The following is a 284,917-nucleotide window of genomic DNA, read 5'->3' as shown; positions in this document are numbered from 1 at the left end:
ATATAGATAATGAACTTATAATTTTTCTTTGATATTGATCCTCTCTTAATTTTCCTTGTTTTACTCTTTCATTATATAATTCTAATGGTGTTATATTTAGTTGTGATTTTTTAGATGTAGTGAATTGTCTTGTGTGACAATAATGTAGCGAGGATCTTAGCGTTGATGATCTTAGCTTTAGTATCGGTATTGACTGTTTAAATAGTATGCTAGATTTGAAATTAGTTAGTCTTGATGTAATCATTTGATAATGCCCTGAAAATGTTAAAATGCTTGTTTAATGCTTTCTTTCAAAGCGTCTATAAGTGAATGTTTTAATGAATTGTGAATGTCTAATAAGTTTATAATACAAATAATATCTAGGTAATAGTCTATATGAAAATCATTGAATGTTTTTAATTTGGGTATTGATATAATAAAATGTAAAAAAAGTCTGGGGTAGATTGTTTCTTTTTTTTTTTACCAAAATTTTGTTTGGATACTTTTTAATTATTATTATGGCTTTTTTTTCTATGATTAAAAAATTATTTATTATTTTGATCATGTAAAGAATCAAAAGAAACTAAGTATTACAAGTGGTGTTATTGATTAATATTAAATGATAGTATGTTGACACTTTACAAATATATATCTTGTTGCAAAATTTAGTCTTTACGTTAATCTGCAATCTGAAGTAGGTGAAGTTTAATTCTCAAGATCGTAATTAGATTCAATTTCATACAAATAGTTCACAAATTAGTAACTAAAAAATCCTAACAAAAAAAGGACTTCAAAACTTCACATCAATTGAGCTATGATTTGGGTTGTTCGTGATCATCTCTAAAATTCTTCTGTAAATACTACAAAATTTTGTTCCTCTCAATTTCTTATTGAAGTTGTTTCATTGAAAAGTAATCAAAAAAATCAAATCGAAAAAAAAGAATTCACGATAAAAAATTACATCATATATTTACAACCAATTTAACATAATCCTCAATCACATCCACAACAAATAAATATGTCAGCATCAGTATCACCCGAACTCCACAATCTACTGGAAATAACAACAAAACCTCATTCATTCAAACAAAACCCCAACAGAAAACCAATAGGTAATAGAAGATATAAACCAAGTAGACAATTAATATCAGATGAAATAAAATATATTCAATCAAAAACAAATTTACCAATAGATAAACCAACTTATTTATCAGTTACTTCACCACCAAGTTTAAAACCTAAAAAACATTATTGTGATATTACTGGTTTAAAGGGTAATTATAAAAATCCTTCAAATCAATTAAGATTTTATAATGTTGAAATTTATCAAGAAGTTATTAAAAATATTCAACCTGGTGTTGATCAAGCTTATTTAAGTTTAAGAGGTGCTAATGTCGTATTGAAATAGTTTACAATAATTACATATTTAATTTACTTTAATTTAATGAATGACGAATTGATTATTACCTTCTATATATTTCACTACTTTTTCATAAAATTCTCAACTAAACTTCTAACACCATTATCAAACTTAGGTGAATTTAATAAATCATCATCATCATTATCTTCTCCATTTATGTTACTTTCTATACCTTTAAAATTCTTAAATGGATTACAAATAATTCTTAAATATAATTTATAAATATTTTTTATAAAATTATTTAACAGTTCTTGATTTATACTAATCCCCTGATCAACACCAACAATGATTTTTAATCCATTATTAGATTCGTACCCATACACTATTACTTGTTCTTGAATAAACAATAGTAATACACCACTTTGATTTGTACCTTTTTGTTGTTGTTGTTGTTGTTGTTGTTGTTGTTGTTGTTGTTCTCTTAATAATAACGATGTAGGTGATGAAAATATGTCAACTGCCATATGACTAAAGAAATTGAATTTTAAAAATTTATTTATACTTGATGCTGATGTTGTTTGTGTTGATTTATCATTCGGATCTTTAGTTGTGGTTGATCCTGGTATGAATGATTGTATATATAGTGGTTTATCATTTCTTGATATTAGTGATACAAATTGAATTGGATTTTTAGACATTTTGGAAGATTCAAACTGTAATTCTTTGAATTGAATGCTGTCTATGATAAATTATTTATTATGGTGTAATAATTAAGTTTTTTATGTTCTGTATAAATTGTACTAATTGTATGAAAAGTATGCGATATCAGAATACAAAAAATTGGAGAGCCTGTTAAGATCAAAATTTTAATATAAATTGCCCAAAACGACCACCTTACAGTAGAGCTAGCAAAAAAAGTCTCATATTAATTACATTTACTTTCTTTCAAAGAATAAAATGATGTAAGTTTTAGTTTTAGTTACTTAATATTGAAAATTTAAGCTGTTTTGTCAAGTGTGCTATTTTAGGACCTTTTTTAGATTTTTGTTCTAGTTTGACACAGATTTATTTTTTTCTGATTTTGGGTAATGAAATCAGAATTTGTTTACGAAAATTAACGTATCTACTCCTACAATTGAAAGAGTCAGGCTTTATTTACTAGATCTAAGGAAATGTTGAGTTACTGATCTTCCTACAACAACTTTTACAAGCTCTTTGTTATACGTATCTCTCTCTGACTAGGAAAATAAGGATCAAAAAAGTTCAGAATATTAATAAAAGTTACAAAAAAGTATTCAATATAATAGAAATTATACGAGGTGCCTGAAATTTTTAATGATTTAATAAAATGTTTATAACCTCGAGAAAATAGGATGTAACGGGATATTTTTATTCACAATTTTTTTATTTTTTCAATTGTCTCGGGCTTGATATTAAAGATATAATACAATCCTTATCTTCCTGAAAAACAATACTTGGAGCTTTGTTTATTATATATAGATACTTTTGAAATACATTCAAGGCTTGGGATTCTTATATGTGTAAATACTAAGCCTTTTTTCTTTAAATATTCAATTGAAACTTTTTAATTAAGGATCAATTTTCAATCTTTAAAGATATAGAAACTCTAAACAAACGTTTAATTTCGAATTATAGAATGTCATATACAGATAATTAATCTGTACATCAAAATAATAAACTATTCTCAAAATAATAATATTAATATAATAATTAAATATCATCATATTAAAATCAACAAAATTATATAATATAAATCAAAAGAATATAAAATTAAATTAAATAGAAAAGAAAAAAAAAAAATCTCAAAATCAAAATCTAAATTTTTTTAGAAAATCTCCTTTCGATATTTTTACAACTACTTTTCTTTTCAACTAAAACTTTACTTATCTGTTTAGGTTTAATTCATTCACTATCAAATAATTAATTAACAAGATTCATTAAGATTACAAATTAAATTTAACATTCGCTAATAAATAAATAAATAATAATTATTTTAAAATCAAAAGATACCCGAAATTTTTAATAAAACAAAAATACTCACAACAATTACTTCAAAATGGCTATATTTAGATCAAAGTCTTCAAATAAAACACCACAACAAGGTAATATAGATATAAAAATAACATCAAAAGATCAAGAACATTATAAAGTTCATACAGCTAATGTTCATGATCCAATATTAACTGCAGTTAATGAAGAACAACCATTTGAACAAGCTGCTCATAGACCAGATGGTGATAGAAGACCTTCTTATTTAAGTAATGATTCAAATGATTTAAAAGATATTTTTGGTCAACCTATTAAAAATTATGATATGAGTAATCCAACAAGAAATAGAAATGAAAGACCTTTAGATACTATTCGAGGATTTGAATATGCTATAACTGGTGATGTAACTTATAGAGATCAATTAGAAAGTAATAGATTAGGTTGGGGTTTTCATGAAGATTTCCCTTATTATAATTTAAATGGTCAATCAAGAAATCAACAAGATTATAATAATAATAACGGAGGAATTGGAGAAATTGGTAATAGTGGTAGACCAATTATAAATTTTGATGAACAACCTGTTTATCAAGCTGGTAATTATAGTGCAAGTTCTTTACAAGCTGATGGTGGTAAAAAACAAAAAAAGAAAAAAGGATTATTTGGTAGAAAGAAATAAATAATTTTTGATAATTTATAAAGATATGATTTATTTGGGTATATTTTCATGACTTTCATTTCTGGTTTTTTTTGATTCTTTACTTTCTTTTATTTAGTACTTTTTGATTTTTGTTGTATAGTTTTTTTATAATTGATATATTTTTGTCTTTTGAATTTGTTTCATTGCTTATACTCTATTCATTCTTTTCAATTTACTTTATTAAATTGTACTGCCTCGAATGGAAATTGATTGATATTCCTGTATATTATTTAAATTTTTCTTTTTTGATCTTTGCTATTGTTTCAAATTATGAACAAAAACTTGGGGTAAAAATTGATCTAGCAAAATCAATTCCATTATCTCTAGTATACGTCTTTAAATAAATACAGTTATTAAAAATCATATCAGTTAATGACTACTTCCAAACAAGTATTCAGTCGTTAACTGATGAATAAAAACTCTTTTGCAAAAAGAATTGAAGCTAATAATAAAAAATAATCAGGCTGTGATTTTATACGCGCACCGCGTCAAGATTTTTGTACTAAAAACTAAATTTTAAGCCGCACCGGCTGATTTGCATACGAAAATTTCAATAAGAGAATCCATACATTTGTGAATGAAACAATTTGATAATACCTTTTGCTTTTAACTTTTAATTACCTAAATATACAATAATGTACATCTATAAACCGTCAATTTATCTTCTATCTAAGCTCCATAATCCTTTTAATAATGTTTAAACCTCCAACTTGCAATCAAACTTATGTTACTTTTTCTCAACCTAATTAAAATCTCAATGTTTGATCAAAATTTAACTAAAGTGGTTTCATTATTTCATTATATAACATTGTTTTCAATTCTTCAATAGATAAATCATCTTTTCTTTTATCAAAATCAAAAAAATCATTTGGAATTTTTTCACTTACGGGTTCATCATTTGGATCATGATATAATTTTAAATAAGGATGATTTAAAGCATTTTCAACTGTTATTCTTTTTGTTGGATTAAAAATTAATAAATTTTCCAACAAGTCTAAAGCTAATGGATTAATTTCTTTTGGTGAGGGTAAATTCTTATTAAAAATTTCTTGAAATGGAATTTTTTTACAAAATGGTAATGATCTAATATATTCTCTTGCTCTTTTTGATTTAATTTGATAATAATCTTCCATATTTGGTGTTCCTAAAACTTCCATAATTAACCATAATTGATTATGATAATCTCTACCAGGAAATAATGGTTTTCCCAGTAACATTTCTGCTAAAATACATCCTACAGACCAAACATCAATTGCAGTAGTATATTCTTGGAAAGTTAACATAATTTCAGGGGCTCTATACCATCTAGTTGCAACATATTCAGTCATAAATCCAAAATTATCTTCCAGTGAAGCAATACTTCTAGCTAATCCAAAATCACAAATTTTTAAATCACAATTTGAATTTAATAATAAGTTCAGTGGTTTTAAATCTCTATGTAAAATATTAGCAGAATGCATAGTTTTTAAAGCTCTTAAAGTTTGATAAATAAAATATTGTATATGATCATCAGTTAATGTTTGAGTTCTAATAACTCGATGTAAATCAGTTTCCATTAATTCTTGAATTAAATATATTTCATTGAAAGTTTCAAATGATTGTGGTCTTTGTATTGCTAATATTGATATAATATTTTCATGATTAAAATGTTTTAATAATTTTAATTCTCTTAATGTTCTTAAACATAACATTGATCTTTCAAATGGTTCTATTTTTTTAATTGCTACTTTTTGATTTGATGGTTTATGGATCGCAGAACATACTACTCCATATGCTCCTTCTCCTACTATTTCTAGGATTTGATAATGATCAGATACATTGAAAGAAACTTGTCTTTGTGGTGGCTGTTGTTGCTGTTGCTGCTGTTGTGTTGGTGCTTGTTGCTGTTGCTGTTGTTGTTGAGGATGAGGTTGCGGCACTGGTGGCTGACCTTGAACTTGATTTGGATGAGGTTGTTGATATGGAGCTTGTTGTTGGTGTTGAGGAGGATAAGGTTGTGGTTGTGAAAAAGGTGGTTGTGTATTTTGTTGTTGATAATTTGGTGGAGGAGGTTGATGTTGTTGTGGATGTTGATATTGATGATCAACGTTCATTATATATATGTATATTTCTATTGTCTAATTTGGTGGAAAATTGATATAAATTTTTAAAGTATAGTCTGATATATTGTTTGTGGTTGTCAATTATTCAAATAAAGTATCAAATTAGTTGATGAACAAAGTAATAAATCTACTAATGTTATAATAAATAAATTGATTGATGGTAATAAAGGAATGACAAAATCTAGTAAATGGAACTATATGAGTTGGAATTGATCAACATAAACTATACTGTTATTTGTTGATCTATATATGAATTAATTTAGTTCAGCTAAAAAAATAAAGTGACTTTTCAATTCTTATCAAAAATTAAAACTAATTTTTTTTTTCAATTTTTTTTTTCTCGTTTTTAAATTTTAATTAATTTGAAATTACGTATTTAATATTTATTAAATTTTCACCTCAATATTTTAAGTCAACTTCTAAACTAAGATATCAAGTATAGAGTATTGTGAATTTTTTCGCGAATGTTGATGGCTTAAATAAGTTTCAAATATTTAGTAGATTTTGAAAAATATAGTTGTTGTGTGGACAACCTAAAAAGTTAACTTAAAAAATCTTCAAAAATTAATTGAAGTTATTTTGTGTTTCAGATTCATATTTCCATTAAATTTGAATTACATTGATTAATGAAAACAATACAAATACATGCAAAACGCCATCTCTGATAATATTATTTATATAATGTTTTTCACAACAGAATTATTATCTTTAAACTCGACAGTTTAAAAGGAACTAATCAACAAGTTCAAGTGTATCCTTCAACATGCTTTCAACTTTCAACCACGCGTAAATCAATACAAAATGAAAAAAATAACGATCAACATTATTAATGATTAACTTATTGTTATGATTTGTCACAAAATATTACTTTGTAGAATTGATGAGTTAACCACATCGTGTAATAAATTAAAATTAATGAATGTTTCAAACAAGAATGTTAAAATAATTTTTAAGGCACATCATTCTAATATTACACAAAAATAGAAGCTTTGTTTACTTTTTATTATTTATTTATTTTATTTATAATTTAGCTAGTATACATTTAGTTTATTCATCATCATAATCATCATCATCATCATCAATATTAACAATACTTGTACCTTCTTCTTCTTCTTCATCACTTTCATCATCATCATCTTCATCTGAATCAATTATAACTTTTTTCTTTTTATTTGTGGTTGTTGCAGATGGTCTACTTCTTGATCTTCTTTTATCTTCTAAAATCTCAACTTTTTCTCCCATGATAGTTAAATCATCTAATTCATCTAATATTTTTGATTTTTTTTGGTTAGTGTTAGTGGTTGTTGTAGTATTGGAATTTGATTTTATGTTGGATATTTTGTTTTTTTCTGGAGTTGATATAATTTCAAATATGTCATCATCATCAGAATCAAACATTGATGATGATGGTTTTACTGCTGTTGGAATTTTTGGTTGTGGTCGTTTGGTTTTACTTGATGGTGAGAAAAATGAAAGTATATCTGATGATGAAGATTTTGGTGGTTCTTTTTTGACAATGGGGACTGGAGTTGATGTTGAAGTAGTTGAAGATGCAACTGAAATTGGGGTTGGCTCTTTTGATTTAGCTTTTTTAATTTCATTTGGTTCAGCTTTTAATTTTTTGGTAGCTGGTTCCTTTTTAGGTTCTGTTGCTTTTCTTTTCTTGGTTTGTTTCTTTTTTGGACCATTACTTGCTAAATGATCTCTTTCTTGTTCATCTCTTTGTAAAAATAAATCATATTGTTTTATAAATTCATCTAAATCAAAATTCCATAAATCAATTGCTGTTTTACCAATTAATATTTCTAATTCTTTTTGTAAATTATCTTTTTCATTTATTAATTTAATATATCTTTCATAAGTTAACGACCAAATTGTCATACCCAATAAATATTCATACGATGAAAAAATTGTATCTGGTCTATGTTCACCTTCAACTTCGGTAGTGGTTTGTTTTAAGTTTAATGCTGATACATCACCTGCATTTTCAATTTCTTCTTCTGAATCATTTTCATCAATAAAAGTAGTATTATCATTATTATTATTTGGAATAGGTTTACCATCTTTTGTAAATTTAACAAAATCATGCAGTTCTAAAATTTCAATTAATTCTTTTTTCTTCTTATTTGCAACTGATAATTGTTTATCAATAATCATCTTGACGAATCTTGCTTGTTCTGCGATCATAGTTAATTTTTGTTGCAAAACTTCAAGCATATGACTTTTTCTTTTTTCATAATATTCTAATCTAACATAAAAGAAATCTTTTAAAATATCATTAACTTCATTATATTTTTTAATTCTACCATAAGGATCAAATGCAACCATATTACCCAAACTTAATGATGAAACTAATTTAAATTTTTCCAATAAACCAACTTTTAAAGCTTTTTCCATCTCTTGGTCACTTAATTTTATGACAAATCTAATAGAAGTGGTATGATGTTCTTCCATATCCTTAATCCATTGCGGAGTTTTATCAGTCCCAAAACCTGCAAGTAAAAATTCTTTAATGTTGTTTGTCCAAGTTTTGATTGGAATTTCTGTAATTTCCAATGTATTTTCATCAATTTGTTCAATTTTACCAGTTACTTTGTATTTTTGTGGTCCATTTGGTTCAATATTACCTTCCCATCCTTTATACCAAGGGGTCATTTCCATTAATGGTTCATTTTTCATTAATCTTCTTATATTTTCAACAATATCTTTTGGATTAAAAGATGGAATATTAGTTGACCAACCAGTACCGATACCTTCAGCACCATTTACTAAAACCATTGGTAAGACTGGTAAAAACCATTGTGGTTCAACTGTTTGTTCATCATCTTGTACATAAGTATAAATTGGATCATCAGCGGGATTGAAAATAGCTCTTGTAATTTCAGTTAATTCTGTGAAAATATATCTTGCAGCAGCAGCATCTTTACCACCTGCTTCTCTAGAACCGAAAGCACCATTTGGTTTTAATACATTTATATTATTTGAACCAATAAAATTTTGGGCCATACCAATAATTGTTTGAACTAATGAAACTTCACCATGATGATATCCAGTACTTTCAGCAACATATGCAGCTAACTGTGCAACTTTTATTTCATTTTTCAATTTTCTTTTAAAACAACCATATAATACTTTTCTTTGACCAGGTTTTAAACCATCAAGTACTGATGGAATAGATCTAACATTATCTGACATTGAAAATAAAATTAATTCTTTATTAATAAAATCACTAATTGGGATTTCATTTAATTCTGGATCTAATTGGTTACCAGGAATATAATTTTGTAACCAATCTTTTCTTTCATCTGCTTTCTTTTTTGAAAAAGCTAAATCAATACAACTTTTATCATCACCTTGTAATGCATGAAATCTTTTCATATGACGATCTAGAGCTTGAAAATATTCTCTAGCTTCCATCAAAGTTGAAGTACCTAAACCTTTATAATACTTCTGAGTCCAACGGCATGTTTTACCTTCACCTTCTCTCCATGATTCAAAATCTGGCATACTGTAAAATGGTATCACTTTTTTAGCACCACGTCCTTTTATGGTGACTTTAACAATTGGTGTAATAAACTCCAATAAAAACCCAGGAATATCTAATAAACCAGGAAATGAAGTCTCAATAAAATTTATAATTAACCCTTTAATATGTGAACCATCTTGATCTTGATCTGTCATAATCATAATATGACCATATCTTAAAGTTTTAATATTTTCAGGTGTATATTGTTTTTTATGTTGTAAACCAATAATTTGTTTTAATGCATTAATTTCTGCATTTTTAGCAATTTGTTCATTTGAAGCTTCACGTACATTTAATAATTTACCACGAAGTGGGAAACATCCATAATAGTCTCTACCAATGACTGTCATACCAGCAACAGCTAAATTTTTAGCAGATAAACCTTCTGTTAAAATTAAAGTACATTTATATCCATCTCTAGTACCAGCTTTATTTGCGTCGACTAAATTTACTTGACCTTTAATACGTTGCTTTTTAGAACCATCAGCTTTTTGTAATGCTTTATCTTCATTAGCATTTGCAATTGCTTTGATTTTTTCAGCAATACCTGTTCTTAAAATACGTTTAATTAAATCATCTGATGCAACAAATTTATCTTTACCACCAAATTGTGAACTTTTTGTTGTTAGTTGTTCTTTTGTTTGTGATGTAAATGCAGGATTTTCAATTAAACAGTTAATGAATATGAACATATTTTCTCTAACTTCAACCGGTTTAATCATAAGTTTCTTTTTACCTTTTTCTTTTTTGGATAATGTATCAACTAATTTATTTATAATTTGATCTGAAACATATTTGACATGTGTACCGCCAGCTGTGGTTGCAATTGAATTTACAAAACTAACTTGATTAAAAGAACCATCACTTAATGCAAATGCAACTTCCCATCTATCATTAAATACTTCATGTACAATAGTTGTATGATTTTTAGATATCTCCCCAGTTGGTTCTGGTTCAGGACTTCTTTCTTTGATAGCTTTAACATACATTTCAACATAACTTCTGAAAGTGGAAGTACTTAATCTTTTATCATTTAAATAAACATTACAATCCCTAACTGTACCACATAAATCGTAAACTCTTCTTCTTAAAACAGACAAAAGATCTTCATCTAAACTATCCATATCGAATTTACTTAAATCAGGTTTGAAAGTGATTTTGGTATATTCTTTTTTACTTTTTAGATCAGATATCTTGGGAGGATTAACTTTACTCATATTATTAGTCCAAACTTGTTTATATAATTTACCAGTATTTAAATCAGCAGTTTCGACTTCAAATTGAGTTGAAAAAATATTACATAATTTTGCACCAAATCCATTTCTACCACCAGTAACTTTTTTCTCATCATCATCATAATTTGAAGAAGTTAATAAATTACCAAAAATTAATTCAGGAATCCACATTTTTTCTTTGGTGTGCATTTCAATTGGTATACCTCTACCATCATTGTAAACTTGTATAACATTATTTTCTGGATCAATTTTAACTTTAATATTTCTCATTGTTGGATCTCTTATTTTGTTATCTGCTGCATTGACCAAGATTTCGTCAAAAATTTTATAAAGTCCAGGTACAATTGAAACTTCCTTATGTTGCATTTGTTCTGATTCTGAATCAAAACACCACATTTCAATACTAGTTTTTTCAACTGATCCAATATACGTGTCAGGCCTTTTTAAGATATGTTCTAATTGTGATAATTTTTGATAAGTTTCTGAAGCACTTGAAGGTTTTGTAGTGGTGTTTGTAGTAGGTGTATTTAAGGATGTTGATGATTCAGATAAAGGTTTTTTTGTTTTTTGTTTTTGTTTTGGTTTTGATATTGATTTTGATTTTGAAGTAGATGATTCTTGATAATCAGATTCATCTGACATAATATCAGACATATCATCATCAGAAACAATTGACATGTTAATGATTGATTATGAAGAAAAGAAGAGACTTGGTTGTAAAAAAAAAATTAAATTTAGTATAGATCAAACAAAAATAAATAAACAATAATAAATTTAGTAATAAGAGCGCGTATTAATAAAATATAAGTAGTTGCAACCACTTAAAGTTATTAGTATCAATGAAATTCAACTAAAATATGGATCAACTTAATATTGAAAAAATTCAAATATCGATTAGAACAAGTATACTAATATGGAAACAACTAAAAACCAGCCACTAACAGGGATTGATTTTGTTGAAGAACTAAGAATTCATAATATAAAAGTATATGTTTGGTTAAGTTTAATTCTCTGGACATCATTCATATATTCTTTAATTAAAACTGGTTTTGCTTTCTATAAATCCTACAGAATATATATTAATTCTCAAAACTATGATTCAGGCAGTTATTCAAAGATTGAAACTGATTTCACTTCCGCAATTGAAAAAGCTATTAAAAGTTTGATAATAACAACATGTTTTGGTTTTTATGCTCTTTTAGTATCAACACTGGTTGAGAATAGAAAAAAAATTGATTATTTTTTCGGTTTATCAATAATCAAAAAAGTTGGATTGTATTCTTCTGTGCTTGTTGTTTCAGTTCTATCTACTGGTTTAATCATAGTATTAGGAATTTTATTAACAAGTAAATTAAAACAATCAACAAATTGATTATACATATATACCATTAAAAATATTTATTATTTTAATTAAGCTATAAACAGCAATTAGAACTAAATAAATGCAACCCATCCCTTTTCTTCATTTTCTCTTTTTCATTATTTCTTGTTGAATTCTTTCAAATTCATCATCATCAAGATCATCAACGACTCTTTTTTTACCTTTTTTATTTTTATATTTTGATTCCATCTTGTTAATTAAATCATCAAATCTATTGTTTTGACGTGACTTGATCATACTTTTAAGGTCTTGTTTTTGACCTTTACTTTTATCTTGAATTAATCTTTCTAACTCTTTTGCTTCTTTTGCTTCCTTGGCTAATTTATTTAACATATTTTTAACTTTTGATTTTCTACTTTTAGTATATTTCTCCCATGATTTTGTAATTTGTTTATCAACTTTTAAAGACTGTAACTCAATTTCAATAATTTTAAAAACTCGTTGTTCTTCAGTTTCTGTGAACTCTAAATGTGGTATAACTTCAAATAACCTTAGAAAATCACCTTCATAGTATATAAAATTTGTTATAATATCTTGTCTTTCTTCTTCTGAATTTTGATATTTCAATTTATCTTCTTCAATCATTTCAATAGTTATTTTATCATTCATTGATGCAAAATATTCTTTCCAATCAAACCCTTCTTCATCGTATTCTTCATTAAATTCTGATAATGAACCCAATGTATCATATCTATTTCTTTTTATTGGATCGTTTAATATGCTAAATGAAAATTGTACTTTTGTAAAAGTTTCTTCTTCAATAATTATATCTTTTTGTTGTTGTAACTTATCAGGATGAAATTTTAAACATAGTTTTTTATATGATTTTTTTATTTCTATTGGTGTTGCATCAGGTAATACCCCTAGTATCTCATATGGGTTTATATCTGGAAATGGTACTCCCATTATATATGTATGCTATTAATGATGGCGTTAGTTGAAAAATGCTATAAATTGTTAGTGATATCTAACTGAAACATTTTAGATCAAACAATTTTTTGGTCTCTAACTTTTTTGGTTTGAAAAAAGCTACCAACTAGTTGATACGCGTTAAAATATTAACAATGCAGCTGGTGCAAAATCTCGCATAATTTTTTTAAAAGTGCAGGTCTAATATTATGATCTTAATCAGACCAGTTGGAACTAAGTAGATGTAGAGTACTCTCTTAAATACGAAGTTTTTAGTTTTTGCCAAATTTGAGAGATAACTACCGTCTGAAATTCAAAAACTCCTCGAAACTTCAGTCTCAAAATTGAATATATCAACTCTCCTACATTATCATTACCTATTTAGCTGCTTTATTCAATTGCTCTTTCAAATGTTCGATTTCTCTATAAGCTCTTTCTAATTCAGATTTTAATTTTTCATTTGAAGCAGATAATTCAGAAACAGCTTGTTCAGTTAATAATTTCTCTAATGTCCATTTTTCAATATTATTATTTTCATTTTCTTTTAATCTCTTTATATACTCAGCAGCTCTTTGTAAAATTTGGGTTTTGTTTGTATCTCTTGTTGGAATTAAATCAGCTAATTCTTTAATACCTAAATTTATTGCTTCTCTTCTTCTTCTTTCTACTTCTTTATGGTTTAATTTTCTTTGTTTGTGCCATTCTTCTGAGCCTTGAGTTGGTCTTGGGCCTGTTTGTGAGGATGGACTATCTGGATGTAGAGGAGATCCTGCAGCTGAAGATTCGTGTTCTTGTTGAGTTTGTTGTTGTGGTTGCGGTTGAGCTGCTTGTTGTTGTTGAGTAGGTGATTGTTGATGTTGTTGCTGAATTTGCATATGTTGAATATGTTGTTGTGCCTGTTGTTTTAAATAAGCTTCTTGGGCTTGCTGAGCTTGTTTTTGAACTTGTTGTTGATGATCGTGAGCTTGAGCAACAGCACTAGCAGCTTTTGACTGATCATTTTTACCTTGTTGTTGTTGATGTTTATTATGATGAGCCATTAATTCAGAATCAATAACTAATTCTTCGTCTATTTTTCTTATTTTTGAACCACCTTCACGGTCCGAAACTGAATTTCTTTTTGACATTTCTAAGCGTTAATTGTTAGTATGAATTTGTTTTGGTTGCAAAATAAAAACTCGTGACATTCACGAGGTTGGAACTCGAAATCAGTAGAAGCCCCCTCATTTTTCAAGATCTTCTTTGTAAGAAATGTTTTTTTCCTTTAGCTTCTTGTCAATGACATACTCAAAGTTTTGGACAATTATTCAAGTCAATGTAACGATATACAATGTGTTATTGTGATGTATCGTTATTCAGATACTATCAGGTCATTCGTTTATCACGTTTTTATTTTTTAAATTTTTTTGTTTGTTGATAGTTTGGACTTGACCAAAAGTACACTACCAAAGATCTACCCAAATTTAGATCATGCGGCTTTATGCTTTTTTTGAGAAATGTTGCTTATAATAACTTTATTGAAGTCATTAGCTTATAGTCTTTAAGAACTAGTTAAAGTTCTTGTTGGATGATCGGATTAAGATAAGCCGTTTGCCACTATTGGATCCAAATAATATAAAAGGCAACACAAAAAAATTAATCCGATATCTAAAGACATTACGAGTTTTTCCGAAATGACTACTTTTTTAAAGATATTGTTTTATCGAATCATGTCAGATTTATGCGTTTAAAGTAAATGCATACTTTTTCTCGTAAATGCATACATAATAAAATATGCGTTTAAAGTAGCTTCGGAAATTAATATCCAACCAATAGGGCCACAAAATCTTATGACTTTTAGATTAACTTTGTTTATCTTTAGTGTTTAGGTGTATAATCAGATCATTTAAAAAATGTTTTACAATACTTTTAATCTGGTCAGATTAAGTTACATGTAAACAATTAACGGACTATTGCCAACCACTTGAAACAAATTTTCAATTATATAAGTAATTAAACAAATCATAAATTCAAGTCAGATCCAGGTACTCTTACTCCAATTCAATCATCAAAAGTCAATTACAACAAAACATAAACTATGTCAGAGATCACATTGGGTAGATATCTTTTCGAAAGATTACATCAATTAAAAGTTGATACAATTTTTGGATTACCAGGAGATTTCAATTTATCATTATTAGATAAAATTTATGAAATTGATGGTATGAGATGGGCTGGGAATGCCAATGAATTAAATGCTGGTTATGCAGCAGATGGTTATGCAAGAGTTAAAGGTATAAGTGCAGTTGTTTCAACTTTTGGAGTTGGTGAATTATCATTAACTAATGCTATTGCTGGATCATTTGCTGAACATTGTGCTGTTTTAAATATTGTTGGATTACCTTCTGTAAATGCTCAAGCTAAACAATTATTATTACATCATACTTTAGGTAATGGAGATTTTACAGTTTTTCATAGAATGTTTAAAAATATTAGTCAAACAAGTGCTTTTATTGCTGATATAAATACTGCACCAAAGGAAATTGATAGATGTATTAGAGATGCATATATCTATCAAAGACCAGTTTATGTTGGATTACCTTCAAATTTAGTTGATTTAATGGTTCCAAGTTCATTATTAGAAACTCCTATTGATTTATCACTTAAAAAAAATGATCCAGAAGCTCAAGAAGAAGTTATTGAAACTGTTGAAAAATTAATTAAAGAAGCTAATAATCCAATTATATTGGTTGATGCTTGTGCTTCAAGACATGATTGTAAAAAAGAAGTTGCAAAATTGGTTGATTTAACTCAATTTCCAGTTTTTACCACACCAATGGGTAAATCAGGTATTAATGAATCTCATCCAAGATTTGGTGGTGTATATGTTGGGTCCTTATCACAACCTGATGTTAAAGAAGTTGTTGAAGGTGCAGATTTAGTAATATCAATTGGTGCATTATTATCAGACTTCAACACTGGTTCCTTTAGTTATGGATATAAAACTAAAAATGTCATTGAATTCCATTCAGATTATACCAAAATAAGACAAGCTACATTCCCTGGTGTCCAAATGAAAGAAGCTTTACAAAAATTATTAACAACTGTAACACAATCAATAAATCCATCATATAAACCAATACCAGTACCAAGAGCTAAACTTATAAATTCACCTCATCCCGAAGACACTCCATTAACTCAAGAATATTTATGGACTAAAGTAAGCTCATGGTTTAGAGAAGGAGACATTATAATAACTGAAACTGGTACTTCAGCTTTTGGAATTGTTCAATCAAGGTTCCCCAACAACACTATAGGTATATCACAAGTATTATGGGGATCTATAGGTTACACAGTTGGAGCAACTCTTGGTGCTTCGATGGCTGCTCAAGAATTAGATCCATCTCGTAGGGTACTTTTATTTGTTGGTGATGGATCGTTACAATTAACAGTTCAAGAAATTTCAACAATGTGTAAGTGGGAATGTAACAATACTTATATTTTCGTTTTAAACAATGATGGTTATACTATCGAGAGGTTAATTCACGGGAAGAATGCTTCATATAATGATATACAACCTTGGAACAATTTACAATTATTGCCTTTGTTTAATGCAAAAGACTACGAAACAATCAAATTATCAACAACTGGAGAGTTAAATCAATTGTTTGCTGATACTGCATTTGCTAAACCAGATAAAATCAGAATGATAGAAGTCATGTTACCAAGAATGGATGCTCCTGCTAATTTAGTTGCTCAAGCTAAATTGTCTGAACAAACAAATGCTCAAACTTAAATACTGTATATATAGAGATTTAATAAAGTCATAAAACAAAATGTTATAGAAAAAACAACTTTTTAAGTTGCGTAAAACCCAATCCTGACACAATTCTACAACACTAATGAAAATGCAAAATGTATATATTAATGTTTATAAGCCGTAATCAGTTTCAGTTATGACAAATGGATCAAATTGTATACCAGATTGAAAATAATCCGTTAATTCCTTTAAGTTAGTAATTCTTGAATCAAAAGTTTCAAATTCATTTCTTAACTTGTATAAAAATGGCTCATATTGTAAAGGTTGAAAATCTTTTTGTTTCAAAATTAATTCAGCTGTATTTTTACCCCATGTTAATTTCATAATTTCGTTTTCATGGAAAGATGTAAATTCTCTTGATGTTAAATAAGCTAGTAAAATTTCATCTTTAAGTAATAAATCAGTTATGTCGTCGTAATTGAAAGTTGAGATTTTATCAAGTTGATGCTTTGTTAACTTGAATAAATATTGATCTTGATATGGATTTTTACCTTCTTTCAATTTTAATCTTTCTTCAGTTGTTAATTCATATGAAGTTGCATCTTCTTGATTATCTGATGTATGATATTGTATCCATTTTTTACGATCTTTTAAATAATAAAACAAATCTTCTTCCTTGATCCAGAGTCTCAATTTTGGAATGAACACATGCTTTTCAAAAGTATCTGACGATAAACCATGCTTGTATTCAGTTGATAAAATATTAGAAAATCTTTTTGGTATATATCCAAATTCACCCTCCACAATTGTTTTCATAAGTGGTGATAAATCTTCATATGGAGTAAAATGATTATTTCTACAATTATAAATTTGTAGGACCTCATTAGCAGCTTTCCAATTATTTTCATCCTTTTTAAAATTTTCAGGTAATTTTTCCAAATAATAATCAGGAGGTTTTGTATTTGATAAAGCTAACGCGGTAATATCAATATACATTCCAGTATCAATATCAATAAATCTTGCATCAATAGTATTTAATCCATTACCTCTTTCTCTTAATGATAGAAAAGTTCCACAATCAACGAAATATCTACCAAATCCATCTTTTGGATCTTCAACAATTAAAGTTTGATTGAAATTTAAGGATAATTTATGTAGATCCATTATAGGGACTTGTACATCAATATCATTATCCCATGGAAATGCAACACCATTCCAATACCAACTCAACAAAGAACCATGAGCTATCCATGTTGTAATACCATTTTTTCTTGTAAAACTTAACCAAGCACGGATTAATCTATGTAAAGTTAATGTTTGTTCAGTTGTACCTAAGAGCATCCCATTAAAGAACCTCCAATCATAATGATCTCCATGATCAGTTCCCAATAATCTTGCTTCATCAAAATATTTTGTTGGTCCACCATTTGCAACTTTATATATTGAGTATTTTAAACTTTCATGATAACGTTGTTCTTTATCAGTTAAAATTACACCATTCTCTAATTTCTTGTTGTACTCATGAACTATAGCATCACAATTTACATCAAAATCAGATTCTGCAATGGTATAACTATATTCATTCATAACTTTATTAGTATCAGCCGGATGATTTTTAGTTAGCTTACCAAACTCTTTTAAAATATCAATTTTTTTTAGTTTAGTTTGTGCAATATAATCTTCAGGTATTTGATTATTCAACAACCTTAAATTGGAATCAATATCAACTGTATATGAACCCAGTTCAGTTAAAAATATAATTGATGATGGAGGTGGTGCATATGAATACATATATGATTTACCAATTATTTTCCCCTTTTGAGGAGTTGTTCTTCCTGGTGTCTTGAAAACATTGAAGCCAGGGTGTTGTTTATGATCATCATTATGAGATTCAGATAATTGTGAATTTGATAAACACCATTCGCTCGAAGGTTGCACATCTTTTAGATTTTTCAACAATTCCTCTTCTCTTTTTGTTAAGTGGTTATGTCTTTTTTTATTAGGAGGCTTTTCTTCGGACTTTTCTTCGGCTTTCTTTTCCTCAGCCTTATTTTCTTCCGTTTTGTTTTCTCGATCTGATTCTGGTTTAGTTTCCTCTTGTTTATCTTGTTGATTGTTCTTGTCGTCCTCCTGTACATGCTTCTCTTCTTCTTCTTGTTTATGCTTTGCTTCTTCTTCTTGTTTGTGTTTGGCTTCTTCTTCTTGTTTGTGTTTTTCCTCTTCAGCTTTCTTTTTATCTTCTTCGGCTTTAACTTTTTCCTCTTCAGCCTTTTTCTTCTCTTCTTCATCTTTTTTTTTGGCTTCATCCCAGCCTTTTCTCAATAAGGTTGCATTTAATTGTAAATCATGCACTATTTTATGATCGTAAGTAGCATTTAAGATTTCACAATCTGGTTTTAGTTCATCTGGTGCTAGTATATAATTATCTAGTATTGACATATCTATCCAGTCATACCAATTGAATGGGATTTTTATGTTATTTGTGTTTTGGATACGTCTTGATAATGATGATGGTTTTGAGGATTTTTCATTTTGTTTATTTTGAGATAATTGTTGATTTATATAGTAGTAGTACATTGATAATGTGAATCTTGGATCAAATGGTTGAAGTTCTGGTTTTGATTCTTTGTCATCATAATAATAGGAAGGAATATTTAAGTTAGTTTGTTCTTTTATATTTGTATCTAAAGTCCAATATTTATCATTTGAATCTTTAACTTTCTTAGATTCCAAAATTTCATCGACTTTAGCATCGAATTCGGATTCTGGGTCCAAAGATATGTATTCATCAGTATTTGTAGTTGCTTGTAATGGAGTTTGAATATGCTTGTTGTCATAAATTTTATAAATTAACTTATCAAAATCGTTAAATGAAGGAGTATATTGATATAATTTTTCCCTTGACGGGGTCGATATTACTAACAGCATCGTTATTAGAAGCATAACCGAACATATTGCTATAAGTTGTACTGTTTTAGTTTTTTGCTTAATTGAATTAGTTCGTAGCTTTTTATAAAGACTTGGGGGCAGTAGTGAATAAAAATTGAGCATTGTATCTATTAATTAATTATTGAGACTCTATAACTCAACATGAATAATATCAATTTGATAATGAAAAATATGCAAATGTTTTAGTATCAAAAAGTGGGAATTGAATTTAGTTATATTAATATCGTGTGACCTTTAAATGATGTATCGTGAATTTGTAATTCCTATTGTATTTATGCAGAAAGATTTTTTATTGTTTTCTTCAAAATCTATTGTTTAAATTGAAACAAGAAAAAAGCATGAATTGAATTTGTAAAGAATGTTAAAATAACTTCTGGAGATGTTGTTGTATGATTTGATTAATACCTTTATATGTAGAAAAAAATGTAACCAAAATATTCGTAAAAATTTTAAAAGTAATATAAAATAAAAAATCAATTTCCGTCTTAATTTGTACGACTTGCAATGAAGATAATCTAATAAGTAAGTGCTGATAAATCTTGTTTTAGATAAAATATTACAGGGACATAAGAAAATTCATTCATTAAAAAAATGCTTTTATTGGGCTTTAAATTCTTTTAATTCTTGTTATTATTTAATATCTTAATAAGAATATTGAAGTGTCACAAAGCAAATTTTTCTTTACAAATTTGAAACACAAAGAAAACCCCCAAAACAAATTCGAGTTACCTTCACCATTTAAAGATACGAGAGTTTTACAACAGTTATTTTATGGTGACGTAGTAAAATAAAATAGAAAACCCTAATTAAAATAAAAGAATAAAAGATTTGTCTTGGTTAATGACCTTGGTATTGTAAGGTACATTTTATTAACTTTTGGGGAATTTATCAAAAGCTTATTATTTAAATTAGTAATCTCAGCTTCTTAATTTGTTTTCTTACAATTTGAATTTAAAAGGATCTTCTTTAGTAAAATTTAAAAGTTTTAGTAAATTTTAGTCGATTCTTGAAAGATTTTACCAATGTAACAATTGCATACAAGATTTTTATTTGCGGAACTCAATTGTCTATTGTATTGTACGTTCTAAAAATACTAATTTATAATGTTTACAGGAACATATTTTGTAAACAATAAAAAACAAAAGCAAAAAGTCTTAGATTAAGAGCAAAAAGAAATTTCATAATTTCATTTAGCAATATTTGATTAAAGGTGAGTGGGTAAAAGTATTACACAAATCACCACCTCCATTAAAAACAACATATCTGAGAAAAAAAATAAATTTGACGTTTGATTTAATATTTAATATTTTACATTATATGCATAAATTTTATAACAATTACATTGTAGAAACTACTTAATTATATGCTGCCAAGATAAATAAGAAAACTAAACTCAAATAATTTCAACACTTCGAATTAAAGTTTGTTTGTTGTTAAAGTTTATTTTTAGAACTCATCAACTACCACGAAGTAAAAAAATTTGTATTCATACCCTAAATTTAGCTATATTTTTGGGGCATTGAAAAAAAAATACCCGTACCTGAAATTCTGATATAAAAATAATTATCATTCTACTTAAATAAATTTAGTGCAGAGCAATTTATCAATAAAAATTTGAAAAAGGAATTATACATATAAACTTTTTGTGATAATTTTGTGGTTTAAAGTTAAAAATTTTTTTATCTAAATCTATAATGTATAATTTATTAAATCAAGAACTAAAACTAAATAATTTTTACGCCAACTTTAAAGATCACACGATCTTAAAGATCTTCTCTCAATCTATTTGATTTGAACTAAACTCTAGATCTCCTGAAAATTAACACTTTTTGATCACCGCCACTGATCAAAATAGATCAAGCAGCTTCGATTTAAAAGGCTCATCACAACTAGCTTGCACAGCGGTACATAAAATTTACTTAAAACTCCCAATTGATACTGTTTTTTTAATAAATAGACTAAAAGGTTCTACAAAGTTTTACATTATCTATTTCCGTGTTTTTGATTGTTTACAAATTTCGGTGATTCATTTTACCTTCCTATCCGTATATTTTATTTAAATTTTGCCAGCATACTGTCTCCTCAACACAATCAAGAACTTAATCCCAAAAACGTAGTAATCTCCGTCCGAGCTATTTCTCATTAATTATTATTGTAAAAAGTTTCCAGAAACCTTTCATGTTTTTTTTTTTTGCACTATGTGTTGGTCAATACGATATAAACTAGTGAAATAAGGAATGAATGATCCACAAACTGAAGTCTCTACAACATCCAAAAAAAAATTCTAAACAATAAAGTCTGTGTAATTTAATTGAAATGAATTCTTAAAATATAGTAGTTGGCAAAATCAATGTAGCCATTAACAGCTTAGGACTTGTAAGATGTACATCAAAACTAACTGGTATTAGTGAGCTTGTGTCAAATTACGTTTATGAGACCTTCAATCTAAGACTTCATAATACTATCATTTACAATTCATTATAAATAGTTCAACATTGTTCAGCCCATTTTGTTGCAAAAAAATTAAATTTTTGCACCATGTCAAATCAAAATATTAACAAGCTCAAAGTGGATGTGGAATTCGATCGTTGTAAGTGTTTTTGCTCATGGAGCTTTTAAAAGTAAACTCTGGAATGAAAAGAGTAAGTTTAGGTCTCATTTTTCTACAAAACATAACTCAATCGTTTAGACTTTAACCGTGGGCTTTGCGATTCGTTTATAGTGAGCATAATTTATATCAAGCATAATCCTTCAAAATGCATTAAAATATTCAATCATTCTCTAAAACATCTTTAACTCTTTGCTGCAGCATTTCATTTGTGATGTAGGTCCAGTTCATAATCTGGGAAAAAAAGTAGTTTTATATTGAATTTAGAGGGTTGAAGATATTACTACAATTACTGTTGAATAACAAAATACAAGATACATCAATTACATTAACATTATATAAACACGCGTTAAATAGACTGATCCACCATTCGAGAAGGAATATTAGATATCGGCTCTTTTCCTGGTTGTAGCTAAAATCCGAAGTAACTAATAAATTTCGATTTTCTTCAACGAGTAAGAAATATTCAAAAGATAACCTCAACCACAACCAAGGAAAGTTCTTTGGAAGTCTTTTCGTCCAGCCTCACTTGTTCAAGGACTCCTTGTGGTTGTTCAACATATACATTTTTTTAGTAATCAAGAACACCATAAATTTTCGGGACACTAGCTATAAGTCCAATCTGATTGAATGGATATTTGTCGAACGAGTAGATTCATTTCGAGTCGTTCTTATAACGACTCAAAAAAATGAAACAGATGCACCAATCAACACTATTTCTTCGATCTATTAGTACAACACTAAGTTCTTCTCAATTCACTTTTCCAACGTGAATAATTAATATGTCACAATCAAATTCGTGCAGGTATACAATGGATGATCCAATGCCAGATGGACTGAATCTGTCAGTGATTGATTTGATCTTGACAAACAAAAAAAACGGGAGGCTATTTGAAACTGCTACTTTTTTGGTTGTCCACGGACACAAGATGATCCCACATGTACATTTTGACCCGGAGGCTGTCTACAGTCCAGTAGTTCTTTCTAAAAAATTACTCTTTGAAAATCTATATTGATGACATTATCATTTACACGAACTCCTTAGTGATCATCATTAAATTACAATAAACAGGACACAAAAATCATACCGAGGGGTTCAAGTATATATCGTCTAGCTAACAAAAATTATCAACATTGTTTGGTGAATATTTGATAATTTCTAGAAGTCTATCACTAACCTTAACCCCTCAAAAATTTCAAAAAGTTAACCCCTCGAATATTTCAAAGAATTAAATCTATTACTTCATGCAAAACTTATACCAACTACTGTAAACATATCAACTCATTATACCAACTACTATGAATATATCAAATCATTATACCAACTAATATGGATATATCAAATCATGCAAGATTTGTCAACTCTTAAAATCTGGTAGTAGAAAAGTGTCGAGTAGAAGAGGAAATCTTCGTTCTCGAAATAAATTCATAATATTTTTTTCTCCTTCTAGTAATTATTATTATTAGACTTTTTATTATAATTATTATTATTTTTCATATCTATTGCAGTTAAATTTTAGAATGCAAAACATCAAAGATATTATATCGTTGCAAAAAACAGTCGATCTATATATTCAGGAAGGCATAAAATTCGTGATAGTTCTGATTTATTAAGCTCATTCACCTGAATAAACTTAGCTTGTACCAATACTTACAGGATCTTCGATCACGTGACGCATTTGAGTGTAGATATCTCGAGCGGTTAATTTGGATGGTATTCACTAGCTTGTCATAGATTCAATATTAAGAGCTTGACCATATTCGTAGTGTTATGCAAACAGATTTAATTTTAAGGTCAAAAGGGTTTTTCTTTCTGAGATTGTTTTCCATCAAATTACGATAAGATAGACAATACCAGTTACGATTAAAGTTTAGTAATCTCGTAAATACAAATAACCTTCGCCTTTAAGAGAAAAGATAAAGACTAAAAGAAGACTAAATTGATTAATTTGTGGTATCTTGAGTTCATTTGAAGTTATTGAACTTGCTTGGTTTTGATTTAAAACTTTCGGCAAATTCCGTGCGTTTGGCATTTTTGACTATAAATTTTTAATTTTAGTTTTTTCTTAAATTATTAATGAATTTTTAGTTTCGGGCTAAACCAATTAAATTAGACTTTCAAGATAAGAAGTCTCGATAAGACTCAAATTTGACATAATTTACTAAAGCAGTTGAAATCACAAGACTCATGTTCTCAAAGTTAAAAGCTTGCCCAGAGTATGTTTTTTTCATTGATAACAATATTTTACATGATTTTCTTGACTTGTTATCTGGGGGTGTCATAAATTTTCCAGAGATGAGATGTATAGTATATAGAATTTGATAACGGCTTTCCACTAATTAGAAAACAATATTATGTATAGATTCACGGAAAAATTTTATATTGCTTTTTTACATTATTAAGTTAAATTAGGAAAAAAGGCGGTAAAATTGAAAACAAAGAACAGAGAGAAAAAAAAAAAATTAGGCTGCAAAATCTTTCGTGCAAATTTATTGATCTCTTATTGATAAAAAAACATTAATTTAACTTTTGATGCATATAAATTATTTTGATTGTTTGATTTTGATAAGGATGTCTTTTTTTTATTAATGCTTAGATTTTGTAAATCTTTAAATTATGCATAGTCTTATACTTCAAAGGTGAAAAAAGCTTCTCTTATTTCTTTTTTATTTGGTTTTACTGATAAACCTTTTTATCTTAGTTCAAAAGATCTTACCTACTTGACTGACTTATAATTACATCATTTGCATATACATCGGTTATCTTATAAAGTCGGACTGACCCATTATTAATCTATTTTAATAAATCTCACCTTTAGATAAACTTTTCAGCTTCCCCATATTTATATAAAGTCAGTTCGCAACTCAAACATAGCATATTCATTTAATTTTCAATTTATCATCCAACCACTTTAATACGATTCATATATCATCATTATACAATGGACAAAGCAAAACGTATAGCAAAACTGTTTGTTCGTAAATGGACCACAAGAGACGGTTTAATTGGAGATTATGATTATAAATACTTATTCACACCAGAAATACCCTTTTTAACAAGAGAACCAAAAGTTCAACCATTTTTTGGTTTAGATTCAGACATGCCAATCGTTTTGGGTGCAATTCTAGGATTCCAACATTCTTTAGCTATGGTTGGTGGTTTGGTTGTTGTCCCAATATTAATCAGTATTTCAGCAAATTTACCTGCTTCAACTCAACAATATTTAGTAAGTACTTGTTTAATCGTTTCAGGTATATTATCGACTATTCAAATTACAAGATTTCATATTTGGAAAACTCCTTATTATTTAGGTACTGGTTTATTATCAGTTGTTGGTCCTTCATTTGCAACTTTACCAGTCACTTCAAATGCTTTCCCATTAATGTATTCAGATGGTACATGTCCAGTTGCAGCTGATGGAACTAAATTACCTTGCCCAAATGGTTATGGAAGAATATTAGCCAGTGGTATTGTTTGTGGTTTATTGGAAATGTTATTGAGTTTTTTACCACCAAAAATTTTACAAAAGGTTTTCCCTCCATTAGTTACTGGTCCAGTTGTCATGTTAATCGGTATTCATTTAGTTGAATCTGGATTTGAAGATTGGGTAGGAGGTTCAGGATGTGTTGGAGAAACTTGTAACGTTGGTAAATTTTCATTACCTTGGGGCTCAGCTAATTTTATTGGTTTAGGGTTTTTAGTATATGTTTCAATTATTTTGGCTGAAAAGTTTGGTGCACCAATCATGAAAAGTTGTGCTCCAATTTGTGGATTGCTAGTTGGTTGTATAGTGGCTGCTAGTCTTGGCTACTTCAGCTCAGAGACCATCAGTTCCGCCAAGGTTGCAAGTTTCGTTTGGGTTGAAACTTTCAAATTACAAGTTTATGCTCCAGCAATTTTACCATTTTTAGCTGTTTATATTGTGCTAATGATGGAAGCCATTGGAGATATAACGGCAACTTCAGATGTTTCTAGATTGGAAGTTGAAGGAGAACAATATGAATCAAGAATCCAAGGTGGTGTTTTAGCTGATGGTTTAAATGGTATACTAGCAGGATTAATGACAGTTACTCCTATGTCAGTTTTTGCTCAAAATAATGGTGTCATAGCTATCACTAAATGTGCGAATAGAACTGTTGGATATTGGTGTTGCTTCTTCTTATTGGTAATGGGAATCTTTGCCAAGTTTGCTGCTGCTATCATCTCTATTCCAAAAGCCGTGTTAGGTGGAATGACTAGTTTTCTTTTCCTGAGTGTTGTTATCAGTGGTATTAAGATCATTTCAACTACCGAATTTACAAGAAGAGATAGATTTGTATTAACTGCTTCAGTTCTACCAGGTTTAGGTGCGACTTTAGTTCCAACTTGGTTCAGTAGTGTTTTCACTTATACAGGAAGCAATCATGCCTTAACTGGTTTTTTCAATGCTATTGTTTTAGTTATGGAATCAGGGTTTGCAGTTACTGGATTAATTGGAGTTATATTAAATTTAATTTTACCACAAATTCATGATGATGTTGAAGAAATCGAGGAATTAGTTTTGGAAACTGTTGGATCAACTGATGAACATGCTAGAGAACAATATGCTAGAAAAGAAGGTATTTCTGTTGATCAATTAAAGTCACAATTATCAAATAATCATGGTGTTACAAGTGTCAGATCTTCTGATGGAGTACCTGATTTACCATATCATAAATAAATCACTTAATTAAACAGTATTCAATCGTTCATTTCATATTTACTTCATTTGACTGAGTCTAGTCCCATTATATATATTCAATTAATTTATATTTGTACAATACATATAAAATATTAAAATTATCAATCGCATATTCTCTAACCCATCTTAAACATTAGCGTAACTGAACTCTATATGTTAGTTTAACTCATATGCTGCATTCATAATTTTTAAAGACATTTTTTTGGTTGCAAATTTAAATTTAAATGTTTCAAATACAAAACCTTAATTTTGTAGGAGACCAAATTTTGTGTGCGAGAAATATTACAATGCGCGAAAAAGTACCTGACTTGACTTGCCTAACTTTGATAACGCAGATTACCACAATCACACCTTAAGATAAGCTCAAAATCGTCCGATTTGTGGTTGTAGCTCTCTTGATAATACTACTTACTTAAAAGACTGGTAGACTTGCGTAGAACCAAAAACTTTTGAAACCAAGTAGCAATATCAACTTATCAATAATAATACAAACCGAGGAAAGGGAAAATAAATCTTAATTAAGAAAAAAGCCCCATACAAATACACCAATTGAAAAAAATTTATAATAATAAACATTTAACAATCAGAAGATCAAAGCTAATCTAATATAATAAATAATTATAAAATATTTCAGATATTTGAATTATTCAAAACTCAAAACAAAACCAAATAGTCATCAATTATGAGTATACTAGCAATATCAACGATGTCACCACCACATAAACCAAGAACAACTTTCACATTACCTTTAAATATAATATTACAATTGAATCATCTTTTGAAAAAATCTATATTTAGTAGAAATTTCTATCAAGAAATTAACGACAAAGTATTATCAAAGTCTTCAACTGTTGATCAGAACTTGTACTTTTTATGTTATTTTGCTTTATTAGTTTCTTCAATATTAAATAATAAATATAACATCTTAAACTTTTTGAATAAACAGAAGTACAATCTTTTACAATTACTCAAGAAATTTGCAAAAACTATAAATATAAATACAAGTGATGTAAAAGCATTCAATGTCAACCCACCACAACCAATCCCTGAATCAGAACAAAAACCATCAAAATTAGCATTCCACTTAAAAAAGATAAATTCATATTTAGCAGATGTTAGAATTTTCAATAGATTAACAGATTCAATAAAGTATATGCCTTGGTTAATAGATGAATGGCATGGATTCAACAACCCCAATGCAAAATCACCAAGATTAGATAGATTTATAAACGTTATCCAAGCTTTGAATTGTATAGTTTTAGAGCTTTTTGAAAATGTTGGTTGGTTAACTGATCATGACTGGATTGGAACTGGTGATAATGCATATTGGTGTATTGAAACTTATATATGGTGTTGTAGAGTTTGGGGTGCTTATTTATTGATTGAGATTATCGAAATTATAAGAAGAGCTCCAATTAGTGAATGGAAAACTAAAAGTTGGCAAATAAATTTATTCAAGAATGTTATTCAATTACCATTGGTTTTACATTGGTGTTTAAGAGATGGTTGTTTAACTCCATTTTGGGTTGGTTTATGTGGTTGTGGAGCTTCTTGGTGGAATTTTAAAGATATGTGGCTGTCAATAAATTTAAAGTAAAGAGCTTGTAAATATGTTTATAGACAAAGTATATAGACATTTTATATATATTATTTATTTTTTCAGCTATTAATCATAAGCTGCATTACGATCAGCTTTTGCAGCTTTTCTTTCCATTTCATCCCAATCTTCTCCTGATTCTTCACTTTCTGCTTCACTTCCACTACCCGAAAAATCATCAGTACCTCCTTCACTTTCATAATCATCTTCACTTACCTCACTTTCATCTTGTGGATCTTCATCACTTGCTTCGAATTCACTCTCTGCATCTTCTTCTTCACTTTCATCTGAATCTCCCGCACCAGTTAAAAATGACCAACCACCATCCAAGAAAAATTGATATGGATCAGCTTGTACAGTTTTAATAATTTGACCCCAATTTAAATTCATTTGACCTTCACTAATTGGAATATCGACATCTGTTAACCAAGATTTTACATCTTCCAATAATTCCATTGGGATTGTGTTTATATGAACAACTGGTTTATTAAAATCTTTGAAAACAAAAACCAAATCAAAATTTTTCAAACCAAATTGAACTCTTTCTAAATGAGCAATTTCAACTTCTTCTAATGTAACAACAAGGTAAGGTGGATCAATTAATTGTACCAAACAATCTCTAGTAGGTATACACAACACCGAGGATCTGAAAGGAACACCTTGGAATCCCAATTCTCTAAATGGAATATCTAATTCAACTATACCATTTGAACTATCAGCAATTAAGTCAGCAAATTGCTTAAATTCTTTATCCAATAATGCTTTTCTTCTTCTTTCTTCTTGTTCTTGTTGTAATTCATCTTCATCACCATATCTATATTTTCTTTTTCTACCACCAGTTTCATCAAATGCCATATCACTTGCCTCACGATAAAATTGTATATCAAAAGTTTTTCTTTTACCAATCATTATTGGATTTTTTAAGTGACAATGAATTACAACAATTAATTCATCCTTACATGGTTGGAAAAATAAATGTTTAATATTTGAAAACAATACATCAATTCTTTGATCCATTTTAAAACTTGATTGATATCTTAAACCGTTCTCATGAATTTGTAATACCCCACCTAATTTTTTAGTATCTGGAGTTGGTCTAACAAATACGTTTTCTAATTTTTTAACTCTTGAACCTTTAAATTCAACAAGATTTGCTTGACTTACAACATCAGCTAATTGTTTTTTCTCAGTTTCTCTTTTAACTGAATCTTTCTTTAAGTCTTGAATTGCTTTGAAAACATCAACCATTCTATCACGATCTTTTGACCTTATTGTGATTGATCTCAAAAATGTGTTATCTGGCGAGTCTTCATACGGTAATTCGGCTTTTCTATTTACATTACCACCAGCACCTGGAGAATTGAAATTTAATCTTAAATATGTATAATCACCTTCTTCGTTTTGTGAACCACTTTTGTACGAATTGATATGAAATGGAACCGGTCTACCACATATTGGTAATATTATAGTATGGTTTTTGTAATCAACATGAATCTTTAAATCTGATACACTATTTGGAATTTGAGATTCACGAATATATGATTCATACTTTTTGAAAATTGGTTTATAATCAGAAGCATCAGTTGCATCAGCTTTTGAAAATCTTGCTAAACCTTCTTCTGTTCTTTTTTCATGTAATTTCATTTGAATCTCTTGTCTTAATTTCTCAGCATTTTTATCGTCTGCATTACTGTTTTCATGTCTCAATTTTGATTTAAGTACTTTTGATGAGCTATTGTTTTCTACTTTTGGTTCCGGTTTAACTTTCTTGGTGGTTTCATCATCATCATTAAAATAAAATGAAATATCCGATTTATTTTTTGGTGAATTTGTTAATAAAATTGGCTTATCTATACTGATTTTAAAAGTATCAGTTAATAGAATGGAGTAATTTTTTCTCTTATTGACTAAATTTTGGAATCCAATGGTTAATGATATTATTTGACCATCTTCCAATATTCTTTCTGATTTGGAGTTAAGTAAAAATGTAGAGTCTCTAAATTCAATACCAATCAACCAACCACAATTTTTAGTAAATTTATCTGCTAAACTTGGATTTTCTTTTTTGATATAATCTAAAGTATCATTGTATACTTCACTTGCTTTAACACCACTCTTTAAAAAATTTTCTTTAATATGTTGTTGTAATTTCAATAAAAAATCGTAATTATCTTCCATTTCTTTAGTTGGGTCAATCAAAAATGTTCTAGCTACATTTGCACAATATGATTTGTATCTTAAACCAATTGATGCTAATATGACACCTTCGCCTACTAATTGTTGTTCAGTTGACATTGCACTTGGTTTTAAATCATAATCATCACCACTTTGAATAATTGGCGAATAACACCATTCCAAAAATTCAGAATCAAAATCTTTTATAGATTGTAATAAAGTTTTACCTAATTTTGATTTTAAATACCATTTATTATTTTCAATTTTATCTTCAATTTGATCAGTCAATTGTGAATTTGTAATTTTTTTTTCTTGATCGACTATAGTCATCATGTCATTAACAAATGTATCCATCATTACTACACTTGCATTTGATGCTATTTTTGTATTTTCAAATTCTTCTGAATCTTTTAATTCCATAGATTTGGATAATGTTAATGCTAAATCAATTGGTTTCAATCCAGAATCATTACTAACTTCTTTCCATTCATCAATAAATTTCCCATCATATTTATCTTTTATTACATTTCCATATTCATCACTAACATCTTTCATTTCTTCTATTAATTTTACAAATAATTGTTTGTTTTTTTCAACATCTTTTGTTCTTAACCATAATTCAATTGTATCTGGTCTATTAGTTAATCCTTGTAAATATTTAGCTTTACCTTCAGAAGTAATAAATACGCATCTTGTAGGTGTAACATATATTGCAGTATGAACAAATTCGTAACCCAATAACCATGTTTGAAGTACTGTTGATTTTTTATAAGTATTATCATCATTTCTTGCTCCAACTATGATTAATGCTTGAGGAATATTTTCAGATTCAAGTGTCTTTTGAAAAATGGCCAATCTTTTGTAGAATGCATTTGCATCAATATGCACATCTGACATCTTATTTTAACTTTATTCAAAATTTTTATGAGAAAAGAAGGTGGCAAATGATTGATTGATTATAGTTGTTGATTAAATGTTAGTTGCGACAATCTACTTTTAAAAGTTTCAGTTTCACTTTGTTGATCATTAAATTTTTTATAATTGTGAATTGTATTCGCATTATCTTCGACTAAAAATTACCACGAGCAACGACGTAGAAAATTTTATTGAAGAGAAGGCTACCAAATTATCGAGCGCGCTCTTTATTATATAGACGCGTTTGTATTATTTATCTTTATTTTTATTTATTTTCATAGATCAATTATTTAATCTTGCAACAACAACAACAACAATTATAACAAGATTTAAAGATATCAGCTTAATAATCTTTGGCTATGTTTAGACAAGTTAAAAGGAAGACAGCTGGTAGAAAGAATTTTGAGGACAAACCGTCTATCAACAGTTCATCAGAAACTAGTGAATTTTCAATACCTAAATTATTTACATCAAGATTATCGTTTTATGATTTACCACCAAATCAAGAAATTACATTAGAAGAATTTGAACAATGGGCAATAGATAGATTGAAAATACTAATAGAAATTGAATCTTGTGTTGCTAGATCCAAAACTCCAAAAGATGTTGAATTAAGTATAAAACCATTATTATTAAAATATTTACCATTAAGTCCTGCAGTAAATTTAGATGAAAAATCTGTAATCAAAGAAAGAATGAAAGATTATTATAGTCATTTTATTTTGAGATTGGTGTTTTGTAGATCAGAAGAATTAAGAAGTAAGTTTATCAAAAACGAAACTATATTATTCAGAGTTAGATATAATCTATTACAACCAAAAGAACAACAAGAATTTGTTGAATTGAACTCCTACAAATTATCATGGAAATATATATCACCAAAAGAGAAAAATGAATTGATCGATAAATTTTTTGCAGCAAGTGGGAATATTTTAAAACAACAATACATAGCAGATTCTGGTGATACTTTAACATTAAATAATGAACAAACGAAACAAATGATGATTCAAAAAGAAAATTTTATAAAATTACCATTTGAAAAAATAACTCAATTAGTTTCCTCAAGGTCAATATATTTACAAGATGGGTTTGGTTATCTACCTACCAGTTTACAATTGAAATTATTAGCAACTGAATTCCAAAATAATTTGAATCAAATATTAATTAAAACTTTTCAAGCTATTCCAAGATTAGAAGAAGATGACAGATTATTGCCATTACTCAACAATTTATCACGTAATTTTTCAAGTTGTCAATACGAAGTTGATTTAGATAACGAATTAACTTCAGATATAAATGCATTATCAGTAACTTCAAAACAAATCATGTCTCATTATCCATTATGTGCAAGCCATTTGCAAAAAAATTTAATGACTTCTTCACATTTGAAATATTTAGGTAGACAACAATTAGGTATATTTTTAAAAGGTATTGGATTAAATGTTGATGAAGCTATAAAATTTTGGTCACAACAATTTACCAAAAATGGTAATATGTCACAAGAAACTTTTAATAAACAATATAAATATAATGTAAGACATCAATATGGTTTAGAAGGTGCAAGAATTAATTATAAACCGTGGGATTGTGCAACAATATTAAGTAAACCAAAACCAAGTTCAAAAGAGTATCATGGTTGTCCATATCGTGATTTTTCACAAACTCAGTTAACTCAAAGTCTTGAAGAAATGGGTATAAAAAATCAACAAGATTTAAATTCAATAATGGATAATGTAGGTAATCAAGATTATACTATTGCTTGTACAAGAGTGTTTGAGTTAACTCATCAAAAGGAAATTATGAGTGCTCATAAAGGAACAGGTCCAATAATTCAACAAGAACATATAAGTCATCCAAATTTATATTTTGATAGAAGCAGACAATTAGAAAGATCCGCTAGTGCAAGTGCAGATAGTAATAAAAGTTAATTTATTAGATAAATAAAATCTTGTAGCTTTATGCTTTTACTTGTATTACTCCTAACCTCTTTGTTACTGGGAATGCAAAAATAGATCTATTATCTAAAAATTGATTATTAATAGTAAATATTAGTGTGTATTGAGACGATAATTAAGAAAAGAGATATCAGCTAAAAAAATATATTACTAACGGTTCCGTTTTAATACAATTAAACTCCACACCCAAAACAAAACAATGGTAGACTCAAAGCAAGTCCTCAAATTATACAAAAACTTACTACAGAAATCATATAAATTCGATAATTATAATTTCAGAGAATATTCAAAAAGAAGAGTTCATGATTTATTTAAAGATCATAAAGATTTGGTAGATGAACATCAAATAAATACTTTTTATAATGAAGGTATAAATAATTTAGCTTTATTGACTAGACAAACTACTATTTCACAGATGTATACTTTTGATAAGTTGGTGGTTGAGCCTTTGAAGAAACATAAATGATCAGTGGTGGAGATGATTGCATTTTTAAAGGAGGATTATATTTTTGTATCAAATGGGAGATTAGAATGTAAATAGGTGTTTATTTTAATGTATTAGATTGGTTATCAAAGACTTATTTCTGTAATGCTTTGAGAAGCAGACGTTCTAGCAAAGCTTATTCGTAAGCTGATTGATTTTAAAATGGTACCACAAATCCCATTCGCGCCACTAATCTTAGATGAATATTCATGAGTCAGTTCAGACATGTAATCGTAGGGTTCACAGCTCTTAAGTCAAAGAGAATGGGGAAAACGGATGCCAAATAGGGCAATCTACATATCATTTACAATCAAACGTTAAATTCATCGTGACATTAAATCGATTAAACTCCTTGAACTCGATTATCTCTCCAGATTAATATTCTTCCCAAATTTAGCATAAAGGTGTTTCTTCAAATCATTCAAATCATCATCATATTGTTCAATTCGTGATCCAATTTCATTAATTTCTTCAGATAATTTCAAATCATTTCCCTCAATTTTTTTCAACGCTTTAAAAACAGGTAAGAATATAAAACAATCACCTACTTTGTATTGAATTTTTTCATCTTCATCTAATAACTCCAATTCTACTGATAAATCATCGAGGTATTCTTTTTCAATCTTTAGATTATTTAGTTTTGCAATTTGTATGTCCTTTTTGTTTACTAATGTTGAGAATTTGTTTATTTTCTGTTGATCTTCCCATGATACTTCTGTTGCTGTGTTTCTTTGTCCTTCAGGTAGCAATTCCATTATGTGCTTTGTTTATTTATGAGGTTTGTGATTAAATTGAATATCTGTAATTAGTTTCGTACATTAAAGTTTAAAACATCGATTTGGATACTCGTAGAGTTTTTGTTCTAAGAAACCCGTTAGAAGTATTTGGTAGCATTTCACATTGTAAATTTGAAGGTATGTATCTCAACTTTGTATCTGAATCAATAGAGAAAGATCGATTCTACATTGGAGATTTCAATTATTTGTTCAAAAATTGAATATTAATATTTATACAAACCTATGTAAACCCATAAAAAAAAAGAACATTAAAAAGTAAAGAAGAAGAAATTAGAATATAAATTTAAAATTGAAAACTCAATTAAATATAATTTATTCTTCATCTTCTTCATCATCATCTTCGGCAACTGAGTAAAATTGTAATCTATATTGGTTTTGTTTAATAGCAACAAATCTAATCCAATCTCTAATTTGATTTTTTTTCAAGTATCTTTTAGTTAAATATTTTAAATATTTACCTGAAAATTTAGTGTTAGAAACAATAACAACTTTTGAACCATCAGATTCAACTGAAATTTCATCACCTAAGTTACCAACAATGTTATCAACTTTGATATGTTCAATTAAATATTTAACATATCCTTCTTGATCAAAAACACCATTTTCAACTGGAGCTGAAGTATCAACAATAAATTTTTTAGCAGATTTTGATTTTTTTGTAGTCTAGAAAAAGGAAAAGTTAGCCTACCGCACTTGAAAATTAATTAATTGAAAAAATAAGCATTACTAGAAACAATAAAGTCTCTAATTTCCATTCTCTCATATTAATTTTCTTCTGACAGCAAAGCCCTTCCTCCCAAGTAAAAACGGGGGTTGAGATGGTCTATGAATTGAAGTGTTCTTTTTCTCCAGTGAAATTTGAGTAATACATAGATTTGTAAATTAAAATATTAATCTCCAATCATTTTGAGTGAACTTGTAATGATATCAAAAAACCCGATTTCGTTAATGGGAAAAAAGTACTAAAACTGATTTCAAAAAAAAAAGTAAATAAGGAATCTAGACAGAAGAAAACATAATTGATTTCCTCTGCTGTTTCTTGCAATATTGCTATTTGATCTTATTAAATTGATGTGATTAGATACATACAATTGGAGCCATTTTTGATTATTATTTGGTTGGTTGTGAAAAGTAATTGATGAGCTATGATTTTGAAAAATTTCAGCTCTTTCTATTTTTCGTTTTTCTCTAACAATAAAAAATTACACAAAATATGATTATATATCAAGTAGGGCTGAAGCCCTAAAACTGATTTATATTGACTAGTCCGATATCACTAACTAAGCTATGCATGGACACTCAGCTCTTTAACTTATTGTTAGTAATGGATCTTGGCATTTGTGCTCTAGAGATGAAAATTGTTAGATTTGGAACTCTTTTATTAGTAGTTGTAGCAATAAATACTAAAATAGTATGAACAAAATAAGAATTGAAATTTAAATGAACCAAGTTTAAAGTTGTAGACACCAGCAGAATTGAATTCAATAACAGACCGGCTATATTATTGAAATTGAGCTTCGACCTGCGAAACAATATTTGAAATAACCATTTTCCCCAAGATTTTTGACGAAATTCTATTCTAAACCTGTAACATTCTATAAGTTCCGTCGACTGCTGTTATATTCTTATTACTATCATTACCTTGTTCATTGGTATCACTGTCATATAGTCTAATCTTTTGATTCTCTTTGTAACATAACACTGATAAAACTATCAATACTCCACATAAAATGATAAATATAGCTAAACTTGAATTACCATCTTCAGTTTTTAAACCTTTCATTAATCCACTTGTGTCCTTTTCTACTTGACGGAAATGTTTTTCCGAATTTGAAGAATTGACTTTCTAAAAATGGTGTTGATTTTGTGTGGTTGTGAATGCTTGATAAAAACACAGAGCTACACGATATGAAAAACGGCCCTTTTATCAGCAATTAAATATGATTTAAACTCAAAAGTGAGAAAACTTGAGAATAAGTTGACTTTAAAATTAAAAGGGAAGATTGGAAAACTCTTGATGTGTTCATTAATGGAATTATAATATTCTTTATGAAGTGTTATAATAATTTATTATAATTTCCAAATTTGTTTCAGGTTTTTTCTTATTTAACACGCGTTGCATATTCAATTATTAACACACTATTTGGCTTGACAATTAATATAAGGTGTTCGCAACAAACATTGACTACAGTATAATAGTGTTAAGTGGGTATTTATATTTATTGTTTAATCTATAAAATTATTTATAACAAAAAATTTAAAATGAATGTCAATAACGTTATATAATATCCAGATATTATATTATTCACACCATTGTAAGATGATGTTTTAGAAGAAGAAGTAGTTGATGATGACGAAGACGAACTTGAAACGGTTGAGGAGTCTAACTCCGCTACTGAATCTGAATTTGAATTGGAATTTTTAATAGGAGCAATAGATAATATAGAATCTTCCAAATTATAAACCAAATAAAAAAGCTTCAAAATATCTGATCCGAAAATTGATCCTCCTATTATTGATTCATCCATTATACCTAGATAACATTTGCCGTTTGTTCTTTCATTTTTTATTATAAAGTCTTTAGTGGGAACTGAAAATAAAGTGCTATTCACGGTGAAGTTGAAATATTGATTACTCAAACTATCAGAATTTAATTCATCACAATTCACTTCATACGCCATTTCATCTTCATTATAAGTTCCATTGATGGATTTACCTAATCTATCTATCCATTCTCTAGGTAAAGTTGAAAAAGTTGAACCAGTATCAAATATGATTGTTTCTTTGTCTGAACTTTTTGGAACTAAATTTCCATCTTCTTCTTCTATATAATACGCATTTGAGATTTTAACACCAAGATTATTATCAATTTCAACACTAACTAAATTATTTTCATATTTTGAATTATCAATTTTATCAAATTCTACTACTCCCGAGTCTGCATCATTTGAATATATTGAATATTGAAGCTTGTCAATCAATCCTTGCTCGTGTAATAACACTGGAAAGTTATCATAATCATCTTTAAAGCCAATACCTAATATACCAACATCAATACTCGATTTATTAGCAATACCAAATCTCAAACCATTTAAAGTTGTCTTATTATTCCCATCAATTACTATATTATCATTACCCCAAAATCCCATTGCTGCGGACCCATCAGCAAAAGCAATTGTAAAATCTTTATTTTCATTAACAAAACTTTTCGAATTCTCAAATTTAAAAGTCCCATTAGCTTTACATGAATAACTTTCATCTAAATCATTAAAAATTTGTGGAATATTTGGTGAATATATTGTATGAAATTCACTTATGTTGAAACATTGTACTTGATTAGACATAACCCAAAGATCTGAAGATCCTGTATCTATAGATACAACTACTGAATCATTATTTGACCCTATACCTAATTTTGTTAAAAGTACATTTTTTTGATTTTTAAAAATAGTTGAAACTTGTCTTTTGGTTAATTGTGAAATTGGTGGAGTGGTGGTTTTGATATCAAAGTTGAAACTAATTGAACAATTAATTATATTAGCAAAGCATAGTATTATTAGCGATAGTAGTAGTAATGTATTGTTCATCTATTATGAAACTGTTGAGGTATCTTAGATCTGAAGTGTATCTGGAAAATAAAGGACCATTGTAAAACTACTCTGAAATATTATTTATTCTAATAATTATGCAATTAATTACTTTTCCTATTGTAGAATTACTAATAAAATCATTAATATTGTGTGTATATTATGTAAATTGGTTATTAGTTCATTAATTGCTTTTTTTTTAAATCTAATAATTTAGTATTAAAATTAAACAAAAAAAATTTGTGTAATACTGCATTAATAAACACGTTTTAATACGAACTTATATCAACAAGGCTGTAGTTCTTATTCATTTAAGCCCAGATCCTTCATATGAGTTGCATTGATTTAAAAACACAATAGTGCATAAAATTTCCGTTAAAACAATAGATCAGGTACATACTATAATAACTTTGTCACCTTCGTTCATTTATGATTGATTCTAGAACCATTATAATTTCTTAGTGCCAATTACCAGTAACAAGTTAATTACTCTTATGAACTAATTGTGAAGTAAGCTCACTTTGATCTTACAATGTTAATTTAATAGATGCAAAGGTCAACTTTGTCATTGTTTGATTGCATTCTAAGAAAGTGAATTACATCCAGTTCGAAATTAGAATTACAATAAATTTGTTAAAGATGAGTAAATGTCTAACATCAATTTAACAAAGACTACTACTTAAAATCCAGAAATCTTACGTGACGAAATATCCAAATCTTTGAACTCACAATTTCAGCATTGAACAACTAACGGAAAAGGATACAAAAATTGTAGATTCCTGAAAAAATTTGTATATTAACTTTAAAAGGTTTTGTCAACGGAGTCAAACTTTAATCTGAAGAACTGTAGAGATCAACTATTAGGATCAAAAGTTCAGTGTTCGTTGCGATAAACCTCAAATTCCAATTTTAAATGTGAGCTATAATTTCAAGACTACTTTGAAATTACAAGACACCATTTAAAAAAAGTGAGATGATCGTAGTGATCATCAATAAATTTCAAGAATTTCAAATGTACACTTCAAAATCTTTGAAATTGGGATTATGATAAGCAACTAACAAATTACGTACGATCATGTAATTGATGTAGTCTTTGATAGAAGTCTATCAAATAATCCCATCTCATGGTTTTTAAACAACTCGAATTCAGTGGATAATAATTCAAGTTGAAAAAGGATCACCACCAATGAAACCTGTTATCTTTCAAATTCGAAGGAGCCCCAATCTCGTGGAAAAGTAAAAAGCAAACGTTTGTAGCTCTGTCCACAACAGAAGCAGAATACATCGTTAGCATAAACAATAAAAGCTTTCTGGAGGTTAGCAGGTTAAGTCTGTTTTCGAAAAAATATTTATTTCTAAATATTAGTTGATTTATTTTCTAAATTGGATGATTGAGAAAACGAAGAGAAAAAAAAATTGTTGTATACAGTACTAGTAAAGTAACATTGTACGGCTTGAATTTAGCTATCCCGGATATATGTTTTGAATGTCGAGTCACTACTCCTGCTGTGACACCACATTTAAACTAACAATGTTAATTTAAATGTAGTTGGAATATACAATATAAGATATGCTAACTAAACTAATTAGAAACTACTATTTTAAAAATTCTAGATTTTAAGAATAGATAAGACATAAAGTATTTTAATTTAATAACTGACAATACACGAAATAAAGCGATGTTTCCAAAAACTTTTGTAAATAATTATTACACAACCAAATCTTAAATAGTGTTTTTGTTTATATCATTCTGAAAACAACTTCTTTCACTAACTATATTTAGGTGATTCCTCCTAACAGTGCAGTTCCAATATTTACTTAGTGTCTTATCTACTCATTCTTAATTAGCATTAAATCAATTAATTGATAAGTCGCTTAAACGCGCGCGTAAATATTCAGATACACCAAAAATCTATCTTTATTTTTTACACTTCAATATGAATTTACAATTTGACCTATTATTTTTACAGCCAATTTTGAAAGAATTGTATTAAATAAATGTCAAATGATTCTATAAGAATAGGTTATTATGATCCATTTGGGATATATCCAAAAATTGAAGATGAAGTGAAACTTCATTTGCCATTATCAAATTTACATATAAGATTAAATTCGAATCAACCATTTAAAACTGTAAATAAACTACAAATTCAATTCGTGGAGGAAGTACCTAAGAAAGGAGATTATTTAAATAATAATGACTTGAAAACTTATGTTAGATTAATGTTTGTACAGATTGATAGTTTAGAGAAATATAGAGGACAGGTTAGGCCATTAATTAGAGAATGGTTGAAAAATTTAGTATTAAAAACCAATTGTTCATGGATGATTATATTGTATATACCACAAGATTTTAAAGACAAATCTTCAAATTTGATAAAAACTTCATTCTTTGATAAATTACAAAAAGATTTTGGAGTTGATGGGAAGGAATTAGGTACTATATTACCAACTGGGAGAAAATTTGATGAAGGTAATGAAAAGATTTTCAAGTTTAAAGATAATGTAAATGAATTCATGGTGCAATTGAAGACCTTGTTATTAAATTCATTTGTTGAAAGATTCAAGAAATACAATGATTTGATAAATCAAAGAAAAATTCACAATATTGAGAGATTCTTAACAAAATTGGAATTATGTAATTTATTTAAGGATATGATATTACTACAAGATGCATTGATTATAAATGAACAATTATCAGAAGAGTTATTTGAAGTTTATGAATATAATCAAGATAGGTTTGTGACTGATAAACTGGATATATCATCACAAGACCTCACACATTACAATTTCGAAACTTCAATAAATGAAGAGGAAATTAAATCCCAGCTATCTAATAATGAAAGTATAAATTATTTAAATCTAAGAACTTTAATATTTATTCATGAATCCCAAATACTACAAGAACAAGCTAAACTATCAACCACCAACTCATTAGCATCAAAACAAATATCAAGATTATACAAGAACCTAATGCTTTTTCTAAATGATTTAGTTGAAAACAACTATGAAGTACAATATTTAATCATAGACACTTATCTTAACCTACCAATTATGGAAGAACTAATAAAACCTAGTACGGAAGATGATTCATATTTGACTGATATATTGGAAATGAGAGCTGAATTAAAATTATTTAAAAGATCAGTTATTAGTAAGATTGCTGAATCACAAAACTTACACATAGAAGGATTAAGAGACATGTTTGAAGAAATTTCACTCGATGATGACAAAGAACCAAATGAAAAATCACTAAATATACAAACAAAAGAGCTCCTAGATATAACATTTAGTAAAGAATCATACATTAAAACATTTCAAGAATTAACAGAAGAAATTATGGAGGATTTAGTTAAATGTAATAGAGTTAAAACAATAGATATACTATCAATAGATTTAGCGATCATAAATTATGAAATTAAAAATTATCAAGAATGTTTAAATACTTTACAAAACTCATATGAATATTTTATAGAAAATAGTTGGACTTTTTTAGGTGGAATACTATTAGAAATTTATTTGGGTTGTATTGAAAACTTGAATGAAGATGGAGTGAATAATAAAGAGATTTTGATCAACTGCATTAATTTATTGAAATGTTTAATTAAAAATCAAAACTCAATTGATATCAATTCTTACCAAAAGATCAAAAACACAAACCAAATAAGTAAGATCTTTGACAAGATTGATGAAAAAAGTTTGACAATTGATGAAGAAAAACTAGAGTTTGATTTAAGTGATTTTTTTAAAACCAAGGTTAAGCCATTTGTTTATGCTGATGATTCGACTGATAAAGATGTGTATTATATTGAAGTAGAAATCAAAAATGCGTTTCATGTTTCAGTTGAGTTTTTATTGATACAACTAGATTTAGTGGATGAAAAACATACAGCAATTGAATTCAGTAATGCTAAAGTTCAACTAAATTCTTCATCTGAGTTTCAAAAATTCAAGCTATTCACAAGAAATATAAAATTTGGTTTGTTTTCATGTAGTCATTTGAAGATATCATTAAATCCAAAATTGACTTTCACTAAAAATTTTAATCAAGAGAAGTCAAGTTTACCAGATACATCAATTTTTGACGACACTGTTATCGAACCAAACAAGTCAATTACATCATTTCCAACAAACACATACTTAAAGAATAACAATGACAACATATTAATTTATCAGAATTTACAGAAGTTTAGAGCTCAATTTTTTAATGTCAGGAAATTAAACTTAGGAAGTCATGAAGTTATGCTAGAGTTACAAAATTTGAAACATGATTTAAAGGAAATTAAAATTGATCTATTTTCATCAACTACAGATTTAACATTTATACAATCACATTTAGAAATAGAGAACTTAAAAGCTAATGAGCTAAAACATATTATTATACCATTTAAAGACATTCATGAAAGTAAAATAGTGAACATGGAAGCGAAAATCACATATATGATAGATGAAGAACAGTACAGTTTGACAATCTCATATAATGTAAATATTAGTTTAAGTATATCTGTTTCAGTTCAGGATATTTTTAAAACAGAGTTCATATACTCAAAATTCCAAGTTGGTACTATAAATTCTAAGATACCAATCAAAATAATATCACAAGATTTACAAAATGAAGATTTTGAGATTCAGTCACCAACATCAGCTAATTTTGAAAATGTAATTGCATTTGGAGAACAACCAATCATTTTCTTTTATAAGATATTCCCTAAGCACAATCATAAAATCAATGATAATGACAAATTGAAACTTACAATAGCATACACAAACTTAAGAGATGAATGTGATGAAATCATATATCGCATTATTTTGGAAGAACTTGAAACTTTAAATTTGGTCAATTATTGGTACTTGATTAAAGACGTTTTATTAAGTAAATTAAAATTTGATTTAAATAATTTCACAATTAACGACAATTTAATAATTATAAATTTCATTGAGTTTCAAATTTTTTCAAATAAGATTATAGAAAGGTACATTCGAAATATAAGTGATCAAATCAAAATTAAAAATCTATTTGTTGATAAATTCTCAGATCCAATATCCACTTCACAAATAAAAATTAAAGAAGATAGTATAAAAAATATATTAACAATCAATGTTGCAGTACCAGTTTTACAATATTTACAAGTAATAGAATACGAATACGAAAAACAACAATATATAGTAGGAGAACCAATAATATTGAAACTTAAAATTAAAACATTAACAAAATGGTCAGAAGATAATAATGTAAATATTTTAGGTAGTTCATCACCTACTAGATCAAGTCAATCTCCAGCACCTCAACTACCAATAGAAGAAGAATTCCAATTATGTATACATAACGATGATAATTGGTTAATTTCCGGATTTAAAAAGCATCAATTTACATTTACTAGTAAAAACAATTTGGTAGTAAATGATTTAATATTGATTCCATTAACTGTAGGGAAATTAACATTACCTAAAATTTCAATTAAAATGTTTGATACATTTTCAAATAATTTTATAAATTCAAATAATTTAGATATTGAATTTGTTAATGGATCTGAATCAATTTTAGTAATTCCTGATGTTAATAATATTACCTTTTCATTTTAGGACTATAGGAAATATACGAGTGTTCTCAATATATCCATTGAACAATAGAAAAGAAATGTAAAATGCTTACTATACATATGCGTATGCAAGTACTGCACATATTGAGGTTGTGGATAATCAAACTTGGATAACCATTTGATTAAATCTATTTAGAATATAAACTAGTTAAAGTAGCTGAACCTAAAGCTATATTTTAGCTATCAAAAACACTTTTAATTCTGGTATTGACTACAAAGAGTTTCAATTTGACGATCATTTGTCTATGAAAAGAGCCCCGATGATAAGCGGCGTCTATTTTGTAAATTAAGTTTTCAAACAATTTATCATGCTTTATAATAACGGTTTCAATTTATTGTTGTTAACTCAGTATATTATCACAAAAGTAGTCCTTTACAATCGTTCAAGATTAAAATATGATTTAATATGTAAATAAATACCCAAACTAGTGAAATACATAGGCTTCAAAATTTGAAAATTTTATCTTATTGTAAATAAAACCCTTTAAGTACAATATATAAAGTAAGTCGAATTACCACAAAATTATAGAGATAAACTATTTCACTTGAATTAAACTGTGTTAATGTCTACTACAATCCACCCATCAAATACAAATGGTGTTTCATCATCAATTTCGGAGACAACAAGAGTTACAACTCAATTTCAAGTAGTTGAGTATATACCAAGCACAACAAATGGTACGATTGAGATGGTATTAGGCTCACATGCCTGGGTAATAGATGTTCCAAATAAAAAATCGACTGATAGTTTGTCAATTTCAAAAGATCCTGAAAATTTATATCAAACTCAAATATTACCAGTTTATCTTTATACCGATAATGGAACTGAAACATTCTCATTCGGGACTTTAGAAATCTATATAGCCTCTGAATCAAAAAATGGTGACAATTCTGTTAAAATTTCTTCAATTTTGGTTTGTTTAATTTTGGTCTTTAATACATTTTTTGGATGAATAATTATTTAAACCTAGAAAAATAAAATGATATTCGTAAATTTGTCGTAAATAAAAGTTTAGTTCGTATCTAATTATAGAAACAATTTTTTCAATAAAGTAAAGTAAGAAATGAGAATGAGATTCTCTTTGGCCAACCACGTTTTTTATTATTGGTTAAATTAGAAATGCATAACCAAGTAAAATACTGCTGTAAGAAACTTTTTTACGCTCTACCGTAACTGAGAGATTGGTCCTAAAGACTAATTAAATAACTGAATAAAGAAGTACTGATTTATAATTAAGAAATTTTGTCTTGACCTCAAATTGTATTAGAGAGGATTCGTCTATTATCGGATTTTCAAAACTCACTCAATCAACCAAAACAATTTTACTATTGTAAAGATGGTTATTAAACCTTGATCGTTTTTAGTTATTAAAATAAGCATCAAATATTATGTATTTAAACAATTAATACGTGAAAAAGGTACGTCCTTTCCATCATGAGCTAGGAAGCGATTATTTCCTATTTTGTAAGTGGTGATGAATTGTTTATAATATTGCATTTTGTATACTATTTTAAGAGATTTATTAGTTTCAGTTTCAAAGGAGGCTAAAAATTATTCATGTTTTAGAGGTTTATTAAATTACTTACAAAAGGTTTATTAACTATCTATTTTTAACCCCATTTGGTAGTTATGAATTACCTACTGTGAATAGAATATTAAAATATGAATCTAAAAAAAGAAATACGATTTTATAAGAGATCACAAATCAAATATCGATTCCACTTTATCCTGGCAAAAATCAATTGATCTTCAACCCAAAAAAAAAATCAAATTCATATATTAATTATTCAAGAAATGGTAAAAGATACTACATATTATGAAATTCTACAAGTAGAAGTAACAGCAAATGAACAAGAATTAAGAAAAGCATATAGAAAACAAGCAATTAAATTACATCCGGATAAAAATGGAAATGATCCATTAGCCAGTGAAAAGTTTCAAGAATTAGGTGAAGCATATGGGATTTTATCTAATGAACAAACAAGAAAAATATATGATGAATTAGGTGTTGAAGGAATGAAAAAACAACAAGAAACAAATGGAGGAGCAGCAGATATTGATCCAAGTGAGTTTTTTGAAGTTATATTTGGTGGTGTTGCCTTCAAAGATTGGATTGGAGAATTGGGGATGTTTAATGATATTACTAAAAGTGCTGAAGTCATGTTTGATGAAGAAAATGAGGAGGGTAGTGGTTCTATTGATGGTGAAAATATAAATTTTGTAAATGGAACACCACAAAGTGCAAGTAGTAATACTTCAACAACATCTGGATTAAATAAAAACGAAGATAATTCAACTTTTAAAACGACAACTACTGAATCGACCACTAAAGATGATTTATCAAGTAAAGTAGATTCCTTAGCAGTCTCAGAGAAAAACAACAATCATATAAATTCATCCTCCAAAAATATAACAACAGAAGAACTCAAAAAGAAAAGAAAACAAAAAATGACAAAAGAACAAAGAGATGAAATTATTCGTATACAAGAAGAAAGTAAAAAAATAAAACAAAAAAGAATAAAAGAATTAAGTGAAAAATTAATGGAAAGAATTGAAAAATATAGATCATCAGCAACAAATCCAGAAGGTTTAAAAAAATTTACTCATACATTAAATCAAGAATTTGATGATATGAAAATTGAAAGTTTTGGTATACAATTATTACAATTAATTGGGAAAATATATACAAATCAAGCTAATGCAACTATATCTGCATCAAAAACTTTTGGAGTTAGTAAAATTTTCACATCTGTAAAATCATCAACAGAAACCGTTAAAAACGGATATAGTATTTTAAAAACAGCATTAGATGCACAAGATTATATGGAAAAAGTAATGAAAGATCAAGAAGCATTTCAAATAAAACAAGAATTAGGTTATGAACCAACTCCAGAAGAAATTGCAGAACAAGCAGAACGTGAAAGATTCGTTACGGGGAAATTTTTAGCAACAGCATGGTCATTAATTAAATTTGAATTAACTAGTGTATTATCAAAAGTATGTCAAATAATATTACAAGAAAAAGGAATTGGTAAAAAGGAAAAATTAGCAAGAGCAAATGCAATTTTATATATTGGTAAACAAATGTTAGCTGTTAAAAGATCACCTGAAGAAGATGAAGATGCTAGAATATTTGAAGAAATGATGGCTGATTCTAAAATGAAGAAACAAAAAAATAAACAAAAACATGCAAGTGAAGAACATCATCTTTTTGGAAAACATGGAGGTGAAGAGCATCATATCTTTGGAAGTGCTAAATAATGAAGAAGTTGGTTTTATAAATTTTTGTACCATTTTAACTTATAGAGATTGTTTAATGAATTTAATAATTGATTTTGCATTGATTTAAAAGCTTTGTCTGAAATAGAATGTCTCTTTTCTATACTACAACTTAAAAGTATATCTCAATTAGTGTGCATGAGCAGTAACGATATTAAAGAACTTTATAAATTTTTGGAAACAATTAAGCACTAAAATTTGCAGCACAAATTTCCCAGAGCAACTACCTTACACCAAAATGGCAAAATATGTCTCATACAAATTACATTTACTTTTTCCCAAAGAATAAGATGAAATAGTTTGGATCATTTTTGATTCAAAAACGAAAATTGGGAAGAATGTTTTGTTCAAACTTTTTACTCCAACTCAACAACTTTTTTTGTTTCAAATCTCCTTTTCAAATATAAATTGTAAGATAAGATTGTGTTCCTATCTATCGTATGTGTTCAATAAAAATTGGCTGCAAAGTTTAACTAGGTATTTCGAGCACTTAATTAGGGATTTGGGTTATTCACGGTTATGATAAACAAAATTTTGAGGATTTCATCAAATTTTTCTAAAGGTATTCAATATCTTTCGAAGTAATCGAAACCGCACAAGGGTCTAATTTTGGTAATTACACGATGCAAAGTTTTCGTTATTGTGACTAATTTTCGCTCAAAATTGCAAAAATTCTTACAATTAAACACCTATAATTATATTACCAACTTGAACAAAAAAAATATGAAGAATCGAAAAAGGAACCTTGAAAGAATTTAGATGAATTTTCATTGCCCTTGAGAATCATAATCAGCCATTTCAAAATCACTGGTTTCAAAAAATTATCAATGTTTGTATTCCAAAAGCGTCGGATTAAATTTGCAACAAAATGGAAACAAACTCATTCTAGAAATTAAAAAAAAAGTAAAATCAGAATAAATAAGCTCCCCAAAATTCCAAACGTTCAAATACTCCACCAAAGCAACAACTGGGTATAAATAAAGGTCAATGAATCCGGTAACAAGAAAAAATCTTCATGGCAAGTGACACTAAAAAAAAAGGGTTTTGATGAAAATTTGGTAGCTTAGTATAACCTCCTAATTAAATATTTTACATGACTAACAGATCATTCGTACAAATATACTTCGAACGTTTGATTTAAAATTCGTGAATAAATTTTGTGATTCTTGTTGTGATATTTCCTTTTGCTGTTTGGTAAAGTTAATAAGCTAGGTTGATGTCATTTTGAATAAATCAATGTTTGTGAGCAAGATAAATTATACGATTATTACAATTAAACTTTCAACGAAAAATCATTGCGTAAATTATTATGAATACGAAAAATCCAAAACACCGAAATAAGTTTATTCTCAAAATTTCATAATTTTGGAAAACTCGAGACTGTTGTAAATTGCAACTAGTTCATTCTATACTTTAAGTTTTTAAAACTTGCATTAAGAATTTCCAATTTCTTTTTACAATAAAACCTGGGGAAATTAAATAATAACGAAAGTTTTTGGTTCTGGATATGAAGATCAGGAAAGAATTTCAAAACCTAATGAAATGAGCTAGACCAAATCTATGATAAGATAAGATAAGGCGTAATTTACCACAACACAAAAGCGATAAAATATGATTCAATAATTCTAATTGAATTGTAATAATAAGTGTTCAATTTTTATTTTTTTTTTGTTAAAATTGATGAGGGGTAAGTACTAAATATGAAACACAAAATAAACTTTGGAACTAAAATTAATTTTTAATGCAAGAGAAGAAAAAATATCAATAATTAAATTCATATTAAAATATATTATATAAAATAAGGCTTTATAATAAAGTGTACATAATTGTTCTTGTTATATTTGCTACAAACAATAAAATTACGAAACAAAATAATAATAATAGTAATAATAATAATAATAATAATAATTAATCGATTAAGTATTAAATCTAAAATAATGTAGGGTAGGTTAGCAAACAGAAATTTCTCGAAGTACAAAATGGAGACAACATCCATCTAAAAATTATAGTTGATGACTTTTAAAATCAAAAGTACTAATCATTAAAAAGCAAAAGTAAATAAACTTTCTTAAATTGGTAACTCTGAATTCTTTGGATGTTTCATAAATTCTTTCCTTGGATTATTAATATTGTGATATCTTGCAATTAAATAAATTATGTTCTATATAATAAATTATTATTATTTGTAAATATTCTATATTAAGTAATGATAAGCTTAATTTACTTAAGTAATTAATGTTTTACTGCTGTGCCAATTAATAATATTTAATTTGGGATTATAATAATCTTTATTAATTCCATTTCAAACACGAATTATGAACTAGAAATTCAACTAATTGAAGATGATTAAGCAAACAAAGTAAATTTTAGGCTGTAAAGAACATGAAAAACGTTTTTATTCAAATCTTAAATGATCCTCTAGTGATGATCAACGAATATAATGGGAATTCCATTTTATGTTCTACGTCAAAAAATTTAAACTTTATTTTTGTTGTTTTGTTAATGGAACACAATTACAGAGGAAAAAAAAATAAATTATTATTAAAACTCCGAAGTGAAAATTTATTACTTTTTACGAACATTTTATTGATATAATATGTCAAATTAGATTATTAATCTATTAACAAGATTTATTAATAATTTATAAGAAAGAAGTAAAGAGTGATGGAAATGTAAACTATTAATTTTCATTAACAAGTCATTTAATAAAGTTTTTACATTAAAAACTACATAAAAAACTATAAACAGTTAAAAAAAAATGAATGAATAATAGAATTGAACAACTTTTTTTTTTCTTTTTCTTTTCTTGAATAGTTTTTAATACAAATTTGCCAGTCAAAAGACTTAACAATAAAATGATTAAACTAATAGCTTGTCCAGAAAATGAATGAATAAATAAATAAAAACTAATCCTCCTACCCCTTACCTTAAACTATAATACTGAAATAAAAACAATTTCATAAAAATTCACATAAAACACATAATTCATCAACAACTTAACAACCGTGTTACTCTCTCTATCAAAAATAATGTCTCTTTATATATATATAATCAATTTATATTATTATATAATTTATGTTTAAATGAACAAACAATAATATTATAATTATAAATACAATTATTACCAAATTCCAATATTAAATCAATGAAAACCATAAATAATAAAACTAAATTCATTATATAATATATACATATATCAAATATATTAAAAAATGAATTTTCTAAATTTTTTGAAGTTTTTGATGTAACTTCTTCAATTTGCTTGATGGGATTTGTTATTGTTGTATTTATTATTTCTGTTGTTATTGATTTTTGTTGTTGTTGTGATTGTGATTGTGATTGTTGTTGTGATTGAAGTTTATTATTATAATGAAAAGGTGATTTTGTTGTTGTTGATGGTGTATTTATTAATGATGTATTATTCGCAGATGTTGGAATTATATAAGTTGTTGACATTGTTTATATGAGATTGTATTATATATGTTTATATGTTCTATAAATGGGGCAAAATGTAACTTGAAGGTTTAAATGAATTAAATGATATTTTGTAAATTAAATGATTGATTGTTATTGAATATATTTTTCAAAGATCAAAATTGTTAAAAATTATAAATAAAGAATGAATTTTAAGCGGAAACAATCTTTTATTTATATAAACAAAAATTAGATTATTTTGGTTGTAATGATTTCTTTGGTTTTGTATTATTATAAATTTAGTTATTAAATGACATTTCTAATTTAAATTAAAAAAAGGAGTTACATAATATATTATGTAATACAAAAGTTAATTGTACTGTACTGTATATAAAATTTAGAACCGTTTTATGAAAAACAAACAAACTTTAATTAAGATATTATTTAATATACAGTACTCTTGATTATTACATTTATTACATTTTTAAACTTTTTATATTAAATAGAAATTTCACATTCATTTATTTTTAATATTCTAATCTATATATAATTTATTTAAGTGGTTCTGTATATTAATTTTGTTGAATAAGTAGTTCAATTTATCTTCAATAAGGAATAACAATAAGAATAAAACTAACTAGTTAATTATCTAATTGGTAAATCAATTCATAATTCTATTTATTATACTAACTAATAATAATAATAATTTAATTGCTACAATTACAACTAAAATTCACCCTTAAATTTCACTTAAAGATATATTATTACTTATTGCTAACTAAATTAAGTAGTAAGTATCTATTTAATATTATTGTATTATGTGTTATAAAAATGTTGTCATTTCTTATAAATTTATTTATTTTACCCCACATATCAAATTCATTAGTTATTATAAAAAAAAAATGTGTACTAATTTTTTAATAAGTAAGTCATTTTAGTGCGAAATAAAAAAAAAAATTCTAATTCTATTCAGAACTGTATAAATATTTACCCCAAATTTCAATTTAAATAAAAATAAAAGAAATTTTAATAGAGTAAGTTAATTTTGAAAATTATGCATTTTATTCAAAATTAAGCAACCAATTTAATAATTTAATTCAACTCATCAAATTAGACAAATATGATATCAACAAATTGCCCTTAATGACGTCTCTAACAAGAAAAAAGATCAAATTACCAATAGTGGAAATTTATAATGACTTAATACCTTTATTCTAGAAATTTTATGAGTGTAAGTACTAGTTTAAGTTTAGATCAATGTAGTATTACAAAGTAGTTTCCCTGAAACCTTTTGTTACACATTCAATAAGCAATGGATTAATAACTACTTATCTCCTAATAATATTTATGCAATGTAGCCCTTATTCTTTTTCACTTTCTAAGGTGAATAAGGATACTGGAAAATTTTTCAATTCTTAGTATAGTGTATAGAGATATTCCGTTAAAATATTATTCCACTTGCGTTTGTGATATTTTAACATTTATTACATTAATTAATTAGGCTTAATTTTAATAAAAAAAGATTTACGAATTTATATGTATTTTGTTCGTTAATGAAAAAATAACGGTTTCATTTTATGAAAATCCTTTTCTCATAAGATTAATGTATTCTACGAGATAAGTCCTTCATAAAATTAATGGATTCGTAATAATATGATAATATGTAGATAGATTAACATGAAAGGAATTTACTAGAATTTCGTATATATATTTAGGCATTTTTCAATATTTTATAATCTTTATCATTGATCTATACTCTTTATCTTTTATTGATACAAAAATCCCTTAGATAAATGCCACATTTGAATCAAAATAAACATGTAAAGTATTGAAGAAAAAAAGACTAAAAGATAAGGGTTGTAAAAACATATGATTTTGAAAGAAGAAAAAGGAACAACGTCAAATAATAAAGGGGGTTTTACAATAACCTTAATTTAACTAGTTGAAAGGATTTAACTAAAGTTTAAAATATTTTCCAAATCAATTAACCTTAATTTAAAACTAATTAGGTAAGTATATTTAAATTAAAAAGTTTTAGACATATATTGTTTTTTTTATAATTTTACAAAACAATAAACTATTCAAGTTTTAAGAAGTCTACAAATCGAATTTAAAACTGTCAGCAAATCTTTGTTGTGTATATAAAATTATTATTATAAAGTATAAGAATTAAATTCAACAGAACTATATAAAGATTTTAATGAAGATTTTTCAAAATTTTCAAAATTTTCAAATTTTTCAAAATTAATTTGATTTAAATTATTAAATCCATTATATCCATTATTTTCATCATTTCCATTAAAATTATTTTCATGTAATGATAAATTTTTAAAATTTTCTAATGATTTATCATAAATTAAATGTAATTGTTTAACTCTTTGACACCAATTACTTTCAAATTTATTTGTAGTTGAGTTTAAAGAAGAATACCATACATTTGCAAATTCTGATGCTAATATTGATAGATTACGAACAATATAAGGTAATTGTTCTGAACTTATAATTTTAAAATGATTAGTTGAAAATACTGCTGGTATACCTGTTCTTCTATATGTTTTAATTTTAAAAAATTTACGTTCTTTGTTGATGGTATTTGTTATTATTGATGTTGATTTATTTAATTCAATTGTTTGTGGAGTTATTACAATATTTAAAAAATTAAATTGTGATTTAATTAAATTAAAATTAAAAGTTTCAAAACCTGAATCATCCCAGAAAATATTTACATGATTATTTCCAATATGTCTTTTTTTCAATTCTATTATTCTTTGTTGATTTGATGAAATTTCTTTTGTTGTTGTTGTGGTGGTCGAAGAAGATGAATTCAGTTGTGATATTTTTTCAATTTCTGATACTGATTCTGGTGTATGCATCATTGTTGTAATATGAAATATTACTTGAGTTAATTTATTTCTCCAATACCTTGTATATTCACCATCTAAATTATTTTCAATATCTAATCCACCACAATAAATTTCTTTTTGATTCTTTAATTTTATTAATGATCCAATTTTTTCTAAAAATTGTTGATAATCAATTGATCCTATTTTATTTAATAATACTTCATTTTCAGTTGATTGATTTTTATCTATATATATTATACCAATCTTATGGAATTCAACACTAGGAATACGATCTAATACTGATAATGCTCTTAATAATATTGAATCTTCTATTATTGGTATTGGTTTTGATGTTGAATCAAATAATTGTAATAAAAAATAATTTGGATTTATAACTTCTGTTTTATCAATTGGTGTTTCATGATTTAATTTCATAATCAATTTTGATACTCCAGTTGGTTTTCTAATTAAAATATCAGTATCTCCAGTATATACATCAGTTTCAATACTTACAACAGAACAACCAACCATCCATCTGTTTAGTATTGTTTTTTCTGAAGTAGTATCTTCATCATCTATTTTCTTTTTAGTTGTAGAATTTATAATTTTTAATGGTAAATCACTATAAGTAAATTTTGTAATAAAATCTAAAAATCCCATAGTTTGATCTGTTAAATTTTGTTGATTTTCAGAATTTTCATTATCACAACTAATGAGATTTTTAATTAAAAATGATGATATTTTTTTCCTATCATTCATTTCAATTTTAAGAAACCAACTTGATATAACATTATAAGATAACATTAATATATATTGAATCAAAATTGGTGAAACTCCATTAGTTTGAGTTGAGGGTGTTTTTTCAATTTCTGCATCAACTCCATGTTTTAAAATTACTTCTTCTAATTGATTATTGTTCTTTGACAAATTCATTTTCTCCAAATCTCGTGAATATTGTATATATTTAAATGCAATACCAAACACTCGTTTAAATTCATCTATTGTAAAATTAGAAGTTAATATTGGTAAATGAATTAATGAACTTAAAAATTCTAATGTATGAGTACTTGAATTAACTGATGTTATTTTAGTTTGTAATTTTGTTAAAATTAAAGTTAAATATTTTTTAATTGACATAGGGATTTCAAAACAACAAATAGTTAAAATATTAATACATGGAATAGAAGTTTTTTCCCAAGAACTTAATCCAAATATAAGACTATCAATAATTTGATCTTCATCTGATTTAGAAAATTTATCATGATACCCAATTAATGCAGAAAATGATCTTACAAAAGCAACTTGTAAATCAGCTTTTGTTAAATCTTCATTTGAAGGAATTTTTAAATTTTTAGGTAATTTTAATTTTAATTGATTACATATTATAGTTTTTAAATTTAATATCTCATCATTACAAGTTAAAAATAAATTCATATTTGATAATTGTGAACAAAAATGAGCCCAACAAAATGAATATAATTCCCAATCAATAAAATTTTCAAAAACGTATAAAATCAATTGAAACCATTTTTTAATATCTATGTAATAAATATCAACTCCTTCAACTTGTTCACTAGTTTGTAATTGTAAAAATTTATTTGGATTGTTTAAATGTGATTTAGGAATGTATTCAACAATCTCAGGATAATTCCATAACTGACCCGCAATTATTTTGGCGTTATCTCTTTTGAAAGCAGAAGCTAATCCATTCATATCCAGTGGTTGAGTGAAATATATATAATTTTCAGAAGTAACTCTAATTCTAATTAAAGTTTTAGCGATCACCAATAGGATTTCACCATTTGTTGTTTCATGACTTATATCAATTAAAAAATTAAAACATTTTTGTGCTCTTTCTGGTGATGATAATATAAATGATTTACATATTGATCTTGTTAGGTATTGTAAAAATAATGATGATGATGTAATGACGGTATCGGTAGTTGTATTGACTGATGTAACGTAACCTCTTGCCATTATTATTTCATTTTTTTGATGCTTTTGTTGATCTTTATATAATGGTTTTATAATTTCAATTAATTTATTGAATATTAGATTGGGAGAATTAACTAATAAATTAACTATAATTTCTTTAGCTAAAAATAATAAAATTTCTTCATTTGATTGAGTTATTGATTTTTTCAAAATATCTATTAGTATGTCGTAATTGATATCTTTTGAATCAAATATCGATATAGATGTATTGTATGCATTGAAAATAACTTGTAAACATTTTACTTTCACAGTTGAGTTTGTTGATTTATTGTAGTAAAAATTATTTAAGATTTGCAAGGAGCAATCTTTCCATAATGGATTTAATAATGAACAACTCTTATCTTCGTCGAATTGATTTAGTACAAAAATTGATGTAGTTGTAGATAAATAATTATTGAAATTTATGAAAAAATTAATCAATTTAGATTTAGGAAGTAGTAACTCATTATTCTCGTATAACTCTCTTAATGAATCAGTTAATTTTTCAATATTTGTTCTGTCTTTGTCATCGTTGATTTTAAAAGTGTTGAATAAATCAAATATGGAGTTTTCATCATAATACCAAATCTGGAAAGGGAATATTTTATCAAATGATCCAGCCACTTGATAATTGAAATTTTTGATGTAATAATCTTGATTGAAAATTGAAGTGAATAAGTTAAGTATGAGCTTGTTTAGTATTGATACGTTAAGGTTTAGTATTTTCTTGATTAGTTTTATGATTAAGAAAAAAGGAAACTCATTCCTATTGTTATCTATTAATATATTTTTAATTTGTAATTGTATAATCAAGTGGATAGCTCCGACACATGAATAAAAATCAGTTAAGTTTTGGTGGTGATGTATGTCGTAGTTGATGATACTTAGTTTATCAGTTTCTGAAATTTCTTGACATAGGAGTTTGCATATACGATCATATGAGACTTCAGTAGCTAATTGATCAATTATATCGAATGTTTTTTCAGTGAGTTTTTCATTTTTGGAATTTTTGCCATATACTATTGATGTGTATTTGACTATCTTGTTGATTTCATTGCTGGGAATATTACCATATTTTGAAACTGATATTAATAGATCCACAATTGCGAATAGTAGTGGTTCATTATTATTCACGTTGATTTTTATGATTTTTTCAATGATTTTACCCACAGAATTATCATTAATGACTCCATAATTGAACTTGAGACAATTACTAATAAAACTGAGCAAATTAATACTATAACTTAAGTTATCTTCGTTAATACTCCCATTCTCCAGAACGTTGATAATAACTTCTAATCCTTTACTCAACCAACTAATTAAATTTTTATGATCTTCAAAAATAATTAAATCATGAATATCTCTCCCATCGATAGCTAATTTTACAAGAGCATCCAAAAACAAATCAAAATTTGGATCAAACCCAGTAGTAAAAAATTGGCAATACTTATAGATATCTTGAAAGTATCTTGTTCTAGACCCTACAGAATTGTCATCTTTCTCAATACATATAATCAATAATCTTAATACTTGACTTCGTAGTATTTTATTGGTTTTAGGATCTAAAAAATTTCTTACAAGATACCATATTTCTTGAATTGAAGATAATGAATATTTCGAAACTGATTCAATTAGTTTTTCGAGCGCCTTAGATTGTTGTTGTTGTGATATATTATTTGATAGTATTTCATTAATAATTTTTTGTAAATCTTCTCCACCTCCAACAACTGTAGGATTTATAGTAACTGGTACATTTTTATGTTGTGATGATGATTTAAAAGTTTTTGTAATCGATTTAAATACACTTCCTAACCCACTTGATGAACTAAATGTAGGGTGATGTGTAGACATATAATTTAGGCTATATCATAAAGCTTAAGTGGTGAGTGAAGTCTTTTAATTGACTTTTTTAATTAATTTGGTCTGAGATAAATCCGATGTAATAAATTTTTGGTTGTGAAACTTTTTTGAAGTAAATTTTAGATGTTTAATTTTATTCAGGTTTGTGCTACTTTATTAAAAATTAATAATGAAAGATAAAATGATTTACATCTACAACACTTTAAGTCTCATTATCATTACAGTATTAGTATTATTAAAATGACTATGTCTCTAATTTATCTTTAAATACAATAGAACAAAAATCCCCTATTACAAACACACCAAACAAAACCGAATTAAACAAGCACCAAAAACATAAAATTCACTCTAAAATTTCTTTCTTTTCTTTATCCATAAATTAAATCAACAATATAACAAATTCCACCACCCCAAGTCATTTTTTGTAGTAGAACTTTTAACCATCTTGGTTTCATTTTCACAAATACTTCTCCACAATTATAACCTTCACTTTCTAATCCTATTCCCCATTTTATATTTTGCCTCACATTACAACCTCTCCAAAAATTCCACCATTTTGCTCTTTCACATGGTACTACTCTCAAGACATTTTTTCTCAAAGGACCAGTTGGACCATCGATATATTTGTATCCACCTATGAAAGAATATGTTTGTCTTGTATCATTATCAGGTAATTGTTTATCTCCCCAATGACCCTTGTAGTTGAGCCAATTATCATATGACCATTCTCTACCTATGTATTTAGGATTTGAGTTGTTTAATGCTGGAAATACATATTTACCATCGTAAGTATATCCTAAATAATTCTTTGAAGGATTCCATAATGGTCCACGATCTGTAAAATCACTTAATATATCATAAGGTAAATCATGAGGATGTTGACCAACACTTGGATAATTTGCATGAGTACCTCTAGCACTGAATATTATAGGATGTCTTTGATCAATTGTATATTTTTCAAGGTTGTGATAATAAAAAGCTCCACCACCTCCATGAGCTGACATCCATACTATAATTGGTTCACCTTTATAATAACGTACTAATGAATGTTCCCAATCACCAACATGATTACCATATGGTCCTTGACCCATTACGAATGGACCTAAATTGAATGAATAGAAATAAAACCAATAAGCATCTACCCATCCATTACCCTTATCAACAACAATTAAAGTAGCTGGTGCATTTTTAATCTCACCATTGATTAAATTTGGTTTATTCTTTATACCAGTAATCCAATCTGGATCATCATCGAAATTTGAATTTGAAGTTAAAAATAATTTTTTACTATGCTTTAATTGTGATAGTTTTTTTAAATTCATATCAGTTTCTGTACCTGGATAAGTTGTACCATTTTTGTATGTGACATGAAAATTAGTTACAAATTCTCCAATATCATAAGGTAAATATTTTTCTTCACTATATAAATAAACCATTGGTGAATAATCTATTACATATTGTGGAATCTCTCCTGGTTTTAATGTACGTTGATGTTGTTTTGGTAAACTTATTATTGGTGGTAAATCTTTATATTTCAAAGGATTGGCTAATATATTTGATATTTTGATTTCTTTGTAATCATCTTGAATTGTGCTAAGGATATAATTATTACCTTCTGATACATCAAAGTGGGGTTGTGATGGTGGTTCTTCTGGTTGTTGAAATACTTGTTCAATTCGTTGTGACAATATTAAAGTTATTACTGACGATAGGGATATTAAATAACTTGATAACATACTAGTGGTGATTCTATAAATGATTGATCCTATATAAAATGAAGTTCGTTATGCACGTGGAATAGATGTAGTAATTCTATTTTAATGATAGTATATGAACCTATACGAATTTGTTGATGATGTGTGAATGTATATGATTATCTAGTATACCGTCTTTCTTAATGCTATTGTCATATATATCTCTTCAAATCTATTGCTCTTTATTGTTCTATTGATTATTGATGAAAATTAAACTAAAAAGGTCGTAAATATTTTTTGCCTGTCATTTCTTTTTCTTTAAAATTGTTTATAAATTTTAGTTCCATAAATTATTTATTTATTATTTACTTGTTTAATTTTATTGATACAGAATTTTACATTTTTAATATAGATCGTTACTTTACAACCTCAAGTCTTGACTTTAATTTTTAATTTCATAAGAATTAAGTTAATGTTGTCAATTATTACTTTCTCTAATAATATGCCGTTAATCAAATAAGAAATCGGTTAAGAATCTAATAACCGATAAGATTAGATAAGAAAAAATATATATTTTATTTTACTTAGCGATCTCGCTTTATCACTAGAGACTAATCTTTGATAATATTAAATCAAGGAACATGTGGACTTCAATTTGTAACTTTAGTTTAGTTTATTGATGGTTCTACTATACAATTTCATTATATACTCTTTATTGATTAGTAAATTTCAGAGTAAAATTAGCCTTTCATTTAATTGTTTCATAAATTTCCCATTTCTCAACTCTTTTAAAATACAAAGACTTGATCTCCTAATTTTGAAACTGGTTTTGCTTTTTCATAACCTAAAGAAATTGCAGCTTTTTTCATTGCACTAATCATTGGTGGTGGACCACATAATAATAAATTAGTATCTTCAGATGGTGGAGGTAAATGTTTTGAAATTAATTCTGGAGTAACAAAACCAACAGAATATTTCCAATCAGAAGGAGCTTGATTTAATACATAATGAATTTTTAATCTATCAGGATGTTGTTTTGAAAACTCTTCTAATTCATTTCTTAATAAAATATCATCTTCTGTAACATTCGCATAAATTAAATGAACAACAGTTTTATCTTGAGGATTATTCATTATAGCAGTAATAATTTGATACATTGGTGCAATACCAGTACCCCCAGCAATCATTCCTAAAGTTTTTTTCATATTTGGAGTATGTGTGAAAAATCCTTTTGGACCTCTAATTTCAATAGTATCACCAATTTTTTTAGAAGCAACATGTCTTGAAATATTACCATTTTCATAAGTTTTAATTAATAAATCAAAATGACCTTGTTGATCACTTGTTGAAATTGGAGTATAAGATCTTACAACTTCTTTACCATCTATTATTGCCCCAATAGAAATATGTTGACCAATTGGTAAATTTAATAAATCAGTTGGTTTTGATAATCCAAATCTATAAATTGCAGAGTTGTGACTTACTTTTTTTATATCAATTAATGGGAATTTTTGAAATTTATCAGGAATTAATGCAAATGTTTGTTTATTTGATGTCTTTTTGGATTGTTGAAAAAAATAAAATCCAATAAATGATAAAATAATTGATGCAAGAGTTGCAAATACGACTAATGGATTTGTTTCTGTTGTATCTGACATTTTGAGTTTACTCTATAAGATGCTTTATAAAAAAAAAATGAGATTGAAAAACAATATATGAAGTTATGAACTAATTTAATTTTTCAAAAGAATGAGTTGGTTTTTGTTGAAATTTTAATTTTCTTTTTTGTCTCACTTAATTTAATATTTTAATATTTTCATATGATTTAAATATCAATGGTTAACTCCCTTTTTTAGTAGATTTTGATTATTGATCTTTAATAGAATTAATGCCCAGGAGATTAATGACCAGTTGATAAAACCGTTATTTGAACGTTGGAAAGAATTACAGACTAAACTTAATTTTGGAAATTCGCTCATTATTTATATATTAATTAATATGAATAATTTTCTCCAGATCAAAATTAAGTATGTACTTACCTAATTTGGTTAATAAGTCCTTTTTTTGCAAAAAAATATTATATTGAAATGACTTTCCCTCTTTTGTTCTCAGGACAAACAGGTCCCATCTAAAGATCAGCTCTGCGGTATCCCTCTGTATAATCTCACTATATTAATTTTTTTAAATATTAATTCACTATTAGTGACAGAGATATTAATTAAAGGTCAATTTAATGTAGACTATAATTAAGATTGAAAATGAAAAAAAAAATAAAAAGTCATAGAACATAATAAAATGACACGACACCATTTTAATTATTATCATTGAAATATTAGATAGGACGTTAGAATAAATTAATGTTGAAAACTACATCAAAACTAGATTAATAAATCAGTATATTTTAGATAGGTAATAGCAGAAATACAAAAAAACTAAATTTATATACGAAATTTTTTAGAATCCTTTTGATTAAAAAACTGGCCAGGTGATTTAATTTAAATTTTCCCATAAAATTTGATTTGATTTAGCATTATTTTGGATTTTTTTTTTATTTTTTGTTGTTTTTGGATTTTTTATTTTATTAAACTTACTAATATTATTTGAAAAACAAAAAAACAAATTGAAACATGAAATGAATAAACAAAAATTTTTTTTTTTTTTTTGATTTTATATTTTGTAATGATTTTATAATATGAATGAAGTCAATAGATCCCATAAGATAATTTGAAATTTCTTATGTGTTCCAATCTATAAAGGTGATTAAAATGTTGATCTTTTATGGCTTTTGCTGCTTTTTTATCTACTTCGATTTCTAAAAAGACAGGATCTATTACACTTTGTTGTTGTGATATATTGATTTAGTAGGACCAAATGAATTTGTATTAATAGATTTTTTTAATTTTCCATTGTTTACATTTTTGAAAAATTTTTACAATTGAATGTTTTAAATTAAATCTAACTTGTTCGATTTCCTGAGGTTGAGGTTGAGGTTGAGGTGGAGATTTTGTATTTGGTTTGAAAAACTTCTTGAGTTTTTTAGTGAATGAATTGCTAATTTTTTTACCAGAATTTTGTGTTAATGGATTTGAGATAGGTAATTTTTGATTGCAATTGTTTGAAGCTATATCAACTTCTTTAGGTTTTGAAATTTCGACAACTTGATTTTTTTGTTTATCAACAGCATTAAGATCATTTTTATCAATAGATCTTGAACTAGTATCAATAATTGAAGCTGCTGTATTACTTGAGTTTGATTCATTAGTACCTAAATTCAATTGTTCACCAACACTATCAATAGTATTTAAAATCTTATCTGTATTTAAAGCTGCTGTATTATTTGAGTCTAATCCATTGGCAATTTTTGAGTTAACAACAGCAATCAGATCATTTTTATCAATAGATTTTAAACTAGTATCAATAATTGAAGCTGATGTATTATTTGAGTCTGATTCATTAGTACCTAAATTCAATTGTTCACCAACACTATCAACAGTATTTAAAATCTTATCAGTATTTGAAGCTGCTGTATAACAAGAGTCTAATCCATTGGCAATTTTTGAGTTAATAACTACAGAAGTATTTTTATCTTCATCATTATCTTCTGCATTAATAAATCCATTATTTTTTAAGTAATCCAAATCATATTCAGAAAAAGTTTGAGATTCATTTGCATCAGTTTCTTTACTTTCAGATGCATAAATAGCTTGATTTGATTTGGTTGATTGTTTTCTATCTTTTTTTGAAGGAATGAGTTCAATATTTTCAATTGAAAAAACGTCTGAATTATCCATTGTTTGGAAATTTTTTACATTTAATACAAATTGTTGATCACTAGTTGAATTATCGTTAAGATCAACTCCTAAAGAAGCATTTGATTGACAATTTTTATCATTATCGTTATTTAAGTCTAATGAATCTGGTCCACTTAACTTATTAATACTGACTGATTGATTATCTAAAGCAGCTGGTTTTATACAAGCTTTATCCTTATTGTTTTTTGAATTAGCTTCATTATGACTAGCTTTAAGACTTTCACCAAATTCTTTGACATGATCTTCTAAGGTGGAATAATCTTCATATCTTATAACTAATGGAACTGGTTTAATTAAATTTCTAAAAAAGTTGTTTAAGGATTCTTTACTGATATAATCATCAACATTTGGTAATTGATTTTTATTGAGATTGGATGAAGTTGCATTAATACCTTTTGATGAATCTTTAATTGGTTCTGTGTCTAAGTTGTTGTAATAGTAGGATGATTCTGATGATTCTGGTGATTTTGGTGATTTTGGAAATTTAACACCATATTCAAGTTCATATTTGGCTTTTAAAGACATTGGTGGTGTTAACCATGATGAATCATCAGTTGTTGGAGAAGGAGTGAATCCTTGAGTAGTGAAAATGTTTTGATTTTGCATTTTGATGTAATTAATATAAGTTTTATAAGTTTTGTTTGAATTGAATGATTTGAATTAAAAATGAAAAGTGATTATTAAAAAATTGGTTTATTGATATGTTAAATTTGCAACTAAATAGATTTGTAAATATTAATAGGATTTTAGCTTAAGGGGAAAAAATATATTAAAGTTGAAACATAATAAAAAAATTAAATTAATAGAGTTGACTATAAAAAATAATGATTGAGCCAATTACTAAATTATTTACTACTTGTAAAGCCAATTAAAACGAGCTACACTTCATAAGCTTTATTATATGGGATGCTGGTGGGTAGATTTATTGACTTAATTGTTGATTAAATATATGTTTGTTAAAATACATTGTATTAAAAGATTCTAAAATCCAAAAAAAAATCTTATTTTTCTATGGAGGTAGAGATTTAAATATAAGATGTATGAAGTGTGTATAATTATTTGTTAAGACAATATATTTGATAATGTTAGATGACAATAAAAAGCGTAGATTATAGCTTAACTATCACTAAAAAAAACATGCATACTATGCACAACACATTTGATACAAATGACCCATTGATTGGCTGAATCTACACAATTTTCAAAGAACTTTTAAATAAAAAATAAATAATTATCTATTACTATGTCTATAAAGTACCATCTCTTAAAACCAAGGTAATTTTGTATTTTCTTCCCATATCAAATCACCATTTCGCAATTTCACATCTTCCGAAGAGTCACACATTAATATAGCAGATCTTGAAGAATTATCAATCCCTGTTTTGGCATTATATTGTTTCACTAAAAATTTTTTAGTTTGCTCACTAATTTCAGATTCCCATATTGTCAATTTTGTAGTTGGTTTGTTCATAATTGGAGTTTTATGTAAATGATTTAATGCTAAATTTATCAAGTTTATTGTAGTTTGTGGTTCATTATCAAAAGATACAATTTTTAAAATTGTAGCAAAATTTTCAGATTTATCTTCAGCCCAATCAATAGTCCATACAATAAATCCATCAACTTCATTTGAAGAATTGAAAGTTTTTAATCCAAATATTTTTGGTTGTGATTTTTCAAAATTTTCTCGTATTGAATCATACGATTCATTTTGAAAATCGAAAAAATCTTGCTGGGATTCTTGTTTTGATTCAAATAATTTGTATGTAATGAATTTTGATCTTAAGTGAAACCAGTCTATTAAATGTGATGTTGGATTTATGGAGATTCGAGTTTTATGATCTTTTGATATTTTATGTTCTATTTCCGATAAAAATTTCGATCTGTACTGTTGTATTAAATTTTCGAAGTCATGGTATGGTATAATATCATAGCTTATATCTGGTACATCATCTAAATTTAAATTATCATTTATATCGATTTTTACTAAATCTATTCCAAAAGACTTGAACCCATTTTTGGCATAATATTCACCAATTTCTGAATATAAAAATATAAATCCATCATTACCCAAATATTCCTTTCTAGCAATATCGACTAATTTATCAACCATGACTCTTGCATAACCTTTACCTCTATGTTCAGGATATGTGAATACACCACCAACTGTACCACTCAATACTTTTTTAATTTCTGATTTCTGTGTTGTTTCATTATAATGAAATTTCAAACTTTCTCTTATTAACAATTCAATTGAACATAATGGTTGATCAGTATTTAAATCTTTTAACATAAATACTTTCAATTCATTATCTCCGTCATTTGCAATTCTTGATTTACCTAAAACTAATTCACGTAATACATAATCTTTCGATGATAATACACCTTTCCAAGCTAAACTATTTTGCGTTCTTGTGAAATCTATAAGATCTTGATCTTTTAAATTAATTAATTCTAATTTTTCTTCTGTTTTAATTGTTGGTGACATTGTAGAATTTGTAGGTGGTGTTTGTATTGTCATTGAATATATAATCGAAACTTCAACTAGCTAATTAAATTTGATGTTGTCGTAATTGTGGATATCAAGGTCTTTATATGTATATTTCTATTATTACTTATTTCCCACATGTATAAATCTTTACCCCAATTGTTTATTATTGATTGTTTAAATGAACCCTGGTGTGAATAAACGTTAGTGGATTCTTATCTTATTTGCCGTATTAAATATAATCTACTAACGTCAATTTATCGCGAATATAATAATTTATTTTTTATTAAGGTAAGGGGAATTAATGCGCTAAGAATTTTTTATGTCAAATTTATGTCTATAGTTTACTATCGGATATTGAAGGTAAAGTAATAATTGAAGTTTACTTATCATTTTATAAAAATTGACACATGCTTTTACATTGCATCCCAATAAATACTCCAGCAAAGTATAATTAAAAAACTTTTTGAGCTTAGCAAGTTGTCACCAAAATCAAATTTGACCCTGCTCTAATACTCCAAAAGTTGGTCTAACTGATACATTCAAATTAGCCAGATCTTTAGAAATATAAATTTTACATTGTACTTATTCATTTTTATGAATTAACGAGTATTGATATCTGATGCAAACAACATGAAAAAGTCTAGTTGTGCATATAATAAAACTGAAACATTCTTTATTTCCTGTTAAAGTTTTTAAAGATTTAGTAAAAAAGGTACAATTTTATTTTCTGTAATTTCTTATCAATCATAAAAAAAAAATAAAGCTGTCAAATAGTATTTTAGTGTCTATGTAGTACTATATATATCTATAGTGTTGTCATTTAATATAACAATATTGTCTATAAATAAGTCAGTAATGTTTACATTTTCATCATATTTCATAATTTAAATCTTAGAACTTTATTAATTAACTTTATTAATAGCTTCTTTATCACTTAATACCAAATCAATATTTTTCAAAGCTTGTACAGCAGTATAATCAAAATTCTCAACAGTTGAAGCTCCAATATGAGGAGTTAAATAAACATCATCTCTTTCAATTAACTCGGGGTTTATATGTGGTTCATTTTCAAATACGTCTAATCCTGCAAATAAAATTTTCCCACTTTTTAAACCATTGAGTAATGCTGTTTCATCAATTATTGCACCTCTTCCTATATTAATGATTCTGAATGGATTTGGTATTTGGGTTATTACTTCTTCATTTATTAAATGGTATGTTTGTGGGGTTTGTGGACAAGCTATCACTATTAAATCTATACGGTTTTGAGTTATTGCTTCATTTATTGATGATGCGTATTGAGCTTTATAACCCAATTTGACTTCTTCTTCTTTTGCTAACTTATTTCTTTTAACATATGTCACATTCATACCTAGTTGATGTAGTTTCTTCCCTATTAATTTCCCAATTTGCCCAAATCCAATTATGACTACATTATGACCATTAGGGTTCAAATTGGATCTTTTATTTATATATTCACCAAAATGATAACCAGCCCCTCTTTTTGTTAAGTGAGCTTGTCCTTTCTCACTATTATATGGTTCATTAGCTAATTTATATCTCAATTGAATAGTATCTGATATTTTTGTTAATTGTTTAGCATATATTTGAAATTGTCTAAAACTTGTTATTGTTAAAAATAAAACTAAGTCAGCAACAGGTAATGCAGCACCATCACTTGGTACATTAGTTAAAATTATATCTTGTTTCGCCAATTCTTCACCATCTAAATGATCATATCCCACTGAACATAATGAAAGAATTTTTAAATTCTTTGGTTTATAACCTTTTAAAACAGTACGGAATCCCCCAATTGGTATGAAACCCAACCATGCAGCATAAATTGCATGAATATCTTTGAATTCTGATTTTAAATTTCCCAATAATTGATCCCTTGATGTGATTTTATAATCTATACAATCATACTTTTTATGAAACTCTTGGTATTCTGGTAATGATTTATTTAAATCTCCAACAAATAAAACTTGCTTCTTTGTCATATCTTTGGTGTTTTTATTAAAATGTTTGAATAAGTTGTAAGGCTGAGCTTTTGTTAAATGAATGTCTTTACTTATATAAATGAATGTGGTGTCTAAAATGAGTGAATTTGGCCCTAGCTTTGGTTGGTTTGATTCTTTATAAATTTTTCAATTCATTTAATGCATTTCCGAGAAAAATGCCGTACAGAATCAAAACCACAACGGTTCCTATTCAATAATTTTTCAAAATTTTCAGTCGAGATCAAACTTGGAATTAGGTAAGATGTGAGTCGGTTAATTTTATTTAATGACAATAATTTTCAGAAACTCGGTTGGTAGCTCAATATAAAGTCAATTATAATATTTGTTAAGTTGATTTGATAACAATATACGTGTATTATATAGATTAGATATAATCTACAACATAATCACAATACATTATCTATATCAAATATTGTATATAAATATAAAACAAAATGGATGACATAATAGCAAAACTAGATTTTCCAGTTACAATTCCAAATCAACCAAAAGTTGAAAAAATCATACAAATATCAACAATTTCAAATATTATAATATCATTAATTATTGGGTTGGTGACAAATTCATTATTATATTTATCAATTGCTTTTGGTGTTCAATTCATATTATTAGTTTTGGTGGTTGCTCCTAATTTTTGGTTCACTAGTGAAAAATCAATTGAATGGTTGAATATATCGATGTAAATATTGTGAGGGGTTAAATCTAATAATAATTCTTGTTAATTTTATCAATTTGTAGTCAATTATCTACATTCTATAAATCTAAATATCTAGTAAAACGTTCAGAATATTGAAAATGTTCAATCATCAGTTTTCAATAATGCTTCTTCCATTTTAGCTAACATTCCAACCCCATCGAAATATTCATTCCATTGATCAATAACTTTAAAACTTTCTAATTCTTGATTGACACTAAATAATTTTTTTAAATATTCATCATATGGAATATGTTTTTGTTGTAATTCACATTCATAACTCCAACTTGCTTTGTATGCACCACCTAATGCACAAGCATTTGGAATTTCCACTTTAAAATTACCATTTTTAGGACCTAAAATCGATCCCATTTTATTTATTATGTATTGATTATTTGATGCACCTCCTACGTAATAACACCTGTTTGGTCTTGATAATAAACTGTTTTGTGTTTGTTCTTTACCATCTGTGTATAGTTTTCCAAATTTACTGATTAATTTGGTGTATATTTCTTGATCTTGTTGTGGTGATTCTTTATTTTCTGTTGTTGAAGACGATTTACTTAACATTGGACCAGCTCTTAATCTACAACTCAATGTTTGACTTTCTACTATCGCTAATGCATCATCATCAATGGTGAAATTATCAGCACCCAACTCACATTTCTTGACTTTATATTTCTCCGAGTCTTTCTTTAACACTGCTCTTATTGTTTGAGCTGGAGCTTGAGGTACTATTTCGCCAATAGGGAAGTAAATTCCCAACTTATCATCGAAAGGTTCTGATTCATTTTTCTGTAGAATCTCATCAAATTTCTCCCAACTGGTATGATCTTCTACATTATATTTCTTATTTATTTCATCTCTTATTTTTTCTCTTGCAACTGATCCATTTGAATAACAAATCATACCCATATAATGTTTTGGCATAGTTGGATGATCAAATAAATGATATTGCGAGGATGGATTATAATTTTCTGTAATTAATAACACTGTTGTTGATGTACCTAAAGAAATTAAACAATCATTTGGTTGTAATGGTAATGAAATTATTGTTGCTAAATTATCACCAGTAAATGAATAAATTTTACAACTTTGGTTAAACCCGTATTTTTTGACAAAATATTTTGAAATTGAACCTGAAGATTCATAAGTTATTGGTTTGATTGGTCCAAGCTTTTGTTTCAATTCTTCAATTTTTTCTTGTTGATGCTCTTTTGATTTGGGATTATCTAAAGTTGTATGTACTCCAGCAGCAATAGCCAATAATTCATCATCATATTTTGTATTTCTTATATCATATAAATTCATCCCACACCCATCACTTTGCTCAATATCATCAATCTTACCCAACAATATACTTGTAACAAACGAACTAACTAATGATATTCTTGACGTATGTTCATATTCCCTTTGATGAGATCTAGTTACGAATTTTCTAATTTGTAATCCAGTAAATCTCAAATGAGCTCTTGATCCTGTTATTTTAGCTAAATTTTCTTTTCCTATAGCCTTATGAAATGCATTAGCTTCGGGTATTGTTGAATGATCTTGCCAATTTGGTGACATTTCCCATGAAAATGCTGGTTTTAATTGTTCACTCAAATCTTGGCTAGGATTTAAATTCTTCAATAGTTTATCAGCTTCATTTGACCAATATACTGATCCATGTTGTTGACCAGATCCTGAAATACCAACTACTTTATCAAATGGGAACTTATCTTTCGACATTTTATCAAATAAATAATTAATTGCATCTAACCACATTGCTACTGGACTTACTATTTCTCCATCATCTCCAGGTATTATTACACCTTTATAAATCTTGTATTTTTCCTTAAATTGGTTGTCAAACTCAACATTATAAGTTTTGAGTCCTTTCAAATTCTCATTCGTAACTATGATTTTTAATTGTTGAGTTGATAAATCGAACCCCAAAAATAATGATTTTGAAGTTGAGTAATTTGGTTCAGTCATTCTTCTCTGCTATTTCGGAGTTTTTTTGAGTTATCTGAAGAATGATTGGTGATTAGATTCTTCAAAATGATTGGTCTTTTTATAACTTGTATGCTGGATTGGATAAGGACTACCCAATTCAAAGTTTTCAAGTGGATGATTTTGTTGAATCAAACTCGTAAATTTAATTATAAATAAACTCTGGATGTTAATTTTGCTATCAAAGCCCGATTCAATTTGCAACACTTTTCAAATGGTTTGGTAGCATCAAAAGTATCGGATTTATGAAACATCTAAGCTTATATGAAAATTTATTTTATCATCTTCTTGAATTGGATCATTTTACAACCATCCTACTAATATGATTCCGAAACCACTTATGCTATCTTCAAAGGCAAATTTAAATCAACCCAACATAATAAGGCAATTCACCAGTCTACTAGGTAAAGATATCAGCAAATTAAATTTAAATGATCTTCAACAAGATTCGCTAAAGAAAGAACAAGATGAAAATAAGGACCAATATGAAAATAGCAGGATCAAGCTCATAAATTCATTGATAGGTTCTTCAAACCCAAACAAAAAGCAATTACTACAAAAATTAATACCGAATTTTTCAACTTTTTTCAAATATACATCCATGTTTTCTAAAATTGAAAATGAATTGTTACTAAATCACTTTATTCAATTAAATCCAGAAAGGGTTATTTCAAATCAGGAAATCCTAGAAATATATCTACTACCTTTGGAAGATTCAGAGATCAAGCAACAAATCTTGAATAAGTTAATTGAAAAATTTGGTCAAAATGAAGATCAGGAATTTTCATCAATTGATTTCATTATTGAATTCATGAATAAACACAACTTAAGTGAACTTATAGAATTTAATGTAATTAATAGTTTGTTTCAGACTTTGTTGAAGAATGGGAATGTTGAAGAATTGATCAAATTTACTGACAAAATAAATACTTCACACGAAATGATGTTTAAAATTTTAACGAACAACTCAATAAATGATAATGCACTATTGGGTAAATTTTTATTTTTACGATATATCGATAAAGTTTTCAAGTTTGATTCAAAGTCAATTAGTAACATAAATTACACTATTGCATTATACATAATAAATTATGATATGATTGAAGTTACAAAAAGTTTCGAAAAACATCTCAGTGATGACTTGAATAAGTTAGGTACAGCATTAATAAACCACATAAATGAATCCAAAATAGATATAGAACCAAAAAATCTACCATTAAGAAAATTGATAATTGAAAATTTTGGTATAGTCCAACAAGATACTAAAAAATTATTATCCAAATATCACGAATATGAATCAAAAGCATCATATGGAATACAAATTGTTCTATTATCTGTAGTTAAATCATTTGCTTACTTATCGATATTGAATAATTCGGAAATTGATAAAAAAATTGCTGAAACTTTACAACCTTCAACTATTACTGTTCATTTATTACAAATTTTAATTATCATGAAATCTTATTTTAACATCGAAGATGGTTTAAACTTGTATAACCAGTATATTAATGAACTTTCCAATAAAGTTAATGAACTAGGTTTTTCACAACGAGGATTAATTACCAAATCGATTATATTGGGATTTCTAATAAACAATGATAAAAATTTTGCATGGTTGATATTTGAAAAATCTATTGAAAAAGGTATTTTAGCTGATGAATTGGAAATATCAAATATCAAAAAATTATTTAAACAGTATAGTGATTGTTTTGATGTTGCCAATGAAAAATGGGAAAATGAAGCTGAGTTAAAAATGAAAAATATTGTTTTGGAATATGTTAAAGATATTGGTAAATTGGATTTAAAATATTTAATTGAATAAACTAGAAAAAATGTCAGAATTGATGGTTTGAATGAAGATTTGTTTCCAGATTTTGCATTTAAGTATTGTTTGTATAACATATAGTCATTCAAAGTTATTGGCACAAACTAAAGAAGGAATTTTTCGATCTCTCTAATCGTTTATATGACAATTTTATGATCAAATAATTTTTGCAACCAATTATTTAATGTCAAGTTTCATATCAATGTCATAAAAAGTAATGTATTGTAATGCTAAGTTAGATAAGATAAATTTATGACTAACAAAATGAAAAAAATTTTGCCGCGTTGACTCAAACGAAAAAAAAAAAAATTTATGGGGGACAAATAGCGAGAAAAATAGATAATTATTATGTCATAATAAAAGGGTTGAAAAATTATATAAAATCATTTGATAATTACATCAATTACTTTTTACAACAATTTTATTATTTACTAATATTACTTCGATATATATCAATTGATCAAAGACTATAGTATATATTAACAAATGAGTTCAAATCCGGTAACTCTTCATTTAAGAGCAGAAACAAAACCATTAGAAGCTAGAGCAGCATTAACTCCAACAACAACTAAACAATTAATTGATTCAGGTTTTAAAGTATATGTTGAGAAAAGTTCACAGTCAACTTTTGACATTGAAGAATATGAAAAAGCAGGAGCAGAGATAGTACCTGAAGGTTCATGGGTTGATGCACCAAAAGATCGAATTATTTTTGGATTAAAAGAATTACCAGAAACTGATACTTTTCCTTTAATACATGAACATATTCAATTTGCTCATTGTTATAAAGATCAAGGTGGTTGGGAAAAAGTATTAAAAAGATTTCCAGATGGAAAAGGTACTTTATATGATTTGGAATTCTTGGAAAATGATCAAGGTAGAAGAGTTGCTGCTTTTGGGTTTTATGCTGGTTTTACTGGAGCTGCTATTGGTGTTTTAGATTGGGCTTTTAAACAAACTCACTCCCCAAATGAAAATTTACCAGGTGTTTCTCCATACCCAAACGAAGATGAATTAATTTCATATGTTAAATCTGAATTATCAAAAGCTTTGGAAAAAACAGGTGGAAAATATCCAACAACTTTAGTTATTGGTGCTTTAGGTAGATGTGGTTCAGGAGCTATTGATTTTTTTAAAAAAGTAGGTATACCAGATTCAAATATTGCTAAATGGGATATAGCAGAAACTTCAAAAGGTGGACCTTTCAAAGAAATAGTAGATACTAATATTTTTATTAATTGTATTTATTTATCTGCAAAAATCCCACCTTTCATTAATTTGGAATCTTTGAATGTTGATGATAGAAAATTAACAACTATAGTTGATGTAAGTGCAGATACAACAAATCCTCATAATCCAATCCCAGTATATGTTATTGCAACAACATTTGATAATCCAACTGTTGAAGTTTCAGGGTTAACTAAAGGTCCAAAATTATCAGTATGTTCAATTGATCATTTACCAAGTTTATTACCAAGAGAAGCTTCTGAATTTTTTTCAAAAGATTTAATGCCAAGTTTATTACAATTACCTGAAAGAGCCACTGCTCCAGTTTGGGTAAGAGCTAAAGAATTATTTGATAAACATGTTGCAAGATTAAGTTAGGATTATTTATTTAGTCAGTATATATACAAATTATCTATTCTAATGTGACGTTAACTTTTCTTTTCTTATTCTTCTTATTCTTGTTCTTTTTCGACTTCTTTTTCTCACCTTTAATCATAATTTTGGAAATTTCTTCACCATCTGTTTCATATTCAGACTCACTAACATCCAAAGGTGTATCTTCAAATCTTCTTTTCATTGTATCTATTTTTTCAATATGTTCAGGTGCACATACAATACAATTTAATCTTTCACCAGTATCATAAATTGCTACTTGATCTCTCAATTGTAAATTCCATATTACTATTTTACCATCTGATGATACTGAAACCAATAATGGAATATTTTCAGTTGATTCTTGTGACTGCAAAAAGTAAAAATCTTTTATTCTATTTGTGTGTCCTTGTAATCTGTAAATTGCATCTACTTCTTCTGGTTTACTATCCCATATTTTTTCCTCCTCTTCTTCTTTATCTTGTGAAATTATTGATTGATAATCGTAAAATCCTATTGATCCATCACTAAATCCAATACCTAACCATTCATTTATATTATCATCTTTTCCATCATTAAATTTTACGATATCCATGCACATAATAGTTGATTTAAATTTTAATTTTTTAAATATTTTACCATTTGAAGTATTATATATCAATGTTTGATTCGATAACCCCACTAAAAATTGTTTACCATCAGTTGACCACTTAACAAACTGACCAGATTGTCCTAAATGATCTTTTCCTTTTATTTTTAAAATTGAAGCTTTTTTACCAGTCAAAAGATTCCATAATCTTATAGTTTGATCTTCACTCACACTTATTGCTACTTTTCCCGACGGGTGAATACTTAAATCATTTATTCTTTTAGTGTGACCTTTTAAAGTTGCAAATACTTCCCAATCTTTTGTTCTCCATATTATTATTTTCCCATCTTCTGATCCCGATAAAAGCCATTTACCAGTATTTAAATTATCTTGAGTTTCTTCTGTTGTTGTATTTATTTCTTTTGAAAATTTTAAAGCTGTAATTGTACCTTGATGACTTAATAAAGTACCTAATTCTTTTCTTTTTTGTAAATCATATATTCTGATATGTTCATCATTTGATCCTGTTACTAAGTATCTTTTGGCTAAGTCTATGGTCTTTATAGATAATGAATGTGCTTGGAAATGGAAAATTGGTTGGAATACTGGTTCTTTCTCATTTTTAGGATCTAAGATCACTGAAAGACATAGTAAATTATGTTCATATGATCCTACAAAAATTCTGAATTGTATGGATGAAGTTGTTGTATTTGGTGTTTTTATTGGTGCTTCAATTTCTGAATTACTACCTTTTAATGCTGACTTTATGACATTTGCACTAGGCTGTTTTTTTGACATTGTATTAGTGAGTACTTTGTATAAGTATGTAGATCGTATTTTGAAAATTAAGATAGTGATGAGCTTCTCCATCTATTAAAATATATTTTTAGTTGGTAGCCTTATAATGCGCACCACGTATAATTGTACCTTCCGAAGTGCGTAATTTTTATCTTTATTATTGTTTACAACCAAATCATAGATCAATTCAGTAGATCAATTAATTGGCCACCGATATAACATCCATAGGCACGAGCAATTAGTATACATATACATAATATAAAATGGTACAGAATCAAAAGACACCTCAACAACACAATTCCACATTATTCATATCACCAATGCTAAATCGAAAAAAGGAAATTTTCAAAACACCACCAAATCCAACAATATCAACATCAAAATTACATCATACTCAACCAAATAAGATTTTTGAAACACCAGGATCAACTTCAAATAATGCAAACAACTCATCACTGTTTTTTAATCTCGACAAAACATCAAATAACTTAATAAATAAAAGTGATGATTCCCTACCTAATCAAAATGATTTATATTTAACCCCCATTGAAAAATTGCGGTTATGGAGACATGACTCAATAATGCAACATCAACTCAAAACAGCGGAATTTTTAGGTGATAAAATATTGGATTTGACCAATGACTCAAATGATGCATTTTGGTTAGCTCAAGTGTTTTTCAACCAGGGAAATTACTTGAGATGTAAAGAGCTAATACTATCAAATGAAGAATATTCGAAAAGTATTATATGTAGATATCTTGCTGGGTATAGCCTTATCAAATTGGAGTTATATGATGAGGCATTGGATATAATTGGAGAAAACAACCCATTCGAATCATATGATAAAATTAGAAATGATGATGGAGGAGTTAAATTAGAATCATCAATGTGTTATCTTCGAGGATTAATATATTCATCCCAAAATAATTTTGAACGAGCAAAAGAGTGTTACAAGGAAGCATTATTAGTTGATGTTAAATGTTATGAAGCTTTTAATGAATTAATTGTAAATAATTTCATGACACCAAAAGAAGAATGGGAATTTATAACAACTCAATTAAATTTCAGAGAAATGGATAATAATGATGAATTGATAAAGTTATTATACACCACAAAATTGAATAAGTATTTGAATATTGACAAGTTCAATGAAGCAGAAATGATATTAAGAGATGAATATGATTTATCAAATAATATAGATTTAATGATAAGTAAACTGGACTACCTATATATCCAATGCGAATTTGACAACTGCTTACTGGTGTGTGAAAAAATCTTGGAAAAGGATAAATTTAATTTCAATATATTACCAACTTACTTAAGTTGCCTTTATGAATTAGGGGGTAGAAATAAATTGTTTTACAAACTGCATCAATTGGTTGAATTCCACTCTAATCTGGAATACACTTGGTTAGCTATAGGTACTTATTATTTATCTATAAACAAAATATTAGAAGCTAGGAAATTTTTCAATAAAGCCACAATAATAAATCCAAATTTTGGACAAGCTTGGATTGGATTTGCTCATACTTTTGCAGCTGAAGGTGAACATGAACAAGCAATATCTGCTTATGCATTTGCATCGAGATTATTTCCTGGAACTCACCTCCCAAATTTATTCTTGGGTATGCAACATTTACAAATGAATAATCTTAATTTATCCGAAGAATACCTTATGTTATCTTATGAAATATGTAGTGAAGATCCATTATTACTTAATGAAATTGGAGTATTATATTTTCATAAAAATCAATTTGAAAAATCAGAGTTTTTCTTACATCAAGCATTAATAAAATCTCAAAAATTTAAAAACTTAAATTCAAAAACATGGATATCAATTAATACAAATTTAGGTCATGTATATAGAAAATCAAATCAACCGTATAAAGCACTTGACTGTTTAAATCAAATCTTACTTAAATCGTCATCAACGTCTACTACATCTACATCAATCACATCCAACTCCAAGAACGATTCAAATATTTTGACTTCAATGGGACTCATAAACTTGAAATTAGGTAATTATTTTGAGGCTATTGAGAATTTCAATGACTCATTAGCCTTAAATCCTTTAGACCCAATAACTAATGACTTGTTGAAAAGAGCATTGGAAATTAACAAATTAAATAGTTTTAAATTTTTGGAAAAATATGAAAAAATTGCATTAGATAGTTTAGATATAGGTAATTGAGTATGTACTGATAATAAATTCGATTTTCGAGGAGCTAAGAGTTATCTGTTTATGGAGTTATTTTTTGTAAGTAAATTTAACTTTATTAATTTTATTTTTTCAATCACCGTGGATATAGATATTTCCGGGATTTGATAATTCTAAGCCAAATAATTTGGTAGTAGTAAATAATCAAACCCCGTGGCAATTTATTAGAAGCCTTAAATTCAACTTAAAGGATCTAAATTCATAAATCTCAACAATGTTTCATGAACCACTGACTATCAGTTAATGGGCTTATATGTCAAGTTTTTAATCTATCTTTTTTTCAATAGTTCTTATTAGTAGAAGAATTTAACCTTAAATCTTATACTAAAACTAATCAAGGTTGTTGAATTTTATCTAAGTACAAAAATATTCAATTGACCTACAAAGTATTCAATAAGTCTTTAAATTTAAACGTAAAAGTAAAACTAATTTCAGAATCATAATTATTTTGAATTGCCGAAATTCTTGTCAGCATAAACAAGAAAAATAAGCTTTTTCAGATACCATTGGTTAACAAAAGGCTTATACAAAGCTATAAACACAAAATACTTTACGTAATGAATATTTAATTAGTTCTCCAGACTTTTAATCAATCTTTTATTGTTATATCATTACTTCGTGAATTTGAGACCACGTTGTGTGAGACCAATAATTAATTGAATGCATTTATTGTTAATTCTTAATTGCTACTAATTAACTAAATATTTTCTTAGTAAATAATTTCTATGAGTGGTGCTTACATAATATTCTTTAATGTCAATTACGTAATTAATTTAGAAATAAAATAATAATAAATAATATCACAAAATATTTATTTAAAAGATATCTGAGTATCTTAAAATTCATAACCAATTTTAATATAAATAAGATCTTTAATAAAGTCAAAGGCAGGGCTAGTTATTCATGAATAATTATTTTGACAAATCTAAAAATTATCAACAAAATCCAAAATTTAAATTACAGATTTATTGAAGAGATTAGATCATCAACCGTATTTTTCATTCAAACAATTAATATTAATTCATAGATTCTTCAAAAATCAACCAAACTTATATATACACAAGCAGAGTCTTGTCACATCGATAGCCGTGTCATATTAGGTCAAATTTACAACCAAATACTTACACATTATAATTAATGGGGTTATCATTTCGACATTTTAATTATTTCGGATATGGAATATATCATGATATAAAGACAAGACTACCCTACTACAAATCAGATATAACAGATGCATGGAATTATAGAGTTATACCAAGTACTACATTCATATTTTTTGCAAATTTATTACCAGCTATAGCTTTTGCTCAAGATATGTTCGATAAGACTAATGATATGTATGGAGTTAATGAAGTTTTATTATCAAGTGCCTTGGCAGGTGTTGTTTTTGGATTATTTAGTGGTCAACCTTTATGTATTGTTGGTGTAACTGGGCCTATTTCAATTTTCAGTTATACTGTTTATGATATTATCAAACCTAGAGGAACTCCTTATTTTCCATTTATGTGTTGGATTTATTTGTGGTCAATGGTTTTTCATATAATTATTGCAGTAGGGAATTATATAAGTTGGTTAAAAATTATAAGTTTATATAGTTGTGATATTTTTGGATTTTTTATAAATATGGTATATATTCAAAAGGGGATACAAATATTGACTAATCAATTTGATAAAGTTGATTTAGCTTCGGGTTATTGTTCAGTAATGATTGCGTTACTTATGGTGATTTGTGGTGTGGGATCAAATATATTTGGAAGTTATTTACATTATTTCAAACCATGGACTAGGAAAGTTTTTGTTGATTATGGAGTTGTTGCATCTGTTATATTCTTTACTGGATTTATACATTTTGGTGGGAAATTAAATAAGACAGAATTAGCAAAATTACCCATTACTCAATCATTTCAACCAACAAAATCAGGTTTAGAAAGACCACATGGTTGGTTTATACATTTTTGGCCAGGTGAAAATATTGATGTTGGAGATGTATTTTTAGCTATACCATTTGCCATATTATTAACTTTTTTATTTTATTTTGATCATAATGTAAGTTCATTAATGTGTCAATCTAAAGAATATCCACTCAAAAAACCAGCTTCTTTTCATTGGGATTTTTTATTATTAGGTTTAACTACTGGATTTGCTGGTATAATGGGAATTCCACCACCAAATGGGTTAATTCCTCAAGCACCATTACACACTGATTCCTTGGTAGTTTATGATAAGTATGGTAAAAGGCTATCGGTGGTTGAACAAAGACTAACAAATACTTTACAAGGAGCAATGACATTTGTAATGATGTCAAGACCATTTTTGGTAGTGTTAGGTTTAGTACCACAAGCAGTATTATCTGGATTATTTTTCATAATGGCTTTATCAGGATTGCATGGAAATATAGTCACAAATAGAATAAGGTATTGGTTTTTAGATAAAGAATATATTGAGAATGATCCACAATGTCCACAAGTTTGGAAAGATATCCATAAATTAGAAAACAAAAAATGGTTTTATATATACACAGTACTTGAAGTTGTGGGTGGAGTAGCAGAGTTCGTAATAACATTGACTAAAGGAGCAGTTGGGTTTCCAGGTGTCTTGCTATTCTTAGCATTATGTGCAAAATGGGTATGGCCCTTAATAATACCCAAACAAGAATTAGCAAAACTAGATGGTGATGTAGCTGATCAATTCATACTAAAGAATTTCACAGTAGCTGAAGATGAGAAGAAACGTAGAAAAAATAAATTAATGGAAGAAGCTGCTGATGATGAGAAGAAATTTGAAAATAATGATGAATCTGCTGAATTTACAAATGATGGGATTGTGAGTGGTAGTGATTAACAAGTTTTCTTTTTGGATTTAATTTAATTTACGTGATAAACAATTTTATAGACTAGATATATTTTTAATGCATAATATTATTTATTTGGAAATCCCATATGCTCTTTGATTGTTTCGTATATTGAAGCAAATATTTTGTAATTTTTGCAACATCTCGAAACACCAAAATTGACACAAAATTGAAGTTTTGAATTAATTTTACAAAAGTAGAATGCCATCACCAAAATCTATCAATCTCAACCAGATAATGAACTTTACCAAAATATAACAATGCCCAAGAAAACAATTTCATCAGACATAAAAGATGGTCAAAGAATTTTAAAAAATCTAGAACAAGATTATTTACAAAACTTATCATTACATTTATATTCAACCTATTTAGGAAGAAGAATCAACCCTAATTTCCCACGACAAATGTGGAGTTCATGGCCTAAAAAATTCAACAATGTCCCCGTCCCTAGTCAAAACTACGAAGACAATCTAATTAATGAAGATAACACTATTGAAAATGATATAAATGAGGATTTTTCAATTTATGAACGTGAATTTGAAGCTTATATGGAGAAATTAAGACCTACGCGTATTAAAAATGATAGAAAAACGAACAATAGGCAAGAAGAAAATTTAGAGAAAGATAACAATGAAGAGGAGAGGTCAGATGTAGAATTGGAAAATAAAGATCAAAAACAAGCTGAAGCATTGGAGAATGAATATAGGGAAATAAGTGAAGAAGAACAATCAGGAAACGACAGCGATGATGAAAATAATAAACCATCACTAGTAAGTGAAGAAGATGCATACTTCCTAGATCCAAAAAACAAAATAATAGATATAGAATATGTTGAAAAAATTCCATCAGGTAAACAAGCACTTCAAAATTCAATAAATTCAATACTACATCAAAAAATCAAGGATAAAATATATAAACTACAACAAGATGGTAAAATCAATAAAGATCTAGAATTAACAACTGATTTCGAAACCACCAACAAGACTTTTTTAAATTTCACTAACATAATAACAACCAGATTTGATTCAATTTTACAAACTACTTTTAAAATCTACAAGAAAAAGAACTATCCACTAAATTGGAGAAATATTTTATTAGCTTCATTAGTAAATGACTTATCAAAACACCGTAAAATCAATAAACAATCATACACCAACCTTGTGAAAAAATGTGAGGATTTATTCATCAATAATGTAAATTCAGGAATTTATAAATTTGAAAAAGATCCACCACCAGGAGTATTTACAAAAAATGGTGGATTTGATGTTGTCAATTACTTGAGATCGCTAACTCCTTACTTTCAATACAAAGGACAACTTAATTACTACGAATTATCAGAAAACTACCTTGATGATTTAATAAGGGAAAGATTTATAGCTGGTTTGATTATGCAAAAAGTGCATAATATTTTGGAATTTAGTGGTGTGGTTCTAGATAGTAGTGACGTTGTGGTAGAAGATAAAAAATTAAAGAAAGATGAAGAGGTACATGAAGATGATAGTAGTCAAGATGAAAGTGCTAGTAGGTCTAATGACGTAAATGAAATTGATGAAAATAATGAAACTAATAATGACGACAATGAACCAAGTTTGAAAAGGTATAAAATAGATAGACTGAACCTTATAGATGCATATACAATTAAATAGAATAATGAGTTAAAATAATCTACCGTTTCTTTAACGATTATATTAGTATTATTATTATTAATTAAATTTGAATATATTTACCTAAATATATCACTTCTCAAAACTATATATCTAACCAATCACCACAAAAAAATTACAAAACCATTAAAACTAAATAATATCCATTATTCTGAATGTCCTTTAAAAGTACTATCGATTTCAGTATTAAAAATAACATCCCAAAATCTAGAAGTAACCCCAAACCCCATTTCATAATTTTTGTAATGATGTTCTAAATGATAAGTTTTCAACTCTTGTAAAAAACTAGGTAATTTAGTATGATGTAATACATAATGAGTAACATCATACATTATATAACCTAAAGTACCACCAGCAAATCCAACACAAGCAATATAAAATGGAAATAAGTTGAAAATTAATTTATAAAATGGATAAGCTAAAACAACAAACAAAGTAGGTGGTAATACTAATCTATAACCATCCATTGGTAAATAATGATGTATACCATGTAATAAAAAATGTAATGTTAAAAATGCAGGATGATCAGGTAAATAACCATCTAAATGGAAAATAAATCTATGTAAACAATATTCAACAAATGTCCATACAAACAATCCAAATCCCCAAAAACTAATTGCTGTTAAAGGATGTAAATGAACAAAACCATATATGAAAAGAGCCATATTTAAAGGTAACCATAATGTTGGTACAACCCACCATGGAGTTAATGATAATGGTTCTAAAAAATTACCAAATAATGGTGCTGATCCTTTACCATAATGTCTTGGTCTATGAACTTGATCTAAATAAAATTCTTTACTAAAATTTGATCTAAATATTTGCATCAATAATGGTTTATTTAAATCTAAAAATTTATGCTTTTTAGCATCTTCTTCAAAATCAGTTTGAATTGATAATTTCTCCAATGTTGGTAAATTATCATGGAATTCATACATATCATATTCTTCACCATTTGGTGTTACTTTTGTATAATTTAATTTCATTTCAACTGGAGTTCTGTTTTTATTATTTATTAATTCTTCTTCTTCAATTGCAGTAGCCATATAACCAATTAACATTGAATCATCTAACATTTCGTAAGCACTTTCTGAATGTTCATGACTTATAACATCTGCCATTATTTCCGTTACATCTTTACCTGCATAAGGTAATATTATATCACCACCACCTGGATGTTCATTTAAAAATCCTGTAATATTATAAATTTTTCTTTGATATAAAGTTACCCAACAATCTTTTTCAGTATTGTGTATTTGTACTTCCTTTGAGGATATTAATGGTAAAGATCTACTACTCATTATTAAATTGAATGTTGATTTCTAGATTTTTAATGGCAAGGATAATTGACTTGAATTAATTTGATTCAATCTGATGCACTTATAAATTTTTGAATATTTGTGATCAGACTACTATTTTTTCTTTATATACTATATCTCAATGTAATGGTTGACGATAATTCTGTTTATAATTTGTTGACTACTTATTGGTTAATATATAATTTGGTTGTAAAATTAAAAAAACATATGATGATTTTGAATTTTCATTTTTATTTTTATTTTTATTTTTATATTTTAATTAAAAAAATAGAAAAAAGAAATTTATATATTTATGTCTATTACATAAGCAATTAGTACATTGATTACGTAATAGGAGAATTATAGCCAATTTCATAAATATGTCAAATTTCCGTAATCAATAAACGCGTAGGACAACGGAATTGAAACAAGGTATAATTAATTGGTTAACATTTACTATAGGAGATCAGCTGGGGTGATTTCAATTTGACAGGTCGTGAGCAGACCTACAATTGTAACTGACATCAACAGCTTGTTCACCAATTGATTGAATATTCGATCTTGTTCGTTATAATGAATCTTGATGTTCAGATCCTATCGAGTTAAAAAATCGATTACATTTCATAAGTGCGTTCATTCTGATGGGGAGTGTATGATAGTAAGAGTGGAGAGTCATTGTTATTTAGTGAGTTAAAAGTCTTTGTTAACTTATATACTGCCAATTTTTATCATCTGTCATCATCTATTCCAGCTCTAATTGTAAAGTATGATCAACCAAATTCAAATAAGAATACATGAAATTACTTAATAAGACTTGTTCTCTTAAAGATCTTTTGGGGTTAGCTAACTTTAAGTGTGACAATCTATATATGGCTCTTTCAACATGAACTGGGAATCTATAATCTAACATAATTATAGTTGATTGAGAAGGTGGTGGTAAAGGAAATCCAAAAGCTGAATCAGTAAATTGTATTGGTTGATTTGCTTTTGATGTCCGTTTGATTTGTTTTTTAAGTTGATTTTGAATGTCTAATTTATTTTTTGAATCTAGTTCTGCTGTGGTTTCTTTGTTTTGGTCTAAGTCTGATGATATTTCAAGTGGATTAAGTTCTTCTTCCTCTTCTTCTTCTTCTTCTGATGTGATTATTGTTTCGAATTCTTGAGATGATTCTAAGTTATTTAATTCTTCTTCTTTTGGTGTGATTATATGTTCTTCAGCTTGTTGTTCTTCTTGTTGATCTTCTTGTTGGGATTTACGAGTAGTCAAAAAAATTCTATTTTGATGTTTCAGTAACAGATTTCTTTTCATCATATCATTAAATGCTATTTGATCTTCACCTTGTTCCAGTAAATCATTTGATACATTTTCATCTTTCTCAACTGGTGCTGTAATTGGATCATCTTCCAAATTGGTAATATCTGTTGGTGGTTGATCTATATCTTCATTATATGCCTCCAAATCTGTTAATTCAATTTGATTATTTAATTTTGATGATGCATGACCATTTAATGAAGTTTCGATTGATTTTCGTGCTTCTCTATTTTCTTTGTCGTCATCTAATCTTGCCAGTTGATCCTGTTGCTGTTGTTGTTGTTGATCATTATTATTGATAAGTGCTTCATCTAATTTGATTTTAGTTCTCTTTTTAAACAATCCACTTGATTTCTTTTTAATTGAAGGAACTTTTTCATTAACTAATACAACACCATTATTACTCAAATTTGAATTTATTGAATCGTTAAACTTATTAACATGATTAAGATTAATCTTGGATTTTTTTTTAAATAATCTTGAGAAAGCATTTTCTTTATCGGAGGATATAGACGATTCTTCATTATGTGTGTTACTCTCGGGGTTTGAAACTGATCTTACTGGTTTGGATTGATTGTTTACTGGTTGAACATGATTATTAAGGCTTGAGTTTGAGTCCATCGATGATAAACTTGATGATCTTTCTCTTAACCAATTCCAGCTTTTTTTCTTTTTTAGGTTTTTCTTTTCATCAATATTATCTGCAATTGATGGTGATGAAGATGATAATATTCCAAAACTTTTCTTCTTTTTTAAATTTTTTGATGAATCGGTGGTAGTTGGTTCAATATTATTGTTTTTCTTCTTCTTGAGTCCCATTTTTTCTTCATAGTTATTTGAATCAATAATTTGGACACTTCCTTTGTTGAATAATTTGGTATTAACTTTAGTTGGTTTTGAAGTTGTCTTTATAGAGGGATTAGTTGGTTCTTTGTGTTGTTGGTGAAATGATAATTTTTTGGATAAGTTTGATTTTTCAAATTGATCATCTTCTATTAACTCAAAATCGTCAAATTTAGGTGATGCTTGGAATTTTGGTGATATTTCAATGTCATTTTCACTAAGAATTTTAACATTCTCTGGATGGTATGCAATTTCTTGATTATCTTCCTCATCTTCTTCATCATGATAATCTAAAAAGTCATTATCAACGGTAGGAATATTAGCAAAAATATCATCCACTTCATCAATTGGAACAGCCTCAGCCTCTGGTGTTGATTGTTTTAATGGTGTACTCTCACAAGCTTCTTCTCTTTTCGGTGATGCTATTTCTGGTGGTGGTGATGAAAGTTTTTTAGATTTGGCAGGAGAAACTTGAGGAGTTGAATGTGAGACAAATTCCTTTTCTATATTTTCAGTAGATGATGGTAAGGTAGTGATTTTTTTTTCAGGTGATAATGATTGATTAAGTGGGACATTTATTCTAAATTCTTTTTTAGGTGAAGAATCAGGTGTTGATTGTTTAATGGATTTATCTTCAAATGTATCCTTTTGCTCGTCGACTTTTAACGTAGGGCTTTCGGTGACATTTTCTGTAGATGGTGGTGACACTGATTTATCCATTCCCAAAGGATCATCAGTTGATAAATCTTGATAACTTACATCGAAACTAATATCAGAATTTGAAAGATTTTTAGGTGGCAGTGGTTCTTTTGATTTTTGTTGATTATTTAAAGGTTGAGATTTGAAGTTTTGGTAATCATTCTCCATAAATTTATCATTCTTATCATCAGTTGATTTATTCAAGCTCTCTTTGAATTCATTGATTTCTGATCTTAATAAATCTAAATTTTGATGCAATTGCTGTGATCTAGGTGGAATTGAATTATTGAAATTATATGGTGCCTGATTTTTAGGAGATCTATGCTGTTTTTGTCGTTGCTGTTGATTTTGTTGATGCTGAAAATACATGTTCGATTGATCTAAATCATTTCTTTGAACCCTGTGACGATGTTTTGTTCTTGAATTTGTTGTAGGTGTTTGTATCATAAAGTCATTAATATTTGTATTTGATGCAGATGGTAATCTTTTTTGACTAGGTTTTGAAGGTAATGGATTCTGTTGTTGTATCCGATCATTTGATGGTTGTTGTCTTTGATGAGATTGACGTGGGTATAAATGATGTTGTGAATGCGGTGATGGATTTCTATGCAGTGATGGTTTTTGTTTTTGTTGTTGGGTATAAAGTTGTGGGTATGATTGTTGATTTGTAGTTGATCTATTTTGTAAAACTTGTGGTTGTTGTTTTGGAGGTAATTGTCTATGTTGATGCATTTGTTGTTGTGGGTAATGATGATTTGATTGAATAGGATGCTGTGGTAGTTGCTTTTGCTTTGATGCCTGTTGTTGTTGGTATCGATGTTGATCATTCATTCTATTATAATTTTGGTTGTAACGAAAATGATCCATTTCCAAATCTCCAGACTTTGATTTAGCCATTGGTATATTTGGTATTGTCCTATCAAGTTTTTTAGGTACTATTGGATTCAAATTCCTACCATTGGGTGCATTATGTGATGATGTTTGATCTTCATGAGAATTTGACGCTGACGATGATGTTGATGCTTTTCTAGATTTAAAAGTATTTTTACTACGACGTAATTGAAATTCATTTGCATATGGAGAATCTTGTGGTTCAATGTTACTTTTGTTGTTCTCTGGTGTAGGTGGAAAAGGTTGTTGTTGATCAGGATGATGATGTAAAGTATTATTATTTAATTCTTTATACGCTTGTTGTTCAATATCTGTATATCCAGTAGTTGATAAAAAAGTAGGATCAGTTTCATTCTTGGAGATTCTTTTTAATTCAATTGATAATTCTTTTATTGATGGAGTTGATAATCTCTTATTGTGATTATTATTATACCAAGAGTTTCTATTTGATGAATTCTTCAGTGGTGAATTTGAAGAATTTGATGATAATGATTTAATTGAGTCTTTCTCGGGTGATATTGTAGGTGATGAAATATTTAAATCATTAATATCCTTTAATTCTTTATGATTGTCCTCATTATTCCTATTTTCATTGAAATCAGAATCTGTAATTGATAAACAAGATTTTCTAGATTTTTTTGATAATTTTCTTTCTAAAAATGATTCAACTTGATTTAAATTTATATCTTCTTCACTACAATCATAAAAAATCTCATTATCTTGAGGTATTTGTAAAGTATTATTGTTGTTGGTATTAGTAGTTGGAGATGGTATAAAATATTCAATTTCTGTATTATTTTCAAATATATTTATTGATCTTCTTTTTAATTGATTTAATAAATATTTTTCATGGTTTAAATTTTGAACCGCTTCATCATATTTATTAGGGTTCATAATTGTGATAGAATTAAGTGAATGTATACATTAAAATATGCTATAATGATAATAATAATAATTAGATTAAAAGAATGAATGAGATGAATGAGATGAATGTTGAATATTGAAATAAATAAAATTTGGTTGTCAAATTAATCTTTAAATTTAATTTAAACGAATCAACAAAATAAAAATAAAAATAAAAAAATAAAAAAATAAAAAAAATATTAATAAAACCGCGTTCAAAATGAGCCGCAGAAATATAGCCAAATTTAGAAATACTTATTGATCTAAAGCTTTACTGAACTATTGTATATTAAAAACTATATAACTATGATACAATCCATATACTATTAAGCTATAATAGATCAAATTTAGCAAAAAACCTCTATTATTTAAACTTAATGTAGGAAATCCGAATAAATTACAAATAGAATGAATTATAATACAACACATTAAGTTATTAGTTTTTAAATAAATCCAATTTGCTAAATAACCGAAAATCGAAGTATAACCAAATTGAAAAATTGTCAGTATTAAAATTTGTTGTAATGTGTGTGTGTGTCTGTTGTATATATGTAATGCATGATGGAAATGAGCTATCCCAAATAAATAAGGAGTGTATTTTAAAAATTCTGGACAATTTTCATTAGTTATTAGCAAAATTATACCTCGATATATTAATTCTTCCGTTATTGGTGCAAATATATAATCTCTGAATGGATAAATAAATGGTGATTTTATATCTAAATATTGATCTTTAATTAATATTTGGAAAATTGATGATGAAAAAAGTATTAATATGAATTTTAAACTGAATCCAATGTAATTTAAATCTAGTAATAAGTCATCATTTTTAGTATAGCCAGGTATAAAACCAAATTTTTTAATATCTTCTAGTATGCTATCTTTATAAATCAATGGAATGAAAATTAAAAGTGCAAAACATAACTTGGTAACTCTTTGAAATCTGAAATGTATAACATCAATATTATTTCTATCTTTATTTAATAAATCTATTGGTTGTCTATAATATATTGCAAAAACATATGAAGATGCTACTAGTAATATCAATAATTCATTGAACATTTATTATTTTCGTTGGTTGAATTTGGTTGTATAATGGTTGTAGAGTTTCCATTTATGAGAATCGAAAACGTAATTATTTGAATCAACTAATAAATTTTAAAATCAGAATTGTTGTTTACTAAATTTATTTTTTGTGTTTCAAATTGTGAAATTAAAAGTAAGAGTTAATTTCAAATATGAAACATGCAATTTAAACAACTTCTGTTGTAGTAAAGAAGCCTAGTCGAAAAAAAAGAAGTAAAACATTGGGTTTTACTTATTGATTACAAACTAATTCTTTAGCAAGTCGTACTTCGAAGTTAGTACATATGTATATTTTTCCGCAAAAAATTGTACATTAAACCCAAATCAAAGTCCCTTTTGATTCCCTCTAGCATAATTCACTTTTATTTTGGCTATTTTGTATCAAATTTATCTTTTTTATTTGATGATTTACTCCAATATTTTTATTATAAATAAAAAAGGTACCAATTAAAACATGATTATTACTCATAAAGGGCGCTTAAAACTTTTTTTTTTTTTCAGTTAGTCTTTTGTGTAATATATTTGAAAAATTTATATTCTTATCGTTTTTACATGTTTTTTATGTTAATTTTTTCATTATTTACAACCAGTACAAAAACCAAATTCAAATCCACCAACAAAAGGGATAAAATCCTATTTCATATTGTAAAATGAGAATTAATAATCAATTAAAAAGACTATTCTCAACTACATCTGTACGAAGCAGAGGACAAAATTTAACTGAAAAAATTGTACAAAAATATGCACAAGATTTACCAAATGGTAAAAAAGTATATAGTGGAGATTATGTAACAATAAAACCAGCTCATTGTATGTCTCATGATAATTCATGGCCAGTAGCTACAAAATTTATGGGTTTAGGAGCTACAAAGGTAAAAGATAATAGACAAATTGTATGTACTTTAGATCATGATGTTCAAAATAAAAGTGAAAAAAATTTAACTAAATATTCAAATATTGAAAATTTTGCTAATGAACAAGGTATTGATTTTTATCCAGCTGGTAGAGGGATAGGTCATCAAATTATGATTGAAGAAGGTTATGCATTTCCTTTAAATTTAACTGTTGCTTCGGATTCTCATTCAAATACTTATGGAGGTATTGGTTCTTTAGGTACACCAATTGTTAGAACTGATGCTGCATCAATATGGGCTACTGGTCAAACTTGGTGGCAAATTCCACCCGTTGCTAAAGTTGAACTTGTTGGAGATTTACCAAGAGGAGTTACAGGTAAAGATATTATAGTTACATTATGTGGTATTTTCAATAAAGATGAAGTATTAAATCATGCTATTGAATTTGTTGGTTCTGGAGTTTCAAAATTAAGTATTGATTATAGATTAACTATTGCTAATATGACTACTGAATGGGGGGCATTAAGTGGATTATTTCCAATTGATGATAAATTAATTGAATTTTATCAAAATAGATTAAATAAAGTTGGTTCTTCACATCCAAGAATTAATACAAAAACAATAGAATCTTTAACAAAAAACAAAGAAATTGGAGATTCAGATGCAATATATGCTAAACATTTAACTATAGATTTATCTACTTTATCACCATACGTATCTGGTCCAAATTCAGTCAAAATTTCAAACCCACTTAGTAAATTATCTAATGAAAATATTCCAATTAATAAAGCATATTTAGTAAGTTGTACAAACTCAAGATTGTCAGATATTAAAGCAGCTGCTAATATCCTCAAGGGTCATAAAATCCATCCAAATGTTGAATTTTATGTAGCAGCAGCATCATCATTAGTTCAAAAAGATGCAGAAATAGATGGTGCTTGGCAAACAATATTGGATTCAGGAGCAAAACCATTACCTGCTGGTTGTGGACCATGTATTGGATTAGGTTCAGGATTATTAAAAGATGGAGAAGTTGGTATTAGCGCAACTAATAGAAATTTTAAAGGTAGAATGGGATCAAAAGATGCTTTAGCTTATTTAGCATCACCTGAAGTTGTTGCTGCTTCTGCTATTTTGGGGAAAATTGGATCACCTGAAGAAATTGAAGGTAAAATTCCAAAATCAGCTGAAGAAATTGTTAAAAATATTGAAATTCCGAAACAAGAACTTTCAAGTAATGAAGATTCAGGATCAGTTGAAATTTTACCTGGTTTCCCCACAGAAATCACTGGAGAATTATTATTATGTGATGCAGATAATATAAATACAGATGGAATTTATCCAGGTAAATATACTTATCAAGATGATATAACAAAACAACAAATGTCAGAAGTATGTATGGAAAATTATGATCCAAATTTCAAAAATATTTCAAAACCAAATGATATAATAATAAGTGGATATAATTTTGGTACTGGATCATCAAGAGAACAAGCAGCTACTTGTATATTAGCTCGTGGAATGAAATTAATAGTTGCAGGATCATTTGGTAATATTTTTAGTCGTAATTCTATAAATAATGCCTTGTTGACTTTAGAAATTCCTGAACTTATTGAAAAACTTAGAATTAAATTTGCAAATAATAACGAATTAACTATACGTACTGGTTGGATTTTAAAATGGGATGTAACTAAAGCTTTAGTTATTGTTGTTGATGAAAATGGAAAAGAAATACTTAAACAAAAAGTTGGTGAATTGGGGACTAATTTACAAGATATTATTGTTAAAGGTGGATTAGAAGGTTGGGTTAAATCTGAATTAACTAAATAGAAAGTATAAATAGTTATATTTAAGGATTTATTTAGATCAAAAATTAATATTTATTTATTCAAATTTTTTAAAGTATCTTGAATATTCTTATCTAAATTTACGAGATTTTTTAAAGTTACGATAAAGCTTATTTATTAAACATTGCTAACTGTTTTTTAATCATATATCAACTAACTCTTCGAATTAGCATTAAATCTTTAAATGTTTAACAAAATATTCTGTGAAACTTTAAAATGAGAGCAAACGTAGTAAACAAATTAAGGAATATATAAATTCATTAATCTTAATTCTGAGTAGTTTGAGTTAATTTGATTTAATTTGATCTAAAAATTGATCTACTACAATTGATCTACTACAACGCAACGTGCATTCAAAATTTAACACATGAAGCATAGATTAGATATAAATTTTAAATTTTAACTTCAGTTAAAATGTATTGTAATGTGTAAATGTAAAGCAACCTTATTTTTAAAACAATATAATTTAAGAGTACGTGATCTTTAATTTTTTAATCTTTGATTGTTTTGCAATCAGATCAGATCAATTGTTACTACTTAGTTAATTAAATCAGACATTTTTAATGAATTAGAAATTAATATACTTGTAATTGCTAATCATGAGAGATTTTCTCTGGGTCCAAAGTTTATGCACTCAACACATACTTGATAACCACGGATCAATTAACAAGATATTAATTTACAAAAAGTTAATTAAATAAATTGAATAAATAATAAAATTAAACTATAAAATCAAAACTTTTCATTCTTTTTTTTTTAAAAAAAAAATAAACAAACCATTGTATAAATAATGTATAATCAAAACCAGCTTAACAAAACAAAAACAAAATAAAAAAATAAAAATAAAAACTTAAAATATCCCACTTTATCCTCTTTTACATGAACTTCATATATCTCATAACTCTTTTAACTCCTACTTTCTATCATAAATAAATTAAATAACAAACTCAAATAAACAAATAAATTCAACTATTTTTTAATCTCACCAATCTACATTCATTTCATTCTCTCCATTAAATTGTTGATTTCCATAAACATAATAATTAATTTCATTATTCATTAATTTTTCTTCTAAAATATCAGTAATCATATTATATTCATCATCATTTCTTTTTTGTTCATCAATTACAAATTGATCAAATTTAAATTTATATTCCTTTTTTGGGTTAGTTTTAGGTAATTCAAAAAATTGACCCATTTTTTTCAAAGTAAAAGGTTGTGAATGAACATTACATAATGGTGGTTTTTCATGTATAACTGTATTTATTGAAGATACTGTTGTTGATCTTGTTAATGAACTCATTAAACTATTTGTTTCAAAATCAGAATTATATGGTGAGGTTGTTCTTGATAATTCTTCATTTGTTGTAGTTGTAGATAAATCATTTTGATTAGAAGAAATTGATGATTGTGAAGTTGGTGAATATACTTGATCATGATCATGATCTTCTTCTTCTTCTTCATATTCTTCATCATCTTCAAAATTTATATCTAAATCTGAATCTTCTTCTGTATCTAATTTATGAAAATCTTTATAATGAGCAAATTTTTTACTTCTTAAACTTTTGGTGGTGGTTGTTATTACTGGTTTAATGGAATCATTTGTTTTACATTTCTTAAGTGGTTCTATTGATTCTTCAATATTGATGAATTTTTCAAATTCTGATAGTATATTTGTTGAAGGAGTTGATACAGTTGTACTTATATTTGAAGAATCATAGCTTGATGGTGAAGATGTTGTTGTTATTGTTGCAAAATCTTGATCTTGAATCAATTGTTCTTCTTCTAATGTAACTGCTTCTTCTTCTATAACTTCATTAAAACATCTTTTGTGAACTTTTAAATCTGAATTATTTATAGAAGTAGCATTCATTAATTGAGTTAATTGATTTGTTGAATCTTGACATGTTGTTGAAGTTGATGAAGAAATGGTTTGATTATTTGTAGAATTTGAGGTAGATGTTGATGGATTTAAGACCAAGTTTTTCAAATGTTTATATTCATGAATAAGACATAATAAATTTGATTTTAAATAATTATTTTCTGAATCAATAATTGATAAATTTTGTAATAATGATGATACAGTTGATAAATCTGAATTTAAATCTTTTTTCAATTCTTTCGATATACATTTTGATATTGGGGATGTGATTGATTGTGGAGTTGTTGATTTCGACGTCGTTTGTTCTTGTTGTAATGTAGATGATTGTTGTGGTTGTAAATCTTGTTTTTTGCAATTCTTCTTCCTTTGTTGTTTATTTTCTTTACAATCTTTTAATTTTCTACCTGGTTTTGGTCTTGGTGGCAATACCCATTCTTTTGAAGTTTTAACTATAACTGGAGATGGTTGAATTGATTGTAAAATTGTCTGAGGTTGTTGTTGTGGTGGTTGTTGTATATGATTTGATACAGGTGATTGTAAATGTCTTTGTTGGTTTGACTTTAGTATTGATGAATCTACTTCAGTCATTTTTTTATGAATAATTATACGAATAAATTGTTTTTTTTATCTTTGTTTTAAACTAGAAATTAAATATCATTAGTATATTGTTCAATATTGATCATACAAAAATTGGAAATAATAAAATTTTTTTTAGTTTTGGTCAATTTTTGAGTTCCGTATAGATATGGAGTTTATATCTTGTATGACTGGATGAAAACGGATTAGATCTGTGAAAGTTCCTATTACTCTATAATTTAATTAATGATGGATGACAACTTTTTATATAATGAAAAGATATAATTAATTTTATATAGTTATTATAATTTTTATAATAAATTGAAATTGATCCTTGAAAGTTGCTGCAAAAAAATGTGTTGAAAATTTATTAAAATGAACGAAAAGAAAAAAAAAAAAAAACTCCGATGTAAATTGAACAAGGAAACAAAGTAGAAATTGAAATGAGATTATATTTAAATGAATTAATTAAAGTTCAATCTATATCCTTAATTGAAAGAATTGATAAAAATTTATTATGATCCAATTTTTTTTGTTGTTGTAAAAAAATAGAAACATACTTTTTTTTAATTTTCAAAAGAATAAAAATGTTGTTCTGTTTTTTTTTTTCAAGATTCTTTTTGTTTTTTTTTCTTAGTAGAATATTTTTATGAAATCTCTTGTTTTAAAAAAATTAATGTAACATAATATTGGAAATTATTATTATAATATATATATATATCTTATTGAAAATGAATAGTTTATAAAAATAAATTGATTAATGAAAATAGTTGTTGATGATTTCAATTGTTAAAATAAAAATATAAAATTTATAAAGAAAAATCAATTTAATTTTAAATTAGAAAAATAAATTTAATAAAATAAACAAAAATTAATTTAATAAGTAGTCAAAGTAATTAATATAGTCAAGTAACTACTAAAACTTATAATAATAATAATAAAGGAACTGAGATGGAATTGAATATTAATACTATTACTTATTAAAAGTTAATGGAATAATGAATTCAAAAAATGTCTGAAAAATTCGACTTCTTGTTCCGTTTTTTTACGTATTTGATGCACAGACAATTTTTTAAATCTCAACTTGTAATAATATTATAATATCATTACATGTAATATTAGAAATAAAGCAGGAAGCTAATAATATCCCAACTTTAGCTATACCACTAGTTACTAAGTATAACTTACTAGCTCTAGTTGTATTATAAGATCTATCATTTACACTAGTATTAATATACAAAGAATAACTTTGTAATTCAATAACTATATATAATAATAATAAATCCTTAACCATGAGAAATAATAAATTAAGTTGGTAGCAATTTGCAGACAGAAAAATATATTTTTAATTTAGATTATCCATTTTTATATAACCGATAGATTTCATAAGCAATTTTTTTTTAAAAGTACCTAACCATTTCCATTTAACACTAAACATTTATCTGAAATTACGAAAAAAATGTAAATACAAGGGATACCGTACGTTCCTTAGATGAAACTAGAAAGCGTTGTAATTTACTACTATTATCCATATTTTATCCGAATAGATTGAAAAGATTAAACTTTTTTAATACAGAAAAGAATGAATGTAAAGCATATGTGATGGATTAAGATCCTCCGTAATTTTGTGACAACTATAAAAAAAACGGATACTCATTGAAGTTATACTGAGAAGAAGAATCTATTTTTTATTTTTATTTTTTTAACCGAGTAAAAGAATCTTAAAATCCAATTTCTGTTTCATTTTTAAAACGATGATTTTATGTTTCGAAACGATAATTTTTTATTTTATCACAATCTATTTAAAACACAAAATTTAAATTGTTATAGTACGATGATATATTATTGATATTAATATCACAGTCTGTTAATAAAATTTATGTCAAAAATAGGTCAAACGGCACTAAATGGGTATATCCTACATTTTAACGGTTGAATTGTTTAAAATTGCTTCAGAAATTCTACACCCATAATCGACTAAATTATTTCACCCAATAACCAAATTCTTATAGTAAATTACATATACTCTGTAAAACCTAAGATGTAATAGATGTTCCTGATTATCTCATAATATCTTATTTAATTAATCAGATTACAAATTACAAATTTACAATTCGATTCTTCTCTTAAAAAAGTGTCTGAAATATTAATTCATCGGACAAAATTTATTTTAATTTTAATCAAAATTATGTAACATTAAATAATTCAACCTTCCAGCAATTTTACATCTTGAAGTTAAGTTTCGCTTAATTTACATATACTCACACATATTCACATTTAACATTCTACATTACAAGGATAAAGTAACAAACATATATTAAGGATATGAACTCATAAACTTTTTGGTCCTTATTCAAATCGTTTGACAAACTACAATATTTAATACTTGAAGTTTATAAACTATATTTAAAATACTTGATACTTGATATATAACCGCTAAATAATAATGTCAATAATTAAATTAAGCGCAGACTCTTTTTTTGCAATAACACAAAACTCCATAATTCAGAAATTTAATTGAATCATCTTTTTATAGAAAGAGAGTCAAAACACTAAAAATGTTTTTTGTTGTCGATGCTTTTTACTTAGTTATAATTTTACCCCGGAATTTCCCTTTCTAAGTAATTTTTTTTTCAAGTTTTGGAACCTTTCACAAAGTATTATTGAATCATTTGGAAGAACTTTTAGTTACAAAGCAAGCAATTGATATTCGTGTTTTTCAATTGTGTTTATAAACCCTTTTGATTTATGTTTTTGATTCTATTTAATTTATTCTATTCCTTAGTTTTTAATTTTACGTTTTAGATTTTTTGTTTGTTTTCCTCAGTTTTAAAAAACTTTATTTTTTATACAATTATAAAAAAATTAGGTCCTTGTCTTATGCCGATTTTTCCAATTAGTTATGTTTCAAAATAATCGTACCATTTTATTTTTAAGTCCCTTAAAAAATTATTGTATAAATCTGATTAAATAAACAGATTTTAAGCCAAGATTTTCTGAGATGGTTAATTAGAGTAGTAAATTATCAAGGGATTTCATCTAAATTATTCTATTATTTTTCATACTCTACGATTTATGATTCCACAACATTTCAAAATGCATTCTGTTTTTTATTTTTTTTAATTCTTAACTCTATATAATCATTGTTTCAATTATTGTTGAACAGGCATTGAGGTTGAAGGTTTTAAAATTGCTTCATCTATGTTATTAATTTTCCAAGCAGCAGTAATAGTTTTTGGTTTTGTTAAAAATGTTATACCAGCTTTACCATAAAAATTTAAATCACCTAAAAATGAACCTCTTGAACCAGTAAATGAAAACATTGGTAATGGTACAGGAATTGGTACATTAACACCAACTTGTCCAACATCAATTCTTTTAGTAAAATATTGTGCTGATCCTCCATTTGATGTAAAAATTGATACACCATTACCATATTTATTATCATTAATTAATTGAATAGCTTCATCTATAGTATCTACATTAACAATTGATAATACTGGTGCAAAAATTTCTTCATCATAAGCTCTTTGACCTGGTTTAACATTTGATAAAATTGTTGGTGCTAAGAAATTACCATTTGCAAATTTTGAATCTTTTGGTCTATAACCTCTACCATCTAATAATAATTCAGCTCCAGCTTTAACACTATTTTCAATAATTTCTTCTGCTTTAGTTAAACTTTCTGGATTAATTAATGGTCCTAAATCTGATGATTTATCAAATCCTGATCCTGTAATTAATTGACTTGCATCTTTAACTATATCTTGAATCCATTCTTTTGTTTTACCAACAGTAACTAAAACTGAAATAGCCATACATCTTTGACCAGCAGCACCAAAAGCAGCACCATTTAATGCATTAATAAATTGTTGTTTTGGAGCATCAGGTAATACAACTAAATGATTTTTAGCACCTAAATTAGCTTGAACTCTTTTACCTAAAGCAGAACCTTTTTCATAAATATATTTTCCAGCTTTATCACCACCAACAAAAGTCAAAGCTTTAATTCTTGGATCTTCAATTAATTTATTTACAGTTGCATGTTTACCATGAACAATATTTAAAACTCCAGGTGGTACACCTGCTTTTGCAGCTAATTCACAAATAATCATAGCAGCTCCAGGAACTCTTTCTGATGGTTTTATAACTGCTGTATTACCAGTAACTAAAATTAAAGGTAATGACCATAAAGGAACCATTGCTGGGAAATTAAAAGGACATATAGAAGCAACAACTCCTAAAGGTTCTCTAATCATTTTAGTTTCCATATCAGTAGAAACTTCTAATGATTCCCCCTTTAAATCATTTGTAACATTACAAGCAGCTTCAGCAACTTGTAAACCTCTTGTAACATCACCTTGAGCATCAACAAAAGTTTTACCTTGTTCTAATACAATAACATTTGCAATTCTATCCATATTTTCTCTTAATAAAGCAGCAAATTTAAAAGCAATACCTTGTCTTTTAATAATACTTGTATCTCTCCAATTTGGAAATGCTTTATGAGCACTTTCTATAGCTTCTTCTAATTCTGATTCAGTTGATTGAGGAACTTTTGAAACTACATTATTTGTTGCAGGATCATGAATATTAAACCATTCTTCTGATTCTGATTTTATAAATTCATTATTCAAAAAAGATGGAGTTAAATATGGTTCATCTGATTCAGTTGTATGTTGAGTTGGATATGATGTTAATGTTGATGATAATGATATAACAGTTTTATATCTTAATTGTTGTAAAACAACAAATGATTTTGAAACATTTAATGTTTGTCTTGATTTAATAATTCTTGATAACATTTTTGATCAATAAAAAATTAAATTAAAACTATTAGAATTGAAATAATTGATGATCTGTCTGAAAAAAAAAAAAAAAAGTTGATGATAAATTCAAAGGTTAATTTATACAATATTGTTTAAATTAAATTTAAATTCTAAAATTAAAGTGTGAAAAATTAGGATTTCGACATCCGTACACAAAATCCTGTATATAAACTATATAGATAACCTTGAATTATGTGGGGAATATTTTTTCCTTGGATAAATAAAATTATTTTATTTGTACTAACGAATTTAATAATGATAGAGTAGAAAAAACTTATACGCTAAACATTCTAATCACATACTCCCATTTTAAACCGATAAATTAAAAATGATATATCAAGTAAGTAAATGACACGTTTGACTGTTATAAATTCTTATTTTCCCAGATCGAAGAAAATATTTCAAAATATGATACGTTTCGATCGTATGGCCAATTTACACAATTAGATCTGTTTTAACTTTTAACGTTTAACTCGGTATAAAAATTTATAGACTTAAGATTTATTTAGTTTTAAACCTATAGCAGAAATAAAGTTTACAATGTAACAACGTTTATTAAATGGTTTTATTCTCCCATCGTTTCTGTAAAATAGTTATTCAAGTTGGAACTCAAAAACCATCCGGACGCCATTTTCCTTGCTTTTTAAATTTTAATTCTTCTTGACTTAGGAAAACAAATTCCTAAATGCAATTCAGATAAATGTCAATGTTTCATATTTTTCAACCGCTCGGTTTCAAAAAAATGTCAGTGCTACCAATTTTGAGGAATTGATTTCTATATCATACGCGCGTCTGATTATATAAATATGATTATAATCATCTAACTGTCAGGTATTTTGATAAAATGTACAAGATATTCTTCTTGCCAAACTATTGTGACCAAAATTATCATGAATAAGCATAGAATGTTTAGTCAGTAGTAGATAAAGCTTTATCAGATGGATTTTCTACTCTTTGATCCGATTTCTTAAACCTGGTAATAGCTCAAGATTCATATAAAATCATGTATTAGTTACAAAGACTAAGAATCTTTACATCGAACAGATATAATATGATTACTCGATTGTTAGATGTGATTCGTGGTGCTATTGACCAATTTTACCACTTTTCTTGATCTTCACTCGTATCCATTGTTACATTTGTTAATTCATAACCTTATTATTTAAATTTGGTTTCAATTAATTTATGCATCAATATTAAGTTTTAAAATTAGTTGCGTTGCGCAAATTTGATTCAAATTCTAATTTAGAACTGATGCAAGATTAAACAATTGATAAAGTTATAAAAGTCAATATATGTATGAGATTCAATTTTCGAGTGCTAGGAATTGTAAATATTCTAAGTTCAATCATTTATATAAACTGTCTACCAATCATCTCCTTATAATTATTAATTATGGTTGTAATTAAGTTGAAATAATAATTTATTATTTATTTTATTTTTTAATTTTTTTAGTTTAAGTTTGAGGCAAAGTTTTAATTTTAAAGTTTATTTTTTCTAGATCTAATGACAAATTCTTTTACCACAGATCTATAAGAAGGTATTACAAGGCTTAATCAACTCTTGTATATTAGGGATTATATGATCAGAGGGCCACAGTTGAATGTTGATTCCTATTTATTTGATTAATTAGTAAGTTTATTTAAACTTGATTTTACCCTTTCAATTAGATCTCGCTAAGTAAATGAAATCTTAATCTACATATAAATAAATTATAACTCGCGAGATCATTAACCTAAAATAAATTTTGATTTTATAATTATTCAAAAATATTTACCATTAACTCAAATTATAATTATTTATTATATAATCAAATTACACTAATAAAAACACGAATATATATCCATAGTTCATCGGGCAAAATAATAAAATTCTAATATTTTGTTTGTTTTTTTGTTACTTTTTAAATTGTTTATTATTATGTTCTAATCAATTATTATATTCAAAAATTTTCAGATCATTCAAACCAACATTTGTATATTATTTCATTCCAATTATTGTTATATGATAATCAATTTATGGAAAAACTAGTATATTAGTCATTGATATCGATTCATTTATCTACTTAAATTATACCACTCACTTATAGAAATTTTTGCATTATCATACCCTCTCTCAACATGTCATCAAATTATAGATCACAACAATCATTATCATCAAAAATACTACTGAAAAAGAGATTTTATAAAAAACCATTACTTCTATTTTTCATAATCAATACAGTATATCTTTTAACTTATTATTCAGTATTTAAAAAAGTTCCTTCTACTGAATTATTTAGACATATTACGATAGATGATCGAACTACATTACCACAATTATCAACTTCTAATATAAACTATACTCAAGAACTCGAGTATTTATTGACTAACATACAATCACCTAAACATACAACCGTTTTAGATAAATCATTTACAGATATTGAAAATTTATTAAATTCAGATTTAATGTATCAAGATGATAGATTAACTTTTTCGGTAGTTTTGGATCATATATATAATAATGAAAATAATGAATTGCCAAATAGTATCCCATTTGACTGGTCAGATTGGGTTGATTTATCATATTTAAATAATCAATTAGCTAAACCAATGGAAAAAAGAATTAAATGTCAAGATTTAATCCCACATATGAATTTAAGAAAGAATAGAAATAAAGCAGAAGCTGAAAGAAATCATTTATTTTTTGGGTGTATAAATACTGAAGAACTAAATAATGAACAACTTGATGAATTTGGTTATACTAAAAATCAATTACCTGGATTTATACAGTTAAAGCATACTTCTTTTACTACAAGTGAATATATTAGAAATTTACAAGGTAAAAGTTATCTTTTGACTAATCAACCATTACCTTATAAAGTTATATTTTTAAATGATAAAGGTAATGATTTAGTTCTAGATGTTCATAAGGGTAAAATAAAAGATTATTTGCCAAATTTTAAATATTCGAAATTTGATATACTACAACAATTTAATAAGAATATAATAGTAGATGAAAGCTTCAAATATAGTCCATTACCAACTGTAAATATACCTCAAGAATCATTCATATACAATAGACAAATATTATCTAAAAAATTAAATGAGTTAAATGCCATACCAGTTGAAAATTTAACAATATTACAAAAATCATATTTAGAATCAATAAGATTAACTTTAAGAGTAAAACCTGCAACTAACCCAGAAACTCCATATTTTAAAGAATCAACATTGAGATTGAATGAAGAAAATCATGATGGTGGTTGGCATTATGATTGGAGATTTTTCAATGGTAAATTAACTGATCCAAAAAGAAGTTCTATCATTTTAGAAAGATTATTAAGAAATTGGTTTAGATTTAGTCAGAAGCATGAATTAACAAGTTGGATAGCTCATGGTCCTCTTTTATCTTGGTATTGGAACGGTGGTATTTTCCCATTTGATAATGATTTAGATGTACAAATGCCTATCCAACATTTAATGAAATTAGGTGAATTTTATAATCAAACTCTTGTGGTTGAAGATTTAAATGAAGGTACTGGGAAATACCTTATTGAAGTGGGTACATTTGTACATAATAGAAATATTTCAAAAAGAGGTAATCATATTGATGCAAGATTTATTGATATTGATACTGGTATTTATATTGATATTACTGGTATCAGTACAAGTGCTGCAAAACCTCCTATATCAAGTTATCAAAATGTAAATGATGATATTGATGAAGGTCCATTGTTGACAAAGGACAACCCAACATTCAATGATAGAAGAGTTCATTATTATCATTTAAATCATTTATCACCACTAAAATTATCAATGTTAAATGGAGTTCCATGTTATTTACCTAATTTAATAATCAAAAGATTGAAATATGAGTATCCAGATGGAGCATTAACTAAAATAGAATATAATGATTGGTGGTTTGTTAAAAACTTACAATCTTGGATCCACAAAGATTTATTATTACCAATATTAGATGCAAATAATTACTTGGAAAAAGGTAAACACGAAAATAAAATCAATAAACAAAAATTTCAAGAATTATTAAATAATATAACAGATGAAGAAATTTATAATTTATTAACTAAAAATCAAGAAATTTTAATATCATACTATTTATCTCAATCAAATTCTAATTTTCATAATGAAGAAATAAAACATATTATAAAAATAGATCCAACAAAGAATATAAATGTAAATGATTTACCAAGTGGTAAAATTTTAGATAATTTTGAAGCTTTTAAAAATGAAGAATATCTTAATTTAGTTAGGGATAATGTCAAATTAAATCAACCTATTAGAGAATCATTGTTTGAATTTGAAAAAATTAACGGTGGGATAGACGAATATTATAGAAAAGCGTTTTTAAATTTAGATGTCATTGAAGTTAAATAGATTTATTCAGCATTGTGTATTTACTTTTTTTTTTCATAAATATATATTTAAATTTCACTTAGATCTTGAGATCTTGGGTTAAGAATTTGTTGCATATTTAATGTTAGAGCATATCAATTAAATTATTTTTTTGTGTTTCAATACTTTATTACCACTTTATTATTTATTTTATTTTATTTTTTATTTTTTTAGCTGCAAATTTATTTTAACCACTTACCAAAACAAACCAAAATCAAATTATCTTGCAATGTTAGACCACTCAAACAGTCTCATTGGGTCAGATAATCCAACAACAGAAGTCCCAGCTCCATCAACAGCAAAGCATCATCACCAACACCATCACAATCCTCAAAATCAACAAATATTAAGTATAAAAAACCTATTTGATATTGAATCAACTCCTATATCTTCAGAATCAATTATATCAACAAGTGAATCTAATTCAGTACAAAATTTACAATTTGAAAATGAGCAAAATTCAATTGAATTTATTGCTAATGCTAATGATTTAACTTCTCCAAATTTTAATGAAAGTAATACTTCTTCTGAACAAGTTTCTGAATCACCTGTTATTACCAAAATTAATAATACAAATCATAAGAATAGAAAACCTAAACTTGAAAAAGAAGTCGTTTTAGAAGTTTATCAAAAAATAAGTAGAAACAACAGTACTGAATCACATCACCACTTAATTGAATCACAACCAAATGCTTTAAAATCCCTTACTAATTCACCAACTTTAAATTTTAATTTTGAATTTGATAATAATTGGAGTTTAGAAGATTTATTAAAAATTGAGGATTCTTTTTATAATGATTTGAATCAAACTACTAGTGGTACATTATCATCTGAATCAAAAATTGAAGAAATAAATACTACAATTACTAAAGAATCTGGATTAGTTGGTAAAGAAATAATTAATGAACCAATTGAAATTTCAAGTGATGAACCAAGTTTTGAAAATTTTGAAGATTGTTATAATTCATCAATTATAGAAAGTTTTAAAGAATTATCAATTTTAGAAAAATTTAAAAATGTATTTAAGAATAATTCTTCATCAGTTTTTAAAAAAATAAGTAATTCCACAAATGGACATTTGAATCAATCACTTTTAGAATTGTTTAATAGATCTACTACTTTTGAGGATACTAATCAAAATTTACCGGTAGCAGCTTGTAATGAAAATTTATCAGTTCAAAATAATATTGATGATGAAGTTCCTAAAATTAAATTTCAAGAATATGTATTTTTAGATTCTGATGAAAAAGATCATGGACAAATTCAAACAATTTTAGATCCATCTATTTCAAATGATAGAAAAACAGTTACTACCACTACATCTAGTGGTTCAACTATAAGATCAATCAAAAGACAATCACAAAAGCATCAACAACCAAAACGTAAAAAATCATTCTTACATTTAATTTCATCATCAACTATATATACTACTAATCCAAGTACTAATACCACGATTATTAAATCAATTTTAAAAAATAAAACTAATGAAAATTATAATGTAGAAATTAGAGAATGTTTAAAACAGGAGTCTATTCAATTTGATGAATTTTGGCACAATTTTGAGATGAATGAACAATCTAAAAATAATAATTATAATGAAGATGTTTTAAATCAATTAAGATTGGAACAAGTTAGAAAATATTATTGTGAACATTAAATTCTGAAAGGTTGGTGTTGGTCTTATTTTTTTATAGTTTTTTGTTTCATATACGTCCTTTCACATTTCTTACTTCTTCTAATTTTTGTGTTGTTTACATTATGGAATTACCACTTAAGAAAAAGTTTGTTGCATATATTTACTACAAATTGTTTGATATTGCATTATCTCTCATAACCTACACACTTATCTTATCTTTTAAACCTAGCTTATTGAATTTTCATAAAGGGATAATCTGGGACAGTACCAAAATTATCGTATTTTCCAATAACTCTTAATTTAATTTCTTGATCTTCTTGTAAGCTACAATATTTTTTGTTTCTTTTTAGTGTACCAAAATATATAAAACTTATTTTTAAACTATCATCAAAACATATACTCCATACATTTGAATCTTTATAATGCAACTCATCTTTACGTATTGTAAAACTTGTAGATAAATTACCACGAGGACATGCTTTTAATCTGTTTGTTTTAGAATCAACTCTAATAAATTTCATACTATCATCCATTAATTTATTTAATCTGAATGATCCATTAATTAATATTGAACCTTCTATGAAGGAGTTTGTTGTTTTATTGTCAACTTCGCAATCATCTGTGATGAAAATTAAAGTATCTCTTTGATATATTTTTTGAATCTCCGAATTTGATAATGATGTTTCTCTATTTTCTTCATAATTGGGATCATAAACTACTAATAAAAACGGTTCTGATTGTGGTTGAAAGAAAAATGATAATGTATAATTGATAAGTAGTAGAATAGTAAAAAATCTTGAAGACATGGTAATTGACTTGTTGACTAATTTTTGAGTGAAAAAAGTGTGTTGCCTAAATATTTTTCAATTGATATGCTATACATTTAATTTATTTTTCCAAAATTAATTTGCAGCAATATGTAACAGAACTCACCATCACACTATATATTTAAGCACACTTTGAACTGAGACGGTATTAAATTGGTTTCTAAATGTAGCACGATAAGGTAACATCAATTGAAATCATCTCTTAAATACAGTGTTAGGCTTGAAGTATACCGTTTTGGAATTTTATTGATTATGAATGTTCAAACCTGTTTAAAAAAGAATTGGCATTTAGTATCAAACTGTTCTCTTTTGTCATTCGAGTAATCTTGCTGCATTCATCGAAAATCAAAAAGTCACAGGTGATCATTAACGAAATAGCTATTCCTTTAAATGATCTTTAAATGAGTTTTTAAAAAATTTATGTTCTTGTCCATCTTATTATTCATTATTAACTCATTTAAACCAGTTAATTTAATTTTTTCTCTCAGTTTTGAACAAAGTAAATTTATGAGTATCACTTTATGAGACTGGCTCGAATCAAAGTTTAGAAATACGGATTCCTGTTTACAAAACCAAACCGACTTTCATTTTATCTTGTATTTTTAATTCTTTTGGAAATTTTCAAAGGTTCAGTTCTTTGAATTTAGCTTTTAGATAATTTTGAAGTAAATTATGGAGGTTGAATATTTTGGGTCATTGTTGTTCAAAATCGTTGGTTTTACAAAGACTAAAAGATTATTTTTTAATGTTAATCGTATCAATCAAATTCTTTCGATGATACGGTTTAATATTGAAAATTGAAAATCAGCGTCTACTAATATAAGAATTATCAAAGCATATTTAAAAATGTGAATTTTCCTCTTATTTCAGCTAGTTTAAAGTTTAAATGAGAATCTTCGAAATTCGTTATTATACTAATTATGAAATTTAGAGGTTAAATTAGAAATGGCTATGTTATAAAATGACCATCATTTTTTAAGTCAACTTCAAAGATTATAATAATTTACGAGATCAAAAATGGTTTGGTAGCATTGTTATAATTTAATTGCAAACCTGTATATTAAAATTAGATTTAAAATTAGTTGTACGTTTTATCAAGGAGAATTTATTAAACTTGTTATATTTAAGTTTACAACTAAATTATCACATTTGAATCAATAATAGAATTCATCATATATATTCCATAATCAAATAGATATTAGTAGCTATTATGTCATTCAACTTTTCAAATTTAACAAAAGACATTAAGTCATTTGGTGATAAATTAAGTACAGAATTTAATAAGGAAGTTGTACCATTAGCTCAAAGAACTTCAAGATTAATGCAAGAAAGAATGGGAAAAATTAATCAAGATGAAATATCTCAATTACCTAGTGAATATATTGAATTAGCTACAAAATGTAATAATATTGAAAAATTATATAAAAATGTTTTAAAAATAACTTCCAACTACGAGTCTGAATCTTATGATTATCCAACAAATTTACAAGAATCTTTTTCTGAAATTAGTTCAAATATTACTACAAGATTTAATAATTTAAGTAAAGCTACCACTACAGCTGAAGCTCAAGCTGCTTTAATTAATTCAAACTCTGAAATTGCAAAACAACCAAAAACTTTATATCATGCATTAAGTAGAGCATCAAATGCAAGTATATTAACCAACAAGACAGATATTTCATCAGAAGCTAATGATCCATTAATTAAAGGATTAGATTTATATTCATCAAATTTAAACAAGATTGCAAATGCAAGATTAGGACAAGATCAATTAATTAAATCAAAATTTAATAAACCTTTAACAACAACATTAAGATCATTAATTTCTCAATCAAATAATATTCAAAAAAAAGTTGAAGAAAAAAGAATTGATTATGATTTAAGTAGATATAATTTAACTAATTGTAATAATCCAACAAAAGAATCAAAATTAAGAGTTGATATGGAAAATGCAGAAGATGAATTTGCAAATACTGTTGAAGATGCTATTAATATTATGCAAAATGTTATTGAAAATGCTAAACCTTTACAGGAATTTTTAGAGTTAATAAAGGCTCAATTAGCTTATCATAAATTAGCTTCTGAGATTTTAGGTGGTATGGTTGGAGAATTTGATAATTTGATTGAAGAACAAAATAAATTGAATATGGGGTCAAAAAATGCAAATAGTAGAGAAAGTGGAGAATTTGATATTTAAATATTAAAAGTGATTGTCTATTATTGAAGTATTATTGTAACTGGGTATAAGTTTTTTTTCGTTTTATATAAATAGCTTTTTGAATCTAACTTTGTACTCTTAATGCTTCTAATCTAGAATCAACTGCTGACTCATGATCATAAAATTGATTACCTTCTAATAATTTCGCATGTATGGACTGTAATGCTCTTATAGTGTCTTTTTCATTTATAACTGCACTTATATTAATTTCATTAGCTCCTTGACTTATCATCTCTATATTAATTCTTTCATCAGCTAATACTTTAAACATATTACCTGCAATACCTATAAAATTTACCATTTGTTTTCCCACCAATGAAACAATTGTCATCTTTTTAGTAACGTCAACTGTTCCCATTTTAGATAATTCTGTTAATGCATGTTTTAATTGTAGTTCTTGATCTGGTTGAACCAGTAATGCCATTGATACATGAACTTCTGAGGTTGATATTAAATCAACCACTAATTTATATTTATCCAAAGTTGTGAAAATATGAGCCAAAAACCCATGACTCAAGGTTTTCTTGTTTGAATGTATGTTAATAACTACTATATCTTGTTTTGCAGTAATAGCAGTAGCCGATCTTTTTTTATGTGAAGTTATATAACTTATTGGTAATGTTTCATAAGCTGCTGGTGGATGTGGTGGTGTATCTTCTCCTCTTCTTGCTATATTATCAGGATATATAATAGTACCTTTACCTTGAGGATTTTCAACATTTTTAATTCTTATTGGAATCTTGGCTTTTATAACTTGTTCCATTGTAAATGGATGAATAACTTCACTACCGTAATAGGTTAATTCTGCTGCTTCTTCTGGAGTAACACTATCTAGTAATCTTGCATTTGGAACTTTTCTTGGATCAGCTGTAAATATACCATCAACTTCTTTCCAAATCTGTAATTCATCAGCTCCCATTCCAACTGCAGCTAATGCAGCACATAAATCAGTATAACCTCTACCAACTCCATTTAACAATCCACCAGGTACAACACCAAAATATCCAGTAATTACGGGTATTATAGTATCATCTCCTTGAGTAGCTTCTTGGATTCTACTTCCAATTTCTCTTGATAAAAATTTATAAAATGAATCATCAAATCCATTATTAAAATCATAACTTATTGGAATTAAATCTGATAAATCTATATAAACTGCGTTAAGTTCATGATCTTTCATTAATGATGTCATATATATACAAGATAATTTTTCACCAATTGACATTATTGAATCTAGTGATCTTGGACTTATTTCCCCAATAATTTGACAAGCATGTAATAATTCTTTTCCGTGCTTCATTTCATTTTTGATATCTTCCACTAATTGCTTCCTTATAACGTCAGACTTTATTTTTGAACCACAATTTTTGATATGATCTTCTTCTATAACATCCAATAGTGAATTGAAATCTGAATTATCTGAAGCTAAATCCGCCAGTCGAATTAATCTTGAGGTTGTACCTTCACTCTTGGTATTTGATGATCTTGCAGAACATACAACAGCTACTCTATTCAGTTTTTGAAATTCTTTAACTATATTATCAACTATTTCTTCTGAAAATTTACCAACTGATGTACCTCCAAATTTTTGTATAACCCATCCTTTTTGATCCGCTGATGATATTGTTGATTTTAAGTCTAGTACTGAGTTGAAAGTACTAGATAGACTAGCTGATTGTGACATTTGCGGTAGGACTACTTATGTATGTAGTTAAAAGTGATTCAAGTATTGTTATTTAGTTTGAACGTTTATTGAAAAATTTCACGTTATATTTAAAGCTTTGAGTCTAAATTTAAAAAGTGAGTCAAATTGAAAAATTTCTTTTCTTTGTGTTATTCGGTACAGAATTAGCACAAAAGAACGATAACGGCCCAGGTCGATTTGGTAGCTTTTTAGAACGGGTTACATCAAGCTGTGCGGCTTTGTTGTTTTGATCTATATCATCAGATGATTTTTATGAATTGATTTAATAATTTTTCAATTTTAACTACATCGAATGAACGAAGCCAATCAGAATGAAAAGGATGAATGAGGTCGAAACTGACCTTACAAGTAAGAAAATAAAAACAGAGTTCACTAAAGAAGATATTGCATATTTTTTCAACGATCAAATTTGGCAGTCGGAGTTTCAAAACACTAAAGAAGAAGAAGTCAAGAACAGTTCCCCCTATAAATGGGGTACAATCAAAAATTTAATGGATGACACATTGTTGAGAAAGGTCAGGGAGGAAGTGTTATCACAAATTGCATTTACAAAAAAAGAAACAGATATTTATAAAGTTTATCAACTGGGAGATTTAGCTAATCTTTCGGGTTTAGATTGGGATGATTTATCAAAATTACCATCATTATTCAAATTAAGAGCTGCGATATATAGTCAAGAATTTAGAGATGTGATTTCAAAAGTAACAGGTAGTGGGAAATTGAGTGGAGTTAAAACGGATATGTCAATTAATACATATACAAAAGGATGTCATTTATTAACTCATGATGATGTTATTGGTAGTAGAAGAGTTAGTTTTATATTATATTTGCCAGAACCTGATAAAGTTTGGAAGCCAGCATATGGAGGAGCATTAAGATTATTCCCCGCTATAGTACCCAATGTACCACAAACTGATTTTGAATGTAAATTAGTTCCACAATTTAATCAAATTGCATTTTTCACAGTTCAACCTGGATTAAGTTTTCATGATGTTGAAGAAGTCAGGGAGGATAGACATAGATTATCTATTCAGGGTTGGTTTCATATTCCCCAACCTGGAGAAGATGGATTTGTTGAAGGTGAACAAGCTAAAACTGAAGCATTATCTACTTTACAACAATTGCAAAGTAAAGAATTACAGGATTATGATTTTCCTAAAAATATAAGAGATGAGATAAATTCAATTGAATTGAAGAAGATAGAGTCTGATGAATTAACTAGTGATCAAATAGAGTATTTAAGTAAATACTTAAATCCAAAATATCTTAAAGATGATGTATTTAAACAATTAAGTGATTTTTTTATCAACGAATCATTAATAGAATTGAAAGATATTTTCAAAAAAGAATTTGCAGATGAACTTCATAAACAAATAAGGAAAACTGAGATAAATACTTCAACTCCACAAAAATCTTCAGATATACTACATCCTTGGAAAATAGCAATACCTCCTCATAAACAAAGATACTTGTACATAGATGGGAAATCAGATTTTACTCCAACAAAAGAAGAAATTGAATTTGTAAATAATACAGGACCACAAGAACTTCCAAATTTTAGTCTTTTGCAAACTAAAGAACAATCAGATACTCTATTGGTTGAAATTGCCGAATTTTTAAAATCAATAGCATTTAAAAAATGGTTAAGAAAAGTTACAAAACTAACACCAACAACTGAACAAATCTTGTTACGTAGATTTAGACCGGGTCACGATTTTATATTAGCTACAACCACAGATCAAGAAATTGCAAGAAATGAAACAGAAGAAAATGTATTATTAGAGGCGACTTTAAATTTAACTCCAACTGCTGAAAACTCACAAAATTGGGAATCTGGTGACTTTGGAGGTTATGAATTATGTATGGCTCAAGCAACTGAAGACGGTGAAGATGATGATCCTGCAATATACAAATCAAATAAAGATTCTGATGATGATAGTGTATTATGTACTAATCAATGTAAGTGGAATTCATTAACTTTAATGGTTAGAGATCCGTCAGTTTTAAAATTTGTTAAATATGTCAGTATTAATGCAAAGGGTTCAAGATGGGATGTCAGTTGTCAATGGAATGTCAAGAGTACTGAAGAAGATGATGAAGATGAGGAAAACGAAGAGGAAAATGGTAGTTAGTCACGTTAAATAGGTTTTAATATATATTAATACAAGTCATTTCAATCATCATCGCTATCTTCGTAGGTCGGTATTTCATCAAGTTGATTTTGTTGTGGTTGAGGTGGAGGTGGTTGGTGTTGCTTTGGTGGCAGTTGTTCAGTCTTAATTCTCTTAGTAGGTGGTTCACTTGAATGATGTCCGTTATTTGAATGTTTGTTTCTTCTTTCCATTTCTCTTTCTTTCCAAGCAGCTCCAATTTCAGGACATTTTGTGACTAACTCTTCCTCCGTGACACCATCTTTTATAGACAACAATATTTTTTCAACAACACTTATATGATTACCATTACTTTTATCATTTCTAAATCTCAACATTTCCCAATACCCTCTTTTTGTAGTCGATTGTCTACATTCAGCTATTTTACCTTGTAGTGGTTGACCCAATTCTTTTAATCTTTCCCAGTCTGAGTCTAATAAATCCAATTGTGCAAAATCGGTATGTACATTTGAACCTTGCCAAACTCTTAATTTGATTAATTCTGGTTTAGAATCATAATCTAAATATGATGAACTTGGATCTCTCGGGTCCATGTCTGGATCTTCATATTTATTATATACAAATTCTAATTGAAAATCTATAGTGTTTTCGTTGGCTGGTTTCCATTTCAATAGTGTTTGATCAGTTCCAAAAACATATGGAGTTTCCGCACATGTATAAATTAAACCATCTGATGAGTGAAATAATTGATCCATTTTTTGCAATACCTTTCCTGAATCTTGAGCGAATACCATACTTTTAAAACCAACTTTGAATGGGAAGTTTGGTGAGTTTACCACTGCTGGGTTATTTTTTTTAAATTGATCAAATGGTTTCATTACATTTTCCGTTATATAACCTAATCGTTTAGGTAGTATTCTATCTGTTATACATTTACCATTTATCACCAAAGCATCGAATAAACAATACCGAAGTACTGCTTCACTTACATTTTTATTTTCCAATACTAATTCCCCATCTAATAAAGTTCCATGATGATATGTTGGACTTGATGAAGTAGTCAAAGGAAAATGTATATTTGGAATGTAGTAATAATCATTTTCACGAGTTATTAAAAATACACCTTCACCTTTATCTGGATCATTTATAATGAACAAGAGACATCTTAATCCATCTGATTTCTCACAAACAAAATAATCCTTTTGCATTAATGTTTCTTCAAGATGTTTTCTTTCAAATGAAATTGGTTGAGATCCTGGAAACATAACACTTCTTCTACCTAATAATTCAGCAACCATTAGACGTAATTCTCTTGTTTCTTCTTCGTCTAGCTTGGTGCCGGGTATCACTGGTATATCTCGTTCTTCCAACTGAATCATGATGATATGATGGTTGGTTGTCGGCCTGATGGTGTTTGAATTTTGTGAATTTTTCAGGTACTATAATTAGGTTTTGAGATTTTCTTTTTTCGTATTTTTGTTTTTACAACACAATTTGGAACCATTATCATAAAGATCATCATCATCTGCTACAAGTAAATGAAATTGACATCACAGCAGATAAATGATGCTCCTATAATACTAAATATTGAGAATAAATTAACATTACTACTACGGAATCTCAACATCACGGAAATCAATAACCTACAAATAACCAACAATAAATTTCAAGTGATAGATTTAACAAACAATGATTTAATCAAGTTAGATAATATACCCAAAAATTTTGATAATCTAGAAACGCTATTGTTAGCAAATAATAATATAACGTACATCGATGAAGAATACTTCCCACTGGAAAACCACATCAAGTCAATATCATTAATGAATAACAACATCTACAGATTTCAGAAATGTTTTTACGACAAATTTCAAAATCTCGAGAATTTGATACTATTAGGTAATCCAATAACAAATTTGGAGAATTACAGATTATTTATGATTTGGTTAGTGCCGAGTTTGAAAGTACTAGACTTGGAAAAAGTGAAACCAAAAGAAAAAGAAGAAAGTGAAAAATTGTATGGTGAAAATAGAATTCAATTCGGAGTAAAAGCAGAGAAAATGATCAACAAGTTTAATACTATTTCAAATGGAGTCTCCAAAGATGAAAAACAGATGAATACAGTCGTTAAGAAATTGACTGATCAAGAGAAGAAAGAGTTATTGTCAAAGTTACAAAATTGTGATAGTATAGAAGAAATTGAGAAGATAGAAACAGCTTTACGAGAAGGTGTAATATAGAATTTGATAGATAATGAATGATCTTGTAAATACCTGTAGATTGTAATATTATAATGTCTTAAAATGATGTTTAAAATCTGGTTGTAAAAAATAATTCTACTTCAAATATCTCGAAATTTTTTTCATTACTTTACAAGAAAGGAACAACCACAAGATTTTGCAACCAACTTATATCTAAGATTTTTATTTAACTTATTAAAGTATTCATAGAAGATATATAACAGATATAAAATCATTCTCAAAAGTACTATTTCGAAATTCAAATTTTCACATATGCATCTACATTAAATTATGTCTACAAATGCTCGACCTAAAAGGAAAGCTACTATTAATAAAACTTATGACGACTCGATAGAATTATCCAAACTAGAAGATATTTCAGATTCAAATGGCAAAAAATCACAACCACAAACTAAAAAGAAAGAACCAATCAAGAATGGTCATGATATTACTACTAATGGGTCCAATGTTGTACCATATAATTGGCAACCAACCCCCACGCCACAAGATCATTTCTCCAACCGTCTAGACCTTTCAGGAGCAACAATAAACTTAAAGAAAATGACATTAAAATGTAAATATAAGAATGGCAAGTCTTTAACATTATCAAAAGGTCAATGCATATATATGATTAGTGAACCTCCAGGCGAGCCCTATTATATTGGAAGAATTAGAGGTTTTACAAATAAAAGAAATCATAAATATGAAGAAATTGGAATCGATGATAAAGAAGACAAAATGGTACCTGCAGAAGGTTATTTTTTCATAGTAAATTGGTTTTATAGACCCAGAGATATTACAAAAAATTCAGCAGATTCAAGATTATTATATGCAACTATGGATTCAGACGTTTGTCCATTGAGTAGTTTCAGAGGTTTAGTTACAGTTGAATTAAAACGAGATATAGAAGATTCCTATATTGAGAAACTGAGAAAACAACTATCTCCAGGTTTCACTCCAATAGAAGCATATGCCCAAAGTCCAAATTGTTTTTATTTTGATAAGTTATATGATCGTTATATGATTAGATCTTATGATGTACTACTGACTCAAAACTTATTACAGTATGCAGAAAAGGATAGCAAATCCAAAAACTATCTAATAGCATTGAACAAAAGATTTAGCTATATATTTTGTGAATCTACAAGAACAAAATCGTTAATTAATTCATTCAAAAATGATAATTCAACATGTTTCACCTGTGGATTATGGTCGGATCATAATGATTCTATAAGTTGTTTTGAATGTAAAAAATTATTTCACATGCTTTGTTTGGATCCACCACTTTTAAAAAAACCAAGTCGAGGATTTTCTTGGACTTGTGCATCTTGTACAAAAAAGCATGAAATTGAATACCACCAGAAAAAAATCTTGATGCTACTGCATGATAACAAATCTTCAAATCAAGATTCCCTAGCTGATGAACTAGCTGCATTAAGTTCTTTGGAAGCTGATGTTAAAAATATGGATCAATCTACTGACGTTGAAACTGTACTACCCAAATACGAAGTTATGGCAAAACAATTTTTGGTCAATGATTCAAAAATTTCACTCGAAGACAGAAGAATTAAAGAAGAATGGTGTATGAGATATTTAGGTTTAAATGCCAAATTAGAAGAAGGTGTTGATTTAGATGATAAATCACCATACCCAAGAGCATCTACAAGAATTGGTGCGAAACATCAAGCTATATATATCCCAGAATGTAATGGTCATCCAATAGTGTATTATGATGCAGAGAAAGTTGTAAAAAAGAAATCAAAAGCTAAACCGAAGGAGAAAGTAGAGGAAATAGCAAAACTAGAGGTTCCTAAAGAATTTGAAGATTTTGAAGTCAAAGACTATCCTGAATGGTTGCAACCGAGACCAAAAGGCTACATAGAGAGAGGAGTTGATGATGGTGAAGGTACAACTTGTACATTATTATGGAAAACCTCCCCTAAAGATATCGATGACAATTTTGAACATATGGATAAATTTATTGCAACTTGTGATGTTATAGCTGAAGGTTTAGGATTATCACCAAATTCTCCAAATTTTGTTGATGCTGTGGTTTTACTGTATATGAAAAATACTGGAGATGTTGACAAAGCATTTGATGAAGTACAAAAATTAACCAAAAAGAAATTGAATGAACCTGTTTTCAATAGAGAAGAAATAAAAAGGTTTGAAGCCGGAGTCAAAGAATTTGGAAATGAATTATTCCATGTTCAAAAAAGAGTTAAATCACAACCATTGACTCAAGTTGTTAGATTCTATTATCTTTGGAAGAAAACCAAGAATGGGAAGCAAATATGGGGTAATTACGAAGGAAGAGCTCCTAAAAAATCACACAATACCAAGGAAGAAAACAATCATAAACCACACATCAATGATGACATTACTAATCCTGAAGATGATTCATCGTATGAAGAAGAAAAAATCAAATCCAAAAATACCAAATTTATTTGTAAACATTGTAACTCAAAATACTCAACTCAATGGTTTAAAATCACCAATACACATGATGCAAATTCCGAGCTGGACTCGGTTGTAGCGTTATGTTTCAGATGTGCAAAATTATGGAGAAGATACGCAGTAATATGGCAAGACGCAGAGGAAGTCCAAAAAAGAAGTGGTAAATCAAATGGATGGAAAAAGAAAATTGAACCGGAATTACTACAAGATTCAAGTTTAATACTAGAGCATGCATTGTCATTGGGTATAGCTGTAACCTATGATCCAAAACTAGTTAATCAACTATCACCTGCTAAACCTTCTCCAGATAAGAAAGAATCATCCAAAAGAAAACCAACCTCATCATCACCAACTGAATCACCAACTCCGAAAGCTAAAAAAGTTAAAACAGAAGTCAAAGTTGAGAAAAAAGAGAAAGTTCCTAAAGTTCAAGAAATACAAACTGTTACATTTCGATCAATTGATGAAGTTGTTGGTTCATCGCTAGGTCAGCATACAAGATCATTACTTTTCAATCCAAACTATGAAACACCTAAAGCTTATGGATTGAGCAAAAAATTGATCAAAAGTGAAGCACCAAATGAACTAACCACCTTTATGGATCATTATAGAGAAATACAGTTAGGTGATGTCAGTGCTCCGTTAGTCAATTTTCAGACACCTCATCTTACATCTATAGAGTTACCATTTAAACCACATGAAAGAAAATGTTGTATATGTCGTGAACATGACACATCAAAAGCTTCATTACAAGAAATGTTGATATGTTCATCATGTGGTGTTAACGTTCATGCATCTTGTGCTGCTTACTCTTTACATGAAAAAGAATCTACAAAAGAATGGTTATGTGAACCATGCATAAATGACTTAAGACCAATACATACTGCTATTTATTCATGTTCTTTGTGTATGGCAAATGAAACTAATTATGAACTATCAATACTAGGTTCCCCTAATGTAAGGCCAGATTTCCTAAAACCAACGTCAGAAGGTAGTTGGTGTCATTTATTATGTTCAGTTTTCAATAGTGAATTCATTCAAGTTCTGAAAAATAAAAATGTTAATAATTGTACTTTATCAATTGAAAATGTTAGCAAAATTTATTTAAATAATCATAATTTAAAATGTGAAATATGTCAATCTAATAATGGTTCATTGGTGAAATGTGATTTATGTGATGAGCCTTGTTATTACCATCCAACTTGTGCTCAAGATACTCCAAATTATAAATTAGGTTTTAAATTAGTATCAGGAGTTAAATCATCACAACTTGTCAAAGTTAATGAGAATGTTGGGTTGTTAAAGTGTATTATGATCTGTCCAAAACATGATCAAACGAGTAATACCATTTTGAATTTTAGGACATTGGGCAAAAGAATGAGCTCAAAAGATTCGGAACCAAAACCAATAATAAAACTATTTCTTGAGGATTTACTCAAGACTAATAAAGCTCAATTCAGTGGACCTCACGCAAGATCATTAAATTACGTTAAAAATTGTAATTTGTTTTACAACAATGATCAAAACTCCAATGTCAATATCACATCTAATGGTCACATCAAAAAATGTTCGATTTGTTCAACTGACAGTTCACCAATGTGGTACGAATCAAACATTTGTAAATCATGTCATCATAAGTCTCAAAACTCTCCAAGCACCGAAGATGGAGAAGAAGAACCAATTAAAGAGTTATTATCAGCACCCTTGAATGGTGAAAACTATGGTATTAAAGATCAAAATGATAAATTAAAAAATGTATATAAACCAAATATCATTGATGAACTGTCATTAAACGTTCCTGTTGTTGAACCTATAAGATCAAAAATCTCAATTGTAGATATACTTACATAGAAATAAATATTGCATATACGACTAAATTATGATTTATAAAACTATAATTTATACAAACGTTTGTTACACTCTCATATAGCTACTATAACTATAGATATTAAAAATGATATAAGTAATGAAGGAATGTTAGCATTTGAACCACTCCAAAATTCAGTTGAATTTGCTGCTATTGATTCAGATATTGAATTTGTGATTGACGGATTGAATTCAGGGTTAACTGATATATCTGAAACTTGATCAATTGAGGTAGAATAATCTGGGTCAACTAATTCAGAATTTTTATCTTCTGCAGCAGCAGATGAATAGACATCAATTGAGCTCTCATGTGTTTCAGTTTTAGCACCTTCATTACCATCAGCTGAAAATAAACGGCCACTTGAAGGCAACTGATGCTCATTTGCTGTCTGTAGGATGAACCCGTTAGAGTATGCAATCACTGTTGATGCTCCATCGGAATTAATTCTTGTATTATAACCTTGGAAATTTGGATTCAAACTCAATGATAGGTTTTGTTGTGCATTCGTTGTAAAGATGTGTGTGGAATTCCCCTCGACGCTAAGCTCAACTTGCAAGGTTTGCGTGGTTGTATCTCCATCAGAGCCTACCAGAGAATAGACCACATTATAAGCTGTAGCAAAACCATTTGAATGATACGTTGAATTGGTTCCATCAATGGACTCATCAATAATTGAACTTATACCAGTACTAGTAGGCTCCGTTAAAACTGTGTAAATAGTAACTGCTCCTGCTACTGAAGCGTCTAATGTATCAATCAGTGTATATAATTGACCAGATGAATTTGTAGAAATAATAACTTGATAGACTGGACCAATTTCTTGACCATCAACACTCGTATAATTCAATCTAAATGAAGTAAAATCTGTTCCAAACAACTTTGTAATAGTAGATGTAGCATTCTCGTTCGTGGTAATTTCCACTCTTTGTACAATCAATGAATTAGCTGTGGTTGTAACGATTTGTGTGAAGAATGAATTTGTTCCATCTATTGACTCGTCGATAATTGACTTTGAAATGGTGTTAACAGACTGGGTTGGCTTTGCTTGTGTCGAAATTAATCCTAACGTTGAAGAATCTAAAGTGTCTATCAGGGTATATAATTGACCAAACAGATCAGTAGAAATGATTACCTGATAAAATCCATTTTCTTGACCATCAACACTTGTGTAATTTAATATGAATGAAGTTAAGTTTGTTCCAAATGACATTGTAGTAGTTGATGTAACACTTTCATCTGTTCTAATCTCCACTTTTTGAACAACTAATGAATTATCTGTATTTGCCACAATTTGAGTTATCACATTTGCAGTTGCAGTTGGACCTTCACCATCAATTGACGATAACTTATCACTACTATCTGAAGCACTAATTCCTGATTCTGCACCTTCTGTGAAACCTTCAGATTGACTTTCAGTAATTATAATTGTACTGGTTACAATTTCCAATGTAATATTGTTGTCAGTAGTAAACTCAGAACCGGTAAATGGGCCCTCTGCTACATCAATTGAACTGAAATAAGTTACTACACCACCTATGGTAGTTGAACCAGATTCAGCATATGATTCCAAATATTGATCTACCGAACTTGGATAACTTGAATACTTGGAGTCTGCGCCATCAATTGAGTATCCTCCATCGGCACCGTCTATTGAATATGAATTGGATGAATAATCATTTGAAGAGCCAGAACTTATATGAGTTGAGTAAGTGGAATCCGAACCATCTACCGAGCTGGAGTATCTTGCATCAGCACCATCAATTGAATACGAATTTGTTGAAAAAATTTCTGAAAGACTTGAAGTTTGTGATAGTGAGCTTGTTTGATTACTTAAAGAACTCGATTGTTGTATTGATGAGGTTTGCAGCACACTAGTCGAAGTTTCTGAACTAGCTAAAGTTGGATTTGTGGTATTGAAAAATGATGCTATACTTGGCTCGGGTTCTGCACTTGATTCTTCAATCGATGACTCCTGTGTGGTTTCTGATAATAATCCAATTGAAGAAAATATTAAATTAGAATTTAATAGGGACGTTAAACGATCAATTGACCTAGAATCAGCGGATGTCACAAAACTTTCTGATGAACTATATGTAATAGCAACACTTGATGCAACATTTGGTCCGCTATAGTATGTATTTGTCTCTTCAACAGACTCTTCCACAACTTCACTTCCAATACCACTTTCAACATTATATTGGCTACTTGATGATTCAGTGTTAATTTTGCTGGATGATACATATGGCTCGGTTTCACCATCTGAGGGACTAAAAATTATTTCACTCACAGATACGGAACTTTCCAAGTCAATACTAATTTCAGTTGATTGGTACAATGATTCAGCCAATTTGGATTCTTCCAGATTATACGGTAATGAAGCATAAGTGCTGGTCGTCGTGGATTCGACAATATTCTCAACTGCTTCTGTAATTATTCCCAGTTCGTTAGTGGTAGTCAGAACAACGCCTGCAACACTTATTTCTACTATTTCTGATTCATATGAATTAGTTGTTGTCTCATTTGTAAATTCTGAGTCATTTTTGGATGTTGATTCTGACTCATTACCATTTTCAGTTGAAGTTGACTCATTTTCTGATGGCTCCAAAGTACTTGCACTTGATTGTACCTCCTCATTTGTAAATTTTTCACTAAACTCCAATATGTCACTTGATGAAGTTCCAAAACTCTCAAACTCAATACTAGTTTTTAAATTATCACTTGTGGCGATACTTGTACTCTCCGAATCACTTGTGATTTCTCCACTACTCTCCGAATTAGCAGTAATTGAATCACTTGTAATTTCACTTGCTGTTTCATTAAGCGTCTCCAGATTAATTGCAGCCTCTTCGCTAACTTCTGAGCTATTGCTGCTTATTTCATATTTTGAAGTATAAACACCACCATCGCTTAAAGTCTCGCCAGTGGAGTCTAGACTTGATGAAGTAAATCCCAAATTTGTTTCACCAGCACTCTCAGTTTCACTTGTAGGTTCAATAGTGGACTCAAATTCCGAGCTGACATTTACGGTCTCACTGGTCGATTGCGGGCTATTTAAGGTAGATTCAAAGTCTGATTTAGAACTGCTCTCAACATCACTCACAAATTCACTTGAAAATTCCAAATAATTTGCAGTAGATTCAAGTTCTGAGCTAAAACCATTATCACCTGTAGTCCCACTGAAAGATTCTGAGCTGTATTCAGTAGACTCAGCCTCTGAGCTATAGCTACTTTTATCAACAATTGTAATCTCATTAGTAGACTCTGAGTTGTCAATTGTAGATTCTGGACTATCACTTGTAGGTTCTGAATTATCACTTGCAGATTCTAAATTATATGAAACAAGCTCATTTTCTAAGCTAGTACTAAATTCATCACTCATGGTTTTTACAGTTGATTCTAATTTTGAACTATTGCTAGGTTCATCACTTATAGATTCATTACTAAATTCTATTTCGTATGATGTAGTGGAGTCAAATTCTGAAGTAAGACTACTTCCATTACTTGCACTTGCAGATTGTGCTGTGAACTCGGATTGATATACGCTTGATTCAGAATCTGAATGATTACTGTCTACATTACTTGTGGCTTCACTTACACCTTCGCCTGTAAATACTGATGTAGATTCTGTTTGATTTATGCTTGATTCATATTCTGAAATACTAATTTCATCACTTGTAGTTTCAGTTGAAGAATCTGAGGTATTCGTGGAGGATTCATACTCAGAATTAGATGTGCTTGATTCATATTCCGAATTGTATGTAGATGACTCGAACTCTGAAATATTGCTATTATTACTTTCATCAATTGTACTTTCACTTGTTGGTTCCAGCTCCGAACTAGTGCTGCTCTCATCACTTGTAATTTCTGCTGTAGATTCTAATTCATTTGAAGCAGATACGATATCTGAACTACTCAAACTTTCATCACTTGTGATTTCACTTGCTGATTCCGATTCTGAAGTAGTGTTGCTTTCATCGCTTGCACTCTCAGCGGTAGATTCAACTTCTGAAGTAGAACTACCTCCATTACTACTACCATGGATTGTAGATTCTAATTCTGAGCTACTGCCACTCTCATCACCTGTACTTCCAGAAGTTGATGCTGCTTCATTTGTTGTAGATTCAATTTCTGAACTAATAATACTTTCTTTACTTGTAGTTTCCGTGTTAGATTCTGAATTATATGTACTTGCGTTACCTGAAGCATCAACAGAAGCAAAGAAAGTACTTCCATCTTCACTTTGACTATCTTTTATAGTTTCTGATTCATATGCACTTGATTGATATTCTGAACTATGAATATTTTCATCACTTGTAGTTTCACTGGCAGATCCTGAATCATATGCACTTGATTCAAAGTCTGAGCTATAAACACTTTCATCACTTGTTGGTTCACTTGTTAATTGTGATTCATATGTACTTGAATTACCTGATGCATCAACAGATGTAAATAAACTACTTTCAACCTCACTTTGACTACCACTTATAGTTTCTGATTCGTACGTACTTGATTCAAATTCTGAACTATAAATACTTTCATCACTTGTAGTTTCACTGGTAGATTCTGATTCATATGTACTTGATTCATACTCTGAACTATGAATACTTTCATCACTTGTAGCTCTACTAGTTGATTCTGATTCATTTGTTGTAGATTCAATTTCTGAGCTATAAATACTTTCATCACTTGTAGTCTCACTTGCAGATTCTGTATCATATGTACTTAAACTGCCTGATGCATCAACAGATGTAAATGAATTGCTTTCATCCTCACTTGAATTCTCACTTATAGCTTCCGATTCGTATGTGCTTGATTCAAATTCTGAACTATGAATACTTTCACCACTTGTAGTTTCACTGGTAGATTCTGATTCATAAGTACTTGATTCATACTCTGAACTATAAATACTTTCATCACTTGTAGTCTCACTTGTAGATTCTGAGTCATATGTACTTGCAATTTCTGATGCATCAACAGTTGTAAATGAATTTCTTTCATCCTCACTTGAATTTTCACTTATAGCTTCCGATTCGTATGCACTTGATTGATATTCTGAACTATAAATATTTTCGTCACTTGTAGTTTCACTAGTAGACTCTGATGAATTTGTACTTGCAATATCTGATGCATCAATAGATGTGAATGAACTACTTTCATTCTCATTTGGACTTTCACTTATAGTTTCTGATTCATGTGTACTTGATTCATATTCTGAACTATGAATATTTTCATCACTTGTAGTTTCACTGGTAGATTCTGATTCATATGTACTTGATTCATATGCACTTGATTGGTTTTCTGAACTATAAATATTTTCATCACTTGTAGTTTCACTGGTAGATCCTGAATCATATGCACTTGATTCAAAGTCTGAGCTATAAACGCTTTCATCACTTGTTGGTTCACTTGTTAATCCTGATTCATATGTACTTGAATTACCTGATGCATCAACAGATGTAAATAAACTACTTTCATCCTCACTTTGACTACCACTTATAGTTTCTGATTCGTACGTACTTAATTCAAATTCTGAACTATAAATGTTTTCATCACTTGTAGTTTCCGTAATATATCCTGAATCATATGTACTTAAATTATCTGATGCATCAACAGATGTGAATAAACTACTTTCGGTCTCACTTTGACTTTCACTTAAAGTTTCTGATTCGTATGTACTTGATTGAAATTCTGAACTATAAATGTTTTCATCACTTGTAGTTTCCGTAATAGATTCTGATTCATATGTACTTAAATTATCTGATGCATCAGCAGATGTGAATAAACTACTTTCAGTTTCACTTGTGTATTCTGATTGAGATGCACCTGATTCATATTCTGAACTATAATTTTCATCACTAGTTGATTCAAATTCTGAGCTATTACTATAAATATCACTAGTACTTTCATTTGAAAATTCTGAATTTTCTGTGGTTGATTCATAGTCTGAGCTAGATGTAGTGGATTCGTATTCTGATGTAGTGGATTCAAATTCTGATGTTGAGGACTCATATACTGAATTATATGTACTTGAAATATATTCTGAATTATATGTACTGGAAATGTATTCTGAATTATATGTACTAGAAATATATTCAGAACTGAGACTACTACTTTCAACATCACTGATAGTCTCAGTAATAACAACAGTATCAGTAGTAGAACTCCCCAAGGCATTAATAGATGTAAGTAAAGTAGTCCAAATTCTATATATACCTGTAAACCATTCCCCATAAATGTTTGTAGTTATTAAAACACTAACTTGAAATGATGTTGAAGATTCCGAATAAGGAAAAATGAAATTAGTTAATGATGTAGGTAAGGGAGTTGAAATAGTTGTCCAAACCCCATTTGAATTTCTAGTTATTAAAATTTCCCCAACATCTGTTTCTAAATTTCCTATTGAATCTGTTGTTGTGAATATTGTCGTGTATCTTGTGACTGTTGGTGGTGGGATTATGGAAGTTGATCTATATAATGAATGAGCACTATTTGAAGTCTCAACTATAACCGCTTGATAAGTAGTTGATCGTGAAGTTATTATTGTTGTATACGATGTAAAAAAGTTATTTATTGGGGCAACTTGAGTATGAACATTACCATTTGAATCAACTGCTACAACAATGACGTAAACTTCACCAGAATATGAGAAATAATAAGTGATTGGTGCATCTGAAGATATTGGTTCATTTTCCGGAATGTTAGTTGTTGTTTCCCATTCATTATCCGAGTTTGTTGTGACGTAAACTTCAACTACTGACGTAACTGTCGAACTGTTTTCTGTGTATACAACCAAAGATGTATAGTTTGTTGCTGATTGTGGGATTATTGATGTTGTGGTATACCAATTTGAATCTGTATCATCAGTTACAATTACTACTGCGGAGATAGTTTGAGTACCACCATCGCTATCTGAATCAACACTAACAAAAGTTGTAGTGTATGTAGTGTATTGTTGTTTATAAGTAGTAGTGTACCATTGATTTTGATCATCAGTTGAAACAACAACAGAAGCAGTAACAGTTTCATACCCACCTTGTTCGTTTGTAGTTAAATAAGTTGTTGCATAATTCTGGAAAGATGGATCAATTGATCTTGTTATAGTTGTCCAACTACCATCAGAATTTGTAGTTACTATCCTTATATTTGTAGTGACACTCATTTGACCATCTGTGATTACAGTTTGAGTATGTGTATACTCTGTAAAAGTTGGACCGATCATATTTGAGGTTGTGTACCAATGACCACCACTGTTGGTTGAAATTACAACTTGCCAAGCTTGTTCCGTTCTTGTCCTTCTTTCAGTGTCAAATCCATATAATGTTGTAGTATAGATTGTATATGCTTCTGGAAGATCACTTGTGATTGTTGTCCAAGAACCATCTGAATTTGTAGTTACAAAGATTTCAACTGCGTCATAACTAGTTGAGCCACCATCAGTAATTGATAAAGTTGTTGTAAAATGAGTGTATTCAGGTGTAATTGTACTTGTTTGAGTTACCCACTGATTTGAAGTTGTGGTTGTTACTATTATTCTAACTAATGTACCATCAGTATTTGTAGTTGTATAATCTTGGAACGATAATAATGCAAAAGTTGAAGTACTAGTATACCAAGCAGTTTCTGATCCAACAAAAACAAGCCCACTTCTTGTAACAATTTGATGATTTGAAATTTCATGAAAATAAGTAGTATAAGTGCGTGAACTAATTGTCGTGGGTGTAGAATAATATGAAGTTGAAGTAAACCAAGTACCTAAAGAATTAGTGGAGACAACAACCTGAGCAGTTCTTGTCAAGGTTTGAGTGTCTGAAGTTTGAGTTATTGTAGTTTCAAAATTAACTGGTTTATTACCTGGAGTTTCTGGTTGTGATTTACATGCCATACATGAAGAAGGTCTTGCAGTTGATGGTGGAGCTCCTGAATATCCAACAGCATTGTTTACAGTGGGGACTAAACCACTATTATCTGTTGTTATATAAAATAAATTACTATTATAACCTAAACCAATATTGAATCTTTGCAGTAATGCCAATGAATATAACGTTAAAATACCAGAGCTAGAATCATAATAATAAGACCCATGTAATAATGTACCTGCTAAAGTAGTAGTTAATGCAAGTTTATTATTTGAACCAAAACCATAAACTCTAAAAGTCTGAGGGGTAGATAAAGCTTCCACAATTACTGAACTTTCTGAATTTTCCATTAAAATATTTTGAGTAGTTCCAAATACTAGCAATGCATTTGGTAATAGTAATGTAGATTTTCTTTGTAATACAAAACATCCACTTCCAAAGACAGAAGTTGTTTGTTGATATTCAATATTGTTTAAACATATAGTACCAGGATTTATAACACTTGAACCAGTAGTTCCTAAAATTGTTTTTGCATTTGTTCTAAAATTTTGTGATAATACCATTAATCCAGTATTTCCCCAAGTAAGTGCTTGAATTTCATAATTTGGAATACCTAAAGTAGCATCTCCTGACATATAAAATTCTCCATTATTTATAAATGAAGCACCCAATAATCTATAAGATGGAGCAACCAATGAATTTGCTGCATTGAATGATATAATTCCATCATTTTCAATATTATAAATCAATCCTAATAAAGCAATTCTTAATGCAATTGTATTCGAATTACTTTGAACATAAAATCCAGCACCAGTGTTGACTTTCACGTTACCAAAAATTTCTAAAATATAATTATCAATGACAGACCAAAATACATTTGGCGCAATAGTTACACCAGTAAATTCAACACCAACTTGACCTCTTGTAATTGTATTGTGTGTGACATCAGCAGTTAAAACATTTTTAATTAACCAGACTAATGTGAATACTGTAATAAACCGCATTATGTTTGTAGTTTTGGATTGATAAAACCATGTATTTCCTTATTCATGATGGCCACTTTACATATATAAAGCATCTCTAGCTTGGTAGAACGGCTAGTTTATGAATCTCGTAAATGTAACATAGTACTCAAAAATAAGGTTTATATTAAGCTTTTGAGATGAATAAACTCTTAGAAAAACCATACCATTTAATTATGTGCATAATATTATTTGAAATTGAGTAATTGTTACATGAGACTGAGTAAATTGAATAATTTCTAAGTTTTGTAACATATAATGAATAAATCCTCTTTGAAGATTTTAAGGTTTTAAAAGTTTAAGTTAGTGGCATGTTATAATACATCATAAATTTTAAATGAAAAAGTAAATAAATTCACTTGATTGAGCATTGAATTAAGTTTTTATAAATCTACAGTTATGATTTTCAGCCAATCTCATGTAAAATTAATTGTGGTTTTACGAAGGGTGCAACCTAATTGACTTACAAATCTAGAGGCATTTTATTTAATATAAAAGTCTTAAATTTATACGAAATTATACCTCAAAAGATTTCGATTTATATGAATGACCATATACAAAGGGTTCCATCGCTTTAAAATTAAGGATCAAATTATTACTTGATTTTTATATAGGATTTCAATCACCGGATAATGGAAATGTTGCAACTCCTCTGGCACTTGTAATTTCTTTTCTGTTGATCCAATTAGATTATTTTTATGCTCTTAGACAACTTCTTGATACATTGGATAATCCCTAAACTCGTGACATATCTGGTTGAAGCTTAGAATTAATATTCTGCAAAAATCTATATTTTGGTTGTAAAAATTCAGCGGGGAAATAAGAAAATTAATTCAAAACAGTTTGGTAGCTTTGATGTCAGCTGAGTATTGTCGGTATTTACTTATTTGAGACAAACGGCTATAGATATTTCCAATTTTGTGTATTAATCCGAAAAAAATGCAAAAAGTACCTGTATATAATTCAATTATTGATAAACTAATTTATAACTTTCTTATCGTCCAATTAAAATTAATTATTTTATATTTTTAAATTTTTAATTATTTGAAACATTAATTAAATTTTGAATAACTTTAAGAGGTATTGTTTAAATTTTAGATGAAAGTTTTAATGAAGTAAAAACAATGTTAAGATGACAATAGAATTGGCTTATTTATATGAACAATTGAGCTAAATAAGATTGTTTAACTTAAATAGCTGTTTAATTATAGTTGGAACAATAAAAATTTACTATTCATAAAAACTTAAAAACTTAGATAATGTCAAAATCTATAATACCCCTTAACGATAAAAAAAGATGGAAGTTCTTTGTGATTTGAAATCCCGGGAAGTAGAAAGTACAATTGAAACAGATGATCCAAATAGTTTAATTGGTCGGATTAACTATTTGATTTTTATATTAATTTGAAACTTTTAATAATTTCAATTTTAGCGAAGTTTCAAAGTCTTTTATAATCTTATGAAATTTATTGAATAAATACATATAATATTTGTAACTAGAAATGAAAAGTTAAACCGAAAGAATGGTTTGCTTTCTTTTGTGTGAAAAATATTCTATAAAATTTATCCGTTTATAAATTTAGTAATTAGAATTGAATAATAACAAAAAGACAAGAAGAAGAAGACCAATAAACTTTTAAAAATTATTTTAAAGTTTTAAAATTTGAAAATGTCAAATTTAAGTAAAATTTATGAACTGTTTTTTTATTTTATATGAATAATTTATAATTTGGAATAAGTTACTATGATTATCTACAATTGACCCTTTTTTGAAACAAGCTTAGTAAATTAAATAATAATTCAGTTACTTTTTCTTGTTTGTATATTGTTGATAATAATCGATAAAGACGTTAATTTATATATTATTATAGGAATTAATAAAAAATAAAATTATCACTAAAAATTTATTAAAACAAATAAATAAATTAAAGAAATATTTTTTCCAATTGATTTTTAATTCACAAAAAGTTAAAGAATAATTATATATATCTTTATACAATTTGGACGTTTTAATTTCCATTATTAACAATTTCATATTGGTTTAATTATTTACATATTACTTCTCTTTACTTTACATTACAACCAAATTTATTATATTGTTCATCATTTAATTAAATTACTGTTTAAAAGAACATTAATTAGTTTATTATCAGTCTAACATTCTTTTTTGGAATTATCATATGAATATAAATCATCATTCACCTGGTTTATCAGGTAATAACAATCATAATATTAATCAAAACAATCATCTTATACATCATCATCACCATCATCATTATAATAATAATAATAATAGTACATCCCATTCATCTCCAATATATTTAAATTCACCATCTTCATTAAGTTCAAGTTATCCAAACTCAAATATATTTCAAAATAATCAACAACATCAACAATCACAATCACAAAATAGACCTCAATTTAATACAACTCAATCACATCAAAATATCAATACTTTTCACTCCTCAAATTCTAAATCACAACCAAAATTTAAATTTAATCTAAATAAAGATTCATCAACAAATAATAATAGTATAAAATTATCACACCTTTTATCAAATGAAATTAATAATATAGAAAATTTATGGAAATTATATAATAAAGCAAGAGATTCATTACCTTATAAATCAAGAATGGAAAATTTAACTTGGAGAATGATGTATTTAACAAATAATAATATTTATAATATAAATTCTTCTAAAAATTATGGAGAAACAAATAATTCAAATTTAATTACGCCACATAATTTTAAACAACAACCACAACCTTTACCAAATCATTTAAACCAATCACCTAATCAACAACTACATTTTGATAGTATTGATCCTGGAGCTGATGATTTTGATTATGTTGCACATATTAAAAAAATTGGTTCAACTAATTTAATGGATTCTCATAACGAATTTAATAATTTACAACAAGATTTTGATAATAGCAATAATAATCATAGCACCAATAATAATAACACCAATAAAAGCCTGAGTGGTATGACTTCAATAACGGCAATCCCCAAGAAAAGACAAGCTCATTATTCACCCACAACCAAACCAATGTCACAATTATCTCAACAATTAAATGAATTTAATAAATTTAATCATCCACATCAACCACACCCAAATCATCCACAACATTTTCATCATCATCATCACAATAATGACATAGATTATCCTCATCCTTCATCTTTTGAATTTTCATTAGATCCTTTAGCTTTTGAAGGTCCTAATAATAATTTTACAGATATAAATTTACATTCATCATTTCAAGATAGTTTAACATCATCTTTTGAAAAACCTATATTTGATGATTTTAATACTCCTATAAATACTGCTCCATCTTCATTATCAACTATTATACCACAAAATACTCAATTTATAAATAATCAAAGAAATTCAATGACTACTCCTACAAATATATTAAGACAAGAATCTTTAATATCATTACCAGAATTTAATCAAAATCATCATCCTAATTCAAATTTCCATCCTTCAAGTTTAAATTTTTCTAATCATCAATTTTTAAATGATACGTATTTAGATAGATCAACTTCACAAACACCTATATCACATAGTTTAAATAATCATAACGAATCATTTATAAATCAACAAGATGTACAATTTACATTACCTTCTCAAGATCAACAACAACAACAACAGCTACAAGAAGAACCTAAAAAACGCAAGCCAAAACAAACAAAAATAAAACAACAAAAAAAGGGTTTGACTCCAGAAGCTACAACATCAACAACAACAACAACCACAACACAACAAATAAATGCAACAAATTCAACAACAAGTTGTACAAACTGTCACACAAATACAACCCCATTATGGAGAAGAAATCCAGAAGGTCAACCGTTATGTAACGCATGTGGTTTATTTCTAAAATTACATGGAGTTGTAAGACCACTTTCTTTAAAAACAGACGTTATAAAAAAGAGACAAAGAGGTAATGGTAAAAATTCAGTTGAAGATGGAGATGATTTAAATCCAACATCAATAAACGATAATAAGAAACCTATTACTACCACAACACCAACATCAACAACTAATGGAATAACCAAATCAAGAAGACCAAGTTTTAAACGTAACAAATCCAAAACAAAAGTAAGTGAGTCATTAAGTACCAATTTTCTAAATAATTTAAATGTTAATAATGGGAACACAAATGTTTTAAATATAAGTAATTCAAATAATTTAGGTGGTGTTGTTGAAATTCCACCAATTAATCATGGTAGTAATAGTAATGATGAAGATTTAGTGACTATCAGAAATGAATATGATTGGTTAAATTACTGAATATACATTTATATAGAATATTAATGAATTAATAAAGTAATAAAATATTAATAATAGAGTAATGATGAAAACTCGTACCGTAGTTGAAAACTGTGTAAATAATTTGTGCAACAAAAAAAATCTCCAAAAATCTCTAGGTATAGGTTATAGTTTTTACAACCAAAAACATTGATCAATTAACAAATGTCAATTGAATCCACCACCCCTACAACCAAAATCAAAATCAAATACTGCACCAAATGCAAATGGACAAACAGAGCAATATGGTATACTCAAGAAATCCTACAAACTTTTTCCCCACCAACCATTTCTGAAGTATCACTAGTTCCAGAAATCATAAATCCAGGAACATTTGAAGTATATATTTCACGTACTCATGAAGAATTATTGTATAGACGGAAAATGAAACAAGATTTTGGATTAAGTGAAAAGGAAAAAAAAGTAACGTATGAAGGGTTTCCTGATGCTAAATTATTGAAAAATTTGATTAAACAAAAATTAGAAGAATGGGATTCTATTAGTAGTGATGTTGTAGGTGAACATTTGAGTCGTGGTGTTGGGACGTTATTGAACGATGGTGGAGTTGATGATGATGATTATAATGATGAAAAGGATTGTATTGAGTGTAAGAAAGAAGAATAACCGGCTGGCAAGTTTTGAAACTTGATGATCAAAGCTCAATTTTAGTGATAAATCATAAGGATGAAAGGTATCAATAGACTGACTATTGTTTTGAGATTTAGGAACATATTTGATTGAGTAATTTGCTCAACATTTGATACTGAAGAAAGGTTGCCCTCATTTAAAAAGGAATTGTGAATTTTTGATTAATTCATTTAGGTGAAATATTACCAAAGGAGGTTCAAAATATGTCAATGTCAATTCAGCTAACAAATTTTATCAACAATAAAGTTCATTTAATTACCCCCTTAAACATATAAAATTTAGACATTGATGTACATCAAATTACTTTCCCATGTATAAAATTAGGGATCAGAGAGTTATCCGAGAACTTAAATTTCTGCCAAGTTATTCTCAAGGGTATCTTAAATTTAGACTATGCTTAAGATCAAATGAAAAAAAACCGTTGAAGTAAACAAAGGGTACGTGTTAGTTTAAATGGCTTTAGCTTTGAAGTAGAACTTTCTTTTGCAAGATTATAGGGTAAATTTTGAACAAGCCGTGCATTGATAATTCCCAGGTAACAAGAATTCAATCAAGAATTAAGTTTTCAATATAAGTTTCAAACATTAATAAATTAATAACATTAAATTTTAAATAATACATAAAACGTAAACTAAACAAAATAAATAAAAAAATCAAACAAATATAAAAAACAGTATAAAAAAACATCATATCATATCATATAGTATAGTATAAAAACTTTTTAAGGAGTTATATTTTCTCTCTTTTTATTTTTCTTCATTAATCACTATCATCATCATTAAAAGGATAATTATAAGCCTCACGATCAATATCATTCCATCCATTAGCTGCAACAACATAAGGTAAACTAGAACCTAATGAGCCAAAATATATCAGATTATTCGGGAAACCTAATAATTGAGTATATTGTTTTGCAACAAAAGTAGGTGATACATTTTTTAAAGGTATATTAGTTGAAATTTGTTGATTATTCGAAGATTTTTTGATCTGCGGTATTTGTTGAGGAGAAGGTAATTGTTGTTGTTGTTGTTGTTGTTGATGCATATATGAAAATTGAGGTGGTTGTAGTTGTAGATTTTGTCCTTGATGATGATGATGATGATTTAAATGTGGTAAATTTAAATTATTATGTTGTTGTTGATGTTGTTGTTGTGGTGATGTACGTAATCTTTCTTCATTTTTTTTAATGGCTTGTATTATATGATTTGAATGATTTGCACTTGAATTAATTTCTTTTGTTATTTGTTTCCATTTATGTTTTTCACCTGAAATTAATAATTGTCTTAATATTTGAATGTCATTATTTGAAAATTTTGAACTAATTAAATGATTTGTAGTTGGAGGATTTGATGAAGCACCATTTTGAATCATTGTAGGCATTATTGTATTTTGTTGTTGTTGTTGTGGGGGTGGTTGTTGATTTGTTGATGATATATTATAAAATTCTGATGTTTGTTGTGGTTGTAAATATATATTATTACCTCCGTTATTTGTTGTTTTTATACTAGTATTTGATGAAACTCCATTAAATGTCATATCTTTATTTAAATATGAATTTAAGGAATCTATTGAACTTAAACTTGTATTTGAAGTATTATTTGTAGAAGAAGATGATGATGTTGTTGATGATGTAGTAGATGATGATATTGATGAAGATAATGAATGTTTTTCAGTTGATGATTGTAATTTATAATTTGATTTAAAAGGATTTTGTTGTTGTTGTTGTTGTTGAGGTTGTTGTTGTTGTTGTTGTTGCGAAGGTTGTTGTATTGGTTGTGGTAATGCAAATGAAAATTCTCGACTACTTTGAGTTGAAATTAAAGGAGTGAATGGTAAATCTAATATGCTATTTATTGAATTATTGTTATGAGTTTGGTGGTTATGCAATGAACTATTTGAAGTAGTTAATGGTAAGGCTGAACCACTATTAGATAAATTTAAATTTAATCTATTTGTTGATATTGATGATAAATTATTATTATTTTGATTATGATTATTATTATTATTTAAATGGAAATGATTATTATTTATAGTATTATTATTAAAAGTATTATTCTTTTGAATTTGATTATTATTTAAAGTTGTTGTTGTTGTTGTTGTACTTGTATTATTATTATTTATCATATTTCCAGTAGTTTATAAAAAAAAATATTATTATTTATTTAATAAAGTATTTAATATTAATAGTAGTAAGATTTGAAATAAATCATAAATTAAGAATAAAAAATAAACCCACCAAAGTTGTTTAAAAAATAATTAATTATCAAACGATTTTTTGACGATATTATTTTATTTATTTATTTTTGACTATATTTCTTATTTGGTCCAAATATTGTTTATTTTTTGAATTCAAAAAAGAAATTAAGTTTTTAAGTTCCTTAATTTATTAACTGTTTAATTGATGTAAGTTTTTATCAAATTCAAAATATAAAGAAATTAAACATAAATATTAAAACCAAATTAGGATATCTTATACGAAATTTTGAAGTTGTGGTTGAATACTGACAAAAATGAAAGACTTTAATTAAATATTTATGAAGGACTAATAATTTTTCTTGTTGAACTTATTAAAGTTGTGTTATTATTTTAAATACTAATCAGTACTGTTTTTGAAAAAATCAAGAATTAAGTTAAAAAAAATATAAAATTATAACAGTAAATTGGAATTTAAAAGAACTTATATAAGAAACTATTATTGAATTAAATGTGTTGTTATTTAACGCTCAAAATTAAATGTATTAATTAAATTTGTTGTTAATTCATTTTAAATATGTAATGTTAATTTTTAAATCAGTAGATCAAACTTGAAACAAATTTTAAAAAAAAAAAAGAAAAAAATTAAATAAAATTAAGAATCTTTTTAAAAATCTTTAATTTAAATAGAAATTGAAAAAAAAACAATAAATCAAAAATTATTCAAAATATAGAATTATAATAATTTTATTGCATTGATTATTTTTTAATGTATAACTTCATAAAAAATGGAGATATAATAATAATTTATTATTATTATTTAATAATAAGAAAGAAGTCAATCAAATATTATGCGGGAATTTGTTATTTGTTTATTATTTATTAATTAAAGCAAATAAAATTAATAGATTCTATTTTGAATCTAATTTCCATATTATTATTAATTGAAATGATCTTTTTATTATTTATATATTATGTTGTAAAGTCAATAAAAATAATTGGCTAAATTCTAATTCCATACTTTTTTATTGGTTTTTTCTTAATAATATTTTATTTTAACGTAAGTTTATTACTTTTAGGTTATTACACTCACTAATAAACTGTTTTGACTAGCTTATAAATTTGAATCTTAATAATTTATAATGTTATTGGTTCAATTAAATCTATATTTCAATTTTAAACTTTTTTATTGTTCTTATTGATGTTTCAGATTTTATTTTTTTTTTGTAGAATCAAACGTTTGTTATTTACAATTTTCTAACTTCCTAATAAATTCAAAAATTCAACTTGATTTTTACATAGCAAATTGAAAAAATTAACTGATATATTATTGTGCCTTATCTATTAATTTATGAGATATCACTTCTATTGCTATGAGGGAAAAGAGATATTTAATTATCTAGCCCACCCCCAAATTATAATTAGTTCGTATCAGATCGATAAGAAAAAATAATTTAAAATCGACGAGATCAGACTAAAAATTGACTTAACAGGAACAGGAACTAATTAAAAAATTATCAAAACCATAAGCTTAAAAAAAATAAATAATTAAACTTTAAATTTCCATCGGTTTTACTAACCTCATTTCCAAAATTATACGAATATCTGAAATATAATACCAATCAAGATTTCATATTTCCTTTGTTCAAGTATAATATTATATTCTGTGATAGAATCAAAATTAAAATAATAAAAGCAAGATTTGAATTTATTAATTTAATAGATTTGCAATTAAATCGATTGTTCTTGCTTTTTATCTTTCATATTTATTTTAAGTTGATTTGCATTAATATATTAAATTTTTCGATTTAAAATTTCATATGAGTTTTGAGACTTATTGTTTTATTTTCTTCTTAAGTCATCGATTCCCCTTAGACCCTTCGAATAATAACGCAAATCAAATTTTTAGTTGAATGTGGTTTATACTAAAAATCCGTTTTCTATACCTCTATTCATATTTTCATAGTTGTGTTAACGCAATTGTTTGAGTTGATGAGAACTTACGGCTGTTCATCGGAACTATTTCTAGAACCGTTTATGATTGATGATTTGACATATTATAAAATGTCAAATATTATATCTTTGCTCACATAGCCAATACTTATAATAATACACGATGCATGAAGAAAAATAAAAATATCACAAGAACTTAATTTTCATGTTTCAAATATTCAAACTATTTTTTAGTGTAATGAGACTTGAAATTTGTTTCAAGTTATATTTAAGCTTTTTATTAAGTAGAGATGAAACTTATATTGTGCTATTAGAAAAATAGTTCTAGAATGTTACAGACTTTAAATTTTGTTTTATTGATAAGATCATTTGTAAGTTTCATTCGTGGTTCTCACTTGGTGTCTTGGTGCAATTAATTTCCACAAATCCATTTTTTATTAATCAAGATGAAATTCTTTTGAAATTTTTCAGTGATTATCGAATTCATGTGAATGATTGTGAGGACAGACTTAAGTAAGGTTGATAATCTGCTTAGTAAGATTAATCTCCAAATTGATTAAATTTAATAATGTATTATTAATCTTAATTTGATATCTTCACTTTAAACTTATAAAACCTAAAATTTAGCTCTTTAGTTTAGACTTATAAAGCTACATTCTTACTTTGAACAAGCGTTTTGTCCGAGATCTTTATTGATTTGTTTACTCTATTGATTATACTTGCTATTGAACAAGGGCCTAATATCCTTAAAAACTTGCGTGGGGGTAGAGATTATGTAAACTAAGAAAAATTGCAGGGTGTGATAATTTAATTCGAGCTGTAACAAAATCCAAGAGATCGACGAAATGAATTTAACTTTTATTTATTAAACTAACAACTACCTTTCTATTTAATTTGATCCACTAACAACTAATTTTTGTAAATGACTCATAAATACTTGTAAACTTACATCATCAGTTAATACAATAGCACCACCAGCACCACCACCAATTCCAATAGTATCATTTGAATAAGTAGTACTTGGATTTAATTTTGCCATTAAAAATCTCGCTTGTGATCCACCTTCTTCAGTATCAATAAATCTTGGTAATGGAAAACGTTCTGATAATAATTCAGCAGCTTCTTGTCTTGGTTCAGCTAATAATTCTCTTAAATTTGAATATTCTTCTTGATCTTGGAAACCTTGTCTTCTCCATTGTGCAATTGTTTTACCATGGAAAATTAAAATATGGAAAAAAGTATCCAATAATAAAATTCTATCATCTTTTATAGATACTGAATCTAATAATACTGCTTCTGGTTCTGAATCTAATGTGAATGAAGTTAATGTTGGTTGAATCATAATTAATGAATTATTACAATCTTCAGTTAATAATACATGTCTATAAAATGCAGTTTCATCTGGTGAATTATTAAAAACTTGTAAAAATTGTGATCTTCTTAAATAATAAATAAATTGAGGATATAATTGGAATTGAGGACCTAATCTAAATGATTCAACACTTTCTTTTCTATAATCTGCAAATTTTTGACATAATCTAATTAACATTCTATCAACCCATCTTAAAACATCTGCTCCATCATCTTGTTCTGCTTTGAAAAGGGTGATTCTTGCCATTAAGACAGCGGCTGCTTCTTGATCAAATGAGTTGGTTAATGATTGTTCATCACTTGTTAGATAATTAGATACTGTTGTTACTCTTATCCTATAGGACCCACTTGAATGTTGATAATGAGTTATAAATTGTATATAACTTTGTGCAGTTGGTGGTAATTGTTGAGTATTTACAACATCAAAAAATACACCATAAGTATTTCTTGGAGTTAATGAACATAATCTATAATGAGAAGAACCACCAATACCTAATTCTTGATCTGATACATTATTAGTTTTAACTCCTAAAGAATCAGCATGACCAATAACACCACTAACTTTTAATTCTTTTGAAGTTCTAATTTCTAATGAACCATTGAAACCCATTTGTAAAAAACCTTCTTCATCTTGTGCAAACATTCTTAAAAAAGTTTGTTTAAAAATTGAAGTATTAAAAGCATCAGCTAATACTAAATTACCAGCTGTTTTATGAGTTAAATCTCTCATTTCTAAAAGTCCCAATTGATCTAAACAACCAGTGAAAATATCAACAGTATGACCATTTTTAACTGCCTTTGCTGCTATTTCTTCATAAAATTTAGTTGATTTTTTAAAATGTTTTGCATTATCTTTATCAATATCTGAATGTGATCTAATTGCTTCTTTTAATTGATTCCCAACAATCATTCCTGGATTTAAAGTACATGGTCCTGCTGAAAATAACATAATTCTAGCTCCAAATCCAGGGAAAGTTAAACCTAATAAATTAACAGCAACATTTAATGCAGATCCAGTAGATCTTAAAGCTCTTGATCCATGAGCAACTGACCAAGGATCTTTATTTATATTTTCCAAAATTGAAGTTAATTGAAATTCAACATCTTCTAAAGGTAAAAAAAATCTAGCTAAACTATTTGTAATTTGTTGATTTTGAAAAATTTTTGATCCCATCATTTGTTCAATTTGTTTACTTTCATAAATTTTATCACCTCTAAATATAAAACTTTTATTGATTTTTTCAGAACCCAAATCATGAACTTGTACCATTGTTCCAAAAGTAATTAATCCAATTAATGCATTTGGTGGAATATAATTAAAACTAACTATAATTGATTCAATAAGAGCTTTTAAATTTTCTTCATCTTGACATAAATCAACAACAAATAAAAAAATTGGTGGATTTTGTACAGGTCTAGCCGTAACATATTCAATAGTAGATGATGTATTTTGTAATTCCAAAGGTAAATTATCACCACTTATACCATGATAATGAGCAGGTAATGAATTTCTACCTTGACATAAAGGACATCTCCAAAACCCATTAGGATCAACTGCACAATATGGATTTAATATAGATTTACAACTTTGATTTGAACAATATACTGGATCATATGCCGCTAACGGTAAATCTTCTCTTTGTTTTAATGGTGTATATAATGCACCTGTGGGGACAACAATTTTAGCTGCTTCTGTTTTTGTTGATGGAAATGCATTCCATGCAAATCTAACACCATTGATATCTTCTGCTTCTTCAAAATTCATTGTTGTTGACGGTGATTGTGGTTTGGTAGTGATGGTTGTAGTTGATTGAAAGTTGTGAAGTTTGAATGTGGAGATTGATTGTTTTTAAATCTTTTGAATTGACAGCGAAACTGAAAAATAAATTCGAAAATTATCACGAGAATTAAGAAAGTATTGCGGTAAGGATGTTTTATCATACTATGAGGTTGCAAATTATCAGTACCTTCTAATTCCAATCATAAACAATAGTAAGGTAAATCTTCCCCTGCAGAAGTAAAATTACACTAAAGGTTTAGAGACTCGATTTATTTAGTGTAAATATAAATGAGCTTCATCTCATTTCTATACTTTGATTGACTTTTTCTGCCCGCAAAATTTGTTACTTTTAACAAGATTAGACGCAAATATGTTTAAAACTAAAATTGATTAATGAAATCAGCTCTCACTTCAAAGTAGATTTTAAAAAAGTAACATAGAGGTTGAGCTAACCAACTTGAATTATACAGAGCATTAAAAAATTGTTTTATTTATAGGACATAATTAACTAGATACTTTAATCAACTAAAAGTTGAATCTATTTGAAATATGTAATAAACCAGTAAATTGTAACTAAGAACAGACATTATAATCCTGAAGAATTGAAATTTATTTTAAAGACTTCTGTTAAACAATGCTATTCTTTTTTAATCGTAATCGAAATTTCCTTGGATTTCAAATCATTAATTTCATCAAGTAAAGCATTAATATATTTCGAGGCTAATTCAACAGTAGTAGCTTTTGAAGGTATAGTAACTTCATCATGATATTGTTGAGGTATTAAAGCACCTAATTCAGCTACCGCAGTATTCATTCTATTTCTTCTACCTTGTTCTGCTAATTTATGACTGGCTTTTTTAGTGGCTAATTTCTCTGGTTTTTTTGTGAGTTTAGGGGATGAAGTTGAACTACTTTCTGCTGATGATGATGATGATTTTGATCTTGATATTGATGGTTTTCTGGTTTGGGATTTTGATCGTTTTAATGGTTGTTTTTTGTTTTGTTGTTGTTGGTTTTGTTCTTCTTCAGCTAATTTACCCATTGTGAAACCCATTAATGGTGTGTTTGTACTGCTTTTGATTTCTAAAGGTTTACCAATTGGTGGTAACATATCTTCTTCTGGTGGTTGAGAATCTTCTTTTTTTATAGATGGTTCTGATATTGACAGTTCTGGTAATTTTTCAAAATTATTAAAAGGTGTTGAGTTTTTAGGTTTTACTGATGGTGATACATAACTTTTTTGATTATTTGCTTGTAATATTGGGGTACCATGAGGTGTTCTTCTCTTATGTTGCTTTTGTTCTTCTGGTGGTGCAAAAGCTGATGATGTCGATCTTCGTTTATCATTAATTGAAGGTTGTTGAGCATTCAATGCCGGTGATGTTAATGGCTCGAAATTTAGATTTTGTTGAGGAGGAGGTGGTTGATTATGTTGATTGTGATGTTGTTGCTGATGATGTTGTTGTTGGAAAGAATAATTCTGAGTTGGTAGTATTGGAGTATTTTCATCTACTATATTTGGTGGAAAAGCAGAAGAACCATTAAAATTTAAATCTTCAGGTACTATAAATTCCAAACCAAATTCAAAATTATGTTGTTGAGGTAAAACATTTGGAGTCATATGATTTGGATGATGATTATTTCTATTATCAAATTGATGATTATGTAGATCCATATTATTTTGATTATGTTGTAGTGGTTGTGAATGTAAATGATGATGTTGTTGATTTGGGGTTGGATGATTTGAATTCCTTTCATAATATTCTTGATTTTCAAGTAGTTGTGATAAAAACATTTGTTCTTCTGCAAAGATAGGAGTATTATGTAGATTATGAGGTGTCAATGGTTTATTATGTTGATTGTTCGGTGTTGAATGATTTGATAATTGTGATTGTTGTTGTTGTTGTTGTTGATGTTGATTTGAAGGCTGATTATTATTATCCAAATCTTGAAAATATGGTGATTTCCCATTTGGTGGTGAAAACCAATTTTGCAGTTCCATTATCTTGAATTAAATGGATATTATATGTTGAAATTGATAAGTGGGAATTTTGTGATAATTTAATTTGTTGACACTTGATGATAAATTTGTAAATTTTATGGATGTTTGATTATTATATTGAACTTCTAATGCTTTATTATACAAATGAATAATTCCTTCTTAGTTTATATGATTTTCTAGTCTATATTAAATCTTGTATTATAATTGTATATTAATTTTCATTACCTAACTATTAAAAAATTATTTTTATTTTTATTTTTATTTTTATTTTTTCTATTTAGACTACTTAACAAATTTAATTATTTTTTTAATTATCATACAAAAATATTTTCAATTTTTTCATATTCTTAAAATATTTAGAAGTCAAAAATAATTGGAGAGAAGCTAAAGGCTAAAGGTAATGGGTCGACTAAAATTACGTCAGTAAATTTAGTAAGAAATTGGAGCAAAATCTACTAAACTCTAAGGCAAATAAGATTCTTTTGTATTGTTCAATTAAAAAAATGAAATTTTTTATTTTAACTTCTATTTTTAAGTTGCAAAAGACTTTAATAAAAGATTTGATAAATATGCAGTACAAAACTAATAGTACCTTAAAGATAACGCACGTGTTTATGTCAGTTTTTTATTTTTCTTGTCTTTGACATTTAATTCCAATTTTTTTTATCGTCGGTTGGGTCCATTTTAATTCGATTTGGGTATAGCCAAATTTTCCTCTTTAGATCAACAATAATATATATCAAGATCAACATCTTCCTTAAATTGTGATGAATATTTGACTCTGTAGTCCAAATTTTGTTGATATGTTAAAACGGCTAAACGCTTGAAAAAGTAATAATTTTTTCCAACAATAATTTTATTTTGTGCCTTATTTTACTTCACAATTATGCATTAGAAAATTTATTACTTAACATTAACGATCTTCAAAGATAAATTTTATAAAATTAATACTAACGTACTTGAATTTGATACTTTGCAACGTGTTTGGATCTGAACTGAAATAATGAGTTTAGTTTTATGTAAAGACTAGATAATCTGACATTCACTTTTTTTAGTACTATCGAGACAATTGATCCAATTTCGAAAGGAAAATAGAACCCTGGAAAAGAAAGATTTAGGGCATCGAGGCATCAAGATTACTGAAGGGAACCTATATAGTATGATTTCTACAAATCAGTTTGGACTATCGAGACCAACGATCAAATTTCCATTTACTCGGGTCATTATGCATTCAAAGTTCCGAGTCCTGAAACATTTTTGATTTTGGGTCAAGAATTAAGGTGGTCTTTGGGGGTAGAAAATTTCTCCGCCAAAATTATTATATTTCATGAAAAGAATATGTCGCTGAATTAGGAATCAACTACAAAGGGTTGCAACGTGGCTTGAGGAGATTCTATAGAGATTAATCTGATAAGTGAAAATAAAAGTAAGCCACGCTGAGTTATATATTTTCAAAAATCGTTCGATTATAAATATATATCTTGATCTCCTCAACTTTTTACTTTAAAATTTTTCACCATTTTCATAAAATTCCAAAACTGCATCAGTTAATCTTTTCCCACTTTCAACAATTTCAAAATCATTGTTTGCTGGTGCATAACATAATCTAAAGAAATTACTCCTCTCTGTACTAAAAGATTGATCAACAGTCATATTATGTCCAGGTACTACTGAAACTCCATAACTTATAACTTTCCACAAAAGTTCTTTCATTTTGGCAACGATGTTTGGATCATTTTGTAAAAATTCAATCTTGAATGTTACAAACATACCTGCTTTTGGATCAATTACGTCAACTAATCCCTTTTTATATGCTTCTGATTCGTATATAGTATGTAATAATAAATCTTTTCTATGAGAATAAGTAGCTCTCATTTTCAAAACCCATTCTAACCAACCATCAACACCACCTAATTTATCTCTAATCACATTGTTAACTACAGTTTGAGCTAATCCTGATGCACCTCTATTAACTGTCTCTCCATAATTTTTGATAACTTTTACAATTGAATTTTCTGCAATAATGAATCCCAATCTTAAACCAGGTGCAAATAATTTGGAAAATGTTTCTACTCTTATTACTCTTCCAATATCATCTATCTCTAAATAGGAAGGAGTCAAGTGGTTCTTTAAATAGTCATCTAAAGTTAAATGATCTTTTAAATCAAATTGGTTTTTCTTAGGTGGTTGATATTTTGGTAATGTCAAATATCCATAAGGATCATCTTCAATAATAATAAAATCGTAATCAGTAGCTAATTTGTAAATTTTTTTTCTAAATTCTAAAGTTTGAGTAAAACCAGTTGGATTTTGCCCAGTAGCTATTGTATAAAGAGCTTTAGGTTTTGGTAACTTTGAAGTATCCCAATTTTTAAGTAAATTTTCCAAATAATCAAAATCAATCCCATTAGAATCATTAGATAAATCAATTTTTACAGGGACAGCAATTGCACCAGCATTTTGAGAAAATCTTAAAAATGGTGTAAAAGTGAATTCTTCAACTAATACAACATCACCAGGATCAAATAAGGCATCACAAGCTTTGTTTAATCCATCACTTGCTCCAGTAGTTAAAATCAGTGACCAATTATCATAAGCAGGTGGATGAGTTCTTTTAATAAAATCTTCAGTGAATTCAATTAATGGTTTATGACCTTCAACATTTGCATATTGTAAACCTCTTGATAAATCTAATAAATTGGGCTTTGTGGAGTGTCTTTCTATATGAATTGAGTTTTTTTTCTGTTCATTGAGTGATAAGTTTTCCATGGAATTGTTAAATTTCACCTGATGTTCAAATGGAAATTCAACTAGATTTACATCAATTGAATCAATAGGAAAGAAACCATCATTAGGAGTACCGTAAGATAATAATAATGGTTTTTCATGAGGTTTAAATCCCTTTGGTGGTTGATCACTTGGTGCATTTGCGAAATGTGAACTAACTCTTGATTTTGCTCTTTTTGAAATAAGATGTGATATTCCCGTCATTGCTGAAAATCAATTGACCAAATAGATATATGTCGATGGAAAAATTCAAGAATTAATGTTTATTAAATATTAACTTTTCGAGATCAATTGAAAGAAAGCTTACTAATTATAAGTTTTTTGTTTCAGAGAGAGCCACTTCTTATCTAAATTCCGTATAAATTCCGTTTCGCTATTTTTGAAGTATTTTGTGAATTTTGAGTTAAGTTTTCGAGCCATACTTTAATATACAGAAATTTACATTGAAACGTACCCTGAATTAGTGAAAGTTTGATTTTGTTCTCTTACTAATACTTATACATTCAATCTAAATAATCAATAGAACTACAATTTTTATAAGTTTGTATAATTTTAACAATATCCTCTTTAGCTTGATTAAATACATCAACCATATGATCCATTTCTTCTATTGAGTTATTCTCAGTATATGTGTTTAAATAAGCTTTTCTTTTAACTAGTAGTTCATATTGATTTACTATTTTGGAGAATGTATCTACTATTGATGTATTGTTTGAAATTTGTATACCTTTTAATTCTGAGTTGGGTTTTTTTCCATGAACTACTGCTATTGATTTTGATGTCCACGGTACAAATTTTGTTCTTGATTGGATTTTGAGTATTCCTTTGCGTATATCTTTTCGATCTAGATTTTGCCCACTTACTAGGTAATTCATTAGACTTATATATGATATATCTGAAACTGGTGTAATGGATTTGTATCTATCGTCTGATAATTCTATAAACATATCATATTCATTATTTGTTTTAAATGGAGCTATCGATGTTGTTAAAAATTTTAAATCTGGTGTGGGGACTAAATTTGCTATAATGGATTCAATTGAACTATACATATAACTTGGAAAACGTAATGGATTACTTATAGTTGCTAATATATTGGCTATAATTTTATTTGTTCCTTGATATGAATCACTTGTAGTTTGAGTTATTGCATTTTCTATATTATTCAACGAGTCATTATGGAAAACAAATGTCGCATTACTATATTCAATTAATTTTTGTAATGTTAATACACTATTATAAGGTTGTACAACAACATCACTAGTTTTATCATTTGATGGGAAAATTGAAGTTGTAGTTATCAATTTTTTAGTCGTATATCTATCTTGTAATATCTCCAATATTTTTGAACCACAACCAGATCCAGTACCCCCAGCAACACTATGAATCATTTGAAATTGTGATAAATTATCACATTTATCTAGTTCCCTATCTATTAAATTCATTAAATCTTCAGTATATCGAGTCCCATATTTATATCCATTTACAAAATTATTCCCAGCTCCACCACTATCTTCACTTAAATGTACATTTCTTTGATTAAACATAGGTAGTGCATTCATAGATTTTGTAATAACTGATGGTTCTAAATCTATTAGTATTGCTCTTGGAGTATATTTATTTGAATCTGATATTGTGAAAAATAATTCTGGATGTTCTGATTGATTTGTGGTTGTTTGTGTACCATTTGGATTTATATTATGTTCTTGAGCTAATTGTTGCCAATACTGTAGTCCAACTTGATTTCCACATTGTCCAACTTGTAGCGTTATTGTTTCTCTGGTAAAAATCGTTAGTATTGTTGTCAAAAAATCTCATTACATTAATGATTTGTACATACCCTGGCATCGTTATGTAATTTACGTGTTGTTTGTTTGTTTGTTTACGTTTTTGGAAATTTTTAAATCTTTTTATGATCTACAACAAAAAACAATTTAGGTAGCGCGAACACATATACAGAAAGAATGAAATTTTAAAACAACAAGATTATTTTATTTATTAATAAGAAAACTATAAGAAACTATTTTAATTTTATTTTAAATGTATAAATAACGTGAGAAAGGAAGAAGGTATGAAATTAATGAAATAAAAAGTTGACCCGCAATAATTTTACTTTACTTAGTATGCTCTTCTTTTCTTTTTACATTTTGATGGACCACCGGTAGTTGTAATTGATAATAATGAAGTAATTGAAGCATCTGGAGTACCAGTAGTAATAGTTGGAGCTGCAGAACCTGTTGGGGTAGTAGCGAAAGTTGATGTAGTTGTTGTATCTTTACAATTACCAAAAGCAGCAGCTAAAGCATTAACAATAATAGTTTTTAAAGTATCAATATTTAAGAAAGCTTTAATTAATGATGGAATTAAACCAGAATCAATTAAATCACTTAATAATTCACTTAATGAAATTGCGTTCTGTTTAAATAATTCTTCAATTAAATTAGCACCAAATGTGTAGAAATCATCATCAACAACTAATGCTTCAACAACTTGGTTAGCTAATCCTGAATTTTTTAAAGATTCAAATAATGATGTTAAAATCTCTTGAGTATCTCTTGAATAAACTTGAACTGGTTCTTCTCTTTTAGCTAATTCAGCAGCTTGAACAGCTTCTAAATATTCTCTTTTAGCTTTATTAACACCTTCAGTAACTTGTTGTTGATTTAAACCTAATAAATTACCAATTATATTTGGTAAATCAGCTAAAACTTCACCAACAATTTTAAAAATTTGAGCATAAAATGCACAATCATTAATTAAATCTTGAATAACACTAACTGCTAAACCTGAATCATTTAATGATTTTAATAAAGTACCAAGATTAATCCAACCATTTTTAATAGCTGATACAATAACATCAATTGCAATTTTAGATAATGTTGGATCACTAATAAACCATTCCAATACAGTTGGAGCTAAATTTGTATCTTTAACAATTGTTAAAATATCAGTAACAATTTGTGATTCTCTTTTTGCTAAATCTTGTGGTGACATTATTGATCTTTTTCTATTGAAAGTTTGTAAATTAGCTAAAGCATTGTTAACAGTTTCTAATTCTCTTGTAGTTAATGAATATTCAACTGTTGCTGCTGGCATAACAGCAGCTTGTGAAAGAGCAGCTAAAACTAAGGTGGCAGTGGCTAAGTTTAACTTCATTTTTGAGATCTAAGTGAGTGTATTAGTTATTAATTGATTAAAATGTGTTGTTATAGATTAATGGCTTTAAAATAAAAAAGTAATGTAAATTTCTGATAGTAGAATCATTGAAGAATCTAGTTGTTTTTATATGAAAAAAGCCATCTTCAGATTTTAATTAACTTTGTAAACCCTTTCAATCTAAGTTATGAGCTAAATTACTATCTTGAGTAATTAAATTGTTTTATTAATATGTTAGTTTACTTAATGATATAATTTGACACATTCTTTCTAACCATAAGTTGCAAAAAGATCGAAATAAATTACACAAAACAAAATATTGTTTTAAAACAATTTGATTTCCTAAAACAGTAATTTCTTTCAATTTTCTTTACTATGAAGATCCAGATCTTTTTTTAACTCCAGAGATTTTAAATGGATTATTTTTTAATAAACAAATTCATCTTGAAATACGTTTGAGATATTTATATCCTTTTACAAATGTAAATTTACATTATTATTGTAAGTTGTAAAATTATCAATTTTACCAGAAGAATGGATGGAAAAATATTTGAATGTGGAGTCTTAATCAAAGTAAACTTTTAAAGTAAAAACATTGAATGTACTTGCCTACCTAAAATCTTGAGCGAAAGTAAGGTAAAACTCACACAATATAAACATACAAAGGAGTTATACAAAGTGATTAACTCCAGATTGATTGTAGATAAAAATCAAAATATCCTAACCGAACTTTAAATTTATAAATAATATGTCTAAAAATAGTTTCTCCTACATTTAATTTTTCTCGGAAGTTTACAAAATAAGGGGAATTGATATTATAATTGATTTAGTAAATATATTAAATTTTGGAGATTTTTAGTTGAAATAAAATACTAATTCTGGTCAAGAAAAATGAGTGTTGAAGTAAAATAGATATTCCTCTACTTATAAAATTAGGCATGTACGTTTATTGAATTTAATTTTAATTACAATAGAAAAGCTAATACAAAAGTTCGTCTAGCTGTAATAATTGTTGTTTGTTTTCTATACGTACATTTATACAAGTTTCTCTATTCAGTAAAATGTATAATTAAACTTTACGCACAAAATAATACTCCAGAAAATTTCAAAAATAGTTTTTTAAAATAATTCTTTATTTCCAGGGCCCTTAAATCCCAAAAATAGATGAAGTACCGTACAATCCCATCAGTTCAATTAATTTCGATACCTGATTGAGTTAATTGAATACTTATACACAAACAACTACTTTTTTTATCCTTCGAACGTTTCTAAAAGTAGGTACTACTTCATCAAGACGAAATAAAAATACTCGAGAAATCTATGAGCAAGTCAGCTCAAAGAAAGTATGCTAATAAATCCTTAGGTAACACTGTTTTTTACTCTAGTCACATTTGAGACTCTTTTTCAAATAAAAATTTGTAAAGTTGAATTTTGAATTTCACTTTCTTGCCATATTGGTTTATCAGACGGCTTTAGGGAGTAAACATATCATTTCAGATTACTCAAGAAGTAATTAAGAATGGTGTTAGGGGAGATCCAATTTCGACCACATAATCTACAGATTAGATTGAGGGAAGAGATTAGACTGGCTTAAATTCGATTTACAAATATAACCACACCACTTATCTACATAAAAACACCAATGACCAATTTCCATACGCTCGTTTTCTGTAGGTACTTTCAACAAGCAAATTAAAATTTTTACAACATATTATTTATAATATCCCCGTCACAATAGTTGTCTACATAGTATATAGAAGATTTAAATATACATGTTAAAATTAAAAGAAAATAAAAAAAAACAACATAATACCCAGTTTTTAACTTAATAAATAATATATTATAAAACAGTTATATGATACAAAATCATACACAACTAAGCAGCATCAACATCACCTTCGACTTTATCTTTAGAAGGATCAATGATATCACCATCAACATTATCATAAATATCACCATCATTTACATGAGATATATGTTTAGAAATATGAGGTCTTGATTTATGTTTTTGTAAATGGGGATGATAATGTACAACTTTATCTCTTATTCTTTCTCCCTCATTTTGTAAATCTTCTAATGTCTTGAACCCAGTGTAATTGTTGATTTGACCAATTGGTTTTGTAGGATGGTCACGTTTCAGGAATTTTAATTTATTGTTTATTATTTTAGTTGAATTTTTTAAAATGATTTTTATGACATTGTTCTTTAGTATGTTTGTAAATTCTTCAATACTTAATATTTGATTATTTATTTGAATTTTGGGAATTTGTAATTTTAATTTATCACAATTTAAAATATTTGCTCCTGTTATTGTAATTTCTAAATCCATTTTATCAATTGTAAAATTTATAATTGATTTATATTTTAATGATCTATTTATTAAAATATCTAATTCATCTTGATTTGGATTACGTTTGAAAGAATCATTAACTCTTGATTGTGCTTTTTTCTCTCTAAAATTTAAAACTGATGAATTAGGGGATTTCATAGAACTAAATAATGAACTTCCATTTTTGGTCATTTTTCTCCATGGACTTGAAGATCTTGTAGATTGTGAAGATGTAGATACGTTATCATCAGATAATATTGATTCTTCATCATCACTATCACTATCACTATCTTCTTCACTTTCAACTTTTTCAGGAAATAAATAATTATGAATTTGTTTACCAACATTATAATTTAAATCAATTATTAATCCTTGTAATGATAATTTACAATCTTTAACTAATGGTATTCCACCAACGTTTGCTAACATTTCCCATGAAAATTTAATAATCGGAGTTATTGAAGGATTCAAAGGACTTAAAATTATTGGATGACTTGAATTATTTTGTAAATTAAACATTTGCATCATTGATACTTCAAATGAATTTATATTTGTACCATCAACTGATTCAATTCTATTATAAGAAGCATTTGAAGATGCTATATCTAAATAAGGATTTCTAAAATCATCCAACATATGCCATATAAATTCATGAACATTAAAATACCAATGTCTACCTTCTTTCTTTTTATTTTTCATTTTAACAGTTTTAAAAATCATTAATAATTCTAATTTACTTTTTTCCATTTCAAGTTCTAATATTTTTAAATATTTTTTTTCATCATCAGTTAATATACCACCTCTTTGATCAAAATTTAATAAAATATCATTAAATTCTCTTATTGTTGATTGTAAATCTTGTACTTTTAAATCTAATCCTTGGAAATCTTTATTATCAGTTAAAGATATAATTCTGGATAATCTTTCATTAATTGAGTCTTTTTTACCATTTGATATTAATAATTCTGTTATAACATAATAAATTGAAGAATATTGAGCTGATGTTGCATCAATAACAATTTTGGCTAAGTAGACTTTAATTTCATTACCACTACTTTTATCCTTATGATTATTACTTAAAAATAATTGATTTGGATTTTTATGAATTAATGCAACTGTATTTCTTTCAGAAACTAAAAATTCTTGAGCCCATGATCCATCATAACATACTTCACATTCAAACCATGGTGGCCAATTATCTTGTGTTGACATATATCCATTTTTAGCAAGTTTTGAATTAAGATTTTGATAAATTATATCATCTTTTGAAATTACAAAAATTTGTTCATCTTTAAATAATACCCCAATTCTTGATTCTATTTTACAAATCATATCTGAAGAATCAGTCATTATATTTTGCATATCTTTAACATTTATATCAATAATTCTAATATCTAAATCTCTTGCTGTTAATAACACACAAGAATCTGGAACTTTTTTACTAGTCATTTGAATTTGTGGATTAATTAATTTGATCAAATATTTAAATTCTGGTTCTTCATCATTATTATCAACTTGTTCCATTTGTTCATTAAAACTTTCCATAACTTCTCGTACATTATTAAAAGTACTTTTAAAAGGTTTATCATCAATATCAATTGAAGAATCATCAGTTGGACCTTTTTCATTTATAACACTTTGAACTAAATCAACTGCAGTTTTAGTCATATAATAAACATGATTTTTACGTTCACTTATTCTTTCCAAATAATTCATAAAATATTCTCTTAAATCATCATCCCATATTAATTTTAAATTATGTAATATGAATCTATTATGAAATTCAGCAACTGCTACAACATTTGAAGCATCTATTAATTCACTTTGTGATGTATGACTACTATATGCAGATAATCTAGACATTTCCTTTTTCAAATTTAAATGTTCATCTTCATCAACTGATTGAGTTAATTTAAAATCACTTTCTGTAAAATTATTACGAGCTTCTTTTAAAACTTGGATTTTTTCTTCAAATAAATCTATTTCCTTTTTTAAATTTTTATCATTTTCAGAAACGGTGGTTGATAAATCATTTTTCAATTTATCAACTTCTTTTTTCAAAGTTTCTATTCTACTTTCCAAAATTCTAATTTGAACAGCGGAAGGTTTCTCTAAATCCATTATACAATCATGAATAGGTTCATTACCAAATGGGAAAGGACCATCTTTTTTCAAAGTAAATTCTCTGAAATAACTAAAATTTGGAGTATGGAAAAATGGGAAAATTCTTATTTTAGGATTTGGTGATAATGGTTCAACTTCTAATTCAATAAAATCTTCTGGATCGACCCATGAATAATCACCATCTGGAATTTCAATACTTTCTATCCATTTAGAAAATTTTTGATTATTTGAATTTATTGAAGAATTTGAAGATTGTAAATCACCTGTAAGATATGTCATTAATTTACCACTTACTGATTGATCATTGAATAATGCATTTAATACTCTAACATCAGCTTCTTCAATATTTACTTCTGCTTGATTCATCTTTAAATGTTTAACATTTGTTTTCCTATTTAATTTCTTATTAACATAAGTCATTAACTCTTTTCTTTGATGTAAATCAATTTCACAAATGGCAAATTTACCTTTCAAACCTGTAAATGCAACTCTATTTTTCTTGTTGTGCATTTCATTACTTGAATGAATATATAAATGAGATATAGTAACTGGATTAAAAACCATTAAATATTTAACAGTAAAAATATGAGGACTAAATTTAATACTAACTTTCTTTTTACCTTCTTCTGCAAATAATTTACCATTTCTTGTTGGTAATGGAGAATAATGAGCAACCGTATCCCACCAATAAAAGAAATGATGGAAAGTTAACGGGGTTAAATATGCTGCATTATAAGCTTCATTATCATGAGATTTTGATATAACTGATAATGCCATATGAACATAATCTGATCTATAACCTTCATAAGAATCTGGATGGTACTTATTTGCAGGGTTTGTAATAACAACATCATAATGAGGTTTAAAAGTTCTAATTCTTGGTTCTTCATCATCTAATTTTTTAGAATCTAATTTATTTCTTTCAAACATAAATCCCAAAATCCATTTAACTCTATCATTTGTAGTTAATTTTATAACTTTTTTTAAAAATTTCTTAGCTTCTAATTCATAATCTGGTGTTGTAACATCAGCACCATCATAAAATAAACTCCATACATTTTTCTCCTCAATTGAATAATTAGGTATTGCAAATATAAAATCATCACTGGTTATAACAATTAAATCTTTTGGATCTATAGTACCATCAATACAAAGTGATACATTACTTTTCCAACAAAATGCAAAACCTGAATCTCTTCCAACTAATTTAGTAGGTGATGTACCACTTTTCATTAAGAAACATAATTCATTTGCAATATTAAATTGATATTTTCCATGTGCAATTAATGGAACTTTATCCCAAAATCCAATTGGACTATCATCAATAGCAGGTTTAGTGAAATTTTCAAATGCTTGACCCATAGCTCCTAAAGCTGGTTGATAAGCTTTACACCAACTTATAGTACATGCTCTATCCGTTACTAAATCACATACAAAATCAGCAGCAACTTTTACTGGTGTTAAAGTTCTTGGAATATTTACTGAATAAAAATTCTCAGCAGTTTCTGGATCAGTGGTAGCTAATGAATATGGAACAAAAACATATCTTAATTCTTCTTTTCTTGAAAATAAATGTTCATTAATAATTATATTGGCTGTGATATTAATTGTTGGATTTTGAGGATTACTTGCTGTGGGGAAAGATGCTAAAGGTAATGGATAATCTCTTAAAATCATATAAAATTTTCTCGATTTTAAATTAAGATACATCGGAATTAAAATGGAATATTTTAATTTTGGTTGATGTTTAGCATACTTGTATAAAAATTCATCAACATCTCCACCCCTAAATCTATCCAATGTTAAATTAACATCTCTAAAAACTGCACCTGCTATTGGAGGACCACTTGCATAATCAACTATATCAAATTTATTCTTCATTGTATTTGTTAATTTATCTTTACCCCAAACTCCTTCAGCTCTTTGACGCCATGTACGTGTTCTAACTTTTTTGAGAAGATCAAATTTTCTAATCCATGATAATGAAAAATTTTCATTTAATCTATCTCTAGCTTTTTTAATTTCTTCTTCTGCTTGAGATCTTGTGAGTTTTCGTTTTTGTTGTTGTGGTGTTGTTGAATCCGTCGTGTCATTATCATCTATATGTTTATTTGCTGAATGATTTCGTTTAAGTTTCATGAAAGTGTCTTTGAATTTATGTCCACCATTCTCATGACCAATTACACTTGTTTTTGATTCATGTCTCAAAGGACTTTTAAACTTACATTTACTATCTTGTTGTTGTACTGGTGGAGGTCTTGGTGCAGGAGATTCGGATAGTTCAATTTTATCATCAATATCTGGTTCAGCATTTGCTAAAATTTCTTTAGCTTTTATATCAAAAGCTCTCATTTTACGTAATCTTTCCTTTTGTTCAATACTTCCTAATTCATAAATTAATTCTAGTTCATTTTCCAAAGGATCATTCTCCAATCCTAAACCTAAAACTGAAGTTTTTAAATTAATGTGAGGAAATTTAAAAGCTTCTACTGCATGTGGGTAAATTGTTTCAAATTCATCAGCTCCATAATTAAAATAAGTAAAATTATGATTTAATTGTTTAATAGCTTTAGCAAAAGATAATGTATTATCAATAACTGTGAAAAACATAAATTGAAAAGGAATATTAAACCTTACTGATTTTGCTAATAATTCAAAACTTGCATCATGTATAGTTTTGGAAAAATCAAGACTAAATTGTGGTTCTTTAATAACTAATAATCTTGCCCATAATTTTGTAGCTGGTTGTACAACATATAATCTTATATTCCTAACATCTGCATTTTTTAAAACAAGTGCATTATTTATTCTAGTGAACTCAAACTCTAAGAGGACATCAACTTTATTTGGTAACCTAATAACAGTTGCAAAATTATCTATCAAAATATCTAATTTCACTTTTTTTCTAGGTCCAGTCATTTTTTTAAGATCTTGTTTGGTACATTTTCTTGCCACAGTTGGTGCAAATCTTTCCAACATGGTTTTAGCATAAAACATACACCAAAGGAAAAACATATCAATACGACCATCAACTTCAGGTATAGTTAATGTCAATTTATTTACATCACGATCTTCTTTTACTGAATCATTAGTGACATAAATATCATTTATAGTTAAAACAGTTTTAATTCTTTTACTACCTGAATCATTATTATAATCATCTGATGATACTGGATTTGAAGCTAATGAATTTATACTTGACATATCATCTAATTCGGAATCAGTCACTTGCATTTCAGTTACTTTATTAAAATCATCCATATATTCACTTGAATATTCACTTAATGTAAAAACTTGTACAGATTTGACCGATGTTTCAACAAGTTCTTTTGATAATTTATATCCAGCTGCAACTTCTTCAATGTTTAATGAGATACCTCTTCTAAAATCTTTAAGATCAACTTCTTGATTTAATTCTTTATCAAATATTTTATGACTAGGTAGTCCTTCTTTACATACTATATCTAATAGTATTGATGAAATATTTAATTTTATAGATGAAATAAATGAAGGTAAAATTTCAAAGAATTTAATGAAATGATCACCACCATCTGCATGCCCCTTCTCTTCATCAATAGGATTTGGTTCCACCAATTTTATTTGATCTTTTTCTTTTAATACATCAAACTTCTTGTTAGAATAAATTATTTCTTGATTTCTAAATTGTCTTACCAAATAGAAAAAAATATCATTAACTGATCTAATTTTTATTTTTTTACTTGATAATCTCAAACCTAATTTACCTTTAGACAAATCATAAGCTGCTAGTATATTAATTTTAGATAAATGAATAATATTACCTGCTTCTTCACCTTTTATATTTTTTAATATTATTAATGAATTAATAGTATGTTTACCATTATTATGAGATCTAGTATAAAGTCTATGTATAAAACCAGATGCAGAAAATTTTAAAATTGTATTAGTTTTAGCAAATCTATTAAATTCATTTTCTTTATTTTCTCCAATTTTAGGCATATGAAGATTTAAATTAGTATCAACTATAATTATTTTACTTGAAATAGTTTTTATTAATTTTGATGCAATTTTTAATTTTATTAAAGCTTCTTCCTTTTTTTGAACACCTGCTGCTGATCTCATTTTTTTAACCCTTCTCGACATCATTTGATTCCTTATAAATTGAAATAATATATCTTGTTGATCATAATATATATCAAAAATTGGATTAGTTAATGTAATGCTGGTATCAAAATTAATAAATTCTTTTGATGATTCATCGTGATTCAATAAGGCTTGTGAAACTCTCAACATTTCCAATGGACAAACTTGATAAGTTATGGTACCTGATGGCAATTCAAAACATTTTGATTCCATATGATAAAATTTGAAAGATGTTAAATACATCAAAATTTTCATATGATGATTACCATTTGGTTTTTCGACTTTATCTAAAGACCATGATAAGTTTGATAAATTAACTTTTAAATTTTCATGAGATATTGTAAGATCTTCAAGTCGTATATTTGTAGTTGAATATATTGAAATTAATTCTTTAACAAGATCTGTATATTGTAAAACATTTGGAATTTTATGAGGCTCCTCAACATTATCATTATTATTATTATCATTATTATTATTATTATTATTATCATGAAATATTTTCTTAACTGATTTATTATTTTTTTGTACAAAATATTCTAATGGAATATTTAATCTTCCAATTGATAATGAAGTTTCAAAATTTTCAAAAAATAAAGTAATTTTATCTTTAACATTTATTGGACAAGCATTTATAAAATTACAATTTATAAAAAATTCAACATTTCTAAAAAATTCAACTTTATTATCTTCATTATTATTTTCGTATATAGTTCCATTAAATGAAGTTGCAGTAAATCTTAAATTATTATCTTTTGATATATGAGTTTCTAATCTTAAAAATTCCAAAGATATACAATAATCTTCATGAGTTTCTTGATGATATAATGATAATCTGAAAAGTTGTAAATTTATTCTATTAATAATTTTCGTACGAATTAAAATTTGATGTATAAATAATGGGACTTTAAAAAATAATTCTTCCTTTATTGATTTTTTATAAAGTGGTTCTCTATGTGGATTTGATTTTTTAAATCTTGGTTTTGATTTATCCCTTAAACATGTTACTCCAATATCACAAATATCTAATGTGATTACTTTAACATTTGAATTTTTATCAAAAATTCTCAATATATTTATAATTAAGTTAATTTTTTCTATTTTTATTTCAGTAGTTTTTAATTTAATAGTTATTCCTCTTAATGATAATAATCCAATATATTTAATTGATACATTAGGTATAAGATTTATTAAAAATAATAGTATTCCATATATTATTGCAAACCAAGTTAATAATAAATATAAATTTGGCATTACTACTTTTTTATATTCTCAATTAAGAGATATTATTTGTAATGAATTTGGTCTCAAATTGAATTGAATAGATGAATAGGTTGTTGTATCTGATAAATGATAAAATAGATCAATAAAAGTGTGTAAATTTAATTTGGGTTGTAAATTTATAAATTTATAAATTTGAAATTTGAAATAAAAGTACAAATATAAAAAATACAAAAATTCAAATATCCGTTAGATTTTTTATCTTTTTTAGATAATTACCAATCCATAAGTAAAATTAGAGATACAAAAGAGATTGGTATTAATAGAGAATACTAAAGCCAGCTACAATCAATTAATCTAAAGAAACTAATAGAGAAATCAATCAATAAAAATATCCTTTCTTTTTTGTTTTAAATATATTAAGATCTTTAATAATTTCTAATTAAGCAATAGAAAATAAAGAATATAAAAATGGAACTGTTCGGAAAAAAAATTATATTTCAACATTTCCATTTTTAATAACTTTTAAATTTAGATTTATAATATTATGACTTCAAGAACTATAAAATATTATTGGTAGATTAAAGAACTTAAATGTTTATATAATCAGACTTTAGTACTGATTTAATATTAAAAGATTAAAAGATAAATTGTAACATTAAAGAATTGATATCTATTGATTAGATAAAAGGAATCTAAGATTTGATGAGAATCTCTTTAAAAAATATGTCAAAAATTAAATATTATTTTCTCGGCCTTAATCATAGTTATAATAATACTTCGTAAATGGTTCCTAATTTGTACAAACACACAATTCATTTTAAATAATATCAATTTCTACAATCACATAGAAAATATTAGAATTAAATTCTTGTCATCTTATTCCACATTAATAAGAAGAAGTTTACATTGATTTCTTTTTTTTTCATAGATGAAGTTGCTGGAAGTTTCGTTAGATTTGAGCATGACTGATTATTGAAAGATTTTTTGATCATAGCTCGACTCAAGGGAAACAGAACTCTATTCAAAAGTTTTAAAATTATGAGCCTGGACCCTCCATAACGTTAATATTTTTGAAATGACCCAAATAATAACTTTAGTATGCACATGTTATGATCATTTTCATACATGTGAAATGTATAAATATAGATTTGAAACAATTTGAAACAAAATTCATCGCTACCAATTCAACGACACAAAATTTAAATCAGATTCTTTTTTCTCTTTTGTCATAAAAAGCTTATCTTTATCTTTTTTGTCATAACATTTAATTTAAAGACATTCAGTCTAAAATTAATATTGGAAGACAAGGTTAAAATACAAAAATAACTCAGTTTATATACAGTATTCTTCATAGTATTAAATCGTAAGTAATATATTTAATAATTTACTATTATTTTAACCAGGACCAAGCATTTTTACAGTTATCAACCAATTGATTCAATATATTTCAATAATTTAACAACTCAATCTCAACTTTATCTCAAAATTAATCAGCCAACGTAATCCATTCATTTTTCATTTAATCACCTTTTCCAAATTATCCATCATATAAATTTTATGATTGGCTTCAAATATGGCCTTTTTTGAAATATTAAAAGATAAAGCTATAAATACATTTAATGAAGTTATATTAGATAAAAAAATTGATGGAGAAGGATTAACAAAAGAACAACAATTTTGTAAAAAATTTAAAATACCTGATACTCAACAATTAATTAATGAAAGTAATATTCAATTAATATATAATTCGGAATTAAATTCATCAAGATATGATGATCAAGAAGATTTTAAATTTGAAGGTAAAATATATTTAACTCAACAATTTTTAATTTTTAAAGATTTTACTGATCCAAGAGATTGTACTTTTACTTTACATTTATCAACTATTAAAAAAGTTGAAAGAGAAACTAGATCTTTTATTGGTGGTATTAATTTTATATTAGTTTTAACAACAATAAGTAAAATTCAAATAAAATTATTTTTCAATGGTATAAAATTTGAAGATGAAAGATTTGCTCAAAGTTTATCAAATTCATTGAAAAAGAATCAACCAAATATAAAGAAATTACATCCATTTTTAAAAACCTGTTATTCCGAATATATTTTATCAAAAAACAATATGTCAAATGAAAAAATTGAAACTTTACCAGAAGGTGGACTTGGATTAGAATTTAAATTCCCTGGTAATTCAAAAGAAGCAAGAGATAAAACAAAATTAAAATTATGGTTTGATGAATATATTGCAAATGGTAGAAATTTATCAATGATAAAAAATAATATGTTTTATAAATTAATTCGAGTAGGTTTACCAAATAAATTAAGAGGTGAAGTTTGGGAATTATGTAGTGGATCAATGTATTTAAGATTTGAAAATCAAGGAGAATATCAAAATTTATTAGAAATAAATAAAAATAAAACTTCATTTGCAATAGAAGAAATTGAAAAAGATTTAAATAGATCATTACCAGAATATGCAGCTTATCAAAATTCAATAGGTATAAATAAATTAAAAAATGTATTGGTTGCATTTTCATGGAAAAATCCAGAAGTTGGATATTGTCAAGCAATGAATATTATAACAGCTGCATTATTAATATATATGTCAGAAGAACAAGCATTTTGGTATTTAAATGTTATATGTGAAAGAATACTTCCTGGTTATTATTCAAAAACAATGTTTGGAACATTATTAGATCAAAGAGTATTTGAATCATTAGTACAACAAACAATGCCAATGTTATGGGATCATATCACAAAAAATGATATACAATTATCAGTTGTTTCATTACCTTGGTTTTTATCATTATATTTTTCATCACTTCCATTAGTATTTGCTTTTAGGATTATGGATATTTTCACAATGCAAGGTCCAAAAACATTATTTCAAGTTGCATTAGCTATATTAAAAGTAAATGGAGAAGAGTTATTGAAAACTGAAGATGATGGAACTTTTATATCTATTATAAAAGAATATTTTCAAACATTAGATAAATCAGCATACCCCAATTCACCACAATTGAAATATAGAAATACAACAAAATTTCAAGAACTTTTATTGGTTTCTTTCAAAGAATTTTCAACTATAACTGATGAAGTTATAAATAGTCATAGAAATAGACATAGAGATTCAATAATGCAAAATATTTCTACATTTGTTAAAAGAACAGAAATTAGACATTTACCTAAAACAAAAAATATACCACAACAATATCTTGATATTTTATATGATAGATTTTATTCACTGGTTGAAAAAAATAAAATAAAAAATTCAGGATCAAGTACTATGGATTACAAAGGGTTTTTAAAATTTATGTCAGAAATCTGTGATTGGGTTGAAGAAGATTGTAATTTTTTACAAAGATTATTTAAATATTGGGATTCTGAAAAACAAAATCAATTAACTTTTTCAGATTTAGTCATGGGGTTAAATACATTAGTTGAACCAGATTTAATGACTTCAATGTCTAATTTTTTTGAATTATATGATATAAAACATAATGGTAAAATAGATCGTGAACAAATTTTAAAAATATCAGAAGATTTATTAGATATAACAACACCATGGAAAGAGGGCCATTTATTAGATGATATAACTAGAGCAGCAGTAGATGATGAAGTAGCGGAAAATTTAATCAAACAACAACAAGATAAAACCACTACCAAAAATGGAGATATAATAGATTTACCACCTCACATGGAAGTAGATAGAGAAAAAATTGCATCACAACAAGCAGAAAGATATTTACAAGCAGCTAGTAATTTTATAAATAGATCATTTGAATATGCACAACCAGAAGAAGAAGAATTATTAATAAAAGATTTAGCAATAGATGAAAAAATAATACATAATGTAGCATTAGATCCAAATCATCCAGTTTATTTAAATTTACCTACATTTAGAATGGTAATATTAGCAGATGAAACTTATGAATTATTATTTAGTACCACATTTAGAGATTCAATACATTTAGATCGAGAATTAAATGATTTAAAATTTATAAGAAATTTAAGAGATATGTTTGATGGATTATTAGCTGATGGTAAAAAAGTTGCAACAAAAGTAAGAATGAGAATGGATTCAAGAGCTTCACAATTAACAAATTCAAGTGGATCATCATCTATAAAATCTAAAACATCACCAAAAGAAGAAGATGAAGATGATGAAAGAGATGATGATTTTGGAATTTTAACAATTGATGAAAAAGATAAAGATTTGATATTAGCTACTGAAGCTCAATCTTTAAAAGATCCTATAAAAAGAGGCTCAACTCAAGAAAGAATTAAACAATTGCATGATTTACCTGAATCAAATAATAAAAAATCTGAAAATTTAATAGAATTTGAAACTTAAAATTTTTAAAATTAAATTATTATTATGTCTATTATAATTACGAAATTATTTAAATTAAAATAAAATATACAATATTTTTTTTCTTTTTTTTTAATATTACTTTTTAGAAAATAATTTCTTTAATTTACCCCCAAATTTCTTCTTCTCTTTTAATTGAGGTTGAGAATTATATATTTGCTGTTGTTGTTGTTGTTGTTGCAGTGGTGGTGGTTGATTGAAAGAATTTTGAAAATTATTTGAATTGGATTTTGGTAAATCTTCATCAGAATCATTAAATCTTGAACCAAATGTCTTTTTCAAAGGTAAATCATCATCAGAATCAGCAAATCTAGATTTGAATCCATCACCACTACCAGAAGGTTGTTGTTCTTGAGTTTGAGTTTGGGGATATATTGGAGTAGAACCATTATTTTGAGTAGCTGAAGGTGGTTGAGAATCTCTTAATGTAATTCTTGGTTCTTTTGTTGTTGATTTAGGTCTATTTGGATTTCTTGCAGGTGGATTAAAATTTGAATAAGGTCTTTGTTGAGCTTTTGAATATAATTCTTGTGCTTTTATTTTTGATGGGGAAATGTAACCTGGTTGTAATGCTGGATGAGGAGCAATTGGTTGAACTTGAGAATTTGGACGTAATGATCTATTACTCATTCCTTGAGGTTGTTTTTGTTGTTGTTGAGGGGGTGCTCTCATTGATAATCTTTGTTGTGGTTGTTGCTGTTGAACTTGTTGTTGTTGTTGTTGCTGTTGTGGTCTCATTGATAATCTATATTCTTGTTGTTGTGGTTGTTGTGTTTGTTGTTGTTGAGGTGGTGGAGCTTTTCTTAATGTTTGTTGTGACAATCTTTTCATTGGTTGTTTTTGAAATTGTGATGCAGCAAATTGTGGATATGCACCTCCAGCACCACTTGAATAAAGATCGTTCGATGAAATATCTGGATGTTGTTGTTGTTGCTGCTGTTGATGTTGATGTTGACCTTGTACTTGATTTGGAATTGGATTTTGACTAGCCAATTGAGAATTTGATAATTTTGAATTTAATCTTGTATTTTCTGCTGTTGTTAATGATAAATAAGCTTGATGTGCTGCATTTGATTTGGCTGCGTTATTGGGTTGTTGTTGTTGGGGTAATTGAGTGAATGAAGTTGATGATTTCATTGCTGATTTCATTGGTCTCTTATTTGAATCACCAGAATAAACTGATGATTTTGAACTTGAATTTGTTGCAGTAGCAATTACTGGTGGTAATAAAGTATCTGAACTTTCAGCTTTTGAACTAGTGGTTATATTTGATTCTTGTGGTGTTTTAAACGTTTGTGACTCTTGATTATGTTCAAGTTCTGATTCATCTACTACTTTTTGTAGTTGAATTTCTGGTTCAACTTGTGATTCGAAAGTTTCATTTACAGCTTCTGGTATGTCGACAATTTCATCATCATCATCTTCTTCTTCTAAATCTGAACCTTTTAATTCACTATATTGATTAATTACACCTAATTCGGTAGTTGAACCACGTGGATCCAAACTTTTAAAATCAGTCAAATCCAAATTTGATTCAGTAGCTTCACTATTTGTGTATTCTGAATTTAATTTTGCTAATTGTGGTCTTTCAATAGTTTCGGCTTTAACTGGTACTGATATTCTAACAGAACTTTCAGTATAATCTTCTAATGTATCATCTCCAACTTCTTCTTCATGTTTATAATCCTTGCCTACTTCTTCTTCTTTTATTTTATCCAATTCATTAACTGCACCATTTGGCTTGTTAATTGGTTCATCTTCCTCATCTTCATCTTCTTCATAGATTGAATCTTGCTCTATATAATTTTGAGCTTCTTTCAATTGTAATTCTTGCATTCTCTTTTCATTTTCAAGTCTTTCCTTTTTCAATCTTTCATATTCTAATCTTTTCAATTCCAAATCTTTTGCTAATTGTTTTTCACGTTCAATTTCTTGTTCTAAAGCTTTTAATTTAGCTTCTTGTGCTTGTTTTTCTTGAGTTTTACCTAATTTTTCTTCTAAATCAACATTTTCATTCATTGATTGCATTTTTAATGGTGAACTTACTGCTCTTTTCTGTTGAATTGGTTTTTGTTGTTTATTAGTTAATGATGAAGATCTTGAAGTTGATTTTTTTTGTGAAACATTTCTCATTGAATTTGATCTTGACATTAATGAATTTGATCTCATTGAATTATGTCTTGCTATTTCTTTTTCAAAACTTGATTCTGGAACTTCAATCACTTTAATACCAGTTGGACTTGGAATATATTTTTTAATCATTTTAACTGGTTTTTGAATTTCAGTTTGATGCAGTGGTAATTTTAAATCTTGTAAATTTTTTTTATTATTTAAATAAACTTGAGTTGATTCTTCAGTAATTTCATCTAAATATGAATCATTAAAACTATCATCTATATCATATACTATTGGTCTATTATATGAATCATTTGTCATTGGTGAATTATTTGAAGTTGACGATGAAAAAGAACCATTTGAAAATCTACGAGATTGTTGTTGTTGTTGCTGTTGTGGTTGTTGGAAACTAGACCTTGAACCTCGTTTTAAAAGACTTCCATTTGAGTTTATATTCGTTGATGGTTGTTGAAATGATTGTGATCTTGGTATATTTACATTTGCTGTATTATTGCTAGTATTCTTTTGTTTCATCGCATTTCCAATTGTTTTTGCAGCAGCTAATGCTCCTGGATTGGTATTATTATTAATTCCTACCCCCTTATATACATTTTGCTGCGGTTGATTAGTTGTTCTTCTTCTTGTAAACATTTACTTGAGGAATTATTTTGACTCAATTGATATATTCTGGTGAAATATAATAATTTTAATTCAATTTAACTGTATATTTAAAGGTAAAAGGTTATAATTTTTAATTTTATTCTGAATTAAAATAAAATATATAAATAGAACAAATTCAATATTGAATTGTTGCGATTTAAATTTCAAAATTTACATTGCTGCTACTTTAACATTTTTGATGATAATTACACTACTACTTAAAGTACTATTATATATTCATAGTGTATTAGTTTAATAGTTTTATCATATGATACTTATACAATCGCTAGTTTAAGCTTATTCGATTAGAAGATCCAAATATAGATTTTGTATCAAATGTTAGACAGAGTAAAGTATTATATTTTTTAGGTCATCAAGTCGTTAAATTTATCTCTTTAATATATACATAATTATATTCAATCACAATGAATATCTAGTTTTTGGTTGTGTTAATCTATTTAATCCAATTAAACTTGAAAGCCAATGACCAGCAATTTGACCTTGTTTAACAATCAACCCCAAGAATGGTCGTATAGATATGAGAAAACCAGTCCAGAAAAACCCTTGTAATAATGGCATTATAATTTGATCTTTTATTAAAGCATATATTACAATATTTGGTGTAATGGGAAATAAAGGTTCTGGTTTTTCTAAATATTCTTCTTCATCTTCATCTAATTGTTGATTTAATTTTTTTAATTCAGCATCTGTTATTTGTGGAATTGGATCATAATTTCGTTTATTAAATAATGATGGTTTTTGTTCTTCCTTTTTATTACCTGCATAATTATTTAATTGTCTCATGAACCCTTGTTCAAATCTTAAATCTGGTATTGTATATGACATGATTGTAATTGGATCTGGTACCTGAGATCTTTTGTATTTTTCAGTTGATAAGTCAAATTTGTAATTCTAGTTGTCTTAAAATAAAAACATCACCAGAAATAAAAAAATAAAAACACAAACAAAAATAATTTTTCAATATTATTCAAACATCAATTACAAATCAATATCATACATCATCAACCACTTAATACCCAATCCCATCATATTCATAATACAAAATGAGTGGCCCATCAATAACTATACGAGATACAGAAAAAGATCGAGTAGATTTCGTACTAAATGATGTAGATTTAGCAATGGCAAATTCAATAAGAAGAACAATGTTAGCAGAAGTTCCCACCTTATCAATAGATTTAGTTGAAATAGATGTAAATACATCAGTATTAGCAGATGAATTTTTATCACATAGATTGGGACTAATACCTTTAGTTAGTGAAGGTATTGAAAATTTATCATATTCAAGAGATTGTACTTGTGATAATTATTGTCCAAAATGTTCAGTAAAATTAAATCTTACAGCTAAATGTGATACTGATTCAACAATGAATGTTTATGCATCAGATTTAGCTAAATTTCATAATGGGTCTAAATTGGGAGATCCAGTTATAAGAGATCCTTTGGGGAGAGGTCCAATTATATGTAAATTAAGAAAACATCAAGAATTAAATATCACTTGTATTGCTAAAAAGGGAATAGCTAAAGAACATGCCAAGTGGTCACCTTGTTCAGCTGTTGGATTTGAATATGATCCATGGAATAAATTAAAACATACAGATTATTGGTATGAAGTTGATGCTAATGAAGAATGGCCCAAATCTGAAAATTGTACATGGGAAGATCCACCAGATCCAGAAGCTAAATTTGATTATAAAGCTAAACCATCAACATATTATTTTAATGTTGAAACGGTGGGGAATTTACCACCAAAAGATGTTGTCACTCAAGGGATAATAGCATTACAACATAAATTAGCTGCTATTTCTATTGAATTAAGAAAAGAAAATGTTGAAAGTAATGATGCAGCAGCTGGTGGATTTACAACTTATGGAAGAACAGATTATGGAGGTGGTGAAACTCCTGGTGCTACTACTCCTTATGGTACTCAATTCGGATCAAATAGTTATGGAGATACTGGTAATTATGGAGGAACTGCTTGGAATTAAAACGAAATTATATAGGTACATGTATTATATTAAATAAACAAAACTACTAATTATTTAGATTCCATTTAATTAAATCATCAAATTTAACTAATTTACCACCAAATATATCTAATGCACTTCCAAATGTAAGATCAACTTTACCATCACTCAATTCATTGACTAGTTGTAAATCGTCTATTGATTTTGCACCACCAGCGTAAACTATACTACAATTTTCAGGACACCATTTACCTAATTTTTCCACTAATTTTTCATCTATTCCTTTACATAATCCCTCAACGTCAGCTGCATGTATTAGCAATTCATCACAATATTGACTAACTTTCTCCAAAAATTCTTTACTTAATTTATTTCCTGTAGTAGTTTGCCATTTATTCATTGCAACATACCATTCATTTTCACCAACTGTTCTACAACTTAGATCAACAATCAACTTATCTTTCCCCACCCTCTTACTTATTTGAGCAAGTTTATTAAAATCCAACTCCATTGTACCATTGTTGTCGCTAAATAACCAACTCGTTATAATAATTTGTGAAGCTCCTTTATTTAACCAATCTTGTGCATTATCTAAATTGATCCCTCCACCAACTTGTAATCCATTTGGCCATGTTTTGCATGCCAATTCCGCAGCTTCATCATTGGCTTGACTGGACCCTAGTTTAATGACATGACAACCTTTTAGATTATGATCTTTATATAATTGTGCATAGTATGATGATGGTTTTGTTGATACGAAATTTTCTTTAGTGCTGGAATCTTGTTCGTTCGATGTTAGTGTTCCACCTACTATTTGTTTCACTTGACCTGAATGTATATCTATACAACCTCTAAATTTGGTCATTATTTGTATGGTAAGTTTAACTGGTGAATTGAAATATTTAAGAGAGAAAAATATGTTTGAGATATCTGAAACCACTTTTTTCAAACACTAAAACATCACCAAGAAATGAGTAACGAAGATGAAGAATATAAAAGAGCTTTAGAGATACAGCGAAAGAATTTTGAAGCACAATTTGGATCAATAGAAGATTTGGGATATGAAGATAAAACCACACAGGAAGAAGAAGAAGAAGAAGAATTTAATGGATTTGATTCTGAAAATCTGGAGAAATCAGATGAGATGGACTTATCTGAAAATTCACAAGAACTGGACTTCACAAGTGACTCCGAGATAGATGACTTTGAAGACGAAGAAGACCTTATGGAACACATACAGAAACCCAAAATTATTAAATTAAACTCATCAACAGATCAAACACCAATAATAAATACAAAAGATGATAAAAAACTACTAAAATCAGGACGAGCAGCAACAATCTCCGAGATCAACAAACACAATGATTTAGTTTCAAAGCAAACTGCAAAACAATTACAAAAATCCCAAAAAGAAGATTCAGAAAATTTAGAAAATGATTTAAAATTACAAAGATTATTAAAAGAATCTCACATTTTAGCAAACAATAACCAATACAGTGGAGTTGATTTAACTTTGAAAACTATAAATTATGATGATCCCACAGGTAAGAGTAGAAAACGAATATTAAGTTCAAGAATAGAAGAATTATCAGGTACAAACAGAGTTAAAAATAAGAAATTAGAATCAATGCCAATGAAAATGAGACAAAATATGATAACCAAAAGAGATTCACGTATTGCAAAATATGAAAAAGATGCAAGAGATGCAGGTATTGTTTTATCAAAATTGAAAAAGGGAGAAGTTAGAGATTTAAATGCTGGAAAAGGTTCAACATCATCTTCAGATAGATTAGGTAATGGTTTAAAAAAGAATAAAGTTGTTAAAAGAGATAGAGGTTTGAAAATTAATGGAATTGGGAAATCTACAAGAAATGGATTAGTAATATCACAATCGGAGATAGATAAAATAAATAATCAAGGAAAATCAAAATTCAAAAAAAGAAAAAGATAGCACTTTATATATATATTTCAAAATATAATTTTTAAATTATCATTAACTTCATTACTTTCAATAGTTAATCCATGTTCATTAGCCAAATGCAAGACACAAATGAAGCAAAAACTAATAGATAAATCATTAGCTTGTTCTGTAGTGTACATATTTTTAACTTTATTCATCACAAGATTAAAATTGATAGTTTCTTCAACTTCTTTTTCTTGTTGTATAACATCCCAAATATTATCTTTTAGTAATTTAATATCTACTCTTTTGGCGACTCTTGAGAAATTCACATATTCAGATTTTCTTCTATTTATTATACCTGTGATTTGAGATACAGGTTGTTCAATTTCAGGTTCTAAAGCATCATTGAAGTCAATTCCATTAAAATCATTATCAAAATCATCATATTCTGCTTGATGGAAAGAATTAGCTAATCGATCTCGATCATCATTTGATCCATTTGTCTTGTTCGCGTCTTGTTCTTGTTCCAATGCTTCTCTTTCTTTGTATTGTTCCGCAAAGAAATTCGAATCTGCTGGTATATCTAGGTTTTGTTGGGATTGTTGGGATTGTGGTAGGTTTTTCATTCTTTTTGGGTAGTACATTATTGGAATATTTGGTTTTTGTATTAGATTGACTAATCTTGAAGATGTAAATTTTATATCATCAGGTAGTAAATTCTTTTCTTTTAATTCTTGAAACTCTTCCTCCTCATAAATCTCCAAAATGTTTTTAGTTTTAAGATTTATAAAATTTGGATCCTTGTGAACTTTAAATAATACATCTTCATCTTCATTCGGTAAATCAAAGAAATTAATAGTTGAATCTTTTTTCTTTTTAATTTGATCAGGTTTTTTTTCAATTTTAGGAGCTTGATCTATATTATTTGCCTTTTTGAATGCAGAAACTTTCCAATGTTCAGGACCAGTCCAATTGATTTTCAATTTCTCATCAAAATAATTCATTAAATCCTCATCTAATAAAACAGCACTTGTTTTAGATTGAATATATGCATCACTTTTTTCGGCAAATAAATTTTGCATTATACTTTGATTTATAATTTCCTCACTTTCATTGGGTGATTCTTCTGGCGATTGATCTAGGTCTTGATCATCTTGTTCTGGTTCTGGTGCATCAAAATCAAAATCCATACCGTAATCTTCTGCTCCTTGTGGTGTTGGTTCTGGATCGTCTTGTGCTGCCATTCTGCTATTGAAATCATTTAATCTTCTTTTTGCACCATTAACATCTTCTAAAGCAGATTGAAATTCATTTAGTGAGGGACATATGGTTTTCTCTTCAATAGGTGTGGGATCATCTTCATATAATATCTTTTCAAGATCTTGTAGATCAACTTCACTTGTATCTTCTTCGAAATTATTTCGTGATTTTTCTTCTTGAACTGGATTAGTAGTTGCATCGAACACCACCCGACCGGTTGAATCAATATTTAATGTATTTAGCAACAAACTTTTTGCACCTCCTTCATCGAACTCTGCTAATGCCTTTTTAAATAAAGGATCTATAGCTAATTCTTGATCCAATTTTTTGATCCGTATACTTTCAAAACTTACTAATGTAGATTCAACAACTCTATTTGCTTTTTTCTTTTTCCTACCATCTTCCTCATGTTCTTCATTGTCTGATATGTTTAATTCATTATCACCACCTGGAAATTCTCCTCTATCATTTGGTTTTGCAGCTAATCCACTTAATAATTTTCCAGTTTCAGTAGCTGCAGAATCAATTCTACTTGAATAAATTTTAACACAACCATCTAATGTAGCAGAAGCTTTTTGAAAATTAATTTGATCACCATCTTTTATAACATTTAAATCATGAAAATAATCAATTAATGCAAATTGCCATGAATTTTTTATATTTATCTTATTATCAGTTGACATTCTTATCCATTCTTCAAAATTTGATAATATTTGATTTCTATTTTCATTAAAACCAATCCCTCCATCTTCTAATGATTCATCATCTGCATCGTCTTGTGCTATACTCCGACTTACATGACGAGATTGTTGTTGATGTTGAGTAGTTCTGTTCAGTAGTATTCTATTACGTGAATTATTGTTATTATAATGTGAAATGTGTGAATGATTTGAATTATTTGATAATATTCTTGGTGGTGGTTGTCTTGATGATGATGTATGTGAATGAATAGGACTATTAATGCTAGGTAGCCTTGATCCACCAGATTTTGTTCTTTTCTTCGGTAGTACTTGTGCTGACATTATATTGTAGATTGAAATTAAAAATTATTAATAATATATTATTTGGTTGTAAATTAAATGTTTACAAATTTATTATTTTTTTGTTTTTATTATTATTTATTTTGATTTTTGTTTATTATGTAAATATTAATTTACTAAAGGATTACACAGAAAATAAATTTATGACTTTGACATTGAATTGTTAGGAAATTGTAAAATTTTAACAATTCTATTCATTACTATTGAAAATAAACCCATCTTTCTGTTTTCCATTAAATTATGACTGAATTTTGTAGCTTCAAATAATACTTTTTACTTTGGAAATACAGTACACCTGAATAGATTATTTTTAAAAGAGATTAATTATCAAGGGTTTATTAGTTTTGATTTTGATGCAAATTTTAACAAATATGAGATTTTTTCAGCAAAATAACTAGGTCGATGATACTCAAGGGTTTAGTATTTTCAGTTTGAGTTGCTCAATCATTATTATTCTCTCAAATATATACAACTACTAATGGTATCTATCTTGAAACATTTGAAACTATCTAAATGAGTATGACATGTCTAGTCATAAATTTACAAAATCGGTCACATAATTTAATTTTGGTCTAACGGTATTTTATAATCCATTTTAATATATTATTCTACAACATTTTTCAACCAATATTTACAAATTTAAAACAAGTTCAAGTGATCTTTTGATTATCGGTAATACTTGAACTATTATCATTCAAAATACTATGAAGAATTTTATGTCTTTCTTTAATACAAATTTACAAATTAATTTTTATTTCTTTCTTTTCTCTCTAATAATTTCTATTTATTTAATAAAAAAAATTTATAATCCGAGTGTTTAAAAAACTAAATTTTAGTTTTGATTAATATATTTGAAATTTACCACAACTTATCAATATCACTAATCATCAGATATACAATACATGAATAAACTTACTAAACTAATACCCTTAACTCAAGGTATAACCAAAACAAATACAAATTATCTTATAAAAAGATCATTATCAACTATTATATCTAGATCTACAAAACAACATTTTAATTTATATAAATCAAAGGCAAATTCAAAAAATTTTATAAGATCAGTCTCAAATTCAACAATAAACTTACTACAATCACAGGAACAATTGGCAAATAACGATTTAAATAATACTACTGCACAATATGAATTTTATAAATCACTTTTAGCAAATAATTATCCTCATATTGTTGTACAAAGATATGAAACTCCAGGTATTGCAGCATCAAATGATTGTACTCAATTATATATAGAAGCATTAAATAAAATTGGTAAAAAGGGAAAAGCAGAACAAGTGGCAAATGCATTAAATTCAAGTTATCATAATAATTCACATCAAAATACTAATAGTAATAGTAATAATAATGGATTTCCTCATGGATTTGGATCACGATATGAACCAGTACATGTTGTTGTAAGTGAATCTTTATTAACTATATTATCAAAATGGCTTAAATGGTTAGTACCAGTTGCATTAATAACATATGGAGCAACAAATGCTTTTAATTATCTTGTTGAAAATGGTACAATTTTTAAAAATGCAGAAGTTAATGATAAATCAGTTGATGTTAGTCAAAGTACAGTAAGGTTTACAGATGTTCAAGGTTGTGATGAAGCAAGAGCTGAATTAGAAGAAATTGTTGATTTTTTAAAAGATCCATCAAAATTTACTGGATTAGGTGGGAAATTACCAAAAGGTGTTTTATTGACTGGTCCACCAGGTACTGGTAAAACTTTATTAGCAAGAGCAACAGCTGGAGAGGCAGGTGTACCTTTTTTTTTCATGAGTGGTTCAGAATTTGATGAATTATATGTTGGTGTGGGAGCAAAAAGAATTAGAGAACTTTTCAGTCAAGCAAGAGAAAAATCACCAGCTATAATTTTCATTGATGAACTAGATGCAATTGGAGGTAAAAGAAATCCAAAAGATCAAGCATATGCAAAACAAACATTGAATCAATTGTTGGTTGAGTTAGATGGATTTAGTCAAACTTCAGGTATAATTATAATTGGTGCAACAAATTTCCCAGAATCTTTGGATAAAGCATTAACAAGACCTGGTAGATTTGATAAAGAAGTTATAGTTGATTTACCAGATGTTAGAGGTAGAGTTGATATTTTAAAACATCATATGCAAAATGTTGAAACTGCTGATGATGTTGATCCATCAATTATTGCAAGAGGTACTCCTGGATTATCTGGTGCTGAATTAATGAATTTAGTTAATCAAGCAGCAGTCCATGCATCACAATTATCTGCACCAGCAGTTGATATGTTACATTTTGAATGGGCAAAAGATAAAATTTTAATGGGAGCAGCTAAAAAGAAAATGGTTATAACTGAAGAATCTAGAATTAATACCGCATATCATGAAGCAGGTCATGCAATAATGGCTATGTTTTCACCAGGTGCTACACCATTATATAAAGCAACTATATTACCAAGAGGTAGAGCATTAGGTATAACTTTCCAATTACCAGAAATGGATAAAGTAGATATGTCAAAAAAGGAATGTTTTGCAAGACTTGATGTATGTATGGGTGGTAAAATAGCAGAAGAAATGATTAATGGAGCTGAAAATGTTACAAGTGGTTGTTCATCAGATTTATCAAATGCAACAGGAGTAGCAAGAGCAATGGTTTTAAGTTATGGAATGTCTGATAAAATAGGACCAGTTAAATTAAGTGATGATTGGGAATCATGGAGTCCACAAATTAAAAATTTAGCTGATAATGAAGTACGATCATTTTTAGTAGATTCAGAAGTTAGAACAAGAGATTTATTACAAAAAAAATCTACAGAATTGAAAAGATTAGCTGAAGGATTATTAGAATATGAAACTTTAACTAAAGAAGAAATGGATAAAATTGTTAAAGGTGAAAAAATTAATAAAGAAAAAACAATAAGTAATACTGTTATAAAGAAATCTTCTTCGACTAATGATATAAAGAATGTAATTACTGCATAGAAAAATTTGTTTATATATAATACACATTAATGGTTCTAATTTCCATTTTGCGAGCATTGTTGAAAATCTAATATACAATTCTTATTCTATTTCGGACTAATTTAATTTAGCTTCAGAGTCAATTGAATTTTATTTTTTATTTATTTAGAAATCCGATAATCGAATTAATCAATCTGTACATATTCAGAATAAAGTAAATATTTCCGTTAAAATATTTAGTAGTTATTAAAGCCCTTTGAAAAATTTCCTGATTCAGTTTTCCTGAAACAATTTCTGATTCCGTGTGTTTTTACTGAAACATTTTGTCTAAGAACCGGTTATTTTGAAACTTGTGATTTTAATATTTTACGTTATCTAAAACTCTAAATGCCCGATACTATTTAATTGTTTCAGATTTAGGTCTGATGGTACATCTTCTATAATGATTAGTAATCTGATCCATAATGTCGATATATAACTTGTCTAAATTTAAAGTAACAATATCTTAAACAAGAGCTGTATAATCAAGACCAAAAACCTTTAAGTTGATTCATTATAGCACCACTAGAACAGCTTTTCAATTGTATGAGACTAACGCTCAATTGGTGCACATCTTTATATTGCAGCTCCAAGAATTTGTATATGATAAATGTACCTTTTTTTATGTCTGACTAGTATATTGATATTTCGTTGACATAAAACCTCTTATACTAGGTCCTTTGATCTTAAATTGAGTACTTAATTATTTAATTCCTGATTTAAAAGTTGTTAATGCAACATTGTCAAAGCACCTGATACAAAAATTGAAAATAAAGAAACATTTTAACTGATCAAAACCTCGACAATAAATGAACCTTGTTAATAATGTTGATCAGCTAAAAAAAGTAAAAAATTAGTCACTGGATAAGTAACTAAAAGTCTTATTGTTATTTATAGAGCCCATAAAGACCAGACTCTCTCGGTCTCTTTTCTCAATGTTTTATTGACGCAAAAAGAATCAATAAAAACAAAATTGTTAATGTTTTATTGACATAAAAAGATCAATAAAAACGAAATGGTAACTGTATTTTAAATAAAGTCTTAGTTGTGTTTATAGAGCCCCTAAGTACCAGACTCTGTTCTTTATAGAGCCCTGCTCGAGGACTCTCTCTCTATTGTTAATAATGCCTTATTGACCATAAAAAAGAATCAATAAAAACAATATTTGCAACGTTTTATTGACATAAAAAGATCAATAAAAACAAAATGGTAACTGTATTTTAAATAAAGTCTTAGTTGTGTTTATAGAGCCCCTAAGTACCAGACTCTGTTCTTTATAGAGCACCTGCTCGAGGACTCTCTCTCTATTGTTAATAATGCCTTATTGACCATAAAAAAGAATCAATAAAAACAATATTTGCAATGTTTTATTGACATAAAAAGATCAATAAAAACAAAAAGGTAACTGTATTTTAAATAAAGTCTTAGTTGTGTTTATAGAGCCCCTAAGTACCAGACTCTCTCTGTAATTGTTAATAATGCCTTATTGACCATAAAAAAGAATCAATAAAAACAATATTTGCAACGTTTTATTGACATAAAAAGATCAATAAAAACAGAAAGGTAGCTGTATTTTAAATAAAGTCTTAGTTGTGTTTATAGAGCCCCTAAGTACCAGACTCTCTCTGTAATTGTTAGTAATGCCTTATTGACCATAAAAAAGAATCAATAAAAACAATATTTGCAATGTTTTATTGACATAAAAAGATCAATAAAAACTTAGTGGAACCAAATTGTAAATTGTAATTGGCAAGTTGTAAATGTCAGCAGTAACTGGTTAATGGTATATTGTATATTGTAGTTGGTGGATTTGTAGTGTTAGTGACAAATTGTGAATGGGTAGTAGTAGTAGTAGTAGTAAATTGTAAATTGTGAATTGATCTTAGTAGTAGTAGTAGTAGTAGTAGTAGTAGTAGTAGTAGTAGTAGTAGTAGTAGTAGTAGTAGTAGTAGTAGTAGTAGTAGTAGTAGTAAATTAATGAATTTATAGTGTTAGTGACTTATTGTGAATTGGTAGTGGTAGTAGTATTGGGAGTAAATTGTTGATTGTGACTTGATAGTAGTAGTAGTAGTAGTATTAAATTGTGAATTGGTAGTGGTAGTAGTAGTAGTAGTAAATTGTGAATTGGTAGTGGTAGTAGTATTGGGTGTAAATTGTTGATTGTGACTTGATAGTAGTAGTAGTAGTAGTAGTAAATTGTGAATTGGTAGTGGTAGTAGTAGTAGTAGTAAATTGTGAATTGGTAGTGGTAGTAGTAGTAGTAGTAAATTGTTGATTGTGACTTGGTAGTGGTAGTAGTATTGGGAGTTGTTGATTGTGACTTGATAGTAGTAGTAGTAGTAGTATTAAATTGTGAATTGGTAGTGGTAGTAGTAGTAGTAGTAAATTGTGAATTGACATTAGTAGTAGTAGTAGTAGTGAATTATTGAAGTGATAGTAGTATTAGTAGTAAATTGTGAATTGGTGTTGGTAGTAGTGGTAGTAGTAAATTCTTGATTGTGAATCGTGAATGAAGTTGTAGTTGTAATTCAATTGAGCTCAACAATAATAAATAAACAACAATAGATAAACAGTAATAAATAAGAGTGATGAACATGCGAGCACTCCAAAATCCAGCCCAATAAAAATTGAAAAAAAGTCATAAGAAACTCCACCAACAAAACCATGGAAAATATCCAAGTGGAATATCCAAGAGGCCCTTCCAACCAAAGGGACGAAATAAACAAAAATAAAAGACTCAAAATCCAGTCTGTGAAGACTAACTCAACCAACTTCACAGTTCAAAATCCATTAAAATTAGCCAGAATCAATATGATTTGAGTAATTCTTGTGAATTCCAAATATCAATTGATATATTTTTAAATAAATTGTAGTGTATCTTTAACCTTATTGGCTAATGATATGATTGACTTTATTGTCCATAATTTGATTGACTTTATTGACTATGATATGATTGACTTTATTGACTAGTAATAACAATAGTAGTAAAAATCAAAAAAAACATAAATTTTATTTTCTGATATGTTTAAGAATCATAATTACAAATAGCACATAAAAGGAAAAAAGAGCCGCACATTTGATTTCAAATTAATCTATATCATTTAACAAGTTATGAAGATTGAAAAACAAAGTAAAATCAGAGTAAAAAATGACAATTTAGTATGACATCGTGAAAAATCCCACTTATTGATTCATATACATATCTTCATAATTTAAACAATATGCTTTTGATAAAAAGTTTCATACAATTCAATAGTTTCCTTTTGAGCTTTAATAAAACTTTCAACATATATTTCAACATTATTTCTAAAATCATCAACTCTACCCAATTCAAATTGGTGTAATTCAGTCTTGACTGTAAAACTTATCTCATCAAATTCCTTTTGTAATTGTGATTGTCTTTCTTTTAATTTACCTGTCTCGAATGATCGTTCACTGGATATTGGTTGTTCATTGGGAAAGTTTTTCAATTTAAGACGCTATAGTTGATAACAGTAGATGGATTTTGATTCTTGTTTAAAAAACATAGTTTATTGATTCTATTATACTCAAATATTCTTCAATTGTATACCCTATAGTTGATCTGATAGGTTCAATCTATCTAAATTACTTTTTGAATTCAACTTGACTAAATGCATTCAATAAATCACTTGTTGTTTTACTTATTTCAAACGTTGATAATTGTTCTAATGTTATTGCTATTTCCTCTAATATTGTAATCATGTCCAGCCTTTGAATACCTATTAATTCTATAGTTTTCGAAAAATTGTTTTAAGTTAAATTCCAAATCATCAATATAACTCTTCTTGTCCATAAAAAATATATCAGGTTCTATTTATTTATTTGATATTGAAAGTCATGAACTCATAAACCCAGTAGAAACTATAGCTGCATTCGCCGCCACTGTAGCTACAGATGAGGTTGCATTGTGATTTTGATTTTCATGTATTGTTAATTCTTCTAATCCATTATCACTAAATACACCTTCATTACCATAAGTCAGATTCTGGGTCATTACCATAATTTATAGTATTTAATTTGACATTTGACCCTCTAAATCTTTGAATCATTTAGCAATTTCAGTGACTACAAAAATTGATTAATTAAGATTTACCTTTCAACATCATTCTCTATTTCTTTAATTTTGACGATTTTACAATCATTATCATAATTTTACCTTTAAATTGCGAGATTGGGAAGATAATTAACCAGTGTTTATAAAAACTTTAACACTCCACTCAACTCTCCAAAAATAAATAAAACAACTTCCTGAAATATGTTTTATCTCACTTGTTTTTATTTTTTCCCTCTGAACTACAGTACTTTATCAAATCAGTAAAAAATTTATTATGATACAAAAGCACAACAAAACAGTTAGTGATTAGACCTTCAAGTTTTAAATTTCTAAATTAAACGTTATACAGATTACATAGATAGTAGTTATTTAATTCCGCTTTGATTTGAGTACTACTTCTGAGGATTCAGTTTGAAAAAAAAAAGACTTTAAAATTTATAATCACCTTGTAGCCAATTATTCAACATTACCAACGAATTTTCAGGTTGATCATATGGAACCATATGACCAGCATCAAATACTCTTAGAAATGTAAAATGATTAAAATTTTTAACATCTCCAACATATTTATCATTAACTTTCCATTTTCTAATTGATGCTTTATTAAATTCTTTTGATCCTGACCATTCCAATCTATTAGTCCAAGCTTGAATACCTAACCAATTACATATAAAATCTTTATCACCAGCATAAATTAAAACTGGAATATTATTTTCTAATAAAGTTACAACATTATTAATATATGGTTTCATCCAATCACCGGTATATAAAAATGCACCATTTAATTCTTTATTTACTGAATTCCAATTTTCAACTTCTACACCTAATGCTTTTAAAACTTCTGGTTTATTTAAATAATCATTTATATAATTAGCTTCTTCATAACATAAATCAGCACCTTCATCACAAGGTTTTCTAACATCATAATCATTATTACCTGAAGTTCCATAAGGTCCAAATTCATTATCATTACAATAAACAGTAGCAGGTACACAGTCCCAAATAGATGATGTATTATAACATTTCGAAATTAATGATTTACATTTTGGTATAGCATCTCTCATTTTTTTACAATCTGATTCAGGTAAAACACTTGGTGAACCACCTTTACCACATGCCATTGGTTCATAAAATTCATATTGATTTAAAGGATCAGTTAATCCATTACCAATTAAAACTGATGATAAATTAAAAGATCTATCTTTATGTTTTAATATTTCAGTAGCAAAAACTGGAATATAATGACCAGCATAAGATTCACCAGTGATATGAAAATTTAAGTTTTTGAATTGAGGATATTTTTTGAAAAATAATTCCAAAAATATATAAAAATCTTCACCAGCAGTTATGGAATTTGATACTTGTTTTGAAGAATAAGAATATCCAACATTAACAGGTTGATCTAAAAATATAACAGTAGCATTTGAATTCCAAGAATATGGATTATATTTTGGATTTAAATTTTTATCAATTGAAGATGGTCCTAATTCAAAAAATAATCCTATAGATGATGAACCACCTGGACCTCCATTTAACCATAAAATTATTGGATCTGTTTTTGGATCATTTCTACTTTCAAATGTCCAAAAGAAAAAATGTTTATCTTCTTTTTCAATATCTAAATAACCTGAATATTGTTTTACTGAATCAACTCCTAAACTTTCTGGTATATTTTTAACTCTTAATTGGTGTTGTGGAAATCTATCATCTTTTACATGATAGTCAAAATTTTGAGTAGTAGTAGAAATTTTTATTTTTGTTGAAGTAGTTAAAAATTTCATATAATCATTAAATTTTGAATTATTCTCCAATTCTTTCCAAATTAGTTTTCTTTCTTCATTTAATTCTTCCAAAGGTGCATTGAGTAAATTTGAAATTATATTATAATAATTATTTTCTTTTATCAATTTATCAAATTTCAAATTCAATGGTTGTTGAAAATTAATTGGATTTGGAACTGTTAACGCATTTAGTTTACCAGAAAATAGGCAAGCTAAGACAGCAATTGACAAAATCTTCATATTTCAAAGCTCTCGGTAATTTGAATATAACAACTTCTTTCTCTAACATTATTGTTGAATATTTCATTAATTTATATATTATGAAATATATTATATTATACTCTTGAAATTTCAAATATTCCATATAAAAGCGGAATTATTTACGAAATAAACCAAAAATTATAAAGCACAAAAATCAAAATAAATTTTGGTGCCTTACAAGGATTTAAACATTTTACAGTTAGCCTAGAGAATTTATTCTACAAATTAATAAAAGTAATAATAATTATTACAAAATACAAAAAATACAATATTCGATTCACGAATCATATTAACACTATATGTAGATGATTTATTAATTAGTGCATCCGAATTATGAAACATAAGTAGTTAGTTGCAACCTACTCTCAATAGAAAATATTTCAAATCAGATACCACTATTCTTAAAACTTAAAATTAACCAAATGACAACACCATATGACAAAAAGAGGACTTGATAAAAGTTTTCATCATAGGTTATACGATCGATTCAAATGTATATAAAGTCATCACTTAACAACCAAAACTCAAAATTTTTGAAAAAGAAATCACAACAATTTAAAACAAAACTGTTGCTATATTGCATCAATCCTTATTAATCTTTTTGCAACAAATACAAGGTAGAAAGATTAAACCAAGATCATTTATTGAACTTGGTAAATTCATTTTAGATTTAACTTTAAATAACCCATTATATCAATTTCTATCCAAACTTGATGGTCTACACATCTTTTTTTATCAAAGTTTTGATGATGTTGAATAATAAAAAAACTAAAATCATTTTAAATCATACAATCTCATTGAAGGATTGTATAATGATTAAAGAATCCTTAATATATAAACGACTTTGATAACAAATTATGCTGTAAATTATGCTATAAATTATGCAGATGGACTATAACTTCAAAATAATCGATGGAATAAATGGTAAAAAATTAATAACATTGAATAATAAAAAAAAACTAAAATCATTTTAAATTATACAATCTCATTAAAGAATTGTATAATGATTAAAGAATCCTTAAATTATTAAATTCTCGCCATTAAAAAAATCGAATATGAATAGTCTACACACTTGTATGAAGACTATTTCTGGAAAATCTATTATAGTAGACTTCACAACACTAAAGGTAAAAAACTAAGATGCTGCCATAACATTCACTGTATTCTCTCTCCCAATTTGTTTTGCATTTATGTTAGAAAATTTCATGATCAATTCCATTGCCCACCACGAATTTTGCTCTATATTGCTAAAAAAAATCGTTCAGAATTGTCGATGGAAATTTAATTTTTTTACTGGTAAAACTTTTCTCTTCAACTAATTATTATTAAGGATTATTAAGGCACGTGATTCCAGAAGTAAATCGTTTACATAATTTTTCTACTTATTTTGTAATAAAAATGAAAATAATAAAATACAATCTTGCTCTATTGAATTTATTGTCATAAAGACAAATTGCATGAGTTGATAGATACAATACTATAATAATTTATAAGCTTAATACAATAAACAAGAAGATAGTTAATATCTTGTAAAAACGTTTTTTCAATTCCAATGATCTTTAAGCGGCTTTAATTTATATCCATTTAAAAATAATGGAGTTTAATTTCTTATCATTTTTTGATAAAAGGGCAGTTCTTTTCTTTTTTTTCAGTTTATTTTAAAGATCAAAAATAGCAAAGACCGAATAAATTTTAATACCTATCATTTGCTGTGCGTTGATCGTATGACATCACTTATTTAAAGCCTAGGGGGGGGATGGAAAGACTTATAGGACAAATTTAATTTAAAGCATTGAGTCCTTTTACTATTAAGTAATATTTGTTAGAGATTAGGTCATAAAAATCAATATCATTTAACAAATAATCTTGCTTCTCTTGCTTTAAATCAACTCCAATTATAGATGAAACTTTGATACATGCGTAATATATGCACCTCATATATCAATGTTTTACTTTTGTAATATACGTAAATACTTTATAAACGGGTTTAAGTTTGTATGATTTATCTCGATTCCGATTTTTTTTTATCTGTCAAGTTAATTGGGTAATAGGAGATTACGAGTTACAATAATAATGCCACAATTAAAGTTGACACTCTAGAAAGATAAATGATTAAATTGATAAGTTGAAAGGAAGATGAAAAAAAAAAATTATCCGAGAATATCATTGATGTAAAATTTAAACCATGTAGCATTATCTTCGTTATTAACCTGCCTTTGAATAAATTTGTTTTTTTTCTTTTTCATTTCTGTAAGATCGTTTAAGTAATGTTCAAATATTGCTTTGAAATTTTACGCCTTTTTTATTTAATTACTATTACAAAGATTATTAATTAATGATTAAGATATTTTAATTATTAATTTGATAATTATACTTAATAATCAAACAAAACACCGTAATTGATCGAGGACCAAAATTTAATATTAGAATTGAAAGGTGTATGTAAATAATAAACTCCGCTTTCTTATATTTGACTTCTATTTGCTAAGGTAGTTATTTATTTACTCTACTGAAATGGTTAATTGATTTTTAGAATTTATTATTTTTCAATTTAGAATTATTTAAAAAATAAAATATTATATATAAAAGAACTTTCATATTTTTCAATATTAATATTTATTTCAAAAAAGTGTTCATTTCAGTTAACTTGAAGATACTATTATATCAAACTTATATATATTCGATATAGATCTAATCTATTCATTGTCTTACTAAGTGGCTTTTTTCTTCAAATCTAACAAAAAAACTGGTTAATTGTTTATTTTTTCGAATCTAAAACTTTAATTATTAAGAGATCTTGAATCGCTTACTAATATATACAAGAACATTAATCATTAATATTAAAAGACAATAGGAACTACAACAAATATTCGAAGACTTTACTCATTTATAAACTATTCAAAACACTAATAGACAATTAATAATAACATATAATGACAACTATACCCGCGATAAATCATAAAGACTCAACAATATCACCAACAACTTCACCAACTTCACCAACATCAGTATTCGAGTCAGATTTACCAATTTTTGCAACTTCATATCCATCATCAACTTCATTAAACGATACTAAATTAACAAATAATTCAATAGATTCATCCGATTTCAAACAACAAACTCAAAAATCAATACTAAATACATTAAAATTTGAAAGTGAAGCCGTTTCAAATTTATATAATCAATATCAAAATGATGAATTTTCGATAAATCAATTAAATAAATCTTTAGAAATAATGTATAATTGTCATCAATTTAAAAAAGGTAAAATTATTCTTACAGGTATTGGGAAATCTTTTAAATTAGCTTTAAAATTAGAAGCAACTTTAAATTCTTTATCTATACATTCATCAGTTTTACATCCATCAGAAGCATTACATGGAGATTTAGGTATGATTCATAATAATGATATATTAATATTTATATCATCTTCAGGTAATTCAGATGAATTAATAAATATTTTACAACATATACCAGATCATATTCCTATATTATTATTAACAAATAAATCAAAATCAATTTTATCACAAAATAAAAGAATTTCAAGTTTAATATTTGCAGATTTATCAACAACTCATAATGAATTAAGTATTCATGGAATTCCAGCTCCAACAGTATCATATACAATTTCTTTAATACTAGCAGATTCATTAGTTTTATCACTTTCAGAAATTTTAGAATCAGATTTAACAAAAAGAAAACATAAATTTTCTAAAAAACATCCCGGTGGATCAATTGGATCTAGTTTATCAATGGAATTTTCAAAATTTAAACCTTTTAATAAAAAAGAAGAAGTTGACGAACAACAAAAAAATTATTCAATTAGTTCTAACCTGACACTGTATGATAGTTTAAGTTTGAAAAAATTTTCAACTAGAGAAGAAGATAATTTATCAAGTCTTGAATTAAAATTTAATCATAAATCATCACCTACATCCAAAAAAATTAAAATTATAAATCATGAAGAAATATTAAATCTCAAGGAGATTGAATTATTAAAATATATTTTATTTTTTGATTTAATAAAAATTGATGATTTAACTATCGATATTGAATCAGTTAAATTACTCTATAAAAAAATTTGTTGTTTTGATGATGATACCAAGAAAGAAGAAACAAGTTGTGAAAATTGGAGTAAATTTAAATGGGTATTGTTACGTTCTTTTAAATAGAGACTCTATATGTTTTTAGACATTTATTTTTTTTGATGATTTTTGTATTTTATGATTTTTTTTAGACAATATTTTATGTGGTTTTATTATAGACTTTTTATTACATATGTTTTGATGTTTTATTCTTATTTTTGTAAAAGCTTTTACACTTAAAACTCACGTTATTATTGTTTAATTTTACTAAAGTACAAACTGCAAACTGGGTTATTTTCTTATTACATATTAAACAACTATACGAACAAACTATATACACAAGAATTTTATACAAAAATTTTATTGACCAATTAAAGATTTCAATTTCTCAACAGATGCCAATTGTTTCCCACCAACCTGATTTCCATTTTTAGAAGATTGTTGTAAATAATTTTTCAATTTCGAAATTAAACGTTGTTTATCTTCATTTTCTTCAAGATATTCAATTAATTTTTGAATTACATAATTTGCATATTGATCTTTTAACATTAATATAATAATAGTTTGTTCTTCCAAATTTTCAGTAGGAGATTCCATTACTTTGTTTAAAATTTTTTTACGTTGTTTTAAATCTCCATATTTTATTGCTTTTTCAATTACATTTGATGCAAATTTATGTTTTGAAAAAATTAATAAATTATCTCCTTCTAATATAATATCTAATATTTTATTTTTTTCTTGAGATGATCCATTTTCTAACATATATTGTACAACATAGTTACCATAAGAATCTTGAATTATGTAATAAATATATGAGTTTAATTCATCTATGATTTTAACTTGATCATTTGGATTTGAACTTTTTAATAATCTTTGTATAATTCTACATCCATATGCATCAGTAGTTAAATTATAAATATGATTAGTTAAAGCTTCTAAAATGAATTTAATCTTATCAAATGGTTTTATCATTTCAATAGCTTTTTGAATAACATGATTTGCATTTTGATCCTTTGAACAAATCAAAATATAATCACGTAATTCATTAATAATTTTTAATTGATCATCAGTTTGCTCTAAACTTTCTAAAGCTCTTTGAACAACTCTACATCCATACATTTGTAATGATAATTCATAAATATGACCAATCATTTTTTCCAATAAAATTTGTTTTTGTGTAGTAGATCCATATTCAAAATATTTTTGTATAACATAATTTCCAAATACATCTGTCATTAATTCATATGAAATATCTCTTATTTCATTAAATACCATTTCTTTTTCAACTTCAGTAGCTTCTGGTAATTTTTGTTGTATAAATCTTGATCCATATTGATCTTTTGTGAATTCTATTGCATGACCATATATATCACCTAATTTGAAATTTTTGGTGTTTGATCTTACTTCTTCTAATAATGGTGATCTATAAATAAATGTGTTTTTGGTTTTTGATTTCTTCTTGGAATCTTTAGGTGGTGGTGATGTAGACTTCGATGGTTGTTTTGGTGCTGATTGTGATTGTTGTTGTTGCTGCTGCTGAGGTGGTTGTTGGGGTTGTTGTGGAGGTGGAACCATCATTTGTGGAGGAGGTGGTGGTGACATTGTTTTCAAAATATCTGGGGTTAATGGACCTTGTTGATAATAAGGATTAAAAGGATGAAACATAAAGGAAGCAGGTGAAAATTGTCTATTCATTAATCCAACTCCTATTGGTCCACTACCACTTGCTTTAATTTCATTTGATTTTTTATCATCTTCATCAACATGTGATTTCCTATCATCTTGTTGTGATTGTGATTGAGGTGGAGGTGGTGGGAATGGTGGTAAATTACCATACATCATACTATAAATTGAAGGATCCATAAACTGTGGAGGCGGTGGTGAAGGAATCATAAATGGTGGAGGACTTATAGGTGGAATTGGAGCACCTTGACGATTATAAAAATTTTGCATTTGATGAGATGGTGGAGGAGTTGGAATTGGAAATCCATTATTATCCATAAAATAATTTGTTGCTGGTGTAAATGAAGTAGCAGCAGCTGGATTCCAAAAATTTTGAGCACCATTAATTGTATTATTTTGTTGATTATTTTGATGAAGTATATTTAAATTTTCTGAACTATTTAAATCTGAATTTATTGATAATGCAGCATTAGTTTGAATTGGAGAATTATTGTTGTAGTTATCAATTTTTTCACTTATTGATTGATGTCTTGAAGTACTTCTTGGAGCTGGCATATTTAATTCACCAGAAAATTCATTATTAAAACTTGTTCTTCTTGAATTATGTTGATTATCATCCAATTTTAATTTCCCAAATTCAATTTCTCTAGTTGCATCAGCTACATTTGAAAATTTTTGTAAAAAACTTTCTTGTGGTGGATGTCTTGATGCAATACCTCCACTAATTGATGCAGTACCAAAATTAATTCTTTGATTCCCATTATTTAAAGGTGAATTATTTTTATTACCATTTAATTGATTATTATTATTATTATAATTTCCAACTGGTGCAGTTATAGCAGATAATGTACCTCTTTTAAATCCAAAAAATGAATTATCATCAATATCACTACCATCATTAAATGAAAATCTTCTTTCATTATTTTGAGAAGTTAAAGATTCTAATGGATTTGTATTTTGTAAAAATTTTGCAACTTCTGGATCAACTTGATCTAAAACTGATTTAAATTGAGTTTTGGATCCATATGTAGTTGAATTTGAATTTAAATTTGAGTTATTTGTAAGTGGAGTTAACAGTGGTTGAGTAGTGATTGGTGAAGTGTTTGCACTTGACCATATAGTTTCTGTTGGCATTGTTTTCGATTGTGGTTGTTATATCTTTTGTTTATACTTAAAACGGAAAAAAACGTGGTTATTATTATTATACAGTAATTTTTTTTAGTCTAATGAACTTTTATATACAAATTTTATGGAAATGTCTTGTGAGTTGGTGATTATTGATATATATATCTTTCAAATATTAGCTATTTACAGATTTGTTGATATTATATACTGAAATTGAAAGAAATGATTTTTATTATTTACAAGTTTTTGAAATCTAGTTTTCAATAATAACCAGATGGCAATTTATACAGAATTTTGGATTTAGTATTGTGGATTGTAGAATGTCTTTTATAATTTAAATTTTATATATGTGTGTATTGTCTATTGTATATTGTCTAAGCTAATGCTATAGTTAATGTTGTTTTATAAGTTTATTGTATATATGAATTCCAGTTGATTGTATTAATTTGTTGAGTGATAATTAATTTAAAAAAAAAAGGATTCAAATTTTTTTTCAATTTGTGAAATTTTCGCACAATTTTTTTTTTTTTATTATCAACTAATAAAATTTTAATTTTAAAGTTGTATGGAAGAAAATTAAATTATATAATTTAAGAATTAGAATGATTATTATAAATTATAAAATAATGATTACCAAAGCTTAAAATAAAATAATAAACTCAATATGGAAATTCTTGAAAACTTTAAATCATTGAACTATTAAAGTATCTATTAATGTGTCAGTACTGATCAAAATGAAATTTGAGTCCTTGGAGCTCGAATACTTTGAGGCTGTTTAATATGATGTTATAGAGCTGTCTAGACTTAATCATTTGAAAAAAATATTGATCTATTGTAACATTAGTTTGACATGTTTTATTAATTAATCTAAAATTCCGTAATATTCCACTCACAAAATCAAACAAAAAAAAATTATTTGGTCCCGATTTTTTTAGCTGAAAATCAAATTTGAAACAACATCACGTGGTAGCTTAACTCTATAATAATTTCAATATTATTTAAAGATACATTCAATAAAGTCATATACATTCATAAATCAATATACAAGTGGAAAATAATTCATAGTTATTTGTTAGTATTATTAGTCTTGATATTTTCTGTCAAGTGTTTGATTCTTTTGGCAGTACCTGGAACTTTTGAATAATAAAATTCATAAAGACAATCATTTTCAAAAAATTCTAAATCACTATTAATTGTAGACTTCTTCAAGTAATTGATATAATCTTGTTTGTAAATTTTAAAAGTTTCTTCATCAATTTGTTGAGTACTCAATTTGTTAAAGTATCTTTGTAATGACAAAATAACCAAATTTAAGGGTATGAAAATTTGATTAAATAACAAGTATTTGATAAACAACAAACCATCTTGATTTTCTAAGAATCCAAATTGTGTTAATATTGTGTTATCATTCATTAAAAAGCTGTCAAAAATTACTAAATTAAGATATAATTCAGCAACTTGTCTTAGATCCTGTTTAAGATTTGAATTTAATTTAATTGAATAAATGGCCAGTAAAACTCTAGATGAATATTCTTTTGGAGTAAATTTATCAGTGATTCTTTTGTTTATTGTAACACGATTGGGTAAATAGTTATAACCAACGCCCATGAAAATTTCAGATAAATATATTGTATCGGGATTATAATTCACTTGTGAACAAACTTTTGTCAATTCATCTCTTAATTCACCTTTTGGAACTGGCTTCAAAAATCCAGGGAACATATATTTGAAAAATAAAGGCACTAATGATGCTTTAATCACTAACCAAATCATAAATCCTAAAGAAATTTGCCAAATGGGCAATCTTTGAGCAAATTTAGCTAACATCAAAAATCCAAATATTTTAAACAGATCTGAAATGCTTTTCAAAATTAATCTTGTAACACTATTTAGAAACCAAATTGAAGGTGGTTGTTTTTGGGGAAATTTTGATACAATATATTCACTATAGAAATGAATAGGTGTACCCCAACTAAACAACAATCCATTTGAAACAATTGAAAATAAAATAGATTGAGATATGGAATTAATTGGTAAAACAAATGACAATAATCGGTTGAAAGCTCCACTTACTGTCCAAATTTTTTGGTGAACATTAAAATTTATAACGATTAAGTTTCTAATTAAGTCAAATCCTAATTTGTCAATATTCAACTTTAATAAGTCCTTAAGGTTGAACAAAGCTTGTTTTGATTTATCATTAACTACCAAATCATATTTTTGTGTTGTTAACTCTGACTCCGCTAATTCAACTTTTTTAAGCTGTCTATTATGTAAATAAAATTCCCATAAAAATTTTCCAATTGTGAATGTACTTGCAAGTACTTTCCAATGGTTTTGAAAAAGATCTGAAACCTATCGATATTTGTCAGTAGTTGAAACCTTTAATGACTATACTCCAAATTTACATACAAATTTCATCCTGAGGTTTTGTAAAAAATTGCTTAATTATCAAAAATCAAAATTAAAGACTAAAAGCAATAAATAATACTGATTCGGTAAATTTTATATTTTTTAGTTTACAGTTTATTTTGCCATCAAATAAATGCAATATTATAATTTAATTTTATTTATAAGTTGCATGGTTTTATAATATTTTATTTAGATTTTTTCAAAGCTAAAGGGGTATATAAGATCAGCTTATGAGTATCTGTAGACTGTATCTGCAGACTGTTCAATTATGTCAGCACAATTAAAGCCCTTCAGAGCTTACATTTAGATATTTAATAAGTTTATCTTATTGATAAATTCGTTGTCACTTTGATTGTCATACGTTGATGTAATGTAACTAAATTTTGAATCAGGGTGAAGATTTACGAGTATTTACGAATTGGTAGAATATAAAAATAGTAACTATAAATGTACAATTAAACTATTTACAAGAACGCATTTCTTTTAACAAATTTCAATCAATTTTCTCAACTTTATCAAGTTGTTCCAAATACTTAATTCTTCTACCAATATCTGGTAAATTTGTATAATATATATTATACAAATAATCACTTTCAAAGACAAGTAAATCATTATTATTTTGAGTTTTTTTCAAACTATTAATAAATATTTGTTTATAAATTTCGTAAGTTTCTTCATCAAGTTGTTGATTATGTAATCTATCAATGTACTTTTGTAATGATTTTATAACTAGGTTGAAAGGTAAGAAAATTTGATTGAATATCAAATACTTGATGAAAATTAAATCATCTTGATTTCCAGTAAATCCAAATTGTGTTAATATGGTGTTATCATTTATAAAAAAATAATCAAAAAATAATAAATTAACATATAGCTCAGCAGTTTCCCTTAATTTTTGGTTGAGATTAGCATTTAAAGTAATTGTAAATATCACCAGCAAAACTTTTGACGAATATTCTTTTGTTGTAAATTTATCAATTAATCTTTCATTTGCTAAAACACAATTTGGTAAATAATTATAACCAATTCCACCGAAAAAATCAGATAAATAAATTGATTCAGGATCATAACCAACTTCAGCACAAACTTTTGTTAATTCATCTTTTAATTCACCTTTTGGAAGTGGTTTCAAATATCCAGGAAATACAATCTTAACAAACAACGGAGTTAAAGATACTTTGACAATGGTATAAACCAAAAAACCTAAAGAGATTTGCCAGATTGGAAAAGATTTAGCAAATTTAGCTAACATTAAAAACCCAAATATTTTAAATGAATCTCCAATACATTTCAAAACAAATTTTGAAAAATTATACACTAACCATTTCAAGGGTGGTTCTTGTTTAGGAAATTTTGATACAAAATATTCACTATAAAATTGTATAGGTATACCCCAACTAAACAATAACCCATTCGAAACAACCGAAAATAAAACAGTTTGAGATACTGAGTTAATAGGTAATATAAATGATAACAACTCGTTGATTGTACCGCTTACTGTCCAAATTTTATGGTACACGTTAAAATTAATAATAATTAAATTTCTAATTAAATCAAAACCCAATTTATCAGTATGTAATCTTAACAAATCCTTGAGATTAGACAAAGCTTGACTTGATTTATCATTGACTACTAAATCAGTTTGTTCAGTTGAAAATTGAACTTCTGTTTGTTCAACTTTTTTCAATTGTCTATTATGTAAATAAAAATCCCATAAAAATTTACTAATTGTGAATGTACTCGCAATTAATTTCCAATGATTTTGGAAAATGACTGAAACCTAAATTTGAGTTAGTTTACGAAATCAACAGTGAGTAAGCTGCCTGTATTGGATTTATGTACTTACAAATTCCATGACTTTGATATATTAGTTGTACAAATCTTGGACACTTGATATGATAATATTTCTTTAAAAACTGATATAGGAAACCCAATGGTTTAAATACTAATCTCTGCATTGTATTTAAATTTATGGTAATAAGCAAAACGTGTAAAATTCAATCGTATCATTGGTTATATTCTTCTGGTTCACTTTGCCACCAAACTAAAATCACTTTTCAATTTGTTAAAATTTGGTACGGCTTCAAAACTATCAAATTTGAAAAACATGACTATTTGAGTCGGAGAATTAAGGGGTTAAGGTGTTTCCAAATTATAAGGAGTTAGTGAGTGTTGAACCTTTTTCATTTTTGTTATTTCCTTATGGTCAATTTAGTTGTTTTTCATTAAGATATTGACATGTTTTGTTATCATAACTGATTTTCATAGCTTTCTCAATTTAATTATGATGTATTGAAACCAAATTTTAAATCGACATTAAATTAAAGTTTTACGAAAATTTACGAATTGGAAATTTGCAGAAAGTTAAAAAAAAAATCCGAAATCAAGTGGTAGCTATGGACACGGCTATAAAACTGAAAGATTAAAAAACGGATATTCGTAGTTCAATGCTACTACCAAAATCACGAATCAAATCATATAACAAATCGCAACAACTACTGCCTCAAAAATGCTGAAACCTACTACGAATGCATCTAAAAGCTTGATGAACCTACTATACAAAGAAACAGCCTCTCGCAACCCAGCAACATCTTCATCATCATCATCACAATTACATCCCACCTTATCAAATCAATTATATTCAACCACTAACGAATCATACGAATTAGATTTTTTGAACAACATATCAACAAAGAGAAAACAAAATGCACACAACCTACTAGCTGGTAATTTAAAAACTTTGCCGTTTTTAAGTATTAAGATTGAGAATTCTTTTTTAAACTTAAAAGATTTTCAAAATTTTTTACCATTTGAGAAATATTTAAAGTATGATCAAAATCCCATAAATCAATTTGAAATATTGAAAAAAAGAAATGATCACTTAGTTTTTGAAAATGAATATTTTTTATTTTTCAAAAATCGAATGTTTTGTTTAACTTATATAAATGAAATTAATCAAAAAATTTTAAATGGTGTTCCATTAAAATTCCAACAATATCAAGATTCAGCAATTTTGAAAGAACTTATAGCTACTTACCCTCATCAATTAATATCAACAAATCCCAAATTAATTAAAAAATTGATACCCACTACAATATCAGAAGAACCAAACACACAAATAGAAGAAATATTACAAAAAGATGAATTAAATTATAAAACACTTCAGCAATTATTTAACTTTGACCAAAATTCAAAATCAATACTTATTAAAAATTGGCCATTTGGTTTAAAAAAATCAACTATTGAAAAATTTCTTTGGAATTATAATTTAACTTCAGAACCACTTGATCAAATTTATTCAAATATTAATTTAGGTATTAATATAATAAAATTAAATTTTACAAATATTGATGATGTTAATAGATTTTGGCTTAATTTTAATGGTTTAAAACAATGGAATTTTTTACAACATTTTGGAAATGTAATGGAAAAGAAAGATTATGGTCCTTTAATTTGTGAAATTATCTGAAATTGTTTATTTTCTAATTTATACAAAAAAAGAGAAACTTAAAAATACTATTGTAGTTATTGACTTTTTTGAATGCTTATTTGTTTTATTCATTATCTAATGATTTCCAACTACCTCTTACAATTTCATATTCCACATTTTTATCATTAGTAATTTTTTCAACTATGGAATATTTTTCCCAAATTTTTTTCTTTTGCCATATAATACATAATTGAGAATTATTTATCCATCCAATTTCTCCAACATCTAATTCATTTTCATTAGTATGGAATTTCGAAGTATTTATACTATAATTACTCCAAATACTTTTAAAATATTGTGGGATTATAGGGTTGGGAATGAAACTGAAAATCTTTGATTCTTGTGTTGGTGTTGGTGGAGATTGTAAGTTGAAAATATGCAATGTATATTTATCTGATAATACTGCTATTTTGGTACTATCATGATTAAATTTAATTGATGTTATATCTGCTTTATCTATTCCTCTTCTAAATTCGTATAATAAATTTGTAGTTTTTGTACAATGAACTCGTATAATTGTTCCTAATATTGATGCCAGTGCTATCAATGTTCCATCTTTATTTAAACAAAAATTTCTAATTTGTGATTTATGAGCTTTTATTATAGAGGATTGTAATGGTGGTGTTGTAGTTGTTGTGTTGTTAGTTGTTTTTATTGAAGTGTTTGATTTGGGTGAGGATTGTCCAATATCTACTATTTGTATTTGTCCTATTGCTTTACCTGGAAATGCTAATATTGTACTTTGCTGTTGTTGATTTAAATAATTGTTGTGATTTATTATACTAGTTATTGAAGTATTTGAACCAACTGAATTATTTGATGAATTACTTGATACTGATCCATAACTACCTCTTGAAGTATGATTATTTGATATCTGTGGTCTCAATGAGGATGAATCCTTTGTAGTTGTAGTAATTAATACAGATAAGTCAGCTATTCCAAAATCATTTTGTGAAGTTTCAAATGACATTAATTTTTTAGGTGGTGATGTAAAGCCATATATTATAATTTGATTTTTTAATACAACAACAATTTTAATTCTTGATAATAACACTTTTTGAATAGGTTGATCAAATTCAAGACTTAAACTAATTTTTCTTTTTAAATCATCCCATATAATTAATTTATTTTCTGGAAATTTTGGATTTAAACCACCACCAACTAATGCTAAATAATTAGTTCTATGTAACATTGTAATATGACCAATACCTGAACCACCATTAAAAGTAGAAGATGAAATATTTCTTGGAACTGATTGTTGTTGATTTAAGTTGGTATTAAAATTTCTTTTCACTCGTAAATCTATTGGATCTGTATTATATACTAAAAATCCATTTTCATGACCAATTGCAAAACATCCGTGATCTTGATTAAAATTTGTATCTAGAATTTTCAAATTGGTAGTATTACTTGTAGTTATGGTAAGATTGTTTCGTGGCTGTTGTTGTGATTGTTGTTGTGCTAATGGTGATGATGATGATGATGATACATTTGATGTAGATTTAGGACGTGTTAATGATGACTGTGGTTGATTTTTTTGATGTTTATAATTACCCACAGTTTCAATATTATTATCTTGATCTGAACTTATAGCCTTTAATGTCATTTTAGATGATGAAGATGAGTGAATAGAATTAAATGATGATGATTCAAAATTATTTGATTTTAAAGTAGATGAATTTGATGTTGATGGATTATTTATAATTGTTGATGTTTGAATCATAACTTTTTTTATTCAAATAAAGTATATGATGAGTAACTATTTAATGAAAGTTTTCACAGTTTTAAAAAGCTAATAATGAAATCTGAAACAGTTGACACGTATTGAAGTATATAAAATTTGGTTGTAATGTAAATAAAATGACTAAGTTATTTAAATGGTTATGCTATACTTGTATTTATTATTTAAAAAGGAGATAATAAAATATACTAAAAAAAAATAAAAATTTAAACAAAGGATAAAAATGATTTATAAATGCAATATTTTTTAAGTTGAATGTTTTAAGTGATATATTATAATGCTATATGATATATTTGATTGATCAAATGACTAGTTCCTGGGCTAGTTATAACAGTTGATTCAATAGAAATTTGATTGTAAAATCAACAAAGAAAAAAATTGGTTGTAAAAAATTATTATTGGTCTTTTATTTATATTTATACTTTTATACTTTTATACTTTATAAAATAATTTAATCATTTATATTTTTGTGTTACAAATTTATTTTCTATAAATAATTAAAGGGGTAATTTGAGGGGTTGAACAATAAAAAATGACGTTTAATTTATATAATTGAATTGAAAGATAAGAAAAAATATTCAAATTTGATTTACAATTGATTTATTAAAGGTTTTTTATTTTTACTCTTTTTTCATTGTAATCTTATTATTAATTCACATTTTATTAAAGTTTGAATTGAACCATCTCATAATTAGTTATCAATTTCAACAATTACTTGTAAAGTTTAGTATGTTCCTCGGAGTTGATTTTATTTTCTAGAAATTTTACTAATTTTATAGAATTTTTTCACCTACTTTTAACCTTTATGATGATCTCTGTTGTGAGTTAGTCTTAAGTCAGTTTTTAAGTTTCTAAACTTAATACTACACCATTAATAAGTAACCAATAGATCATTGGCCAAGAAACTAAATTTCGTATTTATGCGATTAATTTAGAAGTATATTGACTTGTTATTTGGTAATACTGTGTAATATTAGTGTTTGGTAAAAGAATGTAAAAACTTATATAATTATAATTATCGGTGTTAAAATCAACTGATTTCTTTAAATTCTTATTCTTATTATTGTTAAAAACAATAAAATGGAATTAATCAATAATGAAATCAAATTTATTATAACACAAAATCAAAAATATTTTTAAAATTAAGTTTTTTTTGTTTATGTTTCAGTTACGATTTTTTTAACTAAATAGTACAAAATCAAATGATTATTATTATTATAATTCAAATATATTGAAATTATATCCAAATTTAGTAATATTAAATTATATAAATTAAAAAGATTTACAACTATATCATTATTATGTATACTTATTATTGATTGTTTTATTGATTAAAAAGATAGATAATGAGTATTCAATTATCGTCTAAAACTTTATATTTTTTTTATTCTTTAATTTCTAGAAACAAAATTATTTAAAGTATTGATTTCCATTATTGAAAACAAAACATAAATTAGAACAACAATGAAACCATTAAAAATGGAATTTTGGCAAAAATTTAATGATAGCATAAGTGAATGTAGATAGATTACCTGACGCCTTCTCAAATTTAGTTTAATTCTATATATTTAACAAGCTAGACGTAAAATTAATAAAAATATGAAGTCCTGAAAAATAAAGAAAGAATTTTAATTTAACGTTTTTTTACGAAACTCAATCGCTTTGTGTTTTGGCCTAATTAATTTTTTAATTTTATAATTATAGACGAAATTATCGTCAAGTCTAATAAAGAAAAATAGTTGATTTAAATTAATGAAACAATTTACAAAAGCATAATCAAAAACAACACTTTATCATCACATCTCTATTATCTATTTTCTGAAAACTAGATAAGTTTTAAAAAGTTGAACTAAATCGGAAAGCCTAAATTCATTTCAGAAAAAATTATAATGGTAAGATTTATATAATCTCTCTAGAGTTGAAATTCTACAAGTTTAGTATACAAATACAAACATACATTAAAAACCAATTAGTAAGACTCAGTTACAACGCTTTATTGGCATACGCAACTATTAACGAAACCTTATACCAAACTTTGCAGGTATAATGCAACCATTTATATATCTATTAAAAACTGAAAAATTAAAAGAGCATTAACTTTTGAGTCATACTCTAAAATTGAATCAAACATTAAAATTCAATTTCAAACTAAGATCCAGTTGTAAACATAATAATTATATTTAAATCAAGTTTTAAAATTGATTAATACAAGTATTATGCTATAAATTAACATAACCTCTTCTATCTCCGACCTAACAATATTGTAAAATCCAAGACATTTACAGTTATAAAATCAATCAAAAATATGCTAGTAGTCATACATATACACCTTCCTTTTAATAATAAGGCAGAAGTTGATGAACTAATTTCAGAATGTGATCAACTTCCTATCACTTTTCATCAACTAATCAAATGCATCAAATAGATTTAACACATTCAAAAAGACAACCAAAATTAACTTTCAAAGAGTCAAATTTTGAAACTATAATTTCATCAATCTATCTTTTGACATAATCTTGTTTTTAAAATCATTTCAATGAATTTAGCTTTGAATGCACATAAAAAATACAAACAAACAATTACATCCAAAATGACATTAGATATTATATCCATTCATAACACCCGTTATCCATTCTTGAATTATTATCAATTCCAATTGTAATTACATTACCTAAATGTTACCAAACTCTATAAGCCTAGTTTGTCATAATTTTGATATTATTTGCACCAATTGATTTAATTAAAAAATTACTAGATGAATATATTAAAGAAAAATTCACTTTTGATTATATTTATAACAATCCAGAAGGCAGAATTTGACAAACTTGTAGCTAAAACGTAATTACGCTTGAATACTTTATTTGAAAGTTTATTTTGTTAATAAAATTAAACTTCAAAATCGACGAATAAATTGTGCAAAAATACGTACTCAATATTCAACAGATTATAATTATCAAAAGACTGTAAGATTCGAAATGAATGATTAAAGTTCAGAATCAACTATGAAATAAAAACTCTAGTTTTCAATCACGTTTGAATCAATAAACTTTCTTTCATTTTAAGGACTAATCAAATGAAGCAATTTGATTGGCTCATTTAAGAAGAACCAATATTATCATTCATCCCGACATATACCATCAATTTACATTGTGGAAAATTTTATCCAAAATATAACCAAATTTAAAAATGAACAATTGATATTTTGTTTGTAAAAAATTTATCAGGTAAAATTTGTTACTGAACTTATAGTAACTGATACCAAATCTGTCAATAGTGGACTCATTAATATACTAAAACGATGGAACAACAAATTTCAAGATAATAAAATACTATTTTTTAGATCAGATAATGCTCCAGAACTCCCTTACCAGAATGTTAGTAAAATTGAACTCAAGAACCAACCAATGAATTGTGTAAAAATACGCACCAAACACAAGCGATTTAATAAGATTCGGAATGAGTAATTAATTTTTAAAATCAATTATGAACTCAAAACTCTAGTTTTTAAATCACATTTGACTCAATAAATTTTCTTTAATATCAAGAACTAATCAAATGAAGCAATATAATTGGCTCATTCAAAAAGAACCAATACCCTCACTCATCCAAAAGTATATTATCAAATTGATTTCTTTAAATAGCAAGAACCAAAGTTCAGATTATTAACAAATCAAATTTGGAAATCAACAACTTGATGTGTTGTTTTAAAATTAATTATTTGTAAGATGAAAATAAATTTTTTTTTTTAATTGTTGATTCATAAAAATGTAGTTGGAATGTAATATGATGTGATTCCGATATACACCAAATCAAAAACTGTACAATTTGCAAAATGTCAAACAAAAAACAAACTCCACATAATAATTAATCTCAAAGAATTAGTTTTATAAACAAATTAATATGAAAACTGATTTAACAGGGTCCATTTAAGATAAAAAAAAAATTGTAGAGCGAATGTCACTCACTACAAAGTCGCTGTATTTAAATTTAATAGTTTCTGTCACTTCTTGTCTAAAATTTATTATTTATTAGACGACTTATTATTACTATATTTTCGAATTATAGAATAATTATGTAAATAACTTGCATTTTCCTTGAATTTTTCTTACTTAAAATCAAGCAAGTTTGAAATAAATTATATACATAAGAGTTATTATATATTAAATTAAAGAGTTCTGAAACTCTAGCTTCACTCTCTTATTTGCGATGATTCAAATTAGGAATCAATAAATCAAGACAAATTTACTCTTAAAATGAACTTATTTCCTATATTGAACAAATTAAATAAGCACAATTTTGGTAGTAATTGTATTGCAACCTAAGAATGAAGAAGCGACTGATTTTCCACGTCGAACTTAACATTAACTTAAAAAGAAAAGTTACCTGTATGATAGTATTGAAGAAAAAAGAAATTATCAAGTTAACGTTTTTTTACGAAACTCAATCACTTTGTGTTTTGACCTAATTAGTTATTTAATTTTAATTATAGACGTAATTAACCTCAAGTCTAATATAGAAAAATAATTGATATTCACTTAAGTTAATGAAACAATTTGAAAAACAACACTTTATCATCACATCTCTATTATTAATGTTCTGGAAACGAGGTAAGTTATGATAAAAAATTTGAACTAAACTAGAGAGCCTAAATACTTTTCCTGAAATTTATAATACTATACAGTTTTTCTAGAGTTAATATTCTACAACTTTAAGATACAAATACAAACATACATTAGAATTATGAATCACCCGCAACCAGAACCAGCTACAAAGGTTCTTAGGAATAATAAATTACTATAGAACATTAATATTGAACTTTGCTGATATTATTCACCCCATTATACGTTTACTAAAAAACGAAAAATTGGAAAAGCATTAACTTTTGAGGCATACTCTAAAATTGATTCAAATATTAAATTTCAATTTCGAAGTAAGATCTAGATATAAACATAACATTCATATTAAAATCAACTTTTAAAATTGATTAATACAAGTATTATGCTATATGTTAAAATAGCCTCTTCCAAATTCTACCTATTAATCTTGTGGGGAATACCCTTGAATACATCATCTCAATTTGATTATTGTTAACAAGAAATTAAAACTATGTTTCTAATTAAATTTATCCTTTCTTTAACCTTCCTTATTATAATAAGGAGGAAGTTGATGAACTAATTTCAGAATGTGATCACAATTCTATCACTTTTCATCAACTAATCAAATGCATCAAATGAATTTAACACATTCAAAAAGAAAATCAAAATTAACTTCTAATGAGCCAAAATCTGAAATTATAATTTCATCAATCTATTTTTTGACATAATCTTGTTTTTAAGATCATTTCAATGAATTTAGCTTTGAATGCACATAAAAAATACAAACAAACAATTACATCCAAAAACACTTTATATCCATTCAAAACACCCGTTATTCACTCTTGAATTATTATCAATTTCAATTGTAACTACATTACTTAAATGTTGCCAAACTCTATAAGCCTAGTTTGTCATAATTTGATATTATTTGCACCAATTGATTTAATTAAAAAATTACTAGATGAATATATTAAAGAAAAATTCACTTTTGATTATATTTATAACAATCCAGAAGGCAGAATTTGACAAACTTGTAGCTAAAACGTAATTACGCTTGAATACTTTATTTGAAACTTTATTTTGTTAATAAAATTAAACTTCAAAATCGACGAATGAATTGTGCAAAAATACGTACTCAATATTCAACAGATTATAATTATCAAAAGACTGTAAGATTTGAAATGAATGATTAAAGTTCAGAATCAACTATGAAATAAAAACTCTACTTTTAATCACGTTTGACTCTATAAACTTCCCTTAGTTTTAAGAACTAATTAAATGAATCAATTTGATTGGCTCATTTAAGAAGAACCAATATTATCATTCACCCCATCCCGACATATTCCATCCATTTAGTTTGTGGAAAATTTATATACCAAATATACTCTAATTTTAAAAATCAACAATTGTTATTTTGTTTGTAAGAACTTTATCAGATATGCTGAACTAATAGTAACCGATACAAAATCTGTCAAAAGTAGACTCATTAATATATTAAAACGCTGGAATAATAAATTCAATGATCATAGTAGCTCATTTCCGATGTGACAACGCGCCCGAGTTACCTTAATAGAATGTTAGTAAAATTGAACTTAACAATCAACTAACGAATTGTGTAAAAATACGTACCAAACACAAGCGATCTAAAACCAATAGGATTCAGAATGAATGATTAAACTTCAAAATCAATTATGAAATCAAAACTCTAGTTTTTAAATCACGATTGACTCTATAAACTTCCTGTAATATCAAGAACTAATCAAATGAAGCAATATAATTGGCTCATTCAAAAAGAACCAATACCCTCACTCATCCAAAAGTATATTATCAAATTGATTTCTCTAAATCATAAGAACCAAAGTTCAAGTTTAAAAAATTATTTTTAGATATCAACAAATTGATGTGTTGTTTTAAAATTAATTGTTTAATATAAGATAAAATTAAATTTTTTTTTTTTAATTGTTGATTTATCAAAATGTAATTGGAATGTGATAGGATATAATTTCGATATAATATCAATGCTAAAAATAACACTTTATAGAAAGAACCACACTTAAAAATATATAAATCTTTCCCAAAACTGCAAAAGTATGTTGAAACTGAGAGAAAAGAAGGTTTCAACTAACGATTCAAAAAATATCATCTTAGAGCTTTAACATATAAATCTGACTCTATTACACAAAAACACATTACTACATTTTTAAATCAAATCAAAAATAGTACAATATGCATCATGTCCAATCAGAAAAAACAATCACTTCATAAATAAACCTAACATGAAAATTCACTTTGATCAATTAGGGTCCATTAAATTAGGGTACATTAAAAATAGAAAAATAAAATTTTAACACATTTTGTTGATATACCATATATTATTTACCCGGAAAATAAAAATAAGTAGTGGTGAAAAATCTCTAATATGAAAATCTTTTTCTTGAATACTTCTACTTTTGGAAGTTGAGCTTGAGAATTGAGATATGATAGTCAATAAGATCAAATGTGATATATAAATCTATTAATTTAAGTTGTTTTTCCACAATCTTAAAAGAAGGTACCATTTACTTCATATGACAATACATATGCACATTACTAAGTAATACTTTTAAGATTATTATTGAATTTTCTATTTTTTTGTAGTATTAATGTATTGTGAAATTTTGAAAGGTTAAAGAGTATACAAGTTTGTGAATAATTGTTTCATCAACAAATTACAAAATACAATAAATACAATAAGTCAATACCTTTTTAAATACAAATTTTAAAAATTGCTTTTCTTTTTCCTTTACACTAAATCTAAAAAAATTCGTATAAATAATTTGGAGTAAATGAAGAATGATTATATGATCTAAAACATTACTTATAGATTTAAAATTATTGATATTAAATTGTATATTTTTAAATCTTAAAAATTATCGAACTGCAATGTCATATTAAATCAAAGTAAATAATCTGTGAAATACAATTCAAGTAATCAAAAGAAGTTATACCAATAAAATATGAAAAAGTTGAAACAGGCGGGCTAATATGTTCATCGACTTTACTAGGAATAGACATCTAAATTTAGTTTCAAGAATTAATGATATATTTTTCGAAGTAGATTTTATTATATAATGTAATCTTATCTTAATTTTGAAGTTGATTTTGGTAAATACTAAACCTTCATGACCCAAGCTATGGCCAAGCCAACTGAAAGAACTATTCTACCAATACAAATTTTGACTTATTCAGGACGAAACAAAAGTCCTAGTCACTTCCATGACGGTACACTCTTTATAAACGAAAAATTTAACAACAATTTAATAATATATTTTAGCTTTAGAAGGTCTTTAAGCACTTGTAGAAATTTTCTTCCCGGCTGAAACAATATATAGAAAAAAAAAAGTGTGATATTTGAACTGTAAAGTGAAACTAGTCAAAATCTTATGTAATTTGAGTCATAGTGAACTTTTGAGGACTTATAAAACGATCTAGAATTGAGCCTAAGAGGTTAAAAACTACATAAAATTTTCGGTATAATAGTTAATAATACAATCATACATGTAAAACTTATATTAAAGAATATTTCAGATTCACTGACTAACAAATAATAATGGAAATAAATGTACTATGAGATGGAATATATAGCACGTATTTATGTCGAAAGACAGCCTAGATCAACCTGGAAGTAATAAATCACATTTTAAATCTAGTTTCAAAAATGTATAATGTCTAATTTTATACCTATTTGAAATATATTTAACTGATCAAGAAGTCATATTGATATCCGAAAACTTGAATTTTTTGATAAATACGAAATCATGACCAAGCAATATTACTATTTGTAACCAGTTGATTTGAAATAATACATTTTTATGATGACTTCGTATTGGAAGGACAAGATGATGCAGCAGATCAATTATTGTAAATTGGACAAGATGATGCAGCAGATCAATTATTGTAAATTCCATTCACACAGATGTTTTCAGAGAACTTTAAGTAAATCCTAAATTGAACTCAGAACCACACAACTGATTAGACCTTGAAGAAGTTGACTTTACCGGATTTGTTAAGTCCATAAATATTCCGTATTCCTTATACTTTAATTGTTTGCTTGTGAACCAAAGGATGATTATTGATTATTTAAGAATCAACAAACTTTTTAGCACCGGAACATAACTCAAATATATTGAAAGATAGTAACGTGCTAATTCTATCTTTCAATAATTTAATAATTATTATTTATAACTAACTAAATTGAATCAATGTTTTTCTCTATAAAATTTTGATTAATTCTGAAAGAAATAAATTAACATTCTCATATACTATTACATTGTTTGCTTGAACAAACGTTAATGGTGTTTGGCGTTGAAAAGGTTGCCTATGTGGAAAACTGGAAGGTAATAAACTAGAAGTATTTGAACTACAACAAAATAAAATAAAATTAATTAAAAATTATTTATTAATATTATTTATATTAATTATAGGAAATTTTTTAAATTGTAAAAACGCGTGTATTAATTAATATTATATATTATATTATAAATCATAATAGATTATTATTCTACTTATTTTTTTTGAAGAATAATTTTTTTTTTTTTTTTTTTTTTTTTNAAGGGGGTTTGACTGATAATTGATGAAATTTGAATTATTATTTCTAATCAAATTGATTTTTATTTCATTAGAATTAGAAGTTAAAAGAAAACCTTATTCTTTTGACAATACCTCCCGAATCAATCGTATACTCTATCAATCATCTCCACAGTAAGAATCTAGAAAAAATTGTTCTAAGAAATCTAAAAGATTATTACGTACAAAGTTTACTGTAAATTTTTTTAAACCAACCTAAGCACTTGGAATTGTCCTTAAGAGCCTTCACTTACTGTATGGGAAAACCTTGTATGTTAAAACTTATTAACAAGTTGTATTTCAGAAAACTAAGAGTCCAAATATACAATTAAATTTTCAACATAATACAATTTTACAGTAAACTTACATTAACAAAACCTATATGTGGAATAGTTATATCATGCCAGAAAATGCTATCAATATCAAAATCTCAAAGACAATAACATCAAATGGGATAAAGAAAAAAAACATCACTATAACAACAATAGACTTATCACATTGGAGGATCCAGAACAATATGTGGGTAAAAACTGGCTTCACTAGTCGTAGCGAGACCCAGAACTAGTACATCAAGAATAAATACAAGTTACATTTAAAATTTAGTTTCAAATTGAGAACTTCTCAGAATTTTAAAGTAAATTTTACTGTCTAAATATTCATATTAATATCAATAACTGAAAAATACAAACAAATGAACAAGTAACTTGAAAAGTTTAAGAATTCTTTCAAAATCAAATCTTCAAAAATTTTAATAATGAGTGTTGGTTCCTTTGAGCACAAGTACGCATAATACTGAAATCAAATATACGGAGTTCGAATGAACCCCAGGACTTAAAATCGAAACGGTGATCTTCAAAATTTTCTTTTCATTGTATCATTTGCTCCTATTTTTGTGGATTTGCATAAATCATAATAATAAATTGAACGTGTTGAGAAACAACAATATATTGATAATCATAAAAGTAAACTTTACCCAAAAGTAGCTTTCGCTGCATTCTTATGATATACTGATGACAGAAACGCATTTATAATAATAATAAAATATATTGAATTTATTTGGTATCACAACAATTATATTGAATCAAATGAGATTTTGATTAATACATATTAATTGCAGACATGTAATTCCTTCAATTTTTTGTCGTACGTGTCTAGGTATTCCAAACGGACCACAAACTAGATGTAGACAAACACTTAAAAACGATGACAAGTTAATGTAATATAAGTGAGCGAAGCTTCACTGCCTGATACCCTTATAAATACAGTCAGACTATTAATTGATAAATACAACTAGGAAAAATTATTCAAATTTTTATTTTGAAAATTTAATTTGTATCTAACTAAAACACATCAATTAGAACTTGATTGAAGGCTTCTGAAAAAAACAACTTAATTCCTAATTAAATAAAGTATCAACACATTATGAGGAATTTTGCCATGAAACAAACTGAGATAAGCTGGTTAAATGCATGGTTCAAAGTAACTGAACATGAAAAGGAGTAGCTAATCATTAATTCTTGATTTGTTTTTCCATTTTTTTTTTCCAGAAATCTTGATTTATAAGAATTGAGTTTTTGTGTAAAAATAATAAATAGTTTACTTCTTTCCATTTCTTATTTTAATTTTTGATTACTTGAGAAAAACACAAGTAGTTTTAAGTTGATCTTATTACATTTAATATATTGTAAATCAACAAGTAGATTCTTTTTAATTAATTTAATTTACACTAACAATAATTTTACAAATTGATTCATTCTCCGGTAATTAAAGAGTAGAGTTTTAAAGATTAGAATTACAATTGATCATTAAATAAATAAATGATACACTAAGACATGTGAATTTTGTGTCAATACTATTGATCAACTTTCATGTTCTATATCAGGATAAAATAATTGTACAACTACATTTACAATCTAGCTCCAAAAGCTATTTACTAATCTAAAATAATATCTCTAATGCTTATAGAATAAAATATATTCTTGCTTGAATGTATGAATGTAATAAATATGGCCACCAAATAAGTCATAAGAATTTAATAAGTACCACAATTCAACTACATCAACAATTTCAATTCTTTTAATTTATATACTTTTAGTTAGTTTTCTTCATAGATTATAATAATCTGAAATTTTCTTTTAAACATAAATTTGTAGTTTTCTCTATCTCTTATTGATATTCAAATTAGATTCTGTTCTGACTACTATGAAATAAACAAGTAAAAATTAGTCGAAGTGTATTACCTATAAAACTACCCAAGTGTCTTAATCTAGTAAGTTTGAAATACTCATTTTGAATAACTTAAGCCCAATTACCTAATAAACTCATACAAAACATTCCTAAAATTAAAGAAATCATTGCACAAGTTGTACTTATCCAGCTTGCATTTTTCAAATTATACCACCAATCTCTATATAAAAACTCAACTAATCCAGTCCACAACAAAATACCTGCTGAGAAACTATTTAACACACCTAAAGCAATAATAGTCAGTGGATCATTACCATTGAAAATATTTAAAGTACCAATACCAATAGCCATACCGATTGGTGTAATTAATGCAAAGATTAATGCCATTATCATTTTGGTGATTATGGAAGTATTTAAAATTATAATTCTTGAACCTAATGCCAACCCTTCGAAAAATTGATGGAATACAATAACAATAAATAATGTAATGAAATATGAATCTGCTGCAACTACTAAAGTAATACCTAATAGTATAGAATGGAAAACGATACCAGCTTCCAAAATCATAACTGATAACTTATCATAGGTTGATCTGGATGGTTCATTAGTCGCTAATATTTCCTCATTTGATGAATGATGTTCAATTGGGACTTTTTCAGTACTATCATGTTCATCTGTGACAGTTGTTGCACTCTTAGATTTTTCCAATCTTGAAGATAAAATTTTATAAACTGTAAATTCAAAATAAAAGATACAAATAATCCTGCCATTGCAATACTAGCTGCTGTAGGTTCATAATGTAATCCAGTTAAACATGAACTTGAGAACAACAAAAATGAATGGGTTAACAAATGAATAAAAACAGTGGATAATATAACACCAGTACCAAATTGTTTAATAATTACAATAATAATATTATTAGCTGAAATCTTGAACAAAGATCTCAACATTAAAGGACCAAATGAACCAATAGCACTAGTTACCAATATAACAAATAATAATCCAATTCTTAATGGTATATTATAATCTCTATCTATTTTTTCACATGAACCTGCATCTAATGAATTAACTTCAGTACCATTAGCATAAGTACAATGTTCAATACCAGCATGGAAATGACAAGTAATTTCTTCACTATCACCAACAATATCAGTATCTCTCATAAATAAATATTCTTCATCTCCATCCATACAATAAATTTGAGTATCATGTGAATGACAGCCAGTATAACTTTCTTTCGGATCAGTTGGTAATGGAGATATAACACCTTCTACTCCATCTGGATCTAAACAATGAAGTGATTCGTCATGCATATGACAACCAGTAACGTTAAATGTTTCGGAATGTTCTTCTCCTTCTTCATGGTCATGATCTTCTTCACCTTCTTCGTGGGCGTGCTCTTCTTCTTCATGTTCATCTCTTTTAAGATTATATTTCAGACCTACTTTTTCCAATTGACTTAATTGAGATCTTCTTGATAAAACAACATTTTTAGCATCAACTAAGTTATGAGATGATTTAGCAACAACAACAGTTGAAAGTGATGCAATGATTGCAATTTTACTCCAAGATGAAAATTTCATATTTAAACTTTACTTGTTTTTTATTAGTTCAAATTTCTTTTAATCATTATGAAAATTGAGCATATTAAGTCCTTTATAAATTCTCCTCAAATTATTAATGAAACATCTTAATCTAATAATTTCAATACTTAATCCAAAATTGTAAAAAATTTAAAATGCCAAGTAACAATATAAAGTTGATAACCACTTGAGTTGAAACTTTAAAATTACTTTAATTAATTAATTAATTAATCATGTATCTCCAAAATTCATAAATTAAAAGTACTGAGATATGAAACTTTGTGAAACGGCTGAACTCATTAGATCTAAAATTTAGACTGCAAATTATTAAGATCTTGTTAAAACTATCAAAATAAAATATCATCCCCCCACAACAAATATCACAAACTCTCTTGATCTTTTAGATTACTACCATGATAATATTTCAATCTAATAATTAATTATAGTAGTTATTGTAATTAATCTAATAATAATATCATTATTATTAGCTTGGCAAATATTTGACATTAGAATGAAAAACCTGAATTGTATTTGAGAAAAAAATTTTATTTAATTTTCTTTTTATTACTCCTTAATTTATCAAGAAAAATAAATTCAATTCAATCAATTCAGAATAGCTAACAATTAACTAGTAAAATCTTAAGTATTATCCTCAACAAGTAAAGAAACTTCTTATTTTTGATAAATTAATGAAAAAGAAATATTATAATGCGTAAGACTAAATTGAATTAATTTGATACTTAATTAAAGATAACAGTAACAATTAAATACCTTGAGTACAAGAAGTACTATGTTCCTCATTAAACAAGTGTACCTGTAGTAATTATCATTTAAGCGCATTACTTTAATAGGTACTTTTCATTATTAAAGTTAAAGTGAGGTTTCTTAATGTTTGCTTCTAATTTGTATGAAAAATTACTGAACCATCTGGTTGCGCGGTTTAGATCTAGGAGTAATTGACGCAAAATCAATTATAACGACATTGATAAAAACCCGTCACATTACGCGATATTAAATTCTAGAACGCGTTTTAAATAATTCTAAATAGAATATTAAGTAAGATCATTTTTGCAACTGTATATTCATTTATTATCAATATATACCAAATATCATTCATTTTTACTAGGTCTTATTACTTATTTATTTATCGTTACAGTTATCAGAGCGTCCATCACAAATATCTCAATTCAGTCTAAACTCATATGTCTACAGCTACAAATCTTTCTATAACATTTGCAGGTACTGGCAATGAAAAACAATTTATTAAAAATTTACAAGACAAAGATCCATCAACTATTAGATTTATAGATCATAATAACAAGGATTATTTTTCATGTTTACAACAAGACGCTGAATTAATAGCAAAAGATATTTACAAGACAAAATCAATTATTAAAGTATCAGATAATGTTAAATATGTTACTATATCACCACAAGTATTCCAAACTACATTAAAATATTATATTTTAGAAAAACAATGTAGAGTTGAAATTTATAGCAACAAAAATTATCAAATAATATCAAGTGGTACAGCCGGTAATTTAGAACATATCAGTCAAGAATACGGTATTAATTTTGAATTTCAAGATTGTTCCAATTCCACAATTGCAAGTATCAAAGTCCAAAACAATAATATTGGAGTTTGTATAATTGAAGAAAACAAGATATATCTTAGTGAATTTGATGATAATGAGTTATATTCAAATTTAGAGAGTTTATTGTTACAATTTGGAGTTAAGGAGGTAGTTATACCTTCAAATTCCGACAAGAAATTAGAACAGTTAATTGATAAGATTGGTAATATTGTTATAACTACTTCAAAATCTTTTGGTATCAATAATGTTGAACAAGATTTACTGAAATTATTAGAAGAAGAAAATATTGATTTATATTTATCATCAAAAGGGATAAAATCTTCTGAATATAGTAGATCTTTAGGTAGTTTAAATGCCTTGGTATCATATTTGGATTTATTAAAAGATGAAAGATCCTTCATCTTAGAGAAATACGATTTATATGCTTATATGAGAGTTGATTCATCCACAATGAAAGCATTAAATATATTCCCAGAATTTCAATCCACCACTTCTATAAATTCAATCTTTGAATTATTAAATAAATGTAAGACTTCAGGTGGCTCAAGATTATTATCACAATGGTTGAAACAACCTTTAACAAGTGTTGAAGATATAAAAGAACGTCAAGAATTAATTGGATTGGTCATGGATAATGCAAGTTTAAGAGTTGAAATCCAATCTATATTATCATTAATACCAGATATTAGAAGAATTATTAAGAAAATACAATTAGCTTGTGCAAAACCTGGTAATGAACATAAAAAATTAGAAGATTTAGTAACATTATACAAAATTGTTTTGGCATTACCAGATTTAATTAAAATATTAGCAAATCAAAATGAATTAGTCAACAAATGGTGGTTTAATCCGTTAACTCAAAGACATAAAGATTTATTTAAATATCAAGAATTAATTGAAACAACTATAGATTTAAAAGGATTACATGATCTTCATTCCAATTTTGATATCAGACCAGAATTTAATGAAGCTTTAATTGCAATCAACAAAACAAAAGTATCATCTTTAGAACAAATAAAAGATTTACATTTAGAAATAGCTTCTGAATTAAATATGGATCTGGAAAAGAAACTAAAATTAGAAAATCATCAAATTCACGGATTTTGTTTGAGATTAACAAGAGCTGATTCAATAGTTATAAGAAATAACAAAAAATTCAATGAAATTCAAACTGTTAAAGCTGGTGTTTATTTCACCACAACCGAATTAAAACAATTGTCACAAATATATAATGAATCATGTGATGAATACAATGTAAGACAAAGAGAATTAATTAGGGAAGTGTTGAAAATATCATTAACTTATTCAAAAGTATTTTTATTATTAAATTTAGATTTATCACATCTTGATGTTATAATAAGTTTGTCCAATGTTGCATTATTAGCTCCAACTACATACACTAAACCAACATTGATTCCTTTGGACTCAAGTGAAAGAAAAATTAATTTGGTGGAATCAAGACATCCATTATTAGAAGCACAAGATGAAATTGAATTTATACCAAATGATGTGAACATAGATAAAAAATATTTTAATATTATAACTGGACCTAATATGGGTGGTAAATCAACTTATTTGAAACAAATAGCCACTATAGGATTGTTAGCACAGATAGGTTCATATATACCAGCAAATGAAGGAGCTGAACTTCCCATTTTCGATGCTATATTATCAAGAGTAGGTGCTGGTGATTCTCAACTTAAAGGATTATCCACATTTATGATTGAAATGTTAGAAACTTCATCAATTTTACATACAGCTACAACAAATTCATTAATAGTTATAGATGAATTAGGTAGGGGTACTTCCACATATGATGGGTTTGGTTTAGCTCATTCAATATCAGAATATTTAATTCAAAAAATGAAATGTTTTACTTTATTTGCAACCCATTTTCATGATTTAACAAGATTAGCTGATAAATACCCTGACCAGGTAGAAAATTTACATGTTGTTGCTTTTGTTGAAAATCAAGAAGATATAACATTAATGTATAAGATTGAAAATGGTGCTGGTTCAAAATCTTTTGGTATAAATGTTGCTGAATTAGTTGGTTTTCCTGAGAAAATTATAAAAATGGCCAAAAGAAAAGCCAGTGAATTGGAAGTAGATGAATTAAAGAGAAAAATTAATACAAATGAAGTTAATGAAGAAATTAATGAATTGAAGAGAAATTTGAAAAGGTTTAAAGCTGAGTTACCAAGCTTGAACTCAAATGAATTGGCTGCTTCTAAACTAGAATGCATATTAAATGATTCAGCATTAGCTCTAGAATTATAAAATTTGTAAATTATTTATTAATAAATATAATTTGATTCTATATCTAGCCTATTTATCAAAATTGTATATCTCTATCTATTTACTGTTTCTTTTTATCTTCTTGTGAAACCAATTCATCTTCATGTTTCAATTCTTGAACTGATCTATATCTCTCTAATCCATGAGGATCAATACATGAAACAACAGGTAATCCCCATACATATTTAAATTCATAAAATTTTTCAGTTCCAGTCATAAAACATCTAAGGTATTCTTCATAAATTAATGAAAAATATACTCCAGTACCTGTAAATATGTGCCACCAACCATGACCTTCCAATACAAACCCGTATGGAATCCCCCATTGTCTTCTTGTAAACCTTACTTGATCACAAAAATGAATATCTAAATTCCATAAAAAATAACCAAACAAGAAAATACCAACTCCAAATATTGCACAATATTGTAATTGTTGTTTTGCCTTTTTATCATAAACATTTTCTCTTGTTAAAATTATAGATTTTATAATAATAAATCCATTTAATATAGCATAAGCAGCTTGATGAATAGTTGGATTTCTAAAATGTAAATAAATTCCAGTTAAAGTATTAGCAGCAGTGAAAATTCCAATTGCAATAGCAATAGATTCTTGTTTTGATTTACGTTCACTAAAAACAGACCAAAAGGGAATACAAGTAGCATAAATCATTGGCAATTCATCTAATAATTGATATTTATATTGTAAAGTCATATGAAACATCCATGACCCTGCACCAACTAATAAAAAACCTAAAGCAGTGAAAATAAATCTTGGTTCTAAATGATTTTTATAAGCTGTATATATAGCAAATATAGCTAATGCTATAAAAACTGAATTAGTTAAAGTATTTAATGCTTCTGCTATATATGTGGAAACAACATAATTTTCTTCACACCAATCTATTGTTGATGTAGGTATTCCCCAAAATCCATTTTTTTGTTCTGGTGGATAAGGCCAAGCAAATGGTAACATTTTATATATTTAAATATATTGTGGAATTTTCTTGTTTCAATTGAATTAGTAATAAATAGTAATGAATAAATGAATAAATAGATAAATATATAATTAAATGATTAATAACTTGACTTAAAAAGATGTTTTAAATTTAAATTTAAAAATAGAAATGAGAAAAAGAAAAAGCTAAATCAAATCAAATATTAACACGGGGCGATTTGAGGATTATAATTTAGTTAGTAGAACAAAGTAAATCTAATTGATTTGGATTTAATTTGTATTGTATTTCGTACTAAATTTGTGACGTAGTTCGTATTAATAAATTAAAATATTGAGAGATAAAAAAGTATTCCTATTTACACAGAAATGAAAAATTTATTATTAAGGAATGATCGGATATATAAATTACCACTAATTACCTCTTAATACCATCAATCTATCTTAGTATCAATTTTCATAAAATCTTAACCAACATTCATCATTAATAGGTTGAATAGTATAAGAATCAAACATAGTCATCAATTCGAAATCATATTTATTTTCACCACGATTTTTGATACCTAGTCTTACTGGTTTTAATACAGGTTCTATAATACACCAATCTTCATCTAACTTTGTATTGAATTGCCAATATATATTTGCAATTACTAATTTCATTTCTATTAATGCTAGTTGCATTCCTAAACACATTCTTATACCTTTACCAAATGGCATCATAAATTTATTTTGTAATTTTATTCTGTTTTGGTACTGTTCTTCTGACTCCTCTGGATATTGTAACCATCTTTCTGGTATAAAATCATCATATTGTGGGAAAATTGATGGTTCTCTATGTAATGCATATGGTAAACAAGATATTGTTGTTCCTTTAGGAATTATGAATTGATCAATTTGATAATTTTTATCTAATACTCTCGGTTCTGCACCTGGAATTGAACTATGAACTCTTGAATTTTCCAAAATTAATGCATTCAAATAAGGTAATGAATCAATTTTTTCTAAATCTTCAATTATATTATTAGTGGTTGTAGGTTTACCAAAATTTTCAAATAATTCATTTTGTAATGACTCCAAAATATGTTTATTTCCAGGTCTTGATAATTCATAAGTTAAATAACATAATTGAACAGCCGTAGTTTCATGACCAGCAAATAAATTATCACTTAAGAACAGATATGCTTTATTACCCTCCAACCCTTTACTTTTTAAAGTTTCTAAGGTTGTTAAATTTTTACCATTTGTATTGTAATTTCGTTCAGCAAATTCATATAATGAAATTTGAAAATTTGTAATATCTTCTAATGCTTTTAATACTATTGAATTTGCAGCATAGTTCCAAAACAGGGGCATTAAAGTAGTCCAAAATCCCATGCTTGAAACTTGTCTATGTTTCAATATTACTTCTCTCTCCTGAGGGTTTTGTATAAGATCTGTTCCATTGTTTTCACCTAGTTCAAACTTTGAAACAACGTCCATTGCTAATGCTCCAAATAATGTGAACACATCCATTGATAAATTTTTTGATTGGTTAGATTTATTGTACCAACTGGGTTCTCTATGACTTTTTCCATGTGGATTGAAAATTGATGCAACCGTATTATTATCTGGTGAGTTACCATACACGGAACTTTCATATATATTATTAATCAATGATTTAGTAGTATTGATTAGTATTCTTCTGGTATTATTCTCAGTACTAAAAATATTACTTTTATTATATAACTTATTAATAATTTTCTTATACTTCTTATGTTTATTATTATCTAAAGTTGCGAAAATATTATCGGAACCATGATTTGTAAAATTTTCATAAAATTTAGATTTTGGTAAATTTTTCAAGTAAATATCATTTATGAAATTTGATGATCCATTAACACTTATTTCTTGTGGTGATAATAAAACTACTGATCCGTATTGTTTGTGTAAATTGTAAACTGTTTCTATCCATGAACCTTTTCTTTGATGATTTAAATAGGGAAGTTTGGTGATTCTATATAGATATGGACCTCGGATTTTCCATAATGGTGATGTTGTTGGTAAATATATAGTGTAGTACAAACATAGTAACAATAGTACTATTACGATTGTGATTAATGGATGAATTTGTGAGAAGCTAAGTAGCTCTATTAGCACATCTTTGAGCATCTTAATAAAGATAGTTGAGCAAAAGTAAGCATTTATTTGATTCTTATGTCGGTTTTAGCTATCTTTATATTAAAAACAATTTGATAACTCGAAAAATATAGTACAGAAATAAAATTCCATCTTTTATCTTATCTTTTAAGAATTCCGCACTAATTTTTTGATTTTGTGCATAGTATCACCTCGTAAATTAATTTATAACGAAGAGACTACTCATAATTCAATTTAAAGCGATTATAGTAAGTGTCGAATGAGATAGTAAAAGCATTAAGCAAACAAATGTACAGATTGTATTAATAAATATCATAAATAAGTTAATATACCAAAATTGATTTAGTTCTCAAGTTAAATTTTTTTTATTTGAAATTTGTAAATTCATTAGCAATATGAATACCACATTCAGTCTTAGCTTTATTTTTCCATCTCCCACTTCTTTCATCTTCATCATCACCAACAGGAACAGTAGAATGCCAATCACCCACAGATTTATACCCCAAATCTAATAATTCATTATAAGGTACTTTATTTTCATCTATATAATTTTTAACTTTTTTAAAATCCCAATCCCATAATGGATTTATCTTTATGACGTTGTTTACTTCATCAAATTCTAATATTGTAAGGGTATTTCTTGACCCACCTTGTGTTTTTCTTCTACCTGTTAATACAACATTTACATTTAATTCTTTATATGATCTTTGTATTGGTTCAACTTTTACTAAATAATCGTAATATTTATCATTTGACTCCCATAATTGATCACCATATTTCTCCACAAATTCAGTCTCGTTAGATATACCTTGTGGTTTAAAAACATTTATTTTAGAATTTGGATATTTTGATTCAATTTTAGCTAATAAATCATGAGTTTGTGGGAAATGATATAATGTATCTATAAAAATTAAATCTATTTTAGTATTGGGTATTTTAGAAATCATATCTGTTATAGCTAATCCAGTTAATCCAAAAGCTGTTGTTTGATATAAATTTGGAAATGTTAAATATGCCCATTTGATTAAATCTTGTGGTATTAATGACTGTAAACTTTCATTTAAGAAGTTGAGATGTTCACTTGTTAGTTTTATCAGATTGCTAGTTACTGTCATATTGGAATTTGGGTGGGAATTGGTGAATTAACTTGTTGGTTTTTTGAAATGAATGTTTGAGGTATGTGAGAAATGATTATTAATATTGAAAAATTTAAAAGAAATATTTTTTTTTTTTTCAAGAAATTAAAGTTTTAGTTTACAGCAAGAAATTAAGAATATGATTACGAAATTAGTGGATCTTGTGAAATTTGGAATAATTTGGCTCAACAGCATATTTAATGAGCTTACAGTAATTTGTCACAGTTATCGCACAAGTTTATCTTTCTAAAACTTGGGAGCACATTTAGCACATTATTAGCAAAAACAAGGCAAATAAATAGCAATTATTAGTATTGCTCAAGAGTGGGAAGTTTGGTACTGTAACACTGCAATCCGTTGGTTTTTTTTAGCTAATTGACGCTTCTTATATTGTATTCTTCGTACTAAACTATGTTGTATTTGTCAACTGCAACTATATTATATTGCAAAATATTATAAAAACCTGAAACATCTAGATTGAAAAGTTCACGTGCTCTCGGATATTGAACTCCTTTAAACTGATTTTGTGTTACGTATCAATATTTTGTTTTAGCAAACGTAATTTCTTAACTTTTCTTTACACTTCAATTGAATCATCAATCAATTGATTATAATTAAGCAATTCCATAGATAAAGACTGCAATTAAAAGTTATATTAGACTGTCACAACAAAGATATAAAAGCACTGAACAAGACTAAATTAAAAACCCAAATCATAAATTTACAAAAATGTTGGTTTATTATCAAAAATACTACACACCATTAGATAAATTCATAAATAAATTAAAAAGAAAAGGATTTTGGTTATATACGGGGATGATAGCAATATCAGTATTATATTTATTTTATGAAATCTCAAATCTACCAAATTTACCACCACTTCCTCCACCACCTCAAAAACCTACAAATACAAAACATAAAGATCATACTAAATTAACTAAAATTATTAAGACTGAGAAAATAATACCTAGTGGTGAGAATGAGGAAGATCAACCTGAAGTTGTTGTGAAGGAAGAAACTATAATTGAAAATTAAGACATTACAATATAATTTCATTGAAATTGGGTCAAATAGATATACAGGTTGTATTTATATGTTTGAATGATTTACGAAATAACATGTTTATGGAGAATATACTATATGGCGTTTTATTATTTTTCATCTCACAAATGAGCGATCATCATAAGCATTAAAGACTGTATATCTTGTTATCTCACAATCTGACGGTCAAAACAAGGGCTCTTAATGAATTGAATTTCCTGAACAAAGACCACTTTAAATTTGACTTCACTCTTTGATTTTCCTACTTATTTAGACAGCCATCTTGTCGTTAGGCGTTATTACATTAATCTTAATATCTGTTAATTGGTTATACTTTGCAACTTTTGACTAAAAAATTATGTCACAAAAGTAAAATGTCAAAAAGTATGGTCTAATTCTTTTAGAAGTATGCCAATTTTAATTCAAAATTACAACTCGATTGAAGAGGTTTTTCATAAACTTTTAAATCTACTAATTACGTCACCAAACAACTGACTAATCATGAATCAAAGTAGTTCAGAGCTAATAGAAGAAAAACTGTATGGCAAATTTTCCAAATCTATCATTCACTTTGACAATAAATCTAAAAGTGAGTAATTAGGTTTGCTAGCTATTGTTCACACTACCCGAAAACACAAGAACCAAACTTATAAACTGTCGATACTTTTTTGTAAATTGCGCTTTGAATTTGGTCTTTGTTTTAAAGTTTAACTCTATGTATTAGGGGGTAAGAAACTACTAACTAAAATAATGACTAAATTTTTTTAATGAGTTTAACAATGGTTAGTGCTATGATAAGTTTTAGACTATTGTCATTTGAGATTAATGTAATTAAAAGAAAACTACGTGGCTTTAATGCTGTTATAGAAGCCCAATGTATAAGAGTAGACCTTTATCCTGAGGAAATCAATATTTTTCAACTAGACTATTTAGGTTCCTGAAAAGTTTCCAAAACTAGAGTATTTGTCTTCACATACATCTACTTTATTAAGTCTTTTTTAAAATCAATAAGAAGATACTATTTAAGTCATGAAAATGAAACTTTTCCTAAATTCTTTTGGTGTGTTCATCATCACAGCTATATACAGTTTCATACCATTCAGCGTTGAACTTCGCTCACAATATATGGAAAAACGTTTAGCAACATTATTCAGTTTAAACAATAAAGAATTAGTCTCAACCTTAATATGCTTCATTGTGCCAATGTTGATAGTTACTTCCACATTTTTCTCCAATACTTATATTTTGTACCATGATTTTCAAATGAAGCTACAAGAAACTAGTTTATCATACATTATTCTCGTTTTGGTTCCAATTTTATCAGTTTCATATTTATATTTTTACAACAATACAAATTCAAGATTGAAATCAGCAATCAACTTAATTTTGATCAATTTATTAATTATCTTGAACAATACTTTTGAATTGTTTTCCTTTAAATATTTGATTTATATGAATTTAAATTTAAGTGATAGAAGAATGATGTGGAAATTTTGTCAGTTTGCAATTTGCAGTGCTGTAACACAAGGAATATATATTGGTTTAGAAACCTATTATGATGATAAAGGTGAGTGGTTTTTCAGTAAAGACGCACCAATTGAAGAGTTTTTATTATTATCGAATACTTTAAAAAATACATATTTGAAAATTTGGAATAATGGCTTGTACTATGCGAATAGGAATTAACAAAAATTATGATAAGTAAAAGTCGCTGTTTTTAATCAGAGATAAGTCTAGTAGTTAGTTTGATTCATCTACACATTGATATTTTAACCTTCTATATAATATTTTCAAAATATATTCTACAAATAATTAAATAAATATCTTGCGCAATTTATCTTTAACCATTAAAGTTATAAAATATTTGCTCTACATTACAACAATAATCTTTCTACTAATTAGAAAATTGTATAAATTGAGTTGAAATTCCTTTAATCTGTATTCTGCACAATTTTTATAAAATTCTTCATCTTTTCATCCCAAATTTTGTGATAAATATAGTTTTCCACTTTCTTCAACCTTTAATTACAATGTCTTAATCTAAATTAAACATTGTTAGATCTCGTATAACAATCACAAGAATTGCCTAAAAATCAAAGAAGTATTTTAATAAAAAATAAAAACTAGACTACCAACTTCATCCATTTAAATTTTATAATTATCAGTGGTTTGTCATAACAGAAACAATTCTAGAATGATTGAAATATTTGTAAACAATTTGGTTAATGAAATTTAGAATTCTTCATGGAATTCAAGGAAACTGTGTTTCAAAATGGTAATAAGTGCGGCTTACTAGTATTACTTACTTTAATTTGTTTGGAGAAAAAGCAATTATTATTTTTAATCCCTTATTATTATAAAAATTACTAATAATAAAATAATTACAATATTTTATATAAAACATATTAAAATATTCCACAATTATTTTATTACAAGTTTTTTTTTTATTTCATCAACGTTTTTTGAACAAAACTTATACACATATTTGATATCAATTTATTATTATTATTTATAAAATGGTTAAAGCAGGTATGTTTAATCAAATAGTGATCAATTGACTTATTGACAACAATTTAACTGAATCAATTGAGATTGCAATTGTCCGAATATTCCTTTTCCGATACACGCTCCGCAACTCAAAATTTTCTCAAACTCAACTCAATTGACTCAATTAACAATTTATGAAAAAATACTAACTCTAATAATATAGTCGCTGTCGTTAGAGGAGATTCATCAGTCAATGGAACTGTTAAATTTGAACAAAGTTCAGAATCAGATCCAACAACAATTTCATGGGAAATTTCAGGTAATGATCCAAATGCATTAAGAGGATTTCATATTCATACCTTTGGTGATAATACTAATGGATGTACATCTGCTGGTCCACATTTTAATCCATTTGGTAAAACACATGGTGCTCCAGAAGATGATGATAGACATGTTGGAGATTTAGGAAATATTTCTACTGATTCAAATGGTTTAGCAAAAGGTGAAAAACAAGATTTATTAATTAAATTAATTGGTAAAGATTCTATTTTAGGTAGATCAGTTGTTGTTCATGCTGGTACTGATGATTATGGTAAAGGTGGATTTGAAGATTCAAAAACTACTGGTCATGCTGGTGCAAGACCAGCTTGTGGTGTTATTGGTTTATCTGATTAAGCTAATATATTGGTATTGATTATTACCAAAAAAATGAAGTATATATAAATCTTCTTATATAAAGTTAAAAAATTGATATAAATGAAAATCATAAAATCATCCTACAAGTATCATCTACTTTGTAGTGTATTAATTATGCTCTTAGTTAGGGATTTAACTGAACTCATCTGCCAATCTTGCATTATTCGACTATATTACTTAATCATAGATTATTTGTAAATAAATTTGTATATGTAATAAAATTTACAACCAAAAAATAAAAAAAGAAAACACTTGATATACAACCAAAAACATTACATTTCAACATCATCATCCACAAACAATATAGAAATGAAAGACGGATCATTCACACATTTACATTTCAATAACCCAAATCAATCAACGTATGTAGAAAATTGGAAACTCCAACCAATGAAATTTGACGATATAGAAATCCCTCCACAAAAATTACAACAAAATTTACAACAACAACAACAACAAAATCAAGCAGAATTTTTTGAGGAAATTGAAAATTATGAAAATTTGAAAAATGATAATTTTGCAAATACATTTGGTTCTAATTCATTAAATTCAAAAATTTTAAAAAGACAATCAGTTCAATTATCTAAATTTATTGATTTAAAATATAATTTTGAATTTTTTAAAGCACAAGGTGAAAAAGAGTTGGAAAAGTTTAAAGATTTGACAATTCTACCTAATGTTATTGACAAGTAATTATAAACGTTTATTGGATTTAAGCAATAGATATAAAGTATTGGAAATATTCAAAGATTTAACTATTTGACTTACTGATTTTGATATGTAACTAAGATAATAAGTAGGAGTCAAAGATATAGCTCAAACATTTGGGAATTCCTAGTTTCTGGTATCATTTGCGAATAAATTAATCTTTGTTAGTTTAAAGATTGAGAAGTTGGTAGATTGAAAATTTATTTAGTTGGTAAGGGTTATGAAGCCCATGAAGCTATTTGTACACTAAACTATTTGACAATTCAAACTATTTGATGGAAAATCACCTTTTAATTATAGGTATGAGGAATAATTAAAAAACTACTATATTAACATTAAAAAACTACTATATTAACATGAACGGAAATCAGCAAAACAGGGAAGTCATCTAAAACTGAGAAATTGCAACTTACAAAATTCAAATACAAGTTATATGTTCCTAAAGCATGGTCAAGTCATTCTTGATAATTCAAATTTATCCGATACGGAATTAGATATAAATTAAATGGATCAGGTAATGACGTGATTTTAAGGTGTTTTCTTTCATCAAGCAGAATATGTTGAACTTAATGATGATATTAGCCAATTTACTTCTAATGATGCTTTGGAACCTAAATCTAAACGACGCGTTTCTCCAATAGCAGGTATAAAAAATTAGGAGGGAATCAAAATATGGCAAATTTTCAAAAGTAGTTAAATGAATTGATATCAAGTAACTAAAAGATAATATTTGGGATGTGATACAACTAAATTAATGAAGTTTTGGTAATTAATTTTGAATCAATCATAAAAATAGTGAAGGAAATCCATTCAGTCAATTTAGAGAAGCTATCGATGAAAAATATGAAGGTGAAATTAATTGGCAAAATAAAAAACACAAGAATCTCAAAATTAATAATGAATTTATAAAATCAATCTGAATTATTATAAATGAATTTATTTACAGGTATAACGGGAATATAAAACGTCAATTAAAATTTTTAACATCCTCGAAACTGAAGTGCTAAAAATCCTCAACAATATTTTAACATGAATAATATTTATTAAAAGCAATAACGGAACTAATTTTTGGCATCATGTTAGATCAAATTCAATTATTTCCTTATCTTTGAAGAGACAAGTAGAGTCAGAACCTTGAGTATAATGATCTAAATGATAAAAATTCCAATTATGCTTTAAATGATGATGAATTCAATTATATAATGTTGTAGTTTATTTGCATAGAATATATGAAAGATTTGAAGAATTTTATGTTGTAGATTAGATTGTAGTCTTTTAATCGCACAAATAAACAATTTGGCTGCAAAATTATTACCTTTGTGACAAAAATTTCTATTTTATCTAAGTACTTTTAATGAATGATACAAAAAATTTTAAAAATGTTGGTAACTTCAAGATTTTGAACTCTACGACTTGTAAGATGAGGTTTAAAGTAACTAGAATAGCCAATGCAATGCAGTCAGACTTTTTTCTACACAGAAGGTTCAAAAATAGAACATAAATGTTAATTAAAACAAAAGAATAATTATATAATAGCATAAATTATTATTTTGTACCACCACCATTGGTAGTACCATTTCCACTAATAGTAGCATGGTTATTAGTAGTACTATTGTCACTAATAGTATCGTCACCGTTAGCTTGAGCATTGTTTTTATCTGAACTTCCAACAACTTGTCCATTTCCATTAAAATTAACTTTGCTACTAGATCTAATTTCATTTCTAACATTGCCGTTACCATTTCTACTACTCAAGTTTTCACCTAAAACTGGTTGATTATTTAATAGATCACCATTTAAAATATGATTGTTGACATTATTTGAATTGTATTTAATCAAACCTTCAAAACCCTCAAATTGTTTTTGTAAAATTTCAATATCTTGTTTAATAATCTTAATTTCTTCATTAGTTAAATTATCTGAACAATTATCATCCCCACTAGTATCATTTAATGATTTAATCTTGGAAATTAAAAATTCTTCTTGAATATTTAATGGACCTAAAACTTGAATTAATTTAGTTAAAATATTATAAATTGTTTCTTTTGTATAATTTGCAAATGATAATTTTTTGGCAATATTATTTATAATTTCCATTTTTTCATTTTTAAGATTTTCTAAAGAAATTTGTAATTGATACTTGTAAGTTTTAAATTTATAATTTTTTGATAATTGATTTAATTTAAATTCAATTTGATTTGAAATTTCTTTTAAATTTTTTGTATTGTTTAAAATTCTTAAATTTGTTGATTTATCATTGATAGTTTGAAATTTAGTATTTAGAGTTGATTTATTAGTCTTGGGTGATGTTGTTTCATTTAAAATTGGTTTATTGGTCTTAGGTGATGTTGTTTCATTTAAAAATGGTTTATTAGTCTTAGGTGATGTTGTTTCATCTTGTTGAGTGGTACTACTAACTGCTTTGAAAGCGTAATTACATTCTGAAAGTGATTCCGGAACTGGACTTAAACTTGATTCTTCATATATTGCTGTTTGCTGTTGTTGTTGCTGTTGTTGTTGTTGTAGTTGTTTGTCCTTATCACCATTAATTTGTGAATTACTATTAATATTATTATCATCATTATTATTAATATTATTATCATCATTATTTTTAATATTATTATCATCATTATTATTAATACTATTATCATCATTATTATTAATATTCTTCTTCTTATTATTATTATTATAATCATTGATCATTTCATCATCTTTCTCTTTAAAAATATCAATGATTCGTTCTCTCAATATAGTTAAATCATTTTTCGAATGAATATTAGTTTGATTATTTGTTGATGCAGTTGCAGATGAATTTTTAGGGATTAATTTTGAAAATTTTTGTGGTTTTGTGATTCTTGATGTAGTAGTATTGTGCTTTTTTTTAACCATTGTAGTAAATTGTTTAAACTAAATTGATTGTATCAAAGAAATTTGAGTATGATATAAAAAATAAAAGTTGTATTAAAAATAAATTATAATAATTTTTTGTATTTTTGTATCTTATTTATTTTGGTTGCAAAATGCGAAGTATGAATTTTATCTTTTTTTTTTTTTTTTGTTATGCACTTTTAAATTGTTTCCGTCATAGTTAATTTTTCTGTTATGCTTCTTATGAATGAAATCTGGATCAAATGATTTGGAATCATCAAACTTACTAGGACATTTAAACTTTGTTTTTTTGGCGAATTAATATCTCCAATTATTATATAGTAGCTTTTAATATAAATATCCTATATATTAATATGCTATTATTTAATTAGTTTAATGTATATTATTCAATTTAATTATTTATGATTATTGTATTTGTAACTCGGTTTTTACTTAAAAAGTAGATCAATAAAAGTGTGTTACACCGTTAAATTAATATCTTTGTTAATTATTGTTTCCTTTTGTTGAAATTCTTAATAATTTTTTGAAAATATGTTTGGGAATTTCATTTCAATTTAATATATACATATAATTTAAATTTCTACGATGTTTAAATTTGAATTTCAAATTGTAGTTTTTGAGCTCCTTTGAAATTCATAATCATATCATTGTAGAATAAGTCAAAGTTTAAATTTGAATTATCAATCTTTATCCATTATATCAAGGTCATTGTAACGTCAATTTTTATATTTCGAGAGAATTTCAAATCCAAATATCATTAAGAAACAAAAAAAAACTACAAATATGAGTTTGAACTAAAATTTCAGATTATATTAATCTACGAAAAAAACTAAGTAACAGTATATAAAAATGAAAGAATTGAAATTGTTGATGTAGTTGAACTGTGGAATTTATTAAATTCCTATGACTTATACATCCAAAGATAACACAGTGCAATAATCATGACATTTGGATGGTTCAGCTCAATATTAGACCATAAGTTAATTGATTATAATATTATAATTAATTTAACATACTAAATTCAATAACATTAAAATGTTTCAGATTATAGGAGTAGTGTACGTAATTTCAAAATATCAACAATATTCAATTGAATGACAAATAGTTAATTGACAATCAAATAATGCGACAAATTAGACAATAGAATTTCAGATATTTCCCAAAGATTAATAGATTAGATCAAATCACTAGAATTTAAAGAAGATACAATATAGTCGTATGTATAAAATATTTTTCATTAATACTTTATTTGTCTATAAGTTTAAATATAAAAATCAGTAACAAAATATTAAGAAATTATAAATTGGAATATTTGTTACATAAATTAATTTTGATTTTAAAAGGAGATCATTTTTTTTGCCTTGAAAAAAAAAATTCTACATCTTTGATTAAAATTTTTCTTTCAATTTATAAATTATTTTTATTTCAAATTAAAAGTGATTTTACCTCATAGAATTGGGCTGGTCAATGCGTTGTTAATTTTTCCATTGAATAAAGTTTATAAATATTATCATATATCTTTTCAATTTTATATCTTTTTGAATTAATCAATTTGATAATTGAACAATTTGTTGATTAATTTGGTTAGATATGAAACTTTTTTTATTATTCAATTATCTGAAGATCAGAAGATTTGAATTACAAAGAAATATCTTGAATAGATCATTATGGTTTTACCAACTAAAGCGTCATAGACTTTTTTTTATTACCAAATAAAGAGATGAAGAATTTCATTTCATTGTTTAGAAGGTTACTAATGAATTCAACGTTTTTTTGACAAATTCGGCACTAAATCTATTACTTGAATAATATTTCGATGAATTCTTAAAGTCTATACAAGAAGTTTGATTATTTGAATTAATTACATGGGCACCACTAGATTATATATAACAACCATTAGTTGATAATATATGATTGTGGTGGTCAAGTTGAAGTTTTAATTTAAAGTAACATGATCTAATTTCGTGTTATTTCTTTAAGTTATACTTCATACAAGTGGATTAATCAAGATAATATAATTAATTTATATATTCATTTTTATTAGATTTTTGCGATTTGAAAGATTAAAAGATCACTTGACAACTAAAGTTTTTTTGATCAATTTGAGAAAATTTCATTTCCACTTTTTTTTTTCATATAGTAGGATTAGTGTTATTCGTACTTATATTGTAACAATTGTGTTGATTCTCCAACGTTAAATAGTATGGCTCCTTCCACAAGATGATAGTTTTAGAATTAATTTTTTATCTGTTTTCAAATTTGAATATCAATATATCTATCAATTTCTTGTTCGATTAAATTTTGAACAGTTAATCTTTGTTGCATCATTGATAGTTCTTCATGATCCATCATTGGTTCGTGAGTTTTAATTAAAGTTAATGTATGATTGTATTTGTTTATCTTCCAATTACAATTGTAGAGTTGTACTCTTAATTATTGCGATTTTTTGAAGAGTACATTTGGATATGGGTGAACCAGTTGAAATAACAATTGATTAGGATTCTATAAGATAAAGACAAAAATTACACGAATTAAAATTTATTCAATTTCAATTTGAATAAAATCATTTTTTAATTCATTTTTATTTTTCATTTAATTAACAACTCAGATCATTTTTCATATAAAATTGAGTTGATCCGGAGATTACTTTTGTTAATGTCAGATCAACATTTGTCAGTCTGTTGGATTGATCCAGAAATAAATTATATTGATAGGTGCTTTATTTCATTTCTTTTCTAAATTAATCTTACAACCCAATACTACTATTATCAGTGAATCTTAGTAGTCATAACGAGTGAGCAAATTGTTCTCGTAATCTAACTTTATGAATGATCAAGTAATTATTATAAATATAGAGGTGTAAATATATTATTAAGCTTTACTTCTTCTTTTTGTCTATTTAATGCGATTTAAAATCTACTCTAATTAATTAATCTTCAACAAAATAAAAAAATATGAAATTTTTTTAAATAAATTATATAATTATTATACTTACTGCAAGTCTATTTCCATCAAATCATTTTTATAGATGTTTTCAATCTTTGCATCGTATTCACTGCTAAATAATTTTCTTCGTGGTAGTATATATAACCCAAACTGGAGATTTTCTATAGGAAATTTTTTGTCTAAAGGACAGAGTGTGGATACATTTTCATATTTGTTGAATCAACATAGTATCATTTTGTGGGTTTGATCCAAAATAATATTATGGTTGATGGAAGCATTCATTCATTTCTTTCTGAAATATTCAAGTATATAGTTTGATTATATTTGGTTAGTCATGAGTTGATGAAAGAATTTCCACATATTGGCTTATTATTCAAAACATGTAATTGATTAAGTGCTAACATCACAATAATCCGTGTAATATTTTTTTTCAAGAAATTAATAGGTCCTAATATTCCTTTATGTGATTGCAAACTTCCCAGATATCTGATTCTTTAATTATCATTTTTAAATCATTTAGGCTTTTGGTGTACAAATTTCAATACATATACTAAGGACTCCTACTGTCTTCAATTCGTCGTACATTTCTTCAAATGAAACATTTATTATCTCAAGTTAAATTTCATGTAGATGAAAAAATTGTTGACTTTGGATCAGCTTTTAAGTAATAATTATTTTCGTCTCATTTAGTGAAATACTGCTAGAGGAACCTAATTTAAAATAAGTTTGATAACTACATTCTATTTATAATCATTATTATATCAACCAATTACTGATTGATTGATATGAATGGTTACAATATTAAAATACAAAGCTCAATTTAGAATTGATTGGTGAGGAGATTTATCAATTTTGAATGAAGTTGTGTTGAAGGTAGATTTTTCAAAATTTTTTTGCTGGCCCTTCGATGGTTGAATTTGTAATTGAATGCTGAACCTTGATCAGTAGATTTATTGAATCTTGGAAACACAATACTCCATTAATAGTATTAATTATTATATGTATTATTTGTATTGTATATTGTTAAAAATTGTAGATTTTGATCTCTTTATTATATTCACAAGTTTCTTTCTATTTCTTTCTACATAATAATAAAATTATTTATGTTTAAGTTCAAAATCATATCAGACGGGAATACTTTGCTAGTATTAAGAAACTAATACAAATCTAATGGGTCAATAACTATTCGAGAATTTTAATATATTCTACAAATTGTTTTCCAAATTCGTCGGGTAATTTGGACTTTAACCCAAGTAATTAACCTACAAAACCATTAACATTTATACTTTTTTATCTCTTATTGTAATCTATAACTTTTTCATTGAATAAATATAAACTTTGTTAAAAAGCTTGAATAAATATTTTGAAATAATTCCCATGATGATAATATTTTGTGTAATCAATTAATTTGATTTGTGTATTTGTTTTGATTTAACTTAATTGAGAATTATTAGATATAATATTTCATTTTATTTTAGTAGTATTAATATTACTTTCATTTCAATTGAATCAATTATAATAATTTCACTTCAACTACATTTAGTTTATTAAATATGCAATAATGAATAATGAATATGAGGCATTAGAAATAATAGGTAAAGGATCATATGGAACTGTACGTAAAGTTCGTAATAAACAAACAAATTTAATATTAGTTAGAAAAGAAATTGAATATAAATCAATGAATATTCAAGAAAGAAATCAAATAATATCAGAATTAAGAATCCTTAAAAATTTAAATCATAAAAATATAGTTAGATATTATGGTCATGATCATTTACCACATCAAAAAGTTATTCATATATATATGGAATATTGTTCTGGTGGAGATTTATCTCAATATATAAGAGATTTTAAACAAAATAATGATAATGTACCTGAAGACTTTATATGGCAAGTTTTAATACATACATTATCTGCATTATATAGATGTCATTATGGATCAGATATTTCAAAAGTTAATTTTAATGATAATCATTCTACAACTCCAAAACCTAAAATAAATTCAGATTCAATTATTATACATAGAGATATAAAACCTGATAATATTTTTGTTGAAAATGATTTAATTAAATTAGGTGATTTTGGATTAGCTAAAATGTTAACTACATCAAATGATTTTGCAAAAACTTATGTCGGAACTCCTTATTATATGTCACCTGAAGTATTAATGGATGAACCATATCTGCCAGTATGTGATATATGGTCATTGGGGTGTGTATTATTTGAATTATGTAATTCACAACCACCATTCCAAGCTAAAACTCATTTACAATTACAAGCTAAAATTAAACGAGGTTCAATACCTCATATTAATGAAATTTATTCATCACAATTAAGATCTATTATAAAAGATTGTATAACTGTTGATCCAAATGAAAGACCTACTTGTTATGATTTAATGAATTCATTAAGTGTTAAATTTTTAAGAAAAGAAATGGAATTAAATGATACTAATACCTCCCTAACAAATTTTAAAAATGAATTAATTGCCAAAACTGATGAATTAAAAAGAAAAGAAAATTTACTAAATATAAGAGATAAGAACCTCAAAGAAAAAGAACAAAAACTAGCAGATAGAGAAGATCATCTACTAGAAAAAGAACAGAAATTACACGAATTAGAATCCAAAATTCGATTAAAAGAAAATCAATTTAAAAATTTAGAAAATACCCTAATAGAAGAATTCAACCTTAAAAAGCAAGCACTCGATTTAGAATCAAAAGAAATTCGATTATTTTATCAAACTGAATTTTGGTCAATAGTCGATAAGGAAGTTAATGATAGATTAAAAGCAAGACCTAAAGGTCCTCAAACATTAGATGATTTAAAAATCCTAAAGAATAAAAATTTAAATACAACGACCACTACCCCAACTAATTTAGTTTCTGAGTTTGGAAAATTTAGAGTTACTGATGAATATGAAAGACAAAGAAATATGGAAGTACGTAAATATCGCATAAATTAATAATATATATATATAATATATTTATATCACTACAAAAAAAACTTATTCCCACTTCTCACCAGTTAATTGTTCATAAGCTTCAATATATTTAGCTCTACTCTTATCAACAATTTCTTGAGTCATACTAACTCCTTCTTTCCCATCTAATTTATTTGAAGTTAACCAATCTCTTAAAAATTGCTTATCGTAAGAATCTTGAGATTCACCCAACTTATAAGTTTTAGCGTTCCAAAATCTTGAAGAATCTGGAGTTAATACTTCATCAACTAATACTAAATTATTATTATCATCTAATCCAAATTCAAATTTAGTATCTGCTATAATTATTCCCTTTGTCTTAGCGTAATTCTTTGCTTTTTCATATAATTCAATTGCAGTAGTTGATAATTTATCACAAAGTTCTTTTCCTATCAATTTTTCAGCTTGTTTTGGTGATATATTTTCATCATGATCTCCTTGTTCTGCTTTTGTTGATGGTGTAAAAATCGCTGTTGGGAATTCTTGAGATTCTACTAAATTTTCTTCTATAGGAATAGTATGTACAGTTTTAGATTTTTTATATTCTTTCCATGCTGATCCAGTAATATAACCTCTAACTATAACTTCTAAAGGAATTAATTTCAATTTACGAACCAATAAAGCACGATCTTCTAATTGATCTCTGTAGGGTTCTAATTGAGGATACTCTTTGAAAATGTCTTTGTTAATTAAATGATTTTCAATAGGTAAATAATTAAACCAAAATTCAGATAATTTAGTTAGTATTTTACCTTTATCATTTATACCATTTTCCATTATAACATCATAAGCTGATATACGATCTGTTGCTACAAATAATAATGTTTGTGAGTCAATTTCATAAATGTCTCTGACTTTACCTCTACTTAATAAGGGGAAAACGTTGTTTAGGTTTGTTGATGTTAATGACATTTTTTTTTGGTTTGGTGATGTACTTGATAATGTGCTTGATAATGTTACAGATTTTTTTTTTTCAAATGGTTTTGTCTCACTTTTTTTAATTTTGAGAGGATTGGACTTTAAATATAACTAAGATTATTATTAAGATGTTAAATATTGTTACAAATCATTTATATTACTCTATTTACTGCTTGTATTATTATTATTATTATTCATGTTCGCCGTATTATTGTTGTTGTTATTGGAATTGTTACTACTACTATTATACATATTAGTTTGATTCAATTGAGGACTAGAAGTAGCACTCATTGGTTGACGTATTTGATTTTGTTGGTGTCCTGATTGTTGTTGCTGTTGTTGAGCTTGCATATTTTTATTCATTCTATTTTGAGCTTGTTGCTGTAAATTATTTAAATATTGAGCTGCTAATTTTGTAACTTGTTCTTTTGAAAATCCTGGATTTTGATTTTGAATTGAATTTATAATAGCTGATATTTGAGCTGGTGGGATATTAATTCTGGGTCTCTGTTGTTGTTGTTGTTGTTGTTGTTGTTGTTGTTGTTGCTGCTGTTGTGGTGGTTTTTGTTGTTGTTGTTGCGGTTGTTGTGGGGGAAGTTTTAATTGTAAATTTGCTTGTTGAGTTTGTGGAGATTGTTGGAAAAATCTTTGTTGGTTTTGACTACCACTACTTGACAGTGAATTCATTGCAGCTCTTAACTGCTGTTGTTGTTGTTGATTTGAAGTGAATTGCATATTGGGGGGACTTGATTGTCGTAAATTTTGTTGTTGTTGTTGTTGTGGAGAAAGTAATGATTGTTGCAGTTGTGGCAGGAGATGTTGTTGTTGAGATTGTTGTGGTTGTTGATGCAAGATTTGTTGAGCATAAACTGGACTGTTTTGATGGGACATATTTTGTTGGAATTCAAGACTTTGTTGTTGTTGTAATAATCTTCTTTGTTTTTCCATTTGTAATAATTGATGAATTTGTTCATTAGTTAATGGTTTACCATCTTTTGTAGTTGTTGGAATCTTTAATGAATTTTGTTGTGGGAATTGATTATCTTTAATAGTAACTTGAGTTTGTGATGACATTCCATTCATTGCTGCAGTTTGAGCTCTTTGTAAAATTTGTTCTGGTCTCGGAGTTGGCGCTAAATTGAAATCTTGATTGTTTTGAATATTTTGTGGTTGATTCTGAAATCGACTTTGAACTTCTTGTTGCATTTGTTTTGGTAGTTGTTGATTTAATTGATTGTTCCTTTGGTGCAATTGTTGCGCTTGTTGTTGTTGTTGTTGCATTTGTTGTTGCAATTGTTGTTGTCTTTGTTGTTGTTGTTGCTGTTGCATTGGAATTTGTTGTTGTGTGGGTACTTGTTGTTGTGGTATTTGCGGTTGTTGTTGACGTTGTTGCTGTTGTTGTTGTTGCTGTTGTTGTTGTTGTTGTTGCAATTGTGGATTATTTGGTTGTGGTTGCTGTTGTTGCTGTTGTTGAAGTTGCATTAACCGGCTTCTTGAGTTTAGTTGAATAGCTTTATCTCTTTCATATTTCAACTTTGATAATTCAGCAGGTGTTGGTGTTTTACTTATATTTGCACGTTTGTCACCATTTGCAATTGCATTTTGTTGATTAATTTGGGTTTCAGTTGTTGATCTTTTATGATTGATTTTAGCTAATGCTACTTCTCTTTTTTTCATAGCTTTTCTCATTGCATCAAACATTGAAGCCCATCTTAATTTTCTATGACCTCTTTGAATGGATTCATTACCAACTCCTAAAGGAGATATTCTTCTTTTTGTCGTCAGTTGAGCTCTATGAGCTTGTTCAAGCCATTGTTGTGCATGATATGAATAACCACCTTTCATATCTGAAAATTGAAATTTTTGATTTAATTGAATATATCTTTCAAAGCATTGCCAAGGAGTTCTTCTTTCAATATTTGATTCGTATTTTCTTAAACTTGTAGCAAATGAGCCTACCGAAATATGTTCTGCAATAAGATCCCAATTGAAACAAAATTCAGCAACGTAATGAATTAACCTTTTGTCATCTTCAGGCAGCCAAATTGTGGGTGATCTAAATTCTATATTACTAATTGATGGTGGTTTTGGTGGTTTTAATGCTTGAAATTTACGATGTGATTGTACTCCAAAAACTCCCTTTTGATAATCTGGTAATCTATGAGGTTCAATATTATCATTCGCAGTTTTTAATACAACTTTATACCAACCTTGATCTTTTTCAAATGGTAATAATAATTTTGAGACTGCTACAATTGGTGGATCAGTTGGTTCTATCGGATGACCATGTCTATGTTCATTTAATGGTAAATAGTCTGGCATTGACTTTAGCACTGATTTTGCAAATTTGTTCAAGTCATCGATTTTTAATACTGTTGTAGATGAGTTTAATTGTAATTTGGAAAATATTGAAGATGTGGTGACTTTTTCTTCGCTCTCTATTTGTTGTATATCTTCGTTGTTTGTAATTATTTGTGGATTAATGTTGGTTGATGGTACTTCTAATTCAGCTTCTGCATCTGTAATTACTCCTTCCATTGATTCTTCATTTTCAGTCTCTATTGGTTTTTGTACAGGCTCTTTTCTCTTTATACATGTTGCATCTTTACCTAAATTCCAAAATTCTTGAATTGCTTGAGCCATGGTAACGCAACAAAATTTCTTATATTTGTTTGCTTCTTTAAAATCTTCTGCCATCCATTTAGCTTCTTTCAAAAGATTATCCCAAGTAAATTTTTTGGATTTAGTAAAAGGATCATAAAATCTTTCAGGCTGTCTTGAAGACCATTTACCTTGTCTTTTCAATTCTTCAATTCTCGAATATAATACTGCAACTTTACCTTCTAGCAAAGCTAATTCATAATTTTCTGTCATTAAAGCCTTATGACTTCCTGGTAATAGTTTATTTGAAGCTAATGTTTGAGTTAAATAATATAATTCTGTTAATGAACTTACATTTTGAGGCTTTATAGGATAATGTTCAGGTACCGATAAAATTTCTAATTGATTCAAGTCTTGATTCAAAAATTTATCTAGTTCTTCTTTATCTATTTGTTTTTGAGTTTTCAATGATGATATTGAGTTAAATGGTTTGGTTTTATGATCATGTTTCAATATTTTATTCCGTACTTGATTAATTACTTCTACCAGATGTTGTTCCTGTGGTTGTTGTTCCTGAGATTGAGATTGTTGATCTATTTCATTCAATTTCCTTTTCTTTCTTAGTATTGGAGGTAGGAATATTGATGTTTCCATAGATTTTATAATAGAATCCTTTAAAAACTGATCAATCTTGGCTTCTGGATCATTGAGGAAATCATATTTAGTTGAATCATTTAGACATGTCTTTGATAAATCTTGTAAAAATGGATCTATTGTAATATGCAGAAGTTCCTGAATTCTATTTTTCCAAGCTGGTTGTTCCATCACTTATTGATCTAATACACTTGGAATAAAATTAATTGTAATATAAAAGTAAATTACGGAATCAGCTCAAGCTGCTCCATTAATGATAAAATTAAACCTTGAACGATTTGTAAATCTAGATGAAAATTCAACTGTTTTGACTTCATATTTGAAAGTTTTGAATAATTTTTGTATATAGAATTCTAATATAAATCACGTGAGTTGCACGCACTAATCAGGTGACCATTGAATATATACGCGATTTGACTTAATAGTAGCAAATAAAAATACGCTACCAATTCATTTAATTAGACGAATTTAAAATAAATTTTGGAATTGGAACATAATTTATTGATAAACAATTTTAGATAATAAGATAACTGTTTCAACAACACTATAATCTATTGTCATTCATCGAATTTATACTATCCAAAGTCATTTTAATTTAATCACCAAACACAATAGTAATACAAAAATATATTTAACTACGCTCACTATTTCAATTCACTACTTATTTTAATCATTTCGTTTTATTGTGTTAACTTTGCCAACCAGCATATCAATACGCAAATTATTAATTTCAATTTAATCAAAAAATTCGTTTAATTAACTACTTTTATTTCAACTTTTAAATCTAGCATTTCAGTTTAAACTTACCAATAACCAAATTAGAAAAATGGGTGCATGTTGCAGTTGTTTAGGTAATTCAAGTGGAGATGGGAGTCAGAATCAATTATTATTAGCAGAAAACGAAAGAGAAGCAATTTCTGCATTATTACAATATTTGGAAAATAGATCAGATGTAGATTTTTTCAGTAATGGACCATTGAGAGCTTTAAGTACTTTAGTTTATTCAGAAAATATCGATTTACAAAGAAGTGCAGCATTAGCATTTGCGGAAATTACAGAAAAAGATGTTAGAGAAGTTAATAGAGATGTATTAGAACCAATTTTAATTTTATTACAATCTACAGATTCAGAAGTTCAAAGAGCTGCTTGTGGAGCATTAGGGAATTTAGCAGTCAATACGGAAAACAAAATATTAATTGTTGAAATGGGAGGTTTAGAGCCATTAATTAGACAAATGATGTCAACAAATATTGAAGTACAATGTAATGCAGTTGGTTGTATAACAAATTTAGCTACACAAGATGATAATAAATCTAAAATTGCCAAAAGTGGTGCATTAATTCCATTAACAAAATTAGCAAAACTGAAAGATATAAGAGTACAGAGAAATGCAACTGGTGCTTTATTGAATATGACACATCTGGGAGAAAATAGACATGAATTAGTAAATGCAGGAGCCGTACCCGTATTGGTATCATTATTATCAAATGATGATGCTGATGTTCAATATTATTGTACTACTGCATTATCAAATATAGCAGTAGATGAATCAAATAGAAAAAAATTAGCAAACACGGAACCAAAATTAGTAAGACAATTGGTAAATTTAATGGATAGTCCTTCACCAAGAGTACAATGTCAAGCTACTTTAGCATTAAGAAATTTAGCATCAGATAGTGGATATCAAGTTGAAATTGTAAGAGCTGGTGGATTACCTCATTTAGTTCAATTATTAACTTGTAATCATCAACCATTAATATTAGCAGCAGTGGCATGTATAAGAAATATTTCAATACATCCATTAAATGAAGCATTAATTATTGAAGCAGGATTTTTAAAACCATTAGTTGATTTATTAGATTATACAGACTCAGAAGAAATTCAATGTCATGCAGTTTCAACATTAAGAAATTTAGCAGCATCAAGTGAAAAAAATAGAACTGCATTATTAGCAGCAGGAGCAGTTGATAAATGTAAAGAATTAGTTTTAAAAGTTCCATTATCAGTACAATCAGAAATTTCAGCATGTTTTGCAATCTTGGCATTAGCAGATGATTTAAAACCAAAATTATATGAATCTCATATTATAGATGTATTAATACCATTAACTTTTTCAGAGAATGGTGAAGTTTGTGGGAATTCAGCAGCTGCATTAGCTAACTTATGTTCAAGAGTGTCAAATGATCACAAGCAATATATTTTAAATAATTGGCAACAACCAAATGAAGGAATACATGGATTCTTAATAAGATTTTTGGAACTGGGTAGTGCAACTTTTGAACATATAGCATTGTGGACAATTTTACAATTATTAGAATCGAATAGTATTGAATTTAATACATTTATAAAAGAAGATGAAGCTATTTTAACGGGAATTAAAAAAATGAGTAATTCTCAACAACAAATTCAAACTCAATCAAGCAATAATTCTGATGAATATGAAGATCCAAAAGTTGAATTATATAATTTAACTCAACAAATTTTACAAATTTTAGGGTGAGTTTTTAAAGATGTAGAAGTCAATTTTTTAATTCAAGTTTAGTTTAGGTTTTTCTTTTTTTTTTATTAAGGTTTTCAATGTAATAATGTAAAATAATATACAATAATAACTAAAAATGAACATTCTATTCTGCAATTATCTTTTCTGCTTTCTCTCCATTTGGTATTGACTCTGATTTTTGATCTAAAACTTTTAATTTTTCCAATTTATGTAGTAATTGATTTTCTTCATCAAGTTTTGTAGAATCTTCTTGAGCGGCAGCCTCTTTATCTAGTTTATCTTCTTCTAATAATTTCTCTAATTCTTTATCAAGTTCATCATCATGCTCAATTTCTTTATTTTCAGTCAATGCATCACTTATATGTTGTTCTTTTGCAATCTTGTCATCAATATCAACTCTAACTTTATCAATATCTTCAATATTAATTGCATTATTGAACTTACTTAAAACTTTTGCACTATCTGATAAAATTTGTAAGTAATCAATGTTGAATCTTGCATCATTAATTTTATTTAATATGTTGAACATTTCATTTTGTAATGATATATTTTGATCTAGTTTTATTGTCAAGTTTTTTTTGAATTTTATCAATTGTGATAATTTCAATTTTTGAATATCTTTTGGAAACTTTAGTACTGACTTTAGATCTATGTTTTGTAATTTTTTCTCAAGTTCTTTTACTCTAATATCTAGTGATTGTAAATTTGATTTGATATTTATTATCAGTATGTCTTCGTTCGTGATCTCATCTCGTTCTGATTTCGGAAACTTTATATATGTTACTCCATCTACCTCTTTGACTTTACATAGTTTTAAATCCCTTGATATATACTTCAAAAATATCTTGAAATCCTGTTTCGTTATATTGAGTTCTTTATTAATCTTATTGTATAATTGATCATTTGTAAATAATGTATTTGAGTATCTCTCGTTATCGACTATTTTACTTTTTATATTGTTCTTGAATTTCTCACCTAGTTTTACTAATTCATCCCAGTATATATATTTATCATTTACCAATTTATCATTTTTCGATACCTGAAAGTTCTTCAATGATCTCCAATGCAACCATGCATTAATTGACGTATAATCTCTTAAAGTGAAATGATTATTTACAACACCAATATAAGTCTCTGTTGCACCCATGAATAATGATTCTGGAACCAAAAACCTTTCATTTACCAACTCTTGCAAAATTCCGTTCAAATTTTTAGGCTCTCCATATATAGGTATCATTAACGCATGTTTAAGATTTGGATTATAAACAGATAGGCTTAATTGACTTTCGGAATCATATTTAATTGAGGTAATTAATTTTGAAATTAATGACTTCCATGCTTGTATATTTGCTTGATAACCTTCTGGATTTAATTGTTTGTTTTTTTCAAAATCCGAATATAATGAGTTTAGTCTTGATTCTTTGAATGATGGAACTTGCTTTATAAACTCTTCTATGTTATTCAGCATGATATCAACATCATTAATATATTAATTGACTATTTACCAAGTATGGTTGATAAGAAGATCATTTATGTCTATATATTAATTCTTATCGTAAATTAAAATTAAATTTGATAACTTTATCGCTACCAAAATTTTAGATCTGATTTTTTTTAATATCTTTTTATGATTACTAAGAGATTCAAAACTCATTTCAAATTACTTATCAAGTTTTACATTGTTTAATCACATTAGAATACAATAACTTTTCAAAAATAGATGTCACCTAGTCAGAAGTTTCCAGAAACAGACCCAGTGGATACATCATTGAATGCACCAGAGCCAGAACACTGCCCAGGTCCTAAATCAGATTTAGCAGGAAAAGATGATGCATGTAAAGGTTGTGCAAATCAAGAAATTTGTTCATCTCAATTACCAAAAGGTCCAGATCCTGATTTACCATTAATATATAAAAGATTATCAAATATACAACATAAAATACTAATACTATCGGGAAAAGGAGGAGTTGGAAAATCAACATTTACATCGATGTTAGCATGGGCCATTGCAGCAGATGAAGATTTAGAAGTAGGAGCAATGGATTTAGATATATGTGGACCATCATTACCAAGAATGTTAGGAGCTGGGGAGAATGAAAATATTCATCAATCTAACAGTGGGTGGAGTCCAGTTTATGTTGCTGATAATCTAGGATTAATGAGTATATCTTTTATGTTACCAGATACTGATCTGGCTATAATATGGAGAGGTGGTAAGAAGAATGGATTAATAAAACAATTTTTAAAAGATGTGGATTGGGGTGATAGATTAGATTATTTACTAGTTGATACTCCTCCAGGAACAAGTGATGAACATTTATCTGTTACATCATTAATGAAAGAAGTTGGAATTGATGGTGCATTAATAGTAACAACTCCACAAGAAGTTGCTTTGTTAGATGTAAGAAAAGAAATTGATTTTTGTAAAAAAGCTAAAATAAAAATTTTGGGATTAGTTGAAAATATGAGTGGATTTGTATGTCCAAATTGTCATGGAGAAAGTCAAATTTTCAAAGCTACAACAGGAGGTGGTGAACAATTATGTAAAGAATTGGGTATAAAATTCTTAGGTTCAGTACCATTAGATCCAAGGATTGGTAAAGCGTGTGATAATGGTGAATCATTTTTTGATTCAAATCCTGATTCTCCTGCTGCTACTGCTATATTGGATGTAGTTGATGGATTAAGAGATCAAGTTGAATTAAATATGAATGGGTTAAATTTGAAATAGAGGATTGCGAAATTAAGGATAAAATAGGGTAAATTTATAGACTATGTAATGAAGATATAATACAATGAAATGATGTTTATGAACTATCTATTTAATCTAAATTGGTAAGTAACTGTTTGAAAAATGACCTGTTCACTTTATCTAATGGCAATTCAAGAATCTTATTTCTTTGACTCGAACTGATTTTGCTATTTTCTAATGCTAATTCACCAACATATTTTGAAATTATATTTAAGGCAAATTTTTGATCTACTGAATTGTTGAAAGTAGTTAACATTAAGTTATCAATTAAAAAATTTATAATCTCAACATCGTTCTCATTTTCTTGTAATTTAAAATAATTTTGATATATACCAGCACCTTTATTCCAAGTAGGTATAATTAATCCATTTTGTGGGAATTTCGTCAAAATATTTAATAACTTTAAAATATCAATACTTGAATTAGTTATAGTTATAGATGGTCCTAATTCTTTGACTATTGTATCATGAGCTTTTTCCCAAAATCCTACTTTTATTAAAGCATTGATTTCTCCCCAATAATCACCAGATTGTTGTCTTTCTAATGCAATTGCTTCATATATTAATGATTCTGGAATTTGTAAGGTATTTAATAAATATGATTCTTCTGATGATGATAAAGTTTTAATTTGCTTGATTTTGTTGATAACTACTTTTCTTATTAATTCTTCTGCTTTTGTATCGTCTAATATTGAGGAGTATACTATGATTGTTTCTTTCCAATACCCAGTTGATTCTAATTCCGAACCTAATTTCTCTGAAATATCATCAAAACTAAAGTTAGCTAATACAACTGCAAAAATCCATTTTGATAAATTGCTTAAACTTGAATTAGCAAGTTTATCGTGATCAAATCCTGCTGCGTAAAATCTAAGAATATCGGATACATCATCATTTTCTGGAAAAATATTTTCAAATTTCGATATTAATGACTTTAATGAATCCTTGCTTTTCCCGAAAAATATATTTAAACCTAATGTAATATTCCAAGGTAAATTATCCGTTAATTTTTCCAATTGATTCGCCAAAAGTTGATAAATTTTTATTATAGGTTTTGGAATATATTCAATACTTCTCGATTCTTCCCATGTTTGTAATTGATCTTGTGCAGGTAGTTGTACAAATTCATCTTGAAGATTGGCTAATGAAAGTATGACTGATAAATGTTGACTTTTGGATTTTAATGCATAATCAATTGCTTTCATGATATCATTAGCGCATAAACAAATGAATGCACATTGTAATAAATCATCTTCATTTTCTTTTAATAATTGATCAACTGTACTTTTGTTGTAATTTTGAAGCCATTTGCCAAATTTTGATATTGAGACTTGGTCTGGTGAATCAAATAATATTTCAGCTAATGTAATCGCTGAATTTTGAGGGAAGTAGTTCGTTACGTCTGAAAACTTGAAACCTTTTGGTTGAGTTATTTTCGGTATTTGATTTTTTCTTTTAGTAATATTAGCAGTGTCAAGCATAGTCTTAAATGTTGATGTTATGTCGTGATCTTTTGAAAGTTCAAATGATGTAATTTTGTTATCCACTTCAATCGCTACCTCACTTTTATTTTGATTTTTGTTGAAATTAGGAAAAAGGATCTCATCCACTTTGTCTATAGTTAAATTTTCAATTCTGGATTGTGATGCTGCCATTGGAGCCATTGCTGAGTTATATTGATTTGCTAATTCTAATTGTAATAACCAATTATTTGTAGTTGGGAAGGATGATTTATTTCGTATAACATCAAATGCAGTTTCATCAGTTATTATTGGTTCATAAGCATTAATTTTGACTTCATCAACATCGGCAATATCAAAATCTTCTTCATCATCTTCCACATCAGAATCAATTGTTATACCATTTACTTGACCAGTTAAATCATTTTCTTTATGTTGACTTATAATACCACTGATTTCATTAGATACCAAAGAACGTTTTAAAGTCAATAAATCATCTCTCTGTGGGTGTAGTAATCCCCAACCACCAGGAACTATCTTTGAATCTTCATTTAATCTTTGTTTTTTCAATTCTTGATCTAAATCTTCATTTTCATAAACTTTTGAATATTCAATTAATGCATCAGTTTCATTGGCATCTTGTTTCCTCTTTAGGTTTAGTAAATCCTGTTGTTTTTCATCAACTAATCCCCAAACACTAAAATGTTTTACTTTAAAAGTCCAATCTGAAGTTAAGGGATCAAATTTAACAAATTCCATACCAATTTGACGTTTCAAATAATTAATGTGATCATCGATTGATTTGCCTTCTGCTGGTTTGATATTTTCTAATGTAATTGTAGCTGGAACATTTAATTCAAATCCTAATGCAGGTTTATTGTTATCATCTTTATATGCTAATATTGTAGGATTGTTTATACTTATTGTATTGTCAAAAAGTTCTTCCATAATTGAGGTACCATTTAATTCTGAATTCTCTTTGACCCTTGTTAAATCAATAGGATAATCATATGCAATTTGTCCATGACCAACTCTTCCAATTATAAAATTATTTATACTCCTTAATTGTTCATCTTCTAATTCCGATAATACATCGATTTCTGGTGTTGACCAGTAACCTTTATACAATTCACTTTTCTTAGGTTTAGTCTCTTTCTGTATTTGTTCTTCTTCTTCGTCTTCTTTTTGTTCAAATTTAGCACTTTTAGCAAAAGGTTTATATTCAACTTCTTCAATTTCATCCATTTCATCATCACTTGAATCTTGAGTAATTAATTTAGTTGCAGATATAGCTGACGCTACAACCATTTTTTGTCTTGCATTTAAAACTTTGTTGACATCAATTAAGTGATATTTTATAGGTTTTGTCTTGAGTATTAATCTTCTCATACTCCCTATTCTTCTTGCATCTATTGCTTTATATGATGGATTTGATAATGTTTTGGGGGTAGTGTATGAAAATGCTGATTCTATTTTATTTTTGGCTTTGTTTACATCTTTTCTGAAGAAATTGAATAATTGACCAATTTTTGAAGTAGGTTTTGATGGTTTTGGTGGTGATTTTTGTTTATTAATGATGGGATTGGGTATATCAAATGGTGAAATTTTAGATTCTTTATGGGTTTTTCCTAAAAGATTGGTTTTGTCATCGTCATCAATTACTAACTTAGTTGAAGGTGGTTTGTTATTAAATAATTTTGATGAATGACTTGATGTATTGAAAGGTAAATTAAAAGCTCCATTTGATTTAAATGAATTTAACGATCCAGTATGGGTTGATGAAAATAAATCAAAATTTGGCGTACTTGTTCTTGTTTCTAGTGGCGGTATATTAGTTGTATATTGATTTGAGAACAAATCACTAGTATTATTGTTATTATTATTATTTAAATGTGAATTCTGTTTCTTTCTATGATCTGAAGAATTACCAAACAAATTAAATTCTTTCTTTGGGGGTTCTGAGAATTCTTTCCTAGCACTAAATGCAGATGATGCACCCCAATTGTTATATTTATCTTCCCCAACCATTAAATTTTTTGCTTTGCTTTGTTGGTTGTAAAAATAAACAATTCAATTTTAATATAAACTTTCTCTGCTATTATAATTTTTTCATAACCAAAAATTTGGTAGCGACTAAACTATCAATTCTATACCGAAGAGAGTTCTATCATTTACAATTTCTTCTCAAACTAAGTAAGTTCATTTATCATTTCATTAAAGTTCTATATGTTGTTTTAAATTATACATTTTCAATCTCCATCTTTATAATTGATTCAGCTGTAAACCAATATTTATCGAATTTCCTTAAATTCGGTTTTGATTGAAATACTTTATTTGGAATACCAATATCAATTAAATAATGTACAATTTCTTCTTCCATATAACCATTCTTGTATGCTAATATCAATCCACTTAATGGTAATCCCATAGATATACACCAATGACTATTTATAACTAGTTTATTTTCTGGTAATCCTGAACCTCCATCAATTCCTGAAGGTATATCTAATGACATTATTTTTGGTTGTTGTTGAGGTTTATTACACCAATCAATTAATTGACTTAATGTCTTTTGATCTTCTGATTTATAAAATATATCTTCTAAATGATCATCATAACCTTGTAATGCATCTATTATTAATTCAACTGGAGTATTCAATTGATTCCGTATTATATCATCTAATTCATTAAAATCATTTGTTATAACTTTACCCCCAATTGATTCAAAAGCTTTCCATTGTTGTAATAATTCAGTATCTGATTCATCTGATGATATTACAAATGCTAATACTCTTACTCCATGATTACTTAAATGACGACCTGTTGCAAATGCTCTTGTACCACATCTTGCACTACCTATTAATAATAAAACTAATGGTGGTAAATTATGGTTTTGTTTGTTACTTAGTCTTCTTGATCCACCCAAGCAATTGTCTATTATTAATTTACTTAAATTTGTTGCACATACTTCTGTCATTATAGTCGGTGAAACACCAAACATATCTGATGAAAATCTTTCAATTTCCAATAATTGTACAGGAGATGCTGATTGTAGTTGAGTTGAATCTAATGAATTTATTAATTTGAAATTTTTTCTTATTTCTGTAGTTGCTACTGATGATTGATTTCTATGTGAATCAGATTTTGGAGTTTCAGTTCTTGATCTATCTAATGATTTACCAATTTGATCCCAATTATCTTTTGAATGACTTGAATTTAATACCATCTCATCAACATCATATTTTTCTTTCTTTTTAATATTTTCAATCTTGTTATGTCCAACTAATCTATCATTTATTTGAATATTATCTTTCTTTTTAAAATCTTCAAATACTGATTTTTTATCAAACATTGCTAAATTTGCTTGAAAATCAAATTCTTTATTTTTAACATCTTCTATATCTGATCTTGATTCCCAAATTTTATTTTTACCATTATTATTTGGTTTTGGAGTAGTTGATCTTGATGGTTTTGAACTATTATTTGTTGATTCATCGATTAATTCTTCAGTTCTTGTTTGTTGTTTTTTATTTCTTTTGTTGCTATTATTATTGGATGTTTGTGGTAATTCAATAACTTTTAAATCAGTTATTTGTATGTTTGGTATTTTAATTAAATTATGAATTAATTTTGGATCATTTAAATTTATTGCATTATTTAAACTAATTTGTTTTTCATCAACATATGATATAATACCAATTAATGTTGAACTATCTTTTAATGTCAATTTTACTTTATAGTTTAAAAAGTCTGTCATAAAGTAAAAATATGAATTGTGAGAAGTGGATTGATAATAGATATCAACAATTGATTATTGTTAACTTTCTAGAAGATAATTTTCAACTCTTGTGAAAAAGTTTAGAAATAAATTTTTTTTTTGCCTAACTGGAAATTTAATTTTAATTATAATTGCAATTTAATTAACAACTTTTATCAATTCTTTAAACCCCAGATTTACAACCCTCAACTAAACAACCAATTTATTATTCATTATAGATTAATTGAATTATTATTATCATATTTCAACTACATCATCATTTATTGTCATTCGTATTCACCCTTTTTTTATAGACTTTATAATCATTTTTTTTTACAAATTTTCCATTGAAATTTTATCAGATCAAACGTTCAATTAGATTAGCTGTTAATTTTCAAATTTTCAAATATTTTTACCAATACTTCTCAGCATACTACAACCCACAATATATAAATTGTTATCGACTACAATTTTAACTTCAAATATAAGAATATAGAAATTACGAATTCATATTTAATACATTATGGAATCAACAAAATATAAATCCGAATCATCCAAACATGGAAAAAATATTACAATTCAAACAATTTTTCTATATATTCCAAATTTAATTGGTTATTTACGTATTATTACAGCTATAATATCATTCTTATGTATGTCAAATCATCCAATTTTAACTATAATATTTTATGGTATTTCAAGTATATTAGATGCATTTGATGGTTATGCAGCAAGAAAATTTAATCAAGGTACAAAATTTGGTGCAGTATTAGATATGGTAACTGATAGATGTGCTACTTCAAGTTTAATTGTTTATTTGGCAGTTATATATCCTACATTTACTGTAATATGGCAATTATTAATTAGTTTAGATTTAGCATCTCATTATATTCATATGTATGCTATGTTATCAGTTGGTTCAACTTCACATAAAAATGTTGATCAATCACAATCTAAATTATTAAGTTTATATTATACAAATAAAAAAGTATTATTTGTTGTTTGTGCATTAAATGAATTATTTTATATTGCAATTTATTTATATTATTATAATTTCATTTGGGTTGGTTTAATTATGGGTGTTTTAAGTGCTCCAATTTGGTTATTTAAACAAATTGCTAATGTAATTCAATTGAAAAGTGCTTCTTTAATTTTAGCTAGAATGGATGTTGAAGAACATAATAAGAAATTAATTGTTGTTGAAGAATTTAAAAAGGATTAGTGGGGGGGTTTTATACATAGGTTTATAAATTTTAAATTATTATTCATTATTACTTATTAGATTTATTATTTTTGATTATGTAAACTTTTATTTAGAATCTCTGATGCTTGTTTGATGTAGTGTTGATTACCATAACTATAAATATTTGGTATGATATCATCTGTTAATCTATTAATTTCATCAGTCATATTTGATTTTTCCAAAGTATCAAAGAATAATAAAGTTGCTTCAATTTCCAATGATTTATATCCATATTTTTTACTTAATTGAATAGATTGAATTAATAATGATAAACAACGATGTGTATTACCTGATTTATTGAAAATTTGACATTTTAAAATACTTAATTTTATAGTTAAATAATTATTTGAATTCTTAAATAAAACTATTTTGTCTAATGCTTTTGAATAATTCCCAATACTCATTTCAATTTCTATATCAAGAAACAAAATATCATTTTTTAAATCTAAATCCTTGATTTCGCTATCTAGTAGGAATTCCATTATCTCTTTTGCTTTTCTTGTTTGATTACTATTGAGGTATTGATGGATCTGTAGTATCAATCTTCTTACTTGAATGGCATTGTATAATGAATGATCAGATACATTGAGTATTAAGCTATCAAGATTGATGGTTGTATCACCTCTTAAAAATTGCTGATATAATTTTTTTGCTTTCAATCTTATTGAGTCAGATGATTTTTCGGAATATTCAATAGCTAATTCATTATAAACATCACTTAATACTGTTACCCCAACTCTATCCCATACAATCGATGCCATTTCAGCACATCGTATAAATGTAGGTTTTACATCATTAACAGCCGTAAATAAAGTTTTTGTCATGTTCCCAGTATATAAACTAATCAGTTGACCATTATTCATCATTTGTAATGTTTCAAATCCCAAATTTATCGCATATAACAGGGTATTAATAGTTGATGATTTTTTAATTAAAAAGTCCAATAATTGATCTTCATTACTTTTGTTAAATAAAGTTTGTTGTTTCCATAAATGAGGTTTATTATGCATGAAATTATAAAACCAGCTCAAAATATAAGTTAAAGTAGAATTATCTTTATTTTCCCTGGCAATACTAATAGCTTCTTCAATAGTACTAATTGCTTTTTGATCTTCACCAAAATATTGATGTAATGACGCCTTGGAAATTAATGCAAAATGATAAAAATATTTGGAATTATTACTTACCATATAATCGAAATATTGATGTAGCGAGTCAATTGATTCGTTATAGTTTGACTCTGATAAGTTTTCCAAGTATCGTAGGTATGAATAACTAGGGATGTTGTTGAAGGACATGCTTTGGGTTGATCCAACTATTGCTGGGGATGTCATTAATTTCATTGTTTCTTTGATATATGTTGGAGTAGGTGTACCAAATTGTTCCAAAATTGAAATTTGCTTATTAATTAAATCTTCTAAATCATTTTTGGACCTTGATGTATATTCCTGATCTTTCAATCCCATTTTCTGTAGTTGATTATTTAATACATCTTCTAGATTTGTATCATTTGATTCAATATCAATTATATCTCTTGTAGATTTTCTAAATTCAATAAACAGTTGATACAAACAAAGACTTGCATGATACTCTAGTATTTCAAAGTATGTACAGACTTGAGTTATGAATATTCCATATAATGAATTATTTAAAAATTTTTTAGATGTTGGAGTAGATGAAATTGATGATGGTTTCATTATAACTAATTCACTGATTGATTTAACTAAATTATCTAAATCCTCCATTGAATTAATCTCCCAAACTTTATCAATTAGTAGTGACGTGAAATATTCATTATTGAAATAATCACATAGTTCTTTCAAGTTAGTTATTATTCTTAATTCATTTGTCTCGGTAATTGATTGTTTGTTTTCAATTAATTTTGTTAATTGTATTAAAATTTCTGGTCGTAATGATGTTGTCGAATACAATTTAATTATGATTAAAAGTATCAATTGTAGTGGTGATAAGTCTTTGAACAAACAGAAGTTCTTATCATTTTTGGTCATTTATAGTAGGAGATGTTTCATTAATTGTTCTGTATGTTTGAGAAACTGATTTATTTACATAATTTTTTTGCAACACAATTTCAATTTTTGTTTACAATTTTATTGATGGACTCGATAAATAATCTATACAAATTTTACACCAATTTTAATCCTCTTCTTCTTCGTCTTCGTCTTCAGTATCAGCTTCAAGATTTAATTCAGGCATTTCGAAATCTGAGCCCTCAAGTTCTGGATCTTCTTCCACATCTTTTTCAACAACTTCAGTGTTGACAGTACCAACTACTTGACCTAAAACTGGCTCTTCAATCTTTTTATCTACGATGATTTCTTCAATTTTTTGATCTACGACAATTTCCTCAGTTTCAACTTGTTGTGGTTTAAAATTAGCATCGAATAATTTTCTTCTTTTCTCATTAGCGTCCTCTTCAACTTCTTCAACTTCAATTAAAGATCTTTTATTTGTATCTTCAACTACTTGTTGAATTTTTTCTTGTTGAGCTTGTTCTTCTAATAATTGTTTTATAGCATTTTCTTTAGCTGATAATTTAGGTAATTCTTCAATTTCTTGTTCTTCTTCTTCAAAATCTTCAGGTATTGATGATGTGATGTATTTGGGTAATGGTGGTAATCTTGGATTATTGAAAACTGTCATTAATTGATTAGTTGATAAAATCGATGAAACTATTGGTAAAATATTATTTTTATCATAACCTGGATTTAAGACTGCGTTGATTAATAAGTGTTGTAATGATTCGGGTATAGATTTTTCTAAATTAGAGTTTGATTTTTCAATACATTGTTGAAGTATAAACTTCAAAATTTTGTAATGTTGAGTTGGTGATAATTCGAATTTTTGTATAACTTGATTGAAAAAATTTCTAATTACAGCCAAAGAAGATTCTGAGCATTTGTTATTGAATAAATGTTCATGAGATAAAATGTCGGATAATGGAGCTGATGAAATGTTCTTCTTCTTTTTCTTGTTTGTGGTGGTGGTTGAAGTTGGAGTATCATTTGGTATTGATCTTGGTTCTGTTAATATTAAAGCAACGTCAACTAACGGAGTTATCAATGAATTGTCTGATGATGTACCTACAAATTGTAAATAATTACTTGCACAATTTAATAAATCTAAATATAATTGTTCATTTTCCAATATATCTTGTTTTGAAATCTTTTTCTTTTTGAGAGGTATAATCAACTCCAAGTTTGACATTATAGAAGGTAAATGTAATACCAATGATCCTTTGAATACTAGCAATTTGTTCAATAATTTTATAGCGTTTTGGTAGTTATGGGATAATGTTAACTTTATGATTTGTTTAATTTCTTCATCTCTAACATCGTTTTTAAAAGATAAGTATCTTGAATTTATGGAAAAGATAATTTCAGTTAATACTAAAACCATACCGAGGGGAACTTTAACACTTGGTATTGATTCAGTTAAGTAGTGACTTAATAATTTCAATAAGATTTCAATTCTTGAACTTATTGTTAAAATAGTTGATGGTTTATTTAAATCAATATTTAAATCTTCAAATATCTTACTGTCATTAGTGCTTTTAGGTAATTTCAGTATCAATTTTTTTAAATCTGAATCAAAATTGAAAAATTCCTCATAAACTTCTAAAATATCATTCACCTCCATTATAATATGTTTAACATCATCTAACCATTTAGTTTCTGGTTCATTTCTTTCAATAATTGGTAATATGGCTAATGTCTTGCATATTGAATTTTGTAAATCTGAAGGATACTCTCCAAATCCTGAATTTAATAATTGTTTTAATTTTTCATTAAATTTATTCGCAAATGGTCTGAATGTATTTGGATGATTTTTGATTATATTATATAACGAATTTATAATTAAATTAGGTTGGAAATGTAAATTTTTTAAATATATTTGAATAATTTGATTTAATTTTGGTGTAAGTATTTCTCTAGTTAATGTTGGTTTATCTCTAATTAATTTAATTAATTTATTTAAACATTCAATACAATTTTTTAAAATTATTACATCAATTGTAGAATTATATGATTCTAAAATGGTAATTAAAATAGTAATGAAATTTAATCCTTCGTTTGCTAAAATCACGTAATTTGAACTTATAATTTTTATTAAATTTATACCACACCATTTATTGTATATAATTGGTGATCTACATAATTGTAATGTTCTTGATACTAAATGATTTAAATTTGGTTTTGATATTTGATTTAGTAAAGTTTTGTCATTGTGTAATGTTTGTAATATGGGAATTATTGATGATGGTGAATCTTTAATGTCCTCGAGAATAATATTGATTGACATTATTTGAGGTGAATAACTTGGTGAATTAAAGCATCTCTTGTATTTCGTAAAATATATTTTCAAAGAGAAGAGAAACGATGATTTTGTGTAATACTCATACCAATACTCAAAATTTAAAACGCAATTTTTTACTAATTTTTTCTATTTTCTCAAATCAAAAGAAAGACAAACTATCTATAAAAGAAATTTATTATGTTAATCTTTCAAGATCAATTTATAAGTTCCAATTTCAAAACTTTTCAATTTAATATCAACAGCACCATCTTTATCCAATTTTAATTCTTCAAAAATTTTACTTTCTAAAGCACAAGTCTTGTAAATTTTATCAACTTTGAAATATTTTTCATCAATTATTAATTTACCTTTGCTTGAACCACCTAATGATTCATAAATTCTAACAACTATTGATTTTTCCTTCTTGGTTAATGTCTTATATTGACTTACATCAATATCATTTTCACCTCTTTTGATATGTGATAAAATTAATGAAGAATTAGTTTCTAATTTAATAGCATTTAAAAATGAAGTATCACTAGCTTTTGGAATTAATTTATAATTAAAATTCCAACCTGCTTTTACAGTATCAACACCTAAAGGACCAGAATGAGAATATATAGCATACTCAAATTTTTGAATACCCATATCAGCTTTATTATCAGGAGCTTTTGCACTTCTCAACAAAGATAATCTAATTAAATTACCATGAATTGATCCACCATATTTACCATTATTTAATATAGAAACACCGTAGTTATATTCACTTAAATCCATAAATTTATGATGACAAACTTCAAATTTTGCAACATCCCATGTAGTATTATAATGAGTTGGTCTTTTTGTGATACCAAATTGAGTTTCATAATTTGCTTCTAATGCTGAATTTATTGTAGTTGGGAATTGAACTTTTAAAAATTTATAATTTTCATGCCAATTAACAGTTGATGAGAATTTTATTAAATTATTATTATTTGAATTAACACCAGGTAATGAAATTATAGTTTCAATTGATGAATTTGGAGATATATCATGAGTTACTTGAATTGAAACTTCTAAAGGATTATCAGATAATATTTTAGATTTTCCTTTATCTAATAATTTAAACTTCTCCAATGAATAAATTTCGGTATCCCAAGCTGGGAAATTTAATGGTTCATCATCAAATAAAAGTAATTGATTACCTCCAACATATTTATTTGATTGTTTTGTTTGTGATGTTGAAGTTGTATCTATAATTTCTCTATCTGCTACTGTATCATATAGTGATGTAATTATACCAGATGGCGAGATTTTAGCAACTAATAATTCATTTGACAAGATGAAACCATCACTGTCTTGTTTAACAGTTGCTGGATATTTCACTTTTTTATTGAATTTAGTTTCTCCACTAACATGATCAACTGAAACTTTAATTTCATCTTGTACATGTTCTGAATGACCATCTTTTTTCAAAGATTGGAATAATTCTGGTGATTCATCCTTTTGAATATTCAAAATCTCATTATTTCTATCCCAAGCCAATGTATTAACAACTGATGCCTTTTTATTTTTACCAGCAACTTCAAGAGCTTTGAAAATTAATTTATCAGCCTTTTTCAATAATGCACTCAACATTGGATAAACTTCTTCATAATAAACCATACCAATACAACTACCTGGTAAAACATCATGAAATTGACATAAACAAAGATCTTCCCACAAGTCTTGAATTTCTTTACCTGGATATTTATAATCTTTATTTTTCAAACTTACTAAACCAGCAATTAATTCTAAATCATGTAATTTAATTTCTCCTAATCTCATAAATTTTTTAATTTGTGCTTGAACAGTATAAGTACCACGATGAAATTCAAGATAAATTTCTCCTGTCCATGTTGGTAAAGTTGATCCTTGATTTGAATTTTCTAATAAATGATCATAAAAATCATCTATATTAACTCCTAATTCAACTGATGGCATTAATCCAACTTCGTTACTTATACCTCTACATCTTCTTAATTTTTCGATCATTTCTTCAGTTGGTCCACCACCACCATCACCATGTCCATATAATAATAATCCTGTTGGTACATCTCTTAAATTTTTATGTTGACGTGATGATCTTAAAACGTCACCAAAATGTGCAGCTGCTGTATAAGTATTTGCTGGTGGCATATGAACCAATACTTGAGATCCATCAATACCTTTCCAATTAAAAGTTGACAAAGGAAAATTATTAATATTATTCCATGATAATTTTTGAGTTAAAAACCTATCAATACCAGATAATTGACAAATTTGAGGAATTTGTGAACTATAACCAAAAGTATCAGGTAACCAATAAATATTTGATTTAAATCCAAATTCATCTTGTAAATATCTTTGACCTAATACAAATTGTCTAATTAATGATTCACCATTTGGTAAATTAGTATCATTTTCAACCCATGAACCTCCCAAAGGTATAAATTGATTAGTTGTAAATTTCTCTTTAATTTTTTCTAAAATTTCTGGATATGATTGTTTTAACCATTTAAATTGTTGCATTTGTGAAGCAACAAATACATATTCTGGATATTTATCAGCAATCTTTAATTGAGTTGTCCATGATCTAACAATTTTTCTCTTGGTTTCTGCAAATGGCCATTCCCATGCTGTATCAATATGACAATTACCTACCCCAAAAACATCAACTCTTTTATTTGGATTTGGATTAACATCAAATACTTCATCTGAATTGATTTTATCACTTAATATTTTTGTTGCTAATTTTCTACATTCTTTTATTGAATTAATATCATCTGGATTAAAAGTATTCATAATTTTTGTACATAAATCAGCAGCTTGATGTTTTTGCCAATAACCACCAGGAAATTCTCTTGATGCATCACTTAAAATCCAAAAATCCCAAAATAATCTTCTTGCTTCTAAATTTGGTACAACTAAATGAGCTTTATTTAATTTGAAAAATCTATTTGGATCTGGTTCACCTTCTGCTCCATTACCAAACATTCCATTACAAGCAACTTCAATATAAAAAATTTGTTCACCAGATTTTCTATATTCTTTTGGTATGTCAAATAAATTACGATCACCACCACCAGTAAATGCTTGTAATGGTAAACCTTTTGAATTATAAATCAAAGCTTCAGAATTTGAATCCCATTCAATTTCTAATCCTTCATATTTTAACCAATCTTCTGGTATATCTAAATTAAATTTAACCCAAAAAGTTTTCCAACTTGGTCCAAAATTATAACCTAAATTAATATTTTCCCAATTAATATCATCAAATTTAATATTACGAAATAAAGGTCTTTGAGTTTTACTATTTTTATCATCTGGTACTTTCCAAGATTTTAAATTACCAATTTCTTTTCTTTTAATATCATAAAATTTTGGTAAATTTAAATTTGAATATTGACCTCCAGTATTAGTAAATTGTCTTAATCTATCATCATATAAATGATCAATTGGTTTAAAATTTGGTTGAAGATTATAATTATCGTATCCCATATTTACTTAGTTCTAATAATTTTTGTGGGGTTATGATTTATATACTTTATATTTTTAACCTTTTTAAGGTAAATTTTTAAAATGAATCTAAGCTAAGTAATATGATACTGTCTAATAAATGATATAAACTATCTCTTAATACTTGTATATATATATATATATTTGATGATAAAATAATTGATTGTTGTTGGTAATGAAAGCTGGTTGTAAATTTGAATAAAAATAAAAAATTAAGGGTTAATAAAAATAATTTAATTTAATAATAGTTATCACGGAACATTAAATAAATTAGGGGGAATTACACAAAATTTCGACCTAAATCTTAATCAAATGAATTTCGAATAAAAATTCAATTCTATTCTATTGTTTTCAATATTAAATCATAACCACTAGATTTTGATTGGAGTGGCAATTTATTGATTTTTAAAATAAAGAAGGTTGTCATAAGAGATCAATGTTTTTGAACGAGCTTATACAAATTGATGAAAGTCAATATTGTTTATTCGTAACATAAATATATGAATTTCTATAAAAACATTGTACTGTGTTATTCATTAATAAAAGATTTATTTAAAATTGATTAATCCCCTTCTCATTTGTACTTAATTTATTGAGTTTTAACTTCTCCATCTTTTTCAACATTTGCAACTTCTGGATGACTTTCTAAAGTAGAAATATGATCAGATGGTAATGAAACTGAAAAACCTTTAATTAATGAAAATTCATCTTTAATTTTACCACCAGCACTTTCAATTTTTTGTTTAATTTCATTAGCAGTTGAATCTGAACATGAATCTTTTAATGTAACAATATAACCGTCTGACATTTTTAAAAATTTGTTTATATTTGATCTAATTAATTTGATATACAAATGAATCTGAACTTGAATTGATCTATTTCTAAAATAATTTGATCCAAGCTAAAATAATTAAAGACAAATTAATTTAATTTTATAATTCCTCAACTTTCAAAATTCAATTGCTATTAAAATAAAATTGTAACCACACACAAAATAAAGAATTCCGTTTTTAGTGTTACTCTATTTTTAAATTGATAAGATTTACGCTACCAAATTTTATCACTAATAATTTCTTATCTAATATATAAGTAATATATAAGAAATTATAATCTCCATTTGGAAATGGAGTTTTATCAATTAAATCCGTCTCCCTATTAAAGCTGGTATAATCAATCAATAAGTATCTTATTATATATTGTAAGTAATTGACTGACCGTAATGTTAATTTGGAATCATGTCTATAAATGTTTAAATAAATTTATTAAATTAATAGACAATATAAAAGATTTCGTTTTGTTAAAATGTTACAAAATTTTGTTTAGGATTGTTGCAAATTTTTATGCAATGTAAGTAACAAAAACTGTAAAAGTATTTGAAAATTTGGAAAAAAAAATATTACTTTCAATGAGTTTCCAGGTAATAAATTTATGGAATTTAAATCTATTTTATGACCTTTTCTGTAGTTGAGTTAATGTTTTCTACTACTTCTCTTGTTCAGATATCGAAACAAATTTATAATTAAATAATAGCTTGTAACTTCAATGACTTTTATACGTATGTTACGACAATAAAGAAATTTACGGAATCAAAAATTAAATTTTAAGTTTTAATAAATTGTACTTATGATCAAAATTAATTTCTTATTATTATGAAACAAATCTCAATTTTTACAACCAAATTTTAATAACAATCAATTCATTTCAAAATAATTCATAATAAACTATATTATCTACAACTTATAATTATATTCCAAATGTATAAATGTCTACATCATCATCACAAAACCCCACTTCTTTAAAACAAGTTTTAGCAACAACTCCATTATTACATTTAATACCAAAACAAAATTTAAGTCCATTAATTAATTTATCACTGTTTATTCCAATAACTGATGAATCATCTTTTTTAAGACCAACTCATATAAATGAATTTAATACTTTAGAATCAAAACAGTTTGAATTGGAATGTCAAAAAGAATTATTAGAATTTGAAGATGATGAATTAGATAATATAAAATTTAAAAGTTATCCAACAATAAAAGATGATAATTTTCAACCACCAGAATATTCAAATTTTGAATTAGAAATTTTAAATAATATTAATATAAATAAAAAAAAAATTATTGATACTGATGATGATGAACAAATTCAAACTTCAAGAATATCAGTAAGAGGTCAAATACCAATTGATGATGATATTTATTTAAAAAAACATAATTATAAATATTTTACAAAATTTGAAAAAGAAAGTTCAACTTTAATTGATAGAGATGCATTATTAAAACAACAAGCAACAATTGAAATTCAACAAAATCTACCGTCGACTTCATTTAATGCTCTGGCTCCAAATCCTGATGATAAATTAGCAACTATTGGAGTTTCAGATTTAAAACAATTTATTCAAAATAGTCATAAATTAACATGGGAAAGAACTGCAGGATTATGTGAATCATTAAATAAAATAGAGACTTTACAAGATGAAGATAGAGCAGATTTAATTATAATTGAAGAAATTTTATATCAAAATTTAAGTATAATTGTTGAAAAAAAACAAACATTAAAAATTGTTGATGATGTTAATACTTTATTACCTGATTTTTTAATTGGAACTTTTGCTTCTAAAGCACTTATGATAATTATTAAATATCAAATTGGAAAACAAATTAAAATGTCATTTGGAAAATATACTCTGATAATTGTTAAAACTTTAGAATTAATGTATGAGAATTTTTTGGTTCCATTAGAAAAATTATTTCAAGAAATTACTGATTTATTTGCTGAAAAATCAATTACAAAATTAGTCATTGAATCAAGTAATAGATTTAAACAATTGGATTCATTAAAAACTGCTTTTGAAGATGAAAGTATAGCAAAATTAGAAGCTTTATGTATAACAATATCATTAAGTGGGAAATTCAATGAATCTGAAGCGTTCTTAGAAAAATTACCAATAACTATACTTCAACAAAATGCAGCAACTTGTTTAATAAATATCTTTAAAAATCATAAAGATCAAAGACTAAATTTAGTGCTGAATGTTTTAGTTGATTTTACCTCACTTGAATATAAACGTCAACATGCAAGAAAATTCAAGACCGAAAGAGGATTTAATATTCAATTGTTTACCATGATTTTAAATAACTTTGCATGTTTAGATCCCGATCCAACAAATATAACTGAATTAATAAGTGCTGAAATTATTAAAAAATTACCTGAACAACAAGCTGAAAATAAACTCAGATTTGAAATGTTAATTGATGATTTGTTTAATCTTTTACCATACCCAGAATGGCCAGTTGCAGATATCATTTTATGGTCGCTAATTGAAAAACTAATGCTAACTCTGGACAAAGAAGAATCAATTCCCGGTGAACTTCAATTATTAGACCATTTGATTAACATATGTGAAAGAATTCTAAATCAAAAATATGAAAAGGATATGTTCCTCAATGAAGAAGCATTAAAGAATATTTTAGGAAATTGTTTAGGTTTTGATGATACTAAGGTGGCATATACATATTTAAACACGAGACTTCAAATTCTTACAAATATTATTATGGAAGAAGAGCTTAAAAAGAATAAAATTCAAGAACCAATTGAAGCTTATAGAGCTATGATCTTTAGCAGACTTTCTCAACTAGTAATTACCAAATCTTATAGTTTTATTATCCGTAAATTAAGTCATTCAAAAGCTATTATAAGGGCAAAAGCAATAAAGGGACTACAAATATTTTTACAAGATTTTCCTGAATTGTTGGCTACTCCAGAGGTTCTAAAACAATTGACCGATAGAATGCATGATCAAGCAATTAAAGTTAGAGAGGCAATGAATGATTTCCTTGGTAAGTATGCTAAAAAGAACCCAAATGATGCTGAAAAAGTTATTAATCCATTATATCTTGCATTAGATGATCCTGGTTTATCAGTTAGAAAAAGTGCAATAAAATCTTGTATGGAAAACTTTAATTTTGTTGGACCATTAGCAAAAGTTAAAATAAGTTTAAAATTTTTGGAAAGAACAACTGATGAAGAAGATGGTGTTAGAAATGAAGCTGTTGCTGCATTATTGGAAATTTTTTTCAAAGACAAAGAAGGAGTCAATTTTTTGATAGGAGTTGCAAAAGACAGTAAGAGTTTGTTGAAACCATTTTTAGAAAATAATTTTGAAAAAATCCCAGAGAGAGTGGTTCCGGATCTAGTTGATCTAATTGCAAGCTCCGATAAAATTGAAGAACTTGATGGAGCATTTGTTACACTAGCAATAATTACTCAACTAAAACCAGAACTTATAACTCAAGATATATTATCCGCATTAAAACCTTTTTATATGGATACAAATTATATTAATACTGTGGCATATACCAATGCACTTTTGGTTTTAAAATCATCAACTTCAAAATTAAGTGCCATACGTCCTGAGTTATCATTGGATATTCAAAATTTCTTATATCATAAACTCATTTTTTTCCAATCTCATGATATTTCTTTAGCTACTCAAGCTTTATGGAATTTAGGTAAATTAAGTTCGACTGAGTTAAAAGGTGTATCTGCTGTAATTTCAGCTATGAGAAATATAAGAACATTTCATGATCAAAAGACTTATGATAAGATTTTCAAACACCTACAAATATTAGGAAGTTTTGGTAAATATTTTCAACTTCAAAAATTTAGACACGTATTTGTTCAAGAAGGAATAGTACCTCAAAGTTGCGCTACAGTTATGTCAATTCTTGTTAAATATATAATAGCATTCACTTCTGATAAATTTCCAATGGTGCTTAGAAAATATGCTTATACAAATATTATACTTGCATGTTCAAATAATCCAACTTTTATGACTGATAATGCAATACTACGAATAATTGAAAATGGGCTTGGGTTGGATGATGAAATAAAATTCAATATCATTAGGGTAATTTCAGAGTTTATAAATGATAATGGTGAAAAAATCGAGTCAACTGAGTTTAATTCAAATGAAAATCCTGAAAAAAATAAAGATTCTGGATATAATACATGTTGTGTATTAGTTGATAGATTTTATAATACAATTTCAGAACTTAGTTTAAAAGCTACATCAACAGATTTATCAGAACTAGCATTTGTATTTGTTAGAAAATCTTTGAAATTAGGTTTGATAATACCAATGAAAGGGATCAAAATTATAATAGCATTACATGGATCAGCAATTTTAAGGATTCAACAATCAGCTCATGAATTATATCTGGAATTTTATGATAAAAATAAATCATTTGTTGATACTCAACATATAGCTGGTATAAAATTAGCTTTTGAAAATGAATTGATTGCAAATAATATCATATCGTTACTTTATGCTAAAAATAATAAAACTAAAACTTCAAGAAATAAATTTATTACATCTATATCAAGATTATTTGCAATAAAACATAAGAGTCAAATTACAAAAGATGAATTATTATTTATTGTTTTCATAATTGAAAGAATCTACAAAATTAAATTCAAAACATTGGAAGAAATTTTCATTATATTAGAACAATTACAAAATACTTTACAATATACTGTACCTGAATTCATTAGCGATTTAAAAGATAACGGAGTTAAACCAGATGATCATTACAAAGGGTTATTATTACATTTGTTATTAGAATTTTATGATTATCTAACTACAATGTATAATATAAGTTTAGAAAATATTGAAGCATTCACAGCAAGATATTTAGAATTAGATTTAGAGCAATCACCAAAAATTTTAAAAGCACCCCCTGAATTACATTTTGGTTGGATATTTGATAATGTTGATGATCCTAAATCTTTAGAAAGAGCAGCTATAACTGCTAATAAATCTATTTTCAATCAATAGGATACTAGTTATATATAATTAACAATTTAGCATTACTTTGTATTAGATTGTACCAAATGTATTGTATTGTCTTCTCCAACTTATTGGTAATTGAAATCCTTTTTCTGAAACTTTTACATCAAAGAAATCAGAACCAAATAAATCATCTGATGATCCATAAATATCAATATTTATTGTACCATCAATATCTTCTAATTTTTCTTTTACTTCTTCAACTTTTGGTTCTATTTTAGCTTTTGGTTTTCTAACTCTTTTAACTACTTTTTTAGTAATTGATTTTTCAGCTCCGTTATTATTTTCAGCTACTTCATTCATCAATTCTTCATCTTCTTCATCTTCTTCATCATCAGGTACTTGACTTAAATCATATTCTTCATCAATAATTTCAAATTGTATACCTTGATTATTATATAATCTAACATTATTAGCAAATTCATCTTTTTTCTTCTTCCATATAGATTGTTTATACAACATTTTTTCAATTTCATCAATAGTTAAATTTTTTTTAATTTCCATTTCTTCTAAATTTTTTAAATCATTTATTTTAGTTATTGAAGGTAAATGTCTTATCCAATCGTATTGATTTAATAATTTAAGATAATTTTGAAAATTATCTAATTCCATTAAATTTTTGATTTTTTCTTCATTCAACATTTGTGCTTCTTCTTTTCTCATTTTACGGTGGAATATTTGGTAAGTGGAATCAGGTAAAGGATCTTCGATATTAGGATCAATGATGATTTTTTTTCTTTTAATCTTGATGATGTCTCCATGATCTATTAGTTTTGGTTTTATTTCTTCGTTATTTTCTTCTTTATAATAGGTATATAATGGTAATTTATCAATTTCTGGATTATTATCGATTCGTATTTCTTTTTCTCTATATAAATAATGATTTATATTATCAAAATTAAATAAGTTCTTGTCTTCTAGTTGTTTGTCATCTCTTGATCTTAATTTTCTTGGTGAATTTTTATCTTTCCGTAGCATCATTGTTGATTTTGATAAAATGTGGAATGATGGTGTTGACTAATTGAAAATAGAAGATGTATTGATGATCTAAAGTTGATGTTATGTATGTTTCATGTTTTAAATAATATTTACGATTGTTTACTCTTTGATTTTGTGTAAGACTAACTTAAATTTTTGTTAAAAAGCGTTCATGAAAAATTTAAAGAGATAATTGAAATCAATTAAAATATGAAAATTTATAAATCATAAATATATTCATCATCTATTAAAAAATTTTAAATTATTGCTTCCTTTTATTCAAATATTGCCTTATATTATAAGGTTTCATTTTAGATAGTTGACCTTCAGTAATTAAAGAATTTATTAATTCTTCTTGAACAGTAAATAAATTACCAATTTCTTTTAATATTTGAAATTTTTCAGATAAATCAGGTATATCCCATTCATCTATTATATTTTGATACCTAATTGCATCTTTTGTTAATACTACACCACCTATTGAATTTACTTGATATTTTTTGAAATGTTCTAAAAGTAATTGTAAAAATTTATTACCTATTAGATTCAAAGTGTTTTCTAAATTTTTACCACTTAATACAACGCTTACATTTGTATACATTTCATTTAAAAACTCACTTATTAGTTCACACGCTTCTGTATCTTCTTCAATTGTATCACATAAAAAGTCCTTTTTCTTTTGTTTCCCAAGTAATGTTTGTAATTGATGTAATGAGTAGTTGACTAACTTTTCAACTAACTGATTTATACTATTTTCTTGAATTTTAACAAATTCATTAATCATTGATTTTGCTTTATTTTTAGCAACTTGATCATTTGATAAACTTGGAAAAATGATCTTTTTAGCACACGTTGATAAACAAAATAAAATTTCCTTTTTAAAATGAATTGAAGTTAAACTCCAAAAAAAATTAAGATTTTGTAATTGAAGTTCTTCACGCACAATAAGTTTTGCAAAATTAGCAGCTAATAAATTTAAAACTTCTAAAGAATGATCTGATGATCTATCTGGATTTAATTCAAGTGCTCTACTTAAAGATTCAGCTGCTGCTTTTATTAATTTTTCAACTGTATCAATAGCTGCTAAATCATCTTCTTCCAATTCTAATTTAGATACATTTTTTTCGTTACCTGTTCTTTCATTTATCTTGGTTCTAACATATTGTGTAAATTTGGCTAATCTTTTTCTTTCTGCTGCAAATGTAGTATGATCGTATTCCTTTTTGGTGTATTTCGTTGTATCTGATCTTTCTAATCCAACATTTTCGTGTGTTTGATCATTGAATGACTCGGCGTCAAATTTATTTAAAATGCTATGCACCACTTCTTCTAGATTTTTCTTCTCCCTAGTTAAATAAGTATCTCCAAGATATTCCGCAAATAGTTGATTAAAGGAATTGTCCAAAGTTTGCAGCAAATGTTGATCTGAATCGTATTCTTCAGTGATCATATAATCTTTAATTTGATTTGTGAATTCTCCAACCAAATCATGTAATTCATGAAGTATTCTAACATGTGCTAATAAATTAAATTGTAATGAAAATTGTAATAATCCAGAAATTTTTTGTTTTATAACTCTATCATAAATTCTTTGTATTAATGTTACCAAAACAACTGGATTATTAAATATTTTTTTACTTAATCTTGCTTTTGATTTTATATCAAATTTTAAATTTTGTAAAAATGCTTTAAAATTATCATCCATTTCTATATTTGAATTCGGATCAGCCCATTCTTTCCATTGTTCTTCATTAAATGTAGTTTCATTTTCATCATTATCCATTGATAATTCATTTTTACTTACAAATGCTTCCATTAAATTTATATTTCCATTATATTCATTTAAAATTGTTGCAATCTTGTTCATAACTTTTATATCAAAATCTGATTCATCATTCCCACCAGTTGCTATATCGAATTTTTTTAGCAAATCATCTTCCATTTTATTCCCAAATGCTTCTATATCTTGTAGACACTTGATTGTTTTCTGTATCGATTCATCACTTATTCTTTTAGCTAAATGAAGTAATTGTCTTATATATTTAGCACAATCTATATTATCTTGAGGATTTGAACTAGATTTTAAAGTCTCTAATTGTGGATACTGACCTTTTGTATAAAACCCATGGTATGCTCTGATTAAAAAAATAGTTTCTTTTGACTTATCTCTTGATGTTGATATCTTATTTAGTTTAGTTCCCAACGGATTAACTTTATTTGAAACTAATGAGATTTTATCATCTAAGTTACTAAATTCGTGACCTAAATTACCCATCAGTTCACTTAGTTTTATAACATTATTTGAATGTTTTAGTTCATAAGTATCAACTTGTTTTTCACCTTCAATTCTTTGTTTATTCGCTTCAATATCCAATTGATTTAATTCTCTTATGGTACTTTCAAAAGACCTAATATAAGGTTTTGGATCAAGGTATGCATATTTATTTACTTCAGCACCTTTTAAAATATGATCTTTACTTATTTCTTCAACAAAATCATTTACTGATAAACCATTCAAAAAATTATCTGCTGATAGTAGTTTTTTTATATCTGAGTTTAATTCATAAATTGAGAAGGACCCGCCACTCATTGAATTATTTAGTACTTATAATTGATTGTTTAATTTAGCTTATGTGCTACAAAATAATGTTTCGGTATTTCCATATTCTCGTATAATTTTATATTTGCGTCACGTGATATATTTAGGAGATATATTTCCATAAACTAGAGATCAATTTGAAGTAATCTACAATTAATATGCTTGAGTCAACAAGTGTTGAATGTATTAATACTATACAAATTTAATTAAAAATTCTATTTGATATACAACATTTAGTTAGCTCTTAAGGTTAAGTGACATTTACCACAATATTGTCTATCTTTCATATTAGCCATGAAAATACCAGCACCACAAGTTGGAGCAGGACATTCTCTTCTTAATCTTTCAACATTACCTTCATTATCAACTTTATAGTAAGTTAAAACGGCTAATTTATGTTTTCTATGTTTATGTTTAATTTTTTTTGGAGTAGTATAAACTTTCTTCTTTCTTTTTTTACCACCACCTCTTAATCTTAAAACTAAATGTAAAGTGGATTCTTTTTGAATGTTATAATCTGATAAAGTTCTACCATCTTCTAATTGTTTACCAGCAAAAATTAATCTTTGTTGATCTGGTGGGATTCCTTCTTTATCTTGAATTTTTGATTTAACATTATCAATAGTATCTGAAGATTCAACTTCTAAAGTGATTGTTTTCCCAGTAAGGGTTTTGACGAAAATTTGCATCTTGGCTTGTCTGCAAAAGTTGCTTCTTTCTTACCAAATTGAATTTGTAGTGAAAAGAAGAAATGTAAAAATTAGAATCGTAAAATGGCAAATATGAAAAATTATTAAGATTTTTTTCTGTAGGATGTCTGAGATACAAATTATTTGACTTTAAAATTTGACAATAAATAAAGACATGTGCAAGAATATAATTTAGGGTTATAACCTCAAAATCTTGTCAATCATATTGGCACTTAGATTCAACTTCAGTGCAGTTGTTTACTTGGTTTTAGGACAAGTACTGCTAATTGGAGATGGAATTTCTCATTTTTCATTTAAATTTTTGTTGTATTTTGTTGATTGGCTATTTAAAAATTTGACAACTTTAAAACCCGCTTAAAAGCGTTTAATTACGATTGCAAATTTGGTTACATTAAAATGCTTTAGATCAAAGAGACATGAAGTACCGGATTTTAACGAGTTCCAACATTTGTTATTATGTAACAACTTTATCAAGAGAATAAAGCTTGGCTTTGTATCGTAAAATAATCCGGTTTGTACATTAATATATTATTTGATGGTTGCGAAACTTTTATAATTCACCGATTTACAAACTTTTTTGGTGTGAGTTTCAGTTCCATTTCAGTAATCAATGATCATTGGTTTGTTTAAGTTGAAAGATGTACTGCGTTTATTGAGTCTCAATCGTACTTTTCCATAATCGGGGTTTTTGAAATCAATTTGGCACAATTTATAAATGGAGCTGAATATCTGTAATTTTTTATCTATTTTGGGTACTTGGATTAATATTAAACCATCAAACTCAAAAATCGACAATGAAATTTTCAATTTTAATTCCAATTGCTTCTGTTATTTCAATCGTTTCTGCTTCTCCAGCACCAGCAGTAACTGCCCCACCAAATCCATCATCAACAGGAGTCAACCCATGGGCAACATATCCCTCAGTAGCTAAAACAGCATCAATTAATGGATTTGCTGATAAAATTTATGATCAATTACCATCATGTGCTCAACCATGTGTTAAAAAAGATACCAAAGTTACTCCATGTCCATATTGGGATACTGGTTGTTTATGTGTTATGCCAAATTTTGCTGGTCCAATTGGTGAATGTATTGCTTCTAATTGTATAGGTAATGAAGTTAAAATTGCAACTTCTTTAGCTACTTCTATTTGTTCAAGTGCTGGTGTTTGGGATCCTTATTGGATGATTCCTCCTTCTGTTTCTTCAACCTTGTCTGTTGCTGCTGCTACTCAATAAATATTTTTGCTTCCAGTGTATAGCTTAATCTGAATAAACAAGTTAATTACTGGCTGGATTTAATGATTGATTACTCTGAGTTTGGTTGCAAATTTCATAAATTTTTAGCGATTAAGGTACTACCAAATGCTTTGTAATGGAAATATAATATTTGCAGCCATTGCGTCAATTAATAATTAAAAAAAAAAAAAAATCCATTAAATTGTGGGGTGTAAATTTTATTATCGTGTGCAGATTTGTTTCAGAATATTCGATTATTTTCTGATCTGATCACATATTTGACAAGGTCCCTTAAATGAAATACAAACGTTTACTAATTTACAATGACTAAATTACTAGTTTATTGTTATATGTATTGAATTTTGCTAAATACAAGAATGAATATATATATGATAATCTATAATAAATCTTTATATAATGTAAAACCTTTAAAGAATTGAATAAAAAACAGACAAAACTAAAACATCCAAATTTTAAATTTATGCTAATTGAAAAAATGAATAAAAACTAGAACTGAATAACCTGAAACTTATGCTAAATGATGAATGATGGAAAAACGACTTTAATCTTTATGTAGTATTTGATTGACTGAATAAATGAAACAATTGAGTTCAATCATTTGTAGAACCACTCCCATATAAATATTTGATGCTAATTAATTAAACCAACAATTACTTTAATCTGAATCTTTGAAAACACCAGTTTGTTCCCATTTTTCAGTTAATTGATTTAAAACATTTTCAAAAGCTAATTTCCCACTTTTAGCATTTTGACCAAATCTTTCAATAGACCATTCTTCTAATTTATCACAAATTTTAGAAACACCAGCAAATGCAGTAATTTCAGCTGATTGATTAAAAGTAGTTTGTAAATCAGGTAATTGTAAATCTGGTTTATAAATAACAGTTTCTTTAACTAATAATAAATGATTCATTGTTAAATTCATTGATTTCATAATTAAACTTTTGTTGTTCAAATCAATTTCACTAACTTCTCTAACATAACTTATTGATTGACCACCAACTATAAATGATAACCATTTTGGAATAGATTGTTTACAACCAATTAATCTTTCTGTTCTTAAAATATGATTATTTATAATAGATCTACCTAATATATCAACAGATATAACATGACTTGATAATTCATTTGGATATTTTTGCCAATTTGCAGCTGTTACTTGATCCCATGGATAATGAAATAAATAATCAGATTGAAATAATTTCATAATTGAATAATTTTGTTACTTATATATAAAATAATTGATGATAAAATGTCAAATCGTAATTGATCTTGTGTAATGATAAATTAGAATATTGAGAATAGGAATTGAATCTTTATTTATACTTCTTTTGTTATCTAATGATATCTATAATATGAAATAAAAAATGATCAATTTAATTTTATAGAATAAAAAATTCTTTCTTTATTTTCTAAATTTTAAAATTTCTTTTTTTTTTTTTTTTTTTTTTTTTTTTTTTTTTTTTTTNTTCAGCTGCATATTTAGAAATTAATTTACGAGATTGATAGATAATAATAATAGTATTATATATTTTATTCAAACACAGAAATAGAATAATAATAATATAATTTAGAAGCAACTTTTAATAAGTAGATTCAATGACAAGACTGACATTTCAAATCTTCATTTAAATTGTCTATTTCTCTTGATTTTATTTAAAAGGTAAATAGTTTATTGACTTTGATTTAAATAAAACTTATAAGGAACCGAAAATGTCAAAAATAACAAAAAAAATGCTACCAGTTGAAACATCGGAAATAATCGGTACTAAAATTATTTATTTCAATTTTGTTTTATCAAGTCAACAAAATTGATCATTATCTTTTTATACATATATGAATATTGAGTTCATATTTCGAAACTAAGTCGTCAAATGAATTGTATATGAGTTTACATGACAATCAAAACACACTTTCAACCAAATTTTTCATCATGCTATCATTATACTTTGAAAGAAATTCAAATATTTTTATCCGAAAAATTTTGCCTCAGTTTTAAAGTTTTGCAGCCATACAAGTCGTGTGAGCATTAGATATTTAAATAAAAATTGTAATTAGAAATATATTTTTTTTTCTATTAATTTTGTCTATAGTCTAATATCTATAGTTTTGTCTATGTAATCTATACAAATTTCTATTTCTTTAATATCGTATCTTTTATTTTTAAAAACAATCTAACAAAGTATTTTATTTGTATCTTTTATCATTCCATAAATCATAATATAAATCTAATAAACATGAACTACTCCAAGCTTGAGTAGGACTTGAATCATTACATAATTCACCATCTTTATTAGTTAATTCAGTTAATCCTGCCCATGGACTATCTTTAATCCATTTTATATGATATTGAATTCTATCATTTAATAATGTAAACAATTCTAATGAATTTATTTGGGGGAATTTAAAATATAAAAATGCTCTTAAAAAATAGCCAAAATTCCAAACCCATTCTGGTCCTTGATGATAATTTCTTCCCTTTGATGTAGCAAAATCATCATTATCAATTGAATTATTATAATATGGTCTATAATTATAATCCAGTGGATCTAATGTTCTCATTCCAATTGGTCCTCTAATTATTAAATCAGCATTATTAATAGCTTTTATGGCATGTTCTGGTGTAAATAATTCTGGTGCAACACACATTGCAATTGGGAAATTTGGTCTTAATTGATAATCTTCATATGGTTTTCCTGAATGATATAAATCTTTATATATTCCTCTTCTATTAATTAATGATGGATCAACATCATAATTGCAATCATCTTTTGAATTTTCAGGTATATAAAAATGTTTTTCAAAATTTTGTTGTAATAAATTTTCCCAATCAATTAAAGAAATTTTTTCACCATTTGATTTTTCAACTTCTTTGTAATTAAATTTACCTTGTTTTTGTAATTGATTGACAAAACGTAATGCACTTTTCAATAATCCTTGTAATTCAACTGCTGATCCATCTCTTGGTGTACCTGGTATACCTCTATTATGAGCTCTTTCACTTTCTCCCATTTTATCCATCCATGTACCACAATTTAATTGTGATCCACCATAAACAAATCCAGTATCCCAATTTATACCAACTTCTACATTAAATCCTTCATCTTTCATTTGTGAATCTAAATTAGGTCCTGCATTTGCTTCTCTATATTTTATACCTTTTGCATGACGCTGTAATATTTCAAAAATTATTTCTTTTATTGATGATTCATATGTAAATGCTTCTTCAACTGGAATATATTTATCATCTAATGGAAATCTTCTTGATACTTTTTCATCTAATATTTTAATTCCATTAGGTACATTTATAACATATTCTTGTATAGCTTGTAAAAAGAACCATGCAGCATCTCTTGCATTATATCTTGGGTTTCTACCAGCATCTAATAAATTTGGAATTAATCCATGTTTTAAGGTTTTAGCAAAACCAAGAATATGTTGTTTAGCATCTTCATTTCTTTCAGGTACAATTAATAAACCTCTAAATGAAATGAATACATCTCTTCCCCAACATCTCATATAATCATTACTAAAATGTGGTAATCCTGCTGCTATACATGGAACTGATTTATCTGGAACTAATGAAGTATTATTCATATATCCAACCATTTGTACTGACGTTAAAGCTAAACTTTGAACAAAATTTGTAGCTTGTTGAATTTGTTTACCAAATTGTCTCAATGCTCTAAATCTTGCTGCTTCATATGCAATACCAACAATTAATGCAAAATAATGAGGTCTAAGGTAATAAGGAGCTTTTTTAACAGCATCAAATCTATCTTTTAACCAATTTTGAAATTTTCCTAAGTTCTTTGATTTAGCTACATATTTATCTAATCTTGCAACAACATTATCCAAAGCCCATGATCCATCTCTTAAATGATCACAAATAGGATGTCCCAAGTTATTAGACCATATGACATGTTTTAAAGCAGTTTGCCAACCTTCTAAACCAGCATAGATTAATGGTCCATAATTTGGAATATCATAAACATTATCTTTACCTCCACTTGCATCTAATTCTTCTGGTGAACATTTATAAAGTAATGCATTTAAATCATATAAATCTAAACCTAACGATGCTTCAATTGCTCCTTCTTTAACATAATTATCTAATGATTGATCGACTCCTGGGATTTCTGTGGAGAATACAGATATTGAACCTGGTACAAAAGTACTATTAACATGAATTATACTATCACCATTTTCATAATCAACTTTTGGCTCTTCGATTTCCTCGACTTTTACTGGTATACCAGTTAAATATTCTTTATTTGATTCATAATCACCAGTTTGTTTTAAAGTATAACTAAATTCATGTTTAACTTTAGTACCACCTAATGTTGAAGGTGATAAAATTTGTTCAGTTTCATTTTGATGGAATTTGCTTCTAGCTATAAGGAACCAACCTTTACCAGTTCTTGCATTATAACGTTGAATTGTAATATATTGACCTTCGTGGTGAATATACATTTCATGATCACGAGCAATATCTTCACTTTCTTTTGCTAAATCACTTCTAATCTTGTATAATTTTGCTTTAACTTTACCTATTCCATTATTATCATTTAAATCATAAAGTCTATCTTCATTTACAACATCAAGTATATGTGGATAACATTCATCATAACCATAAACTGATCCAATAGCTGATGAACAAAACGCAACTAAAGCAGCGTTAGGTAAAGTATCTTCAACTGTTCTCTTTTGTGCTGGCATTTCATTATCATGAGTACAATCCATAAATATAGCATGAGGAGCAGAACTTGTTAATACTTTTGGAATTTCTAATTCTGTATAACCACCTCTTGATTGTGGTTCTTTTTCTGCAGGGTATGAAAAGTCACTTAATGGTAACCAAGTTAAAGAACCAATTGGTCTTCCACCATGTTTATGAACTAATGAAGATAATTCTCCAACACTCCAAGCTTGCATTGCTTCTCTAACTAAAGAATTTATAGCTAACCTTTCAACAAAGATTTTATCCATTTCTTCAGATCCAGAAAATAATTCAGCAACAACATATAAATTAGGATTTACTTTTCTTGCTTCATCTAATAATCTTTCACCAACATGTAATGGAGTAGAATGACAATTGTCAATTCTAAATCCATTAAATACTTTTGCTGATTCTCTAGTATATTGAATCATTCTATCCCATAATTTTGGAGAATCTTCATATTTTGATCCATATCTTAATTTAACACAATCTCCCCATACTATAACTTCTCTTCTTAAATAAGCTTTTGATTGATCCGATGCAAAATCAACTAATGGATTACCACCCCAAATCCAACCATTGTTAGCTAATGCTTGCTTTTTGCCATCTTTATCAACAAATCTTGTAAAGTATGGTTCAGTTAATGGATATTTTTTGGTAACTTCACCTAATTTTGGTCCATTATCAGCTAATCTTAAAAATTTTATCCTATCACCTACTTGTTGTTGAATAGTTTTTAAATCATCATCATATTGAGCATATAATGGTTCATTTATAATATCAATTATTTCACCCGCTTTATCAGTATTACCATATAATTTTTTCAATGTTGATGCAAATTTTTTAGTGTCTAATTTATTTTCAAATCTTTTACCTAATTTTGGTTTTTCATCTCCTAATATAAAATTTGAAACTTGTTTTATATCATTTTTGTCGATTTTTGAAACGTCAACATCTGTATTATTTTCTGAATTTTTAACATCTTCTATAGCTTTCTCTCTGTTAAATACATAATATTGCCATAATTGTAATTTATCTAATACTTCTGTCTTTATAGTTTCAATTATTTTGTTTAAATCTGATTCGTTTTCTATTGTTGTTGGTAAATCATATTCTTTTAAGTTCTCACTAAATTTCAACAATGCTTCATCTAATTCAATTGCTGATATTAAATGTGGTGCAGTGTCTTGATTATATCCTGAATCTGGTGCGTCTTTTAACCATTCTGAATTATTTGCAGTATGATTCCATACAACATCAGTTAAACTTAATAATTCATTATCATTTAAAACTGTATGTATTTTTTTAGTTGCATCATTATCTTTTCCAAATATTTCAGGATCCCATTTTAATTGATCATATATAGAATAAGGAGAATTTGATTCACCTCTTTCTTGTAATGGAGTGAAATGTATTGTATTATAACCTTTTGCTTTGATATTTTGGAAAATTTTTGGCCAACGATCATATGAACCAATCCATTTTGATATTACAGTTTCAACATTAATTGCATTAAATGGAATAAATTGACCATTTATTGATAAATGAGGTGGTACATTGAAATAATATTTATCTGTAGTTTGTTCACCTTGATCATCTTCATATTTTATATAATAATTATAGGCACCAGGTTTAAAAATTGGAATTTTAATTAAAATATCTTCATGAAAAGAAGAATCAATTGATATTTCTTTATATTTATATCTATCAAATTCTTCATCATATGTATTTGGAACATTAACATATAATTTCCCCTTTCTTGAAATTTTACTTGCAGCATTTAATTGAAATTGTAAATTAAAAATAATATCACCAGGTTTATAAGTTTTAGGATAATCATTTGATGGTAAACTTAAAACACCATTATTTATATTTTCATTATTAACAGGTTGACCAAGATTTGATAACCTGAATAATATAGTTTGATCCATTTGACAATGGGTTGTATTTATGTTATGAAGTTATATAATTTTAGTTGTAAATTGAATTATATTTTAAATTGAAAAATTATATTTTCAATAAAATAGTTTCTTTTCTATTAAAAGTATCATCTAAATGTACAAAACTTATTATTCAATATTGGATTGCTATTTAATATTATTTTTCAAGCAAAAAAATAATTCCTCCAAGATTTAAAGATAGAAAATATTTCAAAAAATGGTTAGATTGTAACAAAGTAAGTATTATTTATTTAATTGTAACTTCTTTTTAGTAAATTGACCTTACTCGTATTAACTAAAGATCTCCTTCGAGATCAAACTAACTGGTCCCTAATACTTTAATGAATTTTATTCTTATTAGTATTTAGTTTATTCGTATTCTAGATTAACCTATAATCTATGAAAATCATACTCTTAAAGTATAATTAATGACCCCCCTACAAGGGGGGGGGTTATCACCCCTCCATGTCTATTCTTATTACTTGCTGCTACAGCTAAAAGTGCGCAATTAGGTTTACACGCAATAAAGCAATAACTCTTTTAATATCATTAGTTACTATAGCTATTAAACCACTAACTAATGTTGTTATACCATAATAATAAATATATGTCCTATATAGGAATTGAACCTATGGTCTTTCGATTACAAAACGAACGCTTTACGGCTAAGCTAATAAACGGAACCATATTTAGTTTAGTTATAATCATATTAGCTGGTGCTGAATCAGCTATATTATGTGGAGATTAAAAATTTAAGAAGCAAATTTACGAGATTATACACAAAAACTACTACTATATTACACAAAATTATGTCTAGTATATCAAAGCTAGTCACTTTATTAATAATATAATTATCATCATTACCATAGATTGATTAAATAAATACTGTCAAAGCATTGCTTGATCAATTTCTGATATCAAATTTTGTAAATCTTTTAAATCAATTATTGGTTTATTATCAATTTTCTTATCATTTAATACATTTTTAATTAATTCATCATCTGAATCAATATCTGAATCAATATCTGAATCATCATTAGTAATATCATTTGAAATATCCATTGAAATATCATTTGATAAATTATTAATTGATTTATTACTTTTATCAGTTGGAGATATTGATTCAACTGTTTCTAATAATTTTAAATTTAAACTTTTTGGTCTATTTATGAAAAAACTTTCTCTTATTGAATTCCTTTCTGAAATGGGTAATGGTAATTTTGGTTTTAATAATATAGTATTTGTTAATTTTGTACCTGGTAATTCTAAATTTGAATCCATTAATAATATAGCCCATTTTTCTATAATTGAACTTAATTCAGATTTTATTGATATTGTTAAATCATTTACTCCATAAATTGAAATTATTGAACCTTTACATATAACTTTTGTATCTTTCATTGTAAAATATATTGGATCTATATCATTATTCCAAATTATAAGGTAATTTTCAAAAAGATAACAATATTTAATTGTAAATTGATTATTAATATTAACTTGTAATTGATCAGCAACTCTTAATTTACCTAATAATGATAATTTTGATAAATTAAAGTTGGGACAATGATCTAATAAAAATTTAATTAGTTGATTTATAACTATTTCTATTTCTCCATCACTGAAATCATTTAAATTATAAGTTTCAGTCATTGTAGTTGATATTGTAGTTACTGGTGAAACAGATCTTATACTTGAATGAATAGTATCTCTTTTTGATGAAAATCTCCTCAGTGAATCTCTTCTTAGTTCCTTTTTCAGTTCTCTTCTCAGTGGTTTTCTTTGTACATCATTTAATGTAGATTTTAAAGCTTCAAAATTAATACTTTGTTTAACTTCCAGGTTTCTATTTGGTTGAGCTGGTGCTGGTCTTTTTGGTGTTAATGATGTACGTCTTGGCAGTATATTAAGTCGTTTATAATCAATTTCTATTGGGTTTTCTCCTTGACATATATAACCATGACATAAATTTGGGAAAGTTATAGTTTTATTTTTATCAATATCCTCTAGTTCTTTACTAAACATAACTTTAAAACATTCATAATGAACAGAATCTCCACAATTTAATTTTAAAATTCTTTCACTTTGGAAAACATTCAGTAATAATTCTGAACATATAAAACAATTATTCTCCATTGGTAATATTTTGGATGCAAAACTTTTGTTACTTCTTATACTTTTTGGACTATCTATTTTAGTTTCTTGTTGTTTTATTTGTGGTGAATTATTATTTAAAATATTAGCAAATGATATATTTAATCCTTCCATATGTAAAATAGGTTGTTCTTGATGATCTTCAAAATTAAAAGGATCTTTTGTGGGAATAAACTTATTTCTTGGACTGGGATTTAATCTTATAGGTGATGTAGTTGGTGTTTTATAATTTACATGATCAAACGTGGGAGTTGAGATATTTGATATAGGAGAATGTGATGATTCTTGTATTGATAACGTGGGAAATAACTTTGATGATGCTGAACTATAATCATAATCAGATGTACTACTTGTATTTCCCCCCTTTTGCTTATTTGATTTTAATATAGTTCTCCAATTTTTTCTTGATGGTGATGATTGTGATTGTGAAGTTGTTGAAGTTGTAGCTGATGATGATGAAAATGATTTCATGGTTGATTATGTTGATGATGGTTGTTTGTAGAGTGATAAATAGTTGTAGTTGGTTGCTGATCGTCTCTTTCTCTCAATTTTTTTCTATAATTAATTATTTAACATGAAATTTTAATAATTAATTAATTTAAATTTAATTAAATTTTTTTTTTATCTCAAAGGGTTTTTTTTTTTTGTTTCAAGATTTTTAAAAAGGAAATTTTGTGGTTGAGCCTCACTTTATGTGGTGGAGAGTAAACAAGGAACAAAATCTAATCTTTAGATCTGGAGAAATTTGAAGATTTTTGATAAATTGTCATGGAAGATGAGGTTTGTGCATAATATTTGATTGAATCGTTTAAAAAAAATTAAGCCCATTGACATAATTTGACATTACGTCTAAACAAAGTTGACATTTTATTTTTGTATAATACGGTCTAACTTGATCACTTATCGGTCAAGTCATTTTGACGAGCTCAACGAAATATAGTTTCTAGAAGAATAATAATATCGACAGAGGAGATAGATCCTTCAAAGAATTCATTATGAGCATAATATTCATTTGAGTGAATTTTGCAGCAAACTTTAGATTAATTCTTAAACAAAAGTAATTTTAGTATATAAATCGGAATGATTAGTCTTAATACATGGTTAAGAGACTAGAAAAGATAGTAAAAGAGCAACATCTAAGAGGGAACAACTAAACAAAAGATTATGGTATTATTAAAGAAGTATGAGTTATTGGTAGATGAGTAAAAATAGTGTTTCTCATACTCAATTAGTATTGCGGTTGAGAGTTGATAAAGTTAATCAAAGTAATACATAGTATCTCAGATGTATGTCCTATTAAATAATTTTACTAGAACAAGTTCAACTATGATGCCTTGTAGCTACTTAGACTCATACATCTTGGAGATTATTCCATTAGTTTTGTTGGTAAACTCTTACTTTAACTTGACCTGTTGGCTATACTCGGACTTTTAAATCCATTCGGAATACTGTCAACCATACATAAAATAAATAATTTTGTAACCGAAAAAAATATATTGAAATTTTATTATGTAAATTTAATAACTAACCTTAAGATTAGAGAAGAGAGAAGTTTAAACGGACATTTTTTTAAATCTATCTTAAGTTATCAACAAATCTTCTACAACTTTAGCTTAATCAATTCAACCAATTCTACTTAGTGATGAGTCGTCTTGTTAATACATCAACTACCAGACAGTTGATGAGATCAACAATCTCAAAAACTACTACCACTACATCTACTATAGCATCAAGAAAAATGGCAACTGAATCTTTTGTTAAAGATGGTTCAGATTTAGTATCAATTACTTTACCAGAATCATCATTTGAAGGTTATAATTTAGAAATTCCACCATTAGAATTTGAAACTGAAAAAGAAACTTTATTAAAAATGTATAAAGATATGATAATTGTTAGAAGAATGGAAATGGCAGCCGATGCATTATATAAAGCTAAAAAAATTAGAGGATTTTGTCATTTATCAGTTGGTCAAGAAGCAATTGCTGTTGGTATTGAAAATGCTATAGATAAAAAAGATACTGTTATAACATCATATAGATGTCATGGTTTCGCATTTATGAGAGGAGCTTCAGTTAAATCAGTATTAGCTGAATTAATGGGTAGAAGATCAGGTATTTCATATGGTAAAGGTGGATCAATGCATATGTTTGCACCTGGATTTTATGGAGGTAATGGTATTGTTGGTGCTCAAGTCCCATTAGGAGCAGGTTTAGCATTTTCTCATAAATATAAGGGTGAAAAAGCTGTATGTTTTGATTTATATGGTGATGGTGCTTCTAATCAAGGTCAAGTTTTTGAAGCTTATAATATGGCAAAATTATGGAATTTACCTTGTATCTTTGCTTGTGAAAATAATAAATATGGTATGGGTACTGCAGCTGCAAGAAGTTCAGCAATGACTGAATATTATAAGAGAGGTCAATATATTCCAGGTTTAAAAATTAATGGTATGGATGTTTTAGCAACTTATCAAGGTTCTAAATTTGCAAAAGATTGGGCTGCTCAAGGTAATGGACCATTAGTATTAGAATATGAAACTTATAGATATGGTGGTCATTCAATGTCTGATCCAGGTACTACATATAGAACAAGAGAAGAAGTTCAACATATGAGATCAAGAAATGATCCAATTGCAGGATTAAAAGCTGTTTTATTGGAAAAAAATATTGCGACTGAAGATGAAATTAAATCTTATGATAAAGCAGCAAGAAAATATGTTGATGAACAAGTTGCTGCAGCAGAAGCTGATCCTCCACCAGAAGCTAAAATGGATATTTTATTCGAAGATGTTTATGTACCAGGTAGTGAAGTTCCTGTATTAAGAGGTAGAATTTCTGATGATTCATGGGATTTTGAAAAGAAGAACTTTTTAAATAAAGTTTACTAAATGACATAGTAATATAAATTTTTAATATATATTCAAAGATACGATTAAATACGATTAAATGATAAAGAAAATTGGTAATTCTATAATCAATCATCTCTATACTTTTCAATTTTGCGCGCGCGATATGAATTTGAAAAGTAATTATTACAGTTCTACGTATTTAGTTTTACAACCACCAAATTCAAATTCAAAGCAAATAATGGATGATGAGACTCAAGTACTTGATGTAAACTCAAATCAAAATCAAAATGAACTAGATGACATCTATGATTTATTTTTAAATAAAATACGGAGCTATTTATTAGATTCTTCCCCAGAAATCATAAATTCAGCAGTTGAAGTCTTACTAGATGTACTTGGTTCAAAGATACAAATTACGACAAAAAGGTCAGAAATTAATCAGTTGTTAAATATTACGATTCAAGATGAAGTGCTAAGTGATTTAATTAATTTAGCAACTCAACATCAGAATATAATATCAAAACATCAACCATCTAAAGAATCAGAGATAGTCGCAGTTGAAATAAATGAATTAGACGAAGAAGATGAAGAAGAACAAATAGAGGAGGATGAAGAACAATCAGGAGATGAAGAAACAGATAACGCCTCGGAGATCTTTGACTGGAGAAATTTACAAAGTGAAGAAAACTCAAATGAAATTTACAAACTATTACAAGATAAAAAAATCTCAAATGATCAATTAACTTCTAAACTTCGACCACTTTCACGACATTATCAAAGCATTATAGATAATCGATGGAGGATAGTGTTTTCAAAACGACTACAAATAGAAGATAAATCAAAAATTTATAAAGAATTGCAAGAAATGAATCTAACTCACTTAATACTAGATTACATAGACATACAAGGAACTATAAAACAATTACAAAGAAGAAAATTACCAGACACTTATGAAGGAGATTTAAAAGTCACATTACCTAAGGGAACTTATCAAGAAAAAACACCAAAATATGATATAATTACTGTACCACCAAATACAGCACCAACTGAAGAAATCGAATTACTTCCCACCACCAAATTACCCGAATGGGCAAGAGAAGCATTTCCAAGAAATGAGACTACAACATTCAACAAGATACAATCGAAAATTTTCCCAATGGCTTTTGAGACTGATGAAAATTTATTAATTTGTGCACCTACAGGAGCTGGTAAAACAAACGTTGCAATGCTAACTATGTTGAGAACTATTGGTAATTATAGAACAAATCACATACGGAAAGAAGAGTTCAAAATTGTGTATATTGCACCTTTAAAAGCGTTAGTACAAGAACAAATGAGGGAGTTCCAAAGAAGATTAACTTCAGTTTATGGATTAATTGTAAATGAATTAACTGGTGATTCATCATTGACTCAAAAACAAATACAAGAAACAAATGTTATCGTCACAACTCCAGAAAAATGGGATATAATAACCAGGAAAAATCATGAATATTTGAAATTAGTGAAGTTATTAATCATTGATGAAATTCATCTTTTACATGATCAAAGAGGTCCAGTTTTGGAAGGTATAGTTTCAAGAATTCTACGAAGTGGAGATGAAATAAGAATTGTTGGGTTATCTGCTACATTACCAAATTATCAAGATGTTGCAAAATTTATTGAAGCTAGTGGTGATGGGATTTTTTATTTTGATTCAAATTATAGACCTTGTCCCTTGGAACAAAAATTTATTGGAATAAAAGATCAAAAAGCCGTAAAAAAGAAAGCAGCAATGAATGAAGCTTGTTATGATCAAACTTTAAATGTATTAGAACAAAATCAACAATTAATTATATTTGTACATCTGAGAAATGAAACTTTTTCAACTGCTGAATTTTTAGCAGATTCTATTAGTGAAGATTTACTAAATGAAACATCAAAAGAAATCTTATTACAAGAAAGTGAAAGAGTTAGCAATAATAAACTTCGTAAAATAATGGTTGCAGGTTTCGGTATACATCATGCTGGTTTAAACAAAGAAGATAGAACATTAGTTGAAGATCTTTTTGCTCAAGGCCACTTAAAGGGACTTGTGTCTACTGCAACATTAGCATGGGGTATTAATTTACCCGCTCATACTGTGATTATAAAAGGTACAGAAGTATATTCACCAGAAATAGGTGGTTGGACTCAATTATCACCTCAAGATATCTTTCAAATGCTTGGTAGAGCCGGTAGACCAAGATATGATAAAAATGGTGAAGGTATAATTATTACATCTCAAGATAAAATTCAATATTATCTTGCTATATTAAATCAACAATATCCAATAGAATCACAACTCATGACAAAATTAATAGATAATGTCAATGCTGAAATTGTTGCTGGCACAATTAAAACATTAGATGATGGTATAGATTGGTTGAGTTACACATATTTATTTGTTAAAGATCATCCTGATAGGTTAAATTTGATACATGCAGCTTTTACTGTGCTATCTCAACATAAATTGATTCTATATGATAGTGGTGCTGTTAAATCAACACAATTGGGTAAAATTGCATCATATCATTATATAAGCTATGAGACAATAAGTAAATTTAATAACTTATTAAAACCATGGCATACTGATAGTGATATCATTAGAGTTTTTGCTCATTCAGGTGAATTTCAGTTTATACCAGTGAGAAGAGAGGAAAGAATAGAAATAAATAAATTGATGGAACAATGTCCTATACCAATTAAGGAATTACCCACAGAGCCAATGGCTAAAATTAACATTTTATTACAAACATACATTTCCAGATTAAATTTAGAAGGGTATGCATTAATTTCTGATATGATTTATATTAAACAATCAGCAGATAGACTACTACATGCATTATATGAAATTGCAATATTTAAGAAGTGGTCATCGTTAGCTAAAAATGTATTAAATTTATCAAAAATGGTTAAAAATAGACTATGGTTAAGTGATTCTCCATTAAGACAATTTTCAGCACCACAGTATATAATAAAAGCATCTGAATCATCACATTTACCATGGTATCAATATTTTCAATTACCTACTGAAGAATTAGCTGAAATTTTGAATCTAAAGGGAAATCAAATTGGTGCATATATGAGATTATTTCCTAAATTGGATATTAATTATACAGTACAAACAGTTGGTAAGTTTTTAAAAATTAAAGTTGAAGCTATACCTAGTTGGAATGGTATAGAACCATTTGCTTTATTTTTGGAAGATTGTGATGGTAATTTGATTCAATTTAAAGAAGTTTTGTTGAATGAACAACCACAAATTTTTGAATTTTATGTTGAGAATAAAGATTTACCCAATTTAATGGTCTCATTTGTTAGCACAAAATGGGTCAATTGTACTTGGAAAGTTTCATTAGTTACTGATGTAATTAAACCGAAGGACAAAACATTTTTTAATGAAAAAACATCAACTATAGAACTTATTTCTTCTGATGATAATATTTTCATTGGGACTAATCATGATAAATCTAATATGGTTCAAATGGCTACTGAAATTGAAGTAGATGGAAGAATTGTATACATTGGTTCAGAAAACTTAGGTACAAGATTAATTGGAGAATTGAAAAAAGATGTCAAGATTTTTAATAGTAACAGAATTATATCCGCTTCACCTACTCATTTTTATGAACTTGTCAAACGTTGGAAAAACCTCAAGGATATAGAGTTGATAATTTTTGATGATTTACATTTAATTGAAACTGATCCAATATATGAATTTTTAATCACAAGAATTAAAATTCTATCTCAAGATGTTAGAATTGTGGGTGTGTCATTCCCATTGATTGATGCTCGTGATATGAGTCTGTGGTTAAATGTTTCAAAATCAGATATTATAAATTTTGCAGCTTCTGAAAGAGATGAAAATATCGAAGAAATAAATTTGAATACAAAATTAGAGAAAGTTGATGGTGATTGCATAATTTTTGTTAATGACGAAGAACTTAATAAAGTGAAAGAAATTGCACCAGAATCTGCTTTAGTAGCAACAAAAGATAACATACCAAGTACAAAATCAGAATTAGTTGTAGTTGATGGAACACAATATTTTGATGGATATGGATATGTCGATTATAATTTGGTGGATATTTACAATATGATTAACAGAAGTACCAAAAAAGTTTCAATTACTACTTCCTCAGAAATGATTGAATTTTATTCTACTTTCATAAACACTGGTATTGTTGCAGAAAGTTCATTAGGTTCTTCGATGTATGAATTCTTCATTGATGGAATTGTCAGTAAATTGTTAAAAGAAAGACAAGATTGTATTGATATTTTAACACATACATTTTTTTATAAAAGGCTCTTGAGTAATCCGAGTTATTATGGTTTAAAAAATGTTTCATCAATGGGAGTTTCTGAATATTTATCTACTTTGATTGAAGATTCATTAGAAGAATTAGAAAAAAATGAATTTATTGAAGATATGCAACCACTAAATAAAGCTTTGATAGCTTCTCATTATAATCTATCATTTGATGCTTTGAACATCTTAAGTCAGCTTGGTGGTAAAAGTAAATTAAGAGACATATTATTGGCTGTTAGTAATGTTTTGGATATACCAATAAGATCAGGTGAAGAATCAATACTAAAAAGTATTTCAGGGAAAATGCCAATGAAAGAATTCAATAAATCATTTATATTAATTCAAGCATATATTTCAAGAATTAAATTACCAAAAAAATTTGAAGAAGATCAATTGCAAATTGTGGAGAAGTTGACAAAAATTTTAAATGCATGTATAGATGTATTATCAGGTGAAGGTTATCTAAATGCAATGATTGCAATGGATATATTCCAAATGATTAATCAAAGAGTATGGTCTTTTGAAAACCACTTGAAACAAATTCCAAAATTTAATGAACAAATATTATCAAGATGTAAAGAACATAATGTTGAAACAGTTTATGATATAATGGCATTAGAAGATGATGAAAGGGATGAAGTTTTACAATTATCAGATGATGATTTAAATGAAGTTGCAACTTTTGTGAATCAATATCCAAATATTAAATTGAGTTATGAAATTGAAGATGAAGAATTGGTAATTTCTTTGGAAAGAGATGAAGAAATGGATTCTTTAGTGGTTCCAAATACTAATAAAGAAGAATATTGGTGGATTGTAATTGGTAAAGCTTCAACTAATCAATTATTTGCTATAAAGAAAGTTCAATTACCTCATTTAGAACAATCTTTTAAATTTGAAGTGCCAGAAGATGAATTTACTTGCTGGGTTATTTGTGATTCATATTTAGATGTAGATAAAGAAGTAAGTAAAAAGTAATTTTGTGGTTTGTAGTGAGTAATAATAATAAACATTATGTATTTACTTTTTTTTTTTTTCTTTTGACTAATAATCATAATTCCATTAATCAATCACCACCATGACTTTTGAAACAAAAGTATTAACACCATATATTAAATCAATACTACTAGATAATTTCACTCCTCAAGATTTATCAACTGTTATAAAATTAATATTTAAAGGTCATGCATCAGATATTCAAATTGCATCATTTTTAACTGCATTAAGACAAAAGGGATTAGATCAAGAATCAGAATATATAGCATCAGCAGTAAATACTGTAATTGAATTTGCAGAAACCATAGAAAGTCATTTAGTAGATGAAAATGGTTATATTGATATAGTAGGAACTGGTGGAGATGGACAAAATACTTTTAATGTTTCAACTTCATCTGCAATTGTTGCAGCAGGTATTGGATTACCAGTATGTAAACATGGTGGGAAAGCAAGTACTTCAACTTCAGGTTCAGGGGATTTACTCAAGTCACTAGGAGTTGATTTATCAAAAATAAATGTTGTGACATTACCTGAAATTGTTAAAAAATCAAAATTTTGTTTTTTATTTGCACCTTCATTTCATCCAGGTATGGGAATAGTAGCAAATGTTAGAAGTCAATTAGGTATACCTACAATTTTTAATATATTAGGACCTTTAATAAATCCAATTCCAATACAATCAAGAATTTTAGGAGTTTATAGTGATAAATTAGGTGAAAGTTACGCAAAAGCAGCTTCTATATTAGCAAAAGAAAGTAATGTACATAAAAGAACAATGGTTGTATTTGGTGAATGTGTATTAGATGAAATTGCCCCATGTGGTTCTACAAAAATCTGGTTGGTAGAAAAAAATGGAGACATCAAGAGAGATCGTATATCACCAAAAGATTTTGGATTACCTGAACATTCTTTAGATAAAGTGAGGTCCGGTACACCTGAAGAAAATGCTAAAATCTTAAAACATATCTTAAAGCAAGATCACGATGAATTTATAATAAGAGATTCAGATAATCATCCTATAGTTGATTATATTTTGTTGAATACAGCTGCTCTTGCATATGTTGCTGGTTTAACTGATAATTGGAGAGATGGAGTAAAATTAGCAAAAGACTCAATAAAAAGTGGTAACGCTTTGGGGGCTTTAAATAGTTTGATAAATTGTATAGAATAAACTTTAGATATGTAGAAATTTAATGAAAAGGTAATATTTTGTTTAAATTGAGTCAAATAAATTTCGTAGATGCATGATGTTTTCTCTAGTTTCGCAGCCAAATTTGGAATATTGGTGGAATACAAAATTTTCGTTTATTAAGTTATTGAAAATTAAAATGATAACTCTTATTTACAAGAAAGTTGAATTAGTCCTAGTCATAGCCTTTACTTCTTAAGCTAATCAACAACTTGATATCAGTTTTAATTAGCATTAAACAAAATATATTGCATGAAGTCAAGATTGTGTGTCAAATTTATTTGCAACGTATAAAACAATTAACCAAATATAATTTTACTACACATAATCAGAATTGGTGAATAGTAAAATGAATTCAAATTTATCAGAGTTGTTTTTAGTATTCAATGGCATATTTTCATGTCTGAGAAATTAACTCTGTACAATTTGAACTAATTAACACTACATTAGGTACCTGAAACACTTAATATATTATTATTCTTTTAGTATGTTTCATAAAATTCAGATATATAATTGATTAACTTATTCATAATCTCGTAATTACACTTATTGAAAAATTTCATGAATCTGTTCATACTAAGTAATTCTATTAAGTATTCGATTTATTAATCTTATATTTAAATTTTTTAGAATAACATAAAACATCCTCTACTTTATATTTTTAATTTTTGTGTTTATTCCTCTTTATAAATAATTAAAATATAAATTTTAATTTTTTTAGTTGCAAATTTACATATCAACAAACAACTTTTTACAATCTTACATCAATAATACTTAGTTAATATACTTTAAAATGCATCCTCAATTCACTAATATTAACTTATGTATTAATCCTTTAATCACAGAAACTCCATCAACCAATTTAAATTTAAAAAACCAACCAAACGTTTTATTTGATATTCCATCAGTAAACCAAACCAAAGAATTTAATTCAACCATTAATTCAATTACTTCACCAAATGAAACTTTTAAATCAACCGCCAATATTCATTTTTTTACAAGACCAAATAAAAATTTTAGTTCACCTTCAACAAAAACCAAAAAATTTCCAACCAATTCAAGTAATCAATCCTTAGATGATTTAATTAAATTAGAAAAATCAACCCCAACTCAATTCGTTTCATTACACAGAATTGAAGCATTAAATAAAACAAAATCAATCTCAGAATCAACTGAAGAAGAACCAATTAGTCTTAATTTCCCGATTTACCATCAATTAGATAACCTCATCAATTTTGAATATAAATTTTATCACGAATTTTTTAGAACTTCACATGAAGCAACAGCATTGTTACAACCAACTAAAACTGAAAACACAAAAGATACTGAATCTGATGTTAAAAACATTACTGAAAATTCACATGAAACAAGAGCATTATCACAACTAACTGAAACTGGAAACACAAAAAATACTAAATCTGATAATATCACTAATATTTCCCAAAAATCATCAGCATTATCTCAACCAACTAAAGTTGAAAACACAAAACATACAGAATCTGATGATAAAAACATCACAAACATTTCACAAGTATCAACAACATTATCACTACCAACCAAAGTTGAAACCTCAAAAGAGACTGAATCTGATGATAAAACCATCACTAACATTTCACAAGTATCATCAGCAGTATTACAACCAACTGAAGCTGGAAACACAAAAGATACTAAATTTGAAAATATCACTGACATTTCCCAAGAATTATCAGCACAACCAACTAAAGTTGAAAACTCAAAACATACTGATGATAAAAACATCACTAACATTCCACATGAATCAACAACATTATCACAACCAATTGAAACTGGAAATACAAAAAATACTGAAATTGATGATATCCCAGAAACTTTACATTTTCAAACAGAAAATCAATTAAGTCATAATTCAAGTGAATCCAAAGAATGCAATAATACTAATGGATTGAAATCAATTTTAAGAAACAAATGCAATGAAAACTATGACATTGAAATTATTGATGCTAATAAACAAGATTTTATACCAATTGAAAAATTCGTTCATGATCTTAATTCAAAAGCTTTGTTTTCAAGAGATAAAGAAAATATACCATTTTTTAATAATGAAAGAAAAAAACAATTATTATTTTACAATGAATTTAGTAAAATTGATGATAAAACATCTAAAACTTCACTCCCAAATGATCTTAAAAACAGAAAAACAGTTAGATTTGGATTATTTAATGAATTAATTGATGCAAATGATAATTTTATTAGTTTAGATTTGAAAGACTCAGAATCAGGACGTGATGGTAACAATTTTAATAAAACTTACAAGAATTGCTTAGAAACTAGAAGTGGAAGAAGTACTTCTAAATATGCTGATTCAATTGTTCCACACCCAAACAATTTTAAACCATCATCAAAAAGATCTTTGAATCTTGAAGGTGCAACAGTTATTATCAGTGATGATGAATGCGGTACGGATGTTGCGGTACGGATGTTGCGGTACGGATGTTGCGGTACGGATGTTGCGGTACGGATGTTGCGGTACGGATGTTGCGGTA

General features: G+C 26.9%; 109 protein-coding genes across 109 annotated transcripts in view; 44 read left to right on the top strand and 65 right to left on the bottom strand. All coding sequences in view use genetic code 12, as the record gives it.

Annotated features, from left to right (window-relative positions):
* Positions 1–244, bottom strand: part of KGF54_001556 (uncharacterized protein) — a gene marked incomplete at both ends in the record, with an annotated part of 1,674 nt that extends 1,430 nt beyond the window's left edge. The window contains one exon of the mRNA XM_051761938.1: positions 1–244. This exon is cut by the window's left edge and continues 1,430 nt beyond it. Coding sequence (XP_051621094.1) covers positions 1–244 — 244 coding nt within the window.
* A 753-nt stretch (positions 245–997) lies between these two features.
* Positions 998–1,387, top strand: KGF54_001555 (uncharacterized protein; the record flags this gene model as incomplete). The annotated part of the gene is made up of 1 exon (XM_051761937.1): positions 998–1,387. One exon carries the CDS (start codon positions 998–1,000, stop codon positions 1,385–1,387), a length of 390 nt encoding a protein of 129 aa, XP_051621093.1.
* Positions 1,388–1,461: 74 nt separating this feature from the next.
* Positions 1,462–2,037, bottom strand: KGF54_001554 (uncharacterized protein; the record flags this gene model as incomplete). The annotated part of the gene is made up of 1 exon (XM_051761936.1): positions 1,462–2,037. The coding sequence occupies one exon, from the start codon at positions 2,035–2,037 to the stop codon at positions 1,462–1,464; it is 576 nt and encodes a 191-aa protein (XP_051621092.1).
* Positions 2,038–3,416: 1,379 nt separating this feature from the next.
* On the top strand, positions 3,417–4,025 carry KGF54_001553 (uncharacterized protein; the record flags this gene model as incomplete). The annotated part of the gene is made up of 1 exon (XM_051761935.1): positions 3,417–4,025. One exon carries the CDS (start codon positions 3,417–3,419, stop codon positions 4,023–4,025), a length of 609 nt encoding a protein of 202 aa, XP_051621091.1.
* Positions 4,026–4,822: 797 nt separating this feature from the next.
* On the bottom strand, positions 4,823–6,139 carry CEK1 (mitogen-activated serine/threonine-protein kinase; the record flags this gene model as incomplete). Its single annotated transcript, XM_051761934.1, has 1 exon — positions 4,823–6,139. The coding sequence occupies one exon, from the start codon at positions 6,137–6,139 to the stop codon at positions 4,823–4,825; it is 1,317 nt and encodes a 438-aa protein (XP_051621090.1).
* A 1,056-nt stretch (positions 6,140–7,195) lies between these two features.
* TOP2 (DNA topoisomerase 2) lies at positions 7,196–11,587 on the bottom strand (the record flags this gene model as incomplete). The annotated part of the gene is made up of 1 exon (XM_051761933.1): positions 7,196–11,587. One exon carries the CDS (start codon positions 11,585–11,587, stop codon positions 7,196–7,198), a length of 4,392 nt encoding a protein of 1,463 aa, XP_051621089.1.
* Positions 11,588–12,371: 784 nt separating this feature from the next.
* KGF54_001550 (uncharacterized protein) lies at positions 12,372–13,196 on the bottom strand (the record flags this gene model as incomplete). The annotated part of the gene is made up of 1 exon (XM_051761932.1): positions 12,372–13,196. The coding sequence occupies one exon, from the start codon at positions 13,194–13,196 to the stop codon at positions 12,372–12,374; it is 825 nt and encodes a 274-aa protein (XP_051621088.1).
* A 380-nt stretch (positions 13,197–13,576) lies between these two features.
* On the bottom strand, positions 13,577–14,326 carry CBF1 (Cbf1p; the record flags this gene model as incomplete). The annotated part of the gene is made up of 1 exon (XM_051761930.1): positions 13,577–14,326. The coding sequence occupies one exon, from the start codon at positions 14,324–14,326 to the stop codon at positions 13,577–13,579; it is 750 nt and encodes a 249-aa protein (XP_051621087.1).
* Positions 14,327–15,276: 950 nt separating this feature from the next.
* On the top strand, positions 15,277–16,974 carry PDC11 (indolepyruvate decarboxylase 1; the record flags this gene model as incomplete). Its single annotated transcript, XM_051761929.1, has 1 exon — positions 15,277–16,974. One exon carries the CDS (start codon positions 15,277–15,279, stop codon positions 16,972–16,974), a length of 1,698 nt encoding a protein of 565 aa, XP_051621086.1.
* Positions 16,975–17,109: 135 nt separating this feature from the next.
* Positions 17,110–19,881, bottom strand: MNN4 (Mnn4p; the record flags this gene model as incomplete). The annotated part of the gene is made up of 1 exon (XM_051761928.1): positions 17,110–19,881. The coding sequence occupies one exon, from the start codon at positions 19,879–19,881 to the stop codon at positions 17,110–17,112; it is 2,772 nt and encodes a 923-aa protein (XP_051621085.1).
* A 5,556-nt stretch (positions 19,882–25,437) lies between these two features.
* XUT1 (Xut1p) lies at positions 25,438–27,195 on the top strand (the record flags this gene model as incomplete). Its single annotated transcript, XM_051761927.1, has 1 exon — positions 25,438–27,195. The coding sequence occupies one exon, from the start codon at positions 25,438–25,440 to the stop codon at positions 27,193–27,195; it is 1,758 nt and encodes a 585-aa protein (XP_051621084.1).
* Positions 27,196–27,898: 703 nt separating this feature from the next.
* CSO99 (Cso99p) lies at positions 27,899–28,813 on the top strand (the record flags this gene model as incomplete). The annotated part of the gene is made up of 1 exon (XM_051761926.1): positions 27,899–28,813. The coding sequence occupies one exon, from the start codon at positions 27,899–27,901 to the stop codon at positions 28,811–28,813; it is 915 nt and encodes a 304-aa protein (XP_051621083.1).
* Positions 28,814–28,882: 69 nt separating this feature from the next.
* On the bottom strand, positions 28,883–31,885 carry CDC68 (chromatin-remodeling protein; the record flags this gene model as incomplete). The annotated part of the gene is made up of 1 exon (XM_051761925.1): positions 28,883–31,885. One exon carries the CDS (start codon positions 31,883–31,885, stop codon positions 28,883–28,885), a length of 3,003 nt encoding a protein of 1,000 aa, XP_051621082.1.
* Positions 31,886–32,262: 377 nt separating this feature from the next.
* PRI2 (DNA primase subunit) lies at positions 32,263–33,831 on the top strand (the record flags this gene model as incomplete). Its single annotated transcript, XM_051761924.1, has 1 exon — positions 32,263–33,831. One exon carries the CDS (start codon positions 32,263–32,265, stop codon positions 33,829–33,831), a length of 1,569 nt encoding a protein of 522 aa, XP_051621081.1.
* Positions 33,832–34,704: 873 nt separating this feature from the next.
* On the bottom strand, positions 34,705–35,097 carry KGF54_001542 (tubulin-binding prefolding complex subunit; the record flags this gene model as incomplete). Its single annotated transcript, XM_051761923.1, has 1 exon — positions 34,705–35,097. The coding sequence occupies one exon, from the start codon at positions 35,095–35,097 to the stop codon at positions 34,705–34,707; it is 393 nt and encodes a 130-aa protein (XP_051621080.1).
* A 354-nt stretch (positions 35,098–35,451) lies between these two features.
* On the bottom strand, positions 35,452–36,240 carry KGF54_001541 (60S ribosomal protein eL22; the record flags this gene model as incomplete). The annotated part of the gene is made up of 2 exons (XM_051761922.1): positions 35,452–35,802; positions 36,229–36,240. 2 exons carry the CDS (start codon positions 36,238–36,240, stop codon positions 35,452–35,454), a joined length of 363 nt encoding a protein of 120 aa, XP_051621079.1.
* Positions 36,241–36,718: 478 nt separating this feature from the next.
* KGF54_001540 (uncharacterized protein) lies at positions 36,719–36,922 on the bottom strand (the record flags this gene model as incomplete). Its single annotated transcript, XM_051761921.1, has 1 exon — positions 36,719–36,922. The coding sequence occupies one exon, from the start codon at positions 36,920–36,922 to the stop codon at positions 36,719–36,721; it is 204 nt and encodes a 67-aa protein (XP_051621078.1).
* Positions 36,923–37,382: 460 nt separating this feature from the next.
* Positions 37,383–38,726, bottom strand: SAP10 (aspartyl protease SAP10; the record flags this gene model as incomplete). The annotated part of the gene is made up of 1 exon (XM_051761919.1): positions 37,383–38,726. The coding sequence occupies one exon, from the start codon at positions 38,724–38,726 to the stop codon at positions 37,383–37,385; it is 1,344 nt and encodes a 447-aa protein (XP_051621077.1).
* A 1,998-nt stretch (positions 38,727–40,724) lies between these two features.
* Positions 40,725–44,309, top strand: KGF54_001538 (transport protein particle complex II subunit; the record flags this gene model as incomplete). The annotated part of the gene is made up of 1 exon (XM_051761918.1): positions 40,725–44,309. One exon carries the CDS (start codon positions 40,725–40,727, stop codon positions 44,307–44,309), a length of 3,585 nt encoding a protein of 1,194 aa, XP_051621076.1.
* A 580-nt stretch (positions 44,310–44,889) lies between these two features.
* Positions 44,890–45,279, top strand: KGF54_001537 (uncharacterized protein; the record flags this gene model as incomplete). The annotated part of the gene is made up of 1 exon (XM_051761917.1): positions 44,890–45,279. One exon carries the CDS (start codon positions 44,890–44,892, stop codon positions 45,277–45,279), a length of 390 nt encoding a protein of 129 aa, XP_051621075.1.
* Positions 45,280–46,121: 842 nt separating this feature from the next.
* Positions 46,122–47,588, top strand: KGF54_001536 (uncharacterized protein; the record flags this gene model as incomplete). The annotated part of the gene is made up of 1 exon (XM_051761916.1): positions 46,122–47,588. One exon carries the CDS (start codon positions 46,122–46,124, stop codon positions 47,586–47,588), a length of 1,467 nt encoding a protein of 488 aa, XP_051621074.1.
* Positions 47,589–53,173: 5,585 nt separating this feature from the next.
* Positions 53,174–57,688, bottom strand: TSC2 (Tsc2p; the record flags this gene model as incomplete). The annotated part of the gene is made up of 1 exon (XM_051761915.1): positions 53,174–57,688. One exon carries the CDS (start codon positions 57,686–57,688, stop codon positions 53,174–53,176), a length of 4,515 nt encoding a protein of 1,504 aa, XP_051621073.1.
* Positions 57,689–58,065: 377 nt separating this feature from the next.
* On the bottom strand, positions 58,066–59,433 carry KGF54_001534 (uncharacterized protein; the record flags this gene model as incomplete). Its single annotated transcript, XM_051761914.1, has 1 exon — positions 58,066–59,433. One exon carries the CDS (start codon positions 59,431–59,433, stop codon positions 58,066–58,068), a length of 1,368 nt encoding a protein of 455 aa, XP_051621072.1.
* A 746-nt stretch (positions 59,434–60,179) lies between these two features.
* On the bottom strand, positions 60,180–61,049 carry CBR1 (Cbr1p; the record flags this gene model as incomplete). The annotated part of the gene is made up of 1 exon (XM_051761913.1): positions 60,180–61,049. One exon carries the CDS (start codon positions 61,047–61,049, stop codon positions 60,180–60,182), a length of 870 nt encoding a protein of 289 aa, XP_051621071.1.
* A 1,224-nt stretch (positions 61,050–62,273) lies between these two features.
* KGF54_001532 (uncharacterized protein) lies at positions 62,274–63,809 on the bottom strand (the record flags this gene model as incomplete). The annotated part of the gene is made up of 1 exon (XM_051761912.1): positions 62,274–63,809. The coding sequence occupies one exon, from the start codon at positions 63,807–63,809 to the stop codon at positions 62,274–62,276; it is 1,536 nt and encodes a 511-aa protein (XP_051621070.1).
* A 658-nt stretch (positions 63,810–64,467) lies between these two features.
* On the bottom strand, positions 64,468–65,691 carry KGF54_001531 (uncharacterized protein; the record flags this gene model as incomplete). The annotated part of the gene is made up of 1 exon (XM_051761911.1): positions 64,468–65,691. One exon carries the CDS (start codon positions 65,689–65,691, stop codon positions 64,468–64,470), a length of 1,224 nt encoding a protein of 407 aa, XP_051621069.1.
* Positions 65,692–66,596: 905 nt separating this feature from the next.
* On the bottom strand, positions 66,597–67,694 carry KGF54_001530 (glyoxylate reductase; the record flags this gene model as incomplete). Its single annotated transcript, XM_051761910.1, has 1 exon — positions 66,597–67,694. One exon carries the CDS (start codon positions 67,692–67,694, stop codon positions 66,597–66,599), a length of 1,098 nt encoding a protein of 365 aa, XP_051621068.1.
* Positions 67,695–68,514: 820 nt separating this feature from the next.
* On the bottom strand, positions 68,515–70,386 carry XKS1 (xylulokinase; the record flags this gene model as incomplete). Its single annotated transcript, XM_051761908.1, has 1 exon — positions 68,515–70,386. One exon carries the CDS (start codon positions 70,384–70,386, stop codon positions 68,515–68,517), a length of 1,872 nt encoding a protein of 623 aa, XP_051621067.1.
* Positions 70,387–70,726: 340 nt separating this feature from the next.
* On the top strand, positions 70,727–72,226 carry KGF54_001528 (uncharacterized protein; the record flags this gene model as incomplete). The annotated part of the gene is made up of 1 exon (XM_051761907.1): positions 70,727–72,226. The coding sequence occupies one exon, from the start codon at positions 70,727–70,729 to the stop codon at positions 72,224–72,226; it is 1,500 nt and encodes a 499-aa protein (XP_051621066.1).
* Positions 72,227–72,715: 489 nt separating this feature from the next.
* On the top strand, positions 72,716–73,834 carry LYS1 (saccharopine dehydrogenase (NAD+, L-lysine-forming); the record flags this gene model as incomplete). Its single annotated transcript, XM_051761906.1, has 1 exon — positions 72,716–73,834. One exon carries the CDS (start codon positions 72,716–72,718, stop codon positions 73,832–73,834), a length of 1,119 nt encoding a protein of 372 aa, XP_051621065.1.
* Positions 73,835–73,868: 34 nt separating this feature from the next.
* Positions 73,869–75,215, bottom strand: KGF54_001526 (uncharacterized protein; the record flags this gene model as incomplete). Its single annotated transcript, XM_051761905.1, has 1 exon — positions 73,869–75,215. The coding sequence occupies one exon, from the start codon at positions 75,213–75,215 to the stop codon at positions 73,869–73,871; it is 1,347 nt and encodes a 448-aa protein (XP_051621064.1).
* Positions 75,216–75,478: 263 nt separating this feature from the next.
* KGF54_001525 (anaphase promoting complex subunit) lies at positions 75,479–77,407 on the top strand (the record flags this gene model as incomplete). Its single annotated transcript, XM_051761904.1, has 1 exon — positions 75,479–77,407. One exon carries the CDS (start codon positions 75,479–75,481, stop codon positions 77,405–77,407), a length of 1,929 nt encoding a protein of 642 aa, XP_051621063.1.
* A 1,164-nt stretch (positions 77,408–78,571) lies between these two features.
* On the top strand, positions 78,572–80,275 carry KGF54_001524 (uncharacterized protein; the record flags this gene model as incomplete). The annotated part of the gene is made up of 1 exon (XM_051761903.1): positions 78,572–80,275. The coding sequence occupies one exon, from the start codon at positions 78,572–78,574 to the stop codon at positions 80,273–80,275; it is 1,704 nt and encodes a 567-aa protein (XP_051621062.1).
* A 270-nt stretch (positions 80,276–80,545) lies between these two features.
* KGF54_001523 (uncharacterized protein) lies at positions 80,546–81,931 on the top strand (the record flags this gene model as incomplete). The annotated part of the gene is made up of 1 exon (XM_051761902.1): positions 80,546–81,931. One exon carries the CDS (start codon positions 80,546–80,548, stop codon positions 81,929–81,931), a length of 1,386 nt encoding a protein of 461 aa, XP_051621061.1.
* A 164-nt stretch (positions 81,932–82,095) lies between these two features.
* SCS7 (fatty acid alpha-hydroxylase) lies at positions 82,096–83,250 on the bottom strand (the record flags this gene model as incomplete). Its single annotated transcript, XM_051761901.1, has 1 exon — positions 82,096–83,250. The coding sequence occupies one exon, from the start codon at positions 83,248–83,250 to the stop codon at positions 82,096–82,098; it is 1,155 nt and encodes a 384-aa protein (XP_051621060.1).
* Positions 83,251–83,989: 739 nt separating this feature from the next.
* ZDS1 (Zds1p) lies at positions 83,990–87,886 on the bottom strand (the record flags this gene model as incomplete). Its single annotated transcript, XM_051761900.1, has 1 exon — positions 83,990–87,886. One exon carries the CDS (start codon positions 87,884–87,886, stop codon positions 83,990–83,992), a length of 3,897 nt encoding a protein of 1,298 aa, XP_051621059.1.
* Positions 87,887–89,631: 1,745 nt separating this feature from the next.
* LYS4 (homoaconitate hydratase) lies at positions 89,632–91,665 on the top strand (the record flags this gene model as incomplete). Its single annotated transcript, XM_051761899.1, has 1 exon — positions 89,632–91,665. One exon carries the CDS (start codon positions 89,632–89,634, stop codon positions 91,663–91,665), a length of 2,034 nt encoding a protein of 677 aa, XP_051621058.1.
* Positions 91,666–92,664: 999 nt separating this feature from the next.
* Positions 92,665–94,152, bottom strand: HAP41 (Hap41p; the record flags this gene model as incomplete). The annotated part of the gene is made up of 1 exon (XM_051761897.1): positions 92,665–94,152. The coding sequence occupies one exon, from the start codon at positions 94,150–94,152 to the stop codon at positions 92,665–92,667; it is 1,488 nt and encodes a 495-aa protein (XP_051621057.1).
* Positions 94,153–97,292: 3,140 nt separating this feature from the next.
* On the bottom strand, positions 97,293–98,945 carry ALD6 (Ald6p; the record flags this gene model as incomplete). The annotated part of the gene is made up of 1 exon (XM_051761896.1): positions 97,293–98,945. The coding sequence occupies one exon, from the start codon at positions 98,943–98,945 to the stop codon at positions 97,293–97,295; it is 1,653 nt and encodes a 550-aa protein (XP_051621056.1).
* A 2,144-nt stretch (positions 98,946–101,089) lies between these two features.
* On the top strand, positions 101,090–103,345 carry KGF54_001517 (uncharacterized protein; the record flags this gene model as incomplete). The annotated part of the gene is made up of 1 exon (XM_051761895.1): positions 101,090–103,345. One exon carries the CDS (start codon positions 101,090–101,092, stop codon positions 103,343–103,345), a length of 2,256 nt encoding a protein of 751 aa, XP_051621055.1.
* A 247-nt stretch (positions 103,346–103,592) lies between these two features.
* Positions 103,593–105,020, top strand: KGF54_001516 (uncharacterized protein; the record flags this gene model as incomplete). The annotated part of the gene is made up of 1 exon (XM_051761894.1): positions 103,593–105,020. One exon carries the CDS (start codon positions 103,593–103,595, stop codon positions 105,018–105,020), a length of 1,428 nt encoding a protein of 475 aa, XP_051621054.1.
* Positions 105,021–105,229: 209 nt separating this feature from the next.
* On the bottom strand, positions 105,230–105,805 carry KGF54_001515 (uncharacterized protein; the record flags this gene model as incomplete). Its single annotated transcript, XM_051761893.1, has 1 exon — positions 105,230–105,805. One exon carries the CDS (start codon positions 105,803–105,805, stop codon positions 105,230–105,232), a length of 576 nt encoding a protein of 191 aa, XP_051621053.1.
* Positions 105,806–107,036: 1,231 nt separating this feature from the next.
* Positions 107,037–108,023, top strand: GVP36 (Gvp36p; the record flags this gene model as incomplete). The annotated part of the gene is made up of 1 exon (XM_051761892.1): positions 107,037–108,023. The coding sequence occupies one exon, from the start codon at positions 107,037–107,039 to the stop codon at positions 108,021–108,023; it is 987 nt and encodes a 328-aa protein (XP_051621052.1).
* An 85-nt stretch (positions 108,024–108,108) lies between these two features.
* Positions 108,109–109,728, bottom strand: HOM3 (aspartate kinase; the record flags this gene model as incomplete). Its single annotated transcript, XM_051761891.1, has 1 exon — positions 108,109–109,728. One exon carries the CDS (start codon positions 109,726–109,728, stop codon positions 108,109–108,111), a length of 1,620 nt encoding a protein of 539 aa, XP_051621051.1.
* Positions 109,729–110,060: 332 nt separating this feature from the next.
* OFD1 (oxidative DNA demethylase) lies at positions 110,061–111,881 on the top strand (the record flags this gene model as incomplete). Its single annotated transcript, XM_051761890.1, has 1 exon — positions 110,061–111,881. One exon carries the CDS (start codon positions 110,061–110,063, stop codon positions 111,879–111,881), a length of 1,821 nt encoding a protein of 606 aa, XP_051621050.1.
* A 41-nt stretch (positions 111,882–111,922) lies between these two features.
* On the bottom strand, positions 111,923–113,239 carry CGT1 (mRNA guanylyltransferase; the record flags this gene model as incomplete). The annotated part of the gene is made up of 1 exon (XM_051761889.1): positions 111,923–113,239. The coding sequence occupies one exon, from the start codon at positions 113,237–113,239 to the stop codon at positions 111,923–111,925; it is 1,317 nt and encodes a 438-aa protein (XP_051621049.1).
* Positions 113,240–113,398: 159 nt separating this feature from the next.
* LEA1 (U2 snRNP complex subunit) lies at positions 113,399–114,100 on the top strand (the record flags this gene model as incomplete). Its single annotated transcript, XM_051761888.1, has 1 exon — positions 113,399–114,100. One exon carries the CDS (start codon positions 113,399–113,401, stop codon positions 114,098–114,100), a length of 702 nt encoding a protein of 233 aa, XP_051621048.1.
* A 291-nt stretch (positions 114,101–114,391) lies between these two features.
* On the top strand, positions 114,392–118,408 carry KGF54_001509 (DNA-binding E3 ubiquitin-protein ligase; the record flags this gene model as incomplete). The annotated part of the gene is made up of 1 exon (XM_051761886.1): positions 114,392–118,408. The coding sequence occupies one exon, from the start codon at positions 114,392–114,394 to the stop codon at positions 118,406–118,408; it is 4,017 nt and encodes a 1,338-aa protein (XP_051621047.1).
* A 71-nt stretch (positions 118,409–118,479) lies between these two features.
* Positions 118,480–127,284, bottom strand: KGF54_001508 (uncharacterized protein; the record flags this gene model as incomplete). Its single annotated transcript, XM_051761885.1, has 1 exon — positions 118,480–127,284. One exon carries the CDS (start codon positions 127,282–127,284, stop codon positions 118,480–118,482), a length of 8,805 nt encoding a protein of 2,934 aa, XP_051621046.1.
* A 2,198-nt stretch (positions 127,285–129,482) lies between these two features.
* On the top strand, positions 129,483–131,597 carry GAT1 (Gat1p; the record flags this gene model as incomplete). Its single annotated transcript, XM_051761884.1, has 1 exon — positions 129,483–131,597. The coding sequence occupies one exon, from the start codon at positions 129,483–129,485 to the stop codon at positions 131,595–131,597; it is 2,115 nt and encodes a 704-aa protein (XP_051621045.1).
* A 183-nt stretch (positions 131,598–131,780) lies between these two features.
* On the top strand, positions 131,781–132,239 carry KGF54_001506 (uncharacterized protein; the record flags this gene model as incomplete). Its single annotated transcript, XM_051761883.1, has 1 exon — positions 131,781–132,239. One exon carries the CDS (start codon positions 131,781–131,783, stop codon positions 132,237–132,239), a length of 459 nt encoding a protein of 152 aa, XP_051621044.1.
* Positions 132,240–133,022: 783 nt separating this feature from the next.
* On the bottom strand, positions 133,023–134,387 carry KGF54_001505 (uncharacterized protein; the record flags this gene model as incomplete). The annotated part of the gene is made up of 1 exon (XM_051761882.1): positions 133,023–134,387. The coding sequence occupies one exon, from the start codon at positions 134,385–134,387 to the stop codon at positions 133,023–133,025; it is 1,365 nt and encodes a 454-aa protein (XP_051621043.1).
* Positions 134,388–137,298: 2,911 nt separating this feature from the next.
* On the bottom strand, positions 137,299–139,545 carry SEC23 (GTPase-activating protein; the record flags this gene model as incomplete). The annotated part of the gene is made up of 1 exon (XM_051761881.1): positions 137,299–139,545. The coding sequence occupies one exon, from the start codon at positions 139,543–139,545 to the stop codon at positions 137,299–137,301; it is 2,247 nt and encodes a 748-aa protein (XP_051621042.1).
* Positions 139,546–140,197: 652 nt separating this feature from the next.
* On the bottom strand, positions 140,198–141,562 carry PHO4 (phosphate-sensing transcription factor; the record flags this gene model as incomplete). Its single annotated transcript, XM_051761880.1, has 1 exon — positions 140,198–141,562. The coding sequence occupies one exon, from the start codon at positions 141,560–141,562 to the stop codon at positions 140,198–140,200; it is 1,365 nt and encodes a 454-aa protein (XP_051621041.1).
* Positions 141,563–143,065: 1,503 nt separating this feature from the next.
* Positions 143,066–144,553, bottom strand: ARO9 (aromatic-amino-acid:2-oxoglutarate transaminase; the record flags this gene model as incomplete). Its single annotated transcript, XM_051761879.1, has 1 exon — positions 143,066–144,553. One exon carries the CDS (start codon positions 144,551–144,553, stop codon positions 143,066–143,068), a length of 1,488 nt encoding a protein of 495 aa, XP_051621040.1.
* Positions 144,554–144,852: 299 nt separating this feature from the next.
* Positions 144,853–146,197, bottom strand: TUB4 (gamma-tubulin; the record flags this gene model as incomplete). Its single annotated transcript, XM_051761878.1, has 2 exons — positions 144,853–146,128; positions 146,190–146,197. 2 exons carry the CDS (start codon positions 146,195–146,197, stop codon positions 144,853–144,855), a joined length of 1,284 nt encoding a protein of 427 aa, XP_051621039.1.
* Positions 146,198–146,467: 270 nt separating this feature from the next.
* On the bottom strand, positions 146,468–147,505 carry KGF54_001500 (uncharacterized protein; the record flags this gene model as incomplete). Its single annotated transcript, XM_051761877.1, has 1 exon — positions 146,468–147,505. One exon carries the CDS (start codon positions 147,503–147,505, stop codon positions 146,468–146,470), a length of 1,038 nt encoding a protein of 345 aa, XP_051621038.1.
* Positions 147,506–149,381: 1,876 nt separating this feature from the next.
* Positions 149,382–157,331, bottom strand: KGF54_001499 (uncharacterized protein; the record flags this gene model as incomplete). Its single annotated transcript, XM_051761874.1, has 1 exon — positions 149,382–157,331. The coding sequence occupies one exon, from the start codon at positions 157,329–157,331 to the stop codon at positions 149,382–149,384; it is 7,950 nt and encodes a 2,649-aa protein (XP_051621037.1).
* Positions 157,332–158,874: 1,543 nt separating this feature from the next.
* Positions 158,875–161,652, top strand: GYP2 (Gyp2p; the record flags this gene model as incomplete). Its single annotated transcript, XM_051761873.1, has 1 exon — positions 158,875–161,652. The coding sequence occupies one exon, from the start codon at positions 158,875–158,877 to the stop codon at positions 161,650–161,652; it is 2,778 nt and encodes a 925-aa protein (XP_051621036.1).
* A 96-nt stretch (positions 161,653–161,748) lies between these two features.
* On the bottom strand, positions 161,749–164,436 carry KGF54_001497 (uncharacterized protein; the record flags this gene model as incomplete). Its single annotated transcript, XM_051761872.1, has 1 exon — positions 161,749–164,436. One exon carries the CDS (start codon positions 164,434–164,436, stop codon positions 161,749–161,751), a length of 2,688 nt encoding a protein of 895 aa, XP_051621035.1.
* A 429-nt stretch (positions 164,437–164,865) lies between these two features.
* On the bottom strand, positions 164,866–165,291 carry KGF54_001496 (uncharacterized protein; the record flags this gene model as incomplete). Its single annotated transcript, XM_051761871.1, has 1 exon — positions 164,866–165,291. The coding sequence occupies one exon, from the start codon at positions 165,289–165,291 to the stop codon at positions 164,866–164,868; it is 426 nt and encodes a 141-aa protein (XP_051621034.1).
* Positions 165,292–165,509: 218 nt separating this feature from the next.
* On the top strand, positions 165,510–166,454 carry KGF54_001495 (DNA-directed RNA polymerase II core subunit; the record flags this gene model as incomplete). Its single annotated transcript, XM_051761870.1, has 1 exon — positions 165,510–166,454. One exon carries the CDS (start codon positions 165,510–165,512, stop codon positions 166,452–166,454), a length of 945 nt encoding a protein of 314 aa, XP_051621033.1.
* A 46-nt stretch (positions 166,455–166,500) lies between these two features.
* KGF54_001494 (1-(5-phosphoribosyl)-5- ((5-phosphoribosylamino)methylideneamino)imidazole-4-carboxamide isomerase) lies at positions 166,501–167,298 on the bottom strand (the record flags this gene model as incomplete). The annotated part of the gene is made up of 1 exon (XM_051761869.1): positions 166,501–167,298. The coding sequence occupies one exon, from the start codon at positions 167,296–167,298 to the stop codon at positions 166,501–166,503; it is 798 nt and encodes a 265-aa protein (XP_051621032.1).
* A 105-nt stretch (positions 167,299–167,403) lies between these two features.
* Positions 167,404–168,384, top strand: KGF54_001493 (uncharacterized protein; the record flags this gene model as incomplete). The annotated part of the gene is made up of 1 exon (XM_051761868.1): positions 167,404–168,384. One exon carries the CDS (start codon positions 167,404–167,406, stop codon positions 168,382–168,384), a length of 981 nt encoding a protein of 326 aa, XP_051621031.1.
* A 17-nt stretch (positions 168,385–168,401) lies between these two features.
* On the bottom strand, positions 168,402–170,618 carry BRN1 (condensin subunit; the record flags this gene model as incomplete). The annotated part of the gene is made up of 1 exon (XM_051761867.1): positions 168,402–170,618. The coding sequence occupies one exon, from the start codon at positions 170,616–170,618 to the stop codon at positions 168,402–168,404; it is 2,217 nt and encodes a 738-aa protein (XP_051621030.1).
* A 920-nt stretch (positions 170,619–171,538) lies between these two features.
* On the top strand, positions 171,539–173,602 carry YME1 (i-AAA protease; the record flags this gene model as incomplete). Its single annotated transcript, XM_051761866.1, has 1 exon — positions 171,539–173,602. One exon carries the CDS (start codon positions 171,539–171,541, stop codon positions 173,600–173,602), a length of 2,064 nt encoding a protein of 687 aa, XP_051621029.1.
* Positions 173,603–176,832: 3,230 nt separating this feature from the next.
* Positions 176,833–177,641, bottom strand: KGF54_001490 (VPS5; the record flags this gene model as incomplete). Its single annotated transcript, XM_051761865.1, has 2 exons — positions 176,833–177,099; positions 177,525–177,641. 2 exons carry the CDS (start codon positions 177,639–177,641, stop codon positions 176,833–176,835), a joined length of 384 nt encoding a protein of 127 aa, XP_051621028.1.
* A 482-nt stretch (positions 177,642–178,123) lies between these two features.
* Positions 178,124–179,716, bottom strand: KGF54_001489 (uncharacterized protein; the record flags this gene model as incomplete). Its single annotated transcript, XM_051761863.1, has 1 exon — positions 178,124–179,716. One exon carries the CDS (start codon positions 179,714–179,716, stop codon positions 178,124–178,126), a length of 1,593 nt encoding a protein of 530 aa, XP_051621027.1.
* Positions 179,717–182,670: 2,954 nt separating this feature from the next.
* On the top strand, positions 182,671–183,909 carry KGF54_001488 (uncharacterized protein; the record flags this gene model as incomplete). Its single annotated transcript, XM_051761862.1, has 1 exon — positions 182,671–183,909. The coding sequence occupies one exon, from the start codon at positions 182,671–182,673 to the stop codon at positions 183,907–183,909; it is 1,239 nt and encodes a 412-aa protein (XP_051621026.1).
* Positions 183,910–184,182: 273 nt separating this feature from the next.
* PUF3 (mRNA-binding protein) lies at positions 184,183–186,639 on the bottom strand (the record flags this gene model as incomplete). The annotated part of the gene is made up of 1 exon (XM_051761861.1): positions 184,183–186,639. The coding sequence occupies one exon, from the start codon at positions 186,637–186,639 to the stop codon at positions 184,183–184,185; it is 2,457 nt and encodes an 818-aa protein (XP_051621025.1).
* A 1,056-nt stretch (positions 186,640–187,695) lies between these two features.
* KGF54_001486 (uncharacterized protein) lies at positions 187,696–189,051 on the bottom strand (the record flags this gene model as incomplete). Its single annotated transcript, XM_051761860.1, has 2 exons — positions 187,696–188,892; positions 189,043–189,051. 2 exons carry the CDS (start codon positions 189,049–189,051, stop codon positions 187,696–187,698), a joined length of 1,206 nt encoding a protein of 401 aa, XP_051621024.1.
* Positions 189,052–189,535: 484 nt separating this feature from the next.
* KGF54_001485 (uncharacterized protein) lies at positions 189,536–190,897 on the bottom strand (the record flags this gene model as incomplete). Its single annotated transcript, XM_051761859.1, has 2 exons — positions 189,536–190,822; positions 190,889–190,897. The coding sequence occupies 2 exons, from the start codon at positions 190,895–190,897 to the stop codon at positions 189,536–189,538; spliced, it is 1,296 nt and encodes a 431-aa protein (XP_051621023.1).
* A 654-nt stretch (positions 190,898–191,551) lies between these two features.
* Positions 191,552–192,511, top strand: KGF54_001484 (uncharacterized protein; the record flags this gene model as incomplete). Its single annotated transcript, XM_051761858.1, has 1 exon — positions 191,552–192,511. The coding sequence occupies one exon, from the start codon at positions 191,552–191,554 to the stop codon at positions 192,509–192,511; it is 960 nt and encodes a 319-aa protein (XP_051621022.1).
* An 85-nt stretch (positions 192,512–192,596) lies between these two features.
* Positions 192,597–194,255, bottom strand: KGF54_001483 (uncharacterized protein; the record flags this gene model as incomplete). Its single annotated transcript, XM_051761857.1, has 1 exon — positions 192,597–194,255. The coding sequence occupies one exon, from the start codon at positions 194,253–194,255 to the stop codon at positions 192,597–192,599; it is 1,659 nt and encodes a 552-aa protein (XP_051621021.1).
* An 11,516-nt stretch (positions 194,256–205,771) lies between these two features.
* Positions 205,772–207,243, bottom strand: ZRT1 (Zrt1p; the record flags this gene model as incomplete). The annotated part of the gene is made up of 2 exons (XM_051761856.1): positions 205,772–206,391; positions 206,439–207,243. 2 exons carry the CDS (start codon positions 207,241–207,243, stop codon positions 205,772–205,774), a joined length of 1,425 nt encoding a protein of 474 aa, XP_051621020.1.
* A 1,202-nt stretch (positions 207,244–208,445) lies between these two features.
* MSH2 (mismatch repair ATPase) lies at positions 208,446–211,118 on the top strand (the record flags this gene model as incomplete). Its single annotated transcript, XM_051761855.1, has 1 exon — positions 208,446–211,118. One exon carries the CDS (start codon positions 208,446–208,448, stop codon positions 211,116–211,118), a length of 2,673 nt encoding a protein of 890 aa, XP_051621019.1.
* Positions 211,119–211,197: 79 nt separating this feature from the next.
* YDC1 (alkaline dihydroceramidase) lies at positions 211,198–212,109 on the bottom strand (the record flags this gene model as incomplete). The annotated part of the gene is made up of 1 exon (XM_051761854.1): positions 211,198–212,109. One exon carries the CDS (start codon positions 212,107–212,109, stop codon positions 211,198–211,200), a length of 912 nt encoding a protein of 303 aa, XP_051621018.1.
* A 429-nt stretch (positions 212,110–212,538) lies between these two features.
* On the bottom strand, positions 212,539–214,236 carry KGF54_001479 (uncharacterized protein; the record flags this gene model as incomplete). Its single annotated transcript, XM_051761852.1, has 1 exon — positions 212,539–214,236. The coding sequence occupies one exon, from the start codon at positions 214,234–214,236 to the stop codon at positions 212,539–212,541; it is 1,698 nt and encodes a 565-aa protein (XP_051621017.1).
* A 353-nt stretch (positions 214,237–214,589) lies between these two features.
* On the bottom strand, positions 214,590–215,339 carry MET16 (phosphoadenylyl-sulfate reductase (thioredoxin); the record flags this gene model as incomplete). The annotated part of the gene is made up of 1 exon (XM_051761851.1): positions 214,590–215,339. The coding sequence occupies one exon, from the start codon at positions 215,337–215,339 to the stop codon at positions 214,590–214,592; it is 750 nt and encodes a 249-aa protein (XP_051621016.1).
* A 750-nt stretch (positions 215,340–216,089) lies between these two features.
* KGF54_001477 (uncharacterized protein) lies at positions 216,090–216,395 on the top strand (the record flags this gene model as incomplete). The annotated part of the gene is made up of 1 exon (XM_051761850.1): positions 216,090–216,395. One exon carries the CDS (start codon positions 216,090–216,092, stop codon positions 216,393–216,395), a length of 306 nt encoding a protein of 101 aa, XP_051621015.1.
* A 1,209-nt stretch (positions 216,396–217,604) lies between these two features.
* Positions 217,605–218,087, top strand: KGF54_001476 (uncharacterized protein; the record flags this gene model as incomplete). Its single annotated transcript, XM_051761849.1, has 1 exon — positions 217,605–218,087. One exon carries the CDS (start codon positions 217,605–217,607, stop codon positions 218,085–218,087), a length of 483 nt encoding a protein of 160 aa, XP_051621014.1.
* An 830-nt stretch (positions 218,088–218,917) lies between these two features.
* SOD1 (superoxide dismutase) lies at positions 218,918–219,563 on the top strand (the record flags this gene model as incomplete). The annotated part of the gene is made up of 2 exons (XM_051761848.1): positions 218,918–218,930; positions 219,112–219,563. 2 exons carry the CDS (start codon positions 218,918–218,920, stop codon positions 219,561–219,563), a joined length of 465 nt encoding a protein of 154 aa, XP_051621013.1.
* Positions 219,564–219,893: 330 nt separating this feature from the next.
* On the top strand, positions 219,894–220,277 carry CTA6 (Cta6p; the record flags this gene model as incomplete). Its single annotated transcript, XM_051761847.1, has 1 exon — positions 219,894–220,277. One exon carries the CDS (start codon positions 219,894–219,896, stop codon positions 220,275–220,277), a length of 384 nt encoding a protein of 127 aa, XP_051621012.1.
* Positions 220,278–221,837: 1,560 nt separating this feature from the next.
* KGF54_001473 (uncharacterized protein) lies at positions 221,838–223,181 on the bottom strand (the record flags this gene model as incomplete). The annotated part of the gene is made up of 1 exon (XM_051761846.1): positions 221,838–223,181. One exon carries the CDS (start codon positions 223,179–223,181, stop codon positions 221,838–221,840), a length of 1,344 nt encoding a protein of 447 aa, XP_051621011.1.
* A 4,507-nt stretch (positions 223,182–227,688) lies between these two features.
* On the top strand, positions 227,689–229,095 carry KIN3 (serine/threonine protein kinase; the record flags this gene model as incomplete). Its single annotated transcript, XM_051761845.1, has 1 exon — positions 227,689–229,095. The coding sequence occupies one exon, from the start codon at positions 227,689–227,691 to the stop codon at positions 229,093–229,095; it is 1,407 nt and encodes a 468-aa protein (XP_051621010.1).
* Positions 229,096–229,137: 42 nt separating this feature from the next.
* On the bottom strand, positions 229,138–230,025 carry ADE1 (phosphoribosylaminoimidazolesuccinocarboxamide synthase; the record flags this gene model as incomplete). Its single annotated transcript, XM_051761844.1, has 1 exon — positions 229,138–230,025. The coding sequence occupies one exon, from the start codon at positions 230,023–230,025 to the stop codon at positions 229,138–229,140; it is 888 nt and encodes a 295-aa protein (XP_051621009.1).
* Positions 230,026–230,193: 168 nt separating this feature from the next.
* On the bottom strand, positions 230,194–233,457 carry VID21 (Vid21p; the record flags this gene model as incomplete). Its single annotated transcript, XM_051761843.1, has 1 exon — positions 230,194–233,457. The coding sequence occupies one exon, from the start codon at positions 233,455–233,457 to the stop codon at positions 230,194–230,196; it is 3,264 nt and encodes a 1,087-aa protein (XP_051621008.1).
* Positions 233,458–234,112: 655 nt separating this feature from the next.
* Positions 234,113–235,786, top strand: VAC8 (protein anchor; the record flags this gene model as incomplete). The annotated part of the gene is made up of 1 exon (XM_051761841.1): positions 234,113–235,786. One exon carries the CDS (start codon positions 234,113–234,115, stop codon positions 235,784–235,786), a length of 1,674 nt encoding a protein of 557 aa, XP_051621007.1.
* A 124-nt stretch (positions 235,787–235,910) lies between these two features.
* Positions 235,911–237,254, bottom strand: KGF54_001468 (uncharacterized protein; the record flags this gene model as incomplete). The annotated part of the gene is made up of 1 exon (XM_051761840.1): positions 235,911–237,254. One exon carries the CDS (start codon positions 237,252–237,254, stop codon positions 235,911–235,913), a length of 1,344 nt encoding a protein of 447 aa, XP_051621006.1.
* Positions 237,255–237,506: 252 nt separating this feature from the next.
* On the top strand, positions 237,507–238,517 carry KGF54_001467 (Mrp/NBP35 family ATP-binding protein; the record flags this gene model as incomplete). The annotated part of the gene is made up of 1 exon (XM_051761839.1): positions 237,507–238,517. The coding sequence occupies one exon, from the start codon at positions 237,507–237,509 to the stop codon at positions 238,515–238,517; it is 1,011 nt and encodes a 336-aa protein (XP_051621005.1).
* Positions 238,518–238,608: 91 nt separating this feature from the next.
* Positions 238,609–242,025, bottom strand: KGF54_001466 (nucleocytoplasmic transporter; the record flags this gene model as incomplete). Its single annotated transcript, XM_051761838.1, has 1 exon — positions 238,609–242,025. The coding sequence occupies one exon, from the start codon at positions 242,023–242,025 to the stop codon at positions 238,609–238,611; it is 3,417 nt and encodes a 1,138-aa protein (XP_051621004.1).
* Positions 242,026–242,236: 211 nt separating this feature from the next.
* Positions 242,237–243,754, bottom strand: EDC3 (Edc3p; the record flags this gene model as incomplete). The annotated part of the gene is made up of 1 exon (XM_051761837.1): positions 242,237–243,754. One exon carries the CDS (start codon positions 243,752–243,754, stop codon positions 242,237–242,239), a length of 1,518 nt encoding a protein of 505 aa, XP_051621003.1.
* A 655-nt stretch (positions 243,755–244,409) lies between these two features.
* KGF54_001464 (CDP-diacylglycerol--inositol 3-phosphatidyltransferase) lies at positions 244,410–244,976 on the top strand (the record flags this gene model as incomplete). Its single annotated transcript, XM_051761836.1, has 1 exon — positions 244,410–244,976. The coding sequence occupies one exon, from the start codon at positions 244,410–244,412 to the stop codon at positions 244,974–244,976; it is 567 nt and encodes a 188-aa protein (XP_051621002.1).
* A 65-nt stretch (positions 244,977–245,041) lies between these two features.
* KGF54_001463 (anaphase promoting complex subunit 5) lies at positions 245,042–247,006 on the bottom strand (the record flags this gene model as incomplete). Its single annotated transcript, XM_051761835.1, has 1 exon — positions 245,042–247,006. The coding sequence occupies one exon, from the start codon at positions 247,004–247,006 to the stop codon at positions 245,042–245,044; it is 1,965 nt and encodes a 654-aa protein (XP_051621001.1).
* Positions 247,007–247,151: 145 nt separating this feature from the next.
* Positions 247,152–249,317, bottom strand: KGF54_001462 (uncharacterized protein; the record flags this gene model as incomplete). Its single annotated transcript, XM_051761834.1, has 1 exon — positions 247,152–249,317. The coding sequence occupies one exon, from the start codon at positions 249,315–249,317 to the stop codon at positions 247,152–247,154; it is 2,166 nt and encodes a 721-aa protein (XP_051621000.1).
* A 195-nt stretch (positions 249,318–249,512) lies between these two features.
* Positions 249,513–252,809, bottom strand: AMS1 (alpha-mannosidase; the record flags this gene model as incomplete). The annotated part of the gene is made up of 1 exon (XM_051761833.1): positions 249,513–252,809. One exon carries the CDS (start codon positions 252,807–252,809, stop codon positions 249,513–249,515), a length of 3,297 nt encoding a protein of 1,098 aa, XP_051620999.1.
* Positions 252,810–253,416: 607 nt separating this feature from the next.
* On the bottom strand, positions 253,417–253,635 carry KGF54_001460 (uncharacterized protein; the record flags this gene model as incomplete). The annotated part of the gene is made up of 1 exon (XM_051761832.1): positions 253,417–253,635. One exon carries the CDS (start codon positions 253,633–253,635, stop codon positions 253,417–253,419), a length of 219 nt encoding a protein of 72 aa, XP_051620998.1.
* Positions 253,636–254,589: 954 nt separating this feature from the next.
* On the top strand, positions 254,590–258,666 carry KGF54_001459 (cohesin-loading factor complex subunit; the record flags this gene model as incomplete). The annotated part of the gene is made up of 1 exon (XM_051761830.1): positions 254,590–258,666. One exon carries the CDS (start codon positions 254,590–254,592, stop codon positions 258,664–258,666), a length of 4,077 nt encoding a protein of 1,358 aa, XP_051620997.1.
* A 42-nt stretch (positions 258,667–258,708) lies between these two features.
* Positions 258,709–259,659, bottom strand: KGF54_001458 (uncharacterized protein; the record flags this gene model as incomplete). Its single annotated transcript, XM_051761829.1, has 1 exon — positions 258,709–259,659. One exon carries the CDS (start codon positions 259,657–259,659, stop codon positions 258,709–258,711), a length of 951 nt encoding a protein of 316 aa, XP_051620996.1.
* Positions 259,660–259,918: 259 nt separating this feature from the next.
* On the bottom strand, positions 259,919–262,246 carry SEC10 (exocyst subunit; the record flags this gene model as incomplete). Its single annotated transcript, XM_051761828.1, has 1 exon — positions 259,919–262,246. One exon carries the CDS (start codon positions 262,244–262,246, stop codon positions 259,919–259,921), a length of 2,328 nt encoding a protein of 775 aa, XP_051620995.1.
* A 242-nt stretch (positions 262,247–262,488) lies between these two features.
* UBI3 (ubiquitin-ribosomal 40S subunit protein S31 fusion protein) lies at positions 262,489–262,944 on the bottom strand (the record flags this gene model as incomplete). The annotated part of the gene is made up of 1 exon (XM_051761827.1): positions 262,489–262,944. The coding sequence occupies one exon, from the start codon at positions 262,942–262,944 to the stop codon at positions 262,489–262,491; it is 456 nt and encodes a 151-aa protein (XP_051620994.1).
* An 815-nt stretch (positions 262,945–263,759) lies between these two features.
* Positions 263,760–264,203, top strand: KGF54_001455 (CFEM domain-containing protein; the record flags this gene model as incomplete). Its single annotated transcript, XM_051761826.1, has 1 exon — positions 263,760–264,203. One exon carries the CDS (start codon positions 263,760–263,762, stop codon positions 264,201–264,203), a length of 444 nt encoding a protein of 147 aa, XP_051620993.1.
* Positions 264,204–264,879: 676 nt separating this feature from the next.
* KGF54_001454 (uncharacterized protein) lies at positions 264,880–265,431 on the bottom strand (the record flags this gene model as incomplete). The annotated part of the gene is made up of 1 exon (XM_051761825.1): positions 264,880–265,431. The coding sequence occupies one exon, from the start codon at positions 265,429–265,431 to the stop codon at positions 264,880–264,882; it is 552 nt and encodes a 183-aa protein (XP_051620992.1).
* A 980-nt stretch (positions 265,432–266,411) lies between these two features.
* On the bottom strand, positions 266,412–270,875 carry GDB1 (bifunctional 4-alpha-glucanotransferase/amylo-alpha-1,6-glucosidase; the record flags this gene model as incomplete). Its single annotated transcript, XM_051761824.1, has 1 exon — positions 266,412–270,875. The coding sequence occupies one exon, from the start codon at positions 270,873–270,875 to the stop codon at positions 266,412–266,414; it is 4,464 nt and encodes a 1,487-aa protein (XP_051620991.1).
* An 897-nt stretch (positions 270,876–271,772) lies between these two features.
* Positions 271,773–273,506, bottom strand: CST5 (Cst5p; the record flags this gene model as incomplete). The annotated part of the gene is made up of 1 exon (XM_051761823.1): positions 271,773–273,506. The coding sequence occupies one exon, from the start codon at positions 273,504–273,506 to the stop codon at positions 271,773–271,775; it is 1,734 nt and encodes a 577-aa protein (XP_051620990.1).
* A 1,210-nt stretch (positions 273,507–274,716) lies between these two features.
* On the top strand, positions 274,717–275,922 carry PDA1 (pyruvate dehydrogenase (acetyl-transferring) subunit E1 alpha; the record flags this gene model as incomplete). Its single annotated transcript, XM_051761822.1, has 1 exon — positions 274,717–275,922. One exon carries the CDS (start codon positions 274,717–274,719, stop codon positions 275,920–275,922), a length of 1,206 nt encoding a protein of 401 aa, XP_051620989.1.
* Positions 275,923–276,121: 199 nt separating this feature from the next.
* On the top strand, positions 276,122–281,188 carry KGF54_001450 (ATP-dependent RNA helicase; the record flags this gene model as incomplete). Its single annotated transcript, XM_051761821.1, has 1 exon — positions 276,122–281,188. One exon carries the CDS (start codon positions 276,122–276,124, stop codon positions 281,186–281,188), a length of 5,067 nt encoding a protein of 1,688 aa, XP_051620988.1.
* Positions 281,189–281,288: 100 nt separating this feature from the next.
* On the top strand, positions 281,289–282,377 carry TRP4 (anthranilate phosphoribosyltransferase; the record flags this gene model as incomplete). Its single annotated transcript, XM_051761819.1, has 1 exon — positions 281,289–282,377. One exon carries the CDS (start codon positions 281,289–281,291, stop codon positions 282,375–282,377), a length of 1,089 nt encoding a protein of 362 aa, XP_051620987.1.
* An 811-nt stretch (positions 282,378–283,188) lies between these two features.
* Positions 283,189–284,900, top strand: KGF54_001448 (uncharacterized protein; the record flags this gene model as incomplete). Its single annotated transcript, XM_051761818.1, has 1 exon — positions 283,189–284,900. A coding segment is annotated over one exon (1,712 nt), but the record flags the coding sequence as incomplete, so codon positions are not given.
* Between the last annotated feature and the right edge of the window lie 17 nt (positions 284,901–284,917).

The sequence above is a fragment of the Candida jiufengensis genome, assembly GCF_024610255.1.
Source record: "Candida jiufengensis strain CBS 10846 chromosome Unknown scaffold5, whole genome shotgun sequence".
Taxonomy (NCBI): Eukaryota; Fungi; Ascomycota; class Pichiomycetes; order Serinales; family Debaryomycetaceae; genus Lodderomyces; species Lodderomyces jiufengensis.
The sequence above is the reverse complement of the archived record's forward strand: the minus strand, read 5'-3'. Positions and strand labels throughout refer to the sequence as shown.